The following is a 273210-nucleotide window of genomic DNA, read 5'->3' as shown; positions in this document are numbered from 1 at the left end:
GCACAGAACTGGTCAAAAGTTCAGGTTATCTTCAGTTCAGGTCCCAACTTCCTTGGGTGTTTTGGCGCTGCTTACTGTGCCCTCTGCAGGGTGTGGATTTCAGGTTGACCAGGCCTGAGCCAAGTGGCTTGTCCACTGCTTCTCCATCTTCAGACACAGCCACTGCAGATCTTCTTTCACTGAGCTGCTGTTATTCCCAGAAACATATGTGCCCTTCACAGTGATTGACCTGGGGCACCTGTCATAAGAGACACCTGTCATAACCTCTTGACCCACCTTCCACTATGAAGCAATTAACCTTCCATCCCTTGTCCATGCACTACAGGCTCTACAGAGGGTAGTGCATACGGCCTAGTACATCACTGTGGCAGAGCACCCTGTCATCTAGGCCCTCTATACAAGGCTGTGTCTGTTACGACTTCCGCCAAAGTAGGGTCCTCTCCTTGTTCGGGCGCCGCTCGGCGGGCGGCACTCGGCAGTCGGTGTCGCCGGTCTTCTAGCCATCATCGATCCACTTCTCCCTCTGTTGTACACCTGTTTTTGCATGTTTATATTACTTTTCCCTGCATTCCCAGCATAAGGCGCTCGTCGATTCAGGCGCGGCTGGGAATTTTATCGACAGAGCATTCGCCCATAGGTTAGGGATCCCTATTGTTCCAGTGGTTAGGCCTTTCCCAGTTCACGTTCTGGATAATCGACCATTAGGGTCCGGGTTAATTAGGGAAGCTACCATCCCCCTGGGCATGGTGACACAGGGGGGTCACGAGGAGAGAATCAGTCTCTTCCTCATTGACTCTCCTGCGTTTCCCGTGGTACTAGGCCTTCCCTGGTTAGCTCGTCATGACCCCACCATTTCATGGCAACAGAGGGCTCTCACGGGGTGGTCGCGAGAGTAATCAGGGAGGTGTTTAGGAGTTTCCGTTGGTGCTACTACGGTGGAAAGTCCAGACCAGGTCTCCACGATGCGCATTCCCCCCGAAAATGCCCATTTGGCTCTCGTCTTCTCCAGAAAGAAGGCGACTCAATTGCCACCCCATCGACGGGGCGATTGTGCAATAAATCTCCTGGTAGACGCTGCACTTCCCAGGAGTCACGTGTGAGGCGGAGACAGAGGCTATGGAAACAAATGTCTCCGAATCCCTGCGTCAGGGGAACATTCGGTCCTTCACCAGCCTCCTCGAGTTTATTTTTTGTGAAGAAGGAGGGAGGTCTGCGCCTGTGTATTGCCTATCGAGGTCTAAACCAGATCACTGTGAGGTATAGTTACCCGCTACCGCTCATCGCCACAGTAATTGAGTCAATGCATGGGGCCCGCTTCTTCACCAAATTAGATCTCAGGAGCGCTTACAACCTGGTGCGTATCCGGGAGGGAGACGAGTGGAAGACGGCGTTCAGTACCACCTCAGGGCATTATGAGTACCACGTTATGCCGTAATGCTCCATCAGTCTTCCAAGCCTTTGTAGACAAGATTTTCAGGGACCTGCATGGGCAGGGTGTAGTGGTGTATATTGATTACATTCTAATATACTCCGCTACACGTGCCGAGCATGTGTCCCTGGTGCACAGGGTGCTTGGTCGACTGTTGGAACATGACCTGTACGTCAAGGCTGAGAAATACCGCAATTCCACCTCGGGGGTGGAGAGGGAGAGTGATCGCATTTCAGGCGTGTGTAATTGGTCGACTCGCACCACGGTAAAGGAAGTGCAGCCGTTGCAAGGCTTAGCCAATTACTACCGGAGGTTTATCCGGGGTTTTGGTCAGGTAGCAGCTCCCATTACCTCACTGCTCAAGGGGGGCCCGCTACGTTTGCAGTGGTCGGCTGAGGCGGACAGGGCTTTTGGTTTACCTCGGCTTCCGTGCTGGCCCATCCGGATCCCTCTTTGGCGTTCATAGTCGAGGTGGAAGCGTCCGAGGCTGGGATAGGAGCCGTGCTCTCTCAGCGCTCAGCGCTCGGGTACGCCACCGAAGCTCCGCCTCTGTGCCTTCTTCTCGAAGAAGCTCAGCCCGGCGGAGCGAAACTATAATGTGACAGGGGACAGGGAGCTGTTGGCTGTTGTCAAAGCTCTGAAGGCGTGGAGACATTTGCTTGAGGGGGCTAAACACCCTTTTCTAATCTGGACTGACCACCGCAATCTGGAGTGCATCATGGCAGCGAGGAGACTGATCCCTCTTTCACCCGTTTTGTTTTTTACCGTTCCTACAGACCAGGTTCCCAAAACGTTAAGGCATACGCACTGTCCCAACTGTATGACACAGAGGAGCGGCCCATGGATCCCACTCTCATACTCCCGGCCTCCTGCCTGGTGGCACCGGTAGTGTGGGAGCTGGATGCGGACATTGAGCAGGCGTTGCATGCAGAGCCCGCTCCCCACCAGTGTCCCCCTGGGTGTCTGTACGTTCCGTCTGTTGTTCGTGACCAGTTGATCTATTGGGCCCACACGTCACCCTCCTCTGGTCATCCTGGAATCAGTCGGATGGTGCACTGTTTGGCTGGGAAGTACTGGTGGCCTACTTTGGCCAAGGACGTGAGGGTTTATGTTTCCTCCGGCTCGGTGTGCGCAGAGTGTAAGGCTCCTAGGCACCTGCCCAAAGGGAAGCTACACCTCTTACCCACAGCGGCCTTGGTCGCACCTGTCGGTGGATTTTCTTACTGATCTACGCCTCGAATCCAGTATAGGGCGAACGGAGTACGCCGGGGCCCCCTCGATGTCCAGAGGGGGCGGAGGAACCTCCCGCACCTCAGACTCCTGGAGCGGGCTTACCACCACCGGCCTGAGGAGAGACAGATGGAACGAGGGGTTAATACGGTAATCGGGGGGAAGCTGTAACCTATAACAAACCTCGTATTTAACCCTCTGTCCCCCCCCATGTATTTTTGTGGGATTGTTTATTGTTTGATGTTTGTGCACGTTAGGCTGGTTGTGCTGGGTTATGTCAACCCGTATTGCATTTCGTGTTCGCTGTGCCATGTGTTTTTGTTCGCCTAAATAAAAGGCTCTGTTTGCTACCCAATATCTGCTCTCCTGCGCCTGACTCCCTTACAGCCATTCCCGCATACCTTACAGTGTCAGAGGAAAGCCTGGAAAATTGTCAAAGACTCCAGTCACCTAAGAAATAGACTGTTCACTCTGCTACTGCATGGCAAGCGGTGCCAGAGCACCAAGTCTGGGACCATAAGGCACCTGAACAGCTTCTACCCCCAGGCCATAAGACTGCTGAACAGTTAATCAAATGGCTACCATGTCTTTTGCATTGACCATTTTTTAAACTGACTCTATGACACTGAATCTATGCATGCACGCATGCACACACACACACACACACACACACACACACACACACACACACACACACAGCTACTCAGTTTATTATCTATCCTGATTGCCTAGTCACGTTTAACCCTTCCTACATGTACATATTACATCAACTACCTAGTACCCCTGCACATTGTCTCGGTACTGATACTCCTTGTATATAGCCTCAATATTTGTATTTAATGTACTACTGTTTTCTATTTTTATTTGACTTCTTAACTCTGGATTGTTGGGAAAAGGCATGTAAGTAAGCATTTTACAGTAAATTCTACACCTTTTGTATTAAAACCATGTGACAAATACTTTTTATTTTATTTGATAACGTCCTTGGGGAAGATGATGTCAGCTCTTATTTCCCAGTCCCCTGCTGTTTCCAGTAAGACAAACTCATGGGAGCCTGCTGAATTGTTTTTACTTTTTTTAAATTGAACCTTTATTTAACTAGGCAAGTCAGTTAAGAACAAATTCTAATTTTACAATAACGGCCTACCCCGGCCAAACCCTCCCCCTCCCCTAGAAGTATTTCACCAGGTGTACTCTACATCTGTTCAAGTTGTCAAGACATTTGGTGGGAAAACATGTTGTTTACTGATGATTCAGAAGATGAAAGCTTATGTAATACCACTCAGACAATTCAATAGCGTTGCTTTGTTGACACCACAGATTGTTCCGTTTGCTGTTTTCCATAAGTATAGAATTGCAAAACTTAAAGTCAATTGAGCCCCACATTTCTTGTGGGAGACCACACACAATCTGTGTTTTGTTGTTCATTCAACTATTTGATTCAGAAAAAAATTGTAGGCTACCAATATTTTTTAAAGGAAATCCTGTTGATATGGCAACAGAGAAAGTAGCTGAACATACTCTTTGACAAAGATGAATAGAAGGTACACAAAGCCAAAATGCACATTCCACCATTCAAATTCAGATTCCATTAGAACAAGTGGTAGAAAGTGTGTGTTTTTGATTGGGATCATACACCTTCTCAGGGAGCATTCTCTAGCAATGTAGGCTAGGCAACATAGAAAATACTTACTAAAATAACTGACGGAATGTGTGAAAGAAGTGTTGCAGCAAAGCACTCCCACAACATAATGCTTCCACCCCCGTGCTTCACGGTTGTGATGGTGTTCTTCGGCTTGCAAGCCTCCCCCTTTTTCCTGCAAACATAACGATGGTCATTATGGCCAAACAGTTCTATTTTTGCTTCATCAGACCAGAGAACATTTCTCCAAAAAGTACAGTCTGTGTCCCCATGTGCAGTTGCAAACCGTAGTCTGGCTATATTATGGCGGTTTTGGAGCAGTGGCTTCTTCTTTGCTGAGCGGCCTTTCAGGTTATGTCGATACAGGACTCATTTTACTGTGGATATAGATATTTTTGTACCTGTTTCCTCCAGCATCTTCACATGGTCCTTTGCTGTTGTTCTGGGATTGATTTGTACTTTTCACACCAAAGTACGTTCATCTCTAGGAGACAGAACGCATCTCCTTCCTGAGTGGTATGACTGTCCCATGGTGTTAATACTTGCGTACTATTGTTGTACAGATGAACGTGGTACCTTCAGGAGTTTGGAAATGGCTCCCAAGGATGAACCAGACTTGTGGATATCTACAATGTTTTTCCTGAGGTCTTGGCTGAGTACTTTTAATTTTTTCCATGATGTCAAGCAAAGAGGCACTGTGTTTGAAGGTAGGCCTTGAAATGCATCCACAGGTACACCTCCAATTTACTCAAATTATGTCAATTAGCCTATCAGAAGCTTCTAAAGCCATTACATAATTTTATGGAATTTTCCAAGCTGTTTAAAGGCACAGTCAACTTAGTGTATGTAAACTTCTGACCCATTGGAATTGTGATACAGTGAATTATAAGTTAAATAATCTGTCTGTAAACTATTGTAAATTAAATTACTTGTGTTATGCACAAAGTAGATGTCCTAACCGACTTGCCAAAACTATAGTTTGTTAACAAGAAATTTGTGTAGTGGTTGAAAAAAGAGTTTTAACTATTTAGCAGTCATATAGCTTAGCTGTTCAGGGTCCTGTTAGTTCCAGACTTGGTGCATCAGTACCGCTTGCAATGTGGTAGCAGAGAGAACAGTCTATGACTTGGATGGTCGGAGTCTTTGACAATTTTTAGGGGCTTACTCTGACACCGCCTGGTATAGAGATCCTGGTTGGCAGGGAGCTTGGCCTTAGTGATGTACTGGGGCGTATGCACTACCCTCTGTAGCTCCTTGCGGTCGGATGCCAAACAGTTGCCATACCAAGTGATGATGCAGCCAGTCAAGATGCTCTCAATGGTGCAGCTGTAGAACTTTGTGAGCCTCCTGAGGGGGAAGAGGCATTCATGACTGTGTTGATGTGTGTGGACCATGAGAGTTCCTTAGTGATGTGAACACTGAGGAACTTGAAGCTCTCAACCTGTTCCACAACAGCCCCGTTGAAGTGGATGGGGGTGTGCTCGGCCCTCCGTTTCCTATTATCCACGATAAGCTCCTTTCTCTTGCTGACGTTGAGGTATAGGTTGTTGTCCTGGCACAACACTGCCAGGTCTCTCACCTCCTCCTTCTCATCATTGTCAGTGATCAGGCCTACCGCCGTTCTGTCATCTGCAAATGTAAAAATAGTGTTGGAGTCGTGCGTGGCCACGCTGTCATGGGTGAACAGGGACTACAGGAGGGGACCAAGCATGCACTCCTGATGGGCCCCCTTGATGAGGTTCAGCATAGCGGATGTGTATGGTCAAAACATCGTATTAATGAAGCCGGTGACTGATGTGGTGAACTCCTGAATGCCCTAGGATAATTTCCGGGAACATATTCCAGTCTGTGTTAGCAAAAAAGTCCTGAAGCTTAGCATCCACTTCATCAGACCACTTCCGTATTGACCGCGTCACTGTTACTTCCTGTTTGAGTTTTGTCTTGTAAGCAGGAATCAGGAGGATAGAGCTATGGTCAGATTTGTGTGTGTGTGTGTGTGTGTGTGTGTGTGTGTGTGTGTGTGTGTGTGTGTGTGTGTGTGTGTGTGTGTGTGTGTGTGTGTGTGTGTGTGTGTGTAATAAACATGATCAAGAGTTTCCTTACCTTTAGTGGCACAGGTGACATGCTGGTAGAAATTAGGTCAAACGGATTTCAGTTTTCCTGCATTAAAGTCACCGGCCACTAGGAGTGCCGCCTCTTTGTGAACATTCACTAGTTTGCTTATTGTAACGAGTGCGGTGAGAGTTGGTAATCAAGTTCAGGGAATGAGTTTTAATAAAATAAATGGAACATAATACAAAACAAGAAACACTAACAGCACACAGACATGAAACTGAAACAGAAACAATAACCCCTGGGGAAGGAACCAAAGTGAGAGACATATATAGGGAAGGTAATCAGGGAGGTGATGGAGTCCAGGTGAGTTTGAAGACGCTCAGGTGCACGTAACGATGGTGACAGGCGTGTGCCATATCGAGCAGCCTGGTGACCTAGAGGCCGGAGAGGGAGCACGCATGACAGTACCCCCTCCCTGACGCGCAGAACACCGTCCAAAATGACGATCCCGGGGACCAGGAGCGGACCGGTCACCTCTGCTGAGGCGCAGGAAACATTTTAATCCGGCTGAGACGCGGGAGCATTGCGACCTAGAGCGCCGGAGAGAGAGCATACTTGACAGTACCCCCTCCCTAGCGTGTTCGGTTCCAGCCGCAGGACGCCAACCAAAGGGACGATCCCAGGGATTAAGAGTGGACCAGTCACCCCTGCTGATGCGCGGGAACCTGTCGCCAGCTGGGGCATGGGAACCAAACAGACCGGGTGAGGCAGGGGAGCCTGGCGATCCGGCTAAGGCATGAGAGCCTGACGAGCCGGTGGAAGCACGAAAGCCTGACAATCCGACTGAGGCAGGGGAGCCTGGAGATCCGGCTGAGGCATGAGAGCTTGACGAGCCGTCGGAGGCAGGGGAGCCTGTAGCGGCTCCCAGACCTGACGTCATTCCCACTGACACAAAAAAAGAAACACTCCCTGGTGCTTCCCATAGGTGAGCCGTTATTCTGTAACAAGTGTACTGAGAGCAGGGAAGCAAGTTAAGGGAGTGAGTATTTTAATAAAATAAATAGAACATAATACAAAACAAGAAACACTAACAGCAGACAGACATGAAACTGAAACAGAAACAATAACCCCTGGGGAAGGAACCAAAGTGAGAGACATATATAGGGAAGGTAATCAGGGAGGTGATGGAGTCCAGGTGAGTTTGAAGACACCCAGGTGCACGTAACGATGGTGACAGGTGTGCGCCATATCGAGCAGCCTGGTGACCTAGAGACCGGATCGGGAGCACATGTGACACTTATGGCCCTATACAGCTAATTGAGTGCAGTCTTAGTACCTTCATCGGTTTGTGTTGGTAAAGGTAAGGGTTAAGGTTTAAAATCAGATTTTATGACTTTGTGGCTGTGCCAGCTTGTGACCACTCTGAAGAGCTGTCTCCAGTACATGAGTCATGTTACATTGATTATATAGTAAGATTTTAAATGTGGCCATCACTGCTACTCAGTATAAGCTATTTATCACCCTTGTTTTTTCAGTAAACAGATGTCTAATAAGATACACAAATGTAATTTCCTATGATGTGTTTGTAGCATTCTTTCCAATGAGCAGCTGTGTACTGAGCTGCTGCAATATAAACATTGTCCAAAGACATAGCTTAACAATAGAGGGCAGAGTAAGTTTAAATAATGCTTAGCGTCACTGTTTAAATAATGCTCACCGCTGTGGAGGAGAGGTCATGAATACGTAGGTAAGATGCGCTTGAGAGTGTTACAACTTTAGCTTGTTTGACACCAGCCAATTGGGGAGTTACAGTAGGCCTATATGTATCTAAACAGGACGTCATTAGAATTAATTTGAATAGACGATTCCTCATATAGCGTGCATTGTTGGGTGCAGCTACTGTACATACACTTTGCATGTGGAATGACAGTGGTAGATTAGAGGTATAGCTGCAGCATTGTGTGAGGAAGCAATATGATCTGAAAGATTGTGGGAGCATTAATCTCTCATGGACAGGCTCACATAATATAAATGGTATCTCATACCTCTCCCTCCAGAAACTAATCGAGTAGCTGGCGCAATATTTTAGTTCTGGGTTGCTGATGAGGGCAGCAGCACCACATGTTTACTCGATCATCATCTCTGTATTCAGTGCTGCCAGCTTCATCCAATATGACTGTAATAAAGGTGTGAATAAACAACAGGCCATGTAGACATCAGACAATGTTTTCTTTACAGGTGGGGTATCTATAATCTCCAATATGAGGTTCTAGACATGGAATGAAAGTGCATCCTTGTAGCTGGGTGGGCTAATATATTCAAAAAGTTTGCCTTGGTGTCAGTTGAGCCAATGGTTGAGCCAGTGGTAAGTTGAGCTAATTGAAGTGTTTTCTTCCCAGGTACAATGCAAGGCTTCATCACTGGGATGAGAGGTAACAACAGGGCCTAGCCTATGTTAAAAGTGTTTTTTAAAAGTACATGGTCTTTGTTAGATGTTACGCCTGTGTTAAAAGATGCAAAAAAAAATATTAAAAGACAAAAAACAAGAGCCTCCCGGGTGGCGCAGTGGTCTAGGGCACTGCATCGCAGTGCTAGCTGTGCCACCAGAGACTCTGGGTTCGAGCACAGGCTCTGTCGCAGCCGGCCGCGACCGGGAAGTCCGTGGGGGCGACGCACAATTGGCATAGCATCGTCCGGGTTAGGGAGGGTTTGGCCGGTAGGGATGTCCTTGTCTCATCGCGCACTAGCAACTCCTGTGGCAGGCCGAGTGCAGTGCACGCTGACCAGGTCACCAGGTTCACAGTGTTTCCTCCGACACATTGGTGCGGCTTGCTTCTGGGTTGGATGCGCGCTGTGTTAAGGCTTGGTTGGGTTGTGTTTCGGAGGACGCATGGCTTTCGACCTTTGTCTCTCCCGAGCCCGTACTGGAGTTGTAGCGATGAGACAAGATAGTAACTACTAACAATTGGATACCACAAAATTGGGGAGAAAAGGGGGTAAAAAACAATTGTGATTATGTTGAATTGTGTTTTGGAAATAAAGATAGACATGGTTTGAAAATAGATATTTGTAGGCGGCTGATTATTTCCAGGGATACACAACATCCTTAAATATATATAGATATCCTTGTTAGAAATAATACTATATTCCTCTTGACAGATTGATGCTGAATGTAAAAAATGGCTCTCCCCTATAAAGAGTCTGTCTACCTTCCCTGGGCTGACTCACCATTAAGCCTATGAGTGAACACACATCCTATTACATTTCACACTGTCACACCTTACAGGTGCAAAAAGGCTTGTTCTTGCGCTGGTCATCAGGTCCCACTCAGCCTTGAATGCATGAATGAGCTACTTGGGGTCAGGACCCTACATCTGTCACCTGATTTAAAAAATAGGTAGCGAGAGAAAATGATATTCATTAACCATCTGTAAATTGGTTTAACACTCATCAAATTAAATAGGGAGTGTATAAGTAGTGAGTCCCTATCCGCAAGCTCACTACTTCTCCCTCTACTCACACTAAGGACAGGTGGATGGACGACACTGTGATATGACCCATGGGGTCTTATCCAAGATATGAATATATGAATAAAACTAGGGCATCAATCTTCTCTAGGAAACATAAACACTGATTTATCTTTAGGACTTTAGATACAGTATATCTAAAGTCTCCAATCGTTTGCTAGAATGACATGCAATATAAAGTAACTGACTTTGAGCCATCGTGCCAATAAAAATGATATCTACATAGCTTTCTCGTGAAAACTGTCTGTCAGTGTCTCTCATCAAAAGGTCGTCAGAGCTTGAAGTGAATATTCAGTTGTTGTTGTGCTTATTTGGAGATTTTATCCATTTCATCATGATGCTACATTACAATGTGATCTGTTTTGCTAAAGCCTTAAACCAGTTAGTCATCAAGTTATTATACTGTTGTGCTCTGCCAAAGCAGGCATCAATGCAATCACAAAACATTCAGATAGAATGTTTGACACAATACATCTCTATCTTGATGCATTCCATCTGCAACGCTCCACGCTAATCAACCCACGGGGCACTGGACAGGTCCTAGTCCTACTATTTGCAAGTGTCATTGAGAAGAAGATTCAATCAATCAAATTCATTCAATCAATCACATTCATTTTATAAAGCCCTTTTTACATCAGCAGTTGTCACAAAGAGCTCTACAGTGACAGCAAACAAAGCAGAAGCGAGCAGAAAAAAAATGTTCTAAAAGAGGATTGTGCAGATTGACCGCTATTTCAAATGTGCAATCAATGAAGGTTTCCGTACAAACACTTCGTGCACTACAATGTAGTTATTGTAACATCATATATTTCTATGAGGAATATCTCATGTGATAACTGTAAGGTAATTGATAGTAAACCTAGTAAATACTGTATTTAACAATATCAAAAGTGTCATCAGCAGCTGACTAGTACGACCACCAACTTCCCTTTATTGGCTGTCCTATGACGTAAGCCTGTTGGACATGGAGGACTTGTTCAGTTTACAGCCCAGACATGATGGTATATAGTCTGCTCATCTGACCATAGGCTGCGATAAGCGATAAGGTGGCATACGCAAAAAGTCTGACACCTGGAAAACTTGCAGTATATCATGTGCAGTATACTGAACTAGATACCTATTTGATGATTATGGAAATATAAACTTGTTATTGTTTTTGAAAATGTGTTGAATCACTGATTATTTGGAGGTGATATGAATAATGTAAACCGGGGTTTCCCATAGTCGGTCCTGGGCTTGATGATGAGTTGGTTAATTGAATCAGCTGTGTAGTGCTAGGGCCCATGAACGAGTTAGGGAAACCTTGATGTAAACAACAGACGAGTCAAGAATCCTTGTCCTGCTTTGTGTTATTACTTTATCACTTTCAGACAGATTGATAACATTGTTCATTTGTTCTGAAGATTTGTAACTTTGCCAAAGTTGTTGTTGTGAAGGCGCATGTGATTAAGGTACAGTATGTGTGTTCGGTTGGAATTGTTATATTGCCTCTAAATTAGCCACATAATACTCTCTTTCACACACACACACACTTCCTCCACAACAATTGAGTCCTGGAAATGGAAGCCTAATATGTATCAATGGCAATAGTTTCACCATTCATTTCACTCACCATCGACATTAATGATCCATTTATATGGCAGCTCTGTCAAAACTGATAGAAGGCCTGCTTTGCAGTAGTGGATAAATAAATGTGCATTTTTATGATGATTCAAATGTCAAATGGTCTTCAGAGAAAAACTCATCAAAACGATCGCTATCTACCCTTTACGAGGGTTTGGCCAGCAGTGGTCTGTGTGTTAAAACACATGTAGTCGCCTTAGTATAGCGATGCAGCTAAATGTACACGGAACAAAAATATTAATTTAACATGCAAGAACTTCAAACATTTTACTGAGCTATAGGTCATATAAGGAAATCATTAAATAAAAATAAATGCTTCAGGCCCGTGACTGGGAATGCAGATATGCATACGTTGGTCACAGATACCTTAATAAAAAAGTAGGGGCATGGATCAGAAAACCAGCATGTAGCTGGTTTGAACACCATTTGCCTCATGCAGCGCGACACATCTCCTTCGCATAGAGTTGATCCGGTTGTTGATTGTGGCCTTCGAATGTTGTCCCACTCCTCTTCAAGGGCTGTGCGAAGTTGTTGGATAGTGGCGGGAACTGGAGCACGCTGTCGTACATGTTGATCCAGAGCATCCCAAACATTTCTAGTGAGTATGTAGGCAAGAACTGGGACATTTTCAGCTTCCAGGAATTGTGTATAGATCCTTGTGACATGGGGCTGTGCATTATCATGCTGAAACATGAGGTGATGGTGGCGGATGAATGGCACGACATTGGGCCTCAGGATCTCGTTACAGTATCTCTGTGCATTCAAATTGCCATCAATAAAAATGCAATTGTGTTCATTGTCTGTAGCTTATGCCTGCCCATACCATATCCCCACTGCCACCATGGGGCACTCTGTTCACAACGTTGACATCAGCAAACCGCTTGCCCACACGGCCATCTGCCCGGTACAGTTGAAACCATGATTCATCCTTGAAGAGCACACTTCTCGAGCATGCTAGTGGCCATCGAAGGTAAGCATTTGCCCACTGTAGTCAGTTACGATGCCAAACTGCAGTCAGATCAATACCCTGGTGAGGATAAACTTCCCTGAGAGGGTTTCTGACAGTTTGTTGGGCAAACCCATAGTTCTATCAGCTGTCCGGGTGGCTGGTCTCAGATGATCCCGCAGGTGAAGAAGCCAGATGTGGAGGCCCTGGGCTGGCGTGGTTATACGTGGTCTGCTGTTGTGAGGCCGGTTGGACATACTGCCAAATTCTCTAAAACAATATTTGAGGCAGCTTATGATAGAGAAATTAACATTAAAGTCTCTGGCAACAGCTCTGGTGGACATTTCTGCAGTCAGCATACCAGTAGTATACTGTCATACCCTGATCTGTTTCACCTGTCCTTGTGCTTGTCTCCACCCCCTCCAAGTGTCACCCATCTTCCCCATTATCCCCTGGGTATTTATACCTGTGTTTTCTGTCTGTCTGTACCAATTTGTCTTGTTTTGTCAAGTCAACCAGTGTGTTACTCCGTGCTCCTGCTGTTCCTTTTCTCTGTTCTTGCTAGTCCTCCCAGTTTTGACCCTTACCTGCCTTGACTCTGAACTCGCCTGCCTGACCATACTGCCTGCCCTGACCTCGAGCCTGCCTGCCTCTCTGTACCTCCTGGACTCTGACCTTGTTATGATCTTTTGCCTGTCCACGACCATTCACTTGCCTGCCCCTTGGATACTAATAAATATCAGAGACTTGAACCATCTGCCTCTCGTGTCTGCATCTGAGTGTTGCCCTGTGCCCTTATAGTATACAACCTTAAAACTTGAGACATCTGTGGCATTGTGTTGTGACAAAACTGCACATTTTAGGGGGGCCTTTTATTGACCCCAACACAAGATGCACCTGTGTAATGATCATGCTGTTAAAACAGCTGTCAGAGGATTATTTTGGCAAAGGAGAAATGCTCACTAACAGGGATATAAACTAAGCATTTTGTGCGTATGGAAAATGTCTTGGATATTTTATTTCAGCTCATGAAACATGGGACCAACACTTTACATGTTGCGTTTATATTTTTGTTCAGTGTGTAGCTCAAAGCAATAGAAATGTACGGGAATAGTGTAATGATTCATATTCAGCTAATAGAATACAGGTGAACACACGTTAATTTATTCACAGCAACACATCAACAGTCTCAGTTATCCCTCCCTCAGCTTGAATTCTAGAGAATCTGAGCGATCTGGCAGTTGTGTAGCTGATCTACTCCACCGGGATGGGAAACTCTCTAGTCAAGGGTTGTTTGATTATTCATACTTTAGGACCAGATGTGACTGTGCAACAACATCATTACTGGCGCTTCAAAATAGAGACAGGTATCTCAGTTTGGAGAGTTTGGCATTCATTTCAAGTAGTCAGTTTTCTGCACTACTGTACATACACTAAGAAACATCATTAGGATATATTAATGCATCTTGGACATATAGACCTGTAAAAACAGAGGTAAAATAGGCGGAAATATCAACTATAAATATTTATGATGAATGTAAGCTTAGTTTTTTGGTAGCTGATTAATTGACAACTTTCCAAGTCTAATGTGGTCTCATTCAGTGCTGTATGGTCTTGTCTGACAAAATACATACAGTTACACATGTTGTTTTAAATATTGTGGCTATTGTATGGAAAACAAGTTGCCTCAGACACTGAAAAGGTTTCTCTGTGGATTTTATTTGTTCAGCCCCTACTCTTGCAATTACATTAGCCCCCACCACCTAGATTTGACTCCAGATCTAATATGGTGTCCAAAATCCAATATGGCTGCCACAATTCCATTAAATGGTGGTTTATCCGCCTGTATGTATACAGAGATATGGATATAATGATCAGAAACTTCTGTCTCTGCCCTAACAAAGATTCGTTGTCCACAGAGCGGAACAGCGGCCTGTCAAGCTCCCGCCTATGCCTCTCTTTCGATTGGTGGATACATCTCATTATTATAATTATTTTTCCAATATTTGATGTGGGTGCTGACGTCAACCGGCTGTATTCAATGGAGAGAAAGATGCTATGCTAGCCTCATGAATATGCAGATTCTCTCAAATTTCAACAGGGACAAATCCAGTATAAAGTGTTTTCTCTCAAAGTTGCCAGGATGTCACGTGTGTCACACTTCTATCAGTACACTCATAACAACCTAAGCATTACAAAACTATTAGATCAAATAAACCTGACATCAAAATAGCAATTAATGTTTATCTACACTAAATCTGACACTCTTTCATTATCTCTCATACAAAAACTACTCACCTGCTTAGTAATTTCGGATCTGCTTATTTTTATTTATTTATTTAACCTTTATTTAACTAGGCAAGTCAGTTAAGAACAAGTTCTTATTCCTACCTAACCCAGACGACACTTGGCCAATTGTGCACCGCCCTATGGGACTCCCAATCACGGTCGGTTGTGATACAGCCTGGAATGGAACCAGGGTCTGTAGTGAAGTCTCTAGCACCGAGATGCATTGCCTTAGACTGCTGTGTCACTCAGGAGCCCAAAAGTGGACAGTGCTTAAAAGTGGAGTGATTTTGGGCAGACATAGCGCTCTCGCTTCACATCTGTGTCAGTCCATACATGTTTTAAATGAGAGACATTATTCAGATTTGTGTACTGTTCTTATGACCTGTACTCAATGCTATTTTTGTGCAATTCAACTAGGTTGGGAATCTAATATGCTTGCCATAACTACACTCAAGCACCTTTGTCTAGATATAGAAAAGGCAGCAGACTGCTTGGCATGACAACACCAAGTATTCCAAGTCACAAACCTTTTTGAGGATCATTGAGGTAAGTGGGATTCTCCAACGAAAGGAAAGAGAATCCTACCCTGGACTCTGACACCCTCTCCCTAGCTCTACAACTTGCCACCACTGTGGTATAACTTGTGCCTCCAGGATTAGGCTCTTAATTCACCTCCTTATCATTTAGAAGTGAGCTTTGATTCATGGCTAGTCAAATATGGCTACCTGAATCCAAGATGTATTTCTGCTGGCTCACTGCATTCGTGATGCAAATTGGGATGTTCGGGTGCACTCTTATGCTGTTCAGGTTGAGAAGGCACATTGCTTTTTCCATAAAATCATGTCCAACATCATGTTTGTCTGCCCTGGAGTTGCTGTGATCTAGTGACATTATTGTTAGGGCCCAATGTTTTGGTTAATCATGTCAAATGACCTGGATTTGAACCTTTATTTCAACCGTTATTTTCCCGAAATGAGAATTAAATGAGTCACCCCAACATGAGAGCTCATGTCTGAGGGTGGTGCTGGGCCGTCTGACATAAAAAAAAGAAAATAGGACAGTTGAATGAAAAAGCTTTAAATAAAGGTACAAATCCAGGTCATGTGACTTGATAAACCAAAACACAGGGCCCTAATTATGATGCATGGGGAGAATGCAACCACACATAATGGTGGCAAGCACTCATTGACAAGTAAATCCCATCAATTTACTGGGCTTTCACATATACAATAGGAATTGCACCTGTCTAAAGTCAATGCCATCCTGATTCTCCCAGAACTGTCCTGGATAGGCCTACTCCACCATCAGCCCTCCCTTCTGGCAGTTAGTACAGACAGAGACATTATGGAACTGGGCTGCCACATGTCAGGAGGCCATTAAACAGCCAAAATTCCATCTGGAAAGTGCTGGCGTGTATTGACATCGCGTGTACATATTTTGCTACCAACCATGGCTGGCCAGCCCATGTGATCCCTGAACTGGACTTGCATGTAAAGAACGAGCTCCCATGTTGGGGTGACTCATGCATTGGTCTTGGAAACTGTGCAGTAATCCCAAAATCCCAATGCCCCGCCAGTCATACAGCAAGGATCCTGGCCTTGTTGCAGCAGCTTGCCCAGAATGACCAGTTAGCTGTGCTAGATGGTCAAACCACAGAACTACAACCACCACTGGCTACTTTGTCTCCTCACCCAGTTGACTTGGAAATGTGTCTATACATTAGCAACCAAAAAGTAAAGCTTACATTCATAGTTAACATTTCCAACTATTTTATCTCTATTTACATTTTTAATTTTTTATTTAACCTTTATTTAACTAGGCAAGTCAGTAAAAAACAAATTCTCATTTTACAATGACTGCCTACCCCGGCCAAACCTGGACGATGCTTGGCCAATTGTGCGCCGCCCTATGGGACTCTCGATCACGGCTGGTTGTGATACTGAGATGCAGTGCCTTAGACCGCTGCGCCACTCGGGAACCAAATATATGTTTACAGGTCTATATTTCCAAGATGCATTAAGATATCCTAATGCTGTTTGTTTGTGTACGTAGAGTAGACAACTGACTACTTGTTTTCCAAATTTTTGCAATATCAGAGCTTGTAATATTGGGTTATATGAGCTTCAGCTAGGCATTCACAATATCTATCAATTTAACCACTTTTGCAGTAAAATATTTATACACAACCATCCATTTCATTAATGGGAGACATTAAAGATGTGAAAAAATATGGTTGTGTTTTGTCCTACCTTGGGTAGGGGTATCATAAAAAATGTGGGGGCCTTGCCACTAGCCTATCAGTTATAATACAGGGAACTGCAATTGGGGCGGCAGGTAGCCTAGTGGTTAGAGTGTTGGGCCAGTAACCGAAAGGTTTCTGGATTGAATCCCTAAACTGACAAGGTAAAAATCTGTCGTTCTACCCCTGAACAAGGCAGTTAACCCACTGTTCCCTGGTAGGCCGTCATTGTAAATAAGAATTTGTTCTTAACTGACTTGCCTCGTTAATAAAAAACTGCCAAAATAGAGGAAACACCATTATAAAGTGTTGGGCTGCCAGAGCAGCTTCAATGTACTGTGGCATAGTGTCTGGAACTTTATTGGAGGGATATGACTCCATTCTTCAATGATAAATTGTTGATGGTGGGGGAAAATGCAGTCTCAGGCACTGTTCCAGAATCTCCCATAAGTGTTCAATTGGGTTGAGATCTGGTGACTGACACACACACACACACACTTTTAAACTCCCTATGCTCCTTTGAAACCCCTCTATCAAAGTTACTGAGATTTCTTCTTCTAGCCATGGTAGCCAAAATAATGGGCAATTGGGCATTTTTTTACATGATGGGATATTAATTGCTTAATTAACTCAGGAACCACACCTGTGTGGAAGCACCTGTTTTCAATATACTTTGTATCCCTCAATTACTCAGGTGTGTCCTATAAAATACAGGTAGATTTGGTATTCCAGTGACGGAGCATGACATGCCCTACCCTCATACCATTGGTCCATACTGCTGAGTTTCGACCTTATGGAGAGGATACTGACTAATGGCCTTATCTCACAGGCACAGCGTCGTCCGGGTTAGGGGAGAGTTTGGCCAGGGTAGGCCATCATTGTAAATAAGAAATTGTTCTTAATTAACTGACTTGCCTAGTTAAATGAAGGTTTTAAAAAATGATATTATTTTTATCTCAAACTGTCTGTGTTAAGCATTCTCCCTCCATGTAGCCTTCTATGGTTGAACCATAACTCAGTAAAATCTTTGAAATTGTTGTGTGTTGAGTTTATATTTTTGTTCAGTATATAATCAATCTATACTTCAATGTTTTAAAATGAGTTATGGCATGTTATGGAGGACAGAGCATGTTTTCTGTTTGACAAATCATTTTAGTGTATAACCCAGTAACAAATGGTTTTGGTCAACCTTAATGGCCTCATGGATGTGTCTGGTTTTGACTGATAAATGAGGCTCCTAAAATGTCTGACTGTGTAATTATAATAATCAAATTATAATATATGCAGCAGTATTATGTTTTCAATTAATTTTATAAATGTTTTACCATCCTTGCAGACGACAGATAAATTGTAACAAAAATATTTTTCAGACACCAAAAAAGTGTGGCTTGTGTAAACTATGCAAAGTTTGTTCAGAATCAGAATAAAGACCGTTTGTGGGACTGTACACGGATTACTTGTGGAGTCGGCAAGTAACGGTCCATAAAAACATCACACTGGATGAGGTCAGAGAGGATTTATGAATCTCCCTTTATGACCTTTTAAAATCCACCATCACTACTCATTAAACCGTGAGAAATACTTTTCTCCCATGTGCAGCTTAGCCAATCCCAGGCCAGCAAGGCTGAGCTGAGTTGAAAGTCAACCCTTTAAAAGGCAGAAGGGAGATGAATGGAGAGCAGAGAATGAGGTGAGACAACCTTCCAAACACACCAACAACAGCAAGACTAAAGGCTCAAAGCAAACCTGTCAAAATACAAGATGAAAACCATTCTCTCCATTGCTCTTGTGCTCTTGGCTCTCTATCTGGTCTCTGAAGCCCATGCAGTCCAAGTCAAAGTGCAGGTAAGGGCTCCTCCTACAGCAAGGTTTACCTTACTATAATGCATTATACTATGAAGACTATAGACTACAGTAATATCAGATTCAAACTCATACTCAATTGGACAAAAATTGTAAACTAATGAAACAGACAAAATTCAGAGTGGATTTTTTAAAACAAAGTGCATACTTGGTGTAAGCTATCATTACAACTCTATGGGCATCCTTGTCACCTATAGAATGCGTAAAGCATCTTTATGATTGGCCGGGTCCCCAATATGACTCACTGATGTGGTGCTCTCTCTAACCGTGTCTCTCTCCTCTCTTCTCTTCTCTCTAGGAGGGCGACTTTGTTTTCTCACTGGAATCAGTGAAGAAGCTCCAAGAGCTGACAGAGAGCAGCAGTGTAAACGGGAAGCAGAATCCTCATCTCGCCAGCACCAGCTTTGCTTCCGTCTGTGCTAACCCCTCCCTGCCACAGGAGTTCATGCCCCTGTGCATGCAGAGAGGGGCCAGCATGTCTCTCTCAAGACTAGGTAAGAAAAGGCCACACTATAGAATAATATCCTCTACAGTCCAACTTGGTGGAACAGACCAGATTGTGATAAGACTGTTATAATTTGCTGATGGCGAGTCATTGATCAGAATCTCTTTTATGCTAGTTTGTCTCTGCAATATGTGGTTGACGTTTGAAGTGATTGAGTGATTTTGAAACATGTTTTAACACAGTACCTTTCTCTTCTTTCTTCCAGCTACTATGCCTATAGACATCTGTGAGATATGTGCCTTTGTTGCCTGCACAGGCTGTTAGGCAAGATATCAACCTGACTGCCAGCAGAAGACAAGCCACCCACATTATCATTCTGCATATTGTGACAACAATGTGGATTTCATGTCTTCAAATTGCCATCCTCAGACATGATTGGCCCAAAAGATAACTGGACCAGAAATGTAAAAAAAAAAAAAAAAAGAAGATTAAATGATGGAGGCTCATTTTCTAGAAAACGTTATTTGGAGCATATTCAGCACTTATTTGTCTACGTATTTTCTTTTCCTTTTATCACTTGACTTTTATTTTGGAAATGTTGATTTGTTACAGTTCTATCTTACCAGTCTTTGTACTTATTTAATGTAGAGATGTATTTTTGTTTTGGGGGTTTTGCATTCTTTTGTATGTTTATAAATGCCTCATGTTTAATAAAAAAACAATTGAAGAACATGTCATTTTGTTTCAGTGAGTGATCTACCAACTGCATCAGAAAACCTTGAATAGAACATACCTGATAAACTGGCTGATATTGGCACAACACAAAGAATAACACTTTATTCACTTTTGGTTGATACTTGAAATTTCTGTCTTTCCCCAACACATACACAAACACACACACACATGCATAAACACACTCGCACACGCACACACACACAGACACATTGAGAGGTTAATAGTTCATCTTAAGGCTAACTGCTGCCCCAGTGCACAACTTACATCCCACAATGTATTCTATTGTCACTGTGCTTTTGCTTCATTACCTAGACATTGATCAAATGAAATCAAATGAAATCAAATCAAATGTATTTATATAGCCCTTCTTACATCAGCTGATGTCTCAAAGTGCTGTATAGAAACCTAGCCTAAAACCCCAAACAGCAAGCAATGCAGGTGTAGAAGCACGGTGGCTTCTTCTGTTGGAAATCTCAAATTGTTTGCATAGTCAACTTACACACAGCTCTGACACACACACACTTACCCCACCAGACATGCCACCAGGGGTCTTTTTACAGTCCCCAAATCCAGAATAAATTCTGAGCCCTTTTTGCATAGAACTTCCTTCTATCTCATATTGCTCAAATAAACAGCACACCTGGTTTTAAAAAAACAGATAAAGCAAGACCTCACGGCACAATGCCTCTCCCTTATTTGATCTAGATAGTTTGTGTGTATGCATCGATATGTAGGCTACGTGTGCCTTTAAATTTTTTTTATGTAGTTCTGTTCTTGAGCTGTTGTTGTCTATTGATGTTCTATATTATGTCATCTTTCATGTTTTGTGTGGACCCCAGGAAGAGTAGCTGCTGCTTCTGCAACAGCTAATAGGGATCCTAATAAAATACCAAATACCAAACATACCTGTCTCAGAAAATCTACATATTACAGTCTTTAATTTAGAATCCCAAGTGCCTGTCCCTAATGTAGTTGATGCTCCCAATGTTATTTGTTTTTTAGATGTGTAGTTAAGTATTATTATTGGCATTAAAGAAAAATAATGAGACAGTTTACAAGCACAAAGAGACAATCACTAGCAACCTTCAGTGTTTTTAGGCCATTCTACCATTTTTACTCTAAGAGCCAGAATTGCTAGAAAATTGAAAGTATGTATTCGGCCAACCTTCTCTTTGTAATGCTGACTGACAAGCAAAGAGACAACTTTTACAATATCCCTTGTGTTTCGCTAGTGGGTCAAAAATAATCAACATGTAGCAAAATAACAAAATTCAATCAAACGTACATTTCAGTATTATAAGTATTGAACTTTTAAGTTAATGATATGTACCCATTGATTATTGAAGAATATAAGTTATAAATGCCTCATGAGCTTAGTTCAACTGTCGTACGGCCAAAATATAAGCTTCTTTTACACCATTGTTTGAAAACAATGTAATTGTAAACACTGTATAGCCTCAAAGCATGGTTAAACTAGAATGTTGATGTCATGTCTGTTTTGTCCTTGCATCCATACCTCTGTCTATGAATTTGACAGTGGTTACATTTCCCAAACCCATCCCTCAGCTGTTGACCAAAAACAGTGTCAGGTTCCCACTTTGTTGTTGTTTGAACTGCATACTGCCCCATTAAAGCAGAATCTCTTTTTTTCCCATGGTACCTCTAGTACTATCAGGTATATTCATCATAGGTAGATGCTTCCAGTTCCCAGCCAAAGGAAGTGTATGCACGTCATGGGTAGATTGTAAATGAAGTCACAGCAAATGCATTGCTGTGGCAGATTTGAATGAATTACAGTCTCAGCCTCCTTGTTTGCAGATTGCAAATGCCACAAATATTAGACAGACCTATCCAAACAAAGTTGACAAAGTCACTATCATACCTACAATGCAAACAACCACTATACAACTGGACAGATAGCCTGTTGCTTTGTTATCAGGGTTCAATGATAAATGACTGTGGGTGAGATGGGAGAAATTCGATTTATAGGCTGTTTAATTGGCACTAAGGATGTCGATGTGGAACAATATGTCAACAATAAAAGCATACAAACATCATGGTGACAGGGGCATCTACAGACGTTGAAAAAGAGGATCCTGTGGCATAACCCGGTTGTGTTTTGTTATCAGGTACCCAGGGTAAAGAGGGCTCCAGCCCCGTGTTAATAAGTGACTTAATAATCTGTCCAGCGATGGGTTTATAAAGGGCAGAGCAGAGGCACACCTCAATTCAAGCTGTAGGCTCCTCTCTCTGCATCTCAAGGCTCTCTGAGACATCCGGGCTAATCTGAAAATGAAATCACTGAGTGTTGGTCTCGTGTTGACCTCTTGCATCCTCTGGGGCTCACTGAGTGTGGAGATTAGGGTGAGTATATCTCTTCTTTATGTCCATGGTCAGAAATGTTTAGAGTTGTGTGACTAGTGCTGTAACTCTTTGTTGTCTTTGACATGGGATAAGGACATTCTTCTGGAAGTGTATAGGGTTTGTTACTTGATTAACAATACCTGTAAGTGTCTGGAGTTTAGAGATACTGGTTCAGACGTGTGAGATAAGTTAGTGGAACTAGAGAAATAGATCACTTTCAACAACACACTGATAAAGAAATAATGTCATTATAATTTCCAGTGACTGCCAGCCTATGACTGACTGTCCTTTAATTGTATAGAGCATTAAAAAGCTAGCTTCTTTTTCTTTGGTTTTAATTATCATATAGCAATAAATTCTGTTGGGGTTTATTCATTATTGTTTGGAATCCACACACTGTCATACTTCTTTTGAACTCATTCACAAGGTTATTAACTGTATAATAATCTATTACACTATGAGAATCACCTCTGTAAACCTGTCACCTTAATAGTGGAACAACACATTAGGTTGTCTAATAATGACAATCTAAGGTGAAAAATCAAGGGTTATGTAATGGTAAACAAGAGAATTTACCATCTCATCCATGTGTTTCACTGTGTCCAGGATGGAGAAAGGAGCTATCCCCTAGAGGCTGTGAAAGCGTTGAAGGAGCTGATCGACACAGAGGCCATTGTTAACCCGCGGTTGATCAACACCAACATGGTCTCTGTCTGTAACAACCGTGTCTTGCCACAGGCCTTCTATCCAGTGTGCCAGGGCAAAGAGGCAGCCATGGTCTTCTCCAGGCTAGGTAAGGCTGTACCATAAACAAATAGTGGGTAGACTGAAATATTGTAATTCAATATCGGTATAAAACTTTAAAAATGGTTTGTCTTATTGCCCCTATCCACCTTATCTGTTGTAAAAAATGATAAACTGCATATTTTAGCATTCAAACACAAGACTGTTTAGATCCTGCGCAATTGAATATGTTCTGGTCAGCCTCAGAGAACAACATCGACCTATACGCTGACTCGGGTGAGAACGTTTATAAAGAAGTACATTGGAGATGTTGTACCCACAACCTACCCTAACCAGAAACCGTGGATGGATGGCGGCATTTGCGCAAAACTGAAAGCTCAATCCATCACATTTAACCATGGAAAGAGGTCTGGGAATATGACTGAATATAAACAGTGTAGTTATTCCCTCCACAAGGCAATCAAACAAGCAAAATGCCAGTACAGGGACAAGGTGGAGTCGCAATTCAACGGCTCAGACACGAGACGTATGTGGCAGAGTCTACAGGAAATCACGGACCACAAAAAGAAAACCAGCCACGTCACAGACACCGACATCACACTTTCAGACAAACTAAACACCTTCTTTGCCCGCTTTGTGGATAATAAAATGCAAACGTTGCGGCCCGCTAATAAGGACTGCACCCCCCCTCTCCTTCTCTGTGGCTCATGTGAGTAAAACATTTAAATGTGTTAACCCTCGCAAGGCTGCTGGCCCGGACAGCATCCCTAGCCGTGTCCTCTGAGCATGCGCAGATCAACTGGCTGGTGTGTTTACGGACATATTCAATCGCTCCCTATTCCAGTCTGTTGTCCCCACATGCTTCAAGATGGCGACCATTGTTCCTGTGCCCAAGAAGGCAAATACAACTGAACTAAATGACTACCGCCACGTAGCACTCACTCCTGTCATTATGAAGTGCTTTGAGAGACTTGTCAAGGATCAAATCACCTTCACCTTACCGGCCACCCTAGACCCAGTTTGCATACCGCCCCAACAGGTCCACAGATGACGTAATCGCCATCACACTGTACACTGCCCTATCCCATCTGGACAAAAGGAATACCTATGTCAGAATGCTGTTCATTGACTACAGCTCAGCATTCAACACCATTGTACCCTCCAAGATCATCATCAAGCTGGAGGCCCTGGGTCTCAACACCACCCTGTGCAATTGGATCCTGGACTTTCTGACGGGCTGCCCCCAGGTGGTGAAGGTAGGAAACAACATCTCCACTTCGCTGACCCTCAACACTGGGGCCCCACAAGGGTGTGTGCTCAGCACCCTCCTGTACTCCCTGTTCATCCACAACTGCGTGGCCCTGCACGAATCCAATTCAATCTTCAAGTTTGCAGACAACACAACAGTAGTTGGGCTTGATTACCAACAACGGCGAGACAGCCTACAGGGAAGAGGTGAGGGCACTCGGAGTGTGGTGTCAGGAAAACAGCCTCTCACTCAACGTCAACAAAACAAAGGAGGTGATTGTGGACTTCAGGAAACAGTAGAGAGAGCACCCCCCTATCCCCATCGAAGGGACAGCAGTAGAGAAGGTGGAAAGTTTTAAGTTCCTCGGCATACACATCACAGACAAACTGAAATGGTCCACCCACACAGACAGTGTGCAACAGCGTCTCTTCAACCTCAGGAAGCTGACAAACCTTTACAGATGCACAATCGAGAGCATCCTGTTGGGCCATATCACAGCCTGGTACGGCAACTGCACTGCCCTCAACCACAAGGCTCTCCAGTCTGCACAATGCATCACCGGGGGCAAACTACCTGCCCTCCATGACACCTATAGCACCCAATGTCACAGGAAGGCCAAAAAGATCATCAAGGACATCAACCACCCAAGCCACTGTCTGTTCACATCGTTACCACCCAGAAGTCTTGTCTCATCACTGCAACTTCCCAATGAGCTCAGGAGAGGCGAAGGTTGCATCATGTGTCCTCAGAAACTTGACCCACCAATCCGCTTCTTAACACCCACCCACTTAACATGGAAGCCAGCCGCACTAATGTGTCGGAGGAAACACAGTTCAACTGATGACTGCAGTCAGCTTGCAGGTGCCTGGCCTGCCACAAGGAGTCACTAGAGGGCAATGAGCCAAGTAAAGCCCACCGACCAAACCCTCCCATAACCTGGACAAAGCTGGGCCAATTGTGCACCGCCCTGTGGGACTCATGGCCACGGTCGGTTGTGACACAGCCTGGGATTGAACTCCGGTTTGTAGTGATGCCTCAAGCACAATGATGCAGTGCCTTAGACCGCTGTGCCACTCGGAAGGCCCCATTTCATTTTTTTTATTGATGTTTGTATTTATGTTTTTGTTATTTTCCAGGCGGGGGGAACCATGGGATTTATTTAAGACCCACTTTAAAGAATTAGTAGTAATTCATTATTTAACAACTTGTTGGATGGTTGCTCATCCTGAAAGTAGTCTATGGGCCAGGAGAAACTGTAATCCATGGTTCAGTTTTCTTTAAACAGCCATTACAAACTTTCATCACTAGCTAAGAATCAATGTAGGTGAAATCAACTCCATATTTGGTTTGATGTTCCTTCAATGTAATTTGGCCATAAAAAAACATGTTCACATGTCCCCATCAATTCCATAGAGTTTTAGCTAGCAGTGGCTAAAGTTAGCTGAAGCTTGTAATAGCTGTTTAAAGGAATCTGAACCATTGATTACAGTTTTTCCTGGCCCATAGTCTACTTTCAGGGTCATCTAACATCAAGTTGTAAAATAGTGAACTACTCCTTTAAAGACCCCACAACCTCCCTATGGGGCCTGTTCTGAACTGAATTTGTGTTGTGTACTCAGGGAAGGGTGTATGCAGATTGAAAGGTGTTTGAAGTCAATGATAATGGAAACCTAATCCATCCTCAAGGGATTGACTCTGAAGGGTTCAGCATACATTGGTAGTCATTAGCACATTGAGTGGTTTCAGTGAAACACTGATTAACATCTGCCTTGTTATCAGCTGACATGACCTCTAACCACCAATAGCAGCAGCCAAAGTGCTCTGTAACCTGACAGGATTTACTGAATTTTAGAGACAATACAACCATCCCATATCATTCATCGTTTTTATACAATCAACAACATGATCCCCCATAAATACTTGAGCAAAGCTGTGAGATCAGAGATCCAGATCACAGATGTGACAGTATTGACATATTTCCTATTTTATTCCACATGAGCACACATGGTAAACCCAGGAAAGCGATTCTCGGAGACCGAGGCACGCATCCTCATAGCACCTGTTGTTAGCTCTACCAGAGAGCTGTACCACATACGCAGGCTGTAGCAGTAGGCGGCTTGCTACAACAAGCAGGAGATGTTGGCCTGGACACAGCCAATCCTGCTGCCTGAAGTATAATATATCCTTCTACTTCCACTTAATGACATGATTTATGTGTGTTGCTCACGAGTGATTCTACTCACAAGAGCCCAATTAATACAGAACAAACAGCATTTGAGTGCAATAAAGTGTGCAAGACAAAGAGCACTCCCATGCCTCTCTATTGCTCTGCAAGCCCTTTAACGAGGCTGATTAACTTCCTCCCGTTGTCAATATTAGCATTCTATCTGACACTATAGCAGCCATAGGCATATATTAACCTTCTGTGTCTGTTGTCTCTCTCCAGTGGATGCCATCACGTCTCCAGATCTGTGTGAGATCTGTGCCCACCCCGCCTGCTTTGGGTGTCTACCGTAAGACTGCCACCATCTGTTACACAGTCCTCTGAAGCTTTCCTATCTACACCACACATCTTCTTCAGATCTGCATCGCATATGAAGCCAGGGCATGAATAAGCCCATCCTATCCATGTGCCAGGAGCCATTGATCGACATATTACATACACTTGAGGAATGTTATGTGTTTGATGTTGTTTGAGCTGTACGGCCAAAATCAAGTTATTTATAATTCAGCAAAAGGCTTTAAATGAACAGTAATGTCCAGATGTTCATGACATTTCCATGGATTACCATGGAATATGTGATAAATTCACTGTAGAAACTGTGAATCATAAATTTATATTGCTAATCAAATTGTGTCTAATCTGTTGTCCCATTTTTTCCACCAGACTGAATGTGTTTATACATTTACTGTAAAATGGACTGATTCTGTAAATATTTCAAATTATATCTACTTTATTGACACTGTTCATTTGTTTCAATATAGATTGAAAGTGAAACAGCTAAAATTATTCATACACTATATATGCAAAAGTATGTGGACATCTCTTCAAATTAGTGGATTCGGCTATTTCAGCCACACCCGTTGCTGACAGGTGTATAAAATCAAGCACACAGCCATGCAATCTCCATAGACAAACATTGGCAGTAGAATGGCTTTACTGAAGAGCTCAGTGAGTTTCAAAGTGGTACCATCATAGGATGCCACCTTTCCAACCAGTCAGTTCATCAAATTTCTGCCCTTTGGGGAAGGCCCTTTCCTGTTTCAGCATGACGATGCCCCCTTGCACAAAGCGAGGTCCATACAGAAATGGTTTGTCGAGATCGGTGTGGAAAAACTTGACTGGCCAGCACAGAGCCCTGACCTCAAAGCCTATCGAAAACCTTTGGGATGAATTGGAACGGCAACTACGAGCCAGTCCTAATCACCCAACATCAGTGTTCGATCTCACTAATGCTCTTGTGGCTGAATGGGAGCAAGTCCCCGCAGCAATGTTCCAACATCTAGTGGAAAGTCTTCCCAGAAGAGTGGAGGCTGATATAGCAAGAAAGGGCGGACCAACTCCATATTAATGCCCATGATTGTGGAATGAGATGTTCAACGAGCAGGTGTCCACATTTACAATTTTATACATTTAATTTTAGCAAAATATTGTTAAACCAGCAGGGGTCAGACCTTACCATGTAAATATCACCTTACATTTAAGTAATTTAGCACAGTGGTTCTCAAACCTCTCCTCAGGAACCACGCATTTCAACTATTTCAGAGGTGGCAGATCTGATTCTTGTCAACTAATCATCAAGCCCTTGACTACGTGAATCAGGTGAGCTAGCTCAGGGCTACAACAAAGCTCTGAAACATCTGGGTGTCCCCAATTGAGAACCACTGATTTAGAAGACACTCTTATGCAGAGTGACTCATGGTCATGAGTGCATGCATTTTTCACAATGGTCCCCAGTGGGAATCAAACCCACAACCCTGGCATTGCAAGCACTATGCTCTACCAACCGAGCTACATGAGACCAACTAGCACCAGGTTAGGTTACACTTTGTATTTGGATAGTCCATCTGTAGATGCTCTACAGCTGGTGATACTATCAACAAACTATATTTTGATAAGCAACTGCTTGCTAAGGTTACAGTTAGGGTTAGGTTGAGAATAAAGGTTAAGGTTGGGGTTAGGGCTAGGCTAAGGGTTACATTCAGGTTTAGGATAAGGGTTAAGGTTAGGGTTAGAGCTAGGGTTAGTAGGTGGTTAGTTGAGATGTTACTGAGCGCATCTACAGATGGTCTATCAAATACAGTGTTACTCCAGGTTCCTTCTTTACCTTACACTACCCCTAATGCTGTGTATCGTGCCCAACTGAGCTTTGACAAAGGTCATTTATGTTTTTTGGATTTCTTATCAAGTCATTCTTTTGAAACTAACCATGATTATAACTCTGATTGGTGGGTGGGGATGGTTCATAACAGCGATTGTACAATAAATAATGTGTCACAAAATGCAAATAGATAACAGCATCACTTCAAAGAACCATCATTCCAAAAAAAAACATTTATAGTAATGTTAGTATTTCTAGAGGATGTTTTGACGTGCAGTAAGGATCAACTCCGGCCCAGTGACATGAAAAAGAGGGCTTGAGAAGAAACATGATTGTACAGAGCACAGTGGGGGGGTCACAAAATCCTTTTCAACAGTTGTTTTACATGGAAGAGGGGAAACCCAAATAAAAACAAGTCAGTATTGCTTTGACTGACTCCCTCTATGGACATTTATCACAGCAGGCAGGCAGAGACATCTGACTGTGGAAAAGGTGAACAGTATTATGAATTAAACCCCATTACTGGCTGTGTTAGCTTGTACCGTGTTTGACTCAGCTCCTTTGGTGAAGCTTTGAAGACATTCACAGCTTTTCAAGATGGCCAATGATAATACTACCAATGGAAACAACAGCATGACATAAAAATAAATGAAACTGTATGAAAGACATTTTCACTTAAAGCGACACTGCGAGATTCATACCTAGAGTCAGATGAACTCGTGGACACCATTTGTATGTCTCTACCTGCAGTAGAAAGGAAGTTAGAGACAGTTGTGTGTGTCAATACTAACTAGCATTGGCGCAATGACTGGGAGTCTCTTAACATCACAGCAGAGAATAAAGTCATAATAACATGGTAATAATCAGGAGAGCGCATGATGCTAACATGGCTCAAATGGGGTCATTTTGTACCTTCTCTGGTGTTTCCTACCTAGCCCATTCATAGACGCTAACTACCTTTAGCTCCTGTTTTTTGAGCCCTGACGCTTGCTCTAAATGTTAACACACATCGCTTGCAGTGTGGATTTTGGAAATATAAGGAACGTATCTTTCATATCATCGAGAAAGGATGACTCCTGAACAGCTAATCAAATGGCTACCCAGACTGTTTGCATTGTCCACCACCCCCCACTCCCCTCTCCTCTTTTACGCTGATGCTACTCTCTGTTTATTATCTATGCATAGTCACGTTAACTCTAACTACATGTACATATTACCTCAATTACCTTGACTAACATGTGCTCCTGCACATTGACTCTGTACCAGTACCCGCTTTCTATAGCCTCGCTACTGTTTTTACTATTTTTTACTTAACACTTATTTTTCTTAAAACTGCATTGTTGGTTAAGAGCTTGTAAGTACTGTAAGTATTTCACTGTTGTATTCGGCGCATGTGACAAACACAATTTTTATTGAAATTTGATTTTAAATAACTTTTTTTTACGTTTAAATTACTACACACCTGTATAAGGTTAGGGTTCTCACAATACCATATTTCCATGTTACAGTCCTTGTTTCCAGAAAACAGATGGAAGACAGAGTTGACTGCCTATGCTAATTAGCTATCTGTGTCTCCGAACACCTGTGTGTACATGGAGTATTTGAATGTTTTGGCTGCCAATTCTTCTCTAAACAGAACATGTAAGGCCCTTGGACTGTAAGGAGTAACGTTTGGGTCCATTAGTCCATTATTGGGCTAGGTGTTTCCCAAAAAAAATGAAAATGTGTTAGATTATGTAAATGTTGTAGTTTTAAATTGCCCCATTTAAAACTACAGAGGCTCAATCCAGTTTTACCAATACCCATGGTGTTTCAAAAATAAATAATTCATGGCACAAAGGGGAATAAGATAATTCACATCAAATCATCCCAACGAAGTTAACAGCATGGAACACATAACACAAAAATAAACATTTGAATGTCAATGGAAAACATTTATGAAATCCAAAGAGTGTAATTTTATTTGTGTGCATTCCCTTTAATCAAAATATTAATTTGGCTTGTTGAGCTGAGCGGCAACATCAGATCCAAAACCACAACACAAGGGAAGTTTGTCCTCAGCTCAAACAAAAACATCCATCTACACAATAATTTATCAAGCAGTTTCTCTGTGTACAATTTACTCACAATGTCCTATCTGACCTCAAACTAACTCTCTTTTGGAGGCCCAGTGGACAAATGGACCTTTGATTACTGCAGAGTTATGTTCTCCTGGTAGGTGTGTGAACACAGCACAGCAGTGCATGACCTGAGCTGAACTGAGGTTGCTGCTGGCTGTCTGTCTGTCTGTGGTTCTCCTCAGCAGTGGGAATGAGGGGTACGCTTTCATTCTGAAGCTGAGTTTCCTCTGAGGTGAGCTGCCTGCCTCCTCTCACTGGAATTAGTTAATAATCCCATTTCATAGCCAGATAGGGGAAAGAGCAGGGATTAGATGCTGATAATTACCAACTGAGAACAGCCTGTTTGTTCAATGACACACTTCCCAACACTCTCAGTCTCCCCTTTGAAATAAGCTATGGAGTTTAGAGTACTAGTGGAAGTCCTTGAATTAATGCCTTCTCTGTTAAAGAGTAACGAAGAGGAAGAGCGGCAGAGAAATCTGGTAAACTTGGCAGAAGCTTATCATCTAACAGTTACATAAAATGACAGCAAGTAGGACAAAATTAGTTGTGGCTTGGCCTGATGTTTAGATGTATAAACGGATGTTTACGACATAGCAGGAAGTCAGGGCCGTAGCTACATATGAAGACACTGTTGAGAGTAGAATACTAGAACACACAAGTCTCAAATTCAAAACTCGGTTGCACATCAGCGGGAGGTTACATTTCCGTCAAGGCGTGGTGGAGGGAGAAGGGTGTGTTTTCATAGTTTACAGCCCATGTCTCTTCACAGGGGCGGATCACTGATTGAGCAGAGCCCTAACCTTATGAAAACCCAAATCTCTCACTTGGAAGCTAAAATTACATTTAATCTTTTCACCAATAATTTTATATTCAAACATTTAAATTGAACAACAAGTCCATGTGAATCCGATAACTACAATGTGCAGACTTTCCACTGTATAGTTTATGTCATCCTATCATTGATGAGAATGTCTCAGATGACAACCAAACTGGCATAATATTCATTAAGTACCACCGCTTATGTTCGCAGAATCTCTATGTTAACCAAGGGATTTTCAAATGTCACATCAGTAGGGTAGAGAGAGGAAAAAGGGGGGAGAGGTATTTATGACTGTCATAAACCTACCCCCAGGCCAACGTCATGACAGGAGCAACCAGGGTCAAGCGCCCCGCCCAAGTTCACAAGGACAGATCCCTACCCATTCGAATCAGGGACCCGAACCAGCAACCTCTCAGGGCACCAGCCCAAGCTCCCAACCGACAGGCCCCTCAACCATCCAAGACCCCCCACAGTCCCCTCTGAAAAACCTCCCCATCTACTCCCCACCCCCCAAGCCACTGTCCCCCTCCAACCCGACCAAAACCACCACCCAATACACCAACAACCAACAGAAAGAACTAAAGAGAGAAAAGACAACAACAAAGGAAAACAACAACAGAAAACAACAATGCCAAGGACAACAAAAATCAAAACATCAAGGCCAACCGTATGTGTGTGTGTGTGTGTGTGTGTGTGTGTGTGTGTGTGTGTGTGTGTGTGTGTGTGTGTGTGTGTGTGTGTGTGTGTGTGTGTGTGTGTGTGTGTGTGTGTGTGTGTGTGTGTGTGTGTGTGTTAGAATGCAATTGTGTGTGTGTGTATGCATGTGCACGCGTGTACAAGCGCTTGCGTGGCATCAGTCTCAGGCAAACAGGCATTGGATGTAACAACTTCTTTTGGGCAGGGAATTTATTTTAGACTTTTATCTTTGATCCATTGATTTTGTTAGTAACTCTCACTCAGATATCATATTAACATGTCATGGCAAAATGTACAGAATTGCAGGAAATGAGTTGTTAAACTGAAATTGTTTCTCTCTGCCCCATGGCAAAATATGTAGAATTGCAGGAAATAAACATAGTTTTTTCCTCCGCCTTCAAGAGGTTTGCCCATCATCAAAAAATTATTTGCCCGTGAGGTGTGTGTGTGTGCGCACGTGTGGTTACACATGTGTGCTTGTGTGCTTATGCCTGCATGTTTGTGTTTGGGTGTTAAAAATTAAGCTCAGTCAGTTAGGGTAAGATATGAGATCTTACAACACTTCAAAGCCAGTCTGGGCCTTGGCCAGGGACTCAGACCCTGGCTATGTCCCTTCAGGAAGTGAACATTGAACAGACATTTTAATGTGACATGTTTTGTCTTTTTTCAGTCATGAGGTAACAATTTCCTATAGGCCCTTTACAAGTCAGATTTAGCAAGTTGCAGTAATACACTGTGTAGCAATTTAGCTGTAGAATCAATGGATGAATTCGAGTATTGGAGCCTTCCACCACGCACTCATCAAGACCAAAAGGGTTCCCTGTTTCAAAAGAATGTCAAACATTCAATCACATGCTGTCAGTTTGAATGAGAAAATTAGATGCCTTTAGACTAACGAGCTGTAACAACTCCCGTTTTGATAATTACAATATAATGATGCAAAGTATTTTAACATGTGTAGTAATTGGGCACATTATCAAGAGTGGCACCCATGTGGGAGGAGAGCTTCAAGTTCAGAAATCAGGTTAATTGGATTTTAACAATACTTGGCAAGTCATTCTCTTTGGAGATAATCAGATGAATATGCCGTCTATGAACGCAGCACAGATATGATTAGCTGCAGCAAAGAGAAGCTGCTGATCCACAGATCTGTGCAGAGACATGAGTGGTTACTCAAGTGCAAAAGGAATGTTCAAAAAGGGCTGGTTGATTCGTTTTCTGTCCTCGCTAGGCTCAAGGGACTCTTTCTCCGGTTTGGGAAATGCTCAATCTGTTGGCTTCATCATGTGCCGTTTTTCTGTGGCCAGATCAGACACTTTCACCATCATGCTCATCTTCAAAACCCCACAGATTCAAGAAGTCAAATATTACAAATGCATCCTCCTTTCAACATAATGATTGACTTCTCCGCTGTGTTGCTCTTGGTTTATCCTCTTCAGTAAATCAGCTGCAACACCCCAGGGGTGACAAAGCCTGAGAGCAGTAAGAGTTCAAGGTTCAAATAGTCCTTGTGTGATGAAATTACAGAGCCACAAATGGCTGTACTTTCAAAGATTTGTATTTTTATAATAAACATCTATAACCAACCAGACATGTACTACTAGAACAGAGACACAACAGTATAGCCAGTCATAGTGTAGTTCAGGACTACGAAACTGACCAGAGTACTGCATGATGCATGTGACACACATAGTGTGTATTCCTGGTGTATTTGTTTGTTTTTGATAACATATGATTCAGCAAAATCAGCCTTCTGCAATTGTCTAGCTAAATGGGACTATGTTGTTGTTATTGTGGCCAACCGTTGCTCCACATAATATGTATGCTCACTAAATCGCTATCTCTCAGGTTAAACTACTGTGTAGCGACTCAGCTTTGGCTTGAGAGGCTCATTAAAATCAGACTGGGCCTCTCTCTCTGTGGGGTTTGAAGGGATTGGGGGATGGTCTTCACTCCCATGTGGATCAACTGTAAGAGCTTGCAGCTGTGAGAAAGAGCCAACACACTGGGAAGGTAGGCAGGGAGACCCAGGGAGACGCAGGCAGGGATCATAGGAGTAGTCTGGTAGCTCTCCCACATCAAAGCCTCTCTCTCACAAAATGTTATTTAAAACCTATGGCTGCTTGGATTCTGGGGGAATAATTTTCCTGCTGTGTGAACTATTAACATTCACAGTTATGTGACTAAAATACTAAGTACGACATTGAGACCTGTGCATTTATCAAAGTTTCTTGAACAACACCCATAGTTTGATAACTATATAAAGACATGTTTAAGACGCTTCCAGTTGTTGAATACTGGGAAACAAGGAACTCCCTATGGGAGGAGAAAGACTGTGGGAGAATCAGGACTCAGGAGGTTGCATGTTGAGTCTCTCTCTCTCGGGTACTTGATATGTGTGGTCTGGGATACACAGGGTGTAGGCTGTGGCTGGTTCTTCTACAGTGTAGCCTGTGTTCCTTCTGGCCGGCAGGAACCTATGAACAGCATCACCCTGTGAAAACAATATTCTGTAAATCTACCGTTCATTCTGCTCGTCCAGTCTGCGTCTGGTTCATAAATAGAGTTGAATAAATATTTTACTTTGTTTAATAAGCCTTTCAACATATCCTGTGTATAAATACACAGCATAAAACAGAGCATACATAAACAGGAATATTCAGACCACCAAAGAGGTTTGTTCTTCCATTAGTACGGTGTACTTCCATCTCCCAGAATTCACTTGGTTCACTAAAGTAAATATATGTTTTATTTCTGTACTGTATCCATCACAACATCCCTATGCATATGTATGAACTACACCACATAAATGAATAACTGGGAAGGAAACAAAAGACAGACGCTTTTTTTTTTTACTACTGTAAGGTGGGGGGGGGGCACATTGTGTGAAATCAACTGAATTGACACATAAAAAATATATAGAATGGAAGGGTTGGAAAAGCCTTCAATCATCAACTGAAATCCCCATATAATAGTTAGGAGTCACAAAGATGTTTCAAAGACCTGAGATCCAATAAACATTCATGACACCAGATTACATTAAAGAAAATGGCTGGGTACATGTGGGACTGGAGACAGAACTTACCATAAACTCACAATACAGATTTTCTTCACTATTTTGAATGGGTTTCGTTTGCTGAAAAAATATATATTAAATCACTTATTTCAATCTCGACACATCCTTTTTCTCAAATGTTTGGGAGGGATCTTAGACCATTCCTCCACACAGAATCTTTCCAGATCCTTGATATCCTTCGTCTACTCTTATGGACTGCCCTCTTCAATTCAAACCGCACGTTTTCAATGGGGTTCAATTCTAGCGACTGAGATGGTCCATGAAATTTTTTGATTTTGTGGTCAATTAACCATTTCTTTGTGGATTTTGATTTGTGCTTGCAGTTATTGTCTTGCTGATGAGTGTCAGCCTCCTGGCAGAGGCAACCAGGTTTGGGCTTAAATGTCTTGGTACTTGCTAAAGTTCATGATGCCGTTGACCTTAACAACCACCATACCATATTTTACTGTATGCAGTACGTCTCTGACTGTGCAGATTTAATTGACTGTGTGATTGGCTGTGGCATTTGCATGTATGGAAGAAAGGATTGGAGATGTGGCTTTGTGAAGCATTGTGAATCTGATTAATAATGGCGCTCAACTGAGCGCAATCACTGGGGAGCAGGGTCATGGGGGTTGGCTGGCCCAGAGGGGGTAAGAGGAGGATCTCTGCTTTGAAAAAGAGAGCATTAGCGTCTTCTTGCAGCCTCACTGATCCTTTTATACAGTAGGCCCGTAGCTGTCAGCCTGCTCCTGCTGTCTCGGTTTGATCTGACAGCCCCTGCCTGGCTCACCACACCCTCACTTTTTTCAATTATTCAGCTGTGGTACACAGGCCCACAGAGCCACTCTAGGGCTGGGGATCAGCAGCCGGGTGGAACTGAAGATCACAGAGATATGGAAAGATAGAAGGAGAGATACAGATGGAGAAAGGGAGATGGAGCAATATTGAGAATCAGTAAGAGGGAGGATGATGGAGAGAAAGAAAGAAAGACAGATTGTGGAGAGTAAGAGCGATTTCACACATTGGTAGCATTATCTGAACCTGACAGCATGAGTCAGTGCAGCTGATGGGCGTTTGATGCCAAAATCATGTTGAAGTGTGAGATGCTTTGATGATACAATCAGATCTTTTTCAGGACCAATCATAACCCTGTTTCTCTGCAGTGTAGTGGAATTTTGACATCTGGTGCACAATCCACAACTCAAAAGTAACTCACAACTTATATAAGATGTGTACCATGCCAATGACTTTCTAAAGAGCAAACAAAATTGTTATTTCCAGGAGAGGGGCTGTGAGCTGTGTTCAGGGAAACAATGAGAATCCAAAACTACAATGCTGGAATGCACCAGCTCCAAAATATTATTGAGAATCCAAAACCCACATTTCACATGCCAGATTCATCAAAGGACTGACTGCAGGACTACCGTAGTCTCCTTTGGTAATTACTGAGAAAAGTTATCCTCTCCTGTTGGGAAGACAGTGGTAGTGCCGTGATGGGTGGGGGATGTACAGTATGAATAACAATGTAAAGAAGATCGACATCTCTACTATCAGCCTAGTTGGTTTCTGATTAGCATTGTTAGTGATGGAGCAGGAGATGAAAACAGTTGGCGATATTGGCCTCTTTCATTGAAGGTAAAGTACGTACATATGTGTATTACAGAAGAAGCCATACATTCAAGGCTAACTTTTTCTTATATTACAGTAATTTAAAACAATATATCAGTGAATAGGGAAGACAGTTAAAAGTATACTTGAATATACACTGCTCAAAAAAATAAAGGGAACACTTAAACAACACAATGTAACTCCAAGTCAATCACACTTCTGTGAAATCAAACTGTCCACTTAGGAAGCAACACTGATTGACAATACATTTCACATGCTGTTGTGCAAATGGAATAGACAACAGGTGGACATTATAGGCAATTAGCAAGACACCCCCAATAAAGGAGTGGTTCTGCAGTTGGTGACCACAGACCACTTCTCAGTTCCTATGCTTCCTGGCTGATGTTTTGGTCACTTTTGAATGCTGGAGGTGCTTTCACTCTAGTGGTAGCATGAGACGGAGTCTACAACCCACACACGTGGCTCAGGTAGTGCAGCTAATCCAGGATGGCACATCAATGCGAGCTGTGGCAAGAAGGTTTGCTGTGTCTGTCAGTGTAGTGTCCAGAGCATGGAGGCGCTACCAGGAGACAGGCCAGTACATCAGGAGACATGGAGGAGGCTGTAGGAGGGCAACAACCCTGCAACAGGACCGCTACCTCCGCCTTTGTGCAAGGAGGAGCAGGAGGAGCACTGCCAGAGCCCTGCAAAATTACCTCCAGCAAGCCACAAATGTGCATGTGTCAACTCAAACGGTCAGAAACAGACTCCATGAGGGTGGTATGAGGGCCCGACGTCCACAGGTGGGGGTTGTGCTTACAGCCCAACATCGTGCAGGACGTTTGGCATTTGCAAGAGAACAACAAGATTGGCAAATTCGCCACTGGCGCCCTGTGCTCTTCACAGATGAAAGCAGGTTCACACTGAGCACATGTGACAGACATGACAGAGTCTGGAGACGGCGTGTAGAACGTTCTGCTGCCTGCAACATCCTCCAGCATGACCCATTTCTTTGGGGGGCCGCACAGCCCTCAATGTGCTCGCCAGAAGTAGCCGGACTGCCATTAGGTACCGAGATGAGATCCTCAGACCCCTTGTGAGGCCATATGCTGGTGCGGTTGGCCCTGGGTTCCTCCTAATGCAAGACAATGCTAGACCTCATGTGGCTGGAGTGTGTCAGCAGTTCCTGCAAGAGGAAGGCATTGATGCTATGGACTGGCCCGCCCGTTCCCCAGACCTGAATCCAATTGAGCACATCTGGGACATCATGTCTCGCTCCATCCACCAACGCCACGTTGCACCACAGACTGTCCAGGAGTTGGAGGATGCTTTAGTCCAGGTCTGGGAGGAGATCCCTCAGGAGACCATCCGCCATCAGGAGCATGCCCAGGCGTTGTAGGGCGGTCATACAGGCACGTGGAGGCCACACACACTACTGAGCCTCATTTTGACTTGTTTTAAGGACATTACATCAAAGTGTGGTTTTCCACTTTAATTTTGAGTGTGACTCCAAATCCAGACCTCCATGAGTTGATAAATTTGATTTACATTGACAATTTTTGTGTGATTTTGTTGTCAGCACATTCAACTATGTAAAGAAAAAAGTATTTAATAAGAATATTTCATTCATTCAGATCTAGGATGTGTTATTTTAGTGTTCCCTTTATTTTTTGAGCAGTGTATATGTTATCAAGGTTGAATCTGTTAAATTCACCCAAAAATGAATACAAAAGACAACATTTGATTACAAATATATCATCATCAAAGGTGAACCTATAGGGGAGAGTCCGGGTGGGCATCTATCCACGGTGGCAGCTCTGGTGTGCCCTCGCTGTGGGCCCCGGACTGGGAACCCTCGCTGCAGGCCCCGGACTGAGCACCCTCGTTGTGGGCCCCGGACTGGGCTACCTCGTTGAGGGCCCCGGACTGGACACCCTCGGTGCGAGCCCCGGACTGGAGGCCGTCGCTGGAGGCTCCGGACTGGAGGCCATCGCTGGAGGCTCCGAACTGGAGGCCATCTCTGGAGGCTCCATGCCATGACTCCTCTCTGAAGGCTTCGTGCCATGGATCATCACTGGAGGCTTCTTGCCATGGATCATCACTGGAGGCTTCGTGCCATGGATCATCCCTGGAGGCTTTGTGCCATGGATCATCACTGGAGGCTTCGTGTCATAGATCATCACTGGAGGCTTCGTGTCATGGATCATCACTGGAGGCTTCTTGCCATGGATCATCACTGGAGGCTTCGTGCCATGGATCATCACTGGAGGCTTCTTGCCATGGATCATCACTGGAGGCTTCTTGCCATGGATCATCACTGGAGGCTTCGTGCCATGGATCATCACTGGAGGCTTCGTGCCATGGATCATCACTGGAGGCTTCGTGTCATAGATCATCACTGGAGGCATCTTGCCATGGATCATCACTGGAGGCTTCTTGCCATGGATCATCACTGGAGGCTTCTTGCCATGGATCATCACTGGGCTGGAGAGAAAACCAGGAGGCCTGGTTCTGAGAGCGGGCACAAGATACACGGGGCTGTGGAGGCGCACTGGAGGTTTTGAGCGTAGAGCCTGCACAACCCGTCCTAGCTGCACTGGGCTGTGCAGACGCACCGGAGACACAGTGCGCAGAGCCGACGCAGGATATCCTGGGCCATAGAGACGTACTGGCGGCGAGATGTGCTGAGCCGGCACCTTCCGACCTGGCTGGATGCCCACTCTAGCCCGGCCGATTCTGGGAGCTGGAAGGTAACGCACCGGGCTGTGAACACGCACTGGAGACACTGTGCGCTCCACCGCATGACACGGTGCCTGACCACTACGACGCTCGCCACGGTAAGCACGGAGAGTTGGCTCAGGTCTCCAACCTGACTCAGCCAAACTCCCTGTGTGCCCCCCAAAACATTTTTTTGGGGCTGCCTCTCGGGATTCCTTGCTAGCCGTGTTCCCTCGTAACGATGGGCCCCTTTACCAGCTGCCTCCGCCTTCCTGGCTGCTTCCACCTGTTCCCATGGAAGGCAATCCCTTCCGGCCAGGATCTCCTCCCATGTCCAGGATCCTTTGCCGTCCAGGATGTCATCCCATGTCTAGTCCTCCTTTTTACCACGCTGCTTGGTCCTTTTGTGGTGGGTAGTTCTGTCACCGGCATCGTAAGAAGTGGACCAAGGTGCAGCGTGGTGAGCGTACATATTCCTTTTTATTGGAATGTCGCCAACAAAACAATAAACAATAAAAAATTACCGTGAAGCTTAACAGGGCTATGATGCCTCTAACAAAGTTAACTACCCACACTGAAGGAGGGAAAAAGGGCTACCTAAGTATGATTCCCAATCAGAGACAAAGATAGACAGCTGTCCCTGATTGAGAACCATACCCGGCCAAAACATAGAAATAAAGAAACATAGAAAAAAAAACATAGAATGCCCACCCAAATCACACCCTGACCAAACCATTATAGAGACATAAAAAGGCTCTCTCAGGTCAGAGCATGACAACCATAGCTTTGATTGGACTGATCATGTCAACATCATACTTCCACAATCTTAGTTTGCAAGCTAGAAGTCATCTTGAATCAAGTTGACAATCTACTGGCAAATCCGTTTCAATCCTTGTCATATGAAGATTCATTTTAATAAAATGTATAGGTGTACATCGGCCATTACACAACAAGTTGGAAATCGCAAATTCAGCATTGAGTGGTTTGAAAGGAATCAGTGGCTAACTGCAAGAATTGCAAAGCAATCACTGGCCTGCTATTCAGTGGAGTGGGTGTGTGGTCGGTCTGGGTTTCAGGATCTCTTTTCCAAGCTTTTCCAAGCTAAAAAGGATAAACATTCAACATTGGCCATGCTGTCAATGTAGCATGACTTCTGCCACATTCTAAACAACTGGAAACTGAACTGGGAAATCTCAGACTTCAGTGAGTTCAAGACAACTGGGAACTCAGAAAAAAACGAGCTCCGACTGGGAAAATACATTTTGAATGGTCATCCAACTCGGAATTCAAGTCGGGAACTCTGGCATCTTTCTAGAGCTCTGACCTGAAGATCACTGACGTCATGATTAAACCTTGTTTTTTACAGTTGTCTTGAAAGCACCATAAATCCAGAGAATGCCAGACTTTGATGACAAGGTTTTATGACAAAATTTGCCACGAAGGACCTCCACGCCACCTTCCTGTTCGAGTGAGGACAGCACAACAAGGTGAGTCCAAAAATGTATTGTATGCTGCTGCATAAATGATGTATTATGCCAGGGAGAAATGTATACTGTAGCTAAGAAAGTAATATCAAGTGTATGTTGTGTAGTAAGCTGTTAGTAGTCCATGTGCCTCACCCTAATAATATGCTCCCTTTTCCCTTCATAACTTAGCCCACTGTTCAGACTAGGTGGTGCACATGTAGCCTTTAGCCTGTTTTAGAGAAATGTCATCAACGAATATTGTAAGAGCTTTCATTGTCTGCTTATATGCCCCCTTTATTTATCCTACAGTTCTGACTTGGTGTACAATACTGTAAGAACGGCCCATGTTCTGAATTCTGTCGTTGTACATTTCAAAAGTGCCTTACAAATAGTTATATTTTACCTTCGCTCATCCTAGCTCTCTCATTAATGTCTCAATCGAAATTATGAATTGCCTCTTATCCGCACATCGTCCCCTTATGCCATAGTTTGTACATCTCAATCGTCAGTACAAACCACATTTGTTTAAGCAAGTCAGCCATATCAGCTATGTTTTTTTAAAAGGCAGTAAATGAGGCTGAATGAACTGTTTTGCTGCCAGACACGGCTCCGCTGATAGCCAGGTGTAGCAGAGGTAAGGTTTTGGGACTGCTGAAGGCCAAAACAGTTTGTGGGCACCGTTTGTCACCATTATTGTGCAATGAATGTATTGTTTAGTGTTGTGTTGTGGCTTTGCTGGCATGCAACAACAACAAAAAAAATGGGAGTTTGCCCCACCAAGATTTACATGTCAAAATCGCCACTGCATCAGATAGATTGCTGTCTTATATTGGCTGCATGGTGGGAGATGAGCAGAGTAAAGCCTCTACTGCAGTGAGGTTTATGTAGGGAGAACACACCAGACACAGACCCCCAGGGCCCAGATTCCAAGCAGGCACCCATTTAATGATGTTCCAGAGTGTGGACTACATACCCATCTGAGCTAAACCTCAATTTTCATGCTCCAGCCAACATGAGTCCTTCTCTGTTTTTTCAACTACCATACCATGCCAAGGACTCTGTGGCTAGTGTCCATTCACATACCACACAAGCCACAGCAGTGCATGCTGTTGACAAGTTACACGAAATGCAGGAAACCTCAAATGCTGAATATCGGTTTGTTTCGACTTTACATTCCATTTATTCTAGATTGTTACAGAGATCTAATTTCAAATAATTTCCAACTATTTACAGAGATCTAATTTCAAATAATTTCCAACTATTTTCATAAATCCTACTTTTGATAAGATATATGAATATATATATATATATATATATATATATATATATATATATATATATATATATAAACATTGAATCAATTCATTTGTGTTCCATTACACATTTCTTAATGAAATTACAAATTTGTTCTATTCCATTCCAAATGGTTTCCAGAATGCAAAGTGCAACCACAATCAGTTCTAAGCAAACTGACATTATCTCTACTATTTCAGAGGGGTTGGGTAAAATGTAGAAGACACATTTCGGTTGAATGCATTCAGTTCTGCAACTGGCAACTACACGTATCCCCTTTTCCTTCCCATTGACATACATTTTTTCACACCAAGTACACACACCAAGTACACACACCAATAATGTTATGACAACATCTTATGAAAAACCAACAGGACTTCCTTTATTGGCTAAGGGATCTTGCCACAACAACTGTTTTTGGAAATACTGGTGGGTGTGTTTCTGACTCTTTTCATTCAATGCCTTCGGGAAGTATGTACAAAGAACATGGAATTACATACCATTTCAATAATAAAAAAAGTTAAAACTATACATTCAAATATAGCCTCTACTTTCCTCATTGCAATGTTTTCACTTCTCCCCCCCCAAAAAAATGATGAGGTAGATTCTGTTTACTGTTTGTCTTCTGTTTAGGTCGAGGGAGCGGATGAAATAAAATATTCATATAAAAATCGATCCCTTTACAGTAGGTTTCTAAAAAGTAATGGTTTCTTTAAAAAGTTGATTAATCCAAAGTCATACAATTGACAGAAAACAAATAGGTGGGCAGCAACATTGCTTTATCATTAATACTGGGAGGAAATGTTTTCCATACAATAATTTAAATCAATTCAGAGTGATACCCTTCTCTTAAACCCACTGATATGACATAACTCTTGAAATAGTTTTGGTGTTACCAGAATGATGAACAATGCCAAAGTTGAGTAACACAACCTATCCTATATGTTACAGTAGAGTGAAAGTGATATCCCCCTATTTATTCTAAAACTGAATCTGGTTGAACGTCACCAACGCTCAAAACACTCATCTTTAAATGCAATTACAGTGGTCCCAAAGTCATTCAACTGGACATTATTATTTTTAAATCAACAACAGAAAATCCCCACACAAAAAGATCCACATTACAACAGGAAAAAGGGTGTGGGAGTATTACATGTATAAGGAGATAAGGGGGCTGTGGGGTGCAGGAGGGGGGTTGGGGTGAAAGGTCAGCAGAGGAGGCGGGTGAGCGTGAGGAGAGCTGCCAGGCTGGGCAGAGCAGGGCTGAGACTAGAGGCTCCACCGGATGACATGCAATGGTCTCTGTTCTGGCCGATGCAGGCAGCATAGGCCATGACATGGGGAATGTAGTTCTGCTCGTGGACACCGTGCAGCAGATGAGCCATGGGGCCCTTAGCAAACACAGCCACATCCTCTCCTCCATGAGTCTCCATACGCAGCGGCACTGCAGACTGGGCCTGGTAGTTAGTTCCCTCTGGAGAGAGGGGCGGGGTGGAGAGAGAGAAAGGGAAGTAGAAATAGATCAGATGGATGATTTTTGGCATACCAAAGACCAAGTGGTGTTCTCTATGACAGAGGACTGTCAAAATGGCACTATGTCAATGACGGTAAGACTTCACTTACGATAGTCAAGGGTGGAGACGTTCTCTCTCAGACCGTTGATAACTTTGAACCCTGGTCCGTTCCCATATAAGATAGCGGTAAAGGGTTTCTGGTCCACATCACTCAACATGGGAGCCAGTCCTGTAGACAGAGAGGAAAATAATACCCCACCTCCATCACGATCCATTGTGAAACAAAGTGAATCAAATCAAATTGTATTTGTCACATGCACCGAATACAACAGGCGTAGTAGACCTTACAGTGAACTGCTTACTTACAAGTCCATAACGAACAATGCGGTTCAAAAAATATGAATAAGAATTAAAAGTAACAAGTAGTTATAGAACAGCAGTATAATAACAATAGCGAGACTATATACATGGGGTACCAGTACAGAGTCAATGTGGAGACTATATACATGGGGTACCAGTACAGAGCCAATGTGGAGACTATATACATGGGGTACCAGTACAGAGTCAATGTGGAGACTATATACATGGGGTACCAGTACAGAGTCAATGTGGAGACTATATACATGGGGTACCAGTACAGAGTCAATGTGGAGACTATATACATGGGGTACCAGTACAGAGTCAATGTGGAGACTATATACAGGGGGGTAACAGTACAGAGTCAAAGTGGAGACTATATACAGGGGGGTACCAGTACAGAGTCAATGTGCGGGGACACCGGTTAGTCAAGGTAATTGAGGTAGAATGTACATGTAGGTAGAGCTATTAAAGTCACTATGCATAGAATCATACCCAGATGACTGATACAGTGTGTCTACAAACAATCCATGGTTGTAAAATCATTCATTACTCACCAAAAATGGTGTTCCCTCTTGGTGTGTAGCCGCCGAAGTTGAACATGTGAGAGTGGTCAGCAGTGACGACAGTCATTGTGTCATAGATGCTGGTTATGAGGCCGGCACGGCCGATGGCCCGGTCCATCTCCACTGCCTCATGTAGGGCCTGCTTGGCTTTGCCCTCATGATGTCCGTGGTCGATGCGCCCCCCTGCCAACGCACAGCCTGGTTAACCTCTCTCTCTCACGCAGATGAGAAAATCTAGCATCAGCATTGGCAAAGCAGCCTCAGCTGTGCAAATGTTACATTCACATTATATAAATGATTCACCTGATGCAACACATATTTACAGAGTAAATGTGACAAAACACTCACCCTCCACCAGCAGGTAGAATCCCCTGGGGTTTTTCCTCAGGATCTTGATGGCCACCTCCACCATCTCTGTCAGGGAAGGATCTGTCTCAGTGTTTCTCTCCAGGTTGTAGGGCAGATCTCCCGGCTCAAACAGACCTGTTTTAACACAGGAAGCTCGGTTTAACACTGAGAAGATGATTAACAGTGATCAACATGCACTGTATCAGAAAACGGTCTATCTATACTGTAACTCTAATTGGGTATTATCAACTGGTGTGTACATGGTATTGTTGTTTCTAGCTCATTAACATATTTTGAGGCTTACCTTGTAAGAGGTTATATTTGTTGCACCTGTTAGTGAGAATGCTGTACCAATTTAACTGGTATGCGGTAGTAGTGTGACATTAATTAAAAATGTATAGGGGACAGATTGGAGTGGCAGCAAGTCTTAAACCTTTATGGTTGAGCATTTTGCCATATATTTTTGCTCTGTTTTGCCATGTAATCGCTGCCAGTTTGTGCAAACTCAAAATATGAATTGATATGCTGTATGTGTAAACACATTACTTAGCAGCCAACCTGCTAGCACCAATCCCATGTAATTACAGTAAAATACTGTGAAATGTAAATCCTATGTCCCCTCAATGAATTTCATTCATTCATTATGATTACGGTAGCATTTATTTTTTTACATTATAATAGAGTCAATTCTACAGTACTGCTTTGATACTGCATTTTGATTACAGTAGGTAGCTGCCAATGAGCTGTGTCCGAGAACACTCGGCGATGCTGCAACATCTCGGCGCCACGATGGGTCGCGTCGTCCAGAACATGGACTGCTGGGAGAGACAGGGAGTCTCTCCAGCGCCTCGACCAGCACAACCGGGGTTACCTCTACCCGTCCCTCCTGTATCCGGTCCCAGTGGGATGCGTCTTGCCCTTCCCAGGGAGTATGATGGGACGGCAGCACGGTGCCAGGGGTTCCTATTACAGCTGGACCTATACCTGGCCACCGTTCACCCAGCTCCCTCAGGAAGAGAAAGGGTGTCCTCCCTCGTCTCGTGCCTCTCGGGGAGAGCTCTGGAGTGGGCAAACGCCGTGTGGGGAGAAGGAGATGCGGCGTTGGGCCACTTCGATGCGTTCACCCGCTGCTTCCGGGAAGTCTTAGACCATCCGCCCGAGGATAGAGCGGCGGATGAACGTCTCTTCCACCTGAGGCAGGGGACGAGGAGCGCCCAGGAGTTCGCCCTGGAATTTCGGACCTTGGCCGAAATTTCGGACCACTACTGATGCAGCCTGCACGAGGGTTGGTGGATCTGTCCGTTCGGTTGAAAAACCTGCTGGTCACCCGCGGATGTCCAGAGAGGGCTCTGTCAGTTCCATCTTCCAGTACCATCGCTCCGGTACCAATGGAGCTGGGAGGGGCTGCGCTCAGGGAGGCCGGAGGAGGGGCCCTCGCGTGCACCATCGTGGCTGCAGAGGGCACACTGACGGATTGGTGCCTCTGGGAGTTGAGGCAGCAGGCAGGGCTCTCTGGCGTCACCCCAGGTGAGTCTGCACCACTCTCATCCAGAGCCCTCTGTTGTCCACCTGTTTGTGCATGTTTTTTTTTCATGAATTCTCCCCGCATTACCAGCATAAGGCGCTCGTCGATTCAGGCATGGCTGGGAATGATATCGACAGAGCATTCGCCCATAGGTTAGGGATCCCTATTGTTCCTGTGGTTAGACCCTTCCCGGTACACGCTCTGGATAGTCGACCATTAGGGTTCGGGTTAATTAGGGAAGCCACCATCTCCCTGGGCATGGTGACGCAGGGGGGTCACGAGGAGAGAATCAGTCTCTTACTCATTGACTCTCCTGCGTTTCCTGTGGTACTAGGCCTTCCCTGGTTAGCTCGTCATGACCCCACTATTTCATGGCAACAGAAGGCTCTCACGGGCTGGTCGCGAGAGTGCTCGGGGAGGTGTGTAAGGGTTTCCGTTGGTGTTACCATGGTGGGAAGTCCAGACCAGGTCTCCACCGTGCGCATCCCCCCTGAATATGCCAATTTGGCTCTCGCCGTCTCCAAAAGGAAGGCGACTAAATTACCACCCCATTGACTGGGGGACTGTGCGATAAATCTCCTGGTAAACGCCGCACTTCCCAGGAGTCACGTGTATCGACCGGTCACAAGCAGAGACGGTGGCTATGGAGACGTCTGTCTCTGAATCCCTGCGTCAGGGGTACATTTGGTCCTCCACTTCACCTGCCTCCTCAAGTTTTTTTTGGTGAAGAAGAAGGAGGGAGGTCTGCGCCTGTGTACTGACTATCGAGGTCTAAATCAAATCACGGTGAGGTACAGTTACCCGCTACCTCTCATCACCATGGCGATTGAGTCAATGCACAGGGCGTGCTTTTTCACTAAATTTGATCTCAGGAGCGCTTACAACCTGGTGCGTATCTGGGAGGGAGACGAGTGGAAGACGCCGTTCAGTACCACCTCAGGGCATTATGAGTACCTCGTCATGCTGTACGGGTTGTTGAATGCTCCATCAGTCTTCCAATCCTTTGTAGACGAGGTTTACAGGGACCTGCACGGGTAGGGTGTAGTGGTGTATATCGATGACATTCTGATATACTCCGCTACACGCGCAGATCTGTCCCTGGTGCGCAGGGTGCTTGGACGACTGTTGGAGCATGACCTGTACGTCAAGGCTGAGAAATGCCTGTTCTTTCAGCAGGCTGTCTCCTTCCTAGGCTATCGCATTTCCACCTCAGGGGTGGAGATGGAGAGTGACCGCATTTCAGCCGTGCGTAATTGGCCAACTCTCAACACGGTAAAGGAGGTGCAGACGTTTTTAGGGTTTGCCCTTTACTACCAGAGATTTATCTGAGGTTTTGGCCAGATGGCGGCTCCCATTACCTCACTGCTGAAGGGGGGTCCTGTATGTTTGCAGTGGTCAGCTGAGGTGGACAGGGCTTTTGGGCACTTAAGGGCTCTGTTTACTTCTGCTCCCGTGCTGGCCCATCCGGATCCCTCTTTGGCGTTCATAGTGGAGGTGGACGCGTCCGAGGCTGGGATAGGAGCCGTGCTCTCTCAGCGCTCGGGTACGCCACCGAAGCTCCGCCCCTGTGCTTTCTTCTCGAAGAAGCTCAGCCCGGCGGAGCGGAACTATGATGTGGGGGACCAGGAGCTGTTGGCAGTGGTTAAGGCTTTGAAGGCGTGGAGACATTGGCTTCAGGGGGCTAAACACCCTTTTCTCATCTGGACTGACAACCGCATTCTGGAGTACATCCGGGCAGCGAGGAGACTGAATCCTCGTCAGGCAAGGTGGGCCATGTTTTTTACCTGTTTTGTGTTGACCCTGTCCTACAGACCAGGTTCCCAAAATGTGAAGGCAGACGCACTGTCCCGACTGTATGACATATAGGAGCGGCCCATGGATCAGACTCCCATTCTCCCGTCCTCCTGCCTGGTAGTGCCGGTCGTGTGGGAGCTGGACGCGGACATTGAGCAGGCGTTTACGTACAGAGCTCGCTCCCCTCCAGTGTCCCGTTGGACATCTGTACGTTCCGTCTGCTGTCCGTGCTCAGTTGATCTATTGGGCCCACACGTCACCCTCCTCTGGTCATCCGGGGATCGGTCGGACGGTGCGCTGTCTGTCTGAGTGGGAAGTACTGGTGGCCTCCCTTGGCAAAGGACGTGAGGGTTTATGTTTCCTCCTGCTCGGTGTGTGCCCAGTGTAAGGCTCCTACACACCTGCCCAGAGGTAAGCTACATCCCTTACCCGTTCCACAACGGCCTTGGTCACACCTGTCGGTGGATTTTCTGACCGATCTTACTCCCTCACAGGGAAACACCACGATCCTGGTCATTGTGGATCGTTTCTCTAAGTCCTGAGTCTCCTCCCTCTGCCCGGTCTCCCTACGGCCCTACAGACTGCGGAGGCCTTGTTACACACGTCTTCCGGCAATACGGGGTTACGAGGATATAGTGTCTGATCGAGGTCCCCAGTTCACTTCGAGAGTCTGGAGGGCGTTCATGGAACGTCTTTAGCACACTCTTGGCATTCTCTCAACCAGCTTCACCTGGAATGCTTTTCCAACTGTCTTGAAGAAGTTCTACATATGCTGAGCACTTGTTGACTGCTTTTCCTTCACTCTGAGGTCCGACTCATCTCAAACCATCTCAATTTGGTTGAGGTCGGGGGATTGTGGAGGCCAGGTCATCTGATACAGCACTCCATCACTCTCCTTCTTGATAAAATAACCCTTACACAGCCTGGAGGTGTTCTAAAACTTTTGACCGGTAGTGTATGCATTTGTTGGTCACAGATACCACAGATACCGGTGTAGGCCGTCATTGTATATAAGAATTTGTTCTTAATTAACTGACTTGTCTAGTTAAATAAAGGTTAATATATATATGCACTTTCAGTGCAGCAAACTCTCTCCAGAAGTTCAGTGAGGATCTCTGAATGATCCAATGTTGACCTAAATGACTAATGATGATAAATACAATCCACCTGTGTGTAATCAAGTCTCCGTATAAATGCACCTGCACCGTGATAGTCTCAGAGGTCCGTTAAAAGCGCAGAGAGCATCATGAAGAACAAGGAACACACCAGGGAGGTCCGAGATACTGTTGTGAAGAAGTTTAAAGCCGGATTTGGATACAAAAAGATTTCCCAAGCTTTAAACATCCCAAGGAGCACTTTGCAAGCGATAATATTGAAATGGAAGGAATATCAGACCACTGCAAATCTACCAAGACCTGGCCGTCCCTCTAAACTTTCAGCTCTTACAAGGAGAAGACTGATCAGAGATGCAGCCAAGAGGCCCATGATCACTCTGGATGAACTGCAGAGATCTACAGCTGAGGTGGGAGACTCTGTCCATAGGACAACAATCAGTCAGTCGTATATTGCACAAATCTGGCCTTTATGGAAGAGTGGCAAGATGAAAGCCATTTCTTAAAGATATCCATAAAAAGTGTTGTTTAAAGTTTGCCACAAGCCACCTGGGAGACACACCAAACATGTGGAAGAAGGTGCTCTGGTCAGATGAAACCAAAATTGAACTTTTTGGCAACAATGCAAAAGGTTATGTTTGGCGTAAAAGCAACACAGCTGAACACACCATCCCCACTGTCAAACATGGTGGTGGCAGCATCATGGTTTGGGCCTGCTTTTCTTCAGCAGGGACAGGGAAGATGGTTAAAATTGATGGGAAGATGGATGGAGCCAAATACAGGACCATTCTGGAAGAAAACCTGATGGAGTCTGCAAAAGACCTGAGACTGGGACGGAGATTTGTCTTCCAACAAGACAATGATCCAAAACATAAAGCAAAATCTACAATGGAATGGTTCAAAAATAAACATATCCAGGTGTTAGAATGGCCAAGTCAAAGTCCAGACCTGAATCCAATCGAGAATATGTGGAAAGAACTGAAAACTGCTGTTCACAAATGCTCTCCATCCAACCTCACTGAGCTCGAGCTGTTTTGCAAGGAGGAATGGGAAAACATTTCAGTCTCTCGATGTGCAAAACTGATAGACATACCCCAAGCGACTTACAGCTGTAATCGCAGCAAAAGGTGGCGCTACAAAGTATTAACTTAAGGGGGCTGAATAATTTTGCACGCCCAATTTTTCAGTTTTTGATTTGTTAAAAAATTCTGAAATATCCAATAAATGTCGTTCCACTTCATGATTGTGTCCCACTTGTTGTTGATTCTTCTCAAAAAATACAGTTTTATATCTTTATGTTTGAAGCCTGAAATGAGGCAAAAGGTCGCAAAGTTCAAGGGGGCCGAATACTTTCGCAAGGCACTGTATATATATGTCTGGTGAGTATGCAGGCCATGGAAGAACTGGAACATTTTCAGCTTCCAGGAATTGTGTACAGATCCTATCATGCTGAAACATGAGGTGATGACGGAGGATGAATGGAAGAGAAATGATCATTGAATTCTCTGGCAACAACTCTGGTGGACATTCAAATTGCACGCACTCTCAAAACTTGAGACATCTGTGGCATTGTGTTGTGTGACAAAACTGCACATTTTAGAGTGGCCTTTTGTTGTCCCCAGCACACGGTGCACCTGTGTAATGATAATGCTGTTTAATCAGATTCTTGATATGCCACACCTGTCAGGTGGATGGATTATCTTGGCAAAGGAGAAATGCTCACTAACAACAGGGATGTAAACAAATTTGTGCAAAACATTTGAGAGAAATAAGCGTTGATATTTTGTTTAATGTACAACCAACAATAATAATAAAAAAAGAACTCACCCAAAATGTAATCCACATTATTAGGATTTACTGATAGAAGTTCTCTCTTGTTCCATACATACTGGGCTTTCTGATCATTTAAAAAAAGAAAACAATATATCATATGGGATTGATCTAAACATGCGACAACTTAAAACTATTCAAATGTCCTTGATAAGAAAAAAGAGAAAGGAGGAGGACTGAGAGACGAACATGGAGGAAGCAGCAGGACATGGTAAAGAGGAGTGAAAGACAGACTAAGACGGAGCAGTTGACCTTGTTTTTCATTCTGTTAGTCCACTCCTCCACCAAGTTCCTTCCATCTTTGCGGGTACCAAAATGTTTCTTATCTCCAGGATACTCCACATCTGACTGGTTTTTGGGGAACATGTACTTCCTCCCTCCTCCCATAATCACCTAGACATACATTATAGAGATAAAACATTTGATTTATCTCTATGGAATACAAAGCAAGAATAATTAGGAGAGGATTTACTATCTGTGAGTCGTAACATTACAGGTGAAAGTTGCTCAATATTACTGGCTGAACAATGGACACAGTTTGCATGCAGGATTACTGGATGTTTTCTGTAATATCAGGATCCATATTATACGCTGTGACTCACATCGATGTTGGGAATGTTCTCAAAGAGCTGCCTGGCGATGTCCTTGCAGCCCGCCTGTACTGCCTCAGCGGGCATCTCGCCATCAGAGAACCAGTCCCTGTCCACACAGTGAGCGTAGGCTGCGCTGGGGGTGGCATGGTTCACACGCGTTGTTGTGACTATTCCCACCGACTTGCCTGGGTGACAAACACACAAACAGTTTTCGAACGTGTTGCTTGGATTCTGTGCAATAGTCTGCTACATCAGAAGTCAACCAATTGATCCAAAGAATCTGGAAATTCTAAAAGTAATTACTATATCAGACAGATAATTGTGGTGTATAAATATCTCCACTGAGAATCAGTGGGTCAGCAACTAAAGAGCTAATGTCTGTTCCTGAGGTGATTATGTGAAGTATCTATTTCTGTGTTATGTGAAGAGCTCAGGTCATAAGGTCACAGCCTGCCTGGTCTGGTCTCTGGGAAATGATTGGATCCCTGATAATTCTGTAGCTATAAACTCCCCATTGACATCAATGCATGCCTACAGTACGTTTACAATGTTATCATGCTGTGTCTACTGCTTATCCCAGGATGGCAAAATAAACCTTAGTAGATCTGGTGTGGAGAGGTACTGTGAATAAACATGTTATGATGACACTGTACCTGCTTCCTTGGCCCATTTTAGGATGGAGGTGACCTCATTACCCTGTGTGGTGTTGCACTGGGAACGGACAGCAGCTGCACTCACGCCCACAGTGCCCTCGTTGGCCTTCACCCCACAGAGGTATGCTGTGGCCGTGCCTGCACTATCTGCTACCTGGGCATTGGTGTTATACGTCTGCAGAGACAGGGCAGTACCACGTGTCAATTACATAGAATTGTAGTAGGAGTCATTGCTGTGCATGACGTGTTGGTGTTATACACCCCCTCCAAACATCTTCATACTAAATGCACTGTTGTGTAATTACATGATAAATAATGTGTGGAATTTGCTGCTCCATTAACAGTGCAGATACAGTAGTTACATTATGTCTGGCTTCTTGACAAGTATGTAACATAATAACACATCATATCGTACACCATACACTAGTGGTCACCAACCAAGCTCACTTTCCGAGTCAAAATAAAATGCAAGCCGAGATCTACCGTTCAGATTTTTAAACATGACTTATAAAGCGTAAGCCTATGTATGCAACATTAACCAGCTGATTGTGAAACTCAAGTTGCACTGAATTATTTCGGCCTCATGCAACAATTCATGTTGTTAACCCAATGCCCAGATAAAGTGAAATATTACTCGAGAGACAAGCCGATGCAAGCTCATCGAAACACTTTTCTATTGTCATTCATTGCGGCTGCAGTGCTGGTTGTAGCGTGACTAGAAGTAGGGAGAACATGCATATTAGGGCTTATAAAAGTGTTGAACAAAGCATTCACAGTGCTGAATAACAATTTAAACATGAACTGAATCATAAAAGCAGCAGCTTTTTGCTGTATTGGTTGAGTCTCTCTCTAGTCATGGTTTAACATTTGTGAAACCTCCCAGTATGAACTTTGTTGTGCGCTCTTAGATTTTTTTTTACAGTCTATGAGGAAACTGTGCAGACACGGTGATCGGAGCTATCTGATTGGCCAGCGGTAGGCCTGTAGGTACACTTGATTTGCTCTCTGAGCCTGTCGGGTAGGCAGAGTTCTACTTTCTGAACTGGTTCAAAATGAGAACACTTTGCCTTCCTGGCACTAGCACTGCTGAATCAAGTGCACCTACAGCCAACAGCACAAAAAAATATGATTAAAAATTGGAAAGCAAGGCTTTATCATTGTTTTGTTTTTTACAGACATGTTTGGTGATCGATGAGGAAGGCCTTGGAGATCGACAAGTCGATTACGATTGACCGGTTGGACCACTGACGTAGACCATATGTGGCCTTGTCTCTTGCTGCTGGTGCAGAATTCATTGAGGGATAGTTCACCCAAATTCAATCCATGCTTTAGTTTAGTTTCCCTGTCACTGCTTCTACATGCTAACGTTTTAGCATTTGTGGCGCAAATCCCATTCAAGTCATGGGACCGATATTCAAATCTATGTTAAAATAATCTATAAGAGACTTTGTTGAACTTCAAAATACATTTTTAATTATTTTGGCTGATTTGGAAATTATGCGCAAAAAAAATGCTAATATCGGTCCCATGACTTGAATGGGGTTGGTGCCACAAATGCTAAAATGTTAACATGTGGAAACAGTGCCAAGAAAGCTAAACCAAAGCATGGCTTTCTGTCATAACTTTTCCATAGACTGCTTAGAGGGTAAGGAAACCAATCTGTCATTGTGTAATTTGGGTGAACTGTCCCTTTACTTACAGATCAATGTTGCATGCTATTTTCTAGCGCTTCTATATGATAACAAACCAGGTCAGACCTTGGAAAGCGCCACAAAGGGGAACTTGTCCATCTCCAGCTGGGTCTCCTCTCCACTCTGTCCGCTCAGCTGCCCCTTCAGTATTCGTGCTGCAGTCACTGTGGGAATGCCCATTCCTACACAACAAAAGCAAAGTGGCGCTCTCTCTGTTAGGGTGTCAATCTATTTAAGAGACTCAGAGCCTTTCCATCTCATGCATTAACACCTTTTAGTTTTCCATCTGGTTAACATTGCTCTGTGCTCGCTTTTCACAGCAGCTGCTCTTTCCACTAAACAGACACCTATACATTTGGTGAAAATGTCCTTGTTTTTGAAAAGAAAAGCTATCTTTTTGTCTATTAAAATAATGTCAAATTGATCAGAAATGCAGTGTAGACATTGTATGTTACCACAGCGGAAAATTGTTGTTCTTATTAAAGAAGCAATTAAACTGGCCTTCTTTAGAATAGTTGAGTATCTGGAGCATCAGCATTTGTGGGTTCGATTACAGGCTCAAAATGGACAGAAAGTATTAACTTTCTACTGAAACTCATCAGTCTATTCTTGTTCAGCATGGTAGTCATACATGACAGAGAAATGTGCACTGTATACTGCTGCATCTAAAAACATAGACAGTTAAGGTCCTTTGGGGTACACAGTTTAATGGGTCACTACATACCGCAACATAACACAAAGCAGCAGCCAAGTTATCTATTGGCATTGGCAGCATGTTTGTGAAATGCTTGATGGCTAACAGATTTTGAAAGTGTGACATTCTATTTTTTTTTTGACTGGATTATACTGTCTCAGTCCACCAGAATGTTTTGATAAAAACGGCTATGGATTGATGAGGAGGATATACTCGTTTTCTACTACAACCACCAGGAAAGATAATCTAGAACTGCATAAAAATATTAAATCAGTATGCGGCACATAAGCTCTTTGAGTGTATTACATTGCGTTAAGACTTCACTTTATCATACAGTATGGCACATACTCATGGATTGAAATAGGCTCCTGCAATCATGGCTTACCATCCCCAAGGAAGAGGATGAGGTTCTTTGCAGTGTTTTGGTTGAGCTTCTGAAGTGTGAGGGCATTCTTCAAAGTATGCTGGGCCCATGTGTTCCAGAACAGGGGATCTTTCTCTTGGTCTGCAACACGGAGGTAGTTTTATTTTTAAATGAGGAGGTAAAGAGGCCAGTGGAAGTGATCTGTAACAACTGTGAAAGTAATGGGACAAGTGGGACAGAATATGCTCAAATTAAATACAATACACTTTGAGGTTTATCCATAGAAGCATTTTTTGATGGACAAAAATTTGATAAACACAGAAAAGATAGAAGCAATCTATAACTTATTAACTTGTATTTTAATAACCTAGTTATAACCTTTCTAATTAATGTTTTACCCCCAGAAGATGACAAAATTCCTTCGTGAGTAACTTATTGCTTTACTGTTTTCAAGTCTCAGCATGACATGTAATATGACTAAGTATGGACAATAAAAACAAAGAACCAACAGGATGACTATAAGCACATACACATGTACTGTCTGTATTAATAATGACACTTCTGTAGGCTCTGGCAACCATAGAACCTCTGACAACTCCATAGGCTTCTTATTTCTGAAATCACATGTTGCCTACTATAGCCTAGAACTGCACACACATGTATGATGTTACAACAAGACGGAACATCATTTTCTTACTGTTTGGGTAGAAATATTATACATCTGGAATCCATTTTGTGAACCTCTCCTGATCTGTACATAGTCTTTCAGGAGCTAAAATATTCTGGTCATTTTGTAGGAGGACTAAGAAAACAGAGGTTCACTTGCCATACTGTAAATACAGTGTGAACTTTGTTCAGCTGGGTAAATAGACTGACAGTTATAACCCTAACGAGCCGTGTTATTCTAAACAAGACGCAATAAACCACAGAAAAGTAGCACTTCCTTCATAAGAGCATTTGGAGACTTCTGCACATCTCCAATAAATCAAAGCCCAATTTTGTTTCTCTTCCTTCTCCCTGAAGTGTGCACTCATTCACTCCTCAAACATTGGATTGGTATAAGCATGCGCTAGAGTGAGTCTTCACCCCATTTCCTAAACGAATCCATTTCCTTTCAAATCTATGAGCAGGATTTAACAAGTGCACACTTCAGGTAGAAGGGGGAGAGAAACAGTTAGTATGCGTTCCCTCTTAGCTCTTTCTGAAGGATTTCAGTCAAACAGTTGGATGCTGTTACAAGACATTACATTTACTGACGGGTTTGTGTCTCACCAGGAAACTGAGGCTTCCCCAGGCCTCCCAGGGCCAGACATGAGCAGATGATGAGAAAAAATGTCATGGTCGTAGTGTTACCTGGGATTACCGTCACATACCACATCCCAAACTAGAGTGAGTCTGGAAAATAAGGAGAAATCAGCGCTGATGAAAGAACACACAAAATTATGTTGATTCACAAAAATAAAGTTGAGGAATTTGCTGTAAAGTGCAACAAAGAAGGGGGGAGCAGGTAAGTTTCAACTTAGGCCTTCACAGTGAAAATAAACAGTGGTATTGTGGAAATGTAGTCCCAACCTGACCCCAAAGGCTCTAGTTAGACAGCCTTTAATATATTATTATACCCCCCCCCCCCCCCCCTTCCCTCCCCAGTCCCTCCCCTGTCCCTCTCCTGTCCCTCTTTTGTGCTGTGGTCAAGGTCACTTTAATGGGATTGTGGGCCATAGCACAGAGAGACTTAACAGCCATAACAAAGCCGATTAACACCAAATGATTGACTGGACACTTCCACCCATAAGTAAATGAAAGAATATTATTAAATTAGGTTTAGAGTTTATAAAGAAGAGAGTTTGAAAAAATAATTTTTACACATGCTCTAAATAAGCATTATGTGCTTGAAAGAAAATGGTATTTCACAAAGTCTTGAAACTGTGTGCGATTGAGTCCTGTTACTTTGATATTAAAACTGACAACGCAGACAACGCAAGGCCTACAAAATGTGTGTAAAATATGCTGAAGTTGAGCTCATACAAATCTGCTAGCTGGTCTCTACGGAGAGGAGAGGTTTTACCGTGCCACAGACGCAGGTCTATCCTCTGAGTGAAGCTCAGAAGTGGTTGGGCCCACCAATCGGCATCACACTAGCCAGCCTGCAGGTGAAATAGCAGAGCAGTGCCAGGATGGCCACCAGGAGAATGCCAGAGAAAAAGAGGGTCACCGCCATCGAGAGTCCATCTCGGCCCATGGTGTCAAGGAGAAAAAGTGTCCAGGTTGGAATTCGTATATAAAAAGAAAGACAGATGTTTCCAGTTTCACCTGCCAGCTCAGTACCTGAGCTCTAGGGGGTGAGTCCCTGTACAGGGTTCAATCTGTTTGAGTGGATCTGGGATTAGGTTTAATAATGTTGGTGAGCTCAGGGCTCAGTGACACAGGCTCCTCCATTCTGGGATAACACTGACCTCAGACACATTCTCCCAAACAGATGACTTTAGCCCTCCAAAATGTGATAGAAGAAGAATTAATAAATCCAGTTCAATCAATGTTGTGTTCCAAATGGCATGTTTTGATCGTTTTCTTTCAAAAACTCTAGGTTCTGGCATTATCCTAGGGTATGCTGTACACTGCTACTGGTTCGATCCCGGGATGAATCACAACAGGCCGTGATCGGGAGTCCCATAGGACGGCGCACAATTGGCCCAGTGTTGTCTGGGTTAGGGGAGGGTTTAGCCGGGGTAGGCCGTCATTGTAAATAACAATTTCTTCTTAACTGACTTGCCTAGTTAAATAAAGGTTCAATAAAAATAAAATACAGAATATCTATGGTGATATTGTTAATGTCTCAGTGTCTCTAGCATTGGCATTATTTTCCCCTCTGAACTGCCATTGCCTTGTTGAGGTGATGATAAGATGTAATGCCTGTATAGCTTATAAAGGCCCCATGAATATCTGCATAAGACCATACAATGAGTTATTAATTCAGTCATTAGATAAGGCATGTACAGGAGAAATTGTAGATGAGATGATATCATCCTCTCCTAAGCATATGCTACACATTCCACTCCATTGGTGTCAGCTCAAACATAAATCACCTTGGAAGATAAGTATGGCCATGTCTAGGGAGCAATGACTGTCTAATATTTGCAATTGGTTAAAATAAAACCTGAAAAGAGCAAAGGCTTGCCATGTATTTTATTTTTTTCTGTTTACCTGTAAAAGGTGAGCGTGTCCAACCAATTGATGTATTGTGCAAGTATTGTGCACAGTGTATTAGTTATTTTCTAGAGAAATAGTATCTGTTGTGAATTCTGACATGTATTTTACTATTGTTGAGCACTCACTACTAGTTGACCTTTATAATGTTGAAAATGAACATCCAACAGCATAAGATACCAACCAAAATGAATTAAATTGTCTGTATATCTAGATACGTGATTTTGTCTGGTGATGTGAAAACTTGCAAACAATCATCACAATCTCTAAAATCCCGAAATCAGATATTGGTGCAAACGCTAATAAAAAACTGTTTTTACCAAAAGGAAGGAACGTATTGCTATTGTTATGTTGATGCTCAATCACGTGTTGGAAAGTTGAGTTCTACCTACAAGAATCTGCAATCACAAAAACGTACAGAACAGCTACATTATAGCGTAATATGGCTTTAAGAAGATGGAAAGCGATACACGCCATGAAACTATGTAGCGGATTGTTTATTGCAGCGATTTTCCTGACAATGCAGCCAATTGCAATATTGTATTTTCATATTTTCTAAATAGCCTGTACGCGAATAACAATTGACATCTCCTGATATTCCAAAGTCTATTAGTGCAAAAAGTTAAAGGAATAAACTTACTGCGGGATCTATTTAAGCTCTGTAGCAAAAACACTTCTGTCCGTTGACAAAGCACGTTCACCTTTTCCTGTGTGTTCTTGAGGATCTTTTGACCATCCTTTTATAAGCCTATCTGCTCTGTCTGGGCGGCTGAGAACAGCGGTCGGTATTTCACCTCGATGGTGAAATGGCACCATAATATGAAGAGCTGGATCTTGAGTGCCGCCTGTCGACCTGTTTCACTGTTGCATCTAGGCTACTCAAAATGAATTGTAATTCAAGCTTCACGTTCATTTAAATCAGCCGAGTTCATTGTCAGCTTGTGAAGAACTGAAACATATTATAGGCCTACATACGTAATATAGAGGTTTATAAATAGCATATAAACTGTAATTAGTTTATTTATAGCCTAGTTTATAAATGTGTGAAAACAGTTGCTTGACAAATTGTGATATTATATGACTGCGCTTAATGCACTATACTGACTTTTACAATTATTAGTCTATTGCAGTACAGCCATATAAACTCAGTAACTATGTGGCAAGCAGCTAAATAAGCACACAATTTCAACAAATGTATTATAACTGTTTATTACATAATTATAAACTATGAATTAATAATTAGCAGTTTATAAACTAGATGATTTAAATTACCAATTTTTCCTCGGTGATTTTTGCTGTTCATTTTGTGTCCTTTAGATGTCACTAGAGACCAGTGACCATTAACAAAATGGTAACGTGATCCACGCTACCATTGAGGGAGTTCGATTAGAATGAACCGAGTTGCACCGGGTTATGGCCCGTCATTAGACCGGGCAAAAGCGCTTAGGTTGGAGCGTCCTTTACATATCAACAAGTGGTGTTTATTAGGGTTATTGGAAACTCATGTTGTTCTGCTCGAACAGTACTCTGCACCTCCTGGTCATATTGTCAATATCAACCAGGCAGCACGATGCATCATTCAAAAACACACATATTTTCCATAGGATAGGCATATGCTTGATTTTTAAATGTAGTTTTGCTTGGGATTTCAGATAACATAGACATTCTTATGACGAACAAACAACATTTTAGCATATGAAACCTCAGAATCCTAAGTCATTATTCCATGTTCATGACATACTTTAGTTTGTTTTGAACGGGGCACCCGACAAACCCTGGGAGCAGTCTGGTTTCAAAACGAATGTGATCACTTTTCACCCAATGTTAACTCCGCTCATCCGGGCACCGGGGACAGCTTAATCGAATCCCCTCCTTGGCTCACTCTCATACAGGAAGGCAACACTACCTACCCTCTCTCTCCAAGTATCCCCCACAAACAAACCCCAGTGTGAACCGGCAAACACTACTGGGATTATCTCTCCACTGCCAACACTGTAGAGGGGGAATAGACATAGCAAGACTTGAATTTACGTTTGAGGTAAGTACGCTATTACCGCAGGGCCTCACCTGCACTGAGGCTACAACATTTGAACAGTATATTTCAATTAAGTAGAAATAATTGCTTGGATAAAATAATTAACTGAATAATAGTAGGCCTACTTAGTATAGGCACCATCTGAGTCCATCTGCTATTCCCATTCCTAGTTTTATTCCAATAATTTTTTTTTGTGTACGAACAAAAAACTATTATAGCATAGTATAACGTTACTTTCACATCAAAAACAGCACCGCATTTCTTACGAGGTTTAACTGAAATAAAACATATTTTATCATGCGGCCAAAACTGCGAATGTCCAGCAAAATCATCCTGTTGTCCCACATTTGGGTATTTTAAAATGTGGTCAACTGAACATGTCATGGTGGTAAACAGTGAAAATTGTAATTGAGCACCATACATTTTTTACGCATCGGGTCATCGCACAGAGATGGTAAAATGTTCCAAATGTAGAGTACTTGTTTACATCAACGGCAGCCAAAACATGCATTGTAATAAACATATGGTATGTAATTAATAAACATTTTAAACGGAACAGGTTCTTACCACCATTATTTCAGCTCAATCTGTCTACGCAGTCCTCTCATATGCCTTCAGCGGACAGCTGTTGGTTTGCATAGACACTACACACGACATTAACTATATTTTCAGTTGTGTCACCACACAAGGCGAAAGCTTCACTGTAAATATTGAGTTTACAAATTACCCTTGAAAAGGAATTTTCCCGAACAATAGCAGGGTGAGAAGCGACGGTTATCTATCATTCTAACAACAGGATTTGAGAAATGGGCGAGTCTTAATAAAAAGGTTTTGTTACCTTTTCTTAGAACGTTTTACTTGATTTGTGGTTGCAATTAATGTGCAAAAAGTTATCCTGCGGAAAAAAGGGTCCCAATTTACTAAGGAACCAAAACAATATGCCTCATTGTTTACAGTGCATGATAGTTTAGCCTACATGTAGGTACAGCCAGGTACATTATTAAAGTATATTGACCCTAATTAGGTTACAACTGCTACCTGTTTTGGTTTATGCAATTTTCAAGGATTTGCAAATAAAGCGATAGATAATTTATCTAACGCAATAAGGGGTGGTTTAGCTGCAATTCATGTAAATTTGTGCACACAGGCCTACACAATTTTCTCAAGTGTTGAAGGATTAAGGAACTTGAATTGTTGACTGGGTATTTCGTTACGGTCTTAACATGTAGCGCAATCACTTAAGGTGTGGAGATCAAAGAAAATACAACTACAATAAGCTTCTGAAGTAAACAAGTGCCTAATAGGATCAATGGGAGGATCAATGGGATTATAATTATTATAATGCCCTCATTTTCACAGTTCCCCAGGAAATTTGTGAAAGTTAGCCTTGAGTGCCATGCTACTAGGCCTAATGGTTATGTAGAAGTTAACAACCTCTTGGCTCTGGCTGGTCCAATCTTTGTAATCATCCTTTGCTATTATAGGTATATTTGGTTCTGTTATGTAGAATACTAATTCATCAGTATGTGATCTTCCAAGAAATTGCTTCAGCTTTCGTCTAACTTTACTAAATGAGCACCATACAGCTCCCGCTTCCTGAACGAGCTACTCTGAACTAAAATATAAACGCAACATGTAAAGTGTTGGTCCCATGTTTCATGAGCTGAAATAAAAACATCACAGACATTTTCCATGAGCACAAAAAGCTTATTTCACTCAACTGTTCTATACAAATGTGTTTATATCCATGTTAGTGAGCATTTGTAACAATTGTCGTAGGTGGAAGAAGGTGAGGACCAAGGTGCAGCGTGGTACGTGTTCATAATTATTTTAATAGAACACTGAAAAATACAAAAACAACAACGTGAACGAACAAAACCGAAACAGTCCTGTCAGGTGAAACAACACATTAAACAGAAAATAACTACCCACACCCATAGTGGGAAGACAGGCTGCCTAAGTATGGTTCTCAATCAGAGACAACGATAACCAGCTGTCTCTGATTGGTAACCATACCAGGCCTAAACATAGAAACACAACACCTAGACATACAACATAGAATAAAACATAGAATGCCCACCCCAACTCACACCCTGACCAACCTAAAACAGAGACATACAAAAGGAACTAAGGTCAGGACGTGACAGCATTTCTCCTTTGCCTAGATAATCCATTCACCTGACAGGTTTGGCTTGTCAAGAAGTTGATTAAACAGCATGATCATTACACAGGTGCACTGTGTGCTGGGGACAATAAAAGGCCACTTTAAAATGTGCAGTTTTGTAAGCAATGCCAAAGATGTCTCAAGTTTTGAGGGTGCATGCAATTGGCATGCTGCCTGCAGGAATGTCCACCAGAGCAGTTGCCAACCGGCCTCATAACAGCAGATCACGTGTAACCACGCCATTCCAGGACCTCCACATCCAGCTTTTTCACCTGCGGGTTCTTCTGATGGGGGTAGTGCAGAGGAGTATTTATGTGGGGAAAAACTCATTCTGATTGGCTGGTCCTGGCTCCCCAGTGGGTGGGCCTATGCCCTCCAAGCCCCCTCATGGCTTCACCCCTGTCCAGTTATGTGAAATCCATAGATTAGGGCCTAATTTATTTATTTAAATTGACTGATTTCCTTATATGAACTGTAACCCAGTAAAATCCTTGAAATTGTCCCAAGCCTTTCAGTCTAATGTGGCTATTTACTGACTTTTGTAGCTCTTCGTCACAAACCAGCTTTGTAAGTAGCTAGGCCTAACTGTCCTCTCAAAAGTTTAGCTGGTATTTTCCCGAAAGGATTTGGGAAATGTGATTGGTTGACGATAGGCCTATGACATTGCTATGCTTGTCTTGCTCAGAATATCAGATCTCAACAACAATTGGAGAAGTGTTTAACATCAGTGCCACATCCTGATGATATAGGCCTACATATTTTCATAAACGCAACATGACTGCAAAAGACAGGTTGGAATGTGTGAATGAAATACAGGAGGAACCAACCTTTTTTCTTTCCAAATTAGTGGTGTTTGAATTTGTTGATAAAATGCAGGACATGATTGTTTGGTTGCGGAAGAAAAGGCCACTGTCAGGGACATGTGGTCACCCTAGTGTGTTTTGCATAATTCCCAGCGGGAACCGGTTTCTGCATTACCAAAACAAGTCATCCCTGAATTTTAGTCAAGCCTACTCACTGACTTAAATAAAAGTGTTTGCCTTATGATCAGATACTGTATACCCTACTACTACAGCAAAGATGGTTTGAAAACACTATTGAACACACTTTTTCATTGAAAAAGGAAAAATAATAATTTTAATCCATAATTGGGTTGTCACTTGTTGTTGTCATCCTTGTTTGCATAGTGGTTATTCATTAGCCTACCTAGGGCCCAGGGGTGAGCTTGAGAGTTTCTTGGAAGTCAATATTAGGCCACATGCAGCAGCAGACACAGGTAATCTAATGTTATCTAGGCCTACCTGAGCTGTAAATCCCACATCATGCAGATAACATATTCTCCAAAGGTATTCTCATGTTACACCTGGACGTTAGCCTACAAGGTGCCTCCCATTCATTGTGCAGTAGTCTTTACTGTTTTTTTGAGGGACGTTTTTTTGTGTTTCAGGTTATGTCACTGACTGACATCATATCAGATACAGAATGATGAACTGCAGTATTGTACACATGACTGTATAAGGGTTACGTAATGAAGATCATTAATCAAATCAAATCAAATGTATTTGTAAAGCCCTTCTTTCATCAGCTGATATCTCAAAGTGCTGTACAGAAACCCAGCCTAAAACCCCAAACAGCAAGCAATGCAGGTGTAGAAGCATGGTGGCTAGGAAAAACTCCCTAGAAAGGCCAAAACCTAGGAAGAAACCTAGAGAGGAACCAGGCTATGAGGGGTGGCCAGTCCTCTTCTGGCTGTGCCGGGTGGAGATTATAACAGAACATGGCCAAGATGTTCAAATGTTCATAAATGACCAGCATGGTCAAATAATAATAATCACAGTAGTTGTCGAGGGTGCAGCAAGTCAGCACCTCAGGAGGGACACCAAGTTCATAGTGTCCTTTGACAAGGATGTGCGAATTACATTATTAAGTGTTTGGTGCTGGTTTATGGATGGGATGGGTGGGGTTGAAGTAGTATAAAGGTATAAGTAACTCTACAAACATTGCTTTATTAACACTTGCATTAACAAACTGTACTAATAGTTTCATCATTGTTTTTTATGAATTACTTGGATATAAAACATGTCATTGGAGTAATTCATGTGGTATTTATATGATGATAATGGACGTTGTGTATGCCTATAGAGAGAGAACAGTGTATGAGAGGACCCACCTGGGTGTCAGAATTTGCAGAACCTCTCAGAGTCTTAATAAATTAATGCTCCAGGCTAAGAAGGGTAAGCCTTTAGTTTTTGTATGTTTATCTCGTGTTACTCTTATGCTTATATTGGCCTGGATACAGTTGTTTTTACCCGCCACCTCACAGTATCAGGGTGTTTTCTCCAAAGGAAGCATGCAGGGGAAGACATTTAACACCAGGGCCTGTTTGACGTCACAGGTCATGAGCTGCAGTGTTCAGCCGTGCAGTCTGTCTTTATCTATGTCCTTCAAGCAGCCCGGGGTAGTAAAACATTAGACCTTGTGTTGGGCCTATGTGATATTTTGGACTGGTTTGTGTTGTAGGCTGGCTGTGACTACTGTGTCTAATCACCTTGAACACATTTTTACATGGCTGTGTTTGTATCCGTTTGAGTGCCTAAAGTTGGAATCTTTGGAATGTGTTCCTAGCTACAGCTCTTCTCCCTAGGTTATACTAAAGGGTTAACATTTGTTTGACTCCTGGGGGGCAGTCTCTAGTGCTGGGCACTAACGTGAAGTTCATAGGAGCACATAAAATTTGGTGTCAAATGAAAGCTACGAGTCTATGTTTTTTTTAAATGAAGGCACGTCAATCTTTCAACCAATTTCCATCCTAAAATTAGAAATAAGCAAAGGCTTTGCTTAAAAGGTGTAAAAAAAATACACCAAAACACAATAATGTTGAAGTTGTTAAAAGGTGTACGTGAATGACTCGCGTCGCAGAGTTATATAAGGTGCTATCATAATCATTTACTCTGGTAGTAAGTCATGTTACAGGTCGTGACATCCTAATCAGGTACTGATAATGCACTTGTATATCTATCATTGATAGGCGGCCTACGAGTACCATCTCTGGGTTGGCCCATTATCTCAACATCCTCCTTTTCATATAGAATTAACTTGAGACTTCATACAATTTTAACACCAACCCTTATGAATATACGTATTTACAACATTATTATCATCTTTATTTTTTATAATTAACAAACATCAGTTCATTGTCCATTTTAGAGGTCGACCGAATATGATTTTTCGACGCCGATACCGATTATTGGAGGACCAAAAAAGGCAGATTAATCGGCCAATTTTTTAATTTTCTATTTGTAATAATGACAATTACAAAAATACTGAATGAACACTTATTTTAACTTAATATAATACATCAATAAAATCAATTTAGCCTCAAATAAATAATGAAACATGTTCAATTTGGTTTAAATAATGCAAAAACAAAGTGTTGGAGAAGAAAGTAAAAGTGCAATATGTGCCATGTAAAAAAGCTAACGTTTAAGTTCCTTGCTCAGAACATGAGAACATATGAAAGCTGGTGGTTCCTTTTAACATGAGTCTTCAATTTTCCCAGGTAAGAAGTTTTAGGTTGTAGTTATTATATGAATTATAGGAGTATTTCTCTCTATACGATTTGTATTTCATATACCTTTGACTATTGGATGTTCTTATAGGCACTTTAGTATTGCCAGTGTAACAGTATAGCTTCCGTCCCTCTCCTCGCCCCTACCTGGGCTCGAACCAGGAACACATCGACAACAGCCACCCTCGAAGCAGCGTTACCCATCACTCCACAAAAGCCACGGCCCTTGCAGAGCAAGGGGAACAACTACTCCAAGTGTCACGCGGGACTAGGTGGGTGCAGGAATCAGATGCAGAGAGAGAGAGTAACTGAGTAAAGTGCTTTAATCTTGCACACCAAAATAATAAGCCCAACACAATACAGGGCGCAGGACACTATACAAGACAACCCAAAAACCACAGGGTGTCAAGTAAAGAAAAGAAAATACACCACTACCTAACATGCACACACGTAACATAAAGACAATCCCGGACAAAACAAGGGCGGGTCAAACTACTACATATAGGGAAGCTAATTAAACCAAAATACACACAGGTGAAACTAATAAGACAAAACCAACAGACAAACGAAAAAGGGATCGGTAGCGGCTAGTAGGACGACGACCGCCGAGCACCGCCCCGAACAGGCAGGGGAGCCAACTTCAGCGGAAGTCGTGACACCAAGTCTCAGAGCGAGTGACGTTTGAAACGCTATTAGCGCGCACCCCGCTAACTAGCTAGCCACATCAGTTACACCAGCCTAATCTCGGGAGTTGATAGGCTAGAAGGCATGACCAGCGCAATGCTTGAAGCATTGCGAAGAGCTGCTGGCAAAACGCACGAAAGTGCTGTTTGACTGAATGCTTACGAGTCTGCTGCTGCCTACCACCGCTCAGTCAGACTGCTCTATCAAATCATAGACTTAATTATAACATAATAACACACAGAAATACAAGCCGTAGGTCATTAATATGGTCAAATCCGGAAACTATCATTTCGAAAACAAAAAATGTATTATTTCAGTGAAATACGGAACCGTTCCGTATTTTATCTAACGGGTGGCATCCATAAGTCTAAATATTGCTGTTACATTGCACAACCTTCAATGTTATGTCATAATTACGTAAAATTCTGGGAAATTAGTTCACAATGAGCCAGGCTGCCCAAACTGTTGCATATACCCGGACTCTGCGTGCAATGAACGCAAGAGAAGTGACACAATTTCACCTGGTTAATATTGCCTGCTAACCTTTCTTTTAGCTAAATATGCAGGTTTACAATATATACGTCTGTGTATTGATTTTAAGAAAGGCATTGATGTTTATGGTTAGGTACACGTTGGAGCAACGACAGTCCTTTTTCGCGAATGCATTACCGCATCGATTATATGCAACGCAGGACACACTAGATAAACTAGTAATATCATCAACCATGTGTAGTTATAACTAGTGATTATTATGATTGATTGATTGTTTTTTATAAGATAAGTTTAATGATAAGTTTAATGCTGGCTAGCAACTTACCTTGGCTTCTTACTGCATTCGCGTAACAGGCAGGCTTCTCGTGAGGCAGGTGGTTAGAGCGTTGGACTAGTAACCGTAAGGTTGCAAGATTGAATCCCCGAGCTGACAAGGTAAAAATCTGTCATTCTGCCCCTGAACAAGGCAGTTAACCCAACGTCATTGAAAATAAGAATGTGTTCTTAACTGACTTGCCTCATTAAATAATGTCGCTGTCCAGAAACACAGATTTCCGATTGTTATGAAAACTTGAAACCAGCCCTAATTAACCGGCCATTCCGATTAATCCGTCGACCTCTAGTCCATTTCTTAACTTCTTTAGGATAGGGGGCGGTATTTTGACATCCGGATGAAAAGCGTGCCCAAAGTAAACTGCCTGTTACTCAGGCCCAGAAGCTAGGATATGCACATAATTGGTAGATTTGGATAGAAAACACTTTAAAGTGTCTAAAACCTTTAAAGTAATGTCTGCGAGTATAACAGAACTGAAATGGCAGGTGAAACCCTGAGGACAAACCATAAAAATAAAATAAAAATCAGCATACCACTGATTTCAATGCCTGGCACTTATAGGGCGAAATCGTCCCCGATTGCAGTTCCTAGGGCTTCCACTAGATGTCAACAGTCTTTAGAAAGAGTTTCAGGCTGGTTTTTGGACAAATTAGGGAGAAGTTGGAGTTTTTCTAAGAGGCTCCCATTTTCGCTGTAGTGTTTCCAAGCGCATGGCCGAGAGAGAGATGGCATTTTTTTATTACAGGCATATTTTTAGCATGTTGGTCATAGTACTGTTTTGACGTCTCCTGATGTGCACACATGTGCCTGCACATCCCTAATGACCTTTGGTGTGAGGAGCTTGAGAGCTGTTTGCAGCAGAGAGCAAGTGCGTCTAGACATTAAACGCTGTGCAGGACTGCTACTGAACGCTTCGGTGGAAGTATTTCTCTATGCCAAAATAGCTTGCTTCACATCTTTGCCGTCCTGCATAGCCTTTGTGATGAAAGCCTTGCTATTTTCACAGCTGACTCAGCTTTCCCATTACTCTGACTGTGGTCGGTTGAAGAGGTCACATGATGGAATTCCCAGGCTTTCACTAACAAAGTCTTGACTCGTGAACTGGGGGACATTATCTGTAACTACACCACTGTCAGGTATGCCATATCTGCTGAACTGCTACTTACAACAGTCGTTGATGCAAGCCGCTGTTGTGTCAACCACTTTCTCTACCTCCCAAAAATCTGAATAGTAGTCCACTATAATAACAAAATGTACATTTTTGACTGTGAACAGATCCATTCACACTTTAGGCTAAGGGCGCAGCGTTTCCTTTTGCTGCTTGGGTAGATTGGGTCGGCAGGGTAGTCTAGTGGCTAGAGCGTTGTACTAGTAACCGGAAGGTTGCAAGTTCAAATCCCCGAGCTGACAAGGTACAAATCTGTCGTTCTGCCCCTGAACAGGCAGTTAACCCACTGTTCCTAGGCCGTCATTGAAAATAAGAATTTGTTCTTAACTGACTTGCCTAGTTAAATAAAGGAAAATACAAATTAGCATTGCATATGCTGCACGCGGCCACAAAGTTTGACCTTTCTTGGGCCAGAATAATGAGTCTCTGGATTTCCTGAGGCTTTTCTACCCCTGACTGCCATGCATGATACGAGAGAGGGGCATAGAGTTTCTGGCACAACGACCCTGTCGCCTTGGTAGACGACCTCTTCCTGCACTGTGAGTTCGTCTCTGTACGTCCAATAGTCCCTAACCAGTACCCTTCCTTGTGTCTGGCCAGCCTCTTAGGATAAAAGACTGCAGCGTTCGAGATGTCTTGCCCTCAGCTGAATGAGCTTTGATAGCATCCCATGTTGGCAGGGAAATGTGAACCATTCTAATTGACAGAACATCTTCAAACTCAACTTGTAGCGCATACAGTCTCATTTGTCCGATATTGCGGGTGACTAGTTGTTAGTAGTGTTGGCCTGGTCAAGAAATCTGCAATGTGGATTTTAGTAAACTACCTCTAATTGATAACGCTGAAGCTTTAGCATCATCCTTTGTAGTCGCTTTGAGGCAGACAGAAGATAACCTCCAGTGGCTTGTGGTCAGTGTGCACCGTGACAGACTCCCTGCCATGAAGGTATTAGTCAAAACGGTCACAAGCGAACACAATGGCTAGACACTTGTTTTCAATTTGGGCATATCCCTCCTCTATGGGTGTCAATGTGCTTGAAGCAAATGCAATGGGCTGCCCCTTCTGCAGGGGCTCTGCCCCTAGACCTTTGTCACTTGCATCACATTGTAGCATCACTTCCTTTGGAGTGGTCATAGTACCCAAGTATTTGTTGGTGTATGTGAATGACTCACATCAGAGAGTTAGATAAGGTGCTAGCATAATCATTTACTCCGGTAGTAAGTCATGTCCGACATCCTAATCAGGTACTGATAATGCACCTGTATATCTATCATAGATAGGCGGCCTACTAGCTCCATCTCTGGGTTGGCATGATGCCCATTATCTCAACAGAAGTAAAGACCCCTGCCAACTAATATCAACATTTATATTTATTTTTGCTGAAATGATTTGCCTTCTGTATGTTAAAAAATATCACAGTGTTACCAAACTCCAAATATCTTAAAGATATTTTCAAATTTCTCTCCCTCATGAGGAGATTGAATGAGATCTGTTACTCACTTGCCAGTCAGGAAAATAATTTAATAGAAGGAGAGGATAATCTTCTATGTCATTTAGCAATCCAAGGATAGCTATGTTTACGCCAAATGAACAAGAGGCCAATGTTGTCAGTCGTGGGCCAAAACCACATAACCATATGATCTCATTTACCATAGACATTAATCCTTGTGAAACTGATATTATTTTTGGAGTGACTGCGGGTCCGAATTCTCTGGAACCCTCTTCCCAATAGCTAAAGGCCTGAAGCTTCTGCTCATGTGCGAGATTCTCTACTTTAATAAAGTTAGATCAAAGCTGAATCAATGTCTGCAAGATCACATAATGATAGTATTTTACCAAACATAATATAATAACAGAGTATAACTTTACTATAAGACAAAAAAAAACACTTAATTTCTTATGAGATTTTAGGATGATTGTGCAAATGGTTGCATTTTTCTCTCATGCGGCCAAAACTCAACCATATGCACCACAGGGCGGTTACCTTCGGAATCACAGCCTATACCTCTTTCTTTTGTATAAATTGTGTTCCTAGCCATGCATGTCCATTGCCCATATCCCAGAAACACACACCCAAATACATGCACAAACACACACTCCCCTTATACAAATAATTGTCTGGTTTGCAGGATCTGTGACGAATTACTGACGCATGCATGTGGTTTCTATCCTCTCTCAGAGGCCATGGCCTCACTAGGGTTCAAGAATCCTGGAATATTGACCTCTCATAGCCATCTGCTGCTCTGTGAGAAACATCCCCACATGCTTTGGAGGAACACAAACAAAGACACTGTAGAGCCAGAGTCATGTCACAGACCCAGACCATGAGAACACCAAGGGATCCTGTGCAAAATTTTTTTTTAAAGAAAAATGGTCACATGTGCCGAATACAACAGGTGTGGACCTTACAGTGAAATGCTTATTTACAAGCCCTTAACCAACAATGCAGTTTTAAGAAAAATAAGTGTTAAGAAAGTATTTACTAAAATTAACTGAAGTAAAAAAAAAATAAAGAAGAAAAATAGAAGCAACAATAAAATAACAGTAGGGAGGCTATACACAGGTGGTACCGTTAAAGAGTCAATGTGCTTAGTCGAGGTAACTGAGGTAATATGGTTGTTGTGGGTCATGTAGGGTTAATTTACCTGATGAAGACCATTTTGGTCGAAATGTTGTTTGTGTATCACAGTAAGTTTTATAAATAATCAACTTTGGGTGTAGCAAATCATTCTATGCACCAGACCCAGACAAGTCTTATGAAATCAGAGTGAATGTGTCCTATCTTCCTGTTAGGATCTCATAGAATTACTATGTTATGGAATGCCTATGACCTCACGCTACAACTATGTGTGGCCTCGGTAGCATCCGTCTCCTACAGTATAGAGGTGTTTTCATTGACAAAAGCCTATTGACAGGATACACACTTACACAGGTGTTCCTGGTGAGTCACAACAAACTTCCTACCATTAGCTTTACATTCGTCTCTCCTACACCTCTCAACAGCAGGATAAGGGAGTCTGCGTCACCATTGGTCTGAAATTCAGTGTTGTTAACGACGGCGATCTGTGGCAACATGCAAGAATGCTCTGAGGCACATCTGCACACACATCAGTGCCAAGAAAGTGTCTAAATATGAGTGTGTGTTCTCAGGAATGAGTACGTGCCATGGATGGGTTTGTGCCGGCGAATACCACAACTTATGAAGGCCGAGGACTGTGATTAGTAACATGGTGCCTGGGCTATTCCACTACATGTGTTACCTTTATAATGTAGTCGTTTTAAAAGGAATGTAGATTGTGACTAAAGAGTCGCATTATTTTGTTTGTGTGTAAAATGCATTCGCTGCATAAAAGGAGGCTTAGGGACAGCCATATTAATAAACTGAAAAGGAGAAGAAAATGTCTCAGTCATTCAAATCTCAGTCCTCAGCTATGCATATACAGTGGAGTAGACATTATGATGTTGAGAACTGAAGCCCACTTTAGTCTGGAAATGTAGTTTAGAAATCACTGAAAAAAGTGGTGGCCACAAGTATTCTCCCAGTCTTTTTCTAACCTCTTTCATCCCCTCTGTGTCTCTCTCACCATCTCTCACTCATCAGAACGGTCCCTCCACAGGGTGATGATGGGTCTAGGCAGGACCTCGTTAGGGAGAGCCAAGTATATCAGTGTGGACATCGGTGGGGAATTTTGCATGAGTGGCCTTGTGGAGGTTAAGACAACACTAGTGGCTGTCCGCTGCGCTGTTAGGGACTTGTGATAGTGCCAGTAGGGTTGACTTGTGATAGTGCCAGTAGGGTTGACTTGTGATACTGCCAGTAGGGTTGACTTGTGATACTGCCAGTAGGGTTGACTTGTGATACTGCCAGTAGGGTTGACTTGTGATACTGCCAGTTGGGTTGACTTGTGATAGTGCCAGTAGGGTTGACTTGTGATACTGCCAGTAGGGTTGACTTGTGATACTGCCAGTAGGGTTGACTTGTGATACAGTCAGTAGGGTTGACTTGTGATACAGCCAGTTGGGTTGACTTGTGATACTGCCAGTAGGGTTGACTTGTGATACTGCCAGTAGGGTTGACCTGTGATACTGCCAGTAGGGTTGACTTGTGATACAGCCAGTAGGGTTGACTTGTGATACTGCCAGTAGGGTTGACTTGTGATACAGCCAGTAGGGTTGACTTGTGATACTGCCAGTAGGGTTGACTTGTGATACTGCCAGTAGGGTTGACTTGTGATACTGCCAGTAGGGTTGACCTGTGATACTGCCAGTTGGGTTGACTGGCACTGTCCATGTACTAGAAAGCGGGGTTTGGCTTGGCTGGTCTAGTAGTTAGAGCTGCCTATTTGCTGTCCATGGAGGCTGAAGATGCAGAGCCATTGGCAGGAGTTATAGGAGAAAGTAACTACGCTTGTTGTAGGCTAGGGGAAAGTGTCATGGATAGATTGATAACAGGAGAAATATAAGTCACTCTGGATAAGAGCGTCTGCTAAATGACTCAAATGTAAAATGAGAAGAACTAGTACTACACTCTTAAATTACAGCTGTTTACCTCAGTAGTAAAATACAATTTTTTAAATAAATAGTGCATTATCCTTCTGGGTGAAGGGTTAGACAGGGTAAGAACAATCAACTGTCATGCCTATCAGGTGACGGTAACCCAGGCAACAACTGAAAGCATGCAGTGGAAGAGTGTTTCTATCCAGACTCCACCCTCTGGTCTAGCCCTATGGATTGGAGAGTGGGAGTGAACTAACCTACAAAAGTTCCCTCCCTAAATCGAAATGAAACCACTGTGGAATGCACATACACTCCCTCTTACACACCCTCACACTCAGTCATGCCCGTCGATCAAGTCAATGCTGCTTCCTGTTTTTTGCGAGTTCCCTCTGTATTGTCTCGTTTGGCTAAATTGGGCTTAGTGAGAGCTCCTGAGGAGAGTGTACTGACAGAAGGCTGAGCAGAACAACATAGCTGCTTGAGAGGAAGGGCTCTTTGTAAACCTTTAAAGGACTTTTTGAGTGGGTGAGTTTTGACGGTGCCCATGAGATCAGCCCCCAGGGGGGTTGTTGAGTAGGGGGTTAGGGGGAAGGGAGGAGGTGAGTGTGTGCCTGAGAGGTGAAGAGAGAATTTAATATTCCTTCCCCTGGACTGGAGCAACCCAAAGCAGACAGACAGAGACTCTTCCTGATGGATCTGAGGGTGAAACCATACCTAGAATTCCCAAAGACTGTTAAAGAGTAAACGTCACACACATCCTGACAAAGGAAAGGAGAAGGGCCTGGAGGAGCATGGAAGCACTGAGGGAGTCTTTTCTGCATTTGACCTTTCAGATGTCCACGTACAAGAGGGCCACTCTGGACGAGGATGACCTGGTGGACTCCACCGGAGATGAGATCTACCCCTCCTCTGCCATGCAGGTAGGCACAACCATTCCTTTGTATAAACATTTTCGACAAACTCTGACAAATGCCAAGCCTGTCTAGAGATGCACTCATTCTGCTTCTTTTGTTGTTATGTGATGATCTGCTTACATTGTATGACAAATTACATTCCATTCCAAAGAAATTCATAACCATTGAGCTAATCAAATTCCAGATTTTCTATTGTCTTTGTGAGGACTATGAGCGCCATGCTATTTCCTGACAGCCTGCTATTCTCTGTCAGCCATGTGCTACGTTTAACATTAAGGGCTACTTGAAGAGAAAGACTTTAGTCTCAGGAGGAACCCTTTTATAAAACAAACTACCCTTTACAGCGGCCCATATAGTATCTGCATTTCTGGGTGCTTCAAAAATCCTGTATAATCAGTTGCAGAGCCCAGCAGAATACAACAGTCTTATAACTCTGAAATAACCCCTGTGCAGGATCCTTCAACTGATTAAGTAGGAGAATGCAGAACAACATACACATACTGTGGATTAATGTTTTTTTGGGATTATCATAGAAACAAACATATCAATAGATAGAGAAAGGTATACTGAAGACACTGTTGGCAAACATTTTAGAGGCTACAACAACAGTAGCTATGTACCTGAAACCAAAACAGGTTTTTACAATGGACCTGCGCTGTCTGAGTCAGTGGCTTCACACATGTCTAACTACAAGTCTTCTCAATTGCACACATCAATACAGATTACAAGTTCAAACCCACCCGAACCTCAAAGTCTGTAGGATTGGGAAGCCTGTGGCGGCTTTGTCACACGGGCTGCTCACATTCAGTGTGACATTTGAACTTTGCCTTAGTTAATGGGACTAAATCTAATTCTTTAACAGGTCTAGGATAAATGTTTTTTGCGGTGTGTGTAAAGCTCAGTGATGCGAAGCCACATTAATTGCTATAGTAATTGAGCAGATCTAAAACTCAAGTGAGCTTTCAGTAAACGCAGTCAGGCTGACATTTAAAAAAACATGACCATGTCCTAGTTCATCCATTGTGGTTAGTGCTCTGCCTTCCCCTTATCTGGGACAGAGGCACAATGCATTTGAATGATGCCGGCTGAAGAACTATAAAGAAAGAAACAAAATATGAATTCATGACCTTTATATAGAGGGGTGTTGAAAGGCATTATTGTGTGGAAGCCATTATCTATTGTAATATATCATGTGAGTCATTTCAACCATAACCAATACATTTTAGTCACACAGTATTAGCACTTCTGCCTCTGGTGTTCAGTGTATCATCTATGACCAGAAAGAAGAAACCATTCATCATAGGATCATAGAACATAGAGTGGTTTGTTTGCATGAGTACTGTGGTTAAGGGTTGTATACCAATCATTGTAACCATTACACACAGTAACCAGTGTATGTGTGTCTATGGAGATGACACTGGGGTGCTCATTGCTGTGTGTGTGTGTTTCTGTACAGGTGACACTGCGACATGGCCCTGGTCCCAGGTGTTGGGCTGAGAAGACACACACTGAAAGGAGGCTGTTGGTCTTAGTGTGTGCTCTGTCTGTTGCCTTGTTCTTCTCACTCATCACTGTCGGGATCTTCTACAAAGAGAGTGAGTGGCTAAGATTGTTAAGCCTGATTTGGCTAAATAATCCTGAGAAGAATTGACCAAACAATCTAGGTTTTCTCTTTTATGTTCATATAATCTGACAAAATGTTCCTGGGTACAAATCTTAACTGAAAGATTTTCTCGGCTCAGTATTAGTTTCCTTGTATTTTGAGAAGGGAAGCAAATGCCTCTTCCTCCTATTCAACCACCTATCAGCCCACATGACAAATCCCCCGCTGTCTGTTATGAGAACCGACACAAGAATGTGCTTTTACTACACCATTCACTTTCCACTCCTTTTATTCAGCTCCTGTTATTCATGACCCAAAGTCCAGTTAGTGCATTCTCATTCTGTCTCATGTCTATGTTGATCATTGATTAAAACGTTTTAAACTTATTGTCCTTAAAGAAACCTACACTTATGTACAACATAGCCTCAAACATAGACACGAGACAGAATGAGAATGCACCAACTAGACTTTGGGTCATTAATTATTATGCCTCTAAAGATATAAAGATGTTTTCCACATCTTCTCCCAAAATAACATAAAGGGATTTGCCAAATGCCCCTTGGCTGTAAATCAGCTTTTGCAACTAAGCCCTTAAAAATTCCAGAGCACTTTCTAATAAAATACTGTATTATCCATCTCCTTATTCAGTCCAGTGAAAGAGAAAGAATACTCCATGAACATCCGTTTACACTTCAGCTTTTACAGCCAGTTAATGTATGGCAATCACGTCAAAGCCAACGAATGCCCATCTTAGAACCAATGGCAGCATCGGACAATGGCCTGCTGAGAATTTATACAACCGTGCCTCAACATTGTCTATGAGACAGGGAACCCAGAGAGATGGGCCTGGCTGGGTGATTGATACGCTGCACCTGTGGAGAACATTCAGGTGTGACAGGTGCAGGCCAGGGGCAAGAGCAGTGCATCAGGACCAGCTGTTGGAACTGTGGGACAATGGCTGACAGTAACCTTGTCTGTGGCACAACCTCTCGAGCCCTTCTCTCTTCAATTTCACTGTTTATTTCTGTAGGAGTTTAGAGAAGGAAAAGTAATTTTTCTTTGAGGTTATATATTTTTTTCAGTAACCCGTTGAAAATAATGATTTCCATCCATGTCGTGACATATTTTGAATTATTTATTGAAGGACCTTGAAATATACTGGCTGTTTAAGAAAATAAATAGTGTTGTCCATGTTGAGGCTGAAGTAGCACAGTGCCTATAAGAGGTATCTGATCGAGTATGTTTAGTTGTCTTGTCCCACTCCCTGTTGGCAGCTCACCCTGGTATGTGTCTGACGGAGCCATGCATTACTGTGGCCAGTGCTGTGATGGGAGCCCTGGACCACTCGGTGGACCCCTGCCATGACTTCTACAATTTTGCCTGTGGGGGATGGGTGAGGAACAACCCCCTCCCTGAGGGAAAGTCCCGCTGGGGTCCCTTCAGCAACCTATGGGAGCGCAACATGGCCGTCATGAAGCACCTGCTGGGTAAGGTTTCTCCTCACGGAGTGGGGTGACCTTAGCTGCCCCTCTCACCCTTAACAGCCTAGAGAAATATAAACAAACAGTTAGCTAGTTCTTATTGGCCCACTGTTCTCTATATTTTTGTTATCCCACTGTAATGTAAGATATGTTTGTTGAAGACTTAACTGTGAAACCTGTTGTGTTTGGCAGAGAACACCACCATGAAGGGGCTGAGCAAGGCTGAGAAAAAGGCCCAGAGGTATTACAAAGCCTGTATGAATGAGACTAAGATTGAGGAGTTAGGGGCTCAGCCTCTACAAGAGCTCATTAATCAGGTGAGTTCGCTCATCAAGAGGCATCCCCATCCAGTCTTCTGCCATAGCGCTATGCACATAGAAGCTATGTTTATGATGTGCTAATAGATGTGTAAAATGTTCTTTATGTTATACATTTAATTACCCTAAATGTATCCAATGCCCTGATATAAAGGATGACCACCTCTCAGGTTTTAAGTGAGCCTCTCTCTGAAGGAGGTCATACATTTTTTCTTTCAGACGGGGGGATGGGCCCTAACCGGCTCCTGGGACAAGAACAATTTCCAGGAGGTTCTACGCACAGTGTCGGCCAACTACCGCTGCTCCCCATTCTTCACTGTGTTTGTCAGCACTGACTCCAAAAGCTCCAACAGCAATATTATCCAGGTGAGAGAAGAGCCAGTGGCCCCAGTGGCTCAAAGGCTCAGTGGCTGTAGGCCCAGTTACTCCCACAGGCCTCCTCACTCCTTTAGCTTTTGATTCTATTTACATTTGTCAGAAATATCATCAAACATCACTTATCCCCAGATCTGCTCAGAGAGGATTGACATATACATTTACATGCTATTTTTAAAAAAAAGATGTGCAGAGGGACATTAGAAATTGTAAGGTTAATCGAAGCTGCAGTATACTGTAGAGTAGATCCTGCAATACTATACTATCAAAGAAAGAGGCTCACTGCTGAGAGTGCTGAAATGTTTTAATGAAGTGTGAGATGGTAGTCATGAACTGTTCCTCGTACCTACAGGTGGATCAATCCGGGCTGGGGCTCCCCTCACGGGATTACTACCTTAACAAAACGGCCAATGCAAAGGTACTGACAGGCGGCCGCACTATGGCACTGTGGTGAATATGCTTAAGGATTGTAGCATGATGACAGACAGGGTAAGGGAGGACATGAAATAGATCAGTGCCTTGATGCAGAGGCCTGATTAAATTAGGAAACTTAACTTTATAAATTTGTACACTATACTGAGAAACGTATCACGCTAGATATGTGTTTCATTAGGAATAGAAAATATCCAAATCGGCAGTACAAACCCTACAGTACCCCACTTGGACAGACCATGTATAAATAATATAGAAAGAATGTATAGCTCAGGGGATAACTCTGTGCCTGTAGTAGTCAGTATTTTCCTAGCGCTGGATGGTGTTTTTAAATTAATTTAACCAACATTTCTCCCCCTGTGCTTCCCACTTGATCTCGGCAGTATCTGAATGCGTACCTAGACTTCCTGGTGGAGTTAGGGGTCCTGTTGGGGGGCTCAGAGGAGACGTCCAGATCGCTGATGCAGGAGATTGTGGACTTTGAGACCACCCTGGCCAACATCACCGTACCCCAGGAGGAGAGAAGGGACGAGGAGCTCATCTACCATAAGATCCAGGCAAAGGATCTGGCGGTCAGTACCCATCTCTCTATTGCTTCAGCTGATCCAAGCATCATGTCAACACCAGATATCCACCTGCAGTATCACTAGATACAAACCTACAGTAGATGACTCCCAGATTGAGATGTGTTAATGAAAGTGCAATTCGCATAGATTGTATTTTGGTTTAACAGTGCTTTCTGCAAGGTCTTTCTTACTGCTTTGTATTCATACCTGCTGATTAAAAAATCTAAATATATATATATATACAGTGCCTTGCGAAAGTATTCGGCCCCCTTGAACTTTGCGACCTTTTGCCACATTTCAGGCTTCAAACATAAAGATATAAAACTGTATTTTTTTGTGAAGAATCAACAACAAGTGGGACACAATCATGAAGTGGAACGACATTTATTGGATATTTCAAACTTTTTTAACAAATCAAAAACTGAAAAATTGGGCGTGCAAAATTATTCAGCCCCTTTACTTTCAGTGCAGCAAACTCTCTCCAGAAGTTCAGTGAGGATCTCTGAATGATCCAATGTTGACCTAAATGACTAATGATGATAAATACAATCCACCTGTGTGTAATCAAGTCTCCGTATAAATACACCTGCACTGTGATAGTCTCAGAGGTCCGTTAAAAGCGCAGAGAGCATCATGAAGAACAAGGAACACACCAGGCAGGTCCGAGATACTGTTGTGAAGAAGTTTAAAGCCGGATTTGGATCCAAAAAGATTTCCCAAGCTTTAAACATCCCAAGGAGCACTGTGCAAGCGATAATATTGAAATGGAAGGAGTATCAGACCACTGCAAATCTACCAAGACCTGGCCGTCCCTCTAAACTTTCAGCTCATACAAGGAGAAGACTGATCAGAGATGCAGCCAAGAGGCCCATGATCACTCTGGATGAACTGCAGAGATCTACAGCTGAGGTGGGAGACTCTGTCCATAGGACAACAATCAGTCGTATATTGCACAAATCTGGCCTTTATGGAAGAGTGGCAAGAAGAAAGCCATTTCTTAAAGATATCCATAAAAAGTGTCGTTTAAAGTTTGCCACAAGCCACCTGGGAGACACACCAAACATGTGGAAGAAGGTGCTCTGGTCAGATGAAACCAAAATTGAACTTTTTGGCAACAATGCAAAACGTTATGTTTGGCGTAAAAGCAACACAGCTCATCACCCTGAACACACCATCACCACTGTCAAACATGGTGGTGGCAGCATCATGGTTTGGGCATGCTTTTCTTCAGCAGGGACAGGGAAGATGGTTAAAATTGATGGGAAGATGGATGGAGCCAAATACAGGACCATTCTGGAAGAAAACCTGATGGAGTCTGCAAAAGACCTGAGACTGGGACGGAGATTTGTCTTCCAACAAGACAATGATCCAAAAGATAAAGCAAAATCTACAATGGAATGGTTCAAAAATAAACATATCCAGGTGTTAGAATGGCCAAGTCAAAGTCCAGACCTGAATCCAATTGAGAATCTGTGGAAAGAACTGAAAACTGCTGTTCACAAATGCTCTCCATCCAACCTCACTGAGCTCGAGCTGTTTTGCAAGGAGGAATGGGAAAAAATTTCAGTCTCTCGATGTGCAAAACTGATAGAGACATACCCCAAGCGACTTACAGCTGTAATCGCAGCAAAAGGTGGCGCTACAAAGTATTAATTTAAGGGGTGCTGAATAATTTTGCACGCCCAATTTTTCAGTTTTTGATTTGTTAAAAAAGTTTGAAATATCCAATAAATGTCGTTCCACTTCATGATTGTGTCCCACTTGTTGTTGATTCTTCACAAAAAAATACAGTTTTATATCTTTATGTTTGAAGCCTGAAATGTGGCAAAAGGTCGCAAAGTTCAAGGGGGCCGAATACTTTTGCAAGGCACTGTATCTGATAGGACAGGTGCACCAGTAGATATGTTGACCGTATCATTGTTTCTTTGTGTTTCTGTAGACCTTGGCTCCTGCGGTGGACTGGATGCCCTATCTCACAGATGTGTTTGCTCCTGTACCCCTCAATGACTCAGAGCCTGTGGTGGTGTACGCCAAGGACTACCTCCAGAAGGTCTCTGACCTCATTGCCAGCACTAACAAGAGGTTAAAACCACTTTCTAGCCCTGCCTTCCACTCATTATTCATATTTGAATGGTGATGGACAGCACTATGTAATTAAGGTAACCATTGGGATGATATGGTTTATGTAAGATTTCATATCGGTCCAGCAGTGATATTATTTGAGCAGCACAGGTGACATTATAAAACATTATGCAAACTGAAGTGGCAAGAAAAAGTATGTAAACCATTTTGGAATTACATGGATTTCTGCATAAATTGGTCATACAATTTGACCTGATCTTCATCTAAGTCAGAACAATAGACACACATAGTGTGCTTAACACTTCTTATGGATAGGGGGCAGCATTTTCATCGTTTGGATGAAAAGCGTGCCCAGAGTAAACTGCCTCCTACTCAGTCATAGATGCTAATATATGCATATTATTAGTAGTATTGGATAGAAAACACTCTGAAGTTTCTAAAACTGTTTGAATGATGTCTGTGAGTATAACAGAACTCATATAGAAGGCAAAAAACCTGAGAAGAAATCTAACCAGGAAGTGGGAAATCTGAGGTTTTTAGGTTTTCAACTCCGCCCTTATTGAATATACAGTGGGAGATGGGTAATCTTGCACTTCCTAAGGCTTCCATTAGATGTCAACAGTCTTTAGAACATTGTTTCAGGCTTCTACTGTGAAGGGGGGCTGAATGAGAGGGGAATGAGTTAGAGGTCTGCCTGCAGCCTCGGTCTCGTGATGCGCGGTCATGACAAAGTTACCTCTCGTTCCATTGCTTTTCTACAGACAAATGAATTCTCCGGTTGGAACATTATTGAACATTTATGATAAAAAACATCCTAAAGATTGATTCTATACATCGTTTGATTTGTTTCTACGAACAGTAATATGACTTTTTGGAATTTTCGTCCGACATTTCCGCTGGACATGCCCGCGCCTCGTGAGTTTCGATTTGTTTACTAAACGTCCTAACAAAAAGAGGAATTTGGACATAAATTATGGACTTTATGGAACAAATCAAACATTTATTGTGGAACTGGGATTCGTGGGAGTGCATTCTGACGAAGATCATCAAAGGTAAGTGAATATTTATATTCATAATACTATTTCGGACTTATGTTGACTCCAACATGGTCGGATATGTGTCATCTGAGTGTCATCTGATGAAGAATATCAAAGGTTAGCGATTCATTTTATCAATATTTCTGCTTTTTGTGACTCCTCTCTTTGCTTGGAAAATCACTGTATGCTTTCTGTGACTAGTTGCTGACCTAACATAATGATATTTTCTGCTTTCGCCGAAAAGCTTTTTTTAAATCGGACACGGTGTTTGGATTAACGAGAATGATATCTTTAAAATGGTTCCTAATACTTGTATGTTTGAGAAAATTGAATTATGAGATTTCTGTTGATTGAATTTGGCGCCCCGCAATTTCATTGGCTGTTGGTTCCGCTAGCGGAACCCCAGTCCTAGACAGGTTTTAAACGAATAACACACCAATTATTGAATTGCTCTTGTCTATATTGAATACATAATTTAAACATTCACAGTGTAGGTTGAAAAAAGTATGTGAACCCTTAGGTGTCACGTTCGTTGAAAGGATCAGACCAAGGCGCAGCGTGGTATGCGTACATTCTCTTAATTAAAAGAATGAACACCGAACAAACTAACAAAATAACAACCGAAACGTGAAGCTATACAATATAGTGGTGACAGGCAACTACACATAGACAAGATCCCACACCAGAAAGTGGGAAAAAGGCCTGCCTAAAATATGATCCCCAATCAGAGACAACGATAAACAGCTGTCTCTGATTGGGAACCATATCATGCCAACATAGATATACAAAAAACCCTAGACCTACAAAAACCCTGGACATACAAAAACCCTAGACATACAAAAAAAACTAGAGTACCCACCCTAGTTACACCCTGAACCAAAATATATAGAAAACAGAGATATCTAAGGTCAGGGCGTGACACTACGCCAATGACTTCTCCAAAAGCTAATTGGAAAGTATCTATAAAAGCCTTGATGTTCATCAGTCCACAGTATGACAAATAGTCTATAAATAAAGAAAGTTCAGCACTGTTGCTACTCTCCCTAGGAGTGGCCGTCCTGCAAAGTTGACTTCAAGAGCACCACGCAGCATGCTCAATGAGGTTAAGGAGAATCCTAGAGTGTCAGCTAAAGACTTACATAAATCTCTGGAACATGCTAACAACTCTGTTGACGAGTCTACGACACGTAAACACTAAACAAGAATGGTGTTAATTGGAGGACACCACGGAAGAAGTGTCAAAAAAAAACATTGCTGCACGTCTGAAGTTTGCAAAAGTGCAGCTGGATGTTCCACAGTGCTACTGTCAAAATATTCTGTGGACATGAAACTACAGTTAAATTGTTTGGAAAGAACACACATATGTGGAGGAAAAAAGGCTCACCAACATCAAAATTATTATTTATTCCCAAGTTTATCAAGACATTTTGCAGGATTATGTAAGGCTATCTGTCCTCAAATTGAAGCTCAACAGAAGTTGGGTGATGCAACAGGACAACGAACCAAAACACAAAAGTAAATCAACAACAGAATAGCTTCAACAGAAGAAAATACGCCTATTGGAGTGGCCCAGTCAGAGTCCTGACCTCAAGAGAGCAGTTCACACCAGATATCCCAAGAATATTGCTGAACTGAAACAGTTTTGTAAAGAGGAATGGTCCAAAATTCCTCCTGACTGCGGTGCAGGTCTGATCCGCAACTACAGAAACGTTTTGTTGAGGTTATTGCTGCCAAAGGAGGGTCAACCAGTTATTAAATCTAAGGGTTCACATACTTTTCCACCCTGCCCTGTGAATGTTCACACGGTGTGTTCAATAAAGACATGAAAACGTGTAATTTTGTGTGTGTTATTAGTATAAACTGTTTGTCTATTATTGTGACCTAGATGAAGATCAGATTGAATTTTATGACTAATTTATGCAGAAATCCAGGTATTTCCAAAGGGTTCACACAATTTTTCTTGCCACTGTACATATATAATATAATATTTTGCTTCCTTTCCTGAAATGTTAATGTGATGAATGATGTAATGAATGAATATACTCCTACCTGTGCAGCATCCTGAACAACTACATGATCATGAAGGTGCTGAGGAAGATGGTGTCCATCCTGGACCAGAAGTTCCAGGATGCTGAGCAGCGCTTCTTTGAAGTCATGTATGGAACCAAGAAGGTGAGAGAGAGAGATGGAGATAATGTCAGTGCTTTAAGCTGGCAGGTAAATAGGCAACAGACCTCAGATAAGAGTACTCAAGGGGACTGACTTTTCCTGCTGCTTCAGTCAACAGAGTTAAGCTATATTTGCTTATAGCACAGATAAAAAATAAATGAGTGGCTGAAACTATGTGACTATAAAGTACACTGTAAACGGAAATTTGCATAGATAGAAGGTATTAAGATGTGCACTTGTCAGTAGCGAACTTAATTAAACAAGGAGCTGATAAGAAAATACTTTAGTAGCTATCACTGTCATCACTAGACACACATTCTATTGACCGGACAGCTTTTTCCCTTAGCTGTCTGCTGCTAACAGCTATCTGCTGTGTTGTGTTGTGCTGTCGGGGTCCCAGCTATCCAAACCCTTATCTGAGCTAGATTTCCGTTGGGGTCACACTATTAAAACATACCAAGTGCTTTCTCGTCCTGTGTGTGCGTGTTTGCAAATGTGTGTGCACAATTCCTGAGACCATCCACACTACACTATTAGCACCCTTCCCTTTCTACCTCTATCACTCCCTCTGTCATTATTTCCCCTTTATCTACACCTATTTGTCTCTTGCTCACCCGTTTCCACTCTGTTGGCCTCTTCCTTTCCCCCTGGCTGCATAGTCTCAGTTTGGATTCTAATATCTATAGTAGGAGAGGGGAAGTTGGGGGGCGAGGGGAGTGTTCTGTCATTGCCAATCTCTGAGAATCTCACAAAAACAACAGTCATCCCTTTTAGAGGGCTATGTGCTGTCTCCCTACACACTCTGATAAAGGCCTGGCTTCGCCTTGAGGTAAAGGATTCCAAGGAAAGATTGTTTGCTTCATTTGCAAAACCAACACTACTACTTCATGCTTGAGGGGCATTATAAAATCTAATACAGTTAAAGACTGATGCTGTGTTAGGATCATGCAGTGTTTTCAAGTATTTGTATATACTTTGTATAGTCTGAGAGACAGTTCTATCTTGTGTGTTTAGGCGATGTCAGTGTTTTTGTGTGTAGGTGGTGTAATTGTTTCCGGTAGTGTGGTGTCATAGTTCTCATGTGTTCAGTGTGATGTTTCAGAGCTGCACTCCACGCTGGAAGCTGTGCGTCAGCGACACGGACAGTGCCCTCGGCTTTGCTCTCGGGGCCATGTTTGTCAAAGCCACCTTTGACGAGGACAGCAAGGCCATTGTAAGTGTTTCAAGGTATCACCCACTCACACACTACCTCCACTGTGAGCTGCCCCTGGGTGAGATTCTGACATGCCTTTCCTTTTCCCTGTCTGTCAGGCAGAGGATATGGTCTCTGAGATCAAATGGGCATTTGAGGATAGTCTGAAGTATGTGGGCTGGATGGACCAGGAGACCAAAAAGGCAGCCAAAGAGAAGGTGGGCGAGACAAGTTGCTTTGAATAACTGCCAGAAATATGTTTTCCACTGTTAGAGTGAAGGAATTGTCATTACACTGACCTTCAAACTATGGAAATGTTTCTTGCCTCATAATTAACATGCTGTGTCTGTTACAGCTATAGCATTTCAATTGTATTCCATAAGAGATTGCCCGGCAGGACACATAAAGCATTGTCCACAAAAAAAGAAAAAAAGAACACCCTTGCCTTGTTTGCACTAACACTTGTCTTTTCCTGCCAGCACTGACTTTGCTGATAGCTACTTTTATCAAGGAAAAGTGTACTTACTATGACTGTGATATGTGGTTGTCTCACCTAGCTATCTTAAGATGGATGCACTAACTGTAAGTTGCTCTGGATAAGATTGTCTGCTAAATGACTCAAATGTAAATGTAATAGTCCTTTTTGGTATAATGGTCATGTTTAGCGTAAGGCTCGTGAAACAAACTCTACAGTGCCATCTGGTGTTAGCATCTGTCTCAATTCACCTCATCTGCTCTGTTATAGGCTGATGCCATTTACAACATGGTTGGATATCCAAAATTCATCATGGACCCCAAGGAACTTGACAAAGTGTTCAATGATGTAGGTAAATATGTAATTAAAATAAATATGCATACTTCTGTTTTATGAAGTTGTCCATGTCATATCATAAGTTGATAAAAAATACACAACTCTTTGTTGTCTTACTGTAACCCTAGTATTGAGGAGGGTTGTCAATCTTGTTAGATATTGCTGCAGTTGGACCTAGAAGCACAAGCATTTTGCTACACTCGCAATAACATCTGCTAACCATGTGTATGTGACCAATAGAAATTGATTTGCTCTTACAGTATCTCTTGTTTGCATTGCTTGTGTGTAAACCTCTTTCTCTCTCTAACCTGATTCCTCTCTCTTTCTCAGTTTGAGGTGGGGTCTGACCTGTATTTCCAAAATGTCATGCAGTACTACAACTTCTCTGCCAGAGTGACTGCGGACCAGCTGAGGAAAACCCCCAACAGAGACCAGTGAGTGTCTATAACCCAGCCCTCACCCTCCTGTTGCTCGCCTCTCCAGAGAGGAGGTCAAATGCTCTGACAGGGACACATTCCCATTCTGGCTCTAAGGAATACTGCTGGCATCCAGAAACGTTCCCCGGGAACCAATATCCCTCAGCTGTACTGATCCTTTTCTCTCACTACATAGCCGAGTAGCTCAGGGTTCTCATTCTTTCACACTGATCTGAAGTCAACAGCCTAGCGAAGGGGATAGGGGAGAGTCAAATACTGGTTTTTACCACCCTGATCTCAGACTTTTGTGCTCAGTTGGTGTTATATCCTATGTCTTGCATACACAGGTGGAGCATGACCCCTCCTACGGTGAATGCATACTACAATCCCACCAAGAATGAGATGGTGCTCCCAGCAGGAATCCTCCAAGCTCCTTTTTACAGCCGCTCTTGGCCAAAGTAGGTCCCTCTTCCCTCTTCAGCCTATACAGTTCCCTAATACGTCCCCATTTCAGGCACAAATACAGGTACACCACATGTGCACGCCATACTTCATCAATTGTATACAGTATGTGTGTCTCCTTGAGTGTCTTCACATAGCCAAGAATTTAATTGCAAGTTAATGCTTTTATTTACTTGAAAGGATTTTGAATCTATTTCCAGGGCCCTGAACTTTGGGGGAATTGGTGTAGTTATGGGACATGAGTTGACACACGCTTTTGATGACCAAGGTAAGATCTTTTATTTTAATACAAGTTGTATTGTCTTAATTCTTATTACTTTATATGGGAAATAAGAAGTTTTGCTACAAACTAAAATACTATTTTTTTTAAATAAAGGCTGTATACTTACATGGCAGGGGAGACACTTTGATTACAGGGCGAGCTGACCCCTGCAAATTCACCAGAATCTCGACTGCATAATCTTGTCTGCCCTTTCTCTTAAAAAAAAGAATGAAAAAATATTATAGTCTGTTGTAAACATCCCACCAAAAAACATCCCACCGAACGTGATACATTACGATATTAAATGAGTAATCTAGTTCTACGGCATATTTTTATTTTATGTTAAAGGGAGGGAGTACGACAAGGATGGGAACCTCCGCTCCTGGTGGAAAAACTCGTCTGTGGAGGCCTTTAAGAAGCAGACCCAGTGTATGGTGGAGCAGTACAGTAACTACAGCATCAACAAAGAACCCCTCAATGGAAAACACACCCTGGGAGAGAACATAGCTGACAATGGTGGACTGAAGGCTGCCTACAAGGTGTGTATGATAGAGAGGTGTTGTTAGGGTGGGATAGAAGAAAGTAGAGTTGACAATATGAAGAGCAAGAGCAATTCAACTTATACACACACGTACTGTAAATGTGCAGACATTTCGGAATCATCAATGTGAGATGCAGTATTTGGAAGGTCAGAACTATGACACACGTTTCATGTTTTCTTGTTCACTTGATTGGGTCATTGTGGGTCGCGTCTTTACTCTGTGGTGGAAAAAACGGGGTTGCCTACATCACAGCAAAGCCTGGAAATGCAACAGGTGGCTTGGTCAGCCTCAGAGCGAGCTCTCAAACATTCTTTCCGTCAACTGAAAGTCATAGGTTATGGAGCAGATGAGCCAATCATATGGCAGAAAGGGGGACCTGCATGAGCGCTGTCTGTTAGTGAGGACTGAGGAGGAAATAAAGCTGAGGGCGAGCAGAAAGTCTCTACAGTTTTTTTTCTCATACTGTTCTCTATGGCGAGAGGAGGATAATGCATGCTGTCAGTAATATGACCCTTGTCTGCTTTGAAGGCTTATATGAACTGGATTGCAAAGAATGGAGAGGAGGCCACCCTGCCTGCCCTGGGGATGACCAATCATCAATTATTTTTTGTTGGATTTGCCCAGGTTTGTGCCACTTAAAGTATATCCATGTCTGTGGCAAATTTAGTAATGCATTCTCTAGCATGCCTACCTTAAACAGTGTTATGTATTAATTATAATGACCTATTACATTGATAATGTAAATTAAGGACTTTTCACTCTGAAATGCTTAATATGTGTGTCTGTGCATCCTGCTATATGTAGGTATGGTGCTCAGTTCGGACTCCGGAAAGCTCGCATGAGGGCGTCATCACAGATCCACACAGTCCATCAAGATTTCGAGTTATTGGCACCATCTCCAATTCCCATGAGTTCTCTGAGCACTTTGGCTGCAAGGCAGATTCCCCCATGAACCCTAAACACAAGTGTGAGCTTTGGTGATGCTTTGCTACCCATTTGTCGGTACGGCAGGTGGCAAAATGGGCATTGGGGATTTGGAGCAAAATAGAGGCAAAGTCTCTAAGGAAGGAGAGCATTTGTCTTGATACCACTAAAAATCCATCTGTTTTACCCACTTTACCCTTCTCAGGGTCTTTATGAGGGCTGTAGGTTGAACCAGCACCAACTCTCTTCATAAAGACAATTTGTTTTAGAAAGCTGCCTTTTCTCCCAATTAAACTCTATGAAAATGTGCCTTTATGTTTATATAAAGGAGGAACAATTTTAACACTGGAAACCGAAGAAATTGTTATAAAAAAGGGAAAACTAATGGAACTTCTCTCAATCAGGTTTTATGTGGAGTTGTCATATGCCTTATTTTTCAACAGGAAGTGATATTTATTTTCTGTCGGTTTCTTTTTTAACTGTTACAATTTGTATCTGATCAATCCACCTCCATATGTTGTCTTCACTTATTGTATATTTTTAGACTGCAAAAGAATGACGAGTTGCAATTACTGGATTTGGACTGAAACAATATAATCCAGAGGAAACCGTCAATCATATCTAGAATACAAGTCAAGTAGATTGTAAAAGTCATATTTTATTATTGCCCATGATTGACCCGATTCAATAAGCTATGTGTATGTAATTTCTGCATCAACAAACCTAACACAACATCATCATTTGTGTAAAGTCTGATTGCTTAATGTCTCCAGTTTATACAGTAGTGATGTTGTAAAGAAGTGATACTCCGAATTGCTGATTGCCTGATATGATAAGGGACATATTATTTGAATAGTTTTCAATCAGAGAATTCCTGAAACTTGTGAAGGATGTATTGACCATCGAACAAGTCACATAACAAAGTGTTTTCGCATTCTGGAGCTGCTCATGCATGACAAGGCTTTTGTGTCATAAAACTATTTTTCTAATCTAATAAAAATATTGTCAGCATTCTTTTGTATGCCCATCTTTTTCTTTGACTCGTCTGATGCTTCAAAGGGACTTTTTATAGTTGTTGATTCCAAAACAAATAAAAACTATCCATATATCAACACAAAAAAAAATTCTGTCTTTTTACTTAGAAAGAAAAAAGTACGTAAATTGATGGTTATTAACGACAGATGTCGCTGCACACAAACAATGCAGTACTGAGTACAGGACAATCCACCAGAAAGTTTTGACTTCACGGTCTTTGAATGTAAATACATCATTTTCATTATGTGTACATATTACAGTACCTGAACCTGATTACATTTGTATACATTATTGAGCGGTTCTTGAGAACGACCCCATAAACGTAGCATTGGTCGGCAGGTAGACTAGTTGTTAGAGCGTTGGGCCAGTAACCGAAAGGTTGCTGGATCGAATATCCGGGCTGTCGTTCTGCCCCTGAACCCACTGTTCCCCGGTAGGCCGTCATTGTAAATAAGAATTTGTTCTTAACCGACTTGCCTCGTTACTAAAATGATTTATTTTACACACACACTTCAAGACAGACACTGCAGTTAAAATAATAAATACCATGCATTCTTTAAAAATAGCACCAAGCATAGTTATTTATTAGAACAAGAATAATGCAGTGCTCATCAGTATAGTAGACTAGATGATTTTTGGCCACATGGATGCAACAAATTAAGCGTCATTTTCGATCGCTCTAGGTAAGCCGAACATACCCGTAATTGGACGAGAATTGTCGAATCGTCTGTCCTGCCGGACTGGAAGTGGCCACAACGCCATGTTAACGAAGTCTCTCATCTCCGTGGAAAAATGATTAGCTAGCTATAGAAAAATCAGTTGTTGATAACAAATGTTAAATTATCGAAGGAGGAAAGACACCGGTGACAGTGCTCGGAAGAACTGAACCGGATCTGCAGAGGTCCTGGACGGGCAAGGGAGGCAAACCTCCCACCGTCCCCATGAATAACACCATAGACCCGAACAGCGACTTTCCATGAAAAAAAGCTTTTCTGCGTTGCTAATAGCTAGCCCTGTCGGGAAAAGGATTTGCGGCCTGCTTCAATAATATCAAACGCTTGCTAGCTATATTTATGCAAGCTAGATATATTTTGTATCAGTATTTATTAGTGTATTGTTTTGTTTTTTTGCAATGAGTTTGCCGACGAAAATAGTCCAAAAACCCGCCACTGTCGCAGTAAGTGGACCTGGAACTGTCCCGTCTCCGTCGAGCCAACTGCGGGCTACCCTGACCTCCGTGTCTTTACCACCGGGAGCCCCAGGTGCTCCTCAGTCGAACGCCGTGCCGCCACCTCAGTATCCTTCATCGGCAAGAATGCCCCTGGCGTCTCTTGGTCAGGTATTCGGGGGAAACACATTTAGGTATCTAGCTAGTAACGTTATTGGTTGGGTTATTGGCTAGTAACGTTATTGGCAGGAGGGAACAATTAGCTAGCTAGGTAGTTGGCTAATGTTAGCTAGTTAACAGATTAGTAGCTTGTTGACTAACGTTACTTGCTAAACTAGCTAGGCAACGTAGCTAAACTGCACATAATTGATTTTGATGCATTTTGTTGGCCAATTGCAATGTAATTTGAACGTGTGCATATGTGGATCAGAAACTGCTGGCTAACTAACATCACACTCAATTTGACGAGGTGGCGTAGGCTCAACTAACTGCTAGAGGGCCACCGGCTTTGTTTCGTTTACCGGCGGTAGCTAGCTAGCCAGCCACTTTCATATTAGAGAGGTAGGTTCATTTGCAACTGAAAACACGTAGCAGCGGCTAACTAATCCGCTAGCCTATTGGCTAACTATAGTATTGGGGGCAGTCTTTGTGAGAGATGAATGTTTTGGGTGGACCAGCTAACCAAATGTAGCCATCACCCTAAAACTGTAACATGAGTTATTCTTGCTAGCAAGAATGAGTGAATGTTAGCTAGTAGTAAGTTACATGGGCCTAGGATCCCCTCCCCGGTTTCCATAGAAGGGATACTAACACCGGTTGTTATTTATCTATGTAGGAGGTAGTTGCACCGGGTAGTAGATGACAGCCGGTGCAACACCGGTATGCCCATCTTGACAGGGGAGTGTCGCCAGGCATATGGTTGTTGGTAGCAATGTATGCTACGTTACTGTAGCACGGTAGTACTAGTGTAACGAGTCTGATCCAGTTTCCTTTATACCTATTTTATTTGTAGGAAGGGATATGTTTAATTGTGCATATTTCATGGTTGTATGAATTATATTCAGTAAGCCCAGCTAGCTATTTAAAATCACTGCGTACTGAGACTCGTGGCTTTTGGATTCTTTTGACAGCTACCTTTCTGTCCAGTTTGCGTAGCTTCAACATAATGTGGCATGATTCAAATATAATTTTTGTAAACAAATGGATCAAGAACATTTCCCTCACTTCAGAAACCCTTGGTCCCTGTCAACACTTTTGATCCCAGTGGAATTATTCTTCCAAATATGACCTCCTAAAAACAATTCCTTACTTGATCTTCACGGACTTTGTGAATATCAACTTTGAGTCCTAATCCATTTGAGATGGATACTTGCTAATGGTCATTTTTTTAAGTTAGCATCTATCCTAGTGGCTTTTTATGATTGAAATCATAAGATGTTTTAATCTAATGTCCAGTCATAATGGAAGTATTGTGTACAGAGTGCACATGCTGCTGTTTTGTGGTTGTTATTCATGCTAATCTGTGAAGTCGTACTGTCACCTCCTGTTTTATTTATGGAGGTGGTTTGAGGATTGGGTTGAATTAGCTTCCTGCTTCTGCCCATAACAGTGATGGTGTTCTTCAGTCCAGGATTTCTGTGGTATCCAGGGTGTTCCAAGGATCTTAATTAGTGTATCACCGCTTCATTCACATTGTAGGATGTTGGATTTACAAGCTCTGTTCAATGGTGCTCTGTGTCTCAGCGATCTCTGCATTGCTTGTTGTCTAGATTCATATTCATTAGTCTTTCATCTTGGTCAACTGTGTCTCCTTCATGCCCCGGGGCGCTCAGGTGGGACTGTTCCACAGTCTGATAATGGAAGATTCTTCAGGCCTTTTGCAGCTTTCATTTCTATATTTCAATTTTATACTATATTTGTTTGTATGTCAACTGGGTACCTAACAGGTTCCATAACTTAATTCTGCCATATAACCACCACTTAGGCATTATTGTTATAGGTTGAGCAAAGAAAAGTTTAGGCTACAACTGCGAGGTGACAGATAAGATGCATCAAACTATGCAGATTCCTCTCTGTCTATAGAAAAACAATGTCATTAAACTCACTGACCCTCCTGGTGTCTGCCCCTCTGCCTCCCTGAGGTCAAGAGTGTGGGAACATGTTATTCTCTGTCTGCCCTCTGCTCCCAATGGAAGGGATTTGTGTGTGTGTGTGTGTGTGTAGGCTGAGATGGTGGGTAGGCGGGGCTAGTTGCTACTCCTGTTTGCAAGAGAGAAACCCGGTGCATGCGGCTACTGCTGCACTCCCCAGACAATGGCAGTGCTGCTTAGCATTCAGCACGAGAGGCCAAGGCGGCGCTTCCCACCGTCTGACAACAAAGACCCAGGTCAGCCTACAGTAGTGCCCTTATAAAAATCTGCGGTGTGGACTCAATCACAGAATCTAGACATTCAGACATAATTCAACAATATAAAATGCAGAAAATGCATTAATTTGTCAAAGTTAAACATAAGACATTAACAAAATGCATCAGTGATTCGTATTTTCCTGCAATTTTCTGAAACGGAACATGAGTGTGTGTGGTATGTATGTGTACACTTTAGCGATGATGGTAATGATGATCATCTTCTGGTCGAGATGGAAAGGCTTTCTCAATTAATTGTTATCTACAAAGTAGCCTATGCCTACCTGGTAGAATGATATCAATTTGTTTTGCAAACTCTGCAGTCATATGAGCTCTATAGAAATATTGCTAACCTAACAATGGTCTCTGGCTGGTGCCCAAAATCAAAATGTCTTAGCATTTTTCCCCGGACATGAAGTGGTTGAAGTGTTGTTGCGGACTTAGAACATTGAATTTAGTTGTTTTTCTATTAAAATAAAGTGTGATTTTTGAGAGCAATTACCTAGGTGAACAGAAACCAAGTAAACAGAATTTGGGGTAAAAACAGATTCCGGCAAAAAGTAAAACCGATTTTTATAGTGCCCTACTACAGCAGCCCTGGCTGGGCCGGGAACTAAAGGCCTCACTCACTCTTTATTTTTTCTTTCTCTTTCTACCATCATCACTTAATTCTTGTCTTTCACTTTAATTTTCTAGCATTATTTTGTCATGCTTATTTTTGATAGTTTCTTATCATGAGCAAATTAACTTGTTAAAGTGAATGAATGGGACATTATGGGTGTGTTCCACTAATTAGAAACAGCATGGAACCGCGAGGTTATTGTTCAGTGCAGCCTTTGATGTTATTGATCGTAAGTTGTTATTGAAGAAACTCACTTGCTATGACATCACATGGTTGGAGTTATTTATCCAATATAACCCCGAGAGTGTTCTTCAATGGAAGCTTCTCTAATTAAACAATAAGGCCCGAGGGTATGCAGTATATGACCAACATACCACTGCTAAGGGCTGTTCTTAAGTACGACACAACGCTGAGTGCCTGGACATAGTCCTTAGCCGTGATATATTGGCCATATATCACAAACCTCTGAGGTGCCTTATTCCTATTATAAACTGGTTACAAACGTAATCAGAGCAGTAACAATACATTTTTTGTCATACCCGTTGTATACAGTCTGATATAAAACCGCATTAAAGCCGGTGTCTATTCCACAAGTTACCACCGGCTAAATCTATGACGTTAAAATTGACTCTGTTCCATCTGACTGTGCAATCCACTGTCTCATCAGCCCAGCCACTTCATGAACTTGATCTCCACTATAAAAAGCATTTAGACATTATCTCACATTTCTTTCAGACTAACTATTTAGTTTTCAACAGTGGAGATTTGTGTAAATCTTTCTGTTTCTCCGACATTTGCGACATTGTTTTAATATTCAAATTCGATCCAGATATCCCATAGTAATTAATGTGTCAGGATGAGACAGGGAGGCAGCTTTTCTCAGCCAGTCGAAAATCATGAATCGGTGTAATTTTTATGGATATATACAAAGAACCTATCAATAGAAAACGGGTCAAACAAAACTAAGTGCAACTAGTTTTCTGTCTTTCAACTCAAATTTTATTAGTCACATGTGCCGAATACAACCAGTAGACCTTACAGTGAAATTCTTACTAACCAACAATGCAGTTAAAAAAAGAAATACGTATAAGAGAAAAGTAACAAGTAATTAAAGAGCAGCAGTAAAGTAACAATAGCAAGACTATATACAGGGGGGTACCGATACAATGTGCGGGGGCACTGGTTAGTTGAGGTAGTATGTACATGTAGGTAGAGTTATTAAAGTGACTATACATACGTGACAACAGAGAGTAGCAGTAGTGTGAAGAGGGGGGGGGGGGGGGGGGTGCAAATAGTATGGGTAGCCATTTGATTAGATGTTCAGGAGGCTTATGGCTTGGGGGTAGAAGCTGTTTAGAAGCCTCTTGGACCTAGACTTGGCGCTCCGGTACCGCTTGCCGTGCAGTAGCAGAGAGAACAGTCTATGACTAGGGTGGCTGGAGTCTGACAATTTTTAGGGCCTTCCCCTGACACCGCTTGGTATTGAGGTCCTGGATGGCAGGAAGCTTGGCCACGGTGATGTACTGGGCCGTTCGCACTACCCTCTGTAGTGCCTTACGGTCGGAGGCTGAGCAGTTGCCATGCCAGGCAGTGATACAACCAGTCAGGATGCTCTCGATGGTGCATCTGTAGAACGTTTTGCAGATCTGAGGACCATTACCAAATCTTTTCAGTCTCCTGAGGGGGAATAGGTTTCCAGCTTCAGTTTGAAGTGATTGTGTTAGCTGTGTTATTGGCTAGCTCCTCTGAACACGTGTCCTGACGAGAGAGCACATTTTCTACGCCAGGTGAAATCGCAAATCATTATCTCATTGTTATGGATGTATCCAAATGTCACTAGAAAACAGCTTAAACAAACGCAAATGCAGCTACTTTGCTGTTATTCTGGCTGCACTGTTTGAAGTGACTTAAGTTAGTTGTAGTTGGCTAGCTAGCAAGCAAGGGATAAGAATGTTGCCAGCCAGTATGGCAATGGAACATTTAGAATGAACTGCTGGGTCGCGTCCATAGATGCAGAACTGGGTCGTGTCTCTCGCAACCAAACCAATAGAACAAACAACCAGCTGGCTTGGGTAGCAACCCTAGATTTGTGTCGGGTCTATATCTTGTGGAAGGATGAAATATTATGAATAAATTCATCAAAATGTTTAATAAAAATATTGAAATATGCTGGTAACCCGTTATATAAAAGTATAATGCCCTCGAAGCTGGTGTTTGGAGGATATATTGGCATGGTTTGAGGGTCCGAGACAAACAACACCCGTGCCAATATATCCTCCAAACGCCGCTTCGAGGGCATTATCACTTAAATGTGTGCAGTGTCCCTCAGGGCGGCAACTCTTCTCTATGTTGGTTTGCCACTGGTCTTAAACGACGCTAGAATGACTATGTATGTGGATATGTCCACACTGTACGTCAACACTCAAAGCCAGTGAACTCACTCTAAATAAGGAGTTAGTCAGTATCAGAATGGGTGATTTAATAATAAACTGGTCTTAAATACAGTACATTAAACATTTTAAGCGTTGTATTTGATTCAAAAACATTCTCAGACCTAAACCGCAACTGGAATTTTGCATAGAAAATCTTTGCCTGTGTGTGTAGGCTTCCTCCCCCTCCCTCCTAGGCATGCACAGTATACTGTAGCTACAGGCGTGATTCAGAAATTAGATTTCTGAGATTTTTTTTATTAGAGAAGAATGGATTCACTTTTTCAATGCTAGTTAAGGATACTATAGCTATCACGTTTCATGTTGGATTTATTAACTACAAAAATGTAAGATGTGTTTTTATTTTAAATTCTCTTGCCGCTCTGCACACTCAAGCTTGTTCGCTAGCTGCATTATGTGTAATGTAATGGAACTTAGAATCATGATCAAGGGCTAGCACTGGTCCAACATTAGTTCAGCCAAATCTCTGAAGTTCAAAAACATTCAAAGTTCCTTCATAGAATCCACTCCTCCATAGGTATCATTCTGTGGGCCTAGTTCAGATAACGTCATAACAACATGTCCAGCCCTCTCCTCACCTGCAAAATTTCAGTCGCACCCTACACTGCACTGCACTTGTCTGTCCAATGCATGTATATTGCTTTGCCCCCTCCAAAGCAAGCTGTACAAGCCATTGGTGAAGTAATTTATTGTTGTGCTAAATAAAAATTCAGAGGTTTAAAAAGGACAAGAAAGGAACTTAATAAACCGTTACTTTTTTGTTAGAACCGATTCAAAACTTTATTTTGCTGGTCGGAACAATGGAACAGAACCCCCAAAAATATGATTCTATTCAGAACAAAACAATGGGAAAAGAATCTTGGTTCCAACCCCTGGAACTAACATCAACAACATGCATAACCATTTTTTTCCTGGTTGGATGTTTTTATGAGAAATATTACTGTGATGAAAATTCCAGATTGTCTGCATAATCAAATAACATTCAGCTCAGACACCCATACATACCCCACAAGACATGTCACCAGGGGTCTCTTCAGTCCACAAGTCCAAAACGAATTCACGGCAGCGCACATTATTATACAGAGCCATGATTGTGTGTAACTCCCATCTCCAATTACTCAAGCAAACAGCAAAATTACCTTTTAAAAAACAGATTAAACAATATATCATGGAGTGGTGGGGACTGTGAGGGGACAAACACAGAGTGGAGTACCCTCTAACACACACCATTTTTTTGTAGTATTGTTTGTGTAATTCTTTCATTGTTTGTATATCGCTGTTTTAAATTTGTGTGACTGTCCTTGTATATCAGTGCTTTCTTACTTGTCTTGTTTTTGTGTGGACCCCAGGAAGAGTAGCTTCTGCAAATGCTAATAGGGATCCAAATAAAGCATAATAGTCACGTAGGGCCATATATCAGCCGTTAGAGTTTAGGACAGGTGCGTCGCGTATTCATGTTGAAATGTTCTCATAAGCCCACTCACTGTTGTAGATAAAATAAACTGCTGAGTAGTTCTGAGCTAGCATTCAGATGGCTCAGGTCTAGCCTATGCCTTGCAGGCTGGGAGTGTCTCACTCCTCAACCCCCTTTTCTAGGTTTTCAAGCTGATTCTTGTACATAAATATTTTTTAATTTACAGACGAGAGACCTAGTGCTATTTTGCACTGTGAATGTTAGATTATATTCTGGCTATTAGTTTATAGGTATGCCAGAGTGCAGTCATTTGAACCCCAACATTTAGCCTCGAGAATAATTTTGCAGTGCTTTCAGGCGTCCTCAACTTCTTCTGTATGTTATGGAGGGATAGGGTCCTCGCACTGATTTAAAAGCCTATGGTACTCTTTGATGGCTGTTACTAAAGATAGATGTTTTATTAAATTTATAGTCAACTGTACATTTTCTCAAGAATCTTGCTCCAAGATCTGCTAAAGGGGTCTGAATAAGCAATGTCAGTTGTAGGCCAACTGTAGTGAGAGAGCAGTCCCAGGCCACAGCAGGCTGCATCTTAAACCCTGTGTTTATTCAGTGCTCTGAGAGCCTGGTCTGGTGGGGCAGCAGAGTGGAGTACAGTGAAGGGGTGGTTTTGTGTCTGCACCATCTGGGCTACAGTCACATCCTGTGACTCCGCTCTGAACCAGCTGCACTCAGCCTCGTACGCTATAGCTCCAGGCTGCTACAACTAATGGGCAGACTGGGAGGGAGCCTCAGGTTTAGTCACTGTGCTAATAGACGGGTAGAGAAGACTGTAGTAAGGCACTAAACCATAATTGCTCCAGGGTCACTGTTGATAATGGCAGATCCTGCCACTCTCCGAGAGGGTGTCTCTGAGGTAGTTGGGTGGAATTTTTTTGTTAAATAGTTTTCAAAAGATATCTGGATTCACCTATCGGATACGATTAAATGCATAGGAATGGAACGGACAAATCATTGACTTGACTGGGGATAGAGATTTCTGCCAACATTTTGTCTGGAATTTGGGTTCTTACAGCAACACTTTTTTAGTTTGTCATTTGTTTTGTGGTGGAGTCAAGACAGCAGAAAATCCTATTTGACTTACTAACTCTGAACTACTCCTTCTCACTTTCTCTTGTTCTATCAGCACCTCTATCTCTGTCTCTTTCCCTCATGCCCCCCCGCAACTTTTCAGGGAAGCTAGAAACCAATATACACAGGCAGTTAGAAAAGCCAAGGCTAGCTTTTTCAAGCAGTAATTTGCTTCCTGCAACACAAACTCAAAAAAGTTCTGGGACACTGTAAAGTCCATGGAGAATAAGAACACCTCCTCCCAGCTGCCCACTGCACTAAGGATAGAAAACACTGTCACCACTGATAAATCCACTATAATTGAGAATTTCAATAAGCATTTTTCTACGGCTGGCCATGCTTTCCACCTGGCTACCCCTACCCCGGTCAACAGCACTACACCCCCCACAGCAACTCGCCCAAGCCTTCCCCATTTCTCCTTCTCCCAAATTCAGTCAGCTGATGTTCTGAAAGAGCTGCAAAATCTGGACCCCTACAAATCAGCCGGGCTAGAAAATCTGGACCCTTTCTTTCTAAAATGATCTGCCGAAATTGTTGCCACCCCTATTACTAGCCTGTTCAACCTCTCTTTCGTGTCGTCTGAGATTCCCAAAGATTGGAAAGCAGCTGCAGTCATCCCCCTCTTCAAAGGGGGGGACACTCAAATCAAATCAAATCAAATTTTATTTGTCACATACACATGGTTAGCAGATGTTAATGCGAGTGTAGCGAAATGCTTGTGCTTCTAGTTCCGACAATGCAGTAATAACAAGTAATCTAACTAACAATTCCAAAACTACTGTCTTGTACACAGTGTAAGGGGATAAAGAATATGTACATAAGGATATATGAATGAGTGATGGTACAGAGCAGCATAGGCAAGATACAGTAGATGGTATCGGGTACAGTATGTACAAATGAGATGAGTATGTAAACAAAGTGGCATAGTATAGTATAAAGTGGCTAGTGATACATGTATTACATAAGGATACCGTCGATGATATAGAGTACAGTATATACGTATGCATATGAGATGAATAATGTAGGGTAAGTAACATTTATATAAGGTAGCATTGTTTAAAGTGGCTAGTGATATATTTACATCCTTTCCCATCAATTCCCATTATTAAAGTGGCTGGAGTTGAGTCAGTGTCAGTGTGTTGGCAGCAGCCACTCAGTGTTAGTGGTGGCTGTTTAACAGTCTGATGGCCTTGAGATAGAAGCTGTTTTTCAGTCTCTCGGTCCCAGCTTTGATGCACCTGTACTGACCTCGCCTTCTGGATGATAGCGGGGTGAACAGGCAGTGGCTCGGGTGGTTGATGTCCTTGATGATCTTTATGGCCTTCCTGTGACATCGGGTGGTGTAGGTGTCCTGGAGGGCAGGTAGTTTGCCCCCGGTGATGCGTTGTGCAGACCTCACTACCCTCTGGAGAGCCTTACGGTTGAGGGCGGTGCAGTTGCCATACCAGGCGGTGATACAGCCCGCCAGGATGCTCTCGATTGTGCATCTGTAGAAGTTTGTGAGTGCTTTTGGTGACAAGCCGAATTTCTTCAGCCTCCTGAGGTTGAAGAGGCGCTGCTGCGCCTTCTTCACGATGCTGTCTGTGTGAGTGGACCAATTCAGTTTGTCTGTGATGTGTATGCCGAGGAACTTAAAACTTGCTACCCTCTCCACTACTGTTCCATCGATGTGGATAGGGGGGTGTTCCCTCTGCTGTTTCCTGAAGTCCACAATCATCTCCTTAGTTTTGTTGACGTTGAGTGTGAGGTTGTTTTCCTGACACCACACTCCGAGGGCCCTCACCTCCTCCCTGTAGGCCGTCTCATCGTTGTTGGTAATCAAGCCTGCCACTGTTGTATCGTCCGCAAACTTGATGATTGAGTTGGAGGCGTGCGTGGCCACGCAGTCGTGGGTGAACAGGGAGTACAGGAGAGGGCTCAGAACGCAACCTTGTGGGGCCCCAGTGTTGAGGATCAGCGGGGAGGAGATGTTGTTGCCTACCCTCACCACCTGGGGGCGGCCCGTCAGGAAGTCCAGTACCCAGTTGCACAGGGCGGGGTCGAGACCCAGGGTCTCGAGCTTGATGACGAGCTTGGAGGGTACTATGGTGTTGAATGCCGAGCTGTTGTCGATGAACAGCATTCTCACATAGGTATTCCTCTTGTCCAGATGGGTTAGGGCAGTGTGCAGTGTGGTTGAGATTGCATCGTCTGTGGACCTATTTGGGCGGTAAGCAAATTGGAGTGGGTCTAGGGTGTCAGGTAGGGTGGAGGTGATATGGTCCTTGACTAGTCTCTCAAAGCACTTCATGATGACGGATGTGAGTGCTACGGGGCGGTAGTCATTTAGCTCAGTTACCTTAGCTTTCTTGGGAGCAGGAACAATGGTGGCCCTCTTGAAGCATGTGGGAACAGCAGACTGGTATAGGGATTGATTGAATATGTCCGTAAACACACCGGCCAGCTGGTCTGCGCATGCTCTGAGGGCGCGGCTGGGGATGCCATCTGGGCCTGCAGCCTTGCGAGGGTTAACACGTTTAAATGTCTTACTCACCTCGGCTGCAGTGAAGGAGAGACCGCATGTTTTCGTTGCAGGCCGTGTCAGTGGCACTGTATTGTCCTCAAAGCGGGCAAAAAAGTTATTTAGTCTGCCTGGGAGCAAGACATCCTGGTCCGTGACTGGGCTGGGTTTCTTCCTGTAGTCTGTGATTGACTGTAGACCCTGCCACATGCCTCTTGTGTCTGAGCCGTTGAATTGAGATTCTACTTTGTCTCTGTACTGGCGCTTAGCTTGTTTGATAGCCTTGCGGAGGGAATAGCTGCACTGTTTGTATTCGGTCATGTTACCAGACACCTTGCCCTGATTAAAAGCAGTGGTTCGCGCTTTCAGTTTCACACGAATGCTGCCATCAATCCACGGTTTCTGGTTAGGGAATGTTTTAATCGTTGCTATGGGAACGACATCTTCAACACACGTTCTAATGAACTCGCACACCGAATCAGCGTATTCGTCAATGTTGTTATCTGACGCAATACGAAACATCTCCCAGTCCACGTGATGGAAGCAGTCTTGGAGTGTGGAGTCAGCTTGGTCGGACCAGCGTTGGACAGACCTCAGCGTGGGAGCCTCTTGTTTTAGTTTCTGTCTGTAGGCAGGGATCAACAAAATGGAGTCGTGGTCAGCTTTTCCGAAAGGGGGGCGGGGCAGGGCCTTATATGCGTCGCGGAAGTTAGAGTAACAATGGTCCAAGGTCTTTCCTCCCCTGGTTGCGCAATCGATATGCTGATAAAATTTGGGGAGTCTTGTTTTCAGATTAGCCTCGTTAAAATCCCCAGCTACAATGAATGCAGCCTCCGGATAAATTGTTTCCAGTTTGCAGAGAGTTAAATAAAGTTCGTTCAGAGCCATCGATGTGTCTGCTTGGGGGGGAATATATACGGCTGTGATTATAATCGAAGAGAATTCTCTTGGTAGATAATGCGGTCTACATTTGATTGTGAGGAATTCTAAATCAGGTGAACAGAAGGATTTGAGTTCCTGTATGTTTCTTTCATCGCACCATGTCACGTTAGTCATAAGGCATACGCCCCCGCCCCTCTTTTTACCAGAAATATGTTTTTTCCTGTCTGCGCGATGCGTGGAGAAACCTGTTGGCTGCACCGCTTCGGATAGCGTCTCTCCAGTAAGCCACGTTTCCGTGAAGCAAAGAACGTTACAGTCTCTGATGTCCCTCTGGAATGCTACCCTTGCTCGGATTTCATCAACCTTGTTGTCAAGAGACTGGACATTGGCAAGAAGAATGCTAGGGAGTGGTGCGCGCTGTGCCCGTCTCCGGAGTCTGACCAGAAGACCGCCTCGTTTCCCTCTCTTTCGGAGTCGTTTTTTTGGGTCGCTGCATAGGATCCACTCCGTTGTCCTGTTTGTAAGGCAGAACACAGGATCCGCGTCGCGAAAAACATATTCTTGGTCGTACTGATGGTGAGTTGATGCTGATCTTATATTCAGTAGTTCTTCTCGACTGTATGTAATGAAACCTAAGATGACCTGGGGTACTAATGTAAGAAATAACACGTAAAAAAACAAAAAACTGCATAGTTTCCTAGGAACGCGAAGCGAGGCGGCCATCTCTGTCTTGACCCAAACTGCTACAGACCTATATCTATCCTACCCTGCCTTTCTAAGGTCTTCGAAAGCCAAGTCGACAAACAGATTACCGACCATTTCGAATCCTACCATACCTTCTCCGCTATGCAATCTGGTTTCAGAGCTGGTCATGGGTGCACCTCAGCCACTCTCAAGGTCCTAAACGATATCTTAACTGCAATCGATAACAAACAATACTGTACAGCCGTATTCATTGACCTGGCCAAGGCTTTCGACTCTGTCAAACACCACATCCTCATCGGGAGACTCGATAGCCTTGGTTTCTCAAATGATTGCCTCACTTGGTTCACAAACTACTTCTCTGATAGAGTTCAGTGTGTCAAATCGGAGGGCCTGCTGTCCGGGCCTCCGGCAGTCTCTATGGGGGTGCCACAGGGTTCAATTCTTGGACCGACTCTCTTCTCTGTATACATCAATGATGTCGCTCTTGCTGCTGGTGAGTCTCTGATCCACCTCTACGCAGACGACACCATTCTGTATACTTCTGGCCCTTCTTTGGACACTGTGTTAACAACCCTCCAGACAAGTTTCAATGCCATAAAACTCTCCTTCCGTGGCCTCCAATTGCTCTTAAATACAAGTAAAACTAAATGCGTGCTCTTCAACCGATCGCTGCCTGCACCTGCCCGCCCATCCAACATCACTACTCTGGACGGTTCTGTCTTAGAGTATGTGGACAACTACAAATACTTAAGTGTCTGGTTAGACTGTAAACTCTCCTTCCAGACTCATATCAAACATCTCCAATCCAATGTTAAATCTAGAATTGGCTTCCTATTTTGCAAAAAAAGCATCCTTCAGTGATGCTGACAAACATACCCTTGTAAAACTGACCATCCTACCGATCCTAGACTTCGGCGATGTCATTTACAAAGTAGCCTCCGATACCCTACTCAATAAATTGGATGCAGTCTATCGCAGTGCCATCCGTTTTGTCACCAAAGCCCCATATACTACCCACCACTGCGACCTGTACGCTCTCGTTGGCTGGCCCTCGCTTCATACTCATCGCCAAACCCACTGGCTCCAGGTCATCTACAAGACCCTGCTAGGTAAAGTCACCCTTATCTCAGCTCGCTGGTCACCATAGCAGCACCCACCTGTAGCACGCGCTCTAGCAGGTAAATCTCTCTGGTCACCGCCAAAACCATTTCTTCCTTTGGCCGCCTCTCCTTCCAGTTCTCTGCTGCCATTGACTGGAACGAACTACAAAAATCTCTGAAACTGGAAACACTTATCTCCCTCACTAGCTTTAAGCACCAGCTATCAGAGCAGCTGACAGATTACTGCAACTGTACATAGCCCATCTATAATTTAGCCCAAACAACTACTTCTCCCCCTACTGTATTTATTTAGCTCCTTTGCACCCCATTACTTCTATCTCTACCTTGCACATTCTTCCACTGCAAACCTACCATTCCAGTGTTTTAATTGCTATATTGTATTTACTTTGCCACCATCTGCCTTTACCTCCCTTATCTCACCTCATTTGCTCACATTGTATATAGACTTATTTTTCTACTGTATTATTGACTGTATGTTTTAGAGGTTGACCGATTTATGATTTTTCAACGCCGATACCGATTATTGGAGTACCTAAAAAGCCCATACCGATTAATCGGACAATTTTTTTATTTGTAATAATGACAATTACAACAATACTGAATGAACACTTATTTTAACTTAATATAATAAATACATCAATAAAAATCAATTTAGGCTCAAATAAATAATGAAACATGTTCAATTTGGTTTAACTAATGCAAAAACAAAGTGTTGGAGAAGTAAAAGTGCAATATGTGCCATGTAAAAAAAGGTAACGTTTGAGTTCCTTGCTCAGAACATGAGAACATATGAAATTAGGTGGTTCCTTTTAACATAATTCAATATTCCAAGGTAAGAGGTTTTAGGTTGTAGTTAATATAGTACTATGTAGAACTATTTCTCTCTATACCATTTGTATTTCATATACCTTTGACTATTGGATGTTCTTATAGGCACTATAGTATTTCCAGTGAAACAGTATAGCTTCCGTCCCTCTCCTCGCACCTATCTGGGCTCGAATCAGGAACACATCGACAACAGCCACCCTCGAAGCAGCGTTACCCATCGCTCCACAAAAGCTGCGGCCCTTGCAGGTCAAGGGGAATAACTACTCCAAGTCTCAGAGTGAGTGACGTTTGAAACGCTATTAGCGCACTTCCAGCTAACTAGCTAGCCATTTCACATCGGTTACACCAGCCATTAGGCTGATAGGCTTGAAGTCATAAACAGTGCTGAGCTTGCGAAGAGCTGCTGGCAAAACGCACTAAAGTGCTGTTTGAAGGAATGCTGCTGCCGACCATCGCTCAGACTGCTCTATCAAATCATATACTTAATTATAACATAATAACACACAGAAATACGAGCCTTTGTTCATTAATATGGTCGAATCTAGAAACTATCATTTCGAAAACAAAATGTTTATTATTTCAGTGAAATATGGAACCGTTAGGGATGCCACCCATGAGATAAAATACCAAAGTCTGAATATTCTTGTTACATTGCACAACCTTCAATGTTATGTCATAATTACGTAAAATTCTGGCAAATTAGTTTGCAATGAGCCAGGCTGCCCAAACTGTTGCATATATCCTGACTCTGCGTGCAATGAACGCATGAGAAATGACACAATTTCACCTGGTTAATATTGCCTGCTAACCTGGATTTCTTTTATCTAAATATGCAGGATTAAAAATATATACATCTGTGTATTGATTTTAAGAAAGGCATTGGTGTTTTTTGTTAGGTACAGTCGTCCAACGATTGTGCTTTTTTCATAAATCATCCCCCAGCGTTGCATCGATTATATGCAATGCAGGGCAGGCTAGATAAACAAGTAATATCATCAATATCATCAACCATGTGTAGTTATAAGTAGTGATTATGATTGATTGTTTTTAATGCTAGCTAGCAACTTACCTTGGCTTCTACTGCATTCGCGTAACAGGCAGGCTCCTCGTGGAGTGCAATGAGAGGCAGGTGGTTAGAGTGTTGGACTAGTTAGATGTAAGTTGCCAAGATTGGATCCCCCGAGCTGACAAGGTGAAATCTGTCGTTCTGCCCCTGAACAAGGCAGTTAACCCACCGTTCCTAGGCCGTCATTGAAAATAAGAATGTGTTCTTAACTGACTTGCCTTGTTAAATAAAGGTATAAAAAAAATGACGCCCAAAAATACTCATTACCGATTTGTTATGAAAACATTCCGATTAATCGGTCGACCTCTAGTATGTTTGTTTTACTCCATGTGTAACTCTGTGTTGTTGTATGTGTCGAACTGCTTTGCTTTATCTTGGCCAGGTCGCAATTGTAAATGAGAACTTGTTCTCAACTTGCCTACCTGGTTAAATAAAGGTGAAATATATATATATATATATATATATATATATAAGTGGCTTTACATTAAGCTAATGATGATGCAGGGACACCAGCTGCTTTTCCTCTTTTGCTGGCTCTAAATGGGGCAGGTCAGTGTACAGGTGTGAGGGGCTTGCAGTGGCCCCAGAGTGATAGTTCATTATCAAACTGTTGCAGAACGTGGTGATCTATATCAGAGCCTGGAAACATGTACTTGAGATGGACTTCGGGGTTATGTTTAGAATTTAGAATCAGGGCTGTCCTGGCATGGAGGCCAAGGAACAGATTGGCTCAGAAGGTAGTTTTTTTTATTTGTCTGTGTTAGCATCAGTGTGCAGTGCCTGTGTCTACTGAGCTGTGATAGGTGCCCTTCACAGATCAGTGTTTTACATGTATTTCGGAAAGTATTCAAACCCCTTGACTTTTTCCACATTTTGTTAAGTTACAGCCTTATTCTAAAATGTATTATTATTATTTTGTTCTTCCTCGTTAATCTACACACACTACCCCATAATAACAAAGCGAAATCATGTTTTTAGAAATGTTGCCAAATTTATTACAAATAAAGAACAGCAGAAATACCTTCTCTACGTACAGTGCCTTGCGAAAGTATTCGGCCCCCTTGAACTTTGCGACCTTTTGCCACATTTCAGGCTTCAAACATAAAGATATAAAACTGTATTTTTTTGTGAAGAATCAAATATATATATATATATATATATATATATATATATATATATATATATATATATATATATATATACACACACTGAATGAACACTTTTATTTTAACTTAATATAATACAAAAATAAATCAATTTAGTCTCAAATAATGACACGTTCAATTTGGTTTAAATAATGCAAAAACACAGTGTTGGAGAAGTAAAAGTTTTATATGTGCTATGTTCCTTGCTTAGAACATGAGCTGGTGGTTCATTTTAGCACGAGTCTTCAATATTCCCAGTTTAGGTTGTAGCTATTATAGGACTATTTCTCTCTATACCATTTGTATTTCATATACCTTTGACTATTGAATGTTCTTATAGGCCCTAATAGTATTGCCAGCCTAATCTCGGGAGCTGATAAGGCTTGAAGTCATAAACTGCGCTGTGCTTGAAGCATTGCGAAGAGCTGCTGGCAAACGCAGGAAAGTGCTGTTTGAATGAATGCTTACGAGTCTGTCGCTCCTCAGTCAGATTGTTCTATCAAATATCAAATCATAGACTTAATTATAATAAACACACAAATACTAGCCGTAGGTCATTAATATTGTCAAATCCGGAAAATAAACGTTATGTTTTTGAAATTCTATTCTTTCAGTGAAATACGGAACTGTTCCGTATTTTATAGAGCGGGTGACATCCCTAAGTCTAAATATTGCTGTTACATTGCACAACCTTCAATGTTATGTCATAATTATGTAAAATTCTGGCAAATTAATTACGGTCTTTGTTAGGAAGAAATTGTCATCACACAGTTCGCAACGAGCCAGGCGGCCCAAACTGCTGCATATACCCTGACTCTGCTTGCATAGAACATAAGAGAAGTGGCACAATTTCCCTAGTTAGTATTTCCTGCCAACATGAATTTCTTAACTAAATATGCAGGTTTAAAAATATATACTTGTGTATTGATTTTAAGAAAGGCATTGATGTTTATGGTTAGGTACATTGGTGCAACAACAGGGCTTTTTTCGCGAATACGCTTGTTACATCATCACCCGATTGGCAAAGTAGGCTGTGATTCGATGATGAATTAAAAGGCACTGCACTGATTATATGCAGCGCAGGACAAGCTAGATAAACTAGTAATATCATCAGCAATTGTAGTTAACTAGTGATTATGTTAAGATAGATTTTTTTTCATAAGATAAGTTTAATGCTAGCTAGCAACTTACCTTGGCTCCTTGCTGCACTCACGTAACAGGTGGTCAGCCTGCCATGCAGTCTCCTCGTGGAGTGCAATGTAAACGGCAATAAACAACGTCCAAAAATGCAGATTTACCGATTGTTATGAAAACTTTAAATCGGACCTAATTAATAAGCCATGCCGATTAATCTGTCAAACTCTAATCTATGTAAGGTCCCACAGTTGACGGTGCATGTCAGAGCAAAAACCAAGCCATAAGGTCGAAGGAATTGTCCGTAGAGCTCCAATACAGTTTGTGTTGAGGCACAGATCTGGGGAAGGGTACCAAAGAATGTTTGCAGCGTTGAAGTTCCCCAAGAACACAGTGGCCTCCATAATTCTTAAATGGAATAAGTTTGGAACCACCAAGACTATTCCTAGAGCTGTCCTCCTAGCCGAACTGAAGAATCGGGGGAGAAGGGTCTTGGTCAGGGAGGTGACCAAGAATCCGATTGTCCGCTCTGAAGGAGCTCTAGAGTTTCTCTGTGTAGATGGGGGAACCTTCCAGAAGGACAACCATCTCTGCAGCACTCCACCAATCAAGCCTTTATGGTATTGGTCAGACGGAAGCCACTCCTCAGTGAAAGGAACATAACAGCCTGCTTTGAGTTTGCCAAAAGGCACCTAAAGGACTCTGACCAGGAGAAACAAGATTCTCTGGTCTAATGAAACCAAGATTGAACACTTTGGCCTTAATGCCAAGCGTCACATCTGAAGGAAACCTGGCACCATCCCTACGGTAAAGCATGGTGGTGGCAGCATCATGCTTTGGGGATGTTTTTCAGCGGCACGGACTGGGAGACTAGTCAGGATCGAGCGAAAGATAAATGGAGCAAAGTACAGAGATCCTTGATAACCTGCTCCAGAGCTCTCAGGACCTCAGACTGAGGCGAAGGTTCACCTTCCAACAGGACAATGACCCTAAGCACACAGGCAAGACGATGCAGGAGTTGCTTCAGAACAACTGTTGCTTCTGAATGTCTATGAGTGGCCCGGCCAGAGCTCAGACTTGAACCAGATCTAACATCTCTGGAGGGACCTGTAAATAGCTGTGCAGTGACGCTCCCCATCCAACCTGACATCTGATCTGCAGAGAATGATGGGGTGAATCTCCCCAAATACAGTTATGCCAAGCTTGTAGCGTCATACCCAAGAAGACTTGACGCTGTTGTCACTGCCAAAGGTTCTTCAACAAAATACTGAGTGAAGGGTCTGAATAATTATGTAAATGTGATATTTCCTTTTTATATATAAGTTTCTAAACCTGGTTTTGCTTTGTCATTATGGAGTATTGTGTGTAGATTGAGGGAAAGAAACCAAAGAAAAAATTAACTTTAGAATAAGGCTGTAAACGTAACATAATTTGGAAAAAGTCGAGGGGTCTGCATACTTAACGAATGCACTGTATGTAAAAAGGTTGCTGTCTGGGGCAAACCAGGCTTTCCTTTTCCTGGTTTCACTGTGTTCTGCCTGCTGCATCAAAACCTGACATGTTTTGTAATAAAGTAGCCTATGTTCACTACAGTTGCTCTAGCCCACTTGTCTAGTCCCTATTGGCCACATTTTGCTATGTGTATAGGCATTTATTTTATTTTGTCTGATATCTTTGCCTTTTTGTTACTCTAATAGATTATATATTTTCCTCCTCTGTTGCTGCAGAAACTAAATTAATCTTTGACTAATGACTGATTAGTGTGGTCAGTGACTCTGAGTGGCTTGTGCTCGCAGGGTTGAGTGGGTAGTGCCAGTGCCTCTGAGGGTAATATGTAGGTAGGTATGTCACTAAGTCCCAGTGGAATTTGGCTTTCATAACAAAATATGGTAGCTAGGACACTGGCTTTTGTTGACACCAGTTTTTTCTAAGCCAGATGTTACCACACAAGCCACATGTTGCCAAATACATTGATGGATTCACAATTTTTTATGAATCATTTTGTTTTAACAAAGTTTTGCTTTGCACATGCAAAGGGATTTGGTTATGCAATTCCGAGCTAAATAGCAATTGCAGCAATCGGATCAGATTGTAATTCCAGTAAGAGTCATGCGGTCCCTCCTGCCAAATCCCCGGGGGTGTCAGCTGTCTCATCTCACCTGATCATTTTCCCCTCTGCAGTCATGCAGCCTGCTAACCTCTGACCCATGGCGGAAACATCCCTGCTGCCCACCCCCTCGCTGGTTTCACATGCTCAGCACAGAGCGCCCTCTCACTCTCTGTTTGCATTCCACAACACAGACAGCCCTGCCAACCGGTTCTGGGCCCATACGGACAGACGTATCAGATTCTCTTAGTGTCACTACCCGCTCCCCTCCAGGCCCCCTCACACAAGCACAGACACACCACACAAGACAACACTGCACCAATATTCACTCCCTGCTGTTTTATCCCCAGACTGTGACTATGGCTGTTCCCTGGCTATGTTAAAGGTTAGAGTGAAGACACACTCACAACAGGGATCTCCACTCTGACTCTGTTTGTTTGGCTTTATTTAAGACATCAACTGTATCCTGTGTTTCCTCCTTTTCCAGGCCCTCTTTATGCTGTATAGCTGCTGTCTTCAGTTCCACTGTTATAAAACGTATTCTCTTTCTTTTGGGAGGAGTGGTGGTCTTGGCGGGAAGCCAATGGAGATGAGGGCCCATACAGGCAAGGAAAGAGTGAGTGAGAGGGGGATTGGGGGAGGAGGGTGGGATTTTGGGAATGGACAAAAAGTGTCAGAGGGGAAAGCAAGAAAGCCAAACGCTCTCATTTCCTTGTAATCATGTGACTGGTGTGTGTGTTGTGTGCCTCTGCCTGTAAGTCCCAATGAACTGCCTGAACAGGTTACTGAGGTCCTCTCCTCTGTCTGGAACCCCCACCCCTTCATCAGTCTCGTCACTCTTTCATAGCAGTCACTGATAAACAGAGAGTCCTGACTCATGATCACATGTCAACAACCCTATCTGGAAATAGAAAGCCTGTCCCTGGTTAAGGGGGTCTTTATGTAGACTAGTCCTAGATGTGAGACAGTACATTTAATGCATTTATTTTCAGCAGTCATGATTGACCTATTGAGTTAAGAGATTCTAAAATTACCTTTTGAATTTGGTACCTTTGAATTAACATAATTTCTTGAATAAAATAGGAATCGTCTATCTGGAACGCTAACGTTCTTAGTGGGAGTTTTGGAAATCCATGTCGGGATTTCCCTTTGACACACACGCTCCCTGGTAAAGGAACACAGTGTACTCTTGGAGATTGAGCATTTAGGGAGGGGGGCAAGCGGTGTCGGGTATTGGGAAACATTGGCTAAAACCCCGCCTAGGAACTAGAGAACTTGCGTACAAAGATGTGATAAACTTGTATTGTACGAAAATTTGAATTGGAAGAATTGTGTTTTTACCAGATGTAAGAAATTGTTGTTTAGTACAGAACAGTAATGTTCCAAAGCATGTTAATGTGTCCCTGCTGTTGAGCTTGTTGATGCCTCCACCTTTGACCCGTTTTGGCCTTAAGTTGATCCTTTTCCAGAATTTTCCTTAATATGACGCGTCCCAGGATCCCTCGGGTTCAGCCATCCCTGGATGACCGCATCTTCCCCACACAGCCCGGCGTCACTGCCGTCTACAGCGTGAGTACACACACACACACACACACACACACATTCATGCTCTACCACAGATACATATGCTCATACCACACATGCTGGTTGTGAACCCTAGCAAGCATATTCCAACCACATATCTCAAGTCTGACACTGCAGGGCGCCAGACTCGACCATTTTGTGACATTTTTCAACCCTTTGACTTGGTCATGCGAGTAAAATGTTTAATTGGTTGCATCGGTGCTAGCTGCATATTCTACATGGTCACTAGGGGTGTAGCAGTTCACCAAAACCACCATTTGATACTTATTGTGGTTTTGGGGTCACGGGTCGGTTTCGGTGCAGCAGGAAAATTTTATGCAATTAACAATGTAAAAATCAAACTCTATTTGTCACATGCGCCGAATACAACCTTACCGTGAAATGCTTACTTACAAGCCCTTAGCCAATTCAAGAAGAGTTAAGAGAATATTTACCAAATAAACTAAAGTAAAAAATAATAAAAAGTAACATAACAACAACGAGGCTATATACAGGGGGTACCGAGTCTATGTGCGGGGGTACAGATTAGTTAGTAATTTGTACATGTAGGTAGGGGTGAAGTGACTATGCATAGATAATAAACAGTGAGTAGCAGCAGTGTACAAACAAATAGAGGGGAGTCAATGTAATAGTCTGGTGGCCATTTGATGAATTGTTCAACAGTCTTATGGCTCAGGGGTAAAAGCTGTTAAGGAGCCTTTTGGTCCTAGACTTGGCACTCCGGTACCGCTTGCCGCGTGGTAGCAGAGAAAACAGCCTATGGTGACTGGAATCTCTTACAATATTATGGGTTTTCCTCTGACACCACATATTATATAGGTCCTGGATGGTAGGAAGCTTGACCCCAGTGATGTACTGGGCCGTACACACTACCCTCTGAAGCGCCTTACAGTCAGATGCCAAGCAGTTGCCATACCAGGCGGTGTTGCAACCGGTCAGGATGCTCTCGATGGTGCAGCTGTAGAACCTTTTGAGTATCTGAGGACCCACACCAAATCTTTTCAGTCTCCTGAGGGGAGGGAAAGGTTTTGTCTTGCCCTCTTCATGACTGTCTTGGTGTGTTTGGACCATGATAGTTTGTTGGTGATGTGGACACCAAGGAACTTGAAACTCTCGATCTGCTCCACGACAGCCCCGTTGATGTAAAAGGGGGCCTGTTCGGCCCGCCTTTTCCTGTAGTCCACGATCAGCTGCTTTGTCTTGCTCACATTGAGGGAGAGGTTGTTGTCCTGACACCACACTGCCAGTTCTCTGACCTCCCTATAGGCTGTCTCATTGTTGTCGTGATCAGGTCTACCTACCGCTGTTTAGTCATCGGCAAACTCAATGTTGGAGTTGTTTGGCCATGCAGTTGTGTGTGAACAGGGAGTACAGGAGGGGACTAAGTACCCACCCCTGAGGGGCCCCAGTGTTGAGCATCCGTGTGGCAGACGTGTTGTTGCCTACCATTACCTCCTGGGGGCTGCCCGTCAGCAAGTCTAGGATCCAGTTGCAGAGGGAGGTGTTTAGTCCCAGGGTCCTTAGCTTAGTGTTGAGCTTTGTAGGCCCTATGGTGTTGAACTCTGGGCTGTAGTCAATGAATAGCATTCTCACATAGGTGTTCCTTTTGTCCAGGTAGGAAAGAACCGTGTGGAGTGCGATTGAGATTGCGTAATCTCTGGATCTGTTGTGGCGGTATACAAATTGGAGTGGGTCTAGGGTATCCAGGAGGATGCTGTTGATGTGAGCCATGGCCAGCCTTTCAAAGCACTTCATGGCTACTGACGTGAGTGGTACGGGGCGGTAGTCATTTAGGCAGGTTACCTTGCTTCCTTGGGCACAGGGACTATGGTGGTCTGCTTGAAACATGTCGTTTTTACAGACTCCGTCAGGGAGAGGTTGAAGATGTCAGTGAAGACACTTGCTAGTTGGTCCGCGCATGCTTTGAGTACACATCCTGGTAATCCATTTGGCCATGCGGCTTTGTGAATGTTGACCTGTTTAAAGGTTTTGCTCACATCGGCTACCGAGAACGTTATCACACAGTCATCCAGAACAGCTGGTGCTCTCGTGCATGCTTCAGTGCTGCTTGCCTCAAAGAGAGAAAAGGCATTTAGCTTGTCTGGTAGGCTTCCATCACTGGGCAGCTCGCTTCTTGGTTTCCCTTTGTAGTCCATAATAGTTTTCAAGCCCTTGCACATCTGACGAGTGTCAGAGCCGGTGTAGGAGGATTCAATCTTAATCCTGTATTGACACTTTGCTTGTTTGATGGTTCGTCTGAGGGCATTGCAGGATTTCTTATAAGCATCCGGATTAGTTTCCAGCTCCTTGAGCCTTTAGCTTGATGTAGATGTTGCCTGTAATCCATGGCTTCTGGTTTGGATATGTACATACGGTCATTGTGGGGACGACGTTGTCGATGATGCCGATGATTGAGGTGATATACTCCTCAATGCCATTGGATGAATCCCGGAACATATTCCAGTCTGTGCTAGCAAAACAGTCCTGTAGTGTAGCATCCTCATTTGACCACCTCCATATTGAGCAAGTCACTGGTCCTTCCGGCTTCAGTTTTTTTGCTTGTAAGTAGGAATCGGGAGGATATAATTATGGTCGGATTTGCCAAATGGAGGATGGGGGAGAGCTTATTATGCATCTCTGTGTGTGGAGTAAAGGTGTTCTATAGGTTTTTTTTTCTGGTAAAACCGATTTTAAGTTTGCCTGCATTAATGTCCCCGGCCACTAAGAGTGCAGCCTCTGGATGAGCATTTTCTTGTTTGCTTATGGCCTTATTGAGTTGTTTGGGTGCGGTCTTAGTGCCAGCATCAGTCTGTGGTTGTAAATAGACGGCTACGAGTAATAATATAGATAGGGTGGTCTACAGCTTATGTGGTACTCTACCTCAGGTGAGCAATACCTAAAGACCTCTTTAATATTAGACTTTGCGCACCAGCTGTTATTAACAACGACAACAAAACACACCCCCACCCCTCGTCTTACCAGACATAGCTTCTCTGTTCTGCCGGTGCATGGACAATCCCGCCAGCTCTATATTATCCGTGTCGTCGTTCAGCCACAACCCGTGAAACAAGATATTACACTTCTTAATGTCCCGTTGGTAAGATAATTGTAGGTCATCATCAATTTTATTTTCCAATGATTGCATGTTAGCAAGTGGAATTGATGGCAGTGGGAGTTTACTTGCTCTCCTACGGCTTCTCAGAAGGCAGCCCGATATGCGTCCTCTTTTCCTCTGTCTTTTCTTGACGCAAATGACTGGGATCTGGGCCTGTTCCCGGGAGAGCAGTATATCTTTCTCGTCGAACTCGTTAATGGAAAAAGCTTCTTTCAGTTTGTGGAGAGTAATCGTTGTTCTGATGTCCAGAAGTTATTTTCAGTCATAAGAGAAGGTAGCAGCAACATTATGTACAAAATAAGCATTCACAATGTTCCTGGCATTGACTGTTGTAACAGGATTGTTATGTTGGGCCATGTGCTGTTAACCTCTTGAAGCTAGGGGGCACTATTTTTGTTTGAAAAATAACGTTCCCAAAGTAAACTGCCTATTTCTCAGGACCAGATGCAAGAATATGCATATAATTGACAGATTAGGATAGAAAACATTCTAAAGTTTCTAAAACTGTCAAAATATCGTCTGTGAGTATAACAGAACTGATATTGCAGGCGAAACCCTGAGAAAAATCAAAGTGGCTTCTATTTTGAAAACTCCATGTTCCATAGCCTCCCATTGCTCCATTTAAAGGGATATCAACCAGATTATTTTTCCTATCGCTTCCTTAATGTGTCAACAGTCTTCAGACATAGTTTCAGGCTTTTATTTTGAAAAAATGAGCCAGAACGATAACATTGTGTCAAGTGGTCACAGAATTTGGACAGCTATTGTTTTTCCCTCTCCTACTGTGAAAGACATTTGCGGTTGATATATTATCGATTATATATTTTAAAAACAACCTGAGGATTGTTTATAAAAAACGTTTGACATGTTTCTGTGGACATTACGGATATTACTTGGAATTTGTCTGCGTTGTCGTGACCGCTCTTTCCTGTGGATTTCTGAACATAATGCGCCAAACAGAGGTATTTTGGATATAAAAATAATCTTTATGGAACAAAAGGAACATTTGTTGTGTAACTGGGAGTCTCTTGAGTGAAAACATCCAAAGATCATCAAAGGTAAACGATTAATTTGATTGCTTTTCTGGTTTTCGTGACAAAGCTACCTGATGCTAAATGTACCTAATATTTGTCATGCGATTGATAAACTTACACAAACGCTTGGATTGCTTTCACTGTAAAGCATAATTTCAAAATCTGAGACGACAGGTGGATTAACAGAAGGCTAAGGTGTGTTTTGCAATATTGCACTTGTGAGTCATGAATGCTTGTGACCGTTTAGTCACGGTAATTAGGCTTCTCCAAGCTCTGATGTTGCTGAAGGTCATTAGTAGCCTACCAAACTTGCTAACTGCCTGGTACGCAGCACTCTGTTGTCCCTCCAATCACTCTGACATCAATGCAAATGTATTCAAAATTCGAATCAAACACTTCATGAGAGCCCATGAGCTCATGTTGCGCAACATTTCTATAGGCTATGTAATTGCGTGAGAAAACAGTGATGGCATCTTCTTTTTTTTCTTTTTTTAAAAAGAGGATCCCATCAGCTTTCTATAGGCTACGAATGGTGGTCGATCGATTATGATTTTTCAACGCCGATACCGATTTTTGGAGGACGAAAAAATGCAGATACCGATCAATCGGCATATTTTTATATATACAGTGCCTTGCGAAAGTATTCGGCCCCCTTGAACTTTGCGACCTTTTGCCACATTTCAGGCTTCAAACATAAAGATATAAAACTGTATTTTTTTGTGAAGAATCAACAACAAGTGGGAAACAATCATGAAGTGGAACGACATTTATTGGATATTTCAAACTTTTTTAACAAATCAAAAACTGAAAAATTGGGCGTGCAGAATTATTCAGTCCCTTTACTTTCAGTGCAGCAAACTCTATCCAGAAGTTCAGTGAGGATCTCTGAATGATCCAATGTTGACCTAAATGACTAATGATGATAAATACAATCCACCTGTGTGTAATCAAGTCTCCGTATAAATGCACCTGCACTGTGATAGTCTCAGAGGTCCGTTAAAAGCGCAGAGAGCATCATGAAGAACAAGGAACACACCAGGCAGGTCCGAGATACTGTTGTGAAGAAGTTTAAAGCCGGATTTGGATATAAAAATATTTCCCAAGCTTTAAACATCCCAAGGAGCACTGTGCAAGCGATAATATTGAAATGGAAGGAGTATCAGACCACTGCAAATCTACCAAGACCTGGCCGTCCCTCTAAACTTTCAGCTCATACAAGGAGAAGACTGATCAGAGATGCAGCCAAGAGGCCCATGATCACTCTGGATGAACTGCAGAGATCTACAGCTGAGGTGGGAGACTCTGTCCATAGGACAACAATCAGTCAAAACGTTATGTTTGGCGTAAAAGCAACACAGCTCATCACCCTGAACACACCATCCCCACTGTCAAACATGGTGGTGGCAGCATCATGGTTTGGGCCTGCTTTTCTTCAGCAGGGACAGGGAAGATGGTTAAAATTGATGGGAAGATGGATGGAGCCAAATACAGGACCATTCTGGAAGAACACCTGATGTAGTCTGCAAAAGACCTGAGACTGGGACAGAGATTTGTCTTCCAACAAGACAATGATCCAAAACATAAAGCAAAATCTACAATGGAATGGTTCAAAAATATACATATCCAGGTGTTAGAATGGCCAAGTCAAAGTCCAGACCTGAATCCAATCGAGAATCTGTGGAAAGAACTGAAAACTGCTGTTCACAAATGCTCTCCATCCAACCTCACTGAGCTCGAGCTGTTTTACAAGGAGGAATGGTAAAAAAATTCAGTCTCTCGATGTGCAAAACTGATAGAGACATACCCCAAGCAACTTACAGCTGTAATCGCAGCAAAAGGTGGCGCTACAAAGTATTAACTTAAGGGGGCTAAATTTAGCACGCCCAATTTTTCAGTTTTTGATTTGTTCAAAAAGTTTGAAATATCCAATACATGTCGTTCCACTTCATGATTGTGTCCCACTTGTTGTTGATTCTTCACAAAAAAATACAGTTTTATATCTTTATGTTTGAAGCCTGAAATGTGGCAAAAGGTCGCAAAGTTCAAGGGGGCTGAATACTTTCGCAAGGCACTGTATGTATGTATATGTGTGTGTGTGTGTGTGTGTGTGTGTGTGTGTGTGTGTGTGTGTGTGTGTGTGTGTACACACACACACACACACACACACACACACACACAGTTGAAGACGGAAGTTTACATACACTTAGGTTGGAGTCATTAAAACTAGTTTTTCAACCACTCCACAAATTTCTTGTTAACAAACTATAGTTTTGGCAAGTCGGTTAGGACATCTACTTTGTGCATGACACAAGTAATTTTTCCAACAATTGTTTACAGACAGATTATTTCACTTATAATTCCCTGAATCACAATTTCAGTGGGTCAGAAGTTCATTTACACTAAGTTGACGGTGCCTTTAAACAGCTTGGAAAATTCCAGAAAATGATGTCATGGCTTTAGAAGCTTCTGATAGGCTAATTGACATCATTTGAGTCCATCATTGGAGGTGTACCTGTGAATGTATTTCAAGGTCTACCATCACTCAGTGCCTGTTTGCTTGACATCATGGGAAAATGAAAAGAACTCAGCCAACATTGTAGACCTCCACAAGTCTGGTTCATCCTTGGGAGAAATTTTCAAATGCCTGAAGGTACCACATTCATTTGTACAAACAATAGTACGCAAGTATAAACACCACAGGACCACGCAGCTGTCATATTGCTCAGGAAGGAGATGCGTTCTGTCTCCTAGAGACAACCGTACTTTGGTGTGAAAAGTGCAAATGAATCCCAGAACAACAGCAAAGGACCTTGTGAAGATGGTGGAGGAAACAGGTACAAAAGTGTCTATATCCACAGTAAAACTGTCACGTTCTTTAAAATAAATATCGGACCAAGCCGCAGCGCGATATGGTTTCCACCCCCCCCGGATCCGGGATAATTGTCATCAACAATAGCATAGCGCAACGGTAAAATAATCTTACTAGAAAATCACAAGTGAAATATAGCGAAACACAGCTTAGCCTTTTGTTAATCACCCTGTCGTCTCAGGGTTAATCTTTACAGCGGAAACAATACAAGCGTTTGCGTAAGTTTATCGATATACTAGTAAAACATTATGTACACCTAGCGGCAGGTAACTTGGTCACGAAAATCAGAAACGCAATCAAATTAATAATTTACCTTTTGATGAGCTTCGGATGTTTTCACTCACGAGACTCCCAGTTAGACAGAAAATGTTTGTTTTCTTCCATAAAGATATTTTTTATATCCAAATACCTCGGTTAGTTTGATGCGTTATGCCTAGGAATCCACCGGAGATAGCGGTCATGACAACGCAGACAAAAATTCCAAATTATATCCATAATATCGACAAACATGGCAAACGTTTTTTATAATCAATCCTCAAGGTGTTTTTCAAATATCTATTCGATAATACTGTATCAACCGGGACAGTTGGCTTTTCACTAGGACCGCAAAAATCACACTGAGAGCCAACAACTGACCACTTATGCAATGTGGACGTATACGCTCATTCGTCAAAATAAATGCCTGAAACTACGTCTAAAGGCTGTAGACACCTTAGGGAAGCCACAGAAAAAGGAATCTGGTTGATATCCCTTTCAATGGGCAATAGGGATGCATAGAAAGACAGGGGTTTCAAAAAAAAGTCACTTCCTGATTGGATTTTTCTCAGGATTTCGCCTGCAATATCAGTAATGTTATACTCACAGATAATATTTTTACAGTTTTGTAAACTTTAGAGTTTTCTATCCTAAGCTGTCAATTATATGCATATTATAGCATCTGGTCCTGAGAAATAAGCAGTTTACTTTGGGAACTTTATTTTTCCAAAAATAAAAATAGTGACCCCTAGCTTCAAGAGGTGAAGTTGGAGCTCTTCTCTGTCTGCATTAACAAAGACAACACACAGGTCTTTCCATCATTGTATGATTTTTTTGTGTGCAAATGAACTCCAGTTTACAGACAATGTCAAATGTGATCTAGCGAAGCACCTGAGTGAGTTGGGTGCGCAATTACGCAGGTACTTTCCCTAAACGGATGACACAAACGACTGGATTCGTTATCCCTTTCATGCCCTGCCTCCAGTCGAAACAAGAGAGCCTTGTCGAAAATAGCAATAAGCAGTTCTGTGAAAATGTAATTTAATCAGAAGCCACTGACAGATTTCTGGTTCGGGCTGCCCTCAGAGTATCCTGCCTTGGCAAATCGCGCTGTTAAGACACTAATTCCCTTTGCAACCACGTACCCATGTGAGAGTGGATTCTCGGCCCTCACTAGCATTAAAACTAAATACAGGCACAGACTGTGTGTGGAAAATTATTTAAGTGTGAGACTCTCTCCAATACAACCCAACATTGCAGAGTTATGTGCATCCTTTCAAGCACACTCTTCTCATTAACCTGTGGTGAGTTATTCACAGTTTTCGATTAACAAAAGGTTTGATACGGTTAAATGAAGAGCAAAATGGTTGATTTATTATATTATTATTTGTGCCGTGGTCCTATAAGAGCTATTTGTCACTTCCCACAAGCAGGGTTGTGACAAACTCACACTCATTCTTATGTTTATTACGCATATCATATAGTGTTTGGCAGGCTTACAATGATGGCAAAAAACAATATTTGAGAGTGTGTTGACCCTGGTGCTAGATGGGGTAGGCATCTTGAGGTTGAATGTTTTGAAGGGGTACGGGACTATAAATAATTTGGGGACCACTCGTCTATCAATACATTTTACTTTATAAGACAATACTCGATTTCCTATTGTGTGATGCTGTGGAAAACAATTGATGACACCAAATAATGGGCTGGTGCCATCAACTTAACTTAGTGGCACCAATGCCACCAGGGGGAAATGTTAGTCTAGAGCCCTGCACTGTCTGTTTAGTTTACACATTCTTTACAGCTTAAAAACGAAGTGTGTGTAATGTATGACAGAAACATAGGGCATATCACTGAGCTCAGTCTACATCTGGGAAGATGTGGCTGTCACCTTTAGGGCTCACTGCCACATGATTCATCATAACTGTCAGCTTCACCCCCCACCTACCCGCTGCCGTGTGTGTTGCCCACACTCCGTTACCCTGCTTCTCCCAGTCTACTTACTCTGATGCCTGAGTTGACCCCCTCTCCACTGCGGTGTGTGTGGTGTGTCAGAGCCACTGCTGTGCTGAGCCGTGCTGTCTGCCTGGAGGCAAGGGTCTGTGCGGGGGAGGAGACACAGTACAGGAGCCTCTCATACAGTGGAGCTCCGCTCTCTGGAGATGCTTCTGCTGTGGATTAATTTAGAACATATGAAAAATAGGAAAAAAATTCAGAACCTCTGCTTGCAATCCAGACACATACAGTGCATTCGGAAAATATTCAGACCCATTGACTTTTTCCACATTTTGTTAGGTTTTTGGCGTTATTCTAAAATTAAGTTGTTTTATTTCCCTCATCAATCTTCACACTATACCCCATAATGACAGCAAAAACAGACCCTTTACTCAGCTGGCTGGTGTGTTTACGGACATTTTCAACCAATCCCTATCCCAGTCTGCTGTTCCCATTTGCTTCAAGAGGGCCAGCATTGTTCCTGTTCCCAAGAAAGCTAAGGTAACTGAGCTAAACATCTATCGCCCCGTAGCACTCACTTCCGTCATCATGAAGTGCTTTGAGAGACTAGTCAAGGATCAGATCACCTCCACCCTACCTGACACCCTAAACCCACTCCAAATTGCTTACTGCCCCAATAGGTCCACAGATGATGCAATCACACTGCACACTGCTGGACAAGATGAATACCTATGTATATACATAATTCCTATGCTGTTCATCGATTACAGCTCAGCATTTAACACTATAGTACCCTCCAAACTGGGTCTCGACCCCGCCATGTGTAACTGGGTCCTGGACTTTCTGACGGGCCACCCCCAGGTGGTGAAGGTAGGAAACAACATCTCCACCCCGCTGATCCTCAACACTGGGGCCCCACAATGGTGCTTTCTCAGCCCTCTCCTGTACTCCCTGTTCACCCATGACTGCATGGCCATGCACGCCTCCAACTCAATCATCAAGTTTTCAGATGACACTACAGTGGTAGGCTTGATTACGAACAACGACGAGAAGGCCTACAGGGAGGATGTGAGGGCCCTCGGAGTGTGGTGTCAGGAAAATAACCTCACTCAACGTCAACAAAACAAAGGAGATGATCGTGGGCTGTTCAGGAAACAGCATAGGGAGCATCCACATTGACGGGACAGTAGTGGAGAAGGTGGAATGTTTTAAGTTCCTTGGCCTACACATTGCGGACAAACTGAAATGGTCCACCCACACAGACAGCGTGGTGAAGAAGGCGCAATAGCGCCTCTTTAACCTCCTGAAATTTGGCTTGTCACCAAAAACACTCTCACTTTTTTACAGATGCACAATCGAGAGCATCCTGTTTATTCTGTATTACCTCCTGGTACGGCAACTGCTCCGCCCACAACCGTAAGGCTCTCGAGAGGGTAGTGAGGTCTGCACAATGCATTACTGGGGGCAAACTACCTGCTCTCCAGGACACCTACACCACCCGGTGTCACAGGAAGGCCAAAAATATCATCAAGGACAACAACCACCCCGAGCCACTGCCTGCTCACCCTACTATCATCTAGATGGCAAGGTGCATCAAAACTGGGACCTAGAGACAGAAGCTGTTTTTCAATCACAAGGCCATCAGACTGTTAAACAGCCATCATTAACATTGAGCGGCTGCTGCCAACACACTGACTCAAATCTCTAGCCACTTTAATAATAAAAAATTGGATGTAATAAATATCACTAGTCACTTTAAACAATACCGCTTTATATAATGTTTACCTACCCTACATTACTCATCTCATATGTATATACTGTCCTCTATACCATCTACTGCATCTTGCCTATGCTGTTCGGCCATCGCTCATCCATTTATGTTTATGTACATATTCTTTCCTGCGCGCGCGCATGCGTGGTAGTTGTCCCTAAGCCAATTTGCAAATAAATTCATTAAAAATCCTACAATGTGATTTTCTGGATTTTTTTTCTCATTTTGTCTGTCATCGTTGAAGTGTACCTATGATGAAAATTACAGGCCTCATCTTTTTAAGTGGGAGAACTTGCACAATTGGTAGCTGACGAAATACTTTTTTGCCCCACTATGTAATTAAGGTATTTCTGTTTTGTGTCTATAAAACAGTCTTCGCTTTGTCATTATGGGATATATTGTGTGTAGATTAAGGTTAGTTAATACATTTTAAAATAAGGCTGTAACGTAACAGTGTGGGCAAGGGGTCTGAATATTTTCTGAATGTGCTGTATATGAAAAATCACGATTTCTTTCCTATTCAACAAAAGTGGGGGATTGGTGCTTGAAATTATTTGAATGCTTTATAAATATAGTAACAATCAAATTATAAATGACTTACAATAATATTTCACTTTAACTGTTAAATAAATATGATCATACTTGGTGAAAGTACAAAATTGGTACCAGTTCATATCATTGATGACAATGTTCTGCCCAGCATTCTCTGAGCGACGCGGAGACACCATTCAAATGCCTGCTATCTCGTTAAAACTATCTTTTAAGCATGAAGTGATTTCGTTCCTCTGTGACCAAAAGAGTGGTATTGTTTAAATTCGATGCAATTGTTTAGTATTTTTTTTCAAGGGCTGTCAAATGATTAAAATAATTTATCGTGATAATGGCATTAGTTAATCATTTTTTATTTATTTTTGCTCAAATTTGGCCCCAAAGGAAAACCGTGCAATTGAGTTACAGGCATACTATGCTTTGATTGTAACAACAAAAACACAAAATGATATACATCAAAACGTTTTAATGGCATTTTCACCATAAACACAAAAGTCACTAACATACATCCTTTAATTATCCCAATGTTTAAGTACTCCCTCTTATCAATCTTCTTGAAGTTTAACACTTGTGCACAGCAGTGGTGGTCGGTGCCATTTAAGATGCGGGAAGTTATTTTAATTACATTTTTATCAGCATGGCCTTATTTCTATTATGTCATATTGGATGACTGTCATTCATATTCCAGTCACCCAGCTCAATGTAACATCGATAGGCTTAGGCTACTTCTTGACACTCAAATGTTCTCTGTACCTATCATGAGGTTGCTACAACCTAGCCTGTGAAATAGCCTATGAACGTTTACAACAGGGAATTTTGAGTAATCAAGGTGACAGTGAGTGACACATTAAGTACCACCTTGCACACTCTTGGCTGCATCTATCTGATATAGGGAGTAATCATTAGTCCAACAGTTGCAAATGTGAATTTCTATTGGGCAAATTCTGGTATTTGTATCTCCGTTCGATTTGCTTCCATTTAAGATTTTTTTTCAATAGAATCGATGGAATGAATACACCCCTGGTCACACGCAAATACAGTTCACTTTCAGCTGTCTGTGACCAGGTGAAAAAACCCTTTCCAAGCCAAACATTCATATTATGACTCCTGTAACCGCTACACACAACCTGCATTGTCACATCATGGTATGAAAGATGGCTGCCTTTTTATTGGCTCTCAACCAACTGTGCTATTTTGTTAGTTTTTTTTGCATTGTTTGTAACTTATTTTGTACATAATGTTGCTGCTACCGTCTCTTATGACCAAAAAGAGCTTCTGGACATCAGAACAGCGATTACTCACCTCAAATTGGACAATGAATTTTCTTTAATGAGTCTGATGGGAAGGATATACTCCAAACACTCGAACAGGCCTTCATCCCCATAATTCACTGGAGAAAGAAAGAGATTTTGCGGAATGAGATCTGGGCGCCTTCTGAGGATCAGGTGACGAGTGGCTAATCTGCCTTTGCCATCCGTACTTTTAGCTAACGTTCAATGGCTGGAAAATAAATGGGACGGACTGAAAGCACGTGCAGTTGAAGTTGGAAGTTTACATACACCTTAGCCAAATACATTTAAACTCAATTTTTGACAATTCCTGACATTTAATCCAAGTAATAATTAACTCTCTTAGGTCAGTTAGACTCACCACTTTATTTTAAGAATGTGAAATGTCAGAATTATAGAAGTGATTTATTTCAGCTTTTATTTCTTTCATCGCATTCCCAATGGGTCAGAAGTTTACATACACTCAATTTAGTATTTGGTAGCATACCCTTTAAATTGTTTAACTTGGGTCAAACGTTTCAGGTAGTCTTCCACAAACTTCCCACAATAAGTTGGGTGAATTTTGCTGGTGTAACTGAGTCAAGTTTGTTGGCCTCGTTGCTCGCACATGCTTTTTCAGTTCTGCCCACAAACTTTCTGTAGGATGAGGCCAGGGCTTTGTGATGGCTTCTCCAATAACTTGACTTTGTTGTCCCTAAGCCATTTTGCCACAACTTTGGAAGTATGCTTGGGGTCATTGTCCATTTGGAAGACCCATTTACGACCAAGCTTTACCTTCCTGGCTGGTGTCTTGAGATGTTGCCTCAATATATCCACATAATTTTCCTACCTCATGATGCCATCTATTTTGTGAAGTGCACCAGTCCCTCCTGCAGCAAAGCACCCCCACAACATGATGCTGCCACCTCTGTGCTTCACGGTTGGGATGGTGTTCTTCGGCTTGCAAGCCTCCCCCTTTTTCCTCCAAACATAACAATGGTCATTATGGTCAAACAGTTATTTTTGTTTCATCAGACCAGAGGACATTTCTCAAAAAAGTACAGTCTTTGTCCCCATATGCAGTTGCAAACCGTGGTCTGGCTTTTTTATGGCGATTTTGGAGCAGTGGCTTCTTCCTTGCTGAGCGGCCTTTCAGGTTATGTCAATACAGGACTCGTTTTACTGTGGATATAGATACTTTTGTACCGGTTTCCTCCAGCATCTTCACATGGTCCTTTGCTGTTGTTCTGGGATTGATTTGCACTTTTCACACCAAAGTACGTTCATTTCTAGGAGACAGAACGCGTCTCCTTCCTGAGCGGTATGACGGCTGCGTGGTCCCATGGTGTTAATACTTGCATACTATTGTTTGTATAAATGAATGTGTTACCTTCAGGCGTTTGAAAATTGCTCCCAAGGATGAACCAGCCTAGTGGGGGTACAGAATTTTTTTTCTGCAGTCTTGACTGATTTATTTTCATTTTCCCATGATGTCAAGCAAAGAGACACTGAGTTTGAAGGTAGGCCTTGAAATACATCCACAGGTACTGTTTAAAGGCATAGTCAACTTAGTGTATGTTAACTTCTGACCCACTGGAATGATACAGTGAATTATAAGTGAAGTAATGTAAACAATTGTTGGAAAAATTACTTGTCATGCACAACGTAGATGTCCTAACCAATTTGCCAAAACAACAAGGCCCTAAAAATTGTCAATTTTTTTAGGTATTTTCTTAACTGCATTGTTCGTTAAGGGCTTGTAAGTAAACATTTCATTTTATGGTCTACAGCGGTTTTATTTGGCGCATGTGACACATAAAAATGTGATTTGATTGTTAGCATTGCTACTAGAACTAACGCTCTAGTAAACTCGCTAGCTACAGTTTAGCAGTTTCACCGGTGGGCCCCAGTGGCAGTAAATTAATGAAACCAAATGCTTATCTTGACTTGGAAGAGTTCCAATGGTGGATAGCCATAGCCAGCTAGCTAACAACATAGCATCCCTCTCTGTTTGAGCCGGGTGTTTGTGTAGGCTAAACTAGGTAGCTGCATTCTCTAGCAAAATGAAAGATACAACCAAATAAAGCTAGTTCTATCGCTTATCCTTAATTTTGTGGAAATTAATTTGTTCACTACTGTTCAACTATTGTCTCTCTCTGAGTCAACTATTTCCCACATTTTATGCACTGCAGTGCTAGATAGCTGTAGCTTTTGCTTTCAGTATTAGATTAATTCTCTGACCCTTTGATTGGGCGGACATGTCAGTTCATGCTGCAAGAGCTCTGATAGGTTGGAAGACGTCCTCCGGAAATTGTCATAATTACTGTGTAAATCCATTGAAGGGGGTGAGAACCTTGAGCCTTTTGTATTGAAGTCAATGTTCACAGAGGAGGACAGAAGCTGACTGTCCTCCGGCTACACCAGGGTGCTGACTTACAGAGTGCCCCTGAGGCTATTGTAGACCTTCACTGCAAAACATTGTGTTTTAATCAATTATTTGGTGACCATTTAAATATATTTAGTGTAGTTTTATCTAAAGTATAATTTAATGTTAAACATTTATCCTCGGAGTAGCCTCCACTGGCACACACACACACACACACTAGTCTCTCTCTTTCACACACGCACAGCTTTAAGTGCTGTTAAAGCCTCAGTCTAAATGAGTGTGACTTTAGAAAAAAAGAACAGGCTCTATGTATACAGTGAACAAAGAGCTTTTTAACTTGTCTAACAATGTTACGAAAACACTGTAACCATCTGTACTGTTCAGATAACTTTGCACAAGTAGGCCTACACACTCTTCCTCCCACACCCTCTTTCTCTCTCACTTACTCCCACTCTCACACACAATCATACACACCCCACTCTTGCATATGCAACCTACCTTTGAAGCATCTCTTTGAGTAGCCTATTCCTTTTCAGTTTTTCCTGTGCCATCCAAATTTGTGCATAGCCTAGTCAGTGGTCAAGTTCAGATTGCTAGCTCGGTAGGTAACATGACTAGCTGGCTAAACATGGTTTTCTAACCAAAAAATAGCAACTCGCAAGTAGTTTAAAACCGTCTGCGACATGCACACGAATCCGGTAGAAAGAAAAAAACGGCTACGGTAATATTGGGCATAACATAATGGTTTTGGCTAGAAGCACACAGCCTTCATCAGTGTAAAGGCACAAGGATTGACTGTAGCTGTGTTTTGGTGTTGTGTTCTGCGCTTAAAAGGGTCTGTCAAAAACACATGGACTTCAAAGTTTCTGTGCGGTGAAGAAATAGTGACTTGATTAACCGCTGCATTTTTTTACAGTTAAAACGTGTTAACTCTGACTTAACTTTGACAGCCCAATTGTTTTCACATTGAGAGCTCTAAATCCATCAGAGAACATCACAGCAAGATGACACTGTTATTGCTGCAATTACTATACTCTCCTATTTCATATACCGTGTTGAAAGCGGAGCACCGAGGTTCACAGCCAGAGGAAATTGATCCTTTGTCTGAATAGGCCAGAAAATGTGACGTATCGCTCCCTGTGCAGATTGTCTTACCTTCGTATCTTCATACCGACTTCGACACATCCCGGGATATTCGCTAATACCGATATTGAACACAAGTGATTCTTTTTTTCAAGCCCCTGTAATCCGAAGGTTAACGAGACTAACAATTACATTGGGGCAAAAAAGTATTTAATCAGCCACCAATTGTGCAAGTTCTCCCACTTAAAAAGATGAGGCCTGTAATTTTCATCATAGGTACACTTCAACTATGACAGACAAAATGAGAGAAAAAATCCAGAAAATCACATTGTAGGATTTTTAATGAATTTATTTGCAAATTATGGTGGAAAATAAGTATTTGGTCAATAACAAAAGTGTATCTCAATACTTTGTTATATACCCTTTGTTGGCAATGACAGAGGTCAAACGTTTTCTGTAAGTCTTCAAGGTTTTCACACACTGTTGCTGGTATGTTGGCCCATTCCTCCATGCAGATTTCCTCTAGAGCAGTGATGTTTTGGGGCTGTTGCTTTTTAAGTGGGAGAACTTGCACAATTGGTGGCTGACTAAATACTTTTTTGCCCCACTGTACATGTAAATTCCCATAGGGAATGCTAGCTAAATTATAACCGGTGCAAACTATTTGACAAACTATTTGACAAGCTACTCACAAATATTAGACAGCAAGGCTCTTGGTGCGGGGGGGGGGGTTCTCTGCTGTTATGAAAAGAAGCTTGGTCAAGAAGCTAACCGCTTAGCTAGATAACATGCTACTAAATTAGCAAACCAAATCAAAACTGCAGGACTTTTTAGCACAGTTAACTTAATAGTTATAAGCTGCCAAACATTTAGTTGTGAATTCCATACTGTAAGTAGATCATGTGGCAGGAGCTGCACAACAATGAATGTTTCACAATGTTCCGGTCTCTTGTGGATATGTGCTTGTAAACAAAAATCATGGGACTATACTACCAGTAAGCTTCATAATGAAAATTGTGACCGATGAAATGTAGAACGTGATCTGCTTTATCTCCTAAAGTATTGCAGAAGTTGACTGCAGATATTTACATAAAAAGTAGCTACAAATATTCACTTTTTGTTTTTTAAATAAAGAAATAGTTTCCGTTCACGGTATTAGAAAAACCATCCCGTGACTATTTCCAAATACCCCGGTGTATGGTGTGTGTATATATACGGTATACCATCCAAGCCTAGTGTCAGATTTCACGGCATGTGAAGCAGGACTACCAGAGGTTTAACCGAGTACACAGCAATTGATGTTACAACATCTGTAAACACGTCAGCCGAAACCGGTCCAGAACCGCTCAAAGTCCCCTAAATAGGGGACTTAACATGTTTTTATTATGTTGAACAGATGTGATTTGTTTTATGTAATTGACCTATCACATCATTCTGGTTGATAGGTACATGTATACACAGTATTGAGTAGTGTCAGTTTCAAATGACTGTGTGGGTTTGTTGGCGGTCTGCAGGCATGACATCAATGGAAACTATGTTCCTGGAAGGCTTTGGTCTGCTCTGTGGCCGAGGAGAGGACTGCTTTCTGGACTCTCCCTTCCCTTCCTTTCCCTATGCTCGGCTGTGCAGGTCCTGCCCCTCCCCCACCCTTCCTGTCATTCTGCCTGTCAGTGGAATCAGTCACCGGCAGAGACTCATCCCCTGGCAACAGCAGTCCGATTAGCTGCCTTATCCTGTCAACCAGAGAAAGTGGGCCAAACCGAGATATGTTAGGGATTAAGAGTGAACCAGGGTTGTTGAGAGAGAATTTTGTCAGAAGACAATCGTAGGAGAGAGAGAGAGAGAGGGAGAGTTACCATTACCTCACAGAGGCTCATGTGCAGCAGCAACAGGTGTGTGGGCAGCTGAAAGCCCAGGGGAGCAGAGGTGAGCCGGCCAGCCTGCATTATCGCTGCTGTGCCAGGCCTGCTACTACAGCAGCACCTGCAGTGTTTTACAGCTCACAGTATAGGACAGTGTCAGGGAAAGGGATACAGCACGAATCACACTGCATGCCCAGCACTGCAAAGGGACAGACCGGGCAGCACAGCCCAGGGCAGAGCCTAAGTCTGCACAGCAAGGCATAACCTGCTTCATGTACAGCATAGGTCCTCTGCTCCTCTGCACAGAGCCAGACAGGAGTTGATCCCTACCTTAAAGTGGTTAATTTACATTCCTCAGCAGGAGCAAGTCTAATGACCTGTGGAGTTCTGTGTGTGTGTGCTAGGGTTGCAAAACTACCAGTTTCAGTTACCGGATTTTTCTTTATACTTAAAAAAAATATAATAATAATATTTGTCCATAGGGCTTGGCGATATAGCCTAAAAATCATATCTTGATTTTTCTTTTAACCTTTTATGGGTGGTTCACGTTACATTACTTAAAAATCATACAATGTGATTTTCTGGATTTTTGTTTCTCACAGTGAAGTGTACCTATGATAAAATTACAGACCTCTACATGCTTTGTAAGTAAGAAACACTGCCGATTTTGCAGGTTATCAAATACTTGTTCACCCCACTGTATGTCTTAATTTAAAATAAAATGTTTTAAATTATTATCTGTTCCTTTTTTTTGTATTTTACCCCCCTTTTCTCCCCAATTTCAGGATATCCAATTACGATCTTGTCTCATTGCTGCAACTCCCCAACAGGCTCGGGAGAGGCGAAAATTGACTCATGCAATCCTCCTAAACATGACCTGCCAAACCATGCTTCTTAACACCGTCCGCTTAACCCGGAAGCCAGTTGCACCAATGTGTCGGAGGAAACATTGTTCAACTGACGATGAAGTCAGCCTACAAGCGCCCAGTTGACCACAAAGAGTCGCTAGAGCGCGATGAGACAATTAAACCTCCCCGACAAAACTCTCTTCTCACCCAGACAACGCTCGGCCAATTGTGTGCCGCCCTATGGGATTCCCGGGTCTGTTGTGATAGCCTGGGATCGATCCCAGGTCTGTTGTGACGCCTCAAGCACTGCGATGCAGTGCCTTAGACTACTGCACCACACGGGAGGCCCCTACGTCTTGATTAAAGAAAAAACATCTCTAAATAAGCTTTGTTGTACAATTTAAAGGAGAAATACGCCGAATTTCAAACAGTCAGCAATAATCTAATGAATTCAGGGCTTGTGAAATTATACCTAGGCTAAATATGAGCCTCCCACAACCATAAGACCCACTAATAATTGTTTCAAATTGAACCAGAACCATGCATAATGCACATTCACTAATACTTCTTGTAGCCGGAATTATAGAAAAGGTCTCGTAAACAATCTTTCAAACACAAGCCCATGTGCTAGTGAATAGCCAGTTAATCTTTACTTCCAACTTGGATCTATTTGCTAGGTAACAAGTTAGAACCGTTTAATTGTTATGAACCCACCCTTCTGTCTGTCTCCAACTGTTTGAACAGCACGCTAGCCAGTCCACTTTGTTCAGATGTTGAAATCAAGTGGCCTACTTTTATTTCTCAGAATGAGAACGAGTTACCAATTCCTTTTTGTGTTTTATGCTTATTGCACATTTATCAAACAGACTAGACAGATAGTATAAGTCTTTAAAGTGGTAGTTAAATGCCGCGCGACAAACTGAGCATTACTTTTCCAGAATCAATGTTCATTAATACTTCTGTTTCAGTTGTCTGCGCTGCGTTCAATTTGAGAGGAGTTGAAACATAAAAAGGGCATTTTTCGACATTTTTACTTCCGTATTACAGTAAAATGTCTCTGTGCTTCTGTGTCCATATCAAATGCAATAGCGACTTGAAACTTCTCGTCAGAGAGGAAGAAATGATCTCTCGTGTGTGAGAGAGAATAAGATGCACATAGCATAGAAGGGGACTAGACCAAAAAGACATGAGAAGAAGCGGACATAAACGCTCATAAAAACACAAAATACCTGGATTCTTGCAATACAGGTAATGACGTGCTAAAACATACATACATTTGAATGAATCAAATAAATTAGAAAAATAGCCCAGCCCTAATTGTCCATGAGTTTCTTGTGGAAAGACTGGTTCAAGAGAAAATAGCCTTCTGAAAAAAAGCATCTAATCAATAATGACATCTTACAACTATTTTTCACAACTGCCACCAGTTCAACCCCAATACATTTACAACAGACATATTGACTTAGTAAAATAAATCAAATGTGTAAAATAAGGATGTAACGATACACATTGTTCCCGATTCAAATCTTTAAGATAAGACTGCATAGGTTTGCAGACCCCAAACCGATCCAAATGTAGCATGCATCGGTCAGAAAATCTATTAAAATGTAACGAATCACAGATTCACTCAAATGTTTTGCTCAGATTTTCTATTCCTTCTCAAAATACCTCATACTTTGTGTCAAATCAAAGTTTATTTGTCACGTGCGCCGAATACAACAGTGAAATGCTTACTTACAGGCTTTGACAACTGATGTGTCCTCTCCTTCAGTGTCGAACTAAGCATCTAATTTTGCTTGGATAAAAACCCTAGTTAATATCAGAAGCCAAGTCAAACTGTGCACTGTGCCCAGCTTTGCGTGCTGACCAAAGAAATCAAAAGTTCTACTATATATGAATTGGCTATGTCATAGCTAATTTGTAAACAAGAAATATTGTTACAATACTAGTTAACACTTAATCTGCAAAAATGACAAATCAAGTAGTGTGTGATTTCAGAACCATAGTGGGGGGGACAAAAAACAGGCTACATTGGGGTTATGGTATGTACAGGCAAAAGCTACGGACAACGAACACAGTTGCATTTTATCGATGGCAATTTGAATGCACAAAAATACTGTGGTGAGAACCTGAGGCCCATTGCCATGCCATTCATCCGCCGCCGTCATATGTTTGTACACAATTCCTGGAAGCTGAAAATGTCCCAGTTCTTCCATGGCCTGCATACTCATCAGACATGTTGACCATGTCTGGGATGCTCTGAATCGACGTGTATGACCGTGCGTTCCAGTTCAAACAGCCATTGAAGAGGCGTGGGACCACATTCCACAGGCCACAATCAACAGCCTGATCAACTCAACGTGACAGAGATGTCGCGCTGCATGAATGGTGGTCACATTAGAAATTGACTGAAATTGAAATCCATAGATTAGGGCCTGATGAATTTATTTCCATTGGCTGGTTTCCTTATATGAACTGTAACTCAGTAAAATCTTTCAAATTGCTGCATGTTGTTTGTTTTTGTGTAAGTCTTGAAAGAGAAAGATGCACAAGAATAAATTATATTCCAGGCAGATACCCTCATATAACATCAACGTTATTCCCTAAATTTATGGGTTATATTTAGGATAATGTTTTACAGATTTTGTCATTTTATATTTCATTTTCAAAACGTCATATTTTATTATTTTATCTCTCCTACATGTGAACTTAGTCTTTGGTTGTTTCCAAAATTCTAGTAGATTACTGGTAAATTTCTGAAGTTCTGAGTTACATTCCCTCCTTTTGCAACCCTAATGTGTACATTCTCTTGGCAATTCTTTGCCAAAATGTTACAGCTTCAGCACACTAACAAATACAGGATATAATATAACTCAAAACACGCACAAGCATATACAGTGCATTCGGAAAGTATTCAGATGCCTTGAGTTTTCCCACAATTTGTTACATTTCAGCCTTATTGTAAAATGGATTAAATATATATTTTTTCCCTTATCAATCTACACACAATACCCCATGACAAAGCGAAAACGGGTTTTTAGAAAATGTTTCACATTTATTAAAAATAAAGAACACACACCTTATTTACATAAGTATTCAGACCATTTGCTATGAGACTTGAAATTGAGATCAGGTGTATCTTGTTTCCATTCATCATCCTTGAGATGTTTCTACAACTTGTTTGAAGTCCACCTGTGGTAAATTCAACTGATTGGACATTATTTGGAAAGGCACACACCTGTCTATATAAGATCCCACATTTGACAGTGCATGTCAGAGCAAAAACCAAGCCATGATGTTGAAGGAATTGTCTGTAGAGCTCCGAGACAGGTTTGTGTTTTTGGCACAGATCTGGGTATGGTTGCCAAAAAATGTCTGCAGCATTGAAGGTCCCCAAGAACACAGTGGCCTCATCATTCTTAAATGGAAGAAAATGTGGAACCACCAAGACTCTTCCTAGAGCTGGCTGCCTACCAAAGCAATCTGGGGAGAAGGGCCTTGGTCGGGGAGGTGACCAAGAACCTGATGGTCACTCTGACAGAGCTCCAGAGTTCCTCTGTGGAGATGAGAGAACCTTCCAGAAGGACAAGCATCTCTGCAGCTCTCCACCAATCAGGCCTTTATGGTGGAGTGGCCTGACGGAAGCCACTCAGTAAAAGGCACATGACAGCCCGCTTGGAGTTTGCCAAAAGCCACTCAGACCTTGAGAAACAAGATTCTCTGGTCTGATGAAACCAAGATTGAACTCTTTGGCCTGAATGCCAAGCGTCACGTCTGGAGGAAACCTGGCACCATACCTACGGTGAAGCATGCGGGTGGCATCATCATGGTGTGGGGATGTTTTACAGCGGCAGGGACTGGGAGAGTAGTCATGATTGAGGGAAAGATTAACAGAGCAAAGTACAGAGATCCTTAAAGAACCTGCTCCAGAGCGCTCGGGCCTGCAGACTGGGGCGAAGGTTCACCTTCCAACAGGACAACAACCCTAAGCACACAGCCAAGACAACGCAGGAGTGGCTTCAGTCTCTGAATGTCCTTGAGTGGCCCAGCCGGAGCCCGGACTTGAACCCGATCGAACATCTCTGGAGATACCTGAAAATAGTTGTCCAGTGCCCCTCCCCATCCAACCTGACAGAGCTTGAGAGGATCTGCAGAGAAGAATGGGAGAAACTCCCCAAATACAGGTGTGCCGAGCTTGTAATGTCATACCCAAGAAGACTCAAGGCTGTAATCGCTGCCAAAGGTGCTTCAGCAAAGCACTGAGTAAAGGGTCTGAATACTTTTGTAAATATTATATTTAAATTATTTTGTTTCATAAATTTGCAAAAATCTCTAGACCTGTTTTTGCTTTGTCATTATGGGGTATTGTGTGTAGATTGAGGAAAAAACTATTTTATCAATTTTAGAATAAGGCTCTAACGTAACAATGTGGAAAAAGTTGAGGGGTCTGAATAGTTTCTGAATGCACTGTACTCGACTGCCTTTGTCTTTTCATGTTGTAATTATCTGATGTCCTCTATCTTTCTCTCTTTGTGTGCTGTAGGTACCGAGGCACCCTGGTCCTCCCTACACGGCTCATGACATCACAAAGGGACACCCTAACTTGGCGGGCACACCGCCAGGGCATGCCCACTCACCGGCGCTCTCTCAGGTATCAGTACCCACAGCTTCCCCATATCGCTACCCTAAGGGCTGGGAGGCAGGCGGAGGGGTGAGTCTCTGCCGCCATCCTCTCTGCGTATGACCTTTTGGTCTGTCTGTCTATTTTTATTTTTGTCTCTCGCTCTCTCTCTCATTCTTTCTCCTCCTGTTTTTCTGTAACATCTTTATCAAAATGCCTGTTGCTGCATGCTTTGTTTGCATTAATTTCTTAATGAATTAAATGCACAGTGGCCTGTTGATTGGTCAAATAGTGTTTTTGTAGTTCTGTATGTCCTGTGTGCTGCCTGTCAATAAATAGTCCAAGAGAAGGACATTTGTTTTAATGATAGAGTTCCACAGGACATCAGCAACTTCTAAACTGCTGCGGCGCGTTCTCTCTGCTCTCCATAAGAGCCTGCTAAAGGGTTAATGTATTAGTCACTGGTACAGCAAGTCAATTACATTGCTGCTCCTGGGATTTGCTAGTTTCTCCTACTGCCTTGAAGTGCACGCACACACAAACAAACAAAAACACTTATTGTCGATTCCAGAATGAGTCAGCCTTTGCATAAAGTGTGTGTGTGATGAAAGGGTTCCCATATCCCACTGTGTTCAGCTGCTCTTTCTGGCCTATTAATAGTGTCTGCAGCCGGTGGCACAACTTGAATTATCCCAACTATATAGCCACACCACGGCTCTTTGTAAAGCATCTATCTGTGTGACGTCACACACACTCAAGAAGGCTCAACCAATCACCCAACGGATTATGCCGAGACTCATAAATATTCATGACATTTTTATTTCTCACATGCGCCGAATACAACATGTGTAGACCATAGCGTGAGATGCTTACCTACGAGCCCTTAACCCATAATGCAGTTAAGACATTTTTTATTTTATAAATAAAGGGGAAAGAAGTAGCACAGTAAAATAACAGTAACGAGGCTATATTTACAGGGGGTACCAGTTCTGAGTCAATGTGCGGGGGTACAGGTTAGTCGAGGTAATTTGTACATGTAGGTAGGGGGAAAGTGACTATGCATAGATGATAAACAGCGAGTAGCAACAGCATTTAAAAAATACAAATAAATTTAAAGGGAGGAGCGGGGGGTCAATGCAAATAGTCTGTTAAGCTGTTAAGGAGCCTTTTGGACCTAGACTTGGCGCTCTGGGGGGGAATAGGCTTTGTTGTGCCCTCTTCATGACTGTCTTGGTGTGTTTGGACCATGTTAGTTTGTTGGTGATATGGACACCAAGGAACTTGAAGCTCTCGACCTGCTCCACTACAGCCCCGTCGATGAGAATGAAGGCGTGCTCGGCCCTCCTTTTCCTGTAGTCCACGACCATCTCCTTTGTCTTGATCATGTTGAGGGAGAGGTTGTTGTCCTGGCACCACACTGCCAGCTCTCTGACCTCCTCCCTATAGGCTGTCTCGTCGTCGTTGTTGGTGATCAGGCCTTTCACCGTTGTGTAGTCGGCAAACTTAATGATGGCGTTGGAGTCTTGCTTGGCCATAGAGTCATGGGTGAACAGGGAGTTCAGGAGGGGGCCCCTGAGGCCCCCCTGTGTTGTGGATCAGCCTGGTAGATGTGTCCAGGATTCAGTTGCAGAGGGAGGTGTATTTGTCCCAGGGTTCTTAGCTTTGTGATGAGCTTTGAGAGCAGTTGAACGCTGAGCTATAGTCGATCAGCGGAGCAAACTTGTTAGCAGCTAGCTAGTGCTAGTTGGAATGGCCATTACCGTAGCTAGTTTACCAGTTTCCTGCTGAAGTTGTACTGCACCGAAGTATGTATTTGACTCTTATCATGAAAACATATTCATTGTGCTATTAGATATAATTGTACTACACTAGCTAGCTACCTTGAGGGAGTATTTATTAAGCATTGAGTGTGTTTACTGGCGCTGGGTTAACATCGCTTTCGTTTTGTATGGATTGATGAGACTCACTGCCTTAGCTAGCAAGCAAACTAGCTTAGCTAGCAAGCAATTTATAATACTGATTCTACAACCACAATACTTATTAGCTAGATATATAATTAGGTAGTTAAGACTTGCTCGTGATGAAAACATAAAAATTAGCTGCAGATTTTTGACTGATTTTTGACTGATTTTTGACTCTGAGGATGGAGGTTCAGTAGACAATGTCACCTTGGTAACATTTTTTTATGTTATGACTGCGTATTGTAGACACAATACTTTAAAAAATCTATCCCATGAGTGTTTGCAAGTCATCATATAGCCCAATGGCCTTCTGCACCAATCTATATGACGTAAGACAATGGTGTTTCACTAAACTACTACACTAGATTACGATGCTAACACACACGCTGTCCATTATTCTTAATTGGTGAGGAGAGCAACAGTTTGGTTGGTCTAAATGATTTTGACCCAGGTAAGATGTTCAAACCGCTGTAATTCATCAAATCTCTCCTCGACCTGTTATTAACCACCATTTCCGTTTATCCCCCCCTTTCTCTCTGTCCTTCATACATCCCCCTCTCTATCCCTCTCTCTCCTACGTTCACGCCGCTGTCCCTCCCCCTATGACAGTCTCCATACACCACTGGACAGAATGCTGGCTCCACACCTCTAGTGTATTCTCCTCAGACCCAGCAAATGAATGCACAACCACAGAGTCGCCCGGTAAGTGCCCGCTTTCTCTGTGTCATGCGTATGTATTATGACTGCTGTGTTTTTGGAAATCCAGACATTTTGATTGGCCTAGAGGGGTACAATGTCATCGGAGGTAGTGATTGTTCAGTAATGATTAGCCCTGATGTGTCTGCCAGGCAGTCCTGTACACACTTGGACGTCTGTGATGCTTTCCAGTCTTTGAGTTATCTAAAAGTTGTAGATAGCCGTTCAAGTTAAGTGTGATAATTGTGTGTTACCTAATGTTAAAATGTCACCCATTCATAATGTGTGGATTCAGTATGCCCATGACTTCAAGATGATATACTTAAAGTACTTTACTGTTCTATCTGCACTTTCAATGTAGTCATCCATGCCCAGCCCCAGCCCCAGCCCCCCTGTCATATGGAACCACCAGGTCTGCATCATCTCCTCTAATGGCAGTAAACATGACAACGTGGCAGCTCCACTGCTCTCTCTGTGGTTTTGTATTACCATGCCTCAGTGTGCCCCTCATTGCTCATCTTGTCTCTCTGTATCTCTCTCTCTCTCTATCACTCTCTTCCTGTCTCTGCTTTGACATCGCTACCCTATCTCTTTCTGCCGGACCTCACACTCTCTACCCAATCAGTTTGCGACGGGCCCTCGACCAACCCACCATCAGGTATTAAACCCCATTTCCTCTGTCCTCTCCCTTCTGCTCCCTCAGCTAGAGCTGCTTTGTGCACATCATCACACCACTGTTATTGGTCGGCAAAGAGCTTCTGCTCTCAGTGGAAATTGGCCCCGTTTATACAGAAATGTGTCCCCTAAGTTAATGATAATGTCTCCCCTTCAGCCTGCTTTCCACCCAGGCACACAACAGTGATTTGTTTGTCAACAGCCATTGTCTGAAATTTTTTCCACATAGTCGTTAAAGGCATATCTAAGATGACAGTTGCCTGACTGCCAGTCAGACAACGATGCTAGATGTTTACCATACTATAGTGATGACTCTCTTCTCATGTTGCATTGTTGTGGACTTGCTTGTCACACTGTTGGTCAGACTTGGTGTTAACAAGTGTGGTGCTGATGGCACTGCTCCAACATTTTAGGAACATCTAATGCCCTGTTGCTCAGATGTTTATCGGACATTGGCATACACAATGTTCTCGATGCTTCTCCTTTTTGAAAGGGTTATTCCGAGTCAATTTGTGTTTTAGATTATCTGATGAATAATTGTTTTGTATAAATATGATTGCATGTTGTTTTGTTTGAATTGTTTGTGTTTTTGATTGTGTGTGATTGAACATAACTATGTGACTGCTGAGATGAGCCTGGGCACAGAGACGAGAATCCCCCAGCGCCTCCCTGTTGAAATAGTTTATTTCTCTGTCGTAATGAGAATCAGATGCCCTTTGAAGACACTGGGTCACACAGGCAGACATGCACCCCCCCCCCACCCCACCCCATCCATAACTTGTTGTCCAACATCCTTCTGGATGATTCTGTGTTGACCATTTTGACAGACTATTAATAGGCAGCCTCCTAGGTCAGTCAGGCTCAGTGTGTCAGAATCTGAACTGTTTACTGGCACAGAGTACACAGTACATGCACTGTCACATACGGGCTCTGCTCTGTCCTGGTGCTGGCCTCTCTTGTGCCGCCACGGAAGTGGAGTTGGAAAGCAGATGAAGCAGAACAAAAGGGCTATTATACATCCAGAGAAAATGAGCCTCGTCTCTGACATAAGTTGCAATCGCCCCCGCACAAAGGGGGCAACATAGTGATCTGGAAATTCATTCATCTGCCCAAAACCTCTCATTATTCAGCCTGCTGACGTCAGCCGACCCTCTCCATGTTATCTTGATTTCTCATTGCGAAAGCAACTTCAGTCTTTCACTGTTTTAGGGCTGCAAACCAAGAGGTCAAACAAAGGATAGTTGTTTTTTGATTTGACAATGTTAGTTGTAGCCTATACGTCCAGTGTAGACATCAAAAATAATAAGTGTTTTGTTTTTGAGCGTGTTTACTGTGAGCAGTTGAGCAGCAGCAGAAACCTGTGAGCAGCAGGTTTCCAGTAAGAGTTCAAATGTCAGCCAGATATAAGCATCATATTAACATTTTGAGTTAAGATTTAACTTAAGCAGTTGATTCCATAACTTTATACTCTGTTTGAAATGAGCAGAGCTAGCATTGTTGGTGTTCCCTGATACTAACAACAAGCTCATGTCTGACTGCCAAAGTGGAGCAAAGTCTTAATTATTCTACCGTGCATGTTGCCAGAGAAAAGCAAAGTGAAAGGGGAGAGAAGAGCGTTCCAATCAGGACTGACTCAGACTCCCGCCCTCTGTCTGTACCCTGAGGTGTTGGGAATACCACTGTGATGACACCACCAGTGAGCCTGGCTGAGTTTAGTCCTTGGTGAATGGTAGCAGCTAGATAGACAGAGCTCGGTGATGTCACATAACTCCCTCCAGAGGGTGGCGCAGACTCACAGCCCTCCACACTCTGTCTGTGTTGCTAAGTCACCTCTGTGGGAATACAGCCGGCTCCACGCTGGGACTGAGAACAGCTCAACCTGCAAAAGGGCCCACAGGCTGCACAATATTGTGACAGGTGGAAAGCCTTATGATATATACCCTTGTGTATTTGTGTGTGTTGAAGGGTTGGGCCAATATATAAATCGAATATCGTGATATTTGATATTGTGACGTGCAAGACGATATGTCGTGAGGTGCAAGACAATACTCTATGTGAACTTTACAAATCAAAACGGAGCAGTTGAAAATGAAGTTTCACCATAATAAGGTTATTTAATTACACTGCGACTATAATATCTAAATAAGCACAACAATTGCATAGTCTAGAATTATCCAGTCATTAACTGCGCAAAACTATATCGAATATCGCGATATTTGGAGTAGCATATCGTAGGAGAGGTCTCCCCAAATATCGCCCAACCCGAGTGTGTTGTGAATGATTGCCCGCTCACTGTGTTCGTGTTGGGCTCCACACTCATCAGTGCAGTCTCCCATTTGGCTTTTCTCTCTTTCCTGCTTCAATACTCAAGGGAGGATTCAGGCCCATCCAGGTAATAATGACTCTTGTCAGAACTCTCTGCAGATGCATGGCATGAGGAACACCCCTACCTACCGGTCCTAACCCTTTACCTTTAACCTCTAACCCCAGAGCCCTCCAGTGGCCATCATCTTAACCAAAGTATGCTCAGTAGAAAACCCCTCTCTCTCCCTCCAACATAACAATATAATACTGCCTGAACACCACACTCACTAATTTTCTCTCTTTTTAACCTATGTCTTTTTGCAATCATTCAATCATTTCCCTTCATTCTTCTTCACCATTCTTAAAATCCCATGTTTGCTTAGTTTGGATGAACAGCATGCAGAATATTAGAACTGTTAACTTCTTTCCAAAAGTGTTTTTCATTTTTATGAAATGAACTGCATTTTAAATAAAGATTGTGTATACTTCAGGGTATCTGATCGCTGAAGAATTATTGAACCCGAGTCAACTGCTTGTGGTAACCTTGAGCTCTAGTCATAAGGATGTAGGCCACAGCTGTTGTGTGGAGTCTTTCATCTTGCTTGGAGTACATTGATTGCTGCATAACATTTTATGAGCTCCCCAGAAAAAGCTTGGCAGCACTGAGCACCCCATTGATTGTGATATTTAGTTTCCTGCAAACATAACTTCTGCAGTCATGAGAACATTTTTTATGATTCTGTGTTTTATGACGCATGAAGAAGAGCTCTGTTTCCACATTGTAAATAAAACCTCACTTCATTTAACAGAACAACACAGAACAGCCCTATAATACATTGTGGCCCCAGTTATGTAGCAAGAGTTCCCAAACTTTTTGGCCCATGATCCAATTAGAAAATTCTCATGACCCCAACCATGTAAATGTTTTGTTGTTGAAATTAACAATGGCTGGGGGGGGGGGGGCTGGCTGGCTAGCTGGCTAGCTAGCTATGGCAGTCAATTGCAAATCAGTCTGACATCATTTCTGATTCTCTTATTTCACCACCACTAATGAGATGGGTGTGCTTGATGCATGTCACGTCGGAGCTTCTCAAAGTCAGGGTACGTGGTCGACAGTACGCACCTCATATCTGCTGTCCTGGATCAATATTTTATTTTAATTCAGACGGGATCACGGAATCCAGCTTCACACAGATATGAGCTGGCGAAGGGTACCATGAGTTGTAATGCTCGGGGGGAAATGGCAAGGTATTCCCTTTGAGTCAGGAACCAAAACTCATGACCTGTGAATGCGTTGTCTGCAGCATTCAGTCACATGACAGCTCAATCAGCTGTGATTTCACTTGCTGGCATGCCAACTGAGCCAGGATCACAGTCAAACGGATTTTACACCCAGTCAAACGTCATGTCCAAGTCCGGGAAGTAGGTCCCAAAGTGCTCTTCAAAGCGTTGGAGGTGAGCAGTCGCCACTCCTGTGGGACACTCACTTCTGCTGTTGTCTGTTAGAAACTTCCACAGCCAAGGAAAGGGGGCATGGTTTCGCTTATGTATAAGAAATATTTCCTCTGAATACACATCTGTAGCACGTTTTTGTATTTCCCCTGCATGCTTGCATTCAGTTTTCAAAATAGCCTATGTCTGTTACATCGGCAAGGAGACACCATTTTCTTTTCATCACAAAGAAAGTCGTCTTTTTTTAAACCTTTTTTTTTTTACATCCAGTTCGTTTCTCATTTAGAAAAATCTTTCCAATATTCTCCCCGTTGATAACCACCAAGCCTCGGTGTGAAATAGCAAGTTGTCATGCTCTGATCCCATATCTCCACACAGTTTGCGAACAGGCGTGCACGCAGTCGATGTGGTTTGATGTATTTTACAATCGGAGTTGCTGCAGTATGTCTCTTTGGATATTTTTTGCTGCCAGTTGCTTTCTGTATATGATACATTGCGTCCATATGGCAGAGGGAGACACAATTACTAGTGACCCATAGTTTGGGAACCGCTACTATATAGCATAAACATGAGCACTTTACAAATTTGTGCACACTGCATTGTAAACTAATGTGGTTGCATATAAAGTCAGCGTGTGTGGCGTGTAACAGCATGTGTTGCTGTGCGCTGGTTGGTGGTTGACTCTGGCAGCATGGAACCGTGCTCTCTAAGCCCTGTTGTAACAGCACAGCAGGTTGGGTGGCGGAGGCTGCTGGTAGACCGCTGTGTTCTGAGACCTTTCACAACCTTGATCTCTCTCTGATGAGGGCAGAGGGAACCCAGCTGGAGGGAGTCAGGACTCACCCTGCAGGCCTGTGTCCTGTGGGTTTGTTTATGCTGCTTGGGGAAATGTGTGCTGTTTGAGCGCAATGGAGTGGAAGTGCCATCCACCTGGTCCTCTGAGATAATGCTCTCTGTCTCTGAGGTCTCCTTGGCTTCATCTCTCTGAGCTCCTGCGTCCACAAAGCTGAAATGAGACTGCACAGGACACACATGAAGACTGCAACTGCTGTTGAGAAAGTTGTGGATCCTCTCTTGCTTCTCTGGGACTAAGTTCTCTCACATGTAATATCGATCTCTGTGTGTGTGTGTTTCTCGCCTCTCAGTTTTTCCAGAGGGCTCAGATGCAGACAGCGCGGCCAACCATCCCCACCAACACTTCATCTCTGCGGCCCGGCTCTCAGAACCCCACAGCGGCGGTATACCCCCCCAACCAGCCCACCATGATGATGATGGCCCCCATGCCCTTCCCCTCCCCACAGGCTGCCCAGTACTACATCCCACAGGTGGGACTGACTGACCAGGCTGCTGCTGCTCTCCAGTAGGCATTCCTCTACCACTTCCCCCACGCAGCTTTTAACCCTTTCTTCTATGCCCTCTATTTCTCCCTCTACAGTATCGCCACAGTACGCCCTATGTGGGGCCGCCCCAGCCGTTTTCAGTGCAGCCGCCGGGGTCTGGCACCTTCTATCCTGGCCCTGGGCCGGGGGAGTACCCTGCTCAGTATGGTGAGTCTCCGCCAAACACACACACACACACACACACAGCACTTCAAACCCCACCAGTCTGATTTAAAATAGCTGTCTCCTTCCACAAAGCACACATCTGTCCTATCTAGCGCAAATATATTCTTGTACAGACCCCATCAACTCTGTTTGTTCCTCAGCTACACACACAGAGAGTGACACACACTATACTCAGCTTTTCTTCCTCCTTCCTGACTCAGCTCCCGGACCTCAATTCTATCCAGGACAGCAGGTGTACCCCCCCTCACCCCCCATCATAGTGCCTACACCGCAGCAACCTCCACCAGCCAAGCGTGAGAAGAAACCAGTGAGTATCTCAGCAAGCTGCCATCTCAACACAGACATCACACGCTCCCTATGTATGTAAGCATTACACATACGGATACACACTAGCGTAGGCCATCTGTGCTCAGTTAGGCACCAGATCTTCTGTTTCCACATGCATACTGTGAGAGGATATGAGAAATGATCCCTGATGAAGAGACGTGTCTGGATCCATGAGCCCCTTTAACTTGCATTTTGAAACAGAATATTTATTTTACAGAGAAGGTATATGAGGGATGACATGGTTTAATTTAGATCTAGGTTGTCAGTAGAGTTTTTCTGTGTAGAAGCACGGTTTGTTTGAATTGTTTTATTTAACTAGGCAAGTCAATTAAGAAAAAAATCTTATTTACAGTGAGGGCCTACCACGGCCAAACCCGGACGACGCTTGGCCAATTGTGCGCCTCCCTATGGGACTCCCAATCACGGCCGGATGTGATTCAGCCTGGATTCGAACCAGGGACTGTAGTGACGTCTTTAGCACTAAGTTGCAGTGCCTTCGATTGCTGCGCCACTCGGGAGCCCTAGCCTTAATGTATGCCAGGCCTTAATCTAGCTCTTTAACACCAGAAAGCTGGACCCACCTCCCACCTGTCTATATAAGGTGCCACAGTTGACAGTGCATCAGAGCCGAAACTATACCATGAAGTCCAAGGATCTGTTCGTAGATCTGGGAGAGAGAATTGACTTGAGGCATATCTTGGGAAGGGTGTTAAACCATTTTGAGAGTGTTGAAAGTTTCTAAGAACACAGTGGTCTCAATCATTGGGAAATTAACAAAAAATGTAACTACCCATATTCGAGAGCTGGCCGTCCGACCAGTCTGAGCAACCTGGCAAGAAGGACCTTGATCAGGGAGGTGACCAAGAACCCAATGACAGAACTATAGACTTCATTGGCTGAGATGAAGGAACCTGCCAGAAGGACAACAGTCTCTACAGCACTTCACCAATCTGGGCTTTATGGCAGAGTAGCAAAACATTCTGTGGTCTGATGAGAATGCTATGCTCTATGTCTGGAGAAAACCAGGCACAGCTCATCACCCGTCTAACACCATCCCTGCTTGGGTTGCACATTTTATATAAATCAAAACGTCTTACCTGCATGTGACAGTTGGGAGGATTGAACACTTATGAGAGATTCTGGAGCAGCGGCTGGGACTGCGTTTTCCACCACTTTCAACAAAACACCAAATGATCGAATTTCTCGCGCAAGAATGGTGTTGCATCCCTCCAATAGAGTTCCCGACACTTGTAGAATCTATGCCAAGGTGCATTGAAGCTGTTCTGGTGGCTGTTAAGACACTTTTGTTGGTGTTTTCTTTATTTTGGCAGTTAACTGTAGTTTGATGTGCCATCAGCTGCACAGGCTGACTGGCGATGAATGAGGGGGAAAATGGCTTCATAAAGCTGCTTAATACACACATTATGTTTGTGATATCGAAATTCTAACAACATACGTGTGTTAAATATACTTATTTTGGAAAAGTCAAGGACGGAAGGGCGATGACTTTAAAAATGGCTTCAATCCGGAGTCGGATAATACATTATCTTTTCAGAAACCCTTTTAAATGCCTTAACTGAAATTAGATATTGTAAAAAGTCAAGTGTTAAGCTTTTTCTCTCCATTTGCACAAGATTAATAAGAATGTCTGAAACGTTTGGTCACATTAATGCTTCTTTAGACTCAGTCAGTACTCCTGTACATTACGCGCTCCACTGTTTTAAATGGCTGGGGGAGGGTTGCTCTGAGACACTGGTGCTTTAGTGAGACGGCGTTCCTTTTGTGTCATTGTCCTCCCAGATCCGTATCCGTGACCCCAATCAGGGAGGCAGGGACATCACAGAGGAGATCATGGCAGGGGGCACAGGGAGCCGGAATCCAACTCCCCCTGTCGGACGACCCTCCTCCACCCCCACCCCTCCGCAGGTAAGTACACATCTACTCTCATGCTTCCTGCTCTTAGGCTTAATGCTCTCTCACTCACTTACACACACACACACACACACACACACACACACAAAGGGTGCCATGGTGTGCCACTGACCCACTGAACTGAGCTGAGCTATTAGCCTCTCATTCATGGCTGTGTTAAACCTGTGCTTAGGACAAACTGCTGGGTGTTAGGAGGGAGCGGGCAATTAGGCCAGACCACCAGGGCCTGGACACCACAACATACAGAGAGCCATGCACCAGACCAGAAACATTTTCCTCAGTCTGTGTCTAATCCATCCTCTGCCATATACTGCGTTAGACACAGCCAGCCACATAGACTTCAGCCACTGTCCCTGACCCACTGATCTGCACCTAGCACACTAACCTGGCCTTAGGTTCACAATCTTTGCTATTCAATTTGAGTAACAGGAAGGCATGGCTATTTTACAACAGTGACCTAAACACACTGTATTTCATTGGTCATAGTTGGTTATCACGTTAATCTTGGACACAGATCTATGGCTTACACATCTATACCTACTAGTACCTACAGTGCATTGCGAAAGTATTCGGACCCCCTGAACTTTGCGACCTTTTGCCACATTTCAGGCTTCAAACATAAAGATATAAAACTGTATTTTTTTGTGAAGAATCAACAACAAGTGGGACACAATCATGAAGTGGAACGACATTTATTGGATATTTCAAACTTTTTTAACAAATCAAAAACTGAAAAATTGGGCGTGCAAAATTATTCAGTTCCCAGAATGGTCCTGTATTTGGCTCCATCCATCTTCCCATCAATTTTAACCATCTTCCCTGTCCCTGCTGAAGATAAGCAGGCCCAAACCATGATGCTGCCACCACCATGTTTGACAGTGGGGATGGTGTGTTCAGGGTGATGAGCTGTGTTGCTTTTACGCCAAACATAACGTTTTGCATTGTTGCCAAAAAGTTGAATTTTGGTTTCATCTGACCAGAGCACCTTCTTCCACATGTTTGGTGTGTCTCCCAGGTGGCTTGTGGCAAACTTTAAACAACACTTTTTATGGATATCTTTAAGAAATGGCTTTCTTCTTGCCACTCTTCCAAATAGGCCAGATTTGTGCAATATACGACTGATTGTTGTCCTATGGACAGAGTCTCCCACCTCAGCTGTAGATCTCTGCAGTTCATCCAGAGTGATCATGGGCCTCTTGGCTGCATCTCTGATCAGTCTTCTCCTTGTATGAGCTGAAAGTTTAGAGGGACGGCCAGGTCTTGGTAGATTTGCAGTGGTCTGATACTCCTTCCATTTCAATATTATCGCTTGCACAGTGCTCCTTGGGATGTTTAAAGCTTGGGAAATATTTTTGTATCCAAATCCGGCTTTAAACTTCTTCACAACAGTATCTCGGACCTGCCTGGTGTGTTCCTTGTTCTTCATGATGCTCTCTGCGCTTTTAACGGACCTCTGAGACTATCACAGTGCAGGTGCATGTATACGGAGACTTGATTACACACAGGTGGATTGTATTTATCATCATTAGTCATTTAGGTCAACATTGGATCATTCAGAGATCCTCACTGAACTTCTGGAGAGAGTTTGCTGCACTGAAAGTAAAGGGGCTGAATAATTTTGCACGCCCAATTTTTCAGTTTTTGATTTGTTAAAAAAGTTTGAAATATCCAATAAATGTCGTTCCACTTCATGATTGTGTCCCACTTGTTGTTGATTCTTCACAAAAAAATACAGTTTTATATCTTTATGTTTGAAGCCTGAAATGTGGCAAAAGGTCGCAAAGTTCAAGGGGGCCGAATACTTTCGCAATGCACTGTATCTACATGTATCAGTGTATCTCCTCCCTCTCTTATGGTACAGTAAATGTTCTTATGGAACATGTCGTTTCTGCTTTCTGTCCCTCCATGAAGAATCCAGAAATAATATGAATTATAATATTATAATATATATTTATTTTTAAAAAAAGCAGTCATTGCTGAATGCATTCTAATAGAAAGGGGAAATCATCTTAAATGACAGTTCTTGTTCTGGATTTTGTGGAGGGAAGTCTTTTGTTGTGACACTTCCTTCCTGTCCTCTCCTTGGACGTTAACAGTGTGTCTTTCCTCTCTTTCTGTCTTTTGTCCTTTTTACACTCCCCTTTTTTTTGTTGCTTTGTTTTACCTTACGTGCCTCCATTTCCCTGTCATTCTCTCCTACTCTTGCGCTCTTCTCCTTTCCCCTTTTTGCCTGCTTTCCTTGGTTGCTGTCTCTCCTTGTCTTCCCCTGTCTTTTCCGTTGCCAATATTTCTAACCACACCCACTGGTTTCCTTGTTTCCGCTTAATTCTATTTTTGTGCTCGTTTGTGCTTATTTGGCTGTCTTTCCATGTTGCTAGTTTTTATGGCCGCACCCTCATTATCCTCACATTTTCTACCTCAAATCGCAGCAGCAGCAGCCGAGCGGCAGCCAGACTCCGGAGCAGGGCCAAGGCCAGGCCCACCCAGCCTACAGCCTGGAGCCCCCCAAGCAGCAGCAGCCCACGCCTGGGGCTGCAGACAGCAAACCAGGGCCAGGTCTGACCCTCACCCCTCCACCCTCCAGGCACAATACAGCTCTGCTCTGAGAGCAGAGCCCTGAGCAAGACGTTGACTCAGTAAAGAGATAGCACAAATAATTTTCTCTTTTGTGTTTAATGTCAGTGTTATCTCTTCGCCTTTTTCAGTATATGATAAGCCAAAATTGGAGCCGGTTATCCGGAAGCCTTCCTCTCCCGGGATTGGACAACCAGAACCTTCTATGGCGTGGCAAGAGGCCAGTGCACCTGTAACTGCCCCATCTCCCCCTGTAGAAAAAGAGCTTCCCTCTCCTGCCCCAGTGATGGTGGCGCCCATCACTGCCCCTCGTCCTGTTGCCAGCCCCAACCCCATTGAGCAGCCCTCTGCAGTGGAGCCTGCTACTCCCACTCCCTCTGCAGCTGAGCCCAAGACCCTGCCTCCCACGACTCATTCCCAGACCCCAAACACAGTGGAGCCTCTTCCAGAAGCCCCACACACCCTGGCTGCTTCCCCCACCCTAACCCCAAAAGCTTTGAATGGCCATGCTGACACTGGGGCTGAGCTGGACACCCAGGCCCAGGAGCCCTCCCCCCTAGATCCCTCTCCCTCCCCACCCCAGCCCCAGGCTTCAACCCCGGCCTTCAGAGAAGACTGTAGTGAGGCTGTGCCCAGTGAGGTGAGAGCAGAGATTCCCCCTGCTGTCACGGGCTCTATCGCACCCATCACTGTAGTGCCAGTCACTCTGACCTCCAAACCTGCGCCTGCTTTTCCAGCACCTCCCCCTGGCCTTCCACCACTAGTGCAGGCCACAGCGGAGGCCAGCAAGCCCGCCGACACTAAAGACGTCCCTCTCAAAGCAGGGACAGAGGCATTCATAACACCAGACAACAAGCCTGAACCACAGCTACAAGCCCTCTCCAGAAAGAGTCCCACTACAGGTATGTACATAACCATGGGTACAGATGACATAACCATGGGTACAGATGAATGTCACATGGATGCCTGCGTGTATACTATATATAAACTGTTAAATGTTGCTGCTGGACACAACTAAGACTGTCCACGGTTATAGAATCTGTTTCAAACAGGATCAGTGCTGAGCTCATCAGTGCTTACACTAACAGCTGGAGTTCATGATTATTCTGAGAGGAAGGCCACTATTTTCTGCTAGTAAAAGTATCTAGTCATAGATTTTTAGTGGGTACAATTTTGGGTAAATCGTTAGCCTACAGCCGACTTTAAAATGTATTTTTTATTGTTTTCGCTGCAGGATGTCAGGCTGCTCCTGATGCACCAAAGACCTGGAAGAAACCAAATGAAGAGAGTCCTGTTGGAGATGCCCAACAGAGGGAGACTGAGGTAAGCAACAACCCTTCTTATTCACTCACTGCGGGGGAACAGGAGGAGGAGATGGAGGGGGGGAAGCATAAACAGAGTAGACAGAGAAAAGGGAGAGGGAGAGAGATTATATGGGGAATAGTTCAAATGGAAAATGTTTCCACATGTGTGGCGGTGGAACACAGACATGAATGACTTGAAGTGGTGTTATCGTCAGAGTACGTTGGCAAGGAGTTATCCATCATGATCAGTGTTCCCAGCCGACTCTTTGAAGGCAGCTCTGTCCCTCTATCTAACCCCCTCTGCTTCCCCTCCCTCCCCCAGGAGGAGCTCAAGCCTTTGGAAGAGGCTGCTGGAGACCAGGCCCTGCCACCCGCCAGGAGCTGCAGCACCTCTCCCCCACCCTCAGCAGCTCCCTCAGCCCTGGAGGCAGAGGAGAGGCCCCCAGCCCCTGAGGAAAACGGGGAGGCTGAGCCCATGAGGAACGGAGCAGGACACACCTCGGAGACTGAGAGCAGTGACAGCGGGGCCACCCCTGGGGACAATGAGGGCTCCACAGGAGCCCCCCCAGACCTCTTCCAGGACGGTAGGTGGTGGTTATTATTCATTAGTGTCTCTCGCTTAGTTTTCACTATCAACCTTTGCACAGTATGAAATGAGCAGGGCTGTTTTCCTCACCTCTCTCTTGTTGTTTCCTCAGATCTGGAGACTAATGGGAAGCGTCAATACAAACGGGACTTCCTGCTGGGCTTTCAGTTCATGGCTGCATGTACACAGAAGCCAGACGGGCTGCCTCAGATCAGTGACGTTGTGCTGGACAAGGTGTGTGAAGAGTGGGCTGAGCAGAGCTTCAACCTAGTGGTCAGAATGAGTTAGCTGTGAGCAAGGCCCTAAATCCCACAATAAATATTCATGACTATAAATGGATAGTGTAAGATGTTAGCAAAGTAAGTTGCTTTTGAAAAAAGCTCTCAAGCGAAGGGATTATTTGAATGGAGCAAACAGTGTGAGTAGCCTTATTTGATCCCTTTAGTAAATACATGGCCCAATGTCATTTAAAAAAAAAAAGTAGCTATTCATTATGAAATTATATGCTTCTGGTAAGTTCATCTCCCTCTACTGCACTCTGACCGAGCCAATAGCGGCTAGCCCATAGACATCCTGTTTTGATTAAAATCACATAGCTATTATGTCACACTTGGCAGTGTTGATAATTCAGCCCCAGAAAAGGAGCAATAGAGACTGGCAACGATTGATGTACAGTCCCTGGGAGTCATATTTTTCTCCCTGAGAAAATGTTCACTAGTGGAGAGCACTAAGGGAAGTCAACGACAGCTGGGAGTGCTGGAGTTGTTATCCCCCTTCCCTCACAATGTTCCCTTCAGTCCTCCTTCCACATGTGGTTCGGACTTCACTCACTGCGCCAGTCACAAAATTAGTGAAACAGAATTTATCAAATGCATAGCTGATACACATAAAACAGCATACACAGTGGCGAACTAAGACTAGGATTGGGAATCCACCACCTCTCAGTGAACAACAGTAGGATGGACCTGAAAGGAGCTGGGTCTGACCTGTCTCTTTCGCCCCAGTGGTAGGCCCGATTCCAGCCCATACCTCAGGCACTTCATGTAGATCTGAGGTGATATATCTACGCAATATGGTAGTACCCCCCTACCTTACCCTCTGAATGGCTTGGTAAAACTTTCACCATATTGATTATACCGATCATCCTTTCAGATCTCCACAAGTGCTTAGGGAATCAGGGCTAGTAGGGTGTTGTTTCTGGACCAGGCCACAGCTCTCCCCATATGGCTAGGCCCACAGTGTTAAAGGATCACTGCTCCCCCTGCTGGTCAGCTGTCTCACTGTCCATCGCTCTCTCTCCCTGTGTTTCTCTGCAGATAAACCAAAACAAGCTGCCAACCCGGGCGGTAGAATCCAGGGTGATCTCCCGAGGCCCTGACTTCACACCGGCCTTTGCTGACTTTGGCAGACAGATGAGTGGAGGACGCGGCGGAGCTGCAGTGAGTCACACTCACTCCCAGGCTCACGTAATTACTACCCCTCCCGACACAAACACCAATCTCTTTCTCAAATAATGTCTCTTCTTTTTGTTACTTCTCTCTTGCTCACGGACTCACGCTCTCTCTCTGGCTCTCGCTCGCGCACACACTCACAGAATATTACTGGTATCATAGTGAGATAAATGAATCATGGGGAATGATTTGCATCGGGTTTGTTTACTAGGGATGACTCATTTCCCAAAGTCATTCAAGGAAAGTTGTGAATTAGACTTCAGCACACAAGTCTTGGCGATGTGTTTGGTGTTGGTGGCGAGCTGTAGAAGTGACATGTTGTTCTGTCTCCTCCAGCAGATGATGAACATGGGGGGGGGTGCCCGGCGGCCCCCGCCCAGGAAGATTATCCTGAACGTGTCAGCGAATGAAGAGGTGCAACTGAAGAAGGCTGAGAATGCCTGGAAACCCGGCATGAAGAGGGCGGGGCCATCAGATGACCCTGAGGTCATTACAACACAGGTAGGAGGAGCCAAACCTTTCATCTGACACCCAGACACACCCACACAGTGAAATCAAAAACGCACAAGATGTTGAGTTTTTTCAGCAGTGACTCCACACAGGAAAGAAATATTGTGACCAAGGAGTTGTCAAGAGACCGAAGATCAAATGAAGTGAGTGAATTCTCACATCAATAAATGATGAGGATGTTGTTGCCGTGCCAGGAGCTCTTCCGGAAGGTGCGCAGTATCCTCAACAAACTGACGCCTCAGATGTTCAACCAGCTGATGAAGCAGGTGACAGACCTCACCATCGACACGGAGGAGCGCCTCAAGGGCGTCATCGACCTGGTCTTTGAGAAGGCCATCGACGAGCCCGGCTTCTCTGTGGCCTACGGGAACATGTGTCGCTGCCTCACCACGGTATGTTAAGCTCAGCTCACTATTGTTCGGACATGATTATCTGTGGTTCCTCTGAATGCTGCTAGTCAACATCAAAATATGAACTGTACATGGGTCCTCTTAAGCCCCATAAACATTCAGCAAAATGTCCCTAAAGGTATATTTTTCTGCCCCCCTTTCACTCTTTCTAGACATCTTCCGTTCAATTCTCAGTTTTTCTTTACTCTACTCTTTCCCCTATATCTCTGTACCTCTAACCAAATAGCTTGTTACTACTTCTGTTATTCTCCAGCTCAAAGTGCCCATGACGGACAAACCCGGAACCACAGTGAACTTCCGCAAACTGCTGCTCAACCGTTGTCAGAAGGAGTTTGAGCGGGACAAGGTGGATGATGTGGTGTTTGAAAGGAAACAGAAGGAACTTGACTCTGCACAGGTACCTAAACCCCACACACACACTGCTCAGGTCACTAATCTGTCTGTCACCTTGTATTAGGGGAATACAGAGCAGAGAATTGTATGGGACTGATGTATTGTGAAGAGTTAGTGGGGGCTCATTGTTAGCTGTTGCTAGTTACTTAGTTCTGACAATCTACTCTCCATTTCCTTTCTAGTCCAGTGATCAAGAGAGACTACGGTTAGAGCTGGAGGAGGCCAAGGACAAGGCCCGCCGGCGCTCCATAGGTAACATCAAGTTCATCGGGGAGCTGTTCAAGCTCAAGATGCTGACAGAGGCCATCATGCACGACTGCGTGGTCAAGCTGCTGAAGAACCATGACGAGGAATCGCTGGAGTGCCTTTGCAGGCTGCTCACCACCATCGGCAAGGACCTGGACTTTGAGAAGGCCAAGGTGAGCAATGGGGAGGGAGCTTAAATTACTTCCAGCTGGTCGTATGAGGAGGCCTGGGAGGACATGGGTGAGGAGACATCTCACTGCTCCCTCGCGCCTGCTGTTGTCTGACCTGTTTTAACCTGCTGCTGGCCAAAGGAAAGACTCCTACACACGTACCAGTGTACACCCTCTTTGGGCTCTACCAGAGTTTTACGACTCTGTGGTCCTCATATTTACAAATACTGTAATGGTGTATATCTGGCATGATTAACACTGAGACAGGAAATCACATTTAGTAGTCTGTGTTTTATAGGCTAAGAAAAAATGTTTTTGTTGTACCTGCTCCCAAACTGCTCAGTTTACTTTGAGGCAATACTATATCACACTGAATTGTAAAATGGAGTGGAATGAAATGACATGAGTGTCTGGCTGTCCACTGGAGGGAATAGTGAGAATTTTGTATTCATACGTCACTTTGCAATGACCCTTCATCTCTCTCTTTCTTGTCATAGCCTCGCATGGATCAGTATTTCAACCAGATGGAGAAAATTGTTAAGGAGCGGAAGACATCATCTCGGATACGGTTTATGCTGCAGGACGTGATAGACCTCCGATTGGTAAGTGTGTGTACATACTCGAGCCTTGTGGTTGTGTGCTGTCTGTGCAGCTCAGCCCACCAGTGAGGGTTCTTTTTTTAAAAATTATTATTACAATAAATAGGAGAAAACATTCTAATTTTCAGTTCTTCACGCAGGCTCCTTGAGCAGACCAGTAATTCACTCTAAGGAAGAAAACAACAGACTGTAATCAGTTAAATTTGAGCATAGAATTAAAAAAAATGCATGAATAGCCATCAACAAAATACTGCTGTGCCATAGGGGCTCCTTGACTGTAGGCTAATTGTGTTGTACGCAGTTCAGTAATTGGAAACTCCCTGCGTAAGTCTAACACTGCTCGTTCCAACAGCACAACTGGGTGTCCAGGAGAGCTGACCAGGGCCCTAAGACCATCGAGCAGATCCACAAAGAGGCCAAGATTGAGGAGCAGGAGGAGCAGAGGAAGGTGCACCAGCAGCTGCTCTCCAAGGACACCAAGAGAAGGCCAGGTCAGCCAGGCCCATGGGCTACATCCTCTAAGGCTTAGAGCTACACTGGCATTCCCTCCCCATAGCCTGCAGACGGAGACACTACAGTGGCCCACAGTGGTCAGAAAGTTCCCCTACTATCCAATCTGTCAACTCACCCCACAGTATTCTCTTAAACCTGGGGCACTATTTGATTTGTCTTTAATAAACCTGTTGACATGTCATCCCTCCTGTGTGTGTTTCCTCTGTCCTCCAGAGCAACAACAGCAGCAGAGAGAACAGCAAAGGGAGCAGCAAAGGGAGCAGCGTGTGCAACAGAGAGACGAGACCTGGAACACTGTGCCCATGACCAAGAACAGCAGGACAATCGACCCCACCAAGATCCCCAAGATCTCCAAGGTCAGCCACTAAAGCACCTGTAGACCTCATCTTTTGACTGACTCGTTTGGGTGTTTTACTATGGAGGTTCACTGGTGTTTTTAAGTGTACTCAATTTTAATTACAAAATGGCATTTGTCAATAATTTATGTTTGCTTCCTTCAAGTCTGTAGAAGTTGGATGACAAGAGTTATGTTCTCATTGGTCTATAAGCACAAGTCTTTATGGACAAATATCAACTTAACATTCAAAATGATTACTGAGTTTTAGTTCATATAAGGAAATCAGTCAATTTAAATAAATTCATTCAGCCTTAATCTATGGATTTCACATCACCCACTGGGGAGCCAGGCCCACCCTTGTGTGTATGGAAAATTTCTAGTATATTTTATTTCAGCTCAGTATAGTAGATTAAACTACTGTGTTGTAATGTATATACTGCATTAGGCATCGCATCACGCACAGGATTCCTGTGGTTCTTCATCCCTGTCCTCAAATGATACTGATAGTCCCAATCCCTATCTCTTCAACGAGGTATTTTAAAAATACCCCTCCCCCCAAACACACACACACACACACACACACAAAAAGCCTAACACTCCCATTTGAGTTTTTTTTGTGGAAAATAAATGTGCCTCCTATGACTGTGATATGTGGTTGTCTCACCTAGCTATCTAAAGATGAATGCACAAACTGTAAGTCACTCTGGATAAGAGCTTCTGCTAAATGACTAAAATGTAAATGTAGTATTGAAATGATACAGGTCCAAATGCCAGATAGTTGGTGTACAAGCACACCCAGCCTTGTATACTGGAGCATGGCTCCCCATGCCATACAGAGCTGTTATAAACCCACATCTGTGTGTCAGTACCAATGATGTATTAGGCAGCTCTCCATTCTCCTCGGAGACTGTTGGTCATTATAGCGTTGTAGGCCCAGATCACATGATATGAGTATTGGAAGGAAAACTGTTTCTGTCTGTTATCATCCTGTTTAGCCTCAGATGGATGAGAAGATCCAACTAGGACCACGAGCCTCACTCAACTGGATGAAGGGCAGCAGCGGAGGGGCCAAGGCTAGTGACTCCGGTGAGGAGACATATTAGGGCTGGGCGATGTATAGAATATTGTTTTGTTTATTTTAGCGCGATATTCCAAATGCCTGTATCGCAATAATCACGTTTATTATTTTTCTTGTTTTTATGAGCACTTCTGTACTGTACATCCTGTTCTCGTGTTGTCTTTTGGTCTCATCTCCTTCGCTCATTCTGCTGTGACTGTGCACCTTCCCATTTATGCACAATAAGCCCTCCCCCTGCCACTCACAACAACAAAGATGGAAAATAACTGTGTCCTCTCTGACAACAGGCTGTTTCAACTCGCTATTTGTGGTTTGGTCCAACAGAATCGGTCATATTGACTCTGAAACACATTAAGACATCATTTAACTGTAATACATGAGAACTTAACCTTTCTGACGATACCTGAATTCATTAGATTATTGCTGACTATTTGAAATGCAGTGTATTTTATAATGATAGTGATGTGACATTTTTGGCTGATACGATAACCGATATTTAACATTTTAGGGGCCTTTAAGCATTCTAGTACAGTTAAATAGTTAACACACACACATGGACGCACACACACATATATCCATTTACTCTGTACAGGGTTCTAGCATAGGATGGGTTATGGATCGGGGACGTTCTTTCAATCTACCTTTACTTGACGACACTTCCTTCATTCTCCATTTGGAAAGCACCGGCGTCTTTTAAACGTCTGTTTCCAGTTGTTGGTGGAACTTCGATAACGAGGAAATACTCAGACTTCATTCACTTTCTGTACCGAGTGCCTCTTGCATTTGTGTAGATAGTTGTTTTGGTCGTCCTGTGTGAATCACTGTCATCTTCTATATGTGGCTGCAGCGTCGTCGCTTAAAATTGAATATTTCCTGCAAAGATGTCAAGAAATGCGAGAAGTTCAGCAGCTAAAATTGCAAGGATGCAAAAAACCTCACTCGGTGCAAAAAAGTGAATTTTATATTTTTCTGAATATTCTCTGGTTTTTGGAGTTCCACCTGCAACTAGTAACAGGTGTTTTTAAGACACCACCAAGTAAAGGTTGGTTAAATGTTGTACTGTATTGTCTATGTACCATCTGCTCGACCTCAGACACAAGCTATAGCTTTAGATATGCCACAGAGGTTCAGGCCTGCTTGGCTAACCGTCACACACACACTGGTGATGCAGGTGAACTAGTCATACTCGTGTCCTGGTTGAAATGTAATTTCTGCAGCTTCATTATGTCTCCTATCAGAATTATCCCGGTCTGGTGGTGGTGGTGCCAGTTTAAACCGGTACTCTGCACTCCAGTCCACTCAATCTCATCAAACCACCCCACCGGCACAGAACCTAGAGTATGACACTAGAAGAACCTTGGGCAGGTAATGATCACATTTTGAAACTTTTGTATTATGGATTTGGTCTCAAACTCTGAACGTCCCATTTCAGGGCAAAACATTCTCTCGTGTGTGTGTTCTCCTCCCAGTCGAAGCAGTGCAGGGAGAGAGCGAAGTGAGAAGCCCCTGAGCCCAGCTCCGTCGAGGCCCGGTTCCTTCGTCCGAGGCGGGAGTGCCAAGGAGCTTCTGGAGAGCCCGGCCCTGAGCCCTGAGGAGCCCCGCAGAGAGCTGGAGAGCCCCAGCGTAAGCGAGGACAAAACTGGGCCAGAGCGCAGCAGTGCCAGGGAGCCTGGTGAGGGAACAGGAGGACAGTTCTAGACTGACTAAACATACGGAGTCAGTGGACACTCACTCACACACTCTATAATGGGAGCACTCTTGTAATGGTGGTCTTTCCCCTACAGTGAAAGCAGAGCCTGTGGTGGCCCAGTCTCCAGACAGACCTGCCCTCTCTGAGGAGGAGATGGAGAGGAAGTCCAGAGCTATCATTGACGAGTTCTTGCACATCAACGATTATAAGGTGCAGTCATTTAATAATGCTATTATATTGCATACTGTATGTGAATGCCTTTGTGTTTTACTCTCGAAAGGAAGTTTGTAAAACAAAGATATGTGTTTGTTGTATTCTCTGTAGGAGGCTGTACAGTGTGTGGATGAGCTGGACATGTCCTCTCAGCTCCATGTGTTTGTGCGTGTGGGGGTGGAGTCCACTCTGGAGCGCAGTCAGATCACACGGGACCACATGGGCAAGCTCCTCTTCCAGTTGGTGCAGCAGGACATCCTGGCCAGGTCCCAATTCTTCAAAGGGTCAGCCTGCCTACATATCCATCTGCTCTCATTCAACATGTGTCATATAACAACTGTCCTGTATCTAAAATGGCCGTCTCATCAGATTATCTTTCCCAGGTTTGCTGACACCCTTGAGCTGGCGGATGACATGGCCATTGACATTCCCCATATCTGGCTGTATCTGGCCGAGCTGCTCAGCCCTGTGCTGAGAGACAGGGGCTTCTCTATGAGAGAGCTCTTTAGGTAACACTGCTACTCTACAGCACCACAATATTGTATTGTTATCTCCCTGTAAAGTTATGGAGATCAAGAGGGGGTTACTATTGCATCAACAGAGCTTATCAGATCAGTCCACATGCAACCCAAATTTATTAAGATCTCACAGGATGACAAATATACTCCATTTCGTTTTCTCTCAAATATTACTGACTGGCTATCTCAGTTCTCATTATGGAGTGTTGATGTTGGCTCTCACACCTCCATTCCCTGCTGTGGCTTTCTGTAAACTGAGATATGAAGAAAAACAGTTGGGTGGGATGGAACCGCTGGAGACATCTAATCGTTTTCTCTGTTTGTCCACAGTGAATTAAGCAAACCTTTACTTCCTGTGGGAAGAGCTGGGATCTTATTTTCTGAAATACTGCACATACTATGCAAACAAATGGTAAGTGACATTTTGTCGGTTTTACTCCTAGCCCCTTTACTGCTTTCAAACAACATGTCCCTCACAGAGAACAATTAACATAGCTGTCAGATATTGTTGCATGACTTTTGTGTGATTTAGACGAGAGGTGTAAACGAGTTGGGTGTGAGTGCGTTATAGTGCATATCAAGTAAACAAGTCAACAAACCCATTAACTGTCTGTCTCCTACACAGAGCCATAGGAAAGTGGGCACCTTGTGGAGAGAGTCGGGCCTCAGCTGGAGTGACTTCTTGCCAGAGGGAGAGGATGTCCAGGATTTCATCTCAGAGCAGGTTAGTGAGATAAACCCTCTGTATTACGACATGGAGGCATCCCAACAGAAACAGGTTCACAGAAACCTAACCCTCTTAATTTCCCCTCCTCTCCATGTCCTCCTCCTGTCAGAAGCTCCAGTTCACTGAGGCGGACTGCTCCAGCCATGAGGCAGCCCTCGCCACGACAGCACTGTCCCTTGTGGTGCTCAACCAGCAGCTAGAGAGACTGCTGCTGGAGGACATGGCCAGTGATGAGCAGATCTTTGACTGGGTAGAGGTACGGACTGTAGTATTACGCCCGCCACACAGCTCAGTACAGCCACGTTTGACTTCATGTCATACGCATGTTGTGTTTATACATGCATAGTGTTGCATATTTCAAGTGAAGTGTCACAGATGCAGGCAGTGATATCGAGAAGCTTTCACCTCTGTCTAAGCGGAGCTCCTTTGTGCTCCTCTGTTATCATCCACATCCCAGGCAAATCTAGATGAATCTCAGATGAGCTCCTCTCCGTTCCTGAGAGCTCTGATGACGGCTGTGTGTAAGGCAGCGGTGAAAGGTAAGCTCTCCATTCCTTTAGCTAGGAACAGATCAATGTTGTTTTTTATATATTATATAGCTAGAGGAATTCAACAATTCTTTCCATCTTTTGTTTCTTGTGTAGATGAAAGTGCTTCCTGTCGAGTGGACGTAGCCATCATTCAGAGGAGATTGCCCGTATTACTCAAGTACCTTAACTCAGACACTGAGCGACAGCTTCAAGCACTTTATGCACTGCAGGCGCTGATAGTCACTTTGGATCAGCCTCCTAGTAAGTAGCATCCCAATCAGACCCTTCAACCTCAATATTCACGATAAAGATATAAGCACGGTTCTGTCTCCTGCTCTGCATTTTACTTTTTTATTCTTGACAGCAGACATCCTTTCGTGGTTTTATCTCATGCTATTATATATAAAAAAAAAGTTTATTCATTAACCTACATGCATATCTATACCCTCACACACTCTGAAAGCAGAGACTAATTTAATTTAAGCCATGGGATTTGATGGTTATCATAGCACTTTTCCCCTCTTGTCTCTCTTTCTCCAGACCTGCTCCGGATGTTCTTTGATTGTCTGTATGATGAGGACGTCATCTCGGAGGACGCTTTTTACAAGTGGGAGACCAGCAAAGACCCAGCAGAGGAGCTGGGCAAGGGTGTGGCTCTCAAGTCTGTAACGGCTTTCTTCACCTGGCTGAGGGAAGCCGAGGAGGAGTCGGAGGATAATTGACAAGGGAGCAGGCGGCCGCTGTAAGCCCCCAGGACAAGAGGCCAGCTGTTGCTACATAGAATAACTGCATCTTCATAGCAAAACAAACAGACAAACCTACAAAATGAGCGCGGGCAGGACGACATGTTTACGGCTGGAATTTTTTCTGCGGTACGGTTCTGAGACTATTTTGAGTTTGAATTCCAACGGCTGAAGCACTAAATACCTGTATTATACATAGAAAATATTTTTGTTTTAAATTTTAACTTTTCTTTTGTTACTTTTTAAGAAGAGACTTAAAGATACATAGGTTCCAGACTCTTTAATTTATTATTTTTTTAAAGGACTGCAAATATGGAAGTTTATTTAACATTTGCAGATGCTCATAATGAGGAGAACATTGATGACGAATAGAAATAACAATATTATTAATTATAATAACAATAATAAAATTGTGAAATAAATAGCCTCCCTGGATTCCATGTTTGGTTGAAAACAGGGTAAAAAGTTATTTTGGGATGAAGGGGAAGGCAGAGAAAGGGTGGATGCACAGAGACAATTGACATTGTAAGACATCAGAGGTCAAAGGTTATCAGTAAATAACCACAGGAAGTGCACTCTGTGATATGTACATAAACCTCCCAAGAGGAAGAGATATGCATTCAAGAAGCAATGCAAATCAGTCCACAAAATAACATTTAAATGAACGTGAATAAACAACAATGAACAATGGATAAAATGCAAGATTAAAAAGAAAATGCCAAGGTTGCTAAACATGAAGTGCTTGTAATACTTAAGACCTACCGAGCAAATGAAAAGCTTGTAAATACATTAAAGACAAAAAAAGTATTTAAAAAATATTGCAAATGCAATGGTGATTTTGTGGAGTGTGATGTCTGCACTGCAATGTGAAGATTTGTTACTGTGTTTTAACATTGCTGGCGATACAGTCTGAAGATGAAAGTTGTGGCAGTGTCAAGCATTTATCTCTAAAATGAGGCTACAGTATAGGGATTCTGAAAGATATTGAGTAACTCTTGTAGGACAATGGAAGTTAACTAGAACAATTATTTTCTAATAAATACAAAGCATTTGAGTCAACTTCCATTGTCTTCCAAGAGTTGCCAGTTTGTTCCTTTTTATTAGTGCGTCTTGGTTGAAAAGTGAAGTATCGACAGTATCTTTTCCTCCACAGGAATGTACCCTACATCTTATGTTATACCCCGTAGACGAGAAGAGGAAATATTGTAACGAACTAGCTGAGCCTGATGCGGCATGAATGATGTAGGACAAGTCATATCTTGCATGTCTTAAATTGCCTTAGGATGTTTGCCAGAATTCCTATGTAATGCTCTTGTATCTTTGACCTGTGATTCAGGTGTAGAGTCAATGAAGTGACAGTCAACTAATGGATGAGCACAAACATCTGCAGAAAGCATTCGCATACAGCCTGCAGAAATGTAAGAGGGTAAGAGAGCCTGTATCACACCATTCTTTGATCACATTTCAGACAATTTCACCTTCTGACAGACCGGAAACCAGTATGGTATTGGACCTGTCGTCTACAGTCTTGCTTCTGCAGGACAAAGGTTGGTGACCGGTAAGCATATCTGGGAGCGCAATATCCCAGATACTATACTGCAACATTTCAATTAGAATTGCTACGTTGTCACTTTCAGGAGTTCAGAAGAATTTTCAACATTTGGCATTCTATGGGAACCGGTTAAGCACATCGCAGTGCAAAATCACTGGTTTAAAAATCATATTGGATCGCAAATAACTGTTAAATTAATGTTTTAACTATTCCTATATTCTGTTATTACGGTGCTATCACTCTGTTATTAGTACGCTTGTGAGGAAGTCTGCTGATGGACCTGGCCCGAGGGCAATGGCAACCATGTACTGTGGAAATAGTGTTCAGTGAACGTTGTTAATCTGGAACCTAGTCGTTGTCATTTTAAATTAACGTTAGTAGCAGAAGATGGCTAATAACTACAATGTGCCACCTCGCTTCGTCGAGGAGAGGTCGTATGAAAGTTGGAAAAATTTACTTGGAATCTGGACACTGATTATTTACTAATATGGACGAGAAAAAGCAAGCACGTGTGGTATTATCGCTCGATGAATAATACCACCGCAAGTGGTATTATCCCTCTGAGGATTTGAACAAGGATGATGGTATGGGAACTTTGATCAGAGCACTGGTTTCTGTGTTTCTTAAAGCGAAAGACTGCCTACGAGGCATATTCAAACTGACAGTTAACGTTACTAGAGACATTTCGGTTGCGTTGACGGACTACATAATTTATTTTGAATAGCGGTACAAAAGGATGCGCAAGTACGACATGGTTCTCCTGGATGCAGCTTTCAAATTGCTCGATCCTGCCTGGATGGTAGAGTGATACGGTTGGCTTTGACTGCTTGTACTGTGCTGACTTCGGGCAATGAATTCGGCACTAAAAATACTTTGGTGAAAAGTCGTCTCGCGACAATAACAGAAGGAATGCAAGTGAGTGACGCAGCATGTTACACTGCGCGTCAGAGAAAAGGCGCCAACAAGTCACGTTCTCAAGATAACCAGACGAGGGCGCCATTGCCCGGCACAAATCCACTGGACAGGTATGGATGGAGATCAAAATGTGCTATTTGTCAAAGCACTTAGCATTGGGTTAAAGACTCTTCATAAAAATGAGCACGTTTAACTAACAGAGGAAAATGTAAACAGAGAGAGAGCAGTGTAACATTACACTGCTTTCAAACATCTGCTTCTGAGATCTTTATAGTTGAATCCTTAGGATCTGCTGTGAATGATACTGCATTTACATGCACAGTGTGTGGCACAAAATGCCTTGATGGCTATGTCATACAAAATATGATTGACACCAAACAGAGCTTTCAAATTTGGAGATGGGATAATCGTCTTTCCTACCAAGAGAGTCAAGATACCAGCAAAAATTGGTCAGACTAAGTGTCACATTGAAACAGGTGATCCCTACAGATATCCCTACATCGCCTGCATTGTGGGAGGATCTTTTGTATATAGCAGGCTAGTGGATAAAAACAAATGGATGCCATATTTGAGGCGCTTTCATTCATTGATTTTACAATGTACACACAGGATTTCAGTTTGAGAGTTAATGATATTGGGGTTGGAAACCCCACCCCCAAAAAGTTAATAAACAACACTGCCATGTTGATCTAAACCTTGCTGTTGGAAAACCAGTTAGCTTCCGACTTTCGGCTGTTTGTTTTTTTGCTACTAGTAGAATGTTTTGGCCCACTCGGTTGTCAGTAGAGATTAGCCAATCAGAGAGCACAGACCTCTGCGAAAACAATTTAAAAAATAGGGCCTTTTCACTGTTTATTCCACACCTTTTTCATAGGAATTGCTAACTAAAACAATTTAACTGGATAATAGCTACATCTTTTTTTGTAGAGCAAGTCTTTACAACTTTTACATCTGTTAGATAAGGGAGTTTCGTGCTTCTAGAAGCATTTTTGTTAAATTTGATAATGGGCACTTGCATATTAGTTCGCTAGCTGCAGCTAGTAACATTATTATTAAATCATCAGGAATTAGCAAAGACAGTACAATATGAAGATGGGTATAAACTGCTTCTTCAATAGAAATTCCCGGTGACGCTTGTAGGCGATGGCATGGCGACACAGGCTAGCTAAACCAACGAGTTTTACAACAAAACCGCTCATTGTTCTATCTGTGGCTAAACTCATGCGTAGAAACAGGTCATTGAGTCTAGGTCGTCTCGCGACGAACTGCGCATGTGAGGCCATATCATCAAATTGTAAATGTGTCGGTTTGTCACTTTCACGAAGTTGGAGTAATATGTTCAACTATTTAAAAGCATATTCATTAGTTAATAAAAATCGGCTTATTCTATAGAAATAGGTCCTGCCTCTCGCTAAATGGTAGAAAGCAGATTATTCAGTCGACATTCCTATTGGTCCTATGGTAACCATCTACAGTACATTCGGAAAGTATTTAGACCCCTTGATTTTTTTCCACATGTTGTTACATCACAGCCTTATTCTAAAATTGATTAAATAGCTTTTTTTCCCTCATCAATCTACACACAGTACACCATAATAACAGTGAAAACATATTTTTTTGAAATGTTGGTAATTTTATTAAAAATAAAGATACCTTATTTACACAAGTATTCAGACCCTTTGCTATGAGACTCGAAATTGAGCTTGGGTGCATCCTGTTTCCATCGATCATTGTTTCTACAACTTGATTGGAGTCCACCTGTGGTAAATTCAATTGTTTGGACATGATTTGGAAAGGCACACATCTTTCTATATAAGATTCCACAGTTGACTGTGCATCTCAAAGCAAAAACTAAGCCATGAGGTCGAAGGAATTGTCTGTAGAGCTCTGAGACAGGATTGTGTCGAGCCACAGCTCTGGGGAAGGGTACCAAAAAATGTATGCAGAATTGAAGATCCCCATGAACACAGTGGCCTCCATCATTCTTAAATGGAATCAGTTTGGAACCACCAAGACTCTTACTAGAGCTGGCCGCCCGGCCAAACTAAGCAATCAGGGGAGAAGGGCCTTGGTCAGGGAGGTGACCAAGAAACCGATGGTCACTCTGACAGAGCTCCAGAGTTCCTCCAAATAGATGGGATAACCTTCCAGAAGGACAACCATCTCTGCAGCACTCCACTAATCAGGCCTTAATGGTAGAGTGGCGAGACAGAAGCCACTCCTCAGTAAAAGGCACATAACAGCCCACTTGGAGTTTTCCAAAAGGCACCCAAAGACTTTCAGACCATGGAAAACAAGATTCTCTGGTCTGATGAAACAAAGAATGAACTCTTAAGCCTGAATGCCAAGTGTCACATCTGGAGGAAACCTGGCACCAACCCTACGGTGAAGCATGGTGGTGGCATCATCATGCTGTGGGGATATTTTTTTGGGGGGGGGAAATATGAACAGAGCAAAGTACAGAGAGATCCTTGATGAAAACCTGCTCCAGCGCACTCAGGACCTCAAACTGGTTTACCTTACAACAGGAAAACAACCCTAAGCACATAGCCAAGACAACGCATGAGTGGCTTCGGGACAAGTCTCTGAATGCCCTTGAGTGGCCCGGACTTGAACCCGATCAAACATCTTTGGAGAGACCTGAAAATAGCTGTGCAGCGACGCTCCCCATCCGACCGGACAGAGTTTGAGAGGATCTGCAGAGACGAATGAGAGAAACTCCAGAAATACAGGTGTGCCAAGCTTGTAGCGTCATACCCTAGACTCAAGTCTGTAATCGCTGCCTAAGGTGCTTCAACAAAGTACTGAGTAATAGGTCTGAATACTTATGTAAATGTGATTTTTGCGTTTTTTATTTTAATACATTTGCACCAGAAAATTACCTGTTTTTGCTTTGTCATTGTGTCTAGATTGAGGGATTTGTTTTTGGTTTGATGGATTTTTAAATAAGTCTAACGTAACAAAATGTTGAAAAAGTCAAGGAGTCTGAATACTTTCCAAATGCACTGTATAATGAAGTGGCAGCCTCATTCATTTAGCCTTAGATTCAGTTAGTCATAGTACACGTTTTATCACTGCGTTCTCTACCAGAAAGTTTGTTGTCCCTCTTCCATGTCACATGGGTTGATACATTGCTTTGTTTTAATTTGTAAAGCCCTTTAACAAAAAGTCCCACTATACTTAACATCATTACTAAACATCATCACTAGACAGATGAGTTACCACAACCGGTCTCAGGGATGGCACTGGAAACGTATTTGGTCTCTACTGTTAGGTAAATCAGCTTTTAGTTTTCTTTCACCTTATCTGTGGACCAATCTTCAACATGTTCTTAAATTTGATGTTCTGGTGCCTCTAGGACAATTCAGAAAGCTGATTGAGGATCGTATTACTGATGTTTGTTTTTTATGACCATGTTATTGTTTCTGCTTGCATTCTGTATTTATATATCGATGTGTGTATTTTCTGTAATTTAGGGCTCATCTGTAAAATAGACCTTGGTCTCAGTATGACTCCCTGATAAAATAAAGGTTAAATTAATAGAAATACAATCTGGCTAGTTATAAAAAGGGCTTTGTACAACAGTAGCCGCATTAGCGCAACTAGTTTGTTATAGTTAACTGGCTACTAGTGATAAGTCTTTCGCGAATTTGAATATTGGGAATCGCATCGGTGAAAGATCCATTTATTTGCCTTCATGATTTGCATACTGCTACCAAAGACAGTACAGTATGAAGATATGCAGAAACTGCTTTTCCCGATATGAATCCCAGATAACGCTTGTAGGCGATGTCATGAAGACGTTGGCTAGCTAAACTCATGTGCAGAAACACGAAATTAGGTCTAACGGTCATCTCAGGCCGAACTGCGCATGTGTCAAATCAAAGGTACTCCGATATAGTTGTTTTTGCTGAAAATAAAAGCGCGTTAGCTTGTCACTCATGAGGTTGGAGTAATAACATATTCAACTACTTAAGACATTGTCTCGAATCCAGGTTGTGCCTTTGGATTTAAAGAAAGTTAACAACTAAGGAACTATTTTTCACTTCTCATTGACTCCTCAAACCCCGGACTGGTCTGTTTCGCGAGCGTTCCAGGAAGTATCGCGATGCGCATCTGGGTTTAGAAACTGCTGCTACTACTTTTTGAGCTTCAAACAACTATCTGCAAATAAATTACAAAATTCTTCTCTGAAGACAGTAAATAATACATATTGCTGGCTATCTAACAAACATTGTATTTTAAGGTGCTTATCACAAGCTGACATACTGGTAGCATACTGTTCGGACTTTACAATAGATATGCATTTTCTTTGTGTTTCCAGGTCGATTTTCAAGCATTTTGAATGAGGAGCTCTTTTAGGTGAACAAAGCCAAATGATGCGGCTACAGATGTGGCTGACCGAAAAGACTCAGAACAAATATATTTATAACTAAACCAAGATAGACCACAGCCTGTCGTTTCCAGTGGGATCAAATCAGTCATAAGTGGGCAGAACAAGCAAGGAGGGGGGCAGAGGCAAGCATGGGCCAGTGAGATCCTATTGGCGCGATGTAGCACGTATTTGCATATTTTCTTTAGAGAAGGCCTACCCTGAAGTGTGCGTGTGCAATAACTCAATTCACCCTTGCGCTCCTAAACAACGCAGAGTAAAATCCACAAAACTTTGTCCAATGTTTAAGAGATTTTGGTAACCGAAAACTGTATTGAGATCAAACGTTTCATCGATGAGAAAGTTAGCATAATGTTGGCCAAAATGCAACTAGCTTCATCTACTCCCGCTTCTGGCCAGTAGGCTTCCTCTCATGACCATATTTGGTCATGAGTGGAACCGCCAACCGGATGCTTCACACTTCAATACATTGGCTAATTCTTCTGGCTACCACTAGCGTTACGCCGAGGGACATTCCCAATAAAGCTTAAGAAAGCGACGCTACTGCCACCTTCTGGTTTGGACTATTTTAACAAGGCTGACGGACGGTGATCTGCCGTCTGGAAGGAAAAAAAGTTTGACTACCAACACTGTTCAGAAACATTCGATGTACCGGTGAACGTCAAACGTACCGGTGTGTCTGAGCCTTTAGCTGATACGTAAAATACCTATGGAGGCGTTGTAAGATCTGGCAGGCGTCAGCAACGCCTGGGCAGAGGAACGCGCCCAAAATCTGCGCAGGATGACTGCACTTATTTTGGAACGCGCCCAATACCTTACCACGACGCTACGTGTACGTTCAAGGGGGAGGGGCACGTAAACAGAATTCTAAACAAAGGAGAGCGAATCAGTTTTTATTTCAACATCTTTGTAGAGAGTCGAAAGGTAAGAATATTAATAATTGTACATTATTAGTTCCTGCAAAAAGTGTTTGACTATAGAGCTCTGGCATAAATGCATGCACCGTTTTCTCCTTTGCCAATGCAATTTCGATGCATTTACCATCAGCTCTTTGCAGCGCCATTACTGTGTAGGGTAAATGAACAAAATGGCCATATTATTACTGAGGACGTGCATCTTCCTCGTTATGAATTTTTGCTAACTATTTCCATGCCCCCCACCATTCCAAAACTTCATACACACTCCTTATTTATTTTGATTTTGATTTATTCTGGTCGATAATGTACTTTTGCAAAGGGCAGTAACTTGCATTTGATGAGTGCACAGGCCATGATTAATGTTGCCTCGCACATGGATATCAGAAGCAGTGGGTGACTTTTACGACTGCATGATGTTACCATTGGGTCTTGCTAAGTTGCTTTGTATCAAACTGTATTGTGATTTTAATAATAGAGTTAATAACTTATCTGAACATGCAAAGGAAATGTTTTAATTCCTATTTCTGGTCACCAGTTTGGAGTCATGCCTATACGTCGTGCAGCTAGGACACCACCCCAGGAGATGCCCCCCTCGGCTGCACCAGAGGGAGGTGAGTTCAATAATCTCAACATGAACAGGAACTCTATGGTGTTCATATCAATGATGTATATAAACCCTGGATTGCTGATGCTATGTATTGGCATTTGAGAGGTTTGAAGCAAATGGTGGACCATATTGGGGCTCCACAGTAGTGGAAACGGTACAATTTGGTAATCTCTAAAAATATATATATTTTTAGAGATTACCAAATATATATATATATATATATATATATATATATATATATATATATTTAGCTCACATTCACCATAATGCTTACTTATTATATTATGTGAGCTAAACATAGAAAAATCTATAGTATATGTGTTTTAAGATTACTAATGTTACTGCCCCCACTACTGGGGATTGGCAATGTCTGTAATAGAATAAATGTGGCAAAAATGAATGTTGACAATAATACATTTTATTGCTATGGCTTCCAAACTATTATTTAAAATTGTGGGGGAGTGCCAAGATGATGGAGTCAAGGTGGCTTCAACACAGCGCCCCCATGTGTCATCTAGTGTGTGTGATTGATAGATATATAGATCTATTTATCTATCATTGGTTCATATGTACCCAGCATTGACAAGCTAGGGGTGAATATGGTAACCACTTGGCAGGACTTGGTTCTTTCCCCCAATTGAGTCCCATTTGTCATAGTCACTTATCGAATCCTTTCATATTAGTGGTTTAAGAGTGGAATCGGACTTCCCAAATATTTGACAATGAGTTCTTGTTGAGTGGTATGTGAATAAAGCATGACATCTGCTTGCTGAATTAACCTATTCAAACTTATGTCGTTCTCCCTCCCCCACATCTCTCTCCAGAGCCTGATGCCAGTTCTGAGGAGTCTGCCTCTGTTGAGGAGGAGCAGGAGATGGCATCCGCTGCCCTAGTAGCCAAGGAGGGGGAGGGCACAGGTGAAGGAGAGACCAAAGAGAATGGTGAGAAACCTGAGGGAGAGAAAGGTGATGAATCGACTGGAGAGAAGACTGCTGAGGGGGAAGAGTCTGAGAAGAAAGAGTGAGTTGCTTGTGCTCATGCCCTGTGGTTGTTGCTTCCATATTGGTGCAGATAAATGTTTAATTGCTCTTTGTTTTGTTGGTTTGTTGCAGAGAGAAGGATGGCGTGAAAGAGAAAGTGAAGAAGCCAGTGAAAAGGGCCATTCCCGCCTGGGCAACCATGTCTGCCAGCAAACGTGCAACTCTCACTAATAAGAGCACCTCCACCATGCAGCTGCCTAAGATGGACGACATCCTCATCGAGGCCATTGAGGTCTGTACACCACAAAACACTTACCTTTGTATTATGTAGTTCTCCCTTATTCCCCACGAATGCAACGCCTGCAACTCATCATATTTCCTCTGCAGTCCTGCAAGGAGAAGACTGGGGCCTCAGCCCATTCTGTCATGAAGTACATTGTGAAGAAATACCCTAACCTAGAGAAGAGGAAATTCCTCCTTAAGAAGGCTCTCAAGAGGCAGCTGGAGAAGGGCACCGTCAAACAGGTGAGTCCTTATCACGGACCAAAGCTTACCATGTATTAACATGAATTGCAAATGGTAGGCAGCAGTCTTGGTGTTTTTGATCTGTGGGTTACTTGTTGTGGTGCCCTATATCCTGTTTGTCTGGTGTTTTACCTGCCTGCGTACTACTGTTGCTTTACCTTTTTATTCACTCTCACAGCTAAAAGGTAAAGGCCTTTCTGGGAGCTTTACCATTGGGAAGCAGTCCTCTAATAAACCAACTGCTAAAGGGGTAGGTAATTTTCAGTCGCCGATCTACAAACTTCAACACTAACAATTACAATTGACTATTATGTGATTGTTCTATTGGCTTTGAGTAGGCCGAGTTTGGATAATATATGCCATTTAGCAGACACTTATGTGAAATCATGCTTGCATACATTTTTTTTTGTTTACTGGAACTGAACCCACTATCCTGGCGTTGCCAGCGCCATGCTCTACCAACTGAGCTACAGAGCACCACTTTGTTTGACAGTGATTCTGATTGTGATGGTTTGGTGCTAGAAGCCGATCGTCGTGGCACCTGGGTTGAAGGCAGAGACCCTTGGGGATGCTCTGCCCCTGATCATCACACGGCTATGTGAGCCCAAAGAGGCGTCTTATATCCTGATCAAGAAATATGTGGAGCAGCACTTCCCTCAACTCAACGTGGAGCATAGGTAAATACCTGTTTTACTGTTATATTGGGATGGGTGGGGTCTCTTATTCTGTTTGGAGCATGTTTAACATGCTAACTTACAGTATTACTTGACATAGCAATGCAACCCTGTGCACAACCCAAATCTACAGAATGTTTAATGCAGTACCTTTGAATTATGGGATGTTCGTGGTGTGTATTGGTGTAGGTTAAATAGAATTTCCAATGCAGTCACTATTTCATTCCTAGGCCAGATATCCTAAAGAGTGCCCTGGTGAGAGCTGTGGACAAGGGTCACCTGGAGCAGATCACTGGAAAAGGAGCCTCTGGAACATTTCAGGTTAGCCTTATACTAAAGGAATGCACAATTCAGTGTACTTCATGAAGTCTGATGTTGGATCTCTGTTGTATGAGGTGTTTATCTCAGCCCCTCTTACTCTCTTACAGCTGAAGCGGGAAGGGGGCAAGTTCCTGCTTAAAGGCGGGCCCCTGGAGGACGCTATCATGACATCCATTGTGGCAATGAACGAACCCAAGACTTGCAGCACCACCACACTCCGCAAATTCCTGTTAGAGACAAACCAGGACAGCATGGAGTACCGTGTGGGTAAGACCTGCTCCCTGACTCTCTTAAGAGAAACACTGCTTTGGCAAGATGTGAATACCGACCTTCAACTGCAGGAGCGCTCTCGTTAGCTAGGTTAAATCAGAGATGTAAAGATGCTTTATTGAACCCAGGCACTATTCTTCCCTCAGTGAACAACCTGAAGAGGACCCTGCAGAAGTGCAAAATGATGGGCTGGATGGATCAGATCACTGGGAATGGGCTAAACGGAACCTACCAGCTCTGCTACCCTTACTACCCCAGGTAGAACACCACTATAGGAAGGTTAATATGTGATGTACATTGCTACCCTCTGTACATCATTGCATTGCTGCTATGCAACGTATATTGCTACCCTCTGTACATCATTGCATTGCTACTATGTGACGTATATTGTTGCCCTCTACATCATTGCATTGCATGTGCTATACCAGGAACAGTATTTCCTGAAGTTCACTCACCTGGAACCGAAAGGTTAAAGATCAGACTGTCTCTTCTTATTCCACAGCCCAGCCATTCTGTTCCCTGAAAAACAGAACGTGAAGGAGCAGAAAGTGGCGGAGAAGGACAAACGCAGAAAGAGGGTTGACTTGTCTGATGAGGACTCTGATGAGGAGGAAGAGGACTCGTCCGAGGAAGAGGACTCAGATGATGAACCCCCTCCTAAGAGGTGAGTCAAAGGTCAAGTGGATAAAATCCAATGAGAATATTTTGGTTGATATTGTCATACATAGCAGTGAACCATTTGTAACTCACTAACAGTGTATTTGTTCAATACGATCCTTAGGAAAGCTGGGAAGAGGCCACCACCTAAAGCGCGTCGTCCCCCCCCCAGCAAGAAGTCTCGGCCGGCAAGTCAGTCAAGGGCTAAGGGCAAAAAAAGAGCTGCCCCAGCAAAGAGGTCTGCGCCCCCAGCAAAGAGGTCTGCGCCCCCAGCAAAGAGGTCTGCGCCCCCAGCAAAGAGGTCTGCGCCCCCAGCAAAGAGGTCTGCGCCCCCAGCAAAGAGGTCTGCGCCCCCAGCAAAGAGGTCTGCACCCCCACCAGTCAAGGTATCCCCACCAGTCAAGGCACCCCCACCAGTCAAGAAAGCTGCACCTGCGAGCAAGCCCAAAACGCCCATCATCAAAAAGCTGATGAGCAAGGCATCTAAGCGGCCAACGCCCAAAAAGTCACCTCCTGCAAAGAAGGCAGCAGCCAATTCTGCAGTGAAGGCCAAGCCAGCAGCTCGCAAGTCCCTGAGGGGGAAGAAGTGAGTTTCCTATTGCCCAGCAGTGGAAGTTTAACTGTAGCTCTGAAGACAGTGGTGCTCTGCCTCTCTCCATGCTCTCTTTCGCATCATTGTTTTCCTCCAGTTTGGGGCTATAGAATTATTTTCTCTGTAGGATTGGGATGTGGCAGTTATTAGTTCATGTCAATTTACTGTACTTGGGAACTGTTCTATTTCTGTGAACCCAAGTTTTAATCTCCATTGTGTAGAATGGCCTCTTAAAATATGTAAAACTGCCTAGGTAAAGAATTGTGAAATTTCCATCACACTTAATTTTGATAATGTATAGGCAGAGATCCAGAATCAGTGACTTTTACTTTTTGCATTTTGTCCCAGTCCACTCTACCATGTTTTACCTGGACACATTCCTTTTATCAAATCATTTGTTTAGCATTTTGGAAACTTTCTTCCTCTACAACATTTTTGATTTCTCTACATTTAATCTGGAGTGAACTCATCTTAAAGGATATTGAGATTTGTGTTATTAAGTGAATTTGAGAGCATAATGACAGCCAACTTTTCATGTAATGAATTATTGTTTATTACGAATTCTGTTATTTAAATGATCGTATGAGTGAAACATATCCATCGCTGGGCCTGTGGTTAAAATAGTTAATATGATTGGAGACTAACTGATCAGGAAGCACTGTTTGTCATTGTGATTTTCAGTACTACTGCATAGTATTAGGGGATTTTTTTTGTGTGTGTAAACAAACAAGCTAATCAAAGTGAATTGGTTGTGTCCTATGAAGCGAAAAGAAAACAGACCAATACAATCTTCTACATTCTGTGTAATAGTGAAAGATTGTGAATAACACACTTTGTTTTGAAGGAGCGTAGCTCATACCCTGCATGCATGCGTGTACTCTTTATTGTATGCTTTTTCCCAAGTCATTATTAAAATGGCTATATTTGTACTTCCTTCATTCTGTCATGGTCTCAAGGGAGACAAACACGAAATAGTGTGTCTGCTGGTGGAGCTGAAGTATATATTTTAAATACTACACAATACAAATCCATAATGTCAATTTGGTTCACTCATGAATAAAGTGCTGGATAGTTTGAGTAAAGGGTTATTAAATAGACTAGAACGTTACAATTTATTAGGCCTATGTCCATACAGTTTATAAATCATTATTTGGTGCATTAAGTGGATCCTCTCATTCAGAGAGATGCAACAACTGTTTACTTTTCAAATGTTGAGCATGTTGATGAACAAGGGGGAAATTATGAAATTAACATACATTTAAATTCAGGATGGATGGGCTGCTGCAAATCAGTGAAGGGTGTATTAATCATTAGTTAAAACTAGTGTCTTTCAGACAACTGCAGGTATGTCACTCCATTTCGTTCCGTTTGCTTCCGTTAAAAAAAAAAGTTTTGCAACAGAAGTCGCGTAATGAATACTTCCCATATCTAGGTCTACACCTATGTTGCGCAATGAGTGTATGGACCATCAATATGGGCTGCAGAAATGCCTTTGAGTATGGGCTGATTTATATCGTGCGTTTAAACGTTTTTTTTTTCATCTCAAATATGTCTCGAAAGGTAAAACGTTTCTAGTCCCGCCCAAACACACCGGTGAATAGCCAACTCTGAATTGAGTCGGGGCGGGCGTCAATTTGACGATGAGGTAACTTTGACTGGGAGAGGAATTCAGAGTTTGGAACAGTGGAACGGGGTCCGGAGTACAGGAGTGCGGAAGTGAAAAGAGCGTTGTTGTGGCCCTAAAGTAAGATATTTGATTAGCATTGATTTATTGACATGTTTACTTTGCCAAAGCTGTACATGCGTTTAACTGAATCCTAGCATAAATGTTTGCGCTCATAGAACAGACTAACAGGTTTGGGAGTAACGGATTACAAAAACGATCCTTGTAATATATTACCAGCAAAAATATTTTAACTAGATACTTTTGAAAAACTAGATAATTACTTCAAGGATTACTTTTAAATTCAGAAAGGATGTTTGCAAAAACAATCTTTGTGACACTTCTCTGTTTTGTAAATGACACTCAAATTAGCATTGAAAAAAAGGCACACATTTAAGTTAGTTCCACCTGAGCGAGTCTGACCACAAGTCAGAGACCACTATGATGACACACGAAATGTGTTTGATCGATTGCGGGAAAAGCGCAGGAATAGGCTTTTGTAGGCTACAGTCCAAGGTATGTCTTCCAATGGTGCGACTGATGTCAGTATCCAAAGATTATCTAATTTGAATCAACGCTTGGAGCTAAGGATGACAGCAGTGTAGTCTACGGCGATACGGATATCACTTCTTATTGATATCTACACAGCGCATTGATGTGAATCACACTGCTGCTCTCTCATTTAGCTATTTGTGCCTTACGGAATGTGGTTGTTGTGGATGGCTGTTCACAAATCCAAACGTGTATTTGAACCCGATAATGGTTGAATTCAAGAAGTTTAAACTGCCCGTTAATCATTGTTTTTGAAACCAGTGGACTGCCAGTGAAAAATGCGCTCTTGCAACAGCTGCATAGTGCGGATCCCAGCCTATGGAATAAAAATAGTTGTTTTCCCCCATAGGCCTAATGGACACATGTTCAAACTCGCACACTTTTGACATACTTAAAGGGGCAATATGTTGTTGCTACATCCAATTTTTGACTTATAAATGATGAGCTCATGAGTTTAATTCAACTTTCACACTCCATGAGAACCCAAAATATAACCTTGTTTTTATCCAATGTTTGTAAACATTGTAAATGTAAACAAACACTGTATAGCCTCATAATATGGTTAAAACAATCATTTTGATATCATGGATGGTCAGTCCTTGCATCCATAGCTCTGTCTATTAGTCTGAGAGTGGTTACATTTCTCCAGGCCCATCCCTCAGCCTACCAAAACAGAGGCGGCGAAACGATGTTGTTCTTGTTTCATCGGTGGATTTGCCCTTTAAACTGCTATCAAAGTGTCACCAACAAAAATAGGCCTATAGTAAATTCAGCATATGGCATTAATTTTTCACATGTAAATAGCACTTTTCAGTAGTGCTCAAAGCATGCCATTCCATGAGCGCAGCATTTCTTTTTCAACTCGAATCAATGAGCCCAACCAGTCCTCCATGACAACAAAATCATAAACAACAGAGTAGGGCTGGCTAATAAATCCTTAGTTTTGGGATTATGCTCAAGCAAAATCATTTGGCTAATCTATACTTCCATATTTCCAAATACTATTCTTGAAGATCAAGGGGTATAACATTTATTGGAATGACTGGAATTCTGATAGACTTTGGTTTTTAATGTAAATATATAATTTAATTGTATTATTATATGTAGTGGGGAAGAGATTGGTTAGAAGAAGCCTACATAACCAACCCATAAAGTAACATTTAACATCCATATGGCCAGCTATGTAAACTTTAACATTGATTTATCCTGCAATAGATGTAGTTCAATTGGTAACATACATTTTTGTCTTCTTCTAATGCATTTTAAGGGGAAAGTAATCTAAAAGTAACTGAATGTAATCAGATTACGTTACTGAGTTTGGTTAATCCAAAAGTAACTTTACTGATTACAATTATGGAAAGCCAACTAGTAACTGTAACTGATTACATTTAGAAAGTAACCTACCCATCCCTGCAGACTAATGGGTGATACCTGCATGCTCTGAATGATGTAGGTTATGGAATACATTTTTACATCTGGTTAAATCCATACCAGTAATAGTGATTTGTATGCTACTCAAAATGTGTGGCGTGTAAGTAATTAGAAGATTCAAACACAACAATGCAACAACCTATCAGATTGCAGGTGCATATAGCCTTTTCATAATATGGCCAAGAGGAGAAGGGGCAGATAATAACCTGACAGACTCGAGTTTTGGAAATTGCTGAAGCCTTCCTATCTACCACCACACTAGTGGTGGAAAAAGTACCCAATTGTCATACTTGAGTAAAAGTAAAGATACCTTTTATAGAAAATGACTCAAGTAAAAGTGAAAGTCACCCAGTAAAATACTACTTGAGCAAAAGTCTAAAATAGTTTGGTTTCAAATGTACTTAAGTTTCAAAGTAAATATAATTGCTCAAATATACTTAAGTATCAAAAGTATAAATCATTTCAAAATCCTTGTATTAAGGAAATCAGACGGCACAATTTCCTTCCTTTTTTTCAATGGATAGCCAAGGGCACACTTCAACACTCAGACATAATTTGTGTTTAGTGACCTCTGCTAGGTCAGAGGCAGTAGGGACGACCAGCGATATTCTCTTGATAAGTGCATGAATTGGACAATTTTCCATTAGGATCCAGCTGCGACATCATCTCTCAGAGCAGTCATCCCTCAGGGTCTCTATGCTGCCATCTACTGATATGTCATCTCTCAGTGCAGTGTGTCGCTCAGGAAAAGTGGAGGTGTCGAAAGGAACCATATAAGGAGAAGTGGGGATTTTGAAAGGAACCATATAAGGAGAAGTGGGGATTTTGAAAGGAACCATATAAGGAGAAGTGGGGATTTTGAAAGGAACCATATAAAGAGAAGTGGGGATTTTGAAAGGAACCATATAAGGAGAAGTGGGGATTTTGAAAGGAACCATATAAGGAGAAGTGGGGATTTTGAAAGGAACCATATAAGGAGAAGTGGGGATTTTGAAAGGAACCATATAAGGAGAAGTGGGAATTTTGAAAGGAATAGTGAATAGACATTTTTGGGGATAACTAACATTCCTAACTGTCATCTCTGCAGAACATGACTGACATCTTGAGTGGCACCTTTCAAAACCCACACTTCTCCTTATATGGTTCCTTTCAAAATGTCCACTCCTTTCGAAACCCCCACTTTTCCTGAGAGATGACATTGTAGACCCTGAGGGATGACTGCTCTGAGAGATGACATTGTAGACCCTGAGGGATGACTGCTCTGAGAGATGACATTGTAGACCCTGAGGGATGACTGCTCTGAGAGATGATGTTGCAGCAGGACCCCTGCAACTTTCCAGTCCTGCTAAGCATTCAAAATGTAAGAAATACTTTTTGGGTGTGAGGGGGAAATGTATGGAGTAAAAAGTACTGTATATTATTTTCTTTAGGATTGTAGTAAAGTAAAAGTACTTAATTAGTACTTTAAAGTATTTTTACTTAAGTACTTTACACCATTTCACCAAACATACCTGTTTCTAGCTTAAAATTAAAATGTTTGAATTGTTCACAGCTCATTTTAGCACTTCTACCTGCCTACAAAAGCATTTTTTTTACATTGGGAAAATAACACTACCGGCTAGTGCATATGACACATCATTCACATGTCTAATGTTCATCATACTGGGTGCTGTAAAGCTCTCTGCTATATTCTGATTCTGCAGAACTCAGGGGAACTCCTCCAGAAACAGCAGCATAAAGAAGTAGGCTAACTCAGGAGTGAAAATGATGGGTGAGATACCGGTCAGGGAGGATGGCACAGTTACAAGGTCAGCTGAGGTAAGCCATATCCACTGACATAGCAAAACACATCTTCCTCCTCCCCATATAGGAGTTGGTTACTACACTGAACAAAAATATAAACAACATGTAAAGTGCTGGTCCTGTGTTTCATGAGCTGAAAGAAAAGACCCCAGAAATGTTCCATACGCACAAAAAGCTTATTTCTCTCAAATTCTGTGCACACATTTATTTAAATCCCTATTAGTGTGCATTTCTCCTTTGCCAAGATAATTCATTCACCTGACAGGAAGCTGATTACACAGCATGATCATTACTCAGATGCACCACTAATATGTGGGGCACCTGTGTAATGTGCACTCTAAAATAATGTACTTTTTAGGGCACTTTGTACCATAAGCTGCCTCCAACGCTGTTTCAGAGAATTTGGCAGTACGTCCATCCAGCCTCACAACCACAGCCCACGTGTATGGTGTCGTGTTTGCGAGCGTATTGCTGACTTCAACGTTGTGAACAGAGTGCCCCATGGCGGTGGTGGGATTATGGTATGGGCAGGCATAAGTTACGGACAACGAACACAATTGCATTTTATCGATGGCAATTTGAATGCACAGAGATACCACGACGAGATCCTGAGGCCCATTGTCGTGCCATTCATCCGCCACCATCACTTCATGTTTCAGCATGGTAATGCACAGCCACAGCCACATGTCGCAAGGATATGTACACAATTCCTGGAAGCTGAAAATGTCCCAGTTCTTCCATGCCCTGCATACTCACCAGACATGTCTCCCATTGAGCATGTTTAGGATGCTCTGGATCAATGTGTATGACATCGTGTTCCAGTCCCTGAAAATATCCAACAACTTCTCACAGCCATTGAAGAGGAGTGGGACAACATTTCACAGGCCACAATCAACAGTCTGATAAACTCTATGCGAAGGAGATGTCACACCATATGCTGACTGGTTTTCTGATCCATGCCCCTACCTTTAAAAAAAATAAGTTATCCGTAACCAACACATCTGTGTTCCAAGTCATGTGAAATCCATAGATTAGGTCCTAACTAATTTATTTAAATTGTCTAATTTCCGTATATGAACAGTAACTCACTAAAATCTTTGAAATTGTTGCGTGTTGCGTTTATTTTTTTGTTCAGTATATTATTTTTTAATTTTTTAAATGTATCCTAAGAGGATGAAATCTGAGTGGACTCTACTTCCCTTTTAAGACCTTGTTAATTAGTTACATTACGTGTTTATCTATAATCAACAATTGATAGTATGTGTAACATAGTCTTTCTTGTTTATATAGTATGTTGGGTCTTTTCATGTGGACGACTGCTGTTTGGACGATCAGATGCAGCAGTTGCACACACAGCTAAAGTCTCTCAAAGTAGGTGCTGGTAGTGACAGGCTAGAAAGCAGCAGCAGTACATTAAAACACATTTTGACTGTTCACAACTTATTATGGTGGAGAATTTGTAGACAGCCCGAATGCAAAGGCAAACACGAAAAGCTTTGCCTGAGGTGTTGAAATGTCTTTTTCACAGACATGCAAGAAAAGGAGGCCTGTGTCCCTTAAATTTTCCATCAAAGGGGTGAAGATGTATGATGAAGATGAGACGGTAAGAGTTGAAATTCCCAGTCTTAAAAGTCATCAACATAATTTCTTTCCTTTTGTGAATTACTTTCCTCTTCCTTGTCTGTAGACCCTCCTCATGGCCCATGCTCTACGAAGGGTCTCCCTTTCCACTGCCCGCCCCTCGGACGCCCAGTTTGCCTTTGTTTCCCACAACCCCGGCAGCCCTGATGCCCAGCTATACTGCCACCTTTTCAAGGCTAGGCATGCCAGAGCAGTAAGAACCTGTATTGGATCTTTATCTCCCAAGATGATTGTCAACAAAATCCCTCTGTGTGTCTGTTAAGCTGCAGTTTCTTGTATCTGATTTGTCTCTCTGTTGGTATGTTGTTTTCTCCCAGGCCCAGTTCCTGAACCTGTTGCTGTGCCGCTGTTTCCAGCTGTCCTACCTGGCAAAGCACCCAGAGGAGGCGCAGGATGAGTCTGTCGGCCCACTGCCCAGCCGTGCCCCCTCCCTCCTCAACCAGGGCTTCCCTCTCTGTGTCAGTGCCCTTGTGTCATTCCGAAGGGCCCCCACTCAGGGCTTACTCCCAGGGGAAAAGGTCAGGACAAACTTGTGATTATGTTTTAACTGAATTGTGAAAGTATTATTTCACTGTGCTATTTTTATTTGCTTTGCTGAGCCCGTACATTTTGCTGGCTTAGCAGTTGGCCAGTTAATACTTCCTATGGGTCTTTATTGTAGGTCTTCCCATTGAAGAACAACGGAACAACAACTGAGGAACAACCGAGCAGCCAAGAGGAGGTCTTCAACTCCTCTCCTTCCCTGGTGCGCAAGAGAGCCATCCGCAACAAAGTACTGCGCTCAGGAGCCTATCGCTCCTTCACTTACAGCCCTCACAAACAACGTCACCTTCAGGATCAGCTAAACTCTCCAGAAGGTGGGCTAAATGTGCAGAGAGCACTTTCAAGAGTGAAACAATTCATTAGGTAATGTTGAAATCATTCCCTAGAGGGACCACTTGGAATGGGATCATCACAAGATGCTAAGGAATCTCTCTTCTTATGTGTGAAACAGGGAAGGGGCAGGACAAAATGCCAGTGAGGAGAGCCCGGGCCCCGAGCCTTGCTGAAACAGAAGAAGCTCTGGCTCAAGCAGTGTGGTGTTGGGCTGGCATTGCCACGTGAGTCCTCTCTCTTGCATTTACCTCACTCACACTGATGCTAGTTCCTAGTGTATTTTATGGAGTGTTCAATTGACAGTGGTGTAAAGTACTTAAGTAAAAATACTTTAAAGTACTACTAAAGTATTTTGGGGGGGGGTATCTGTACTTTACTTTACTATTTATATTATTGCCAATTTTTACTTCACTACATTCCTAAAGAAATTAATGTACAGTTTACTCCATACATTTTCCCTGACACCCAAAAGTATGCGTTACATTTTGACAGGAAAATGGTCCAATTCACGCACTTATCAGGAGAACTTCCCTGGTCATCCATAATGCTTTTGATCTGGTGGACTCACTAAACACAAATGCTTTGTTTGTAAATTATGTCTGAGTGTTGGAATGTGCTCCTGGCTAAATGTAAATTAAAATATATATAATTATTATTGGGCCTTCTGGTTTGCTTAAAATAAGGAATTTGAAATGATTTATACTTTTATATTTGAGCAATTCCATTTACTTTTGATACTTAAATATGTTTACAACCAAATACTTTTAGACTTTTACTTACAGTGGCAAGAAAAAGTATGTAAACCCTTTGGAATTACCTGGATTTCTGTATGAATTGGTCATCAAATCTGATCTGATCTTCAGTCACAACAATAGACAAGTCACAACAATAGACAAGTCACAACAATAGACAAACAGTCTACTTAATCTAATAACACACAAATAATTATACGTTTTCATGTCTTTATTGAACACACCGCGTAAACATTCACAGTGCAGGGTGGGAAAAGTATGTGAATCATTGGATATAATAACTGGTTGACCCTCCTTTGGCAGCAATAACTTCAACCAAACGTTTTCTGTAGTTGTGGATCAGACCTGCACAATGGTCATGAGGAATTTTGTACCATTCCTCTTTACAAAACTGTTTCAGTTCAGCAATATTCTTGGGATGTCTGGTGTGAACCATTCTCTTGAGGTCATGCCACAGCATCCCAATCTGGTTGAGGTCAGGACTCACCTTCTGGGCTACTCCAGAAGGTGTATTTTCTTCAGTTGAAGCCATTCTGTTGTTGATTTACCTCTGTGTTTTGGGTCGTTGTCCTGTCCTGCATCACCCAACTTCTGTTGAGCTTCAATTGGCAGACGGATAGTCTAACATTCTCCTGCAAAATGTATTGATAAACTTGAGAATTCATTTTTCCATCAATGATAGCAAGCTGTCCAGGCCCTGAGGCAGCAAATCAGCCACAAACCATGATGCTCCCTCCACCATACTTTACAGTTGGGGCCTTCTTTTCTCCACACATAGTGATGTGTGTTCCTTCCAAACAACTTAACTGTAGTTTCATCTGTCCACAGAATATTTTGTCAGTAGTGCTGTGGAACATCCAGGTGCTCTTATGCGAACTTCAGGCATGCAGCAATGTTTTTTTTTTGTACAGCAGTGGATTCTTCCATGGTGTCATCCCATGAACACCATTCTTGTTTAGTGTTTTACATATCGTAGACTCGTCAACAGAGATGTTAGCATGTTCCATAGATTTATGTAAGTCTTTAGCTGACACTAAGATTTTTTTAACCTCATTGAGAATGATGCGCTGTGATCTTGCAGTCATCTTTGCAGGATGGCCACTCATAGGGAGAGTAGCAACAGTGATGAACTTTCTCCATTTATAGACATTTTGTCTTACCGTGGACTGATGAAAATCAGGGCTTTTAGAGATACTTTTGTAACCCTTTCCAGCTTTATGCAAGTCAACAATTCTTAATCTTAGGTCTTCTGGGATCTCTTTTGTTCGAGGCATGATTCACATCAGGCAATGATTCTTGTGAATAGCAAACTTACATTTTGTCAGTGTTTTTTATAAGGCAAGGCAGCTCTAACCAACATCTCCAATCTCGTCTCGTTGTTTGGACTCCAGGTTAGCTGACTCCTGACTTCAATTCACTTTTGGAGGTAATTTGCCTAGGGGTTCAAATACTTTTCCCAACCAACACTGTGAATGTTTATATGATGTATTCAATATAGACAAGAAAAATACAATAATTTGTGTGCTATTAGTTTAAGCACACTGTGTTTGTCTATTGTTGTTGAAGATGAAGATCAGATGAAATGCTATGACCAAATGCTATGACCAATTTATGCAAAAATCCAGGTAATTCCAAAGGGTTCACATACTTTTTCTTGCCACTGTAAGTAGTATTTTACTGGGTGACTCACTTTTTATTGAGTCATTGTCTATTAAGGTATCTTTACTTTTACTCAATTATGACAATTGAGTACTTTTTCCACCACTGTCACTTGATGAGAACTCATCTGAACTGTCAGTGGTCTCTAAATCCTTATCATGTGTTGCAGTGATAGCAGCTCCTCCCTGCTTGCAGAGGATGTCCTGGGGTCGTACCTGCTGTGCCCCCATCCTAAGAGAACTGGCTGTGGCTCTCTCATAATTCGTTTCTCTTCTGGACTGGTCACCCACCTAATAAACAACACCTCCAACGGGAAATACCTGCTTGAGGTGAGCAGTCTTGACAGTTATTCATATTTGACTTGCTTTTAAGTTTAATGTATTTTCCACTAGCAATGTAGTAATTTGTATTTTTTTATGTTGTTATACTAGAACTGCCACATAGAATTTAGCACCATTGCTGCCTTGATAGAGCACTGCACCGATATCAAGGGGGAGCTGGACTGTCCGCTGAGTTGTGCCCGTGTGAACCACTGCTATGAGTGGGAGGAGAACGTTGCTAAGGCACTGCCTTTAGCCTTACACCAAGGCCTCAAAAGAAAGAATGCAAAATATACCCAGAGGAAACAATGGGTTTAAAAGTCATTTCTGATCATTGGATTGATCAATGTATCTCATTTTCTAAAAGACACTGACCATATGTTACACTGACACCTTAAATATATAATTCATTAACTTGCATGCTTCACTTTTGTTATTGTTTTCAGATTTCTGATAGAAACACAACTCTAACTATCAAATTTACTTCCAGCAGGTGAATTGTGATGAGTAGAGTAACATTTTGACACTTAGCCTCTGGGATGTAGGGTTGTTTTAATGTCAAAAAGCTGTGTGTTTGAGTATATTCTTCTATGTTTTAGCTGCACCTACCTTACTTCACCTACGTTTCAATTAAATTATTTTAATACATTTTAATTACATTATTTTAAAACGTAGGAATATTATGTGTGTGTTTGTATAGACTATATAGGGACATTTTTTATAGATTAAGCAGACTAAGGTTTTTTTGTACATTAACTCTGACTCATGTTAAGCTGTCTTTTTGAATTTGTGTTTTTCACTGCTGTCTTTTAAAGTGTTCTGTGAGAACTAGCAGTATTTCTTCATTTTGATTACAGATAAATGTACTTCCTGAATTAAAGGGTATTGTTGTGTTTTATATTTGTAAGCATAATGCATTGCCATATTATATACTGTATACCAGGTATTCCCAAACTGGGGTACGCCAAATAAAAATGTGATTCACATATTTTTAAAATATATATATATATATATATATCTTCAAATTTTCAAACAGTCCATTTATATTTTCCAACAGGGCTATACATTTGGGTGAACTCTTTTTCTCACCTGAGTAGCCTCGTTTCACTGCCAAAAATAAAATGAAACCATCTAGTGTTCAGTGAAATAACAACACAATGTCAAATACAGGTAGTCCAGTCAAATAATTAACATCCAATCACATTAACCGTTACTCTCTCGTGGGAATTCTAGCTAACCTTAACGTATCTGCTGCTCATTTAGTTTGTTTGAAAATTGATAAATGGTAAAAATAAAAATAAAAAGCAAGGCCCCCGTCCATAGAGACACATATCAGCTCTACAGGTAGTACTGCTACTACCAGCAGTTATACACCTGCAAAAGTTGACTACACAAGTTGTTCTGCTTCCACGAGAACCTCCAATGCTAGCATCAGTAATTCTACATTTGTTGTTAGCCCAGCTAGCATGGACACTTGCAGTTGTGAATCTGATGCAGCCGAAGAGCTACTGCCCCCTTACCCGGGAAAGCATCAAACAACAGACCGGGACGTTGGACCATTGAAGAGGCACAAATATGATGAGAACTACATTGATTTGGGGTTCACTTATATTGGGAGTAGTGCCTTTCCTCAGCCACAGTGTGTTATATGTGCAAAAGTACTATCCCACAACTCAATGAAACCTTCACTCTTGTGCAGATATTTAGAAACAAAACATGCCAATTTGAAAAATAAGCCACGGGAGTTTTTTGAGAGAGAATTAAGACAACTTTCGAGTAGTAAGACATGTATAAAAATAACAGATACCATTAATGGTGAGCTACCAAGTGGCTAGGACAGGCAAGCCCCATGCTATTGTGGAGGACTTAATTCTTACTGTTGCTGCGGATATGGCTGGGACAATGCTGGTTGGAAAAGGCAAAAAAAACTGTACAGATTATGTTTTCATCAAACACTGTTTCATGACACAGGAGATGTTTTGAAACAATTACTGCTTTGCATACAAGCCAGTGAATTCTATGCGTTATAGCTGGATGAGTCAACAGATGTGTTGGGCCTGGCACAGCTCCTGGTATATGTCCGTTATGTTTGTGGGGGGTCAATTAAGGAAGCCATCCTCTTCTGCAAACTACTGGAAACCAGGACAACAGGAGAGGATACTTTTTAAATACTGGACAGCTTTGTGACATCAAATGGACTTTGGTGGTCAAGATGTGTTGGGTATCTGTACTGATGGCGCAAAAGCCATGACAGGGAGACATAGTTGAGTGGTAATGCGCGTGCAAGCAGTTGCTCCCGACACCACTTGGTGAGTACACTGCAGCATCCACCAAGAGGCTCTTGCTGCCAAGGGAATGGCCTGACAGCTTGAAAGATGTTTTGGAGACACTACAGTGAAAATGGTTAACTTTGTTAAAGCAAGGTCCCTGAACTCTCATGTATTTTCTGCACTATGCAATGATATGGGCAGCGACCATGTAACGCTTTTACAACAATCAGAAGTGCGCTGGTTGTCAAGGGGCAAAGTATTGACTGTAATGATTTTCATTGGTGGAAGAAGGTTAGGACCAAGGTGCAGCGTGGTAAGTGTTCATCATTTTAATGGTAAAACTGAACATTATCAAACAAGCAACAAAAGAACACCCAAACCAGCTCTGTCATGTGCAAAACACACTAAACAGAAAATAACTACCCACAACGCATAGTGGGAAAACAGGCTGCCTAAGTATGGTTCTCAATCAGAGACAACGATTGACAGCTGCCTCTGATTGGGAACCACACCAGGCCAAAACCAGAAATACAAAACATAGAAGAAAAACATAGACAAAATAGCATAGAATGCCCACCCTAGTCACACCCTGGCCTAACCAAAATAGAGAATAAAAAGCCTCTCTATGGCCAGGGCGTGACATTGACCCATTTTTTTTTTATTTAGAGAAAAGCTTAAAGTTTTCTTTACTGACCATCATTGTCACGTTCTGACCTTAGTTTCTTTGTTTTGTCTTATGTTTTAGTATGGTCAGGGCGTGAGTTGGGTGGGTTGTCTATGTTAGTTTTTCTATGATTTTCTATTTCTGTGTTTGGCCTGATATGGTTCTCAATCAGAGGCAGCTGTCAATCGTGGTCCCTGATTGAGAACCATATTTAGGTAGCCTGTTTTCTATTGTGTTTTGTGGGTGGTTATTTTCAGTCTTTGTGTGGCTGCACCAGATAGAACTGTTTTGGTTGTCACTGTTGTTTTGAAGTGTTCAGTTGTTTATTAAAAAGATGAACACTAACCACGCTGCGCTTTGGTCCTTTCCTTCTTCCACCCAAGACAGCCGTTACAATCATTTTCATTTGTCTGACCGTTTGCAAGATGAGTTTCTCACACGACTGGCCTACCTGGGTGATGTTTTTTCTCGCCTGAAGGATCTGAATCTAGGATTACAGTGACGCTCCGCAACTGTGCGGGACAAAACTGAGGCTATGATTAAGAAGTTGGAGCTCTTTGTCTGCACAACACACAGGTCTTTCCATCGTTGTATGATTTGTTGTGCGCAAATTAACTCAAGCTTACAGACAATGTCAAATGTGATACAGTGATGCACCTGAGTGAGTTAATTACACAAACAACTGGATTCGTTATCCCTTTCATCCCCTGCCTCAAGTCCACTTACCGATATCTGAACAAGGGAGCCTCATCAAAATTGCAACAAGCAGTTCTGTGAAAATGTTTTTTAATCAGAAGCCACTGACAGATTTATGGATCGGGCTGTGCTCAGAGTATCCTGCTTTGGAAAACCGCGCTGTTAAGTCGCTAATTCCCTTTGCAACCATGTACCTACAGTGCCTTGCGAAAGTATTTGGCCCCCTTGAACTTTGCGACCTTGTGCCTCATTTCAGGCTTCAAACATAAAGATATAAAACTGTTTTTTTGTGAAGAATCAACAACAAGTGGGACACAATCATGAAGTGGAACGACATTTATTGGATATTTCAAACTTTTTTAACAAATCAAAAACTGAAAAATTGGGTGTGCAAAATTATTCAGCCCCTTTACTTTCAGTGCAGCAAACTCTCTCCAGAAGTTCAGTGAGGATCTCTGAATGATCCAATGTTGACCTAAATGACTAATGATGATAAATACATTCCACCTGTGTGTAATCAAGTCTCCGTATAAATGTACCTGCACTGTGATAGTCTCAGAGGTCCGTTAAAAGCGCAGAGAGCATCATGAAGAACAAGAAACACACCAGGCAGGTCCGAGATACTGTTGTGAAGAAGTTTAAAGACGGATTTGGATACAAAAAGATTTCCCAAGCTTTAAACATCCCAAGGAGCACTGTGCAAGCGATAATATTGAAATGGAAGGAGTATCAGACCACTGCAAATCTACCAAGACCTGGCCGTCCCTCTAAACTTTCAGCTCATACAAGGAGAAGACTGATCAGAGATGCAGCCAAGAGGCCCATGATCACTCTGGATGAACTGCAGAGATCTACAGCTGAGGTGGGAGACTCTTTCCATAGGACAACAATCAGTCGTATATTGCACAAATCTGGCCTTTATGGAAGAGTGGCAAGAAGAAAGCCATTTCTTGAAGATATCCATAAAAAGTGTTGTTTAAAGTTTACCACAAGCCACCTGGGAGACACACCAAACATATGGAAGAAGGTGCTCTGGTCAGATGAAACCAAAATTGAACTTTTCAGCAACAATGCAAAATGTTATGTTTGGCATAAAAGCAACACCCTGAACACACCATCCCCACTGTCAAACATGGTGGTGGCAGCATCATGGTTTGGGCCTGCTTTTCTTCAGCAGGGACAGGGAAGATGGTTAAAATTGATGGGAAGATGGATGGAGCCAAATACAGGACCATTCTGGAAGAAAACCTGATGTAGTCTGCAAAAGACCTGGGACGGAGATTTGTCTTCCAACAAGACAATGATCCAAAACATAAAGCAAAATCTACAATGGAATGGTTCAAAAATAAACATATCCAGGTGTTAGAATGGCCAAGTCAAAGTCCAGACCTGAATCCAATCGAGAATCTGTGGAATGAACTGAAAACTGCTGTTCACAAATGCTCTCCATCCAACCTCACTGAGCTCGAGCTGTTTTGCAAGGAGGAATGGGAGAAAATGTCAGTCTCTCGATGTGCAAAACTGATAGAGACATACCCCAAGCGACTTACAGCTGTAATCGCAGCAAAAGGTGGCGCTACAAAGTATTAACTTAAGGGGGCTGAATAATTTTGCATGCCCAATTTTTCTGTTTTTGATTTGTTAAAAAAGTTTGAAATATCCAATAAATGTCGTTCCACTTCATGATTGTGTCCCACTTGTTGTTGATTCTTCACAAAAAAATACAGTTTTATATCTTAATGTTTGAAGCCTGAAATGTGGCAAAAGGTCGCAAAGTTCAAGGGGGCCGAATACTTTCGCAAGGCACTGTATGTGAGAGTGGATTCTCGGCCCTCACTAGCATGAAAACTAAATACAGGCACAGACTGTGTGTGGAAAATGATTTAAGTGTGAGACTCTCTCGAATACAACCCAACATTCCAGAGTTATGTGCATCCTTTCAAGCACACTCTTCTCATTAACCTGTGGTGAGTTATTCACAATTTTCGATGAACAAATAAGGTTTTATATGTAAGATTGTTAAATAAAGAGAAATTATGAATGATTATTATTGATGCCCTGGTCCTATAAGAGCCACTTCCCACGAGCCGGGTTGTGAAAAAAACACACACATTCTTATGTTTAATAAAGGTATCGTATAGTGTGTGTGTGTGGCAGGCTTACAACGGTGGCAAAAAAACTACATTTGAGAGTGCGCTGACACTGGTGCAAGAGGGGGTACGCAGCTGGAGGTTGAATGTTTGAAGGGGTACTGGACTATAAAAAGTTTTGGGAACCACTATTGTATACAGTAGCACTCATTCCAGGGTTTTTCTTTATTTGACTATTTTCTACATTGTAGAATAATAGTGAAGACATCAAAACTATGAAATAACACATGGAATCATATAGTAATGAAAAAAGTGTTAAACAAATCCAAATATATTTAGATTTGAGATTATTCAAAGTAGCCACCCTTTGCCTTGATGACAGCTTTGCACACTCTTGGCATTCTCTCAAACAGCTTCATGAGGTAGTCATCTGGAATGCATTTCAATTAACAGGTGTGCCCTGTTAAAAGTACATTTGTGGAATTTCTTTCCTTCTTAATGCGTTTGAGCCAATAAATTGTGTTGTGACAAGGACGGGGTGGTATACAGAAGATAGCCCTATTTGGGAAAAGACCAAGACCATATTATGGCAAGAAAAGCTCAAATAAGCAAAGAGAAACGACAGCCCATCATTACTTTAAGACATGAATGTCAGTCAATCCAGAAAATGTCAAGTACTTTTAAAGTTTCTTCAAGTGCAGTCGCAAAAACCATCAAGCATTATGATGAAACTGGCTTTCATAAGGACTGTCACAGAAAAGGAAGACCCAGAGTTACCTCCCGCAGCAGAGGATATCATTAGAGTTAACTGCACCTCAGAATACAGCCCAAATATATACTTCACAGAGTTCAAGTAACAGACATATCTCAACATCAACTGTTCAGAGGAGACCGCGTGAATCAGGCCTTCATGGTTGAATTGCTGCAAATAAACTACTACTATGGTGTGGGGGTGACACTGTCAGTGAGTTACTTAGAATTCAAGGCACACTTAACCAGCATGGCTACCACAGCAATCTGCAGCGATACGCCATCCCATCTGGTTTGCGCTTAGTGGGACTATCATTTGTTTTCAACAGGACAATGACCAAAAACCCACCTCCAGTCTGTGTAAGGGCTATATAATCAACAAGGAGAGTGATGGAGTGCTGCATCAGATGACTTGGCCTCCACAGTCACCCGACCTCAACCCAATTGAGATGATGGTTTGGGATGAGTTGGACCGCAGAGTGAAGGAAAAGCAGCCAACAAGTACTCAGCATATGCATATGCATATGTGAGAACTCCTTCAAGACTGTTGGAAAAGCATTCCTCATGAAGCTGGTTGGGAGAATGCCAAGAGTGTGCAAAGCTGTCATCAAGGCAAAGGGCAGCTACTTAGAAGAATCTAAAATCTAAAATATATTTGGATTTGTTTAACACTTGTTCGGTTGGTACATGATTCCATATGTGCTATTTTATAGTTTTGATGTATTCACAATTTTTTTTTACAATGTAGAACGTAGGTGTGACGGGTACTGTACATATGCATAAATGAACACATATTTCTATGAACTTGATCTAAATCTGTTGTTTTGGGTAGATTTGGAAGATTGGACGATTCTTCTGGGCACTTATAACATGAAGTGGTTTGATCGCAGAAGTGTGTGGTTGCCTAGCAACTTGGAACGCCGTGGGAAGACAGACAGACAGAGCGAGCGGGCGATCTAATAGTCTCTGTTTAGCAGTTTTGTTTTGTTTTTGTGCACGGATTGTATTCATTGAAGGACATGTCATCTGCCAATCCAACCGATAAGCGGCCTGATATGTTAGCTAACGTCGGTAATGTTACAGGTTGTGTTTGCTTTGATACTTGGTCAATGTGAAATAGCTAGTTTAGCTACTGACTATATCATGCTGATTTGCTATCCTGCTTCTGTGACCAGATCAACAGGTTGATGTTAGACTTTACTATTTTGATCAGATAGTATGTCAGCTGCATGAAGTATGTCATAGCTGCCAGTGAGATTAATTGTTTAGCTACAAATGAACAGTAATCTAAACTATTGTAACGACAATTATGGTTTCTTGCCGCTAGCTTGCACAATGCCTGAAATGGATTCAACAACTGATGATTGATGTTGACATTGGTAGCCAATAATATCAATGATGATATTGACGTTTGTTGCCAATATCAAGAGATAATTCTTATAGACAAACATTGGTGTCAGACTGCCTTGCTAACTTGTCACCAGTGCTTGCCTGATATCAGACATACCAAGAAGACAGAGGCAAAAATGGCTTCAGAGGCAGTGAAGGTAGTGGTCAGGTGTCGGCCGATGAATGATAGGGAGCAAATCCTGAATTGTAAGATGGTAGTATCAGTAGAGACGAGTAGGTGTCAGTGTTTGATCAAGAAGCCAGGGGCGAAGGAGGAGCCACCAAAACAATTCACCTTTGATGGAACCTACTTCATTGGCCAAACCACTGAGCAGATGTACAACGAGATCGCCTACCCTTTGGTTGAGGTAGGCCTACAATAAATCCTACTACATTTCCACAACTTGATTTTGGTTTAGGTTATTGGACACCTCCAGTAGAGATGTGAAACGAAATACATGTCACAGTTAGGAAACCAAGTGTGCCACTGCCACCTAAGCTACAGTATATCCCCTTGCTAATGACCTTGGAGCTCATCATTTAGAGAAGAGGCTGCTATCAATCTACTGCTGAAATTAATTGTAAGCATATCGGCATATATTGCTTAAAAAAGTCTACAAGCATGTACATTTGTCTTTGCACTGAATGTGATGAAAATGTGATGGTTGATGCAAACAGACTGTTCTTTCTACTGACAGGGTGTGACTGAAGGGTACAATGGAACAATTTTTGCATATGGCCAGACTGGAAGTGGCAAGTCCTTCACCATGCAGGGGGTATCTGAGCCAGCAGCCCAGAGAGGGGTCATCCCAAGGGCCTTTGAGCACATCTTCGAGAGCATTCAGGTACAGTCTTCACCTTCAATATTGTAATGCCACCAAGGATAAGTTGGTGGGGATCATTATTTTTAGAATTGCTGTGGTTGGAAAAGCTGACCTCAGACAAGGCCTTTGTATGACTGGCAGGGCCTATTTGAGTGGCCAGGTTGTATTACTGTAGGTCACATGAATGTGCTTCATTATCAAGTGTTTCCTCTCAAGAATAGGTTCTTATTCATTAGTTGTCTTCTGTGTAAGATAGTGTGCAGAAAATACAAAGTTCCTGGTGAGGGCTTCCTACTTAGAGATCTACAATGAAGAAATCCGAGACCTTTTGGGAAATGACACCAAACAGAAAATGGAGGTAAGAAAGCATAGTACCAGAATATTAGAGGGGTATTCATTTTTTAAGTAGTGCACATTTATGTTTCTGACATAGAGGTTGTTTCTTGCCATGGGATGATAGGAAAGGAACCGCTTCATTGTGCAGTGGGCATTTGTATTTCCGGCACAATGGTTGTTACCATGGGGACAGGACAGCGAAGTGTGTGCCTGTTTGTGAGTTTGTTAATGTGTCCTCATATGATGACAGGTTTGTTGTTTGTGTGCATGTGCTTGTTGTCGGATGTCAGCTGAAGGAGCACCCAGAGCATGGTGTATATGTGCGAGACCTCTCCTTGCACACAGTGCACAGCGTGGGGGAGTGTGAGCGCATTATGGTGCAGGGCTGGGGGAATCGATCTGTGGGCTACACCCTGATGAACAAGGACTCCTCCCGCTCCCACTCAATCTTTACCATTCACATGGAGATCTGCAACACAGGTGAGATCACCCCTCTGTCTGTGCATCAACACACACAAACTCAGTCATTCACAACCTGCCTCTACAGATGTGCCACTAATACACACATATTCAGTGAGTTAAACAGAAACTAGTGAGGAGGCTGGAATGTTGAGTCATATTTCTGTCTCTTTGCGATCCATGGAACTAAAACAGACCTATCAGCTGCATAAATAACCTCAAAAACCATATACAGAGCCTTCAGAAAGTATTCACACCCCTTGACTTTTTCCACATTTTGTTGTTACAGCCTGAATTTAAAATGGATCCAATTTAGATTTTTGGTCACTGGCCTACACACAATACCCCATAATGTCATAGTGGGGAAAAAATGTACACACATTTTTACAAATGAATAACAAATGAAAAGATGAAATGTCTTGAGTCAATAAGTATTCAACCCCTTTGTTATGGCAATCCTCAATAAATTCAGCAGTAAACATTTGCAAAACAAGTAACAATAAGTTGCATGGACTCACTCTGTGTGCAATAATAGTGTTTAACATTATTTTTTTAATGAGTACCTAATCTCTGTACCCCACACATACAATTATCTGTAAGGTTCCTCAGTCAAGCAGTGAATTTCAAACACATATTCAACCACAAAGACCAGGGAGGTTTTCCAATGCCTCACAAAGAAGGGCACCTATTGGTAGATTGGTAAAATAAGCTGACATTGAATGTCCCTTTGAGCATTGTGAAGTTATTATTTACACTTTAGATGGTGTCTCAATACACCCAGTCACTACAAAGATACAGGGTGTCTTTCTTAACTCAGGTGCCGGAGAGGAAGAAAACGTCTCAGGGATTTCACCATGTTGCTAATGGTGACTTTAAAACCATTACAGAGTTTAATGGCTGTGATAGGAAAAAACTGAGGATGTCTCAACGACGTTGTAGTTACTCCACAATACTAACCTATGCGTTCTATGGAAAAGAATGAACGATGTGGAATGTGTGTTCCATGACGCGCACGCGGAGAGGAACTGAGCTTCCAAGGAGTTGCATTATTTTCCAGGGAACGCATAGAGCCCCGAGTTGATTATCCCTTTTATACTATTAACACATTTGCCACTAGAAATGTGTTAATTTGCCTGTAGAAATGTGTTCAAAGTCCATTGAAGTAGCTAGCAAGTTTACTAGATAGCTAAAGTACTAGTTGCTGTGGTAACCAAACAAAGAGACTTGTTAGTTTAGCTAAACAAATCATCAGTCCTAGCTTGCTATTATGAAAATCCGAATTCAACAATACTGTTTTCAATCCGACTTACTTTCAAAAGCAGCTCAAACAAAACATGTAAAAATGAACTATAGCCATTCAATTCTACTGTGGGAAATAATGCACGCCCTAGAATGCCCTTCAAGCTAATCAGAAAGGAGTATTCAACAATTTCATGGTATAACAAGTGTTATGTTTGGGGCAATTCCAATACAACACATTACTGAGTACCACTCTCCATATTTTCAAGCATAGTGGTGGCTGCATCCTGTTATGAGTTAAGGAGGGTCCGACCCAGTACTAGATTAGTGTACCTAATAAACTGTTCAGTGAGTGAAACATTAGGAACATTGGCTCTTTCCATGAGACTGAACAGGTGAAACCTATGATCTCTTAAATCACTTGTTAAATCCACTTCAATCAGTGTAGATGAAGGGGAGGAGACCAGTTAAAGAAGGATGTATAAGTCTTAAGACAATTGAGACATGGATTGTGTATATGTGCCATTCAGAGGGTGAAAGGGCAAGACAAAAGATTTAAGCGCCTTTGAACAGGTATGGTAGCAGCTGCCAGGCACGCCGGTTTCATAGTGTCAAGAACTGCAAAGCTGGTAGGTTTTTCATGCTCAACAGTTTCCCATGTGTGTCAAGAATGGTCCACCACCCAAAGGACCGCCAGCCAACTTGACACAACTGTGGGAAGCATCGGCATCAACATGGAGCAGCATCCATGTCGAATTCTTTCGACACCTTGTGGAGTCCATGCCCTGACGAATTGAGGTTGTTCTGAGTGCAAAAGGGGATGCAACTCAAAATTAGGAAGGTGTTCCTAATGTTTTGTACACTCAGTGTACATAACATACTATTCTGCATATTGGTTGTGATCGTGGAGTAGCTGGCGTACTACCAATGGAGACCAGTTGCTGCAAGGTGCCTTGTTCAATTACTCTCAGAGGACATGTATTTTACTCTGACCTAGTCTCAAAGGCTTCCCCCTGGATGTGACATCATATTCCCTCCCTCTCTCAATGACTATTAACTATCACATTTCTTAATTTCTTAATTTAGCTACAGTACCAATCAAAAGTTTGGACACACCTACTCATTCAAGGGTTTTTCTTTATTCTTTACTATTTTCTACATTGTAGAATAATAGTGATGACATCAAAACTATAAAATAACACAGATGGAATCATGTACTAACCAAAAAAGTGTTAAATATATCCAAATATATTTTATGTTTTAGATTTTTCAAAGTAGCCACCCTTTGCTGATAAAAGCTTTGCACTTTTGGCATTCTCTCAACCAGCTTCACCTGGAACGCTTTTCCAACCGTCTTGAAGGAGTTCCCACATATGCTGAGCACATGTTGGCTGCTTTTCCTTCACTCTGCGGTCCAACTCATCCCAAACCATCTCAATTGGGTTGAGGTCGGTCGTTTGTGGAGACCAGGTCATCTGATGGAGCACTCCATCACTCTCCTTCTTGGTCAAATAGCCCTTACACAGCCTGGAGGTGTGTTGGATCATTTTCCTGTTGAAAAACAAAGGATAGTCCTACAAAGCGCAAACCAGATGGGATGGCGTATCGCTGCAGAATGCAGTGGTAGCCATGCTGGTTAAGTGTGCCTTGAATTCTAAATACATCACAGACAGTGTCACCAGCAAAGCACCATCACACCTCCTCCTCTATGCTTCATGGTGGGAACCACACACACGGAGGTCATCCGCTCACCTTCTCTGCATCTCACAAAGACATGGCGGTTGGAACCAAAAATCTCTTATTCAGACTCATCAGACTAAAGGACAGATTTCCACCGGTCTAATGTCCATTGCTTGTGTTTCTTGGCCCAAGCAAGTCTCTTCTTATTATTGCTGTCCTTTAGTAGTGGTTTCTTTCCAGCAATTTGACCATGAAGGCCTGATTCACGCAGTCTCCTCTGAACAGTGTATGTTGAGATGTGTCTGTTACTTGAATGCTGTGAAGCATGTATTTGGGCTGCAGTCTGAAGTACAGTTAACTCTAACTTATCCTATGCGACAGAGGTAACTCTGGGTCTTCCTTTCCTGTGGCGGTCCTCATGGGAGCCAGTTTCATCGTCGCGCCTGATGGTTTTTGCGACTGAACTTGAAGAAACTTTAAAAGTTATTGACATTTTCTAGATTGACGTTTGGTTTGATTAACACTTTTTTGATTACTACATGATTCCAAATGTGTTATTTCATAGTTTTGATGTCTTCACTATTATTCTACAATGTAGAAAATAGTAAAAATAAAGAAAAACCCTGGAATGAGTAGGTGTGTCCAAACTTTTGACTGGTACTGTATATTTACATACAGTTGAAGTCGGAAGTTTACATACACCTTAGCCAAATACATTTAAACTCAGTTTTTCACAATTCCTGACATTTAATCCTAGTAAAAAGTCCCTGGCTTAGGTCAGTTAGGATCACCACTTTATTTTAAGAATGTGAAATGAAATAATATTAGAGAGAATGATCTATTTCAGCTTTATTTCTGTCATCACATTCCCAGTGGGTCAGAAGTTTACATAAACTCAATTAGAATTTGGTAGCATTGCCTTTAAATTGTTTAACTTGGGTCAAACGTTTCGGGTAGCCTTCCACAAGCTTCCCACAATAAGTTGGGTGAATTTTGGCCCATTCCTCCTGACAGAGCTGTAACTGAGTCAGGTTTGTAGGCCTTCTTGCTCGCACAAGCTTTTTCAGTTCTCCCCACACATTTTCTATAGGATTGAGTTCAGAGCTTTGTGATGGCCACTCCAATACCTTGACTTTGTTGTCCTTAAGCCATTTTGCCACAACTTTGGAAGTATGCCTGTCGTCATTGTCCATTTGGAAGACACATTTGCGACTAAGCTTTACCTTCCTGACTGATGTCTTGAGATGTTGCTTCAATATATCCACATCATTTTCTTTCCTCATGATGCCATCTATTTTGTGAAGTGCACCAATCCCTCCTGCAGCAAAGCACACCCACAACATGATGCTGCCACCCCCCGTGCTTCACGGTTTGGATGGTGTTCTTCGGCTTGCAAGCCTCCCCCTTTTTTATGGCGGTTTTGGAGCAGTGTCTTCTTCCTTGCTGAGCGGCCTTTCAAGTTATGTTGATATAGGACTCGTTTTACTGTGGATATAGATACTTTTGTACCTGTTTCCTCGAGCGTCTTCAGAAGGTTCTTTGCTGTTATTCTGGGATTGATTTGCACTTTTCACACCAAAGTACGTTCATCTCTAGGAGACAGAACACGTCTCCTTCCTGAGTGGTATGACGATTGCGTGGTCCCATGGTGTTTATACTTCAATACTATTGTTTGTACAGATGAACATGGTACCTTCAGGCGTTTGGAAATTGCTCCCAAGGATGAACCAGACTTGTGGAGGTCTACAGTTATTTTTCTGAGGTCTTGGCTGATTTCTTTTGATTTTCCCATGATGTCAAGCAAAGAGGCACAGAGTTTTAAGGTAGGCCTTGAAATGCATCCACAGGTACACCTCCAAATGACTCAAATGATGTCAATTAGCCTATCAGAAGCTTCTAAAGCCATGACATAATTTTCTGGAATTTTCCAAGCTGTTTAAAGGCACAGTCAACTTAATGTATGTAAACGTCTGACCCACTGGAATTGTGATACAGTGAATTATAAGTGAAATAATCTGTCTGTAAACAGTTGTTGGAAAAATTACCTGTGTCATGCACGAAGTAGATGTCCTAACCGACTTGCCATAACTATTGTTTGTTAACAAGAAATTTGTGGAGTGGTTGAAAACAAATTTTAATGACTCCAAAATAAGTGTTTGTAAACTTCCGACTTCCACCCTATGGGCTGCAATTCAGCTGTTAGCTGCCAATGTTGTACACAATGATTGACAAGCTAAACCTTATATACAGTGCATTTGGAAAGTATTCAGTCCCCTTGACTTTTTCAACATTTTGTTATGTTAAAGACTTATTCTAAAATTTATGAAATAGTTTTTCCCCCTCATCAATCGACATACAATAAATACCCTTTAGTGACAAAGCAAAAACATGTTTTTAGACATTTTTGCAAACTTATAAAAAATACAAAACTGAAATTTCACATTTACATAAGTATTCAGACCCTTTACTCAGTGCTTTGTTGACGCCCCTTTGCCAGCGATTTTACTGAGGAGTGGCTTCCGTTTGGTCACTCTCCATAAAGGCCTGATTGGTGAACTGCTGCAGAGATGGTTGTCCCTCTGGAGCACTGTCAGAGTGACCATCGGGTTCTTGGTCACCTCCCTGACTCAGGCCCTTCTCCCCTGATTGCTCAGTTTGGCTGGGCAGCCAGCTCAAGGAAGAGTCTCGGTGGTTCCAAACTTCTTCCATTTAAGAATGATGGAGGCCACTGTGTTCTTGGGGACCTTCAGTGCTCCAGTATCCTTCCCCAGATCTGTGCCTTGACACACTCCTGTCTCGGGGGTCTTTGGACAATTCCTTCATCCTCATGGCATAGTTTTTGCTTTGACATGCACTGTCAACTGTGGGGGCGTATATAGACAGGTTTGTGCCATTCCAAATCATGTCCAATCAATGGAATTTACCACAGGTGGACGGACGCCAATCAAGTTGTGGAAACATCTCAAGGGTGATCAATGGAAACAGGATGCACCTGAGCTCAATTTTGAGCCTCATAGCAAAGGGTCTGAATACTAATGTAAATAAGGTATTTCTGTTTTTTATTTTATAACATTTGCAAGAATTCCAAAAAAACTGTTTTTGCTTTGTCATTATGGCGCATTGTGTGTAGATTGATGAGGAAAAAAGTTAATTTAATCAAATTTAGAATAAGGCTGTAATGTAACAAAAGGTGGAAAAGGAGAAGGGGTCTGAATACTTTCCGAATGCACTGCACTAGATCTCAGGGTCCAAAAGAAGGGAGAGGAACTAGTATGGCAGATTATGACAGCTAACTCAACCATAATGCGTGTTCTTGTCTGTGTTAGCACTTGGCTTTGAGGCCAAACATTCACTGTCTGTGTCCTGTGGTCTCAGATTCAGCTGGCGAGGACCACCTGCGTGCTGGAAAACTGAACCTGGTGGACCTGGCAGGCAGTGAGAGGCAGTCTAAGACTGGTGCCACCGGGGAGCGGCTCCGTGAGGCCACCAAGATCAATCTGTCCCTGTCGGCTCTGGGCAACGTCATCTCTGCCCTGGTGGATGGCCGCTCCAAACACATCCCCTACCGAGACTCCAAGCTGACCCGGCTGCTGCAAGACTCCCTGGGAGGGAACACGCGCACCCTGATGGTGGCCTGCCTCTCGCCTGCAGACAACAACTATGAGGAGAGCCTGAGCACCCTGCGCTACGCCAACAGGGCCAAGAACATCCAGAACAGGCCCCGCATCAATGAGGACCCCAAGGATGCCCTGCTCCGAGAGTATCAGGAAGAAATCAAGCAACTACGCGCCCTCATCTCTGGCCAGCTGGGCAGTGGCAACCTGTCATGTGAGAACCATGTTTTTCTCCACACTTTGTCTTACCATTGAGAGTAAGAGTTTTCACATAGAAGATCAAACTGCTAGGTTATTATGTCTAGTCTAAAATTTGATTATTCTCAATTGTACCATTTTCATCAGCGCTTCTGGCTGGTCAGTTGTCTGCGGGGACTTCTGCTGGTCCATCAAGGCCACAGTCTAGCAGTACTGAGGGGGAGAAGGAGAAGATTAAAGAGGTGGGTAGGGTACTCTTCCACTGGGTTAGTTGACTGAGAGGCTGTTGAGTGGGAGGGGTAGATGAACTGACCTAATTGTGACCTCCAGGAATACGAGGAGAAGCTGGCCAGGCTTCAGGCTGAGTATAACGCTGAGCAGGAGTCCAAGGCCAAGCTACAGGAAGACATAGCTGTTCTGCGCTCTTCATATGAGACCAAGCTGTCCAGTCTAGAGAAGTCTAGGGCCAGCAGAGGGCACAATATTACCACGGCTGGTACCGTTACAACATTCCTGTCTACATTAGAATAACCAACCAATTCATTATCACACAGTTAGACAACCATAGCCAAGGATTTTAATAATATATTTTATTAAGATAAATACCTTTAGCACTCAAGTGTATAGATGTTGCTCTAGTACTTTACATGATACTATGCCTTGTTTTCTCATTGCCTAGAGTCAGAGATCCCCATTCTAATGAAACAAGCTCTTGAGGAGGAATCATGCTGTGTCACTGCTGCCCCACATGAGCATGCGGATTTGGAACCAGCCCTGGCCAAGGTACACATGCCTCAAGTTCCCAGTACTTGTGGATAACAGGTTATGCATGCATTTTGTAGTAGTACACATCAGAATGGAGCGGTCCCTTTAATGACGTGTGTAACTTCTCTTCTTGTAGGTGAGCCAGACACAGACATCTCGCCAGGTAACCAGTGTTCAGACAGAGTCTGAGGGGGAGGAGAATGCAGACTCCCCTCCCATTGGCACCCCAGGCCCTCTGGACCAGAAGCATGTCCTCGAGAGGTGAGTGACCACACACCCACAATATACCCTTTGTATAACATCATGTCCAGTGGTGAGATAGTGTGACTTGGTGCCCTGTCCTGTCTCCAGGCTGCAGCAGTTGGAGCAGGAAGTGGTGGGAGGGGAGCAGGCTCGGAACAAGGAGTTACAGCAGAGACACCGACAGAGGAAGACCCTGGCAGACCAGAGGAAGAAGCAGCTGATTGAGGCTCTGGCAGAGAACCGTGAGGAGAGTGACAATGTGATGCTCAATGTCTATGACTCCATCCAGGAAGAGGTCCATGCTAAGAGTCGGCTCCTAGAGAACACCCAGGGCAAGGTGGGATCTTCATGGCAAATAAATGCCAGATTAATACTTTATCTACTGCACATTTTTATTATTGATTCTGATTGCTGATTCTGTTAAGAATACATTATGAACTGTGATATAGATATAAGATTTAAGAGTAAACCTAGGCCTGTATGGTCTAGTTTTAAGTGGTGTTCTCCTGATGTGATTTCACAGCTGAAGGCGGCCAAGCTGGAGATCCGGGACCTGCAGGCGGAGTTTGAACTAGAGAGAAACGACTACCTGGCCACCGTCCGCAGGCTGGAGAGGGAGGGCCATTTGCTGCAGGCACTGCTGGAGCGCATGGCCCCTCTGGTCCGCCGTGACTGCAACTACAGCAACCTGGACCGCCTGCGGAAGGAGGCCACCTGGGATGAAGACGGTGCCACCTGGAGGCTGCCTGAGGTGGTGGTGCAGAAAATGGCCTTGCCATCAGGTGAGTGTAGGACCGGGAGAAATTATGTTGTGAGGATTTCTTTGAAGATAGGATTAATGTTCACATTTTTAGTGGATGGACTTTTTGTGTAGATTTATATGTTGAGATTGCGTGGATCCTCTGTCCCGTCTCTCTTTCAGCAGTAGCTCCTTCAGCTCAGAGGCTCTCTGTATGCAGGAGCTCAGTGGCTGACACAGGAGAGTCCTTTCAGGTGGGTACTCATCTTTTTAAAAACGTTCCATATGGGATATGAGAATTAAAACATAAAATGTCTATTGTCCCTCATTGTTGCCTATGTTTTGTGCAGGATGACGAGGACCGATATAAGGAGATGTTGAACCGCAGCGACAGCGAGAACTTTGCCAGCAACTACTTCAAGCCTAAGAGAGCCAACCAGCTGCTGGGCGGTGAGCCACTGAAGGGACTGGGTAAGACCAGGCGCTACAGGCCCTTCCCCTGACCCCACAGCCCAGGCTACAGGAGGGAGAGCAGATCTGCTCACTAAAAATGTACTGTATTTACACAAATAAACTATGTTAGCCTCGCCCAGCCCAGTGCATTTTCACTGCTCTTACTGTAAATGTTATACATGGATAGGGTTTTTTTCTTACGGAAAACTGCAGAGGGCACTCTTATCTGAGTTCAACTGTCACTGGAGTTACAACTCAAATCAAATGTATTTATAAAGCCCTTTTTTACATCAGCAGATGTCATAAAGTGCTTATACAGAAACCCAGTCTAAAACCCCAAACAGCAAGCAATGCAGATGTAGAAGCACAACTGTGACTGAGGTGTAGTTAATGTTAACATAAAAACAGGCAAACTATGAATTGGTATTTAATAAGGTGTGCAGGTCGAAGGGGGAGGTGCCTGAAATTATAAGAAAATAATACAACTCAGATACTTTTGGAATGAACATTCAAATAAAATGTGACAATTATAGCACCACATATAATACCAACGTACTGCTTGCTAGTATACAATTGTTTTATAAGGGTCCAAGTCAGTTACTGGAAACATTAAAAAGATCTAGCCTGCTACCCACTTAACTTCAACAGATCCTTTGCTCTATATTTGCTGTTGTCCCACTGATGACCTCTTCCCCTGCAGCAGTTCACTCAGCACCCCAGGGGAACGGGACGCCTCACCTGACCTCCAGCGGCTCCAACATCGGCCCCTCACTCAGCACTGAATCCCTCCTCCCTCGCCCCTTCCGCCTCGAGTCACTGGGGATCACCCCATCCAATGGCAAGGTGAAGAGGAAGAAAAGCAAAACGCACATCCCCTATGAGGGGAACTGAGAGAGCTGGGCTAGAGGGGAACTCTTCTGCAACCTCTCAATTTTTACCTGCCACCCTTTTTGACTCCTAGAGACCACACTATTTGTTGACTTGTTTAGGTAGAGTATCTCGTTAATTCACTGTGATTGACCCTGTGGTGTTGGTGAACTATTGAACTTTTGCTAACCAGCAATATAATGTCACATTTACATGGACACTTGGTCTGGCAATGTGATGTTACTGGTGTGTTTGTTTTTTAGTACCTTTTTAAATGTTAGCTAACATTATGCTACTACCTAATGCCACACACCATAGTGCTTGCACTGACTCTTAATGCTGTGATATGGTTTATCCAACCCTGAATGTATTATTTATCACTGTTGTGGTTTTTGGATGAACTGTTAATACAATATATTTTCTGTAGATCTTGTTCATTTCATGTCTAGTTCTCAATCACTTCACAGAATGCGTCTGGTTGTAAAATATTTAGCTGTGAGCATCAGTAATAGGAAGGTAATCTTCACCATCAGGGAAGAAATTAGATCCGAGAGCCAAACATGTTAGACCAGTTTCAATGTGACATCAGATGGATGACTCAAGGAGTGCTCTGCGGCCAGGGTGGTGTTGTCATATTAGCAGAGTGTTAACAGGCCACAGATGACCGTGTAGGTTAGCCTCCGGTTTCCTGGCCTCTGAAAAGATGTGTCAAAGACAAACCTCCCTGTTGTCTGCAAAAAAGACAAGTGTGGAGCGACCTTGTGATCTCCAGGGAGCTGAGTGACACAGCCAACTTGAATTGGTTTTTACAAGCAATCTGAGCCCGGCTTCCTCGGCAATTTTTTTTATTTAGCATTCCAGAAAAAGACAAATTCCAGTACCTCTGACAATTCTGAATATGACATTTAAGTTAATGTCCCTAACCACGTACATTACCATCACAATGGAAAATCATTCAGGGTTGTGTGTCCCTTTCATCTGAATATCGATGAATCTCCGTATCGTGTTTCCCACTTAGGCAATGGCTAGATTTTTTTCATCTATTGTTCAATACGACTTGACTGACCGCGGTTCTTTCAGTTGCGAGACGTGACACCATCGTATGCAAAGTACTCAGCTCAGACATGGATACGGCTCCACTATAATAATACCTCACTGAGAGAGAACTGCAGTGGTACTACTGATGATATGACAATTACCAGAGAGCATTCCAACAATATATAAGACACTGACCTTTCTCTTATACCGTTAAATGAAAAGAAAGAGTTCTTTGGACATCAAGAATGACCAGCACAGAAAAGAAAGCACTGGTCGGTCTGTTCAGTAGGACAAGTTCATAGAGGTGCAGTCCAAGATAATCTGATAACACACAGATAGCTGAGTAGGCTTTCTCATTGCGAAAGTGGCATGTGTAAAATGAGTAGTCTGTAAGAGAGGAGGGTGCATCGAGGGGGAGAAAGGTAAGGCAGGTGGAAAGGTGTTTTGGGTGAATAAATGTTTCTTTGGGACTCTGTTTATAGTCAATTACAGTAAATGGGGACAGAACGTGAAAAACAGCGCATCTTGATGTCCACTTTATTAACAATATCTTATTTAATGTGAAGAAATTATATTTACCTATTAGAAACTATTTGAATATCAAAATCACAAAAATGCTACCCTTACTATAAAATGTGCTAATTGTGATGGTTGCCATTTTTGAAGAACCAGGCAGAAAAAAAATCAAGTCACACCCCCACAAGTGATATCATTGAAAAGCCCAGAATGTCCTCTCAAAGGTACAATGGGCCCTAACACAATTGCATGTATGGCCTTTAGAGATATGGACCAAAAACAAATATGCATTAGAGAAGACAAAATATGTATGGTCAAATACATGTTCTCATCTCAAGCATACCATGAACGCAGTCTGTTGCACAGCAATTATACCAAAAATATGATGAATAGGAAAGGGGGATACCCAGTCAGTTGTACAACTGAATGCATTCAACTGAAATGTGTCTTCCGCATTTAACCCAACCTCTCTGAATAAGCCTGTTGCATTCATTTCTCTGATCTACTGTATGAGTGTGCAGTGACTGATTCTGTAACAGCAAAATCCTTTAAAAACAATTTGCAAATATCATGTTAACAAACAACTGACATGAAAACTAAACTGCAGTAAGAGGTTTTACAGACAGAAAAGGAAGAAAGAAGGTATTTTCCTGATAAACCAGCACATTCAGTGCTAAAAAATATGTACAGAAATCCATTCAATTCCCTCTTTATGCTGCTTCTCTGCCTACGGTGGTGGAAGTCTGTTCCATTTGATACCCCTTTTATATATCCATTTAACCACTGGGAAGAGATACCTTCTCTCCGGGCCTAGTCTTTCAGCAGCCCCAGCTTCCTAAGAGCCTCTCGTCTGTCTTCTCCCATGCTGGGCACCATCACCACACTGAAGCCCGGGCAGTGCGGGGTCTTGTGGGTGGACACTGGCTGGGCAGTGAGGGTTGTTTTCTCCTGCTCTGGGGCTTTGGGGGGAGCAGGTGGGGTGCAACGTCCACCCTGGGGAGGTTTCCGGTGGTCGGCCACGTAGGTCCCAAGCCCCACCTCAGAACGCTCTAGGGTGACAGCTTTGACCCCACTGGGTTTGGTCAGGTGTGAGGGTGGTATGGGGGGCTGCTCCTCACTCCTAGAGCGATGGAGGAAGCTGCTGCTTTGTACCGGCCTGCTGCTAGGTTCTCTGGGTCCTTGGGAGGTGGATGAGGGCTGGCTTCTTGTTGAGTTACCGTGGGGTTGAGCTTTAACTCCAACACTGGCTGAAGTTGGGTCACAGGTGGAGTGAAATTTGGAGGAGCACAGTGGCGTAACAGACTTAGGTTGGGACTCATTATTGTCTCTCAGGAGCCCCAGCTTCTGCAGGGCCTCCTTTCTCACCTTTTGGGAGTCCGACAAATGCCTGTCAGTGGGTGATGAGCTCAAGGAAGGGGCACTGGAGTCTGTGGTGGGGTTGGCTGTAACCTTTTGGGTATTCAGGGCAATGTGGGAGGGTATTTTGGGGGGTTTTGGGAACACTACTGGAGGACTATCATTCTGCTTGCTGGGCTCTTGGGGGAGTGTGACCTGGGCTGGGGTGACTGACGGGTCTCTGGGTGTGCTCCCATGGTGCAGGTCAATGGGAACGGCTGATGAAGAGGGCTGCCTGTTCCAGTCTCTGGTCTCAGCTGTGGCACTTTGAAGGGTTCTCTTCATGGACGCACTCTTCCTCAGCTGCACTAGGGCCTCATAGGACAGAGGGCCCCTGGGTGAAGGGGGTGGTCTCTGACAAGGGTAGTCTTTGGGCTTTGATGGAGGGGGTATCACCACAACATTGACCTCAGGGGGTACACAAGGGGGATGGCTCTGAGATGGCGTGTTGTCCAAGGCAATGACCTGGGGCTTTGGGTGAGAGTTCTCATTATTTGGGGGTATTCCTGGCCTGGGCTTGGACAGGATGCAGGAGGTGCTGTTGGCCAGGATGAACGGAGTAGGAACAAGGTAACCGTACTCATCACTGGGATATTTTGATACATCTAAAAGACAAACAAAATGATCATTAGATGCTTTTTTCCCCTGCTGAAATGGATGAATGTACTACAGTAGCGGTGTGTGGGTAAAAATCACTATGGAAGCCAGGAAAAAAAGCCATATCACAACCTGTGTCTTGTGATAATTGTGTTGTTTGCTCTATAACCTGTTAGTTAATTTGCCTAGTGACCGTGATACAATACATGACCAAAAGTATGTGGACAACGGCTCATTGAACATCTCATTCCAAAATCATGATTACTAATATGGAGTTGGTCCCCCTTTGCTGCTATAACAGCCTCCACTCTTCTGGGAAAACGTTCCACTAGATGTTGGAACATTGCTGCGGGGACTTGCTTCCATTCAGCCACAAGAGCATTAGTGAGGTTGGACACTGATGTTTGGCGATTAGGCCTGGGTTGCAGTCGGTGTTCCAATTCAGCCCAAAGGTGTTCGATGGGGTTGAGGTCAGGACTCTGTGCAGGCCAGTCAAGTTCTTCCACACCGATCTCGACAAACCATTCCTGTATGGACCTCGCTTTGTGCACAGGGGCATTGTCATGCTGAAACAGGAAAGGGCCTTCCCCAAACGGTTGCCACAAAGTTGGAAGCACAGAATCATCTAGAATGTCATTGTATGCTGTAACGTTAAGATTTCTCTTCACTGCCACTAAGGGGCCTAACCCGAATCAGGAAAAGCATCCCCAGACCATTATTCCTCCTCCACCAAACTTTACAGTTGGCACTATGCTTTGGGGCAGGCAACGCTCTCCTGGCATCCGCCAAAGCCTTACATCACTCCAGCATAGCACATGGTGATCTTAGGCTTGTGTGCGGCTGCTCGACCATGGAAACCCATTTCATCCTGACCAACAGTTATTGTGCTGACATTGCTTTCAGAGGCAGTTTGTTACTCGGTAGTTAGTCTTGCAAACGAGGACAGACAATTTTTACCCGCTATGGGCATCAGCACTCGGTGGTCCCGTTTTTTGAGCTTGTGTGGCCTACCACTTTGTGGCTGAGCCGTTGTTGCTCATAGACGTTTCCACTTCACAATAAAAGTACTTACAGTTGACTGGGGCTGCTCTAGCAGGGCAGAAATTGTTGTTGGAAAGGTGGCATCCTATGACGGTGCCACGTTGAAAGTCAACCTATGAAGGTTGCATGGCTGTGTGCTCAACGTTATACACCTGTCAGCAATGGGTGTGGCTGAAATAGCCGAATCTACTAATATGAAGTGGTGTCCACATACTTTTGTATATATAGTGTACATTCAGCCTCTTCCGAATTAAAGGAAATTATGAAAACACAGAGAGATGAAAGATAAATATTTGTAGATCTTTTTCTTGGTCAATTTTTTAGGAAAGACTGGCTTCCTTTGGCATCCATGAATGCACACCACTAAAATACAGTATGTTGATATTTAAGAGGATGTAATTCCCTCCTGGGCAGGTCACTCACTGTTGAGCTTGTTTTGGCCCATGGAGGCAGAGAGGTGGGCCATCTTGGTGGCCACGTTGCCGGTGGTGGGCAGGCAGTCAGGCTCATCATTGGACAGTCCATTGTCCTCCTCAGTCTCTAGGGACTCTATGGTCTCCTCCAAGAACATGAGACATGCCCTCTCCTCAGCAGACAGGTGCTTGAGGCTATTGTCACTCTGTAAGATACACCAGACCAACTTAAAAGACAAACAAATCGTTGCCATGAGTTCATCTGACTCTGAGTGAGTAGAAAAAGGGGCTTCATTGCCAAAATGTCAAACTGTCCCCCACAAATCCCTGAAGCTATTGTCAATTCAGTTCATTCTGAGATGCAGTCATTTGTCACAAAATCTATTATCTTGTTGGGACAGCTTGCTTTCCTATGCAGGTTCAGGAATACAACTTGAGAAATGTGAGGATGACCAAATGTACTTACAAATCCAGAGTTCATACTGAAAACACTGTCACAGCTGCCCACACTGTCCATGCCAGTGATCGTCCCTATGGTGACGCCACCGGGCCATGTGTCACTCTTTGGCATTGTAAAGATGAAGGTTTCTCAAGTCCAAGGTAATAAAAGAAGTTGGTAGTGGAGAACCGTTCTTTCCCTGTCAAAAAGAAATACAAACAACTTGATGTATGAATAAAATCATTAACTAAACTTGGAACTTTGAATATATCATTCATTACTATTTCTAATTACTATATCTAATTGTCCACAAATAAAACTTAGCTAATCAAATAGAATTTGATTCCCCCCCCCCACACACACACACACACACACACACACACACACACACACACACACACACACACACACACACACACACACTTTTCTAAACCTTTTTATATGACTGTCAGATTCACACGGACCTGATGAATGGGTAGCAGAGCTAGTGGAGAATAACAGGGTATCGTAGCTAAGTAATGTTCTGTGCGATATCTTAGCTAACTACTCTCCTGGCCACACGTGACTCAGATTACAGCACGCTACTCTAATCTCCGTCAGCAGGATCAATTTCAGCGAGAATAATAGACAATACAAATGATATCCCTCCTTAACGCTGCATCCTACTGAACCATATACCCGTTGGTATAGATAGAGTAGCCTCTCCTGTATGTCTTTGAAAAATGTAGAATAATGTAGGTAACGATGTTGTTGAACATCCCTCTTCACACCTTTTTCCATATTGTGTGAATGAATGCACAACTAACAAACAAATGTGAGATAAAAACCTCAAATATTATATTGAAGTAGCTCTTGTGGTGTTTTGACTGAGACCATAATAAAGTAATACCTGATTTATAAGAAATGCCTCTACTCTGGTTTCAACACCTGAGTGGGGCTACTAAGTAGGTCAGTATACACAATAGCAGTCCTGTTCTGTTCACTGCTGAGGCTTTGTCACGTTACAGTGCTCCATCCTGACCAGGCCATTTCCCTGTGGAAGTTAAGTCCCCTATCCACAAGCATTTATGTAAAGTATACATCCAACCTGCAATCTTCAGCTCTTGAGCTCTGAATTTGAATGTGAAGTTCGTGATAACGTTTGTTGTCTTTCAACCTGGCACAATCTAGACTGATCTCATGCAAATAGCAGGGCAGTAGCAGGCCATTCAGACAATGGATAGTACACGACACCATCTATTCTGGTTCAAAAGACAAGTGTTCTAAAGGGGAATAACAATACAGTCGATACTGGATAGAAAAGTAATAAAATGCCTTATCAGTGGTTATCAGTCTCCTACTGTATAGCATGTTCCAATGCATGATTCACTAGATGTGAGATATGCACAATATCGAGAGATTAGGACTTAAGATTCTAACTGCATATTTGTCACCTACAGTATATGATACTGTAAATACATAATCAATTCATGTTAAATTCAAAGAAATACAATATAAAAATTGCTGACACCATTCAAACCAATGAGGATACAGAACCTTTTACATTTACGTCATTTAGCAGACACTCTCATCCAGAGCAACATACAGGAGCAATTAGGGTTAAGTGCCTTGCTCAAGGGCACAGACTTTTTTCACCTAGTCAGCTAGGGGATTTGAACCAGCAACCTTGCGGTTACAAGCCCAACACTTTTAACCACTCAGTTACTTTACTGGCAAAAATATTTTTGTCACATACACCGGATAGGTGTACTGAAATGTGTTGTTTTACAGGGTCAGCCATAGTAGTATGGCACCCCTGGAGCAAATTATTGTTAAGTGCCTTGCTCAATGGCACATCGGTCGATTTTTCATCTTGTCAACTCGGGTATTTGAACCAGAAACCATTCGGTTACTGGCTCTAACTGCTAGGCTACCGGCTGCCACTTTTAAGTCAATTATCTTATCTCAGAATCTGCTTTTTGCAGATAGAACCTTCCAGTCCCAAGCGCTTAATATATTAAATTAATAACCTCCATTGTGTCTTGTACTATGTATTTCACAGATGTTTAACTAAGAGACACAAAATACTTGAACCCTCATACCCCTAGCATGCCAATGTGTGTGATCCGCCTGCTCTATGGCTGAAAGCAAAGTCTTGGAAAATATAGTTTGAGGGTTCACAAGAAGGGAAAATAAATCTATGCAGGTTATCACCACACAGTATATTCAGTTGCTGTACTGCGTGTACAAAGCTTTAATAGCTATGCCGGTGGGTTAAAAACCTGCTGACATTTCCTCAGAATGACAGACCACAGATCATCTAGTTAATCATTACTTCAGCTCACCACTTCTGACATAGAAGTATGACTTTGATGGTGAGTCACCTGACACACAATGAAAAACAAATGTGTCATTCCCAATCCATTTAGGACAAACTGCACTGTAAACATTGTTGCAGGAATTGTTCAGACATACACATACGCTGGGGGCATTAAAGTAACATGGGCAATAACACTTCATTGTCATAAGGCAGGTTAAGATTTGCTAGCTGATATTCAACACCAGGGTCAAAGTATTTTTCTGATCTTGCCACTCCCATAGGACTATTTCAGTTATGTTTTAACAAAGGCAATTGTAATGAGGATATAGCTCATATGAGTAAATGATGGCATTGTGTCTTATTAACAGTAGCCATACAATCTTGGCAAAATACAGCAGCCATGCAAATAGTTTACAGCAAAATATGAAGGCTATACATTTGTTTTAATTTCAAGAATCATTCAGTTTAATATCAAATAAAATATACAAGTAATCTATTCACTATTGTTTTATAATTTCGCTTACCTGTAATTTTACAGGCTTGTGCTAGTAACACCACATTCCGTTAATCGCGCAGGTCTAGTCCATCTGACCTGTTGCCTGTTCCGTCTGTGCTTCTGTTCAGAACCTCGCTACTACAGGTGAAAATATACCATGTGCCACACATTATTAACCAATCAGAGCACAGTACACCTAGCCGTTAAGGCTTCGTTCAAGCTGCACATCTATGGCTGCGTTTAGACAGGCAACCCAATTCTGATATTGGTCTTTTAGACCAATTAGTGTAGACCAATTAGTGTAAAAATAAATAAATAATAATAATATTTGTTGCTGCCTAAATGCAGCCAGTTTAGTTGTAGGTCTACCAAAGATGGTGGATAAATGAAGATAGTTCACTGATGCCGTTTACCGTTGAAAAAAAATGGTCAGTTCTGGTCTACTTAACTGGTGTGTCTTCCATAGATACATCGAGGCTGGTCTTGTTAGTTAAATTGCCAAATTCGAGAGGATCAAAACCGTATGTATTATTGGTCAATTGTAAAGGACTGACTGATCTACGAATTTTAACAAGTAGTTATTATGAGGATTCTGTGTTATGCACTATAGCCCGTTACCATATATGTGATTGAATATTATCTGCTGTTGGCTTGTGTGGATGTATGTATGTGTTATGCAACATAGCTGAATTTAGTTTTGTGAGACACCTGTTTGATGTAAGTAACCAAATTCTATTAATTAATATCGTTAAAGGATCATGAGGAATACATAGTGGTAAATGCAATTTTGAACTGATCGATCGCTCTTATGGTATAACAACGAATGTAATACTAAATGGGTCGGTTGGTGTAACGCGTACCCAGTTGTTTGAATGACGGTGAATCGGATTGGTTAAAGGAATTCACTAGTGTGTGTGTGTGTGAGCAGGATCGCAATGTAACAATGAATGCTGTGTACTGGTATGCATGAGGAAATGTTTCTAGTATAAATGGATATTTACTTTGGGTAAATTTAGAGTGAGTGCAGTAAAACTGGGATATAAGTGGGCGCGCTGTATTAGAGTGAATGATCTACGGATAGAATTTGCAGGCCAACAAAATAAAAAGACCTGTGTTACATTGGATGGTTGCTGAAGCATATGTAGTACATTAGATATTTCAGTTGTAGCTGGTATCAAGTATGAATGAAAGGTTTATAGATTCTTATAAGGGTTATAGTACCTGGTTATATTGCATAAGAGTAAGGGAGGATAAATAACTGCGCATTTGTATTATTTAAATTGAGTGATTCGAACTGACGTATGTTTGAGTGATTCAACCGTATATATTTGCAGGTTTGAGTGATTCGAACTGTTGTATGTTTGAGTGATTCAACCGTATATGTTTGCAGGTTTGAGTGATTCGAACTGTTGTATGTTTGAGTGATTCAACCGTGTATGTTTGCAGGTTGGAGTGATTCAACCGTATATGTTTGCAGGTTGGAGTGATTCAACCGTGTATGTTTGCAGGTTGGAGTGATTCAACCGTGTATGTTTGCAGGTTGGAGTGATTCAACCGTATATGTTTGCAGGTTGGAGTGATTCAACCGTATATGTTTGCAGGTTGGAGTGATTCAACCGTATATGTTTACAGGTTGGAGTGATTCGAACTGATGTATGTTTGCAAGTTTGAGTGATTCGAACTGATGTGTGTTTGAAGGTTTGAGAGAGTCGAACCGTATGATTGTGGTACATTAGGTATTAAGTCGATATACTAATACCAAGTTTGTATGACCTTCGGGTAAATAACAGGTGTGAGACCTAGGTTATGTTTTGAAACGGTAAAGGAGAAGTGCACGGTGTTTACTAGACAGTGGCTAGATTGGGACACACTCTAAGGCAGCACACAATTGAACCTGATAATTTATATTGTATTCAAATTAAACAAGTAATTGAAATACATTAGACAATGGCTAATCAGGAGGCAGAGAATGTGTTGAAAACATTGAAATCAGTATTAGAGACCAATGGAGGAAAAGAGGGAAAAGATGGAGAAAGAAAGGAGAAATTATACAGACGATGGATAGAAGAGGGCATGCCGCGCCCAACGGGCTCCCAGTCGACGGGGAGCCTGCTTAAATACTGGTGACATAACGAAAACCATAGACTAAAATTCATTCTGATTGTAATTCAAATATTTATAGGTTTTGCATCATGGGGAACAATGAAAGGCCCGCAAAGTGGATTGCAGGCTGAGTTTATTTTATGTTAAAGGGACAGTGCACATTTATCACAGTTGTGTGTGTCTAATGGCAGGGTTTTTAAGAAGTATTTTGGGGAGACAATTTGGAGAAAGATTGAATGAGTTACATGAAACATCGAGTAAATTTAAAACTAATGATTGGAGGGAGTACATTTCCATTTTCCCAGAGACATGATATCTTAAAGGGGTACACTCACGTGAAATATTATACGTTTTTATTTTCTGAGTCTTAATTAAATAGGTGAAATCTTTTGATAAAGGAATGTTGTTTAATATAGTAAGAAACACTTCTTTGGAGGGGTGGTATGACTTATGACCTCCATTGTAACTTTCCTTTGTGGTCTGATCAGCCTCATTAACCATTTGGATGGAGAATCTAGGGTCATTTGTAATACTGATATTAAGGTAATTTAATACAAAAAGGCAGTGAAATTTACATTATAGTGTCATTATATTTTCTCTGGTGAATGTGGTGTGAAAATTAGCTAGGATATGTTTTAATTATGGTAGACTCATGTTAAGTATTTGGGACATATTTTGAGCCAACAGGGCAGGGAAGAAATTGAGATATTTGTGTTTGGTTTTAACACCTGTGTACAGGAGTGCCAGTGTACCTGTGTAATGGGGGAGGGTGTCCATATGGGAATTACATGATAACCAACTTGGGACAGTTCTGGGATTGGAGAAGTGGGTATCCTTATAGCATAGGGGATCCCACAAAGGTGGATAGGTTTTCCATGATTTGGGGGAAACCTGGGAGCACTGTTGAACTCTGTAAAGGTGATGAAATCCTACTAACCATCAAAACCATTAAGCTCTCTGATGCAGACACTTACACCCTCGGACTACAAAGGACCGGGACAGACACGATGGGTGTGTTTTCTATGAAGGTGCTGCCAAAACCACAGAGGTCCCAGACGAACCAGAGCCAGACACACTCCTCTACCACCCCTGGACCGAGCCTGCCACCCACCACCACTGTGTCAAATCCCATTCAGGTAATTAACGTTAGAGACTATTCAGCTATTGATCAATTAGGCACTGAGACTGGTTTTGATGGTAGGGACAATTTGTGGCTGTCTTATATGAGGTATACAGCTAAGACCCTGAAAAGAAAGGACTGCATAATATGTGGTCATGCTAGACCTTTTCTGGATACACACCCATTTGCTATAGGAGGAGAGGGGTGGTTGTGTATTCTGAGAAGTTTTTACCAGGTTAAGCCCAATTCAACCCTCTGTTCTTCTTTGAGCCTTGTGTTTCCTACAATACCTCCTCATCGGGCCCCTTGGGGTGTTAAGGCATATGGAAGCAATTACAGTTGCATCACTGGTACAGGTAATGGCATAGACTATGGGAGATTGCCTGAAGCTGATTGCAGTAGTAACATGACCATCAATGCCACTTGGCCAGTTGCAGGCCTAAACCAAACTAGTGGTCTGGCCGATGTGTGGTGGATATGTGGACCCAAAAGAATACTGAGACCCATTCTTAGAGGAGACTGGCAAGGTATGTGTGCTCTGACCAGTCTGATAATTCCACTGACCATTGTTGATGTTGCTGCTGAACAGCTGTTGGGTTCTGTATCCAGGGGGCCTGAAAACATTCCATCCCATGGGACACATAGACGTAGTGCTCCATGGACGGAGGATGTAGTTGACATACACACTAATCTGTTGGGGGTGCCAGTGGGGGTTCCTCATGAGTTTCAGGCGTTGGGTAGGAATGACGGACTCTGGCACTTACTACCTATTATAGGTCCAGCCATAGTGGATGCAAGACAGACTGCATGGATTAATTATATCTACTATAATCAACAGCGTTTTGTGAATGACTCTCATGATGCACTCACTGGTATGTCTGAACAGCTGGAGGCCACATCTAGGGTTGCCAGCCAGAATAGACCTGCTTTCGATATGCTTCTTGCCAGTAAGAGGGGTGTCTGTAAGATGTTCGGTGAACAATGTTGCACGTTTATTCCTAATAACACCAGTCCTGATGGTAATATATCTAAGGCCCTTAGTGGGCTTGATGCACTATCTGCTGAGATGAGGACCATGGCGGGGGTGGAGGAGTCTGGACTGTTCTCTTGGTTGGGAGCCTGGTTTGGTAAGTACACTGGTATGGTGGTTACTGGATTTCTGACCCTAATTCTTGTACTTTTATTATTGATGTGTTGTGCTGCTTGCGTCATATCGTGTTTTAAGAAGTCTGTTACAGATGTGGTGAAGGCTTCAGGCATGATGCCTTTGCTTGATGCTCCAGTTGGAGATGCTGATACTGAATCAAGCTTTCAGGGGAGGATGGGACTGACTGAGGATGACCCATGGTATGCTGTGGGTGAGGTAGTAGAATAAATATTACACCACCACAGTTCCTTCTTTTACATTTTTGTTGTATGATACGTTTTCTTTCCAGTATGTTTGTTCTCCCTGTTGTGAAGGTTTGGAGTCCCTGGATGGCATGGAGCCCACCTGGTACAGGATAGGAGTAGCTGAGAGGACCAGATGGTTTATAATAATGCTTTGCTCTGCTTTACTCTGTTTTCCATGACCAAAGTTTTATCCTATATCTTACATGTCAATAAACAGTAAAGTTTTATCCTGTTTTTGATAAGTGACACCCTTCTGGGTGTCAAAAGGGGGAGACAAAAGCATATATCACATGTTGATTTTTTTTTCTTCTCTTTTTCTTGGTTGATTTTTCTTTTCTTCTGTAAAATGTAAAAAAAATAAAGTTTTATTAATAATAAACTTATTAATTATTTTCATGAAATGCTATTAACATATAACTATGTTGGGACCACTGAAATAAAGGATAATGAGTGACACCCTTGTGGGTGTCAAAAGGGGGAATCAAAAACTCCATTTTATATATATGTTAATCAACAAAGGGATGTGCATCACTTCATATATTCACAAAATAAAGGTTTAAAGTTCCTGGGTTCATCAGCAACCTAGTATATCGGATGGTGTGGTTACACCACACAGGGGTGCAAAAAGGGGGATTATGAGGATTCTGTGTTATGCACTATTGCCCGTTACCATATATGTGATTGAATATTATCTGCTGTTGGCTTGTGTGGATGTGTGTATGTGTTATGGAACATAGCTGACTTGAAACATTGTTAACAGTTTCAGGGCCATGGGCCTGTCTCATGATAGAAAAATACAGAATAACATCAAGACAGGAACTGTGCAATGAGTTGGGGGGGGGGGAACATTCAGAACGTAGCGTTGGGAGAACAAACGGTCTTTTGTTAGATAACAGGAGCCAGGTGCGAGATAACGGTATCAAGCATGAGCGCATAGATATTCTTCACAGCAACAGTTACATCTATCAACTGGAGCGCCCGGAGGCCGGGACCAGGTCTGCGCCAACAATCAACGATAGGCTGGGTGAGTCTAAACCACCCCAGTCTCTACTCTGACAGGCCGGCTCGGAAGCAGGAACTATTTCTGTCAGAGTATATTTATAATATCTTTGTCAAGAACAAGTCAGTTCTCTGTTTGCCCTGCGAGGTGGGACAGAGTATATACGAAAATTGCATTTACCACTTATTGCTTAGCTAATAAAAAATACATAGTATACAATCGGTGACTCAGTGTCATACTTATCCTGATACCAGATTCGAATTGACGCAACCCTAACATTATTGATGATGGAAGTTGATTTGTAGATCAGTCAGTAGGCAGTCACCTGCAATGACGAAGAAGCCCATTGACATTAATTGAACAGCGAGTGGGGTGCATCACTTTCTCTTCCTTCACTGGGTGTGCTACATGTTTTAGGGCTGCTAACCTTGATCCTGGAAGCAGTAAGCAATTTTGTTACAGTATTTAAAATAATGCCTACCACTAATGTCTTATATTCACAGAATACCTGTTTGAAAATGAGTGTAGACGTGTGTCACTGTAGTCATGCACAGGTTTCCAATCCTATTATTGGAGGTTGAAGGTTCTTTTAAAATAACATGTCTAATCCAGCGAATTGGCAATGATTAAATTGATTTAATCCTGTTTGCAGGATTGGGATTCATTATAGCTGCTTTTGGTCACTGAACCCTGGCCCCATGTTTCATGAGCTGAAATAAAATATCCCCAAAATGTTCCACAGGCACAAAAATATTATTTCTCTCAAATGGTGTGTACAAATTTGTTTACATCCCTGTTAGTCAGCATTTCTCCTTTGCCAAGATAATCAATCCACCTGACAGGTGTGGCATATCAAGAAGTTGATTAACACAGCATGATCATTACATAGGTGCACCTTGTGCTTAGGACAATAAAAGGCCACTCTAAAATATGCAGTTTTATCACACAACACAATGCCACATGTCTCAGGTTGAGGGAGTGTGCAATTGGAATGCTGACTGCAGGAATGTCTACCAGAGCTATTGCCAGATAATTGAATGTTAATTTCTCTACCATAAGCCACCTCCAACATCACTTTAGAGAATTTGGCAGTACGTCCGACCAGCCTCACAACCGCAGACCACGTGTAACCATGCCAGCCCAGGACCTCCACATCCGGCTTCGTCACCTGCAGGATCGTCTGAGACCAGCCACCCGTACAGCTGATGAAAAAGAGGACTATTTCTGTCTGTAATGAAGCCTTTTTGTGGGGAAAAACTCAATTCTAATTGGCTGGGCCTGGTTCCCCAGTGGGTGGGCCTATGCCTTCCCAGGTTTGCGCCCCTGCCCAGTCAAGTGAACCTTAAGTCCCAAATCCATATCATTTTTTTGAATTAACTGATTTCCTTATATGAAAATCATTGAAATTGTTGCATTTATATTTTTGTTTTGTATAATTATAAAGTTAGTCTACTAACTAAATTGAGCAAGATTTAGGGCTCTATTCAATCCGCATTGCAGAAATTCAGCTTTACGTGATTGAAATTTAAAGGCAATGTTTCAGCTTTAGCAGAGACAGTATTCACGGTAAACACGGCATATGTTGGCTCAATTTGAAATTACCTTTAAATTTATATCGCAGAATCTGTGACGCTTCAATTTTACAGAGTGAATAGAGCCCTAAATTGTGTAATATATATTTTTTAAGTATACTACAATAGCATTACCATTTTTGTTCCCTAGGCAGCCACTAGTTCTCCGATATCTAACGCCCACTAGAGGTGGCCTAGGCTAGGTCTTTTTGCTGACATCCTGCAAATAAATCCCATCTGTATATTGCAGTTTATCATAAGGAAAACAGATATATGCATTACTGTATTCAGTTACTGATGGTGTCTCGGGTTACTGTCATATAGCTCCACATTACATTCTCCCATCAGAGAGATATGCTTTAAACATGAAACTAAAGCCTAACAGAGATCCTCATACACTGTTAGAACAGAGTAGCCTACATCGCAAAAGGTTAACAGTGAATGGCAGCGGTACTGTTGCTAAGAGAGATCATTCATTGGTTGACAACATGGTATCAATTTGCAGGGCTCAAAGCACATTAGAATCTGAAACTAAATACAAAAACACATTCACTCAAATAATCTCCTAAATGGTGACTTTTATTGTGAAAAATCAAGTAAACCCAGTTTCTCTGTAGTGCTTTGTGTGCAACATTCATTGAAAGTGTCCTTGAACATCCATGTAATGGAACGTGGGAGAAGTCATATTTTAGTCACATCAACACCCAATAGAACAGGGCTCTCCAACCCTGTTCATGGAGAGCTACTTACTGTCCTGTAGGTTTTCACTCCATACCTAATCTAATTTTAATAATTAGCTGGTTGATAAACTGAATCAGGTGGGTTACAACTGGGGTTGGAGTGAAAACCTACAGGAAGGTAGCTCTCCTGGAACAGGGTTGGAGAGCTCTGCACTAAAACCATGCCCCAGACCCATACCTCTTACATGTCAAAGGCTTTGGAAAGTCCCAGCAAGAACAGGCAACATATACTGCCCTACAAAGGAAAAATGCAGAAACTATGTATTTTTCTTACTGCAAAATCTGTCTTCAGTCTTTTTCTGTCTAGAGACAGCAATTTCTGATACACCATTATATATTCTGATCAATTGACTTGTTCTTGTGTCAGGAAACGAAATACCACATTAATCAGAAAACATACCTGGCCATTACAATAGATCAAAGATTTTTGACCAACTTCGTAGTTACTGCATTTTGCCTTTGTAGGGCAGTATAGGCTACCACACAAACTCGGCCCTGACCCAGAGTATTTCATTGTAAGACAAGATTTCTAGTGCTGATACATTTTCTATAAATAACAAGTCACACGTTTTCTGAAAGGGACACTTTGGTATCTATTTATGACCAGCTGACAAAAGCAAATTTTTTACAATTTTGTTTAGAAAAATGGGAATAGATGTGTGAGAGCTTTTAGACTGTATTAGTAGTCTGATGGGGGAAAAAACCCAAATCACCAGCATTTCACCATTACACTGGTCTCTGCCAACAAAAATAATGGGATGAATCTTTTTGCCAGTAACATTACCAACCACTTGAAGAAAAGTCAGAATTCATGTTTAAAGGGTTCAATTATCTATATCAACGTCTTCTACACTCCGTTTCAATAGCAAGGGTTGCCAAGAAACCCAACATTGAATTGCAATGAATTCTACGTCGGGCAAAAATGAGCATTTGAATCAGGAAAGTTTCCTCTCACGACATCTACAAGCCAGAATGTTGAATAAAATGATATTTTAACGTACTTTACCGGTTGTCGGTGCGATTTGTTCTTTGGTGGTAGGAATGTGAGACAATATATATCCACAGGACTGTATTATTACATAAGCTTTTCAAAGCACTGGTAGTGGGTTCAGATATCTATCACCTGAAGCATGCACAGAACCATGTAAACACATGCATGAGCTTGGCAAGTATGCATGCATCTTGTACATGCATTTTTATTTTGTGCGCATGCTTCAGGTGATAGAAATCTGAACCCACTACCAGTGCTTTGAAAAGTTTATGTAATTATACTTTACTGTGGAATATAGTCTCACATTCCTACCGCCAAAAGGACCAACCGCATGGACAACCAGTAAAGTATGTAAAAATATCATCTTATTCAACATTCTGGCTGGTAGAGGTCGTGGGAAGAAACATTCCTGATTAAAACAGTAATTTCTGCCCAACGTAGAATTCAATTCAACTCAACATCGGGTTTCCAGGCAAGAGCAAGGCCGTGGTGGCTTTCATTGGTGAAAGTATAATAGTCTCAGTCTTCCTCTGACATGCATTTAGATTTAACATACATAGTTCAACATGACAACACTTGGTGGTCCTCACAATAGTCCAACAATATGAGTGAGGGTAATGGGGGATAAAAAACAAACAACACAATCATGAAGTGAATGTTGAGATGCAAAGCACATTGTGTAGACAGTACCTGAACTGCAAATGTAAGAGGATTCATCCCTTAGATTTACATTATACATCATAAAGTCTATTCATCTATCAATTTCAAGATTAAAAGCTCCAAAATACAACAATTCAAAGGTTATGTTCATTAAAAAGAATTACACCATATAAAATACACAAAAAAATAAAGAAAAACCAATCTCACTATAGGTAATGCCAAGGCCTTTTAATGGCAGAGTGTCATGGCATAATAATAATTGCATTAAATATTTATGTTTCACACCAAGATGCAGACACCTCACACTGTATAAAATAACTAATTCAGCAATAGCCTACATTTGGAAAATAAGCTTGTCACAGCACCATTGAAGAATTTAGGGTTGTATTGACCTATAAGGAATCTAGCTAAACTCCGCTATTATCTAATATTAAAGACATTGCCACTGTAAAACAATGAAAGAACACCTTTTCTACCAAGTAACTGGGTTTATATTTGATCTTTTGCCATTTTCACTTTTTTCAAGTACTGGTGAGGCATCTACAAACAAAACCTTTTAAATGAATATTGTTATTGATGTGTAAAACCAAACGTGTATCATGCCACAATGGCCCCAGAAAAAGATTTCTGATTTCTGTGGTAGTACTGAAGACTCTAGCCATACTAAACCTTTTATGCCACAAGTCAACTGTCAAAGTAAGGCATTTTCAGGCATCTCCAGTTCTGTTAAGAAAGCTTTCTGCTCCATTAGTGTCGACAAACTGAACACATGCTACATTGCTGAGCAACAACACTTCAACGAACAATCACCCATTGTGTATTGGGTGAGACTAAAAATGTCCCCAAAACAATTGTACAGAATATTTTTCATGAGTTCATAACCTTGCAGTAAAGTAGCCTGTGAGCTGACAGCTGTAGTTGTAATACTGAATGGGTAAGACTGAACACAGTGTCTGATGCTGGATCAAGTGAGGTAGAGGATCATACAGACACACAGCGTTGTAAGATATGGGGGTTTGTGGTGGTTGTGAGGTAGTGCTCTGACTCACACCTCTCCAAAGTTGGCATGGCCCGTCTCCTTGGCATGTTCCCGGGCCTCCTTCTGTCCTACTAGGCCTGTCTGACACACCAGGCAGCGCAGGGCAAAGCGGTTGACGTCCGTAAACTGCCGCTTCCTTCGCGCCTCATCCGCCAGCTCCAGGGCCTGGGCCAGGATGATGTCGTCTGTGGTGGAGAAGATGGTCTGGGGTGGAGCGTCGGAGCCGGGCGTCTCCTTTTGCAGTGGGTCGTAGTGGATGCCGTCGTAGATGAGCAGCACGCGTTTGTGGTAGCCAGCGTCCTCACCAAATCGATCCACACGCACAGTCTGCGTGTCCACTACACAGATCTCACATTGGTGGAACTTAGACAGGATGGACACCTCAATGGCTCCACCCCAGGTGTCGTCACGTCTGATCCAGGTGCAGTACTCCTCGTTGGTCTTTCCCAACACCGCCTCAGAGTAAGCCATGGGGTTGCTGGACACAATCTGGGTGATGAGGCCTCGCATCTCGGGGGCACAAGCTGGGTCGTATACCCCTCCCTCTACCACGTAGGAGACACTGGTGAACAGGCAGGAGTTGTCTGCTGGAACGACCCGTCTGGCCAGCACCGGGGGAAACTCCAGACGAGGTCCCTTGGTTACAGCTGAATTTGTGGTCTGGGTCTTCATCTTGTTCTTCTCCTCCTCAACAATGAGAGTGTCTCCTGCAACAAATGTGTCATTCTTTTAATCAAATGCAGCCATGACATAGCAGGGTGAAGTCTATCCAGCTGTGTGAAAGTAACATTTGATTTATTCAAGTAAGAAGAGACACCATAGCCTACCTGATTTGATAGGGTAGTCCCTTAGGTGAGCATCTCCGTTTCGGAGGTCCAAGCTGGAGGGAGGGTAGCCAATCATGATCTTCTGTACATCACAGGGAATACCAGTCAGCTCCTCTACCTTGCTCTTCAGCTCCTGCACACTGGACTGGTGGGTCAGGCCCTGCATTATGTGGCTCCCATTTTTGGTCTTACAACGCAGACGCAACATCCTGGGGGTCCTTAAACTGTGGGAGGAAAAAACACCATTCAACAAGGGATCATCTTCAGTTGTTAGTCACCTACAAGCCTGTGAAGTGTATGCTAGTTTATTCAGGCCAAGGAACCTTAAAGCTAGACTTACTTACATTTCTAATGAAAAAGTTATTTGTTTCAGATCACACCATGCTGATGACACTTTGGTGGAACTAAACAAGTGGCTATGCTAAACTGCTGATCACAGCAGTGAGAGCAAAACAACTGACTGCAACAATTTCTTTGTCCTGCCACTCCCAAGAGTATTTCTGTTTTAGCAGCAGTCACCAGTTAGCAAGCTAGCTAGCATGTTATGGACACCTTCTTCTTCTGCTAGCTACAATACTAGACGAGCTGGCTATCTGGCTTCAATTAAAATGGTAAACTCAAACTGTCTAGCTACACACAAGCACAAATATTTATGAATGAGCAATATCATTGATGAACTGATTGGTAGTTAGCTAGCTAGCTTGACAACTAGCTACCATAAACAGCTAACGTTACTAAGCTAGCTGGCTAAACTGTTCAAATCAAATTGTATTGGTCACATATATTTATCAGATGTTATTGTGGGTGTAGCGAAATGCTTGTGTTCCTAGCTTCAACGGTGAAGTATCTACAACTCACAACAATACACACACATCTATCTACAAGTAAAATAATGGAATTAAGAAATATATAAATATGGTACTTTACACTAACTAACGACATTGCAGCCTTGCTTTACATAACTAGCTTCATAGATACCAATGCTACGTAATGAACCTGTTTAATTAATAATTGGACCTTTATTTATTTGCTTACCTGATGAAAAGTGTTACCCTGCGGCGTCGCGAACAATCAATATCCAATGACAGTCTCTAATTGTGTACAACGTCACAACTGTGTCGTTCGTAACGTTGTTACTCTACCCAAATATGACGTATACACAAGCTTGTTTTCTTTTGGCATGAAGAGATTATTGATTCATTTTATTATCAATTAAAATATAATCAAATCAAATCGTATTGGACGCATACACATATACAGTATTTAGTAGATGTTGTTGCGGGAGTAGGGACATGCTTGTGCTCCTAGCTCCAACAGTGTAATCATATCTAACAACACACAACAATACACACAAATCTAAAAATAAAAATAATGGAACTAAGAAATATAGAAGGTAATGGTGGTATACAGAAGATAGCCTTATTTGGTAAAATACCAAGTCCATATTATGGCAAGAACAGCTCAAATAAGCAAAGAGAAATTACAGTCCATCATTACTTTAAGACATGAAGGTCAGTCAATACGGAAACATTTCAAGAACTTTCAAGAAAGTTTCTTCAATTGCAGTCGCAAAAACGTTCATTAGTTCAACTGCACCTCAGATTGCAGCCCAAATAAATGCTTCACAGAGTTCAAGTAACAGACACATCTCAACATCAACTGTTCAGATGAGACTGCGTGAATCAGGTCTTCATGGTTGAAATTTCTGCAAAAAAAAACTACTAAAGGACACCAATAATAAGAAGAGACTTGCTTGGGCCAAGAAAGACAATCAATAGACATTAAACCGGTGGAAATCTGTCCTTTGGTCTGATGAGTCCAAATTTGAGATTTTTGGTTCCAACCGCCATGTCTTTGTGAGACGCAGAGTAGGTGAACAGATGATCTCCGCATGTGTTGTTCCCACTGTAAAGCATGGAGAAGGAGTTGTGATGGTGTGGGGGTGCTTTGCTGGTTACACGGTCTGTGATTTAATTAGAATTCAAGGCACACTTAACCAGCATGGCTACCACAGCATTCTGCAGCGATACGCCATCCCATCTGGTTTGCACTTAGTGGGACTATCATTTGTTTTTCAACAGGATGATGATCCAAAACACCTCCAGGCTCTGTAAGGGCTATTTGACCAAGAAAGAGAGTGATGGAGTGCTGTATCAGATGACCTGGCCTCCACAATCACCTGACCTCAACCCAATTGAGATGGTTTGGGATGAGTTGAACTGCAGAGTGAAGGTAAGGCAGCCAACAAGTACTCAGCATATGTGGGAACTCCTTCAAGACTGTTGGAAAAGCATTCCAGGTGAAGCTGGTTGAGAGAATGCCAAGAGTGTGTGAAGCTGTCATTAAGGCAAAGGCTGGCTACTTTGAAGAAGCTCAAATATTAAATATATTTGGATTTGTTTAACACTTTTTTGGTTACTACATGATTCCATGTGTTATTTCATAGTTTTGATGTCTTCACTATTATTCTACAATGTACAAAATAGTTTAAAAAATAATGAAAAACCCTTGAATTAGTAGGTGTGTCCAAACTTTTGACTGGTACTGTATATATACACAGTATATGATGGGATTTATAGACATTATAGACAGTATATGGATAGAATATGTAGTATATCTGAAGAATACGTAGAGTAGAATAGTATACAGCAATAGTTAAATAGGATAGGCCTCGACTAGAAATCTGAATATACAGTACATACAGTACATATTAAGTGGGTAAAACAGTATGTAGACATTACTAAAGTCACCAGTGTTCCATTATTAAAGTATTCCATTACTTTGTTCATAGGGCAGCAGCTTCGAAGGTGCAGGGTTGAGTAACTGGGTGGTAGCTGGCTAGTGACAGTGACTAAAGTTCAGGGCAGGATACTGGGCGGAGACCGGCTAGTGGTAACGATTTAACAGTCTGATGTCCTTGAGATGGAAGCTGTTTTTCAGTCTCTCAGTCCCAGCTTTGATGCATCCGTACTGACCTCGCCTTCTCAATGGTAGCGGGGTAAACAGGCTGTGGCTTGGGTGGCTGAGGCCCTTGATGATCTTCTTGGCCTTCCTGTGACACCAGGTGTTGTAGATGTCCTGGAGGGCATGCAGTGTGCCCCCGGGGATGCGTTGGGCAGACCGCACCACCCTCTGGAGAGCCCTGCCGTTGCGGACAGTGCAGTTGCCATATCAGGCGGTGATACTGCCTCACAGAATGCTCTCAATGGTGGTTTTGTAGAAGCAAGTGAGGGTCTAGGGACCAAGCCAAATTTCTCCAGCCTCTTGCGGTTGATAAGACTCCGTTCCATTTCAGATTGTTAGTGATTCGTACGCCGAGGAAAGTTTAATCTTCTCCACTGCAGCCCCATTGGGGGCGTGCTCTCTCTGTTGTCTCCTGAAGTCCACGATCAGCTCTTTAGTTGTGTTGACATTGAGAACACAGGCTGCGATAACACAGGCAGACCAATTCTGATATTTGTTCCACTAATTAGTCTTTTGAACAATCATATCAGATCTTTTCACTTTTTCAGAGCTGATCTGATTCGTCATAAGACCAATTAGTGAGAAAAAAAAAGTATTCACACAGTTTAACATTTCTAAAACGTGACAGGGATATCACTTCAAAGTCAGAGACTTGTTTCCATTGTGGATGGATACAGCTATGATACCAAGTCTCTTTTAAAAATAAATGTTAACTGTGACATAGACATAAACTGTGACATTAACTGTGACTGTTTATTAGGTACACCCATCTAGTACCAGGTCGGAACCCCCTTCGCCTCCAGAACAGCCTGAGTTTTTCAAGGAATAGTAATGTTGCACAATTAGTATCAAGGGACCTAACATGTGCCAGGAAAACATTCCACACACCATTACCATTACATCGCCACCAGCCTGTACCATTGACACTAGGCAGGATGGGGCCATGGGCTCGTGCTGTTTAAGACAAATCCTGACTCTGCCATCAGTGTTATGCATCATGAACCAGGATTGGTCGGACCAGGCAATGTTTTTCCACTCCTCGATTGCCTGCCCACTGTAACTACTTCTTGTTTTTAGCTGATAGGACTGGTCATCATGGATTACAGGTAAATCCGCACCGAGCTAAAGGCTAGAGCTTCCGCTTTCAAGGAGCGGGACACTATTCCGTACGCTTATTAGAAATCTCGCTATGACCGCAGACGAACCATCAAACAGGCAAAGTGTCAATATAGGACTAAGATTGAATTCTACTACACGGCTCTGACGCTCGTTGGATGTGGCAGGGCTTGAACATTTTTACGGACTACAGAGGGAAACTCAGCCACGAGCTGCCCAGTGAAGAGAGCCTACCAGACGAGCTAAATGCCTTTCATGCTAGCTTCAAGGCAAGAAACAGTAAAGCATGCATGAGAGCACCAACTGTTCCGGATGACTGAGTGATCACGTTCTCTGTAGCCGATGTGAGCAAGACCTTTAAGCAGGTCAACATTCACAAAGCCGCGGGTCCAGACGGATTACCAGGACGTGTGCTCAAAGCATGCACGGACCAACTGGCAAGTGTCTTCAATGACATTTTCAACCTCTCCCTGACGAGTCTGTAATACCTACATGTTTCAAACAGATGAACCATCCTGACCGGTTGCACCACGCCTGGTATGGCAACTGCTCGGCATCTGACCGTAAGGTGCTACAGAGGGTAGTGCGTATCTCCCAGTACATCCTGGGAACAAGATTCCTGATATTCAGGACCTATAGACCTGGTGGTGTCAGAGGAAGGCCCCAAAAAATTGTCAATGACTCCAGTCACCCAAGTCATAGACTGTTCTCTCTGATACCGCACGGCAAGTGGTACAGTAGCGCCAAGTCTTGGACCAAAAGTATCCTTCACAGCTTCTACCCCCAAGCCATAAGACTGCTGAACAATTAATCAAATAGCCACCCAGACTATTTACATTGACCCCCACCCCCTTTGTTATTACACTGCTGCTACTATATGCATAGTCCCTTTACAAATGACCTCGACGAACCTGTACCCACACACATTGACTCTGTACCGGTACCCCCTTTATATAGCCTCGTTATTGTTATGTAACTTTGTTACTTTTTAATTGTATTTTTGGACTTTAGTTTATTTATTAAATATTTTCTTAAGTCTATTTCTTGAACTACGTTGTTGGTTAAGGGCTTGTAAGTAAGCATTTAACGGTAAGGTCTACCCTTAAACTACACCTGTTGTACTCGGCCCATGTGACAAATAAAATTGTATTTGATTTGCTGCAATAGCCCATCCGTGAGATGGACCAACGAGTTGTGCATTCTGAGATTCCGTTCTGCAAAGCACTGTTGTACTGAGATGTTATTTGCCTATTTGCAGCCCGCTGTTAGCGTTCTTCTTCGACCTCTCTCATCAAGCCGTTTTCGCCCACAGGACTGCTGCTGACTGGATGTTTTTTGTTTGTCACAACATTCTCGGTAAACCCTAGACACTGTCATGCGTGAAAAGCCCAGCAGGCCGTGCGTTTCTGAGATACTGGAACCTGGACGCCTGGCACCGACACTCATACCACACTCAAAATTGCCTAGATCACTAATTTTGACCATTCTAAAGTTCGATCGAACAGTAACTGTATGCCCCGATGCCTGTCTGCCTGCTTTATACAGCAAGCCACGGCCACGTGACTCACTGTCTGTACAGTCTGTATGTCAAGTACATACAGTGCCTTGCGAAAGTATTCGGCCACCTTGAACTTTGCGACTTTTTGCCACATTTCAGGCTTCAAACAAAGATTTAAACTGTATTTTTTGGTGAAGAATCAACAACAAGTGGGACACAATCATGAAGTGGACCGAAATTTATTGGATATTTCAAACCTTTTTAACAAATCAAAAACTGAAAAATTGGGCGTGCAAAATTATTCAGCCCCTTTACTTTCAGTGCAGCAAACTCTCTCCAGAAGTTCAGTGAGGATCTCTGAATGATCCAATGTTGACCTAAATGACTAATGATGATAAATACATTCCACCTGTGTGTAATCAAGTCTCCGTATAAATGCACCTGCACTGTGATAGTCTCAGAGGTCCGTTAAAAGCGCAGAGAGCATCATGAAGAACAAGGAACACACCAGGCAGGTCCGAGATACTGTTGTGAAGAAGTTTAAAGCCGGATTTGGATACAAAAAGATTTCCCAAGCTTTAAACATCCCAAGGAGCACTGTGCAAGCGATAATATTGAAATGGAAGGAGTATCAGACCACTGCAAATCTACCAAGACCTGGCCGTCCCTCTAAACTTTCAGCTCATACAAGGAGAAGACTGATCAGAGATGCAGCCAAGAGGCCCATGATCACTCTGGATGAACTGCAGAGAACTACAGCTGAGGTGGGAGACTCTGTCCATAGGACAACAATCAGTCGTATATTGCACAAATCTGGCCTTTATGGAAGAGTGGCAAGAAGAAAGCCATTTCTTAAAGATATCCATAAAAAGTGTTGTTTAAAGTTTGCCACAAGCCACCTGGGAGACACACCAAACATGTGGAAGAAGGTGCTCTGGTCAGATGAAACCAAAATTGAACTTTTTGGCAACAATGCAAAACGTTATGTTTGGCGTAAAAGCAACACAGCTCATCACCCTGAACACATCATCCCCACTGTCAAACATGGTGGTGGCAGCATCATGGTTTGGGCCTGCTTTTCTTCAGCAGGGACAGGGAAGATGGTTAAAATTGATGGGAAGATGGATGGAGCCAAATACAGGACCATTCTGGAGGAAAACCTGATGGAGTCTGCAAAAGACCTGAGACTGGGACGGAGATTTGTCTTCCAACAAGACAATGATCCAAAACATAAAGCAAAATCTACAATGGAATGGTTCAAAAATAAACATATCCAGGTGTTAGAATGGCCAAGTCAAAGTCCAGACCTGAATCCAATCGAGAATCTGTGGAAAGAACTGAAAACTGCTGTTCACAAATGCTCTCCATCCTACCTCACTGAGCTCGAGCTGTTTTGCAAGGAGGAATGGGAAAAAATTTCAGTCTCTCAATGTGCAAAACTGATAGAGACATACCCCAAGCGACTTACAGCTGTAATCGCAGCAAAAGGTGGCGCTACAAAGTATTAACTTAAGGGGGCTGAATAATTTTGCACGCCCAATTTTTCTGTTTTTGATTTGTTAAAAAAGTTTGAAATATCCAATAAATGTAGTTCCACTTCATGATTGTGTCCCACTTGTTGTTGATTCTTCACAAAAAATACAGTTTTATATCTTTATGTTTGAAGCCTGAAATGTGGCAAAAGGTCGCAAAGTTCAAGGGGGCCAAATACTTTCGCAAGGCACTGTACATCTGTCAAATACAAAGTACAGTGAAATACTAAAGCCTCATATAGTTAATATTCTGATAATGTATTTGAAGTGACATGACATGAGTTTTGTGTGTAGTGCTTGATAGTTATCTTGAGTCCTACAACGAGTAGGAAATTAACTTGAAACCTGATACCTCCTTCCCCTAAACTCACACACAAAAAGGAGAACAATTACATCTGTTTTATATCTTCATTGATTCTTTAATACAATTACTGGAGAAACGTCTTAAATACAATTCAACAATGCTAAACTAGCTGATTGATGCAATGAAGTCCATATCAACAGGCAACATTTGGCATGTTAAAATTCACGCAGACGTGTATTGAATACAGTACATTCTTGAGCAGAGCAGGCTATCCTTGGAAAACTATCAAATATATAGTCACACCTCTTGACATTTATTTGGAACCTTCATGTGTATGATTATACACATATTTATTAGGCAGCATGCCCCAAAAGGCACAGGAAATAACTTGCAACATTAAGAAATGTGACCATTTCAGTATACAATAATTTAATTTTTAAAGAGCACTGGACTAACTTCTAATCTAAAATGATATATATATTATATATATACACACAGTGCCTTTGGAAATTATTCAACCCACTAGATTTTTTCCCACGTTTTGTTACAGCCTTATTCTAAAATGAATTAAATAAATAAATAATCCTCAGCAATCTACACACAATACCCCATAATGACAAAGCGAAAACAGGTTGAAACATCTTATTTACATAAGTATTCAGACCCTTTGCTATGAGAATCGAAATTGAGCTCAGGTGCATCCTGTTTCCAATGATCATCCGTGAGATGTTTCTACAACTGCTTTTTTTTTGTTACAGTATTCCACCAGTTGTTCCAGAGGTTTGGCATGCAGAGAAATGGAGGAGAGGATGATGATGAGCTTCAGGTCACAGGGAGAACCTGAGGCACCAGCTGAACATGAAGGTGACTTCGTAGTCACTCAGAAGCGGAAACAGCCACTAGTTTCTGGGCTGTCATAGTCGACTCCTTCACACAGGGAGTCCTTCAAACAGAACAGACATGACTCATATAATATTCCTGGTCTCTTTTCTATCACTGTCTTAACGCGTTTCAGAGCAGTCTGATTAATCATTGTCTTAAAAAGAAAAGACAGGTCTTCCATTACTACTAGAGGTTTGCTTCAGAAAAACCAACGCACAGAGATCTCTGCTAGGGAAATTCTCTCATGATACACCATTATCATTATACTACAAATAGGGAACAAAATGATTAGTACTATCAGTAACTGAACATTTTGATACAGCATCCCATCATACTATATGCCGATATTATTTAAAGGTGATACATAATCCATTGTTTGAGATTACGTCTTGTGAATAAATGAAATTATAAACTGGGTAATTAGCACCCTGAATGCTGATTGGCTAAAAGCTGTGGTATATCAGACAATATACCATGCGTAGAAGCAAAATGACTTGTCTACTGTTATAATTATGTTGCTACCCAGTATATAATAGCAATAAGGCACCTCTGGGGTTTGTGATATATGGCCAATATATGGCTAAGTGATATATCCAGGCACTCTACGTTGCGTCGTGCTTAAGAACAGCCCTTAACTGCGGTATATTGGCCATATACCACACCCCCTTGGGCCCGATTGCTTAAACAGAAACCTTCTGCAGGAATATATCTAAAATACTCACAGAAAACAGCTTCCTATACGAGGCTGTAATGAAAGATAGACAGGACAAAAGGAAGAGACACAAATGGGGGGACTAGCTATAGTACTGAACTCGCAACAAACCAAATTGAAACAACACACTTGCACCACAACAAGAAACGTTGAATATGCATCTCAAAACATCAACATGTCTATATTTACTGTCCTTGTGTGGTATTGAGCTCTGAAGCTAATTGTTGTACAGAGCATGCTTCTCCTAGGATCACCAGCTGGATTTAACTGACTAATGTATAACACCTGCTTACTGGAAGACGTTTTAACTGTGTATCTTCTGGAATGGTATTCAGAAGACGTAAATGAGTATAAGAGGTGCAGTTTGTTTGGGATAGGAATAGTGCTATGCATATTCAAGCTGGAGACATACAGCCTATGAAGAAAAGGGGAGACCATGCAAGACAAACAGCTGATGTTGGAGGAGAGACAGACATAATAATAAAGAGGAGAAGCCACCAACAAGACCACAACATGTCTGGATTATCAAGGGGATTTAAGGGTGAGGGGATGCTAAGGATAAAGAGGGATTGGCTTGGGGTGGGGGTGGCAGGTGGGAAGAGGGAGGTGACCGAGTTGAATTAAGAGTGATTCATTAAGTGGGCGCCAATTTTTGACACTAACTTGGCTTTGCTGCAGCATCCCCTCTGGCATCTCAGGAAGCCAGGGCCGGTTGCCGGCACTGTAGAGCCTGGGCCGCTTGAACTGGTCGAGACTGGACAGGGGAGTATAACTATTCCGTCGGAGCAGCATGGGAGCTGGGTCCCTAGGGACATTATCCTGGTTGGAGATGGGGAAACACCAGGTGCATTAAAGAAAGAGACCCGGGCACACCCAGCGTTACTGGGACAATTCCCCAAAACACAGCAATCAAACGATAGTTTTCCTTGACCAACCACCACACACACACAAAAAAAATAATGCTATTAGACAAGAAAAAGGTGATTCTGCAAAAAAAATACAAGCTAAAAGCAACTTCAGGGGGCAAAGATTATGGTGCAAAGACTGTTGTCCTTTGCACCACACTGTGCTGTATACCAATCAATACAAGTCAGTTATTAAAGGGGACCAGAGCATTGGTGGTGGTGTTTGCAAGCAGGGAAATGTGATCAGTTATAACTGCCTCCAAGTTAAATATAAAGTCACACTAACTACTCATTTAACCAGACATACTGTAGCTTGAGCTAGTTTGGTTAAAGAGGAAAAATAACAAAAAATATGTTCAGTGAAGCATGTGATATGTGAGCAGAACAGAGCAGAGCCTTGCCACTGAGGATAACGTGCAATGTTACTCACAAGTGGTCGGTCGCGATGTGTGTTCACTGCCTTCACATTAAGATAAAACATTTCCACTTTACAGCCTGGGGAAAGTTGCAGAGAAATTGATGTGACCCGTTCCTAATTGCAATACAAACGACACGTGGTGATAGAGGAACAGGAACTCAGATGTGAACATGCATAAAATAATTGTCAGAACAATTTGTTCAGCATTTAGTCTAATGAACACAAAGACTTACCATACGCAACAGGAGTGAGTTTGAGCACTGTGTGCAGTGGACATTTCAGGTAGGGCAGGTCATCTATGAAAGACAAAATAAAGTGTCATTACCTCTGGTGTTTGTGAAACTGTCAGTAAAAGTGTACTGTGCGGTGTGTGCTCACCCACCTGCACTTTTATCCAAGAAGTAGGCCAGCAGGCAGCGCATGACAGCCTGGTGACAGATAACCAGCACGTTGCCCTGTCTCTCTAGCTCCATGATGACAGGCTCTAACCGCTGCACCAGGTCCTGGTAGGACTACAGGGAGGGAGAGGGGACACACTGAGCCTTAGTGATTCCTCAGCCTGCCAAGAACAGGGCCCCAGAAAAGTGGTAAGAGGGTAGGACTTTACCTCTCCCCCTGGGTAGCGGTAGTGGTACTTGTCCTGGTCCCTCAGGGCAAACTCCTCTGGGAAGGATTTCTGGATCACATCATAGGTCATCTCCTCACACACACCCTAACAAACAGGAAAGAGAAAACTCTGGAAAATGTGCCTTGTCAGTTGAGTTGACAGGTAATGATAAATCATTCATTATTATACAAACATGGAATATTACAAGTCCTTTATCACAGAACAAGTTCGTTTTCATCACAAAAGGTGTCTACCTAAATGAAACCCCCATGGTATTAATTATGTTAGACCAGTGATAAGTGAGAGATCAGAGGTGAAGTCAGCACTGACAGCATCAATCTCATTGAGGATCTTCCACTGTTCGTATGGCACAATCAGCTCCTCAGCAGTCTGGATGGTGCGTCTCAGCTGGCTAGTCCATACCTTCAAGTCAGACAGTTTGTGCTCCTCAATGAAGCTGTGCAAGGCATGAGCAAACTGGACCAGAGGGGGCAAATGAGAAAGATACAGTAAAACTAGTGAAGAGAGATTAGTTTCAATAACAAGCCCATCCATCAGGGTATGATTTACTGTACATGAACTATTTAAGAGTACATCATAATTACATGATCAGATTACCAGTGTTTACTCAAATTCAAAGTACAGGAGCTTTAATTAGTATTTTCCATTAGCTGTAACTAAATCGAAATAGAAACTGGTAGGGTCCACTGACTCAAATACAGGGGTCAGTGTCATGCTGACTGTTCTCCAGAGCGGGCCTAACCGTTATGGCAGACAGGACACATACCTGTTTTCCTCCTGGGGAGAGCTCCGAGTCACCTCCGATACGGCCCTCCATGTTGTGATTGCTCTCTCCATGCCGGCACAGGTAGAGGGAGTGAGAGTGCACTTGGATGTTCATGAGGTAGTACACTATCTTACTCTGGATGTAGTCCTGCACCCGGTTCACCAGGAAACGCCGGCCCACGTTCTCCACCTTGATGAAGGATAGGTCCCTACGGGATACACAGTAACACAATTGTCTGTATTCTGTATCCCCCTGGCGGCTTACATCTGAACTGTTGCAGCAAATTTACAGGAATTCTGGAGAATTACTGTTAACGCCTACTAGGTATAACAAATTATCCGTATGAACAGTTCTTGCCTCTAATTGAGGCAAGAGGTCGCTTAGGGGCCCGGCCGCTAGTGGGCCCTAACTCAAAAAACAAAAAAAAACTTGGTTATGGTTTCAACTGAGAGAAATTGTAGAAAAACACCAGGTGAAATATATAAAATTGGTTATGCATCAGCAGTTTCTCTCTTACGTCACTCAGCCATGTCAGCTATCAATTTTTGAATTTGTAGTTAGTCTAGTATAGTACAGTATAACTTTACATCCGTCTCTTCGCCCATACCCGGGCTCGAACCAGGGACCCTCTGCACACAGACAACAGTCACCCACGAAGCATCGTTACCCATCACTCCACAAAAGCCGCGGCCCTTGCAGAGCAAGGGGAACCACTACTTCAAGGTCTCAGAGCGAGTGAGTGACTAGCTAGCCATTTCACATCGGTTACATAGACAGCAATCTAAACTTGCAGTAATCATGGCCGAATACCACGCAGGGCACGTGCCCTGACCGCCAGGGGGCACTCATTGATTTTGTTAGTCACTCCCACTCAGATATATTAACATGGCATAAATCATGGCAAAATGTGTAGAATTGCAGGCTATTAGCTTTAAAACTGCATTGTTTTTCTCTCTGCCCCATTAAAAAAAAGAAGAGTATAATTAGATTAAATGTGTTATACAATTGCAAACAATTCTCTCCACCCAAGGCAAAATGGGTAGAATTGTAGGAAATGACCTTTAAATAGTACATTTATCTCTCCACCATCAAGAGGGGGAGCAGCTATATTTTGTTGCCACGAGGTGGGGGGACCCCAAACAAAAAAAGCTACGGAGCCCCCCTGGCAAACTCCTATTCAAATGCAAAACACTGAGATAGACAATATGCTTTGGTCATTCTTACTTGTCATAATCATCGGGATCCAAAGGTTGGTATGTAACCTTATAGCACTCTATGCGTTTGAGAAAGTCATCCATCACTCTCTCTCTGTGCCTCTCTGGGTAGTCTGGACTGGATACCTTCACTTCCTGTATAGAGATAACACATTAGAATGTGGGCAAAGAAACAATGAAAGTCGTCAGTCACATAGCAGGGATATAGTCAGTGTATAAATAGGTTATAGTTTTGACCGTGGCGTGGGGTCATAGTAAAGCATTACAATCTCACATCGGAACATACCAGAATATTAGCAGCAATGACTTCTGGGTCGTCACACACTGACTCCACAAAGAACACCTGTTGGAAAGAAAATAGCTCAGACTACAACAATATACTGTCTCACCACAGGGCTAGATGCAGAGTCCCATGACCACAAACTATCAGATTCTCAATATTAAATGCCGGTCCATAATACAGTAATGTTATATGGAGATACAATTCAAACACAAAACTATATTTGGCAATTTAGCACATTGCACGTTACCTTGAATGCATTCTCTTTCCCAAAATCAAGAATGAGGTCTCTCCTCTCCCTTGTTGTGTTTGTTGCATCAAATACCTAATCAAAGCAAAGCAAACATCACAAAACTGGTGGATAAATGTCAAATATATTGAGCAGACAAAAAAATAACCAAAATGAGAGAGTAAATGCCGTACAGCGATTTGTCCACCTTCTTCAGTTAGATATCCCTTCACATCCTCCAGGGCTACCAGGGCACACTGTCTGTGGGAGAGGAGGGAAATACAGTTACAGTTGTCTGAGGCAAAGGGGGCAGGTATGCAATCCAAACTACTATACTTTTTTATTTATTTAGATACTTTATCCTAACGGCCCCTGTATCATTTATTTGCTCATTTCGTGTTTGATTGTAAGGGAAGCGGGCCAGAAGACCAGAGTGATCTACTGTATGCCTATCTTTCTTCTGTACCGACACCTGAATAGTAACACTGACGGAACAGTGACAGAAAATACCGATTCAACATTTTGCAAGGCTCATACGAGCAGAAGAGTGACAGCAGCAGCAGTATATTTTAGATCAGCATTCTGTGATGTCAAGAACAGTACAGCCGTTTACAGGTCCATAAAGGGCAATTCTCTACACAGACAACTACATTCACTTTATGAGCCTATTTGGATGCTGTTCTCATTCAGTGATTATACTGGATACATTTTTGTGCTTGCTTAGAAAACATTCAGCTAGTTGGAAAATAGTAATCCATCACAAATTACTATGAAAAACGAAGCAAATTTCAGTTTGAATCCTGCAGCTGGTGTGTGTGTGTATTCAGACCCCTTGACTTTTTCCACATTTTGTTACAGCCTTATTCTAAAATGGATTGAATTGTTTTTTCCCCCCCTCATGGATCTACACACAATACCCCATAATGACAAAGCAAAAACAGGTTTTTAGAAATGTTTGCAAATGTATAAAAAAAACAAACATCACAATTACTCAGTACTTTGTTGAAGGACCTTTGGCAGCGATTACAGCCTCGAATCTTCTTGGGTATGACGCTACAAGTTTGGCACAGCTGTATTTGGGGAGTTTCTCCCATTCTTCTTTGCATATCCTCTCAAGCTCTGTCAGGTTGGATGGGGAGCGTTGCTGCACAGCTATTTTCAGGTCTGTCCAGAGACGTTTCGATCGGTACAAGTCTGGGCTCTGCTGGGCCACTCAAGGACAATGAAACTTGTCCCGAAGCCACTCCTGCGTTGTCTTGGCTGTGTGTTTAGCGTCGGTGTCCTGTTAGAAGGTGAACCTTCGCCCTAGTCTGAGGTCCTGTGCGCTCTGGAGAAGGTTTTCAAGGATCTCTCTGTGCTTTGCGCCCTTCATCTTTCCCTCGATCATGACAAGTCTCACAGTCCCTGCCACTGAAAAACATCCCCACAGCATGATGCTGCCACCACCATGCTTCACTATAGGGATGGTGCCTGGTTTCCTCCACATTGGCATTCAGGCCAAAGAGTTCAATCTTGGTTTTATCAGATCAGAGAATATTGTTTCTCATGGTCTGAGAGTCCTTTAGGTGCCTTTTGGAAAACTCCAAGCAGGTTGGCATGTGCCTTTTACTGAGGAGTGGCTTCCATCTAGCCACTCTACCATAAAGGCCTGATTGGTGGAGTGCTGCAGAGATGGTTGTCCTTCTGGAAGATTCTTCCATCTCCACAGAGGAACTCTGGAGCTCTGTCAGAGTGACCATCGAGGCCCTGACCAAGGCCCTTCTCCCCCGATTGCTCAGTTTGGCCTGGTGGTCAGCTCTAGGAAGAGTCTTGGTGGTTTCAAACTTCTTCCTTTTAAGAATGATGGAGGCCACTGTGTTCTTGGGGAACTTCAATGCTGCAGAATTTGTTTGGTACCCTTCCCTGGATATGTGCCTATCTATACACAATCCTGTCTCTGAGCTCTACGGGCAACTCCTATGACCTCATGGCTTGGTCTTTGCTTTGACATGCACTATCAACTGTGGGACCTTATATAGAGGTCATGTCCAATCATGTCCAATCAATTGAATTTCCCCCCTTGTGGACTCCAATCAAGTTGTAGAAACATCTCAAGAATAATCAATGAAAAAAGGATGCATCTGAGCTCAATTTCAAGTCTCATAGCAAAGGGTCTGAATACTTATTTAAGGTATTTCTGTTTTTATTTGCAATAAATTTGCAAAAAAAAATCTAAAAATGTGTTTTTGCTTTGTTTTTATGGGGTATTTGATACATTGAATACATTTTTTCCTCATAAATCAATTTTAGAATAAGGCTGTAACAAATGTGGAAAAAAGGAAGGGGTCTGAATACTTTGAGTCCACTGTATTCTGTTAATAGAATATGAGTATTTTGTACACTGAATAACTGCTTGCACAGCAGACAGTGTGTTGATTCAGAAACGCATTAGCCATTGACGCAGCAGCCAACGCTGCAAAGTAAATGGGTGAAATCAAGCATGAGAGAACCTGGTGTACTGCTGGAGTAATGAGATTGACTCAGATCTGACCATGCTGATGGAGACACAATACTTGATTAATGATTTTCTTCCTGACATTTGACCATTTATACAAAACTTTGGCTCTCATCTGTGAACTAAAGTGTGCAACACAGTTCTGACTGCTTTTTCATTATGACTCATGCATATGAATAAAACAAATGTAACTTACTTCCTTATTTCCATGGCTTCCTTGTTGTCGTGCCTGAAGAAGTCGTAGGACTTGTAAGCTTTGACGGCCTCTCGGCGGTAGACACCCAAGTTAAACACTGCAAAACAAACAAAATGGCATCAACAATAGAGTTATGACTAGCTTTTATCAGTGTCTACTGTCTCCTTTCATAGAAATGGGACTGGTTTAAAGTAGAATCCTTTTCAACATGGGGCGTCTCAGTTCTCAGGAGCTTTAAAATTTTACATTTGCCTAACTAATGAAAGTACCTTACTTCGTAGGCCACAATACACGTGTGATTTAAAGTTGAGTCATGTGCTTATTTAAAGATCTCTCAAAAACCAGAGGGTTAATAGTCAATAGGCTGTCATAATGGAAGACTTAAATGGACATGTCTAATGTCTTCAAAAGTAACGTTGTAGAGAGGCTCTTTCCCCACTCACCTTTGGTTGGCACCCCTATCCAGTTGAGGTACCGTGTCAGTTTCTTAGACATGTAGGTCTTTCCCCTGGCAGGTAGGCCGATCATTACAATCACTGTGGGAGAGTTTGTCATGTAGGATGCCCATGCTGAACAAAAAGACAGACAGACATACATACTATAGTGTATTCACATTGGACTAAATCAGATACTACTGTATACTGTCTATACAGTATACCTACAAATGATACACATCCCTTACAATGAAATGAGATACAGTAGATAAGGCAGAACAATTGAACTATCAAAGTGGTTGGTTGGTGTGATCAAACATCACTGGATTCATTTCTTGTCCTTGATTTCCCATGTACTGTATACTCAGATGAAAAGGGATAGATCAAAGTGCACTGGCAAGCCATAGTTTGCTATTCTCATATCAATTACGAACACAACAGGACTGCAGATGGCCTGAATACTGTTCAGAATATGGGCTAATTATAATCATATTTCACTATAATATGCATTATACAAATATGTTGTGGAAAGAGAATGAATAATTTGTCCAAAATATGCCAAAGGAATCATTTTCAGAGAAGGCTAATCTCACAATATTATTGATGCACTTGTATTTCTTTGAAACTCATTTGCTTGAGAATGTGTGCATCAGCTACATGTGTTGCATGTCAGGCATAGGGACAGCTTTCAGAGATAAAGCCAAAACAACACCTGCAGACTCATTCTGTGCCGGTCAAAACAACCTGAGGCAATCACACAGACTGCAGAGGAATTGATGCCTGTCCTGCTCATGACCTTGCCTGTGCACAGCTCTCCTGCATTGAAGATTTTTCTCTGGGAGACTTATCAGTACTTACAGCATTTCTTCTCATTAATTCTGAGCTCTGTTTTCTTGGCTTCAACAGAGTCGGCCAAGCCAGTCTTTCTCTGAATGGTTGCTGACATGGTGAAGTTGTTTCCTTGTTGAGCCAGGTTTCCAAAGGCTCTAGAGGAGCATCACCCCAGACAATCAGAAACAGAAGGTTGATTTATTGTAGCAGTAGGTCTAGGCTAGTAACTGAGTATTTTAGTATTTCATTTCTTAGTAACTCATAACATTTTCATGTCTATTCCCTGAATAAGAATTACTAATATATTCACTATCTGAACAATATTAAATTCAATTAAAGTTGATGTACTGGTATAAAATGTAAAAGCACTTAAATACATTAAGTAATATGAGTTTGATATTAACTTTCAAATATATGACAAAGTAATGGTATACGACTTGACATATTGCTGTAATATAGGCTACTTTTATATTCTGCCCACAGCCTTCAAGAACATAGTAACACAGCAAAGTGAGGGAGACTGACATCTGATTTTCACAGCCACTGCACTGTATGTAGCCTACTGGGCGACCATATCTGAGGCTATCATCAAAAATAGGGCACGCACTAAAAACGGACATCACTAAATGATGCTAAAGGAAGCCATTTACCGCAGCACGTTATGCAATATTATTAAGCGACGACACTACTGTAGTGCAATGGTAGTCTCGGGCCGGGGTCTTAAAATGTCTGTCTGGAACACTGATAATAGGCTTATTGGTTGTTTCGCACACATACACTCACCAAAGCTATTGCAATTTACCTGCAATGTACGAGACGATGAGGCAATTAGAACTGAAAATTTTAATCTGACGACGGATACGCGATCTTTGGCTCTACGAGGTTTCTGTCCCACTACAGCCTGCGTTGTTGCGAAGGTCTGGTCGAGGTCGACGCTGTCCTTCGTATGTTGGTGGCGCGGACCCGGTTGATGCCCCTCCACTAATTACCACAGCCACACAGTTCGAATATATTGTAATTCATGTAAACAAAAATGTGCTTTTTGGTATTAATTTAAAGATAGAGTTAGGAAAAAGACTAGAAGTGTCGTTAACATTAGGTTTGAAATCACATTTTAAGATACATTGTAGAAATAAACGGGGTTTATTACTTTGTGGCTGTGGTAACTATTGACTACACCTTCCAAACCAGAAAAGCATGAGGTGTGCCTGAGTCACAATTTCCTTACCGTAATCTTCATAATATACAGACCTCTGAAGCGCATAGGCAGTACAAATCTGATTATATGCATTGACCAGATAGCAGTAATAATACAATCATCAGCCTATTGAAGGTCTTTATCAAACTATACTATTTGTGCATTTGCTTAGTAGAACATGGGATGCTCGAGGGGGGAGTTCCTGCAGGAACAGTGGAGGCTCCTCAGAGGAATGGGAGGACTATCCTCCTCAGTGAATTTTATAAAAATGGTAAAACATTGAACAAGTTAGATAAAACTATACTAAACATATTCATGTCACCAAATAAATGATTAAAACACACCGTTTTGCAATAAAGGTCTACAGTAGCCTCAACAGCACTCTTGGGTAGCACCTTGGTGTAGCCAGGGGAAGGCTAGCTTCCAATCTCTTCTTGGTACATTGACTTCAATACAAAACCTAGTAGGCTCTTGGTTCTCACCCCCTTCCATAGACTTACATAGTAATTATGACAGGTTCCGGAGGACATCCTCCAACCTATCAGAGCTCTTGCAGCATGAACTGACATGTTGTCCATCCAATCAAAGGATCAGAGAATGAATCTAGTACTGAACGCATAAGCTACAGCTAGCTAGCCCTGCAATGCATAAAATGTGGTGAGTAGTTGACTCAAAGAGAGAAAGACAGTAGTTGAACAGTTTTCAACAAATTAATTTCTTCAAAAATGAAGAAGCAAGAGAGAGAGAGAGTACATTTTTTCATTTTCACCTACTTAGCTAGCAAAGGCAGCTGGCTAGTTTAGTTACTCAAACACTGCTCAAACAGCGGGATGCTATGTTAGCTAACTGGCTATGTCTATCCAACACAACACTGGAACTCTACCAAGTCAAGGTAAGCTTTTGGTTTTATTAATGTACTGCCACCAGGGGCCGCCGGTGTAACTGCTTACTGACTATACACTAACTTTACTGAATGATTGTAGCAGGTTTACTAATGTATTAGTTCTATTAGCTATGTTGACTAGGATGTTACTTTATCTAATATGGGGACAACGATGTAGGCTGTGTGTAGCGGTTATGACATGGTTTGGCTTGGAAAGGTTTATTTCACCTGGTCACATACAGCTGATGAGTTGTTCATGGAAGTCCACAAAACGAAGGGAAAAGGTGAGAGGAGGAGAGTGCATAGAGGCGAGAAGGAATACAATGTGGCTGCTATGAAAGTGAACTGTGTTTATGCGTGATCAGGTGTGTATTCATTCCGCCAATTCTGTTGAAAAAACGTTTCTTATACGGAAGCAAACAAAACGGATAAAAATTAAATTGTCCAATAGAAATTCTCGTTTGCAACTGTTGGACTAATTATTACACCCTATATAAACTAAATGTAGGCAAGAGTGTGCAAACCAGTATTGAATGTGTCACTGTCTGTCATCTCAAATTTCTCTCTCGACCTGTGTGCACCTACGTTGTAAACTTTCATTCATAGGCTAGGTTGTAGCAACCTCATGATGGGTGTAGGAAAAATGTAAGTATCATGTAGTAGCCTAAACCTATCAATGTTATATTGAACAGGGTTAATGGAATATGAACGACAGTCATCCAACATGTTGTAATAGAAATAAGGTCATGCTCATGTAAAAAAAAAATTGGTCTCCCTCGTCACACACGGCACTGACCGCCACTGTGCAGGAATGTCCACATGCAGGAACACCCCGAATTGCGGGCTGCAGTTGCACACTGCTGATGATGGTGGTCCAAAGGGTACAATCTATGGGTACCATTCCTAGACATTAAAACCCCTTGACTTTACATGTTGTTGTTCATAAGGTGGGATGATCACTGATCTACACAAACTACTCTGTAATGTCAGAGTGGAAGAAAAATTCTAACATTTGCAAAACATTATTGAAAAATTAAAAACTAATATTCACTACATGACCAAAAGTATCCAAGTACAGTCTCATGGGATAATCAGCTCTCTTTAGAACAAGAATGATACATTCCTTCTCTGACTAGAAATATCTGATGGAAATGTGAGAGGGATGGTTTTCAATTATAGGACAAATACTAAAGATGAGACTGCTAAGATAAAAGTATCTGATTGGTTGATATTATACATGTGGACATTTGAATCTATTTTGAAACCATATCAAGTTAGATGAAGTTGCATGAGGAAAGATACACTGCATGACCAAAAGTATGTGGACACCTGCTCGTCAAACATCTCATTCCAAAATCATGAGCATTAATATGGAGTTGTTCCCCCGTTGCTTCTATAACAGTCTCCACTCTTCTGGGATGGTTTTCCACTAGATGTTGGAACATTGCTGCAGGGACTTGCATCTAGTTGCCTAGTTAAATAAAGTTAAATACAATAAAATAAAAATACTCAGCCACAAGAGCATTAGTGAGGTCGGGCACAGATGTCTGGCGATTAGGCCTGGCTCGCAGTCGGCGTTCCAATTCATCCCAAAGGGGTTGAAGTCAGGGCTCTGTGCAGGCCAGTCAATTTCTTCCACACTGATCTCGACAAACCATTTGTGTGTGGACCTCGCTTTGTGCATGGGGGCATTGTCATGCTGAAACAAGAAAGGGCCTTCCCCAAACTGTTGATACAAAGTTGGAAGCACAGAATTGTCCAGAATGTCATTGCATGCTGTAGCGTTAAGATTTCCCTTCACTGGAACTAAGGGGCCTAGCCCGAACCATGAAAAACAACCCCAGACCATTATTCCTCCACCACACAACTTTACAGTTGATACTATGCAGAAGGTGAAGGGATTCATCACTCCAGAGAAAGCGTCCACTGCTCCAGAATTCAATGGCGGCAAGATTTACACCACTCCAGCCAACGCATGGTGATCTGGGCTTGTGTGCGGCTGCTTGGCCATGGAAACCCATTTTATGAAGCTCCCGATCAACAGTTCTTGTGCTGACGTTGCTTCCAGAGGCAGTTTGGAACTCGGTAATGAATGTTGCAACCGAGGACAGACTATTTTTATGCCCAACGCGCTTCAGCACTCAGTGGTCCCGTTCTGTGAGCTTGTGTGGCCTACCACTTCACGGCTGAGCAGTTATTGCTCCTAGACCTTTCCACTTCACAAAAACAGCACTTCGAGTTTACCGGGGCATCCCATGACGGTGCCATGTTGAAAGTTACGGAGCTCTTTAGTACGGCCATTTTACTGCCAATGTGTGTCTATGTAGATTGCATGGCTCATGCTCAATTTTACACCTGTCAGCAACGGGTGTGGCTGAAATAGCCGAATCCACTAATTTGAAGGCGTGTCTACATACACTAGATATATAAAAGTAACTTGATTACATCATAAGCATTCAACTGCCTGAGTCAATACATGTTAGAATCACCTTTGGCAGCAATTATAGTTGTGTCTTTCTGGGTAAGTCTCTAAGAGCTTTGCACACCTGGATCGTAGAATATTTGCACATTATTATTTTTACATTTCTTCAAACACTGTCAAGTTGGTTGTTGATCATTGCAAGACAACCATTTTCAAATCTTGCCATAGATTTTCAAGCCGATTTAAGTCAAAACTGTAACTAGGCCACTCAAGAACACTGAATGTGGTATTGGTAAGCAACTCCAGTGTTTGTTTGGCCTTGTGCTTTAGGTTATTGTCCTGCTGAAGGGTGAATTGGTCTCCCAGTGTCTGGTGGAAAGCAGACTGAACTAGCCTCTATTCCATTTATTTTATCCTAAAAAAAACAATGTTGTTGATCCATCCTCAGTTTTGTCCTGTCGCAGCCATTCAACACTTACGGTTTTAAGTTACCATTGGGCTTATGGTGAAATCCCTGAGCGGTTTCCTTCCTCTCAGGCAACTGAGTTAGGAAGGACACCTGTATCTTTGTAGTGACTGGGTGTATTAATACACCATCCAAAGTGTAATCAATAACTTCACCATGCTCAAAGGGATATTCAATGTCTGCTTTTCATTTGGTTTTTACCCATCTATCAATAGGTGCCCTTGTATTTATGCTTGCCATAACAAAAGGGTTGAATACTTATGTACTCAAGACAGTCCAGTGTTTAAATGTTTTGTTAATTTGTAAAAATGTTTACAAACATAATTACACTTTGACAATATGGGGTATTGTGTGTAGGCCAATGTGACAATATCTCAATTTAAACCATTTTAAATTCAGGCTGTTACACAACAACATGTGGAAAAAGTCAAAGACTGTGAATACTTTTTGAATGCACTGTATGTCAGTAATGAAACACTGAAAACCCATAAATAAATAAAGCCCCCATAAAATCTATATTAAATTCCCTTAAATATCACAAAAATACATTTAGAGTAGAGTTTAATATATCCTATTGAAAAGAAAATACATAATTAAGTTAGTTCAGTAATCCATTTTTAAAATCTATACATTTTTCATTGAAAAAGTATTCTATATAATCTAACAGCTATGTTTGAGAGAGTACATGTATGCTAAACAAAAATATGCAACACGCAAAAGTGTTGGTCCCATGTTTCATGATCTGAAATAAAAAAAAACACAAAAAGCTTATTTCTCTCAAATTTTTAGCACAAATTTGTTTACATCCCTGTTAGTAAGTATTTTTCCTTTAACTAGACAATCCATCCACCTGACACGTGTGGCATATCAAGAAGCTGATTAAACAGCATGATTATTACACACCTTGTGCTGGGGACAATATAAAGACCAGGAAATGTCATGCTGACTGCAGGAAAGTCCACCAGAGCTGGTGCCAGAGAATTTAATGTTCATTCCTCTACCATAAGAAGCCTCCAATGCCGTTTTAGAGAGTTTGGCAGTATGTCCAACCGGCCTCCCAACTGTAAACCATGTATTACCACACCAGCCCAGGACCTCCACATCCAGTTTCTTCACCTGCGGGATCGTCTGACACTAGCCACCCGGACAGCTGATGAAACTGTGGGTTTGCATAACCAAAGAATTTCTGCACAAACTGTCAGAAACCGTATCACGGAAGCGCTGATTCAGAAGGGTTGGGTTAAATGCGGAAGACATTTTAGTTGAATGCAATCAGTTGTACAACTCGTCGTCCTCACCAGGGTCTTGACCTGATTGCAGTTTGGCGTCCTAACCAACTTCAGTGGACAAATGCTCACTTTCGATGGCCACTGGCACACTGGGAAAGTGTACTCTTCACAGATGAATCCCGGTTTAAACTGTACCGGGCAGATGGCAGACAGCGTGTATTGTGTGGGTGAGTTTCTTGCTGATGTCAATGTTGTGAACAGAGAGAAAACCATGTGAAATCCATGGTGGCGGTGGGGTTATGGTATGGACAGGTATAAGCTATGGACAACGAACACAATTGCACATTATCAATGGCAATTTGAATGCACAGAGATACCATGATGAGATCCTGAGGCCCATTGTCATGCAATTCATCCACTGCCATCACCTCGTGTTTCAGAGTTATAATGCATGGCCCATGCCGCAAGGATCTGTACACAATTCCTGGAAGCTAAAAATGTCCCAGTTCTTCCATGGCCTGCATACTCACCAGACATTTCACCCATTGAGCATGTTTGGGATGCTCTGGATCGACATGTACGACAGCATGTTCCAGTTCCTGCCAATATCCAGCAACTTCGCACAGACATTGAAGAGGAGTGGGACAACATTCCACAGGCCACAATCAACAGCCTGATCAACTCTTATGCGAAGGAGATGTGTCGCGCTGCATGAGGCAAATGGTGGTCACACCTGATACTGACTGGTTTTCTGATCCACACCCCAACCTTTTTTTAAGGTAACTGTGACCAACAGATGCATATCTCTATTCTCAGTCATGTGAAATCCATTGATTAGGGCCTAATGAATTTATTTCAATTGACTGATTTCCTTATATGAACTGTAACTCAGTAAAATCATTGAAATTGTTGCATGTTGCGTTTATATTTTTGTTCCATGTACATATCAAACCACACTGGAATGTCCAATTATTTTATAAGAATTAGTTAATTTTCGTTTCCTATTCCATAGTTTCTCCATGTCTTAAAATGGTTTACATTCAAATGTCCAGCAAATTTCTCAGTGTTCAGAAGGCACCCATTGGCTACTGTTTCTCCATGTGAGAGCCAGGAAGTGGTCAGGTCCAGGGACATTCCAGATTCAGGCACTGGGTTACTGGAACTGCTGCAGCAGATGTAGTAGTCAAGGATGTGTATATCATTCATTGTCAAGAGTTCATGCTTGTGTATGACCACAATGGTATTGTGTGATTGAAAGTTCAATGTTCCTGGGAGGGAAGGCACTGAAATGCATAGGCGATCACTCAGTAGAATTGCACACTTTGCACAGATAGCAAGCTGTGGATGGTAGGAGTTGGCAGTCTCCATTGTCCAACAGTTAGTGGTTTAGCATTAAGGCTTGATCTTCCACAGCTGTAGAAGAGACAACAAGGAGGGTGCATTTAAAAACACAGCACATATACTCACTTTTGGAAGTTAATACAAATGTACTAGGAGGAAAACAACTCTGACAGAGGCAAGTCAATTAAGATTTTTTTATTTTTTATTTATTTATTTTTTGGGGTTGGAATTTTACCCCAATTTCGTGGTATCCAATTGTTTTAGTAGCTACTATCTTGTCTCATCGCTAAAACTCCCGTACGGGCTTGGGAGAGACGAAGGTTGAAAGTCATGCGTCCTCCGATACACAACCCAACCAAGCCGCACTGCTTCTTAACACAGCGCGCATCCAACCCGGAAGCCAGCCGCACCAATGTGTTGGAGGAAACACCGGGCACCTGGCAACCTTGGTTAGCGCGCACTGTGCCCGGCCCGCCACAGGAGTCGCTGGTGCGCGATGAGACAAGGATATCCCTACCGACCAACCCCTCCCTAACCCGGACGACGCTAGGCCAATTGTGCGTCGCCCCACGGACCTCCCGGTCGCTGCCGGTTACGACAGAGCCTGGGCGCGAACCCAGAGTCTCTGGTGGCACAGCTGGCGCTGCAGTACAGCGCCATTAACCACTGCGCCCCCGGGAGACTCCCAACAAGTTATTTTTTACAATGACGGCCTACCCCGGCCAAAACCAGACGACGCTGGGCCAATTGTGCTCCACCACATTTCAGTGTTCTGCTACAGCACTGTGGTATTAGAAGTGTCTCCACTCACTCTGATGTTGAAGCCGAGCAGATCGCTGACCACAGCGGAGACTGCAGACAGGATGACCACACGTGTGATGTTGTAGATAAGAGGGTTCACAGTCAGACCCAGCAGTCGGAAGGGGGTGTCAAGCTCCTGTAAAAGGGTTGGTATGAAAAGTTAGAGATGCTTTCACTGCACGTTATGCTGAATAAACTACCACCAGCCCAGAAGACGAGACTAAATCCAAATATTCATAATGTGGCTAAAGTTTAAAGACATGCTTACTTTCATTAATTTTGTTGCAAGCTTCAGAACATTGTTCACTATGTTCAACATTTCTTTCTTGTTGGGCTTCTTTTCCATCTTAAGATACAAGTTGATCTGAAAGAATTGAGGAGATGCATTACTGAAAGTATTAAAGTGGTCTGTCTGCGTGTGCACGTGTGTGTGTGTTGTAGGGAGCCTCACCTGTTCCGTCAGCAGCACTGACACGTTGCTGTATTTACAGTTGGTCTCGGAGCCCAAGGTGGCCAGGCGGAGCAGGAAGAGGATGAGAGAGGAACCCCACACCATGAGCTCCCAGTTGGTCTCAGAGTCCAGGAAGGTGTGGTGACTGTTCAGGAGCTGGGAGTTAGAGATAGAAAAAAAGAGTACTCAATCTTTCATCGATTGAGTTTCTACAGGTTGGACCTTAACCAATGCCCATTCATAACAAGGGGAAGGTAAATCATGGTGTTTCCTGGAATCCTGTGTATTTATCAGAGATACAGGCACTCTTTCTTATAGATATGTCTGACCTGTGTACACAAGATGAAGGCGATGGAGAGGGCCAGGAGGAAGATGGAGGAGACGATGACATCAACGGAACGCTGGGGCCCACGTCTCTGTGATGGGAAAAAAAAGGGTAAGACATTAATCAATGAGGGTAAGACATTAATCACCCCCTACTGGTCAAAGCCATACACTGAAGTATACCTAAAAAAGTCATAGGAGTAGTGAGAGTAAGTCAGACCTTGAGGAAGGAGCGGAGCGACAGCCACATCTTTATGTTCTGCACATTCTTCAGCCTGAAATGGGGGATTTCCCACTTCTTAGCCTTTCGTGCTGAGGTGATGTGGTTGAAGAGTTTGGCGAAAACAAGCCGCTGTTGTTGAAAGAGAACCACGCAAAAACATGTCAACCACACCATTTCCAGCATGTTTGTTTTGTAGTGGTATGTCTACTACAGTACAGTGGGACTAACATGCTGACCTGTTTGTAGGTCCTCTCTGCCACACACATCATGAAGAAGAAGAGTCCAGTGAGGCAAAGCCTCTCCACGGTGGTGATGAAGAAGAAGGCGTAGATCTGGGTGTTGGGCGGCCCCACCACCATGACAGCCAGCTCTACCAGGGACAGAGAGCTCAGGCGCTTCATGTCCAGCTGCTGTGCCAGGCGGAAGACAAAAGGAAGCAGTGCCAGTGTGGCAGTGAACAACCCCCCCAGGGCTAGGTAACCCATGCCTTGCTCCACCACCTTCACCTACACAGAAGAAATTACCTATGTTAGGAGGACAGTGGCATGGAGCACAGAGTACACAGCCCTAATAGTGTTTCTATAAATATAATCAGACAGAACCCCTTTCCAGTCCTAAAGATTACAGACCTGCATTCCCTCTGTATTGGATGTGTGTTAATTCTACCAAAAAGGCATCAGTGTGTAATGAAGTGGTCATAGGAGGTGTACCCGTGTGAGGATGATCCCACTGATCTCCAGTACTGACATATCTGCTTTCTTGCACTCCCCCTGCTCCCAGATGATGACACTGACCCGGTCTCTGGATGGGTGGCACGCCTGCAGCCACGATAGATGGCCCTGTGGGGAGAGAAAGCTGGTGAGCCGATATATACTTACCCTTTCTGTGATTAAAGTGAGTCCTTGTGGACGGACCAACCTGCAGCAGGGTCTCATCATCACTGCTGAGAGTGGTGAACGGGGGGAGGGTCAGGCCAGGGCCGTATCGCCCGTCCCCCTCACTGTCACTACTGCCAGTGGAGGCGGTGTCAGGCCCCTGAAGAAGCTCCTCCCATATTGTGTCATCTGTGTCAGAAGCCGGGCGCTCCAGTTCGGTCCTAAGGCGCTCCACGTCATGAGGTTTCACCTTAGTGTCCATGGCACCTCCACTACTTTCCTCCTGTGCAAATAATAGGTCAAACTAAATGCCCCCCTTTCACTCTGGCTACAATAAACAGAACAGGACTCACTGCCTCTTAAGGTTTACCTGAGGTGATGAGGGGTTAGAGAAGGAGTGAAGGCGTCTCTTCCTGAGGACAGAGGCAGGTATAGTTCCAGCTACACCAGTAGGTAGTTTTTCTTTCTCATCCTCCTCACTTGAAAGTTCGTCAGAGGCCCCAAAGCCTGACTTTCTCTGGTGGTTCTGGAACAGCATCACAATCAACAATAGAATCCACAGGATAAACAGCAACACAACCTTGGTAGCCAAAATGTCAATCACAGACAAAGCCCCATCTTAAAAGCCCCGCCCAGCCTTACAACCCGCTAAACAAATTTGCTCAGGCAACCCAAAAGGTAACAAATACATTCTGAGATTCCCCACACACATGAAAATAGGAACTTTTGGAACTCTGGTAGCCCTTAACACTTGAACCTTATACGGGTAAAAATAGCAGATTTAGGCAGTGATAAGCACCTTAATTTTAATGCAGTGGCTGTACAGTAACATGCTATACATTATGTCAGAGCTCAGGCTCTGCACTTCACAGTGCTTTATAGGTTTTGACTGACAGCTGTTCTGAACTTGAGCACCTAGTGCATCAAAAAGTTGCACACATCCCTCCCTGCTGAGTGAGGGAAACGCTGTAAATTAAGAGGACTTGATGAGATGTTAATAAATTACATTAATACCGCTTTGATGTCATACAAGCAAGCCAAACACCCGTGAATCCAAATGTGCACTTCACATTTACATTTAATTTAAACTCATGTCATATACAGTGTAAGGCTGTCCCCGAGAGTCGTCCTGTTCTTTCGACCAATCGATTGGTTGAAAATGTTTTAAATTTATATTTCCATATACACTACTGTTCAAAGGTTTGGGATTACTTAGAAATGTCCTTGTTTTTGAAAGAAAAGCACATTTTTTGTCCAATAAAATAATATCAAATTGATCAGAAATACAGTGTAGACATTATTAATGACAATTGTAGCTGGAAACAGCTGATTTTTAATGGAATATCTACATAGGCATACAGAGGCCCATTATCAGCAAACATCACTCCTGTGTTCCAATGGCATGTTGTGTTACCTAATCCAAGTTGATCATTTTAAAAGGCTAATTGATCATTTGAAAACGCTTTTGCAGTTATGTTAGCACAGCTGAAAAGTGTTGTGCTGATTAAAGAAGCAATGAAACTGGCCTTCTCTAGACTAGTTGAGGATCTGGAGCATCAGCATTTGTGGGTTTGAAGCTCAAATTGGCCAGAAACAAAGAGCTTTCTTCGGAAACTCGTCACTCTATTCTTGTTCCGAGAAATAAAGGCTATTCCATGCGAGAACTTGCCAAGAAACTACCCGCAAAACACCAGTCTCAATGTCAACAGTGAAGAGGCGACTCTGGGATGCTGTCCAGTGTCTGTGTTCTTTTGTCCATCTTAATCTTTTATTTTTATTGGCCAGTCTGAGATATGGCTTTTTCTTTGCAACTCTGCCTAGAAGGCCAGCATCCCGGAGTCGCCTCTTCACTGTTGACGTTGAGACTGGTGTTTGCGGGTACTATTTAATGAAGCTGCCAGTTGAGGACTTGTGAGGCGTCTGTTTCTCAAACTAGACACTCGAATGTACTTGTCCTCTTGCTCAGTTGTGCACCGGGGCCTCCCACTCTTTTTAAAACCATCTACATACAGTTGAAGTCGGAAGTTTACATACACCTTAGCCAAATACATTTAAACTCAGTTGTTCACAATTCCTGACATTTAATCCTAGTAAAAATTCCCTGTCTTAGGTCAGTTAGGATCACCACTTTATTTTAAGAATGTGAAATGTCAGAATAATAGTAGAGAGAATTATTTATTTCAGATTAAATTTCTTTCATCACATTCCCAGTGTGTCAGAAGTTTACATACACTCAATTAGTATTTGGTAGCATTGCCTTTAAATTGTTTCACTTGGGTTAAACGTTTCGGGCAGCCTTCCACAATAAATTGGGTGAACATTCCTCCTGACAGAGCTGGTGTAACGGAGTCAGGTTTGTAGGCCTCCTTGGTCGCACACGCTTTTTCAGTTCTGCCCACAAATGTTCTATAGGATGAGGTCAGGGCTTTGTGATGGCCACTCCAATACCTTGACTTTGTTGTCCTTAAGCCATTTGCCACAACTTTGGAAGTATGCTTGTGGTCATTGTCCATTTGGAAGACCCATTTGCGACCAAGCTTTAACTTCCTGAGCTGTTGCTTCAATATATCCACATCATTTTCCACATTTTCCTTCCTCATGATCCATCTATTTTGTGAAGTAAACCAGTCCCTCCTGCAGCAAAGCACTCCCACAACATGATGCTGCCACCCCTGTGCTTCACGGTTGGGATGGTGTTCTTCGGCTTGCAAGCCTCCTCCTTTTTCTTCCAAACATAACGATGGTCATTATGGCCAAACAGTTCTATTTTTGTTTCATCAGACCAGAGGACATTTCTCCAAAAAGTACCATCTTTGTCTCCATGTGCAGTTGCAAACCGTAGTCTGGCTTTTTTTTAATGGCGGTTTTGGAGCAGTGGCTTCTTCCTTGCTGAGTGGCGTTTTAGGTTATGTCGATAAAGGACTCGTTTTACTGTGGATATAGATACTTTTGTACCTGTTTCCTCCAGAATCTTCACAGGGTCCTTTGCTGTTGTTTTGGGATTGATTTGCACTTTTCGCACCAAAGTACATTCATCTCTAGGAGACAGAACACGTCTCCTTCCTGAGCGGTATGACGGCTGTGTGGTCCCATGGTGTTTATACTTGCATACTATTGTTTGTACAGATGAATGTGGTACCTTCAGGCATTTGGAAATTGCTCCCAAGGATGATCCATACTTGTGGAGGTCTACAATTTTTTTCTGAGGTTTTTGCTAATTTCTTTGGAGTTTTCCATAATGTCAAGCAGAGGCACTGAGTTTGAAGGTTGGCCTTGAAATATATCCACAGGTACTCCTCCAATTGACTCAAATGATGTCAATTAGAAGCTTCTAAAGCCATGGCATCATGGAATTTTCCAAGCTGTTTAAAGGCAGTCAACTTAGTGTATGTAAACTTCTGACCCACTGGAATTATGATACAGTGAATTATAAGTGAAATAATCTGGCACCACAACACAGCAAGTGTTAGTTTCTTACTTGTTTCTGAATTAAAATGTCCTTTCCCGAAATCCCAATTTGTTTAGGATCCTTGCTCTCTTTACATGAAACATGTAAGCATCACATGCGTGTGACCAATAGTGCCTGACCTATAGCCTATCATAATCACATCAATAAATTGGTTATAAACTCTGAACACAGTAATGTCGACAGCAAAATGGATGCAGAGAATGTGAAAAAGAAACTCGAAACGAGCAAATGTTTACTGGTTGCTCAGGAGGGAAAGGGGAAGTCAGATCTGTGGAAGACATTTGACGTAGTTATGTAAACTACTGGAGATCAAGAAAAAGGAGGGTATAGAAGCAAGTGCTGCATGAGTATTAGGATTGCCAAAAAGTTGCTGTTAGATTACAATATTTTTTCTGACCATTTGGAACAATGTAAACAACACTAAATGAATAAGTGTACCAGAGAGTCTGTTCTAAGGAAAAAAAGATATACAAAGCCTTTATTACAGCAGACTAAAAACAGTTGCATGCATTCGTGAATTGCGGTTTATTTATTGCATATGCTAATTATTCAAAGCTCCCTTTGTTATTCAATTTTAAAACTAAAATGCTTGATTGCATTTCAAAGCATGAATGTCTCATATTAATTTGTTCATGCCATCACACAGCATGACTGATTGATACAGTAGGCTGTATTGAAATATAGGCCTAAGTAAATTACGCTATTAAGACTGAACCGGACACAGTCTTAGGCCTACAGCTAGATGGCTGAGTATACAAGGCTACTTTACAAAGCCTACTAATGATAACGACATTAGTTATTATTATAAAGATGATCATAATAATAATTGTAATAATAACAATTAGAAGGAAATAAAAAAAAATGAGGGTATAGGAGCAAGAGCTGCGTGGATATTGTGTGTGACAAACAGGTGCTGTTAGATTACAATATTAATTTTCTGCCTGTTGGAACAGTGTAAACAACACTAAATAAATTATAAGTAATACCAGTCTGTTCTAACAGAAAACAATTGTAAAGCCTTTATTACGGCATGGCAATTATTAAAAACAGCCAAATCTGTGAAATTTCTTTATCCGTCATTTTGCCGTTGTATGAGGCTTGGTGCTCACGGAATCAGTAGGCTATTAAACAAACACTCAAACAGAAGAAAGATCTGCCTTATTTCTGTAGATATACAGTACCAGTCAGAAGTTTGAATACACCTACTCATTCAAGGGTTTTTCTTTATTTTTCCTATTTTCTACATTGTAGAATAATAGTGAAGACATCAAAACTATGAAATAACACATCTGGAATCATGTAGTAATCAAAAAAGCAGCCACCATTTGCCTTGATGACAGCTCTGCACACTCATGGCATTCTCTCAACCAGCTTCATGAATGTATTTCAATTAACAGGTGTGCCCTGTTAAAAGTTAATCTGTGGAATGTATTTTCTTCTCAATGCATTTGAGCCAATCAGTTGTGTTGTGACAAGGTAGAGGTGGTATACAGAAGATAGCCCTACTTGGTAAAAGACCAAGTCCATATTATGGCAAGAACCGCTCAATTAAGCAAAAAATAATAATTACTTTAAGACATGAAGGTCAGTCAATATGTAAAATTTCAAGAACTTTGAAAGTTTCTTCAAGTGCAGCCGCAAAAACCATCAAGCACTATGATGAAACTGGCTCTAATGAGGACCACCACAGGAAAGGAAGACCCAGATTTACCTCTGCTGCAGAGGGTAAGTTCATTAGTTAACTGCACCTCTGACTACAGCCCAAATAAATGCTTCACAAAGTTCAAGTAACAGACACATCTCAACATCAACTGCTCAGAGGAGACTACGTGAATCAGGCCTTCATGGTCAAATTGCTGAAAAGAAACCACTACTAAAGGACACCAATAATAAGAAGAGACCTGCTTGGGCCAAGAAACACGAGTAATGGACATTGGACAGATTTCCACCAGTCTTTTGGTCTGGTAAATCCAAATTGGATATTTTTGGTTACAACAGTCATGACGTTGTGAAACAGAGTAGGTGTGTAAGGGCTATTTGACCAAGAAGGAGAGTGATGAAGTGCTGCATCAGATGACCTGGCCTCCACAATCACCTGACCTCAACCCAATTGAGATGGTTTGGGATGAGTTGGACCGCAGAGTAAAGGAAAAGCAGCCAACAAGTGCTCAGCATATGTGGGAACTCCTTCAAGACTGTTGGAAAAGCATTCAAGGTGAAGCTGGTTGAGAGAATGCCAAGAGTGTGTAAAGCTTTCAAGGCAAACGGTGGCTACTTTGAAGAATCTCTAATATAAAATGTATTTCGATTTGCTTAACATTGCCGGTTACTATATGACTCCATATGTGTAAGTTCATAGTTTTGATGTCTTCACTATTATTCTACAATGTTGAAAACAGTAAGAATAAAGAAAAACCCTTGAATGAGTAGGTGTGTCCAAACGTTTGACTGGTACTGTCACACCCTGATCCGTTTCACCGGTCTTGTGCTTGTCTCCACTCCCCTCCAGGTGTCGCTCATTTTCCCCATTATCCCCTGTGCATTTATACCCGAGTTTTCTGTTTGTCTGTTGCCAGTTTGTCTGGTCTCATCAAGCCTACCAGCATGTTTTTCCATACTCACTTTTCTCTCTAGCCCTTTTCTAGTTTTTCCAGTTTTGACTACTCTGCCTGCCCTGAACCCGCCTGCTGTTCTGTACCAGTCTGACTCTGCCCTGGATTACCAACCTCTGCCTGCCCTTGAGCTGTCGTCTGCCTGCCCCCTGTTTTGTTAATAAACATCTGTGATTCGAACGGTCTGCATCTGGGTCTCATCCTGTATATGGATGATGTATAAAGCCTGGCACATTTAACAGTTAGGCTGTTGATTATTGACCTAATTAAGTTGGGGTTTGCTGGCTCGTCAATTTTCTTAGACAATTAGGTTAAGCCCTATTTCGCACAGGACTAGTATTACTAGAGAACGTTGGTTATGTAATAATTACCTCAGAATGTCTGTTATTCCAGAGGACGATTAGGACGGGATTAATTTTTTCCAAACTGCCCCCTGTAATTCTTTATTCTTTTCAAAAAAATGGACAGTTATGACAGAAGCCTGGAGAGTTTTTTTTCTACACAAAGATATTTCAACAAGTCCAGGTGATAACAGTGTCGCCATAATATTTGAATTGAGGAAGTGTGATAATCATTAGGATATTTTAGCGATCTGCAGTAGACCTCCTAAATGCCCCCCAGCCTTCAGATGTGAGCTGAACAGTGCACTTGCACTGTAGATGTGTTTTAAGGCTATGGATGTAAAAGTGAACTTATCATTCTCAAAATTTTAGGTCATTTGTATGCTGCTTTGCGATCTATTAACCACAAGGGTTACATTAAATAGGTGCAATATTTTTCACAGGTGCATTTGGCAATATTCAATTCATACGCACAAAACATATGAACAAAAGTATTCACTGTGAAAGTTGATACATGTAGGCCCTTCATTTTTAGCCTATGCACAGTTATTGTTTTCTTGGTCAAACCGTGAGCAACACCTGTCAAACTCAAACATTTCTCTCAAAACACAGGGATGCCGATTTGCACGGGACTAGTATTGTCAGAGGACCTTGGAGTTCACCAAAAAACAGTCGGTTATTGTGGCTGGAATTGTTACTTTCCCTGTCATGTACAAATTATTGACATGGCAGATTTGGACAGGACTAAAATTAGATTTATTAGTGTGGCTCCATTATTCTTACATAATCATATACAATTTCAGTATCACGTCTTAGAATGATGGATTGTGCCATCCGTGCGACCACCGCAGTGGATTAGTCAACTGAGACAGGCATGAATTAGACAGGTGTTTTGTGCACATTGAAAACAAATACAATTGCAAACGCTCGACTAAAGAAATCTCGGTCGACCAACAGCCTATCGACCAAACATTCGACCAGTCGACTAAATGGGGTCAGCCCTAATACAGTGTCAACGTTTATGATCACTATGTTTGATGTTCAGTTACAAGATGACATGGCGTCATACCCTGGGTTGTTCTGAACAGAATGAGCCTGTTTGTCTATTGTGAAGAGATGCACCTGAATGCACTCATTACTCCTTTCTATGGGGACCAAAATTACGATCTATTTATCTGAAATGCCTTGTGAAAGTCTAACACTGTAAGATCGTATTTTACAACTTAGCTAGTCACGTTGGCAATAAAACACGTTTTGAAATGATGCCCAACTGAAACTTACTGCGATTTATAAAATGGGCCGTTTTTGTATTGCATGAAACAACAACAGTGATTGTGTGATGGCAGGGATGCAGCGTTGTGCTCCAAACAAAACAACTACAAGTGTGCTTGTTCTAGTTCCTCAACGGCACAGCTAGGAGAGCTCAAAAAAGCACCTTGTAGTTGAAGACTCTTCTTTGAGTCATAAAAGTGCATTTAAATTAAGGAACTTTGGAGAGGTGTGTGACCACTTGGAGACACCAGTTAGTCCTCTCATTCAAACCCTTGTCATTTTTGTTATCTTATGTTGCACCTACCACACATTTTGCAGGAATATTCTTATCATGTTACTGAATGTATCAAGAGTATTTTCAGACTTTGCTATCAACAAATGTGGCGAAAAGTACAGTAAATGTAAAATGCACATAAAATCAACAGTGTAATGTTTGGATTCAGTCTTGTGTCAGGTGAACTGTTGTGTCCTCAAATTTGGTGTAATAATTTTCCCATTATCTTCAAACTATTCCCTTTCTATTGCTTCCATGGTTATGCATTTCATATTTCTTCTGTAAGAAACAATTCAATTTAGCCCCATCCATACAGGACAATTCCTAGAGTGTAAAGGGTTAACGACTGCTTGACTCACAAACATGAATTATTGCTATATGTTCAGGTAGAGGATCTGGTCATTGTCTGTATGGCCTTACCCTTCTCTCCTCTGATCTGTATAACCTCTGGTTTTCCTCCAGCTGCCAAGGCTGCAGCTCAGTGTCCCCATCGTTCCCCTGTCCTTCTGTTCTCTTCAATCCTCTACCCTTCCTTGGCCTGAATGAATGTTGAGAAATGAGGGAACATGTTATACAGTGTGAGAGCAGTTTGCAAGAGTGTATAAAAGGGTGAGCACACAGCTGTGTGTGTGTGTGTTACATGCTGTAAGAGCCCAACCTCCTCCTTCGTGCAGGGCTGGTGCTGCTCACAGGGCTGTCTGAGGGGCTCCGGTTGGACTCAGTGGACACTATCTGGCAGTGCACTGTCCCCAGCAACAACATCAGACACATGGGCCCAAATAGCTCACTAGCACTGGCTGCAGGAACTTCCATGTACAACACTGATGCTGCCACTGCAGAGAGAAAGCCATTAAGTTAACAGGCCACCCAAAAATGGTAGAAACCTGCTCTTTAGAGAGTTAGTGAATGACAGAATTATTTACTTTAAGTCGATAAATAGTATATCGTATGACTTCTTAACAGTAGACAACAAGCATGATCTGACCCATGCCTAAAGCAATGTTAATGTGAGATGCGAGTTTACCTTGCATCAAGTAGAGCACCAGGATACAGGTGGAGATGGACCTGGAGGTCACCTGGATCCACCATTGGAAAAAGAAGGGGAAGAGGAGCACCCTGACAAGACCCTTACGAGTCAATGCTGTCCATGGACTATCTGGCTTTGCCTTGCTGAATGTGGATCCTGGAATAGAAGAGAGCCAATCAATAGCGTTGCATGCACCATATCCATCCAATAAGCGACATTGTGTAAGATATAAGATATAACACCTTGTAATAAATGGATACTCACCTCTTACTAAGTCAACATCAATGAGGTTTGTCTTGATGTGGCCAGACCTCTTTGGTTTACTGTCAATACCCTGTGGGGGTGACACTTATCTTAGTGACAAATGCTGATCATATAAGAATTGTGTGCATATTAGGCCAAATGCCATGAACTTACATTAAATTCTGCTTGCTCCAGAGATTTCTCCCAGACCTGCTGATCATATGCACCAATCTGTTGACACATGCACACACTTCAGTTTGTATCATCTCATGTAGGGGATTTTAGACCCTCATTACATTGTCAGTAAGTCTAGCATGTCTTAGGGGCCATTTACATTAGTAAAATATGTCTAGTGAGATCTCTCTTCAACATCAGATTTGCAACTTTTCTATTTACACCAGCCTGGGATGTAGTGTGGCCAAAGCCACATTCCTGCGTCATGTGAGTGCAACTATTAGCATATCGTAAATACCATAGTATTTAGACAATCAAAATAAGGCTAGAAATTGAAACTATACGGGAGCTTCTCATCTAAACCATATTGCACATAGTGTTGCACACTTGATTAATGCAATGATTCACACATATATGGATATTTTAAAAGCCTTTCATGTTCAATTTGTCTAACAGAGCAAGAAAGCTGTGTACTTGTATTAAGGCAATTACGGTAATTCGGGCAGGGACATGTGGTGTGGGAGAGACTTTTTCTTAAAGGGTAACTCTCAACCCCAATTTCAGCCTTTGCCCGACCCGACCCGTTCAAGTTTAACAAATATTAATTCAGGTGAGATGTTGTGGGCGGGGGGAATATCTCATGAATATTCATTTTGGGGGTGGGTAAACCTGATCCCACCATGTTCTCACTAAAGCTTACTTACCAGAAGTGCACTGGCACTCTGATAATAAAATAATGTGCATCGTGAGAAAATACATCTCTGCACAGTTAGCTCACAGTGGTAAGGCGGCGAGTTCCTGACATCTACTGCCACTTGCGGTGTAAGTTTGAATTCCCCATTGAGCTTTATAAACTTGACACTTTGCCAAAGTTTTAAAAAATGGCATTGTTTAGAAAAAGTGCAAGGTTGAATTGAGTTTGTGCACACGCGCACTTCACAAAGGAGGCGTTCCCAAATGGAAATATGCAAATATATGCTACAACGAGCCAACAGGATCTCGCTAGCTCGTGCTTGGCTTTGCCCACCCCTTTGTTTTATCTGCCCACTATGCTTCATTTGCGCCCACTGTAAACAACACAGATGAACCATCTTAGGTTAGTTATAAATATCTTTGCCAATACGGCAAGCTTCAAATTCAAATACTTCAGGCGCCATTGGGAGTTTTCCATAGGAATACGTGGATGACGTCAGCGCTATCACTATTGGTGCATTCAAGACAACTGGTAACTCAGAATAATACGAGGTCAAATCATGACGTCATGATCTACAGATGGGAAAGTCGGAGCTCTAGAAAGAGGCCCAAGTTCCCGAGTTGGAATTCCGAGTTGGATGACTGTTCAAAAGGATTTTTCCTCAGTCGGAGCAAGTTTTTTTTTGAGTTCCCAGTTGTCTTGAACGCACTCAAGTCAAAAGTCTGAGATTTCCGAGTTACCAGTTCCCAGATGTTTTGAACATGGCATATCATCTACTGGTTTTACATACCTCCGGAGGTTTTATTTTGGCAAGTCAGTTAAGAACACATTCATATTTACAATGACGGCCTACACCGGCCAAACCTGGACGACGCTGGGCCAATTGTGCTCCGCCCTATGGGACTCTCAAATCACAGCCGGTTGTGGTAATGTGGGACATCTCTTAAAGAGATTTTAATCTAGATCTGTCTCTTTACACTACACAAGTATCTCTCCTGGACCTAGCTTGTGTTGTCAAAGTAGTGTAGTGTAAAGAGGCCCTTACCTTCTCTTGATACCAAGCTATTCTTGCCATTGTTGTTTTATGACTGTGATGAAGATTGTGTCAGGTCATTTTGCAGGGGCCACAGTGGCAGATAAGATCTGACTGCAACCCAGGCTTGTCAAAACAAAGGAAAGGAAAGAACATTAGAGATAAAGCAAAAACAAAGCCATTGTGGAGTACAAAGAGCATTCACACATATCATGTTCACTCAATACCAGAAATAATCACTGATAACTGTAGTTTACTGTTTTTAATTGTGCTGCATGTACATTTGTTATACTCAATACAAAACTACTGTTAGCTGTATAGGCTACAGAAAGTCAACTGACTAAAACTTACCCCAAAGCCAAAGGATAATGTGGTTGAAGATAGGTGATACAATGATCCTACTGTATTCGGGTGAAACTCTACTAGAGATAATTCCAAAAACATTAAAAGATCAATCATTCCTCTTAGAACCATCATCCAGGAGCAGTATCAAGTGGGATGGCGCAGTAACGTTGTAGGATTGCAAACTAGCTAGCTCTGCCTCGCCATCATCATCATCATTCAAGCAACCTCAGCTAGGCTATACTTTTCAACTCGAACAAAACACGTTTCAACTTCTACATTTGCCACCATTCAAAATAGGTAAACAGATTCGCGGCACATTTAGCTAATCAAGAAACCAGTACAGTAGTGCTATATTAGCAATAGAAGCTAGCTAGCTACCATTAAGCAAAGTTAGCTCGCCAGCTTTTCTTCAGCCCAGGAGTGGCGCGCAGCTCGACGGGGTAAACTAGCTAGCTAGCAGCATCTCGACTGCGGGAATCGCAAAGATTTATGAGCAATTTATTTTATTTCAGTTATTTAAACGATTTTCCAAATGCAAACTTCGTTGTCAGTTGCATTTCAAGTCGAATTCATAGGAATGCACACCGACATGGCTCTTGCGATTATTTTTTTTCCGGGTTAATCCGATTCATTTCAGCCTGCTTGTTGACAATTTTCAGAACTGTCAAATCTGTGCCGCGTGTGGTCTGTGGAAAATCCACATTATAATAAATAACTTGTTACAGCTCGGCTAGAGTGTAGGCCTTACCACTCTAGATTTGTAGAATAAACATCAATGCATAGTAAAATAAAGATTTTTACATTATGTTGATTTCCATAGCATTACTTATAACTATTTACATTTTTTGTCACTGTTGTTTTTTGTCCACATTATTGTATTGTACTGTATTTGTCATCTATCCTCACAGTTCCTGCTTGTCCAATAGAATGATCAATCCCTAGGGTACTGTTTCAAACACCATGTCACACTAGTTAAATGAGTTAAATCTAAAATTAGTTAAATCTAAAATCCTGAAAACTGCAATGATTTACACAAATAAATAGAAGGCCTATAACAAGTAGACTACACAGGCATAATTACACAAAATAATCACAAGAAGACCATCCATGTGGTATAATAGCCCCAGAAGGAAATAACGTTTATCCAGAGCTTGGGTTACATTTGAGATATTGTCACTGAAGTCCTGGGTGTTGGCTGATGGTTGTTCTTGGTCGGCTGCAGCACACACCAACTTGCTCTTGACCTTCTTATTGGAGCTGATGATGAAGATGGGACTGAGAGAGGCATAACAGGAGGAGAAGAAGACCCTCTTGTCAGCCACCATTGGAGACAACTTGGCTACCGTCAGCATGTAAATCCAGATGACATTGTCTATGCGGAAGAATATAACATTCAGGGTGAAGGCAGGCATGGTGCCATTGCGCGGGCCAATAGAGACAATTCTTGCTGTGATGCATCCATGTTGAGGAGCCACAGCCGTGCTAAGGTGGGCACAATGAGGCTGGGAAGACAGGACTTAAGCCTGGACAAAGCTGCAGGGGCGATGGTCACCGCCTGGAACACACTGAGCATACAAGTGATGAAAGTGGACAGGGCCCGGGCGATGCAGTAGGGGTAAATGACCACCTTGCACTCTCTTAGTTATTGGACAATGATTGCAGAAAGCATATCCTTACCTGTGACTATTAATAAAGAAACGTGAACACAGTATTGGTCATTCAGTGTGGTTAATTACAGTATAAAGCATGTTGTACTCTGTAGGGATTATTAGGGCACAACATTAGAACACTCACTTCACCCCTCCTAAGACTCACTACAAAATGTAACCAAGAGTAAGAGTTTTTTTATTTTCAGATGACAGCATTAATGTCAATAATGGCCATATTCAACAGAAACCTCAATTAAAAAATCTATGGCATAACGCAACAAACAGTAATGTTTTAGGATGGCCTGTTCAATGGGGTAATATTCATTATTAGTGCACCCATAACCCAGCAGTGGTTTTTGTTATTGTTGATGTAAAAGCAGCTTGATTTAGTCATTCAACGTGCACAGCTGGCGCCTTGCACTGCTCACTTCTGTTCTCTCCTGTCCTGGGAGTATGTCTTCAGGGCCACAGCAGCAAAGGTCATTATCTAGCAATAACGCATGTTTAGTCTAAATCGGAGCACTGGGAAAGTAGCCTTCTATTCTGATATCCACTCTTCACACTTCTTTATTAACCTACAAGAACAATCATCCTGTTTCGCAAAACCTCTGCTGCACAGTGGGGAGTAACAATCCTGACAGTGTACATTTCTAACCCAGCGTTGCTCCATTCTCAACATATGAATGAAAGATGGTAATGTCGTGGTTTAGCTGTGCTTAAGACATAACAGTGTATTTTAGACAGCACCCTTAACTATAAGTCGAACTTGGAATAAAGTCGACTCATGCTGAAGGATCCTTGATATAGGCTAAGGTGACATTTGAATTTCACTTGCTACTCATTTTCAACCCACTATGAGATCAATAAATTGAAGTGGTGTAATTTCCCCATGTTAGTATCAATATGTTGACATGAGTACAGGACTAATTAGAGCACAAGCTCATGCATGTTCTTCTCTAGGGATTCTATCATGTATTCTACATAGTAAGCAGAGGGTTTTTAATAAGTTTCCTCCAAAGACTAGACTTGTTTTTTCCCCTTTCGAATTTCTTTATAGATTTATTTTTCATTTCAATGCCTCAAACAGGTTGTCAAAAACTACTGACGACTGTTGAACATCTAAATAAGTATACTCTCCCAGGAGTAAATATACCTTTCAGTGGAATTCCAGTCTGTTTTTATGGACCAAGGTCTTTGCTTCAGCACTTTTATCTCCGACAGAGGAGCCAGCGTGACAGTGAGGCGTGTTTCACATCAATGACATCAAACAAGCTCAAGTCTATCTGACTTGTTATGCATCTCATTATAAAACATCAATCACAAAGTAAAACAAACACACATTGCTCATACTTCATTTTTCAGTTTGGGGTAACTATTTTACTCCTATGTCAGACCTTTTTGAATGGCAAAAATGATACACTTGTCTTGTCACATCATTCTCCAGAGGGGGGCACTGTAGGCTTGTTGTTAGTCCTTACCTGGACTGTAGCAGAAAGCGATTCAAAGAAACCATAGAAAAAGAACGAAATAGAACAGTATGCCTAGTCTATGAGAATTTAAAGTGATAATTATGGCTGGGAATACATTGAGCATTAGACAAAGGGTTTTGTCCCAATTCGAATGCTTTCTTTGCACAATAACTTGACATATAGATACTTCTTGAGACCTCAATTTCCTTTTATTTGGTGTCATTCTGTCCTCAGTCCTGATTACATGTTCTGGTGCCATATAGCCACAGCTGGAACAGATGCAGTCATCTGTATTGATCTCAGGTAATTGGAGGGAGATGAAAGAGGAGCCTAAAGTCAGTGGACCATGCTGATCACCACCTACAGTTACTGAATCTCTCTGAGAGTATAAGTACACAAGGAAACTCACTAGCCAAGGGGACTTTGGTCTGGTTTACAAACACACTAGTGATCAGACTCCAACATACAGAATTCCTCTCAGGTAAAATAACTGATGTATGCAACGGCCTTCTGAGATGATTGTATATATTGACAAATACTGATTTGACATATATTTTCATATCCTTTATCTCTGCAACCACAGAATCAGAGGAGGTGGTCTGGGGAGTGCTGTACCTGTCACTGTGGTTGATGTCCCAAGAAACACTGCTGTCGTCTTGGCATTCCTCCTGGCACTGTACCAGGAGCACTTGCTCCTTCCTGCTGATGCAATCGTGCTGTACCTGGCCTGTGCCAACCTGCCTGTGGTTGGCGAGTGCTGCCCGCTAGAGACCCTGGCGAGCTTCCTGCAGCCATAGCCTTGTCCCTGGGCTCCTGGAACAACTCGGGCCTCATGCAGCACAGCATTAATTTGTTCGCTTCCCTTCTATGCAGTCCACGCAGGTGAACGGGGCTGTCCAGGTGGGGAGGGACGTGGTGCCCATGGCCCTGATGGCCAGTCTGGTTATCCTTGTGTTTCTGTACTGCCACAGCCAACAGGTGAAGGGACTCTGCAGCAGATTTGGGGCCAGTGGTGGGGCAGAGCAGCGGACAGCTAAGGCTGTAGTGGCCTTGGTGACCCTGTACATGTTCCTCTATGGGGTGGATAATGGACTGTGCACATATTATTCTTGTCGCTGTATGCAGAACTCAGCCCCCTGCTGATCATAACCACCAACAGGAAGATGAACAGCAGGCTGAGGTGTGTGGTGCAGGAGAGGCCTGTTCAGGACAGCGCCACTACACTATCTACTGTGTGAGTGAGGGACATTATTGTGGTCAGATATGGTTACAAAGATGAGGAATGTTGATTATTAATGAATTATGTTGCTATTAGAATATGGATCATAAAACATATAGAGCTAACATTGTACAATGTGAAATGTGTGGCAAAAGTATCTTGAACTCATGTACTCTAGTTTTTAAATTAGATTTTTATCCTGGTTAATATTTTTCAGCATATAACATTATTGTTTGAGCTGTTTTGACTTATGTCCCAAAGTTGATGGCATGCTTGGAATTACAGAACTGGAAGGTCATGAAACCAATATGTTGCTAGAAATGAACGTGTGTAGAAAATAAAAAGAGATGCATCGAAGCGGAGTTTGAGCCTTTTTTGTCACACGGTCCAATTAGTGAAATTACCAGGATATTAATCATTCCAGATTTGTCCTGTTATTGTTTTGTTTGTTCATTCATTATGCTCCTTCATCTTAATTGGGTGGAAGAATTATAACTGGATGACTAAAGCACACAATAGCTGTCAAGTGACTTCCAGCAGTCTCTTTCGAAGCAATTAACACTTTGAATAGGGTCTGCAAAATGTCTCATTGCTAATGAAGATAGTTAATTGCCCCACAGAGACCCAGGTATAGTCTCATGGGAAAACCAGCTATCTTTAGAACAAGAATGATACATTCAATCTCTGAATAGAAATATCTGATGGAAATGTGAGAGAGGGATGGTTTTCAATTAAGGCCAAATACTAAAGACTAAAGGCTAAGATAAAAGTATCTGATTGGTTGATATTATACATGTAGACATTTGTATCTACTTAGATGAAGCCATATCAAGTTAGAAGAAGTTGCATGAGGAAAGATATGCCCTTGATAAAGTTATTCACTATGGGTGATATTCCCATTTGCATGTAGTTGTATTCTACTTCAGGAAAATCCAGGGCTGAGTAAAAGGGACCTGGAGGGGTGGGGTTAAGAGTGTCTGAATGACAACTTGTGATTTCACAACCTCATTTATGTACAAAGAGTGAGTGATTAGTTTTATATGGCAAAAAATATTCTTAAAGGGCTTTGGCCACATATATTTTCATTTTAGATGCAACTTGTTTGTTAGATGCATTACATCAGTGGAGGTACTGCATGGCAAATCAAAAATCAAATAAAATGAAATTGTATTGGTCATATACACATATTTAGCAGATGTTATTGTGGGTGTAGCGATATGCTTGTGTTCCTAGCTCCAACAGTGCAGTAGTATCTAACAATTCACAACAATACACACATCTAGAAGTAAAAGAAAGGAATAAAGAAATATGTAAATATTAGATTGAGCAATGTCGGAGTGGCATTGACTAAAATAGAGTAGAATAGACTACAGTATATACATATGAGATGAGTAAAGCAGTATGTAACATTATTAAAGTGACTAGTGTTCCACTGTTAAAGTGGCCAGTAATTCCAAGTCTATGTACATAGGGCAGCAGCCTCTAAGGTGCAGGGTTGCGTAACCAGGTGGAAGCCGGCTAGTGATGGCTATTTAACAGTCTGATCGCTTTGAGATAGAAGCTGTTTTTCAGTCTCTCAGGCCCAGCTTTGATGAACCTGAACTGACCTATGACCTGGTAGGTCATAGGTCACAGAAATGGTCATGAATTGCAAATATTAATGACCAAGAATCTGACCCACCATGTTCTTGTAGAGATTGCAACTGTGTCATACACCAAACCATAAACAGAAATATAAATGAAATCTAATGCAGGTAGTAACACTTTATTCATGTTTGCACCGCTCCGTCAGGCTTTGATTCTTTATTGATCTATGTATAAAAAAAATACTCCTAATGTTTTTTAATATACAGTATGTCTGCAGTACAATGCTGGAAACAATACTAAATTCAGTTACTGATTTGAGTCCATAGTCACAGAGTAGAGAATTCAATTCTCCAATCTTTTCTATTGACGATAAAGTCCATGTTTCTTACTCTTCACACCACTGAAATCTGAATGGTTCATGACACAGACTCCGGTGGAATGAAGGATAGAATGCATGGCTAATTCCAGTCAGCCTATGAGTCCTTTCATTTGCCCCAATTCATAGCTGAGTACTCCTTGGAACCTTATCAGAAAACAAAACACAAAATGAGTCAAAATGGAACATTAAACACTGAGGAAACACTGAGGAGGGAAGAATGACATACTTATAGAGGGTGCAAGAGCCAGTTCACTCCAAGTATCTGTTAATTGTGCGTGTGTAAAGGGTGTGCCAGCCTCTCCCTGCACAAGATGAGACCTGCTCCTGTTCTGTTCCATTCCTCCAGTGTGTTCCAGGCCCAGGTGAATGCCTTAGCCCTGCTAGACATGTAGAGACAGCACTGATGCTTCTATGGTACATAATCACATAGTTTTGTATGTAATCCTGGACTAGGAACATTGTCTTTTTATTTTTGCAATACTGAGTAGAATATAACATTTCAATATCAAGACTGCTACCTGTCAATCAACGGGTTGAATGTATGGGTCACTGCATACTCTCCCTTTACATCGGTACTGTACATCTCAAATCTGACTCACCTTACTGGAGATTGACTTTTCAACTCTTGGTTCTTGTTTGATCCATACCTGGAAAAACAAAACACAATACAAATACAAATACAAAACATCAAACAACAGTCATCAAACACTATGAGCAAGTTTCATCAAAAGATTGTTACAAATATTTGAGGACTGATTTAAGAGTAATCATTGAAGACAAAAAAAAGTCAAGATGTGTCTGAGAGTTTTCTGTAAATTTGCATTGAAAGATAAATAAAATGAAGTAATCCAGATGAATCCTTTTTTCTGCAGTGCCTAATGTCAGTCTCACTGTCTTTTTACCTGCCCTATGTAGAGGCATTTTAGCTTACAGCATGGACCAATGGCATTGCAGCAAAAAGGGCAAGCCTCGCCCCCTCTATTTTAAAACTCGCCAATGCCCTAATATAGCCCTCCTGGACAAATTCTAATGACCGAATAAAATGTATCCCCCTCCCTTGAGAAACAAACTATCCCACCAACAAACACCTAACATTAGTTAATAGTATCGTTCCTTCCACATCCATTTGTACAATACAGTATAAGAAATTATATTAACACATTATCATACTCAAAGCATTAACAATCATAAACTGTTGAAATGGATAGACCATTTTGGCTTTATTCTATTACTATTATAGGTCAATACAGTAGATTGTTCAATAGCTTTGTCTTTGACTGTTTATGCTTGACAACAGTGCATCTATAGATGTAAGTTGTGCATCCTTGGTCAGAAATTCTATGGAAATGTGTGTGATATCATCTACCCAGCCCGTCACTCCTCCCTCTCATCCCTCAACTACCCCTCCTCCCCTCCCTTACCTTCCTTACCTTCTCACCAGAGTGGAACCTGTCTGGACAGGTTGACAATGGAATTTACTGGTTTACTGAAGGACTGCAACTAGGGGAGAGAACATGGAGATAAAAAATGAAACTGCATGCATCAAACTTATATGTAAAATAACAGTAATTTAATAGACACAGGTAGCCCCTTAAAGAGTGCGTGGCCAAAGAGCTCTTTTTTCATGTCATCCAACAATTGTAATTGTCTGGTGTTTGCTAAACGGCATTGGTACTTTGATTGGAATAGGTGCTTTGATCAGATGACATGAAAATAGAGCTCTTTGGCCACTCACACCAGTGGTGGGTTTGGCGTCGAAATGAGAACGCATGAACAGAAAATAACCCCATAACTACTGCAAAATATGGTGGTGGAACTTTAATGTTGTGGGGCTATTTTGCATCCACTGGTTTTGGGGCCTTTGCTAAGGTAAACGGCATCATGAACTTTACCCAGTACCAGGAAATGTTGTGCCAAAAACCTAGTTGCCTTGGCCGCAAGTGGATCTTCCAGCAAGAAAATAACCTCAAAAACACATTAAAGTCCACCAATAAATAGTTAATTGACCATAAAATCAACATTTTGCAATGGCCATGTGATTTGAATTGAAGATGGCAGTCCATATGCACAGACAAAGGATATCAAGGATCTGGAAGGATTCTGTATATTTGGGTATCCCATAGGGTGGCGCACAATTGGCCCAGCATTGTCCGGGTTTGGCTGGGATAGGCCGTCATTGTTAATAAGAATTTGTTCTTAACTGACTTGCCTAGTTAAATAAAGGTTAAATAAAATAAATACAAGTATGGAGGAATGGTCTAAGATCCCTCCCAATGTATTGTCCAACTCATAAAACATTTTAGAAAGAGGCTCAGTGCCATTGACCCCTACATTTTTTAGAAAAATTGTATCACTTGTTAAACAAAATATCTTTCTCCGAGCAATTGTGTTAGTCTAAAATAAAAAAATAAAAAATATTGACCATACAATATAGCTCAGTGTTTGAATTATTTACAATATTTCACACAGTCATTTTTGCTCATCTTAATCAAGAGTGTCAACAATTTTGGACCCCAATGTACGTATGTGTCCCATAGCTCTATTTCCACTTCCCCAGTTCCAGAGGGAGAGGAGAGGACAATGTTTCAACATGCCTGGAATGCTGCAATGCGGGAAAGGAATACAGCAACACCTCTATATTCTGCTTCCTGCCTGAATGAGAACATGTTTCAATTCTGTGATAGTAGATATCATATCAACATGAATGCACAGTTTTTGCAATGCCAGTTTATTCTATTTGGTGTGTTCTCATGTAATGTGTAAAGAAATTGCTGTCTCTATCTTGACTTCATGCCCTGTTTGAATATATTAACAGGACTATTCCAGAGTCCCGAATAACGCATTGAGGTCTATCATGCAGGATTCTCTAAACAATAGTGATATTGACAAATGTCTTAATGCAACCATGTGGTGAGAGCATATTACTCTGATCCAGTTGAGGACACTGAATATCAGATGAGCCCCTGGGTGAAACAGGCCACACAGTCGATAGAGGGATGTGGAGTTGCAAGAGCCCTCTGAGGGCCCGGGGCCAGCCACAGCCACAGTCTCCTCCCAGCCTATACTTTCAGGTGAGATATGTGCTGCTCTGTCTGGACTTGCACAACATTCAAGGCTGGCTGTAATCTTCCCCAGAAACGCTTTGGATCAGAGAGAGTGCAGCTCTGAGTTTCACCTTTAGCCAACACATTACTCAATGCCAAATATTGTACAAGCAGAGACAAAATAGAAGGGGAAGGCGGGGAAGCAAAGCAGAACCCAATCACAAGGCAAGAAGACACTTTGTGAAAATTTGTGACAAGCCCACCTGGCAGTACAGTAGATGAACACACAGTCCATATAAGGAAATCAGTTAATTTTAATTAATTAATTAGGCCCTAATCTATGGATTTCACATGACTGGGCAGGGGTGCAGCCATGGGTGGGCCTTTGAAGGCATAGGCCCACCCACTTGGCAGCCAGGCCCACCCACTGGGGAGCCAGGCCCAGCCAATCAGAATGACTTTTCCCCCAAAAAAGGGCTTATTACAGACAGAAATACTCCTCAGATCCCTCAGGTGAAGAAGCCGGATGTGGAGGTCCTGAGCTGGCGTGGTTACACAAGCTCTCTGGTTGTGAGGCTGGTTGGACGTACTGACAAATTCTCTAAAACTACGTTGGAGGCAGCTTATGGCGGAGAAATTAACAATCAATTCTCTGGCAACAGCTCTGGTGGACATTCCTGCAGTCAGCATGCCAATTGCACTCTCCCTCAAAACTTGAGATTTTTGTGGCATTGTTTTGTGTGACAAAACTGCACCTGTGAGGAGTGGCCATTTATTGTCCCCAGCACAATGAGTACCTATGTAATGATCATGCTGTTTAATCAAATATTTTATTTATTTCTATCATTTATTATGTTACGCACGCCTCTATGAAGAGGGAACGCAACACCCTGCTACAACTAAACTCTCTGTGAAGTGAAAGAGGTATGGACTGTAGGTGTGAGTAAGGATGACAACAGACAGAATGTGGTACCGTTTTACAAGGACTTCATTCCTGTACACGGTAATATGGGGAAAAGGGGCTGGACGGAACCAAA

The 273210-nt window shown here is 42.5% G+C and overlaps 12 protein-coding genes and 1 long non-coding RNA gene across 70 annotated transcripts; 7 read left to right on the top strand and 6 right to left on the bottom strand.

Moving 5' to 3' along the window:
• Positions 1–18648: 18648 nt before the first annotated feature.
• LOC110527121 (guanylin) lies at positions 18649–20020 on the top strand. Its single transcript, XM_021608275.3, has 3 exons — positions 18649–18825; positions 19142–19337; positions 19554–20020. The coding sequence occupies exons 1-3, from the start codon at positions 18742–18744 to the stop codon at positions 19610–19612; spliced, it is 339 nt and encodes a 112-aa protein (XP_021463950.2). The 5' UTR covers positions 18649–18741; the 3' UTR covers positions 19613–20020.
• Positions 20021–22088: 2068 nt separating this feature from the next.
• Positions 22089–27232, top strand: LOC110527999 (guanylin). The gene is made up of 3 exons (XM_021609754.3): positions 22089–22387; positions 22994–23180; positions 26827–27232. Exons 1-3 carry the CDS (start codon positions 22316–22318, stop codon positions 26895–26897), a joined length of 330 nt encoding a protein of 109 aa, XP_021465429.3. The 5' UTR covers positions 22089–22315; the 3' UTR covers positions 26898–27232.
• A 15609-nt stretch (positions 27233–42841) lies between these two features.
• On the bottom strand, positions 42842–61581 carry LOC110527998 (alkaline phosphatase). Of its 4 annotated transcripts, XM_021609751.3 has the most exons (13): positions 59370–59492; positions 59050–59127; positions 56798–56920; positions 55547–55666; positions 54534–54649; positions 52777–52951; positions 52133–52308; positions 51783–51923; positions 51528–51597; positions 45270–45404; positions 44913–45104; positions 44108–44227; positions 42842–43958 (listed from the first exon to the last, which is right to left on the bottom strand). In XM_021609751.3, exons 3-13 carry the CDS (start codon positions 56901–56903, stop codon positions 43693–43695), a joined length of 1617 nt encoding a protein of 538 aa, XP_021465426.1. In that variant the 5' UTR covers positions 56904–56920; positions 59050–59127; positions 59370–59492; the 3' UTR covers positions 42842–43692. The 4 variants fall into 4 exon arrangements, with proteins under 4 accessions (XP_021465426.1, XP_021465428.1, XP_021465425.1 ...); XM_021609753.3 differs by lacking the exons at positions 59050–59127; positions 59370–59492 and adding an exon at positions 61332–61581; XM_021609750.3 differs by lacking the exon at positions 59050–59127 and having other exon boundaries at positions 59370–59601.
• LOC110527997 (endothelin-converting enzyme 1) lies at positions 60550–90267 on the top strand. Of its 2 annotated transcripts, XM_021609749.3 has the most exons (19): positions 60550–60767; positions 74505–74591; positions 76042–76180; positions 77463–77675; positions 77862–77986; positions 78206–78352; positions 78714–78779; positions 79177–79365; positions 81299–81441; positions 84536–84650; positions 85750–85860; positions 85959–86057; positions 86585–86662; positions 86981–87084; positions 87414–87524; positions 87729–87796; positions 88139–88329; positions 88861–88956; positions 89137–90267. In XM_021609749.3, the coding sequence occupies exons 2-19, from the start codon at positions 74505–74507 to the stop codon at positions 89311–89313; spliced, it is 2259 nt and encodes a 752-aa protein (XP_021465424.1). In that variant the 5' UTR covers positions 60550–60767; the 3' UTR covers positions 89314–90267. The 2 variants fall into 2 exon arrangements, with proteins under 2 accessions (XP_021465424.1, XP_021465423.1); XM_021609748.3 differs by lacking the exon at positions 60550–60767 and having other exon boundaries at positions 72823–74591.
• On the bottom strand, positions 83955–91256 carry LOC149982573 (uncharacterized). Its single transcript, XR_016497299.1, has 3 exons — positions 90990–91256; positions 87918–88005; positions 83955–84622 (listed from the first exon to the last, which is right to left on the bottom strand). It is a non-coding gene; the product is annotated as an uncharacterized LOC149982573 (long non-coding RNA).
• On the top strand, positions 90762–162489 carry LOC110527996 (eukaryotic translation initiation factor 4 gamma 3). Of its 34 annotated transcripts, none has more exons than XM_090241189.1 (36): positions 90762–91587; positions 112438–112537; positions 136092–136259; positions 138740–138832; positions 139188–139238; positions 139452–139484; positions 141873–141893; positions 144403–144582; positions 144693–144804; positions 145023–145129; positions 146950–147075; positions 149511–149637; positions 149787–150557; positions 150890–150978; positions 151282–151543; positions 151658–151779; positions 152862–153011; positions 153336–153497; positions 153701–153898; positions 154170–154313; positions 154492–154728; positions 155223–155327; positions 155677–155815; positions 156051–156193; positions 157170–157260; positions 158491–158617; positions 158722–158924; positions 159037–159152; positions 159267–159439; positions 159539–159664; positions 160004–160085; positions 160299–160397; positions 160510–160656; positions 160858–160939; positions 161045–161191; positions 161471–162489. In XM_090241189.1, the coding sequence occupies exons 1-36, from the start codon at positions 91424–91426 to the stop codon at positions 161650–161652; spliced, it is 5379 nt and encodes a 1792-aa protein (XP_090097315.1). In that variant the 5' UTR covers positions 90762–91423; the 3' UTR covers positions 161653–162489. The 34 variants fall into 34 exon arrangements, with proteins under 34 accessions (XP_090097315.1, XP_036839427.2, XP_090097309.1 ...); XM_036983532.2 differs by having other exon boundaries at positions 153333–153497; XM_090241183.1 differs by having other exon boundaries at positions 149460–149637.
• Positions 162490–162983: 494 nt separating this feature from the next.
• Positions 162984–175005, top strand: LOC110527991 (heterochromatin protein 1-binding protein 3). Of its 8 annotated transcripts, none has more exons than XM_021609711.3 (12): positions 162984–163099; positions 169986–170061; positions 170882–171077; positions 171170–171329; positions 171425–171562; positions 171741–171812; positions 172085–172239; positions 172467–172557; positions 172665–172824; positions 172974–173085; positions 173330–173491; positions 173609–175005. In XM_021609711.3, the coding sequence occupies exons 1-12, from the start codon at positions 163040–163042 to the stop codon at positions 174072–174074; spliced, it is 1848 nt and encodes a 615-aa protein (XP_021465386.3). In that variant the 5' UTR covers positions 162984–163039; the 3' UTR covers positions 174075–175005. The 8 variants fall into 8 exon arrangements, with proteins under 8 accessions (XP_021465386.3, XP_021465387.3, XP_090097330.1 ...); XM_021609712.3 differs by having other exon boundaries at positions 163008–163099; positions 172088–172239; XM_090241204.1 differs by lacking the exon at positions 162984–163099 and adding an exon at positions 163112–164250.
• Positions 175006–175512: 507 nt separating this feature from the next.
• LOC110527994 (SH2 domain-containing protein 5) lies at positions 175513–185653 on the top strand. 5 transcript variants are annotated; one of them, XM_021609724.3, is made up of 10 exons: positions 175513–175820; positions 179426–179540; positions 180816–180896; positions 181054–181128; positions 181213–181359; positions 181484–181684; positions 181828–182023; positions 182161–182266; positions 184623–184782; positions 184885–185653. In XM_021609724.3, the coding sequence occupies exons 2-10, from the start codon at positions 179487–179489 to the stop codon at positions 185089–185091; spliced, it is 1227 nt and encodes a 408-aa protein (XP_021465399.1). In that variant the 5' UTR covers positions 175513–175820; positions 179426–179486; the 3' UTR covers positions 185092–185653. The 5 variants fall into 5 exon arrangements, 3 of the variants coding, with proteins under 3 accessions (XP_021465399.1, XP_021465402.1, XP_090097308.1); XR_016497297.1 differs by having other exon boundaries at positions 175689–175820; positions 181828–182072; XM_090241182.1 differs by lacking the exon at positions 175513–175820 and adding an exon at positions 178694–179082.
• Positions 185654–192697: 7044 nt separating this feature from the next.
• On the top strand, positions 192698–204475 carry kif17 (kinesin family member 17). Its single transcript, XM_021609705.3, has 14 exons — positions 192698–193000; positions 193331–193477; positions 193713–193814; positions 194083–194272; positions 200546–200998; positions 201130–201224; positions 201313–201478; positions 201662–201765; positions 201884–202008; positions 202099–202327; positions 202514–202772; positions 202913–202983; positions 203080–203200; positions 203883–204475. The coding sequence occupies exons 1-14, from the start codon at positions 192770–192772 to the stop codon at positions 204071–204073; spliced, it is 2484 nt and encodes an 827-aa protein (XP_021465380.3). The 5' UTR covers positions 192698–192769; the 3' UTR covers positions 204074–204475.
• Positions 204476–204880: 405 nt separating this feature from the next.
• On the bottom strand, positions 204881–212421 carry LOC110527993 (specifically androgen-regulated gene protein). Its single transcript, XM_021609723.3, has 4 exons — positions 212312–212421; positions 209516–209687; positions 209060–209255; positions 204881–207603 (listed from the first exon to the last, which is right to left on the bottom strand). Exons 2-4 carry the CDS (start codon positions 209618–209620, stop codon positions 206414–206416), a joined length of 1491 nt encoding a protein of 496 aa, XP_021465398.2. The 5' UTR covers positions 209621–209687; positions 212312–212421; the 3' UTR covers positions 204881–206413.
• A 7609-nt stretch (positions 212422–220030) lies between these two features.
• On the bottom strand, positions 220031–224871 carry LOC110527995 (ubiquitin thioesterase OTU1). Its single transcript, XM_021609729.3, has 3 exons — positions 224762–224871; positions 223727–223950; positions 220031–223606 (listed from the first exon to the last, which is right to left on the bottom strand). Exons 2-3 carry the CDS (start codon positions 223932–223934, stop codon positions 222906–222908), a joined length of 909 nt encoding a protein of 302 aa, XP_021465404.1. The 5' UTR covers positions 223935–223950; positions 224762–224871; the 3' UTR covers positions 220031–222905.
• A 6363-nt stretch (positions 224872–231234) lies between these two features.
• On the bottom strand, positions 231235–242339 carry LOC110527992 (6-phosphofructo-2-kinase/fructose-2,6-bisphosphatase 2). Of its 9 annotated transcripts, XM_021609718.3 has the most exons (17): positions 241932–242129; positions 241157–241284; positions 240308–240433; positions 239865–239961; positions 237369–237435; positions 237196–237270; positions 236952–237008; positions 236676–236800; positions 235452–235659; positions 234995–235141; positions 234665–234769; positions 234440–234569; positions 234291–234353; positions 234070–234134; positions 233398–233553; positions 232745–232767; positions 231238–232083 (listed from the first exon to the last, which is right to left on the bottom strand). In XM_021609718.3, exons 2-17 carry the CDS (start codon positions 241242–241244, stop codon positions 232017–232019), a joined length of 1599 nt encoding a protein of 532 aa, XP_021465393.2. In that variant the 5' UTR covers positions 241245–241284; positions 241932–242129; the 3' UTR covers positions 231238–232016. The 9 variants fall into 9 exon arrangements, 7 of the variants coding, with proteins under 7 accessions (XP_021465396.1, XP_090098444.1, XP_021465393.2 ...); XM_021609721.3 differs by lacking the exon at positions 232745–232767 and having other exon boundaries at positions 231235–232083; XM_090242318.1 differs by lacking the exon at positions 232745–232767 and having other exon boundaries at positions 231235–232083; positions 240308–240400; positions 241932–242086.
• Positions 242340–246642: 4303 nt separating this feature from the next.
• On the bottom strand, positions 246643–263535 carry LOC110527990 (protein PHTF1). Of its 2 annotated transcripts, none has more exons than XM_021609710.3 (18): positions 263205–263535; positions 262833–262903; positions 262494–262607; positions 260755–260811; positions 260602–260671; positions 260335–260493; positions 259969–260143; positions 259731–259848; positions 251713–251868; positions 251386–251625; positions 251178–251306; positions 250704–250973; positions 250465–250596; positions 250250–250336; positions 249921–250076; positions 249738–249833; positions 249480–249605; positions 246643–248740 (listed from the first exon to the last, which is right to left on the bottom strand). In XM_021609710.3, the coding sequence occupies exons 3-18, from the start codon at positions 262521–262523 to the stop codon at positions 248720–248722; spliced, it is 2022 nt and encodes a 673-aa protein (XP_021465385.3). In that variant the 5' UTR covers positions 262524–262607; positions 262833–262903; positions 263205–263535; the 3' UTR covers positions 246643–248719. The 2 variants fall into 2 exon arrangements, with proteins under 2 accessions (XP_021465385.3, XP_021465384.3); XM_021609709.3 differs by having other exon boundaries at positions 262833–262900; positions 263205–263516.
• Between the last annotated feature and the right edge of the window lie 9675 nt (positions 263536–273210).

The sequence above is a fragment of the Oncorhynchus mykiss genome, chromosome 7 (assembly GCF_057628025.1).
Source record: "Oncorhynchus mykiss isolate SJ-2025 chromosome 7, ASM5762802v1, whole genome shotgun sequence".
Classification (NCBI taxonomy): Eukaryota; Metazoa; Chordata; class Actinopteri; order Salmoniformes; family Salmonidae; genus Oncorhynchus; species Oncorhynchus mykiss.
The sequence above is the reverse complement of the archived record's forward strand: the minus strand, read 5'-3'. Positions and strand labels throughout refer to the sequence as shown.

Excerpts from the sequence above, each read along its gene's own strand:
- LOC110527121 (XM_021608275.3), top strand. The coding sequence starts at position 18,742 with ATGAAAACCATTCTCTCCATTGCTCTTGTGCTCTTGGCTCTCTATCTG. Across the intron at positions 18,826-19,141 it reads CAGTCCAAGTCAAAGTGCAG|GAGGGCGACTTTGTTTTCTC; the intron begins GTAAGGGCTCCT and ends TCTTCTCTCTAG. Across the intron at positions 19,338-19,553 it reads CATGTCTCTCTCAAGACTAG|CTACTATGCCTATAGACATC; the intron begins GTAAGAAAAGGC and ends TCTTTCTTCCAG.
- LOC110527999 (XM_021609754.3), top strand. The coding sequence starts at position 22,316 with ATGAAATCACTGAGTGTTGGTCTCGTGTTGACCTCTTGCATCCTCTGG. Across the intron at positions 22,388-22,993 it reads CACTGAGTGTGGAGATTAGG|GATGGAGAAAGGAGCTATCC; the intron begins GTGAGTATATCT and ends CACTGTGTCCAG. Across the intron at positions 23,181-26,826 it reads CATGGTCTTCTCCAGGCTAG|TGGATGCCATCACGTCTCCA; the intron begins GTAAGGCTGTAC and ends GTCTCTCTCCAG.
- LOC110527998 (XM_021609753.3), bottom strand. The coding sequence starts at position 56,903 with ATGTGGTATGTGACGGTAATCCCAGGTAACACTACGACCATGACATTT. Across the intron at positions 51,598-51,782 it reads CTAACAGAATGAAAAACAAG|AAAGCCCAGTATGTATGGAA; the intron begins GTCAACTGCTCC and ends TTAAATGATCAG. Across the intron at positions 45,405-51,527 it reads TAATGTGGATTACATTTTGG|GTCTGTTTGAGCCGGGAGAT; the intron begins GTGAGTTCTTTT and ends GTGTTAAAACAG.
- LOC110527997 (XM_021609748.3), top strand. The coding sequence starts at position 74,463 with ATGGAAGCACTGAGGGAGTCTTTTCTGCATTTGACCTTTCAGATGTCC. Across the intron at positions 78,353-78,713 it reads CCAACAGCAATATTATCCAG|GTGGATCAATCCGGGCTGGG; the intron begins GTGAGAGAAGAG and ends TCGTACCTACAG. Across the intron at positions 87,085-87,413 it reads AAAACCCCCAACAGAGACCA|GTGGAGCATGACCCCTCCTA; the intron begins GTGAGTGTCTAT and ends TTGCATACACAG.
- LOC110527996 (XM_021609730.3), top strand. The coding sequence starts at position 91,424 with ATGAGTTTGCCGACGAAAATAGTCCAAAAACCCGCCACTGTCGCAGTA. Across the intron at positions 149,638-149,786 it reads AGACAGCAAACCAGGGCCAG|TATATGATAAGCCAAAATTG; the intron begins GTCTGACCCTCA and ends CGCCTTTTTCAG. Across the intron at positions 154,729-155,222 it reads TGGACTTTGAGAAGGCCAAG|CCTCGCATGGATCAGTATTT; the intron begins GTGAGCAATGGG and ends TTCTTGTCATAG.
- LOC110527991 (XM_021609711.3), top strand. The coding sequence starts at position 163,040 with ATGGATGAGCACAAACATCTGCAGAAAGCATTCGCATACAGCCTGCAG. Across the intron at positions 170,062-170,881 it reads CTCGGCTGCACCAGAGGGAG|AGCCTGATGCCAGTTCTGAG; the intron begins GTGAGTTCAATA and ends ATCTCTCTCCAG. Across the intron at positions 172,558-172,664 it reads GAGCCTCTGGAACATTTCAG|CTGAAGCGGGAAGGGGGCAA; the intron begins GTTAGCCTTATA and ends ACTCTCTTACAG.
- LOC110527994 (XM_021609724.3), top strand. The coding sequence starts at position 179,487 with ATGATGGGTGAGATACCGGTCAGGGAGGATGGCACAGTTACAAGGTCA. Across the intron at positions 179,541-180,815 it reads CAGTTACAAGGTCAGCTGAG|TATGTTGGGTCTTTTCATGT; the intron begins GTAAGCCATATC and ends TTGTTTATATAG. Across the intron at positions 181,360-181,483 it reads AGGCTAGGCATGCCAGAGCA|GCCCAGTTCCTGAACCTGTT; the intron begins GTAAGAACCTGT and ends GTTTTCTCCCAG.
- kif17 (XM_021609705.3), top strand. The coding sequence starts at position 192,770 with ATGGCTTCAGAGGCAGTGAAGGTAGTGGTCAGGTGTCGGCCGATGAAT. Across the intron at positions 201,225-201,312 it reads AGAAGGAGAAGATTAAAGAG|GAATACGAGGAGAAGCTGGC; the intron begins GTGGGTAGGGTA and ends TGTGACCTCCAG. Across the intron at positions 201,766-201,883 it reads TGGAACCAGCCCTGGCCAAG|GTGAGCCAGACACAGACATC; the intron begins GTACACATGCCT and ends CTCTTCTTGTAG.
- LOC110527993 (XM_021609723.3), bottom strand. The coding sequence starts at position 209,620 with ATGCCAAAGAGTGACACATGGCCCGGTGGCGTCACCATAGGGACGATC. Across the intron at positions 209,256-209,515 it reads TCAGTATGAACTCTGGATTT|AGTGACAATAGCCTCAAGCA; the intron begins GTAAGTACATTT and ends TGTATCTTACAG. Across the intron at positions 207,604-209,059 it reads GGGCCAAAACAAGCTCAACA|ATGTATCAAAATATCCCAGT; the intron begins GTGAGTGACCTG and ends TTTGTCTTTTAG.
- LOC110527995 (XM_021609729.3), bottom strand. The coding sequence starts at position 223,934 with ATGTTGCGTCTGCGTTGTAAGACCAAAAATGGGAGCCACATAATGCAG. Across the intron at positions 223,607-223,726 it reads GGACTACCCTATCAAATCAG|GAGACACTCTCATTGTTGAG; the intron begins GTAGGCTATGGT and ends CATTTGTTGCAG.
- LOC110527992 (XM_036983525.2), bottom strand. The coding sequence starts at position 241,244 with ATGTCAGCAACCATTCAGAGAAAGACTGGCTTGGCCGACTCTGTTGAA. Across the intron at positions 239,962-240,307 it reads GATAGGGGTGCCAACCAAAG|TGTTTAACTTGGGTGTCTAC; the intron begins GTGAGTGGGGAA and ends TTTGTTTTGCAG. Across the intron at positions 237,009-237,195 it reads GGAAAGAGAATGCATTCAAG|GTGTTCTTTGTGGAGTCAGT; the intron begins GTAACGTGCAAT and ends TCTTTCCAACAG.
- LOC110527990 (XM_021609710.3), bottom strand. The coding sequence starts at position 262,523 with ATGGCAAGAATAGCTTGGTATCAAGAGAAG. Across the intron at positions 260,144-260,334 it reads GGTGCTCTACTTGATGCAAG|TGGCAGCATCAGTGTTGTAC; the intron begins GTAAACTCGCAT and ends TTCTCTCTGCAG. Across the intron at positions 251,626-251,712 it reads CTAACCCCTCATCACCTCAG|GAGGAAAGTAGTGGAGGTGC; the intron begins GTAAACCTTAAG and ends TTATTTGCACAG.